Source organism: Daucus carota, chromosome 5, assembly GCF_001625215.2.
Source record: "Daucus carota subsp. sativus chromosome 5, DH1 v3.0, whole genome shotgun sequence".
NCBI lineage: Eukaryota > Viridiplantae > Streptophyta > Magnoliopsida > Apiales > Apiaceae > Daucus > Daucus carota.
The window spans coordinates 33,083,463-33,371,820 of record NC_030385.2 but is presented as its reverse complement, the minus strand read 5'-3'; the positions used below and the strand labels follow the sequence as shown (position 1 = coordinate 33,371,820).

Genomic DNA, 288,358 nt, shown 5'->3' with positions numbered 1-288,358 from the left:
TGGAGACGAGACACTTGAATATTTTCAAAAATTAAATTTATCTAATAAATTTTAATATATTTACTAAATGAATTTGAAATAAATTTATTCTAAACTTATTCAGTTTATTATGAATTTATTTGAATTTATTTTTTAAATATAATTAAATTTACTTTATAGATTTAACTAAGTTTATTTTATACTTTATTTTATTTCATCTTTTAAAACTTATTTTTAAATTTATTTTCTTTATAATTTAAACTTAGTTTAAATAATCAAGTGTCCCGTAACCTTTTTAATTATTCTACTCCAAAACAAATCAAATTGACATTTAGTTGAGACAGATCAGGCTGACAGATTACAAGACAAACATCGGACTTTCAAATACCAGATTCTCAGAACCGGTAATGGAAGTACATTGATGACCCAATCCAATTGATTTCTCAAAGGATTATTAGAAGCAGTTTTCTATGTTCGACAAAGCTGATTGTGATTCGAAGAAGATTCTATTGAAGACTAATTTGGTACTACTAAAAGTGGATTTTGAAGAAGGTACTTCAGGCCTTGATTTGAGTAATTACTCCGACTTGATTATCAGATCACCAGATCAGGATGGGAATTTGCTACATCTACAATGAAGCATCTTTCCAGGGCTCGGAATGTCAACTTTGAATGGCACCACTAGTAGTAGGAAAAGAGAAGTTTTTGCAAAAGAATCTTCAAGGGATTTCAAATCTAACTCAGTGATTCAGGGATATACAATTACACAGTGAATTGTATCAATGCTAAATCCATCCAGAATCAACTGAACCAAAGACAGAGAACTGTGGAGGTTTAAGGATATTTATCGAGTTACTACCGCACCAAATCAGTTTCGTGCATTTATGTCAGAACCTTATGATTGAACAGAAGAGTTTGTAACTGCTGAATTTGAGGAAGCTCAAGTCGACGAAAGTTAACACTTTTGAAGAATGTGAGGACAGAACTTCAGGATTAACATAACACTGTCTAAGAGGTTTAGTCATGTCAGATTCAGATGGAATCCATTGGTTTCAAGTGGAGACTCTTTGGGGTTCAGTTCGACAGGTTGTTTGAAAACTGATTTGGTCAGTACACACAATATTTTTGGTATCTTTAGCAAAAGAAGGTTGCTATACATATTGAAGCCTCGACAAACAAGGATGATAGGGCTTGTATGAAATTCAAGTGGATGTTCTGAAAGAAGCATCACAACAAGTTCTTATGCTATTTTAGGAAAGGTGTGAGATGGATCAATTGCTGATGAGAAGGATGATTATGGTTATCTGGCTATCCTAGCATTCTCTGAAGATGATTCACTTTGCACATCTCAGGTATGAATTCTTTCTAAACTTTGCAATACTTATTTCTTTATATTCAAAGCATGTTATAAATCTTCGAGTAGAACTGTTTAATACACAAGCACAAGCATGATAGCATCACTATAGATAATGTTGAACTAGTATGCTAGATCACTGTTCTGGTAACTAGGATTGATGATAATCTTGTGCATGTGTCTTTAGCAGATTCTTAACATGTGTATGAATATTTAGGATCTGATTATTTGCAATAATGAGATTAGAAGCTTTCCTTTGGAACACGACTCTTAGTTTTAGGGGTTATAATCCTAGCATGTATAACTTTGTTAAAACACTTTGTTTCAGATTCCCTAGTACAATTAGATTTGCTTATCTAATTTGAATTGTTTGTTAAGGATTTTATTTTGTTCTATGATGGAATGTCTACCTTGTGTTAGTAGAACTTTTAGAACTTCATGCTAGATCTAAAACTGACTTAGGTAATAGAGATAGTATAATGCCATATAACAACAGATTGGAATCAGATCCTTATGCTCTTAGAAGATTATTGAATATATGTAATTCTACTTTATACCTGTTGCACTTGTGTTAATTGGTTTAAGTAGAGAGTACTGAATCTTCTGAATTGCATAACTGCATGTCTTGCTCTTGTCTTATCTTTGATTGTTTGCCATGTGTATTCAATGTTGGTTATTTTAGTGTAAATTGAATTAACTAGTTGATCAATGTAATCATAATATTACATCGAACAAGTCAGGAGAGTACGGAGTGTATGCTTAGTTCAAGTTTATTATGATTATTAGTGCTTATGAGGCATGTTCATTGGCATTAGACACATCTATTGGAAGAGAAGTGTCTATTGGCATTAGATTTATCCATTGACATTAGACACATCTATTGGGATAAGATGTGTTTATTGCCATTAGACAAATCTATTTGGTTGAAGGTGTGTCTATTGTCAAAAGACACATCCGTTGACATCTATATATAGATGTTGCATTGATCATTTCAAGGATATGGTTCATTTGAAATACACAACAAAACACATTCTCTCTTCTTGCAGAATTTCTGACTTTATCCGATTGAATTATTTGGTGAACCACAAATAACTTCAATCTGAAAGTGTTCACACGACTTCAGAAAAATCCAAGTTACCACCAAATTTATACAACAAAGATTGAAGTTATTATATTCTGAAGATGACGAACGGAGAATCTGCAAAAGACATGACAAGTAAGTTTGCAAAATTGGACAAGTTTGAGGGTCAAGATTTTCGAAGATGGCAAAAGAAGATGCATTTTTTGTTGACCACGCTAAAGGTTGTGTATGTTCTAAGTACTCCCATGCCCGAAGAGATTGAGAATGAAACTATTGAACAAACAAGGCAACGCTGCAAATGGGAAAACGATGACTACATCTGTCGCGGTCACATCCTAAACGGTATGTCTGATTCCCTTTTCGATGTATATCAAAATGTTGAGTCAGCGAAAGAATTGTGGGATTCTCTTGAATCCAAGTACATGGCAGAAGATGCTTCTAGTAAGAAGTTTCTTGTCAGTAATTTTATGAACTATAAAATGGTCGATTCTAGACCGGTGATGGAACAATACAATGAATTGTTAAGGATTCTGGGACAGTTTGTTCAACACAATTTGAAGATGGATGAATCTATCTCTGTTTATGGTGTTATTGACAAACTGCCACCATCATGGAAGGATTTTAAACACACCTTGAAACATAATAAAGAAGATATGACATTGGTTGAACTTGGAAGTCACTTCCGAATTGAAGAGGCTTTGAGGACTCAAGAAAATGAGAATAATCCTAAGGGCAAGAACCAAGTCGGTAATTCTTCTGTGAATATGGTTGAAGATGGTGGATCTTATAAGAATCCTAAAACCAGCAAGGGTGATAAACGGAAATTCAAAGGAAACAACAACAACTTTTCCAACAAGAGGCCTAAGATTGCATGTTGGAAGTGTGGCAAACCTGGACATTTCAAGAAGGATTGTCGGGTTGGTAAAAGTAAGCAAGAAAGGCTTAATGCTGGTCCAAGTGGATCCAAGGATCCAGAAAAGCAACAAGGTCAGATTTTGATCAAAAATTGTAATTCTGGTCAGAATTATGTATCATTGATATCTGATGCATTTTATGTGCAGGATGATAATGTTGCTTGGTGGATTGATTCTGGAGCAACAAGTCATGTATGTAAAGATCTTCGTTGGTACACGGAATTTCAACCAATTGAAGATGGATCTATCTTAAAGATGGGAAATGTTGCAACTGAACCGATCAAAGGGCTAGGAAATGTTAAGCTAGTGTTTACTTCTGGAAAATGTATATATTTGAATAATGTGTTGTATGTTCCTGGGATTCGAAAGAATCTCTTGTCTGGTGTTGTATTAAATAATTGTGGATATAAGCAAGTTTATGAAAGTGACAAGTATATCTTGTCAAAACATGGCACTTTTGTTGGCTTTGGTTACTTATGTAATGGCATGTTTATGTTGAATGTAAATACTCCATTTAATGATGAATCTTCTTGCATGGCTTCTACTAGTACTAGCCTAAATTTGAATAAATCAGAATTATGGCATGCTAGACTAGGACATGTACATTATAAAAGAATAAAGGATATGTCTAAAATGAGCCTCATACCTGCTATTGATTTAAACAATGAAAAATGTAAAACATGCATGTTAACAAAGATAACTAGAAAGCCCTTTAAAGTTGCTAATAGGGTGTCTGATGTATTAGAATTGGTACACAGTGATTTGTGTGATTTTCATTCTACACCATCATTAGGAAATAAAAAATATGTGGTTACTTTTATTGATGATGCTTCTAGATATTGTTATGTATATTTGTTGCATGCGAAAGATGAAGCTCTTGACTCCTTTAAAATATATAAAGAAGAAGTAGAGCTACATCATCATGGTACCTTGATTAAAAATCTACGTACCGATAGAGGAGGTGAGTATTATGATCCGGTATATTTTCAATCTACTGGTATAATACATCAAACCACGGCTCCTTATACACCACAACAAAATGGTGTGGCAGAAAGAAAAAATAGGACTTTGAAAGAAATGGTTAATTCCTTGTTGTCCTACTCGGGTTTGAGTGAGGGTTTTTGGGGTGAGGCTATGTTGACAGCCTGTTATTTACTGAATCGAATTCCTAGTAAGAGGAATAAAATTACCCCTTATGAACTCTGGTATAAAGAGTCACCAAAATTGAGTTTTCTGAGAGTTTGGGGATGTAGAGCAGTTGTAAGACTCACTGAACCCAAAAGAAGAAACTTGGGTGAACGAGGTATAGATTGTATCTTTGTTGGTTATGCTGAGCATTCCATCGCATATAGATTCTATGTGTTAGAATCTAATGACTATGTGCCTGTGAACTCGATTATCGAGTCAAGAGATGCTATCTTTGATGAAACAAGATTTACATCTATACCTAGACCGAGGGACATGCTTCAATCTTCTTCTAGTAGGAACTCAGTTTCTACTGAAGATGTTCATCAACCGTCTGAACCGAGGAGAAGCACTAGAGCTAGAAAAGCAAAGTCTTTTGGAGATGAATTTCATCTTTATCTAGTTGAGGGTTCTAGAGATGAAATTAAAGATCAATACCAATATTGTTTTATTATTGAGGAGGATCCAAAAACTTTTACCGAAGCTATGACATCGAGAGATGTTGCATTTTGGAAGGAAGCTATCCAGGATGAAATGGATTCTATCATGAATAATAATACATGGGAATTGAGTGATTTGCCCCCTGGCTGTAAAGCATTGGGGAATAGATGGATCTTCAAAAGGAAAATAAAGGTGGACGGTTCGATAGATAAGTTTAAAGCCAGATTGGTAATCCAAGGCTTTAGACAAAAGGAAGGGATTGATTATTTTGATACTTATGCTCCTGTTGCTAGGACTTCAACTATTTGGTTGTTAATAGCACTTGCTGCTATACACAACCTTGTCATTCATCAAATGGATGTAAAAACTGCATTCTTGAATGGTGAATTAGATGAAGAGATTTATATGAAACAACCTGAAGGGTTTGTTGTGCCTGGTTGTGAGAACAAGGTGTGTAAATTGAAGAAATCAATTTATGGTCTAAAGCAAGCACCTAAGGATTGGCACGATAAATTTGATAAAGTGGTCTTGTCTAATGGTTATGTTATTAACCAAGCAGACAAGTGTGTATATAGCAAATTTGATTCTTCTGGTAAAGGAGTTATAATTTGTTTATATGTGGATGACATGTTGATTTTTGGTACAGACCAAAATCAAGTGGATAAAACCAAGAAGTTCTTGTCATCTAATTTTGATATGAAAGACATGGGGGAGGCTGAAGTGATTCTTGGTATAAGGATCAAGCGTGAGAATAATGGTATTTCAATTTCTCAATCTCATTATATTGAGAAGATTTTGAAAAGATTTAATTTTAAGGATTGTTCTCCAGTTAGCACTCCTCTTGATCCTAGTATTAAACTCCTACCAAATAAAGGTGTTTCAGTGTCTCAACTTGAGTACTCAAGGGCTATTGGTAGTCTTATGTATGCCATGATAAGCACTAGGCCAGATATTGCCTATGCTGTTGGAAAGCTTAGTAGGTACACTAGCAAACCAAGTTCACATCATTGGCAAGCCTTAAGCCGAGTATTTAAGTACTTGAAAGGAACCATGGATTATGGTTTGGCGTATACTGGATTTCCTTCGGTTATTGAAGGTCATTCAGATGCAAGTTGGATTTCCAATGAGGAAGATCATTCTTCCACAAGTGGATGGGTATTCCTCCTTGGGGGAGGTGCTATCTCTTGGTCATCAAAGAAACAGAGTTGCATTACAGACTCAACAATGGAATCTGAATTTGTGGCATTATCAGCTGCTGGTAAAGAAGCTGAATGGCTAAGAAATCTGATATATGAAATTCCATTGTGGCCAAAACCTATATCACCCATATCAATAAGGTGTGATAGTCAATCTGCCTTGTCTAATGCTTATAGAGAAGTGTTTAAAGGCACATCTAGACACATAGGTGTTAGACATAGTATGATTCGTGAGCTTATCACTCACGGTGTTATATCAGTGGAGTTTATAAGAACTCAACATAATTTAGCCGATCATCTTACCAAAGGATTGAGTAGAGATCTTGTGCACAAGTCGGCTGTGGGGATGGGATTAAAGTCCGTTTAAAAGTCTCTCATGTTGAGAAACCCAATTCTCACCTAAGATTAAATCAGATGTTGAATTCAATGTGGAAACTTAACATCTAGAGACTGGAACACATTAAAGCAGCATCCCAAGTTATGTGTTCAGACCTGCAAGATAAGGAGGTTGAAGTCTATCTTCTTAATAGTTCTTTTGAAAAATCGCATATGCAGGTGCGAGAATAAAAGAACTACCTATTTGAGCATGAAGTTTAGCCGCTTCAAGAAGCTTGGACTTGGCTTTGATATGCTTAAGAAGGATTGGGACACAAGGCTAGTCAAATATAGTGTCAAGTAAGAAAATTTGAGAATGTAAAGTTATGTGTATATTATCTTCATGTATTCATTGTGAATAGTAGAGGTTCAATCCATCGCGATACCTTGATATTCGAATATTTGAAATGTGTAATATACTAATGTGAAATTCAATCGTCATGATATTTCATTTATGCATAACTTTGTTATTTGTTGTGATTTTGTTTAGTTGATTATGGATTACACTAAAATGGGGGAGGATTGTTGGTTATTTTAGTGTAAATTGAATTAACTAGTTGATCAATGTAATCATAATATTACATCGAACAAGTCAGGAGAGTACGGAGTGTATGCTTAGTTCAAGTTTATTATGATTATTAGTGCTTATGAGGCATGTTCATTGGCATTAGACACATCTATTGGAAGAGAAGTGTCTATTGGCATTAGATTTATCCATTGACATTAGACACATCTATTGGGATAAGATGTGTTTATTGCCATTAGACAAATCTATTTGGTTGAAGGTGTGTCTATTGTCAAAAGACACATCCGTTGACATCTATATATAGATGTTGCATTGATCATTTCAAGGATATGGTTCATTTGAAATACACAACAAAACACATTCTCTCTTCTTGCAGAATTTCTGACTTTATCCGATTGAATTATTTGGTGAACCACAAATAACTTCAATCTGAAAGTGTTCACACGACTTCAGAAAAATCCAAGTTACCACCAAATTTCTACAACATTCAACATCATGTCTGCTTATTTTCATGTCATGAATGCATTTCTTTGTACTTGCATTGAATTTAGAAAAGCATGTTTGAGAATCACATTAGGGCAATGTCTAGATAAGAATTAGCATGTTAAGGTTGCTTCTGTTGTTACCACTGTTAAAGAAAAATCTCTAATCCATCCGGATCCAGTTATGATTGGGGACCATAGAACTCTTTCCATTTGTGATTGCAGGTTACATATGATCCATATGATTTTTGGTGCACTCTGTTTGCTGAGTAGCTGAAATCATATGATTCACAAAAAGTACCCTGTTAGCAAATGTGATTGTGTGAGCAGTTCCGTCAATAATCTTTGAAAGATGACAACAAAGATTCTCTTACGGGACATGCCTGTTTTCCTGGAATGCCATCATGGAAACATATATTTCTTGAAAGAGTCAAAACACACAAATTCCTAGTAACAGACGGTTCTCTGACAAAGGACATTATGTCAGTTCATGGAATAGTGTTTTATCTTAAATCAAGAAGGATGTGAATTTTACTCGTAGCTAATATGGAACTTCAACTGAAGATGGAGTGAGCTGTTTTGATAGTGAAGCTTCATCAGATGAGTATTAGCTATGGCACTTGAAGCTCTCAAACTTGTATGTCAAAACAAGGAGCTCTTTTTATTAGTAAGAAGAGAATTGGTGAGAGGACTACCTCATCTGGAATTCATTATGGATGAAGATTATGAGGTATGTCAATAGGGAAGTCGAAGGAGCATCGCACAGAAGCAAAGATATGATCAACATTACTGAGCCGTTTCAGATGATACGTATGGATTTCGACGGAGCAGCTAATGTCATGTCTGCAAACAAATCCAGATTTCTTTTTGCGATGATCATTGACTACTCTAGATTCTTTCGTGTTGTTCGTATGTGTTCGAAGGACAAGACGTCACAAATGAAGGTTGATCAAGATGAACCCTGATCATTGATAAATCTAGAAAGACACCATTCTTGTTAGTGGCCAATTAGTAGCAAACACTATCTTTTGGTATGTGTTTGGAGGAAAATGCATCTTTGCAAGTCTTGCATCTAAAGCTCAAAGAATATTTTCCTCGGCTACTCAATGGAGTCTACAGTCTACAGGGTGATTATGATTATTCAAAAGAAGGTGATTGTAAGTCTGGACAGGACATTGAACGACACTTTGCTCCAAGCTGTTGAAGGTGATATTATTGGTATAATGATGATTCAGATCCAAGCAGAATCTCTTTGCAAGGATAAGGATTATTAAAGAAATCTCAGCAACAGCTTAGGGGGAGCATTTGGTGGATCCATTAGTCAAACTCAACACCACATTGAAGATGAACAGGACATATCAAGAACGTATCTGCTTAGACAAAGGGTTTGAGTCTATATCATTCCCGGATTCTAGTTCTTAAATGTTCCTAATGGTGAAGTGAAGACTAGGAGAGCTATTGTGAAAGGATGTTATTTCTTTTAGTTTCAATCTGAAGTGAAACTTGAGGAAGATTCAGAAGCTCTTAAAGGGATCTAGATTGGGTGATTGCACAGCAAGATGATCTCAATCAAGTTGGAAAGCAGATTGTGCGGAGTCTGATACCCTGACCTAATGACAATTCATTACTTAATACTTGTCGGGTATTCAGATTCCAACTGGATAATTTTGGCTCTGTTACGAGGGACAAGCCAAATTTGGTTGCTTAGAGTTATTGCAAAGGAGAAGGTTATGAAGATGATGGAAACAGAATCTTTAAGTTCAGGACTCTACATCTTAGGGGACTCAACGACCTTCATGATTGAACTAAAGCACCATTGACGAGACTCGGGTTCAGGATATTACAATGAGCTAGAAGATGAAGATTCATACAATCTCAAGGACTTTGCAAATGCAGGTCCAACGGAATTTGTATTCTCTTTCTTCACCATCTCTCTATGAGTGGGTATCCAACACCTGATGATCGTCACAGACATGGTATGACTTCTGACTAGCATATTATCTTAATATCTGTTTGCTAGAGTCATATTTGGTATCCAAATTATTACCTCTCATGATACAAGGCACACACAATACAACTATCTGTGCTGTAATACCATGATTATATTATATGTGGACTAACGTCACTTGTGCAAGATAATTGCTAAGTGAATGCAGATTAGTGATATGATGAGTTTGTTGGAAAGTTGCAAATCTTTATGGTCTACTAGTTAGCCTAAAGAATGATGGCAATAAAAGGAAGTCAAGGATCTTTTGAATATGCGCATTTTGGAAGATTCTAGACCTGCCAAGACTTATGCCAACAACCACTGGACTTCATCAGTACAAGAAAGGTACATCAACTGAAATGTCAAGTCTCAGAGGTATTCAACTCATCACTTTACTCAACTGCAAGTGGATCACATACTATATTTTCTATAAGGTACTACTTCTTTCATGAGCATGTCTATCGTATTTCTTAAATGAATTCATGAGTATTAAATTGTCTATACATAGGACTTGTGAATTTATTTAAAATCCAGTACCTCGTGCTTTTTGCTATTCTATGTGATTGCCATGTTTATTGCTTTGCATGCTTAGATGGTGATTATATGTTTTAGCATGAGTGTTTGTTATTTCAATTATTTAAATTGTGTTGCATGACAATTAAGTGACTTATTTGTTCATGATTTAAATGATTAGAGATGACATGAAGCATGACTTAATTATGTTAATTTTTTCTTGATCTATACCTCTTCAACAATTGGTATCTAGTAGAGAACTTTGTCATAATCTAGTCGTGATATATCTGTATTTGTGAACATACTTAGGATTTTTTTTCTAGGTTGAATTCATTTTTATAGGTATAAAATTTGAAGCATGACTTATTTGTTTCTAGACTTATGACTTGTATCAGTAATTGGTATGTGGTTAGAATCTAGTTAGAATTTAGTCATGATATACTAGTATTTGTGGAGTTACTTAGATTCTCACTAGGCTGAATCCATTTATATTAGTGTATATACTTGAAGCATAACTATTTGTGTTAGATATTTGATGATTTATTAATTGATATTTTATTTCATGTCTAACTGCATATAGTTGTGATACTTTTAGTGTTAGTGATATTTTTGCATGCTTATATGTAGATCACTAATATTAATTGTCAATATTTTCCGCGAGGAGTTGTGTGAGTTCACTTGTGTTTAATGATTATCTGTATAAGACTCGTGAACTTTTCTTCAACTTTCCCTCGGGCTTGCGAATATCTTTGTATGATTGTCATGATTTTAGTTGTTATATGCTGATCTGATAATTATATGATATTGCGTAGGTAATTATTATTTTTTCTTAGTTAAATTGTGATCCATGACAATTATATGCTTATTTGTTTCATGATTGACTTTGATAGAATAATAGAAGCATGATTGATTCATTTTTGAAATGTTTAATTGGTATCTATTTCTGATGCTTTATTGATGTTTTATTTGTGAATTGATTGTGATGTATTGGCACTGGTGAAATATTGTTGCATATTTCTTAAAACCACTGGTGCTAATATATTTTAGGTGTTTAATATTCTGAGTACAAGGGAGACAACAAAATCTTTATTCTGTCTCGTATTTATGTTCTGGAGTGGTGAGTTTCTGTCAAGAAATTTCCTTATCAATTGATTTCAACAATTGGTATCCACTACTCTATTTCATAAATATTTCTTAGAATATTTTGCATCTATACATGTAGCGTCATAGGACGAGACATTGATTATCTTGTATTTGTGTACTTGGTGATCTTTGTCACCTGCAGCGTCTGTTTTGACGATGTGCTTGTATGAGGCCTTTTCACTAATTATTGTGGTGAATGCTTTATACACTGTAGCGCATAAATTTTCTTGTTTCCTTTTTAAATTGAAGTGAGAAACAGGAGTGTAAGTCTAAATGTAAAGACAACCCTATCTGTTACATAGGGATGATAACTCAACAATAGAACAAGGACAAGTAAATAACACTACGCCTGCACCGGAATCGGAAGATACGAAGACAAAGGTTGAAGAAGCCATCTACAGTCTTGAAGGAATAAGTTCACTGGAAGAAGTTCATTAATATGTTCATGCCTCAGTGAAGAATAAAGATTGAAGTATTCAAGATTGTGGAAGCAATGAAGATGTTGTCCAAGTACTCGAAAGATTTCAGTGCAACCCCTGAAGCAAGATATTTCTATATATCTTGGTTGGTTATTTATAATCAACAAACTGAAGCATAAACTAACCCGGAACCGACTGATCAATGGTTGCTGACAAAGACGGTACAATGTTCAACTTCAGTGTTAGTCGCTTGTGAACCAGACCAGTGCACTAAGCGTTAGCACGTACGGAGCTTTGCAAAGTATTTATCGATCGAAGAATTGATCCAGTCATATCAAGTCATTTGTTCCAAAGCCAAGTCAAGCCAAATTAAATGCCAGCTATGCCAAAGCTTACTGCTCAAATGCCATATGTCAAAGCTTCCACAGAAAGCCATATCAGGAAGTGACATTTTATATATGTGTGCACTTATATATTTGTATATGTACAAATATAATTATATATGTATATATGTATATTTAATTAAATATAATATATATAATATATATATGTATATATGTTTTTAAACATATGTATATGTATATTTATATGTATATATATTTAAATAAATATATATGTATATAGTATATGTATTTATATTTTACATAAACATTTATATATTTAAGTGTATATATATATATTATATTATGTGCATAAATATGTGTATATTTATATCTATAGATAATTATATATATATCCCTATATATATTTATATTTATATTTACATATAATTTTATGTATATTATATATATTTAAATATATGAGAATATATTTAAATATATGTATATATATATATTACTATATGTTTATATAAATATTATTTATATACATTTATATATATATCTTTATTTATACATATATTTATATAATATTATGAATATAATATAAATATATGGATGGAGCAAACTCAAGTCAATCTCAGTCAAAGGAGTGATAACAAGGAAAGCTTTTACAATGGTGGAGCAACTTTTGACTAAGTCAAAAGACACTATGGTGGAAGCTATGTGAGGAGCAACATTTGACCAAAGTCAACAGCTCTTCCTCACTTAGAAAATTCTCTAAGTATCATCACAAGTGAAGACAATGCACTCTTGAGGAGCAAACTTTGACCAAGTCAAAGTTCGTCCCCAAGTGATGAGAGAGAACAAGGAAGCTATGTGAGGAGCAACATTTGACCGAAGTCAACAGCTCTTCCTCACTTAGAAAATTCTCTAAGTATCATCACAAGTGAAGACAATGCACTCTTGAGGAGCAAACTTTGACCAAGTCAAAGTTCGTCCCCAAGTGATGAGAGAGAACAAGGAAGCTATGTGAGGAGCAACATTTGACCAAAAGTCAAAGGCTCTTCCTCACTTAGAAAATTTTCTAAGTACATCACAATGGAGTATCCACACTCTTGAGGAGCAAACTTTGACCAAGTCAAAGTTCGTCCCCAAGAGATGAGAGAGAACAAGGGAGCACATTCACTATGGAGTTTCTTGGAGTTAGATTTATTTTGTTAAATCGAATCCGTCCAGGACGAACTCAAGTCGTCCAGGACGAACTCGTTAACCATGGTTAGTTTATGAAAGCCTATAAATATGTGATTGTGGTTCTCACAATTTACATCATCCTTCGGGATGGATGGCCAAGTGCTATGCACAAACTCTCTCAAATATACACACACCCTAGCCTAGTTTTGTACCATAAATATTTGTAGTGGATAGGGCTTGTAATATTTAGAGGAGTGGTCATTGTAGCCAACCTTCGGGTTTGGATTTGTAGCACCTTCGAGGTATTTATCAATATACAGATATACCTTGGAAAATATTGTGTGTTGGTTTAATATTTTCATATCCTCAGAAATCGACCCAATAAATATCCGGAACACGAAACCCATTACAGGACTGCAATTTATTTATCCGCAAGATTCGAAAGAATTTTAAATTGTAGTGAGTATCGTATTCAACCCCCCCTTCTACGATACTTTGGACCTAACAATTGGTATCAGAGCTTGGCTGATTGATATACAAATCAGGATCCTTATCGTACGGAAAATCAAGAACCTAGCTTTTGATATTTGATTAGGGGAAAGGTTCTTCCGGTTTGTGTTGCTGAATTTGTCCGTAGGCCTAAGCAAGGATTATCCGTCGGATACTGAACTTTGGACCAGGACTTATAAATTTATACTTTAAATTTTAATAAGTTTATTTTATAAATTTGACTTAATTTATTTTAAACTTATTAATTGAGTTTATTATGAATTAATTAAATTTATTTTATAAACCTAATTAAATTTACTTTATAAACTTTACCAAATTCAATTATTAAATTTGTTTAAATTTATTTTAGACTTGTAAAGTTTACTCTTAGACTTTACCAAGCTTATCATAAATTTTTATAAATTTATTATTTAAATTTGTATAGTTTATGATTTAAATTTAAGTTAAAATCTAGAATATAAATTTAAGAGGATTTTAATGATTATGGATATAAGTTCAGTTCAAGGGTTCAATTTAGTTTGTTCTGGAAGCTATGATTTAATTGGAGACGAGACACTTGAATATTTTCAAAAATTAAATTTATCTAATAAATTTTAATATATTTACTAAATGAATTTGAAATAAATTTGTTCTAAACTTATTCAGTTTATTATGAATTTATTTGAATTTATTTTTTAAATATAATTAAATTTACTTTATAGATTTAACTAAGTTTATTTTATACTTTATTTTCTTTCATCTTTTAAAACTTTTTTAAATTTATTTTCTTTATAATTTAAACTTAGTTTAAATAATCAAGTGTCCCGTAACCTATTCAATTATTTCTACTCCAAGACAAATCAGATTGACATTTAGTTGAGACAGATCAGACTGACAGATTACAAGACAAACACCGGGCTTTCAAATACCAGATTCTCAGAACCGGTAATGGAAGTACATTGATGACCCAATCTAATTGATTACTCAAAGGATTATTAGAAGCAGTTTTCTATGTTCGACAAAGATGATTGTGATTCGAAGAAGATTCCATTGAAGACTAATTTGGTACTACTAACTGTGGATTTTGAAGAAGGTACTTCAGGCCTTGATTTGAGTAATTACTCCGACTTGATTATCAGATCACCAGATCAGGATGGGAATTTGCTACATCTGCAATGAAGCATCTTTCCAGGGCTCGGAATGTCAACTTTGAATGGCACCACTAGTAGTAGGAAAAGAGAAGTTTTTGCAGAAGAATCTTCAAGGGATTTCAATCTAACTCAGTGATTCAGGGATATACAATTACTCAGTGAATTGTACCAATGCTAAATCTATCTGGAACCAGCTGAGATCAAAGACAGAGAATTGTGGAGGTTTAAGGATATAATTATCGAGTTACTACCGTACCAAATCAGTTTCGTGCATTTATGTCAGAACCTTAGGATTGAACAGAAGAGTTTGTAACTGCTGAATCTTAGGAAGCTCAAGTCGACGAAAGTTAACACTTTTGAAGAATGTGAGGATATAACTTCAAGGATTAGCATAACAGTGTCTGAGAGGTTTAGTCATGGCAGATTCAGATGGAATCCATTGGTTTCAAGTAGAGACTCTTCGGGGTTCAGTTCGACAGGTTGTTTGAAAACGGAGTTGGTCAGTACACACAATATTGTTTGGTATCTTTAGCAAAGGAGGGTTGCTATATATATTGAAGCCTCGACAAACAAGGATGATAGGGCTTGTCTGAAATTCAAGTGGATGTTTTGAAAGAAACATCACAACAAGTTCTTATGCTATTTTAGGAAAGGTGTGAGCTGGATCAGTTGCTGATGATTATGGTTATCTGGCTATCCTAGCATTCTCTGAAGATGACTCAACTCGCACATCTCAGGTACGAATTCTTTCTAACTATGCAATACTTATTTCTTTATATTCAAAGCATGTTATAAATCTCTGAGTAGAATTGTTTAATACACAAGCACAAGCATGATAGCATCACCATAGATAATGTTGAACTAGTATGCTAGATCACTTTTCTAGTTACTAGGACTGATGATAATCTTATGCATGTGTCTTTAGCAGATTCTTAACATGTGTATGAATATTTAGGATTTGATTATTTGCAATGGTGAGATTAGAAGCTTTCCTTTGGAACACGACTCTTAGTTTTAGGGTTATGATCCTAGCATATATAACTTTGTTAAAACACTTAGTTTCAGATTCCTTAGTACAATTAGATTTGCTTATTTATCTGAATTGTTTGTTAAGGAATTTATTTGTTCTATGATGGAATGTCTACCTTGTGTCAGTAGAACTTTTAGAACTTCATGTTAGATCTAAAACTGACTTAAGTAATAGAGATAATATAATGCCATATAACAATAGAGTGGGATTATTATGAATTGATAATGTGATTATTAATTTGTCTATGATCATTATGCTTTTAGGGGATTATTGAATATCTGTAATTCCGCTTTCTACCTGTTACACTTGTGTTAATTGGTTTAAGTAGAGAGTACTGAATCTTCTGAATTGCATAACTGCCTGTCTTGCTCTTGTCTTATCTTTGATTGTTTGCCATGTGTATTCAACATCATGTCTGCTTATTTTCATGTCATGAATGCATTTCTTTGTACTTGCATTGAATTTAGAAAAGCATGTTTGAGAATCACATTAGGGCAATGTCTAGATAAGAATTAGCATGTTAAGGTTGCTTCTGTTGTTACCACTGTTAAAGAAAAATCTCTAATCCATCCGGACCCAGTTATGATTGGGGACCATAGAACTCTTTCCATTTGTGATTGCAGGTTACATATGATCCATATGATTTTTGGTGCACTCTGTTTGCTGAGTAGCTGAAATCATATGATTCACAAAAAGTACCCTGTTAGCAAATGTGATTGTGTGAGCAGTTCCGTCAATAATCATTGAAAGATGACAACAAAGATTCTCTTACGGGACATGCCTGTTTTCCTGGATGTCATCATGGAAGTATATCTTTCTTGGAAGAGTCAAAGCACACAAATTCTGAGTATCAAACTGTTCTCTGACAAAGGACATTATGTCAGTTCATGGAATAGTGCTTTATCTCAAATCAGGAAAGATGTGAATCTGCTCGTAGCTAATATGGAACTTCAACTGAAGATGGAGTGAGCTATTTCGATAGTAAAGCTTCATCGGATGAGTGTTAGCTATGGAACATGAAGCTCTCACACTTGTATGTCAAAACAAGGAGCTCTTTTTATTCGTAAGAAGAGAATTGGTGAGAGGACTACCTCATCTGGGATTCTATATGGATGAAGCTTATGAGGTATGTCAATAGGGAAGTCGAAGGAGCATCACAAAGAAGCAAAGATATGATCAACATTACTTAGCCGCTTCAGATGATACATATGGATTTCTACGGATCAGTTAATGTCATGTCTACAACAAATCCAGATATCTCTTTGCGGTGATCATTGACTACTCTAGATTCTTTTGTGTTGTTCGTATGTGTTCAAGGACAACACGTCACAAATAAAGGTTGATCAAGATGAACCCTGCTTGTTGATAAATCCAGAAAGGCACCATTCTTGTTAGTGGCCAATCAGAAGCAAACACTAACTCTTGGTATGTGTTTGGAGGAAAATGCCTCTTTGAAAGTCTTGCATTTGAAGATCAAAGAATACTTTCCTCGGCTACTCTATGGAGTCTACAGTCTACAAGGTGATTGTGATTAATCAACAGAAGGTGATTGTAAGTCTGGACAGGACATTGAACGACACTTTGCTCCAAGCTGTTAAAGGTGATATCATTGGTATTATGATGATTCAAATCCAAGCAGAATCTCTTTGCAAGGATAAGGATTGTTAAGAAAATCCCAGCAACAGCTTAGGGGGAGCATTTGGTGGATCCACTAGTCAAAATCAACACCACATTGGAGATGAACAGGACATATGAAGAACGTATCTGCTTAGACAAAAGGTTTGAAGTCAATATCATTCCTGGGTTCTAGTTCTTAAATGTTCCTAATGGTGAAGTGAAGACTGGGAGAGCTATTGTGAAAGGATGTTGTTTCTTTGGGTTTCAATCTGAAGTGAAACTTGAGGAAGATTCAGAAGCTCTTAAAGGGATCCAGATTGAGTGATTGCACAACAAGATGATCTCAATCAGTTTGAAAGCAGATTGTGCGGATTCTGATACCCTGACCTAAAGACAATTCAGTACTTAGTACTTGTCAGGTATTCAGATTCCAACTGGATGTTTTTGGCTCTGTTACGAGGGACAAGCCAATTTGGTTGCTAAGAGTTACTACAAAAGAGAAGGTTATGAAGATGATGGAAATAGAATCTTCAAGTTCAGGACTCTACATCTTAGGGGACTCAACAACCTTTATGATTGAACAAAAGCACCATTGACAAGACTCGGGTTCAGGATATTATAGTGATCTAGAGGATGAAGATTCATACAACATTTCAAGGACTTTGCAGTTGCAGATCCAATAGAATTTGTATTCTCTTTCTTCACCAGCTCTCTATGAGTTGCTATCCAACACCTGATGATCGTCACGGACATGGTATGACTTCTGACTAGCATATTATTTTAAAATATCTGTTTGCTAGAGTCATATTTGGTATTCAAATCATTACCTCTCATGATACAAGGCACACACAATACAACTATCTGTGCTGTGATGCCATGATTATATTATATGTGGACTAATGTCACTTGTGCAAGATAATTGCTAAGTGAATGCAGATTAGTGATATGATGAGTTTGTTGGAAAGTTGCAATTCTTCATGGTCTACTAGTTAGCCTAAAGAATGATGGCAATAAAAGGAAGTCAAGGATCTTTTGAATATGCACATTTTGGAAGATTCTAGACCTGCCAAGACTTATGCCAACAACCACTGGACTTTGTAATGACCCGGATTTTTAAAAATATTTTTATTAATATTATAAATGATTTTCTTAAAAAGAAAGGAATAAGATTTAATATTTTATTCCAGTTTAATGAGTTTTCAAGGTTTTATATTTAAACCCCGGGTTATTGTGTTATTGATAAATAATTGTATTTTCAAAACTGATTTTCATATATTGTTTTGAAAATTCTGTATGAATATTATGTGAATATATGGGTGATGTGAGTAAGTGGTATTGGTGGATTTGTTGGTTAATTAATTATGGTTAATTATGAGTATTATATGATTAAAATATGAATTTTTGTGAATTTTATATTATCTGGTTTATTTAATTGACCGCTCATATGTGCTCGGATTTGAGATATTTCAATTTCTATATGATCAGGATAAAATGTAGTTTATTTGGATATTTTGTATCGATTTATGGAATGTTAGATGATTTTATAATCGATTTACAGATTTAATTGCGTATATTTGTATTTATTTATTAATTATTTGATCTTTTTGGAAACCGTCCACTCGTGACGGAGCAACGATCTTATTCCCGAAAGTTTCGAGAAAACTCACCTTTAGCCTAATTTGAATATTCCGGACATTTTTCGTGTTTTGACTTTTTCGATCCGGAGTACGGTTTTTCCCGGAGTCGGTCCGGCGGAGTTTTGCGGGTATTTGAATTGTTGATAATTATCCAGTTTGTCTCGATAAACGTGAAACTAGATATTTTGATTCATCCTTATCTTGTAATAATTGCAGTGGGACCCGCATACTAATGACTGATTTAAAAAGCCCCGTTTTGATGATTATCTTGAAAACCAGTACCGATTGGACCCCGTTTTATTATATAAAGCTATTAAATACGTATTTTCATGTCATAAACGATCCAAAGGGGTACCAATTATTTGTAAATATAAATAGACCTTTCTAGAGCTGATTTTCACCCGTAAAATCATTCCACCAGTTTCTCTGCACGAATACCGAGAGAAACCGAGCGGTGTTCTTCGTGTTCTTCATAATCAAACGAGGATTTGAAGGTGTTATTGGAGTCAGAATCAAGCGTGCAAATAGTCAAATCGAAGATATCGAAGAGTAGAACTCTAATCAATCATCAAAAACAACCTGAGATTCACAGGTAGGGAGTAATTGAAGTTTTAAAATTCGAATTATTATATTTTTAAAGATGAATTTTTGTAAACGATCTTGTTTGATTGTTTTGATGCTTCTATGTTGTAGAGCGTGTTTTTCTCGTCGTTTTGGTATATTATATGTCAGAAACGGAGTTCAATAACATGTAGAAAAGCCGGTTTAATTCTTAAATACGTGTTCTTGGTGTTCTTAGTGTGTTTTGAATGTTTTGGCCGGAATATTGATGGAATAGACCTGGGTACGTGTAAATCATGTCCACAGATAGATCGTGGAGTAAGGAATTCGTGTATGTGGTCAGATTGGACAACGGAGGCGAGATAAGCTCGCCGGGTTCTGGAAAACAACCGCCGTCGGCGGTTTTTGTTTAAGTTTTTCCGGCCAAACGGCCGATCCTTTGATAAAACCGATTGCACGAGTGGATTCCTGAGAGGGAGTAGAGCGGATCTGCACCTTTTCGTTCAGTTCTGGGCACCGAAACGCCGTCTCCGGCGGCCAGGGGCGGCGCCGGTGGCAAATTGCCGCTTGGCCCCCCAGCTTTCGGAGATGGTGGACTTTAGTCCCTGGACTTTTGGTATTTGCAAATTGGTTCCCCTTGAAGTTTCAAAAACTTATGTTTTAAACCTTGAGGTTTTAAAATGTTTTAAATCGTATATATTTAATTATTTTAAATTCTAAAATTGTTTTTAATTATTTATTTTAATTCCGAAAATTGTTTTTAATTAATTGTTTATTCAAAAATAAATCTAAATTAGTTTATTAATTACTTTTAATTAGTAATTAATTATTTTAATTGGTCAATTAATTCAAATATTAATTGATTAATCAATTTAATTAATTATTAATTGATTTTAATTGATTAATTAATTGGATTTAATTATCCTTTTTGATTTAAAAATTCCGAAAATAGTTTCGAGCTTTAAAATATTTTTCCAAATTATATTCAAGGCTCGATAATTGGTTATGAATGATTTCAAGTCCAATTTCAAGTATTTGGGACTTGATTATTTATTCGAAAAGTGATTCTTTTATCGATTTTAATTCCTAAAAATGTTTAAAAATTCCAGAAAATTCCCGAAAAATCATTTTTAACCCAAGAGTTGATTTGATATCAATTGGGGTGGGAAACCTTATGTGCTATATGAAGATTACTATCTATTTGATGTGTTATGTGCCGATAGAGAGTAAGAAAACAGTTTTGTTCATAACTTTTGACTCGTAATTCAGAATGGAGTGAAACGAAAAAGGGATTAAAGCTTATAAAGTCTATTTTAATGTGACATAATAATATGATGGAGTCGAGAATGTGAATAATTGTTGTTAAATGTGCACAATGTGATTATATGTTATTTGATTGCTATTAATTGATGATTACGTGATATACATGTTTATTCATGATAGTATACACGTGTGATAAAAGATTTGGATGACATAGTGTCGTGAGTTGATTGATATTGGATAAGAATATATGGATTATAGTAATTGGATCTTGTGGGTTGATTATTGATTGAGATAGGATAACAGGTGGATAGTCTAATAAATAGACGAGACGATGTCGGATTTTCGATAGGATTCATATGATAAGTGATTGGTAATATGTTATGTGGAATATGACTTGACTATATGGTAGAGTCAAAGCATGATTACGTGTTAAGCGATATGTGATAAGTTTAAAGGGGTATATAAGTGGGTATCGATATACGTGATATGTATATGCGATATATTGTTTAGTGACTATAGTATTATCTTATTCTCGTAAAGGATTTGGAGGAGACGTGTACGCTCGAAGACGTCAGAAAGTCGGAATGGTATTGCAAAGCGAATAAGGGATGAATCGAGTAAACGAAGCGATGTGGCGAATAGAGTATAGCCAGAGATGGTCTAGAGACTATGATATGCATAGATTGTGAAAGTGGAAAGATGAGATAGAGATGTGAGACTGGAGTCAGATTTAAGGCAAGTATCCTAAACCTTTCTCTTGGATATATTGCAAATATTCTGATCCATTCCTTTGGTATATGTTTCAAGTATTCATACCTTTCTTTCCAATGTTCGAAAGTGCGAGTATTCTGACCCATTCTTTCTAATCTTCAAGTTTCTAAAGAATTTCCGTTTTACAAATTAATTCGAAGTTCAGATTGTCATTGAAGCATGTGTTGCTCAGTGATAGTTAGAGCTTTGAATGAATTGGGATCTTCTTGATTATTCAACCCGCCATTGTCATGCTGGTTTAGCAGGCTAAATTCAGTTGCTTAGCCGATAATGGAGGATACTGAATAGTTGAGGATTTCCTGAACTGTGATTTATGAAATGATGGATCATGATTTATGAATAGATTATTATCAAAGTTTGAATTGGAATTATTCTGTTGTTGATGATATTTATGATGATGTTCTGTTGATTTACATTGGCTTCTTGAATTGAATTAAAGAATTGGATTATTGTTTTTATATAAACCTGTGGACCAGATTCGTGGTCATGTTAGGCCAATGAGTGCCTTGGATCCAGTGATAGAGCATGGCGGGGCCTGCTCGGGGTTAGTGCGGAACTGATCAGCTGCCTAACCTTGGTTTTAATTAAAATGTGATAGTCCAATTCAATAATTCTTTGGAAAGATTGAATTTCTCAGTTTAAATGCTGCAAGGTATTGTAAATCATTCTATACAATACCATGAACTCCTGAACTCAGGTTGAATCCTCTTATATCTTGAACTCGTGAACTTCTATTATATCATTTCAGAACTATCATTGTTTATTATTACTTGCTGAGCATTGTTGCTCACCCTTGCTATTCCTTTCTAACCATTTCAGAAAGGCTTAAAGATGAGATGATTGATTTAGATTGTGAGTAAAGCTAATGCTAGGCGAGGAGACAGAGTTGAGGATCCAGTGGTCGAGGAGTGTTCAGGAAAGTTGATGAGGTTGGTGCAAGCTGGAATAGTTGACAGTGATTCTTCTTATCGAAGATGATCTGATTTGGTAAGAGATGTTGTGTAATAATAGTGGTAGATTCTAATTTCAATACTGTAACCTGGATGCGATCCTGTTGCTTTTAGGGGGGTTAAATGTTCTCTTTCGAATCATTTATTAAAGTTTAAATGTTCTCTTGAAATTCTCTTATTATGGCTTTCAAGTTACAAATTCAGGTTTTGAAATCATTTGATTTATGTTCTTTTTCAAATATCTTTTGGTTTTAAATTCTTTTGATTTTTCATTATATAAAAAAAAAAATATATACAGGTTTCAAAAGTGTTTAAAAATGGGTTTTATGTGGTGACGTCAGAATCCAGGCCCCCGGATTCTCGGACTGTCACAGTTGGTATCAGAGCAACAGGTTACAAGTTATTGGAATTTGAATATAGATTATAGTTTTAAGTTTTATATAGGATAGACGTTGTGTGACCTCATATCGAGGTATTGTGAGACTATTTGGACATAGTCTAGAGAGGTGAGTGAAGCATAGAGTCTAGTTAGATGATCAAGTTAAGTGTGGACATTTAAAGAGATTAGGATTCTTAAGTTTAGACATATGATTTCTAGTATGTTGATTAATTGAGATGGTGAATTGTGGAAAAGGTCAGTATTAGACCTATATAGAAGAGTTTGATAGTGAATGATTGAATTGAGAATGGTGAAAATGCAGAGTTCAGAGTATTCTGACTATACTGCATATTTGAAATTGGATTATTGTATTGATTTAAGGATGATATAAATGCATGGTTCATAGTATGTTGACCATGTCAGATATTTGGAAGATGTATATTGTTTTGAGTGAAGATATGAAGAGTAAGTGTAGAGTATGAGTTGTATTGGATTAGAAGGAGAGATTGGGAGATAGAGGTTGATAGGTGAGAAGTGAATGATAGAGAGTACGTGGAATTGAGTCCAGTTATTAGAGATGATGTCTACGAGTAAGTTAGAACGTTAGTCCTCGACGACAACGCTTCGAGCTAATCGGGATTTCAAATGGCATCAAGGTGGGCCCATAACCCACAGGTTGATGATCCAGACAATCGAAGATACGTTACGTGTTTGTGCTATGGATTTCAAAGGCAACTGGGATAAAGTAGAAGAACGTGAACTACTTGGGCCAGACTTATTACGAACGATAACGTCTACGATGACATCTTACGAGGCTATTACGAGTCAAATCGATTGATTATCAAGAACGTTGAAAAGAAGACATACGACGGACAATGATTTATTGAAGCAGAGCGAAAATCTGAGAAGACCTTGGCAATACCTCTCTTCAACTAAAGATTCTTTTGATTGTTTTCTCATCAGTGAGATATTATCATGATATCTTTTCTACAAAAGTTTTGATAAATGAGATCTTAATTTCTCAAATTCTAAGATGACATTGATATTGACTATTGGTGTGAGTTGGTATTGATTTGATGGGTGATAAAGGTTTGATGTGAAAAGACAGTGATGTTCCTTGATATTGTTTGATACTTCATGACATTCCTTGATATTCTTTTATATTTCTTGATATTCTTGATATTTTTTACATTTCTTCACGATATTTGATATTCCTTGACAATCTCTGATATTCCTTGATATTTCTTCCATCTGATTGGGATGAACAACCCTACGTATAGGGGACACAAGGTATACCTGTCTGTGTGATAGGAGTTGGATGGGACGCCATCACTTGTGTGTGTTGTGATTACAAGAAGGTTAACAACCTTTAGTAGTGTCTAAAATGGACACGCAACATTAAGTTCGTTTGATCGTAATGATCTCCCAGTCACTCTTTTATTCCAATGTGACCTATTCTGAAAACATCTTGTTCTATTATGAAATTCTCAAAGATTGATTCTTGGGAAATGAAGTTTGCAATTGTGAAGGCTTTGATTCTCCTATTTCTTTAACTTTAAAGGTATGCCAAAGTTGATTAAGGGCGGATGAGCATGTGATATTATGAAGCGTGCACAATGATTTTACAAATGATACGTTTTAGTTTTCTTCGCGGATTCCGAGGGCGGAATCCTTATAAGGGGGGTAGAATGTAATATCCCATATTATTAAATTTAGAATTGATTATTATAAATCTATTTGTCTAAATATTATTGTTGGCTTTAGTTGAAAAGTGAATTGATTATGTGAATAGTTTTATGTGATTATACTTGTTTTGTGGATTGATATGGATTTTACAAAATTATGCGTCCTCCTTCTTTCTCTGATTCCGAGGACGGAATCCCTATAAGGAGGGTAGATTGTAATGACCCGGATTTTTAAAAATATTTTTATTAATATTATAAATGATTTTCTTAAAAAGAAAGGAATAAGATTTAATATTTTATTCCAGTTTAATGAGTTTTCAAGGTTTTATATTTAAACCCCGGGTTATTGTGTTATTGATAAATAATTGTATTTTCAAAACTGATTTTCATATATTGTTTTGAAAATTCTGTATGAATATTATGTGAATATATGGGTGATGTGAGTAAGTGGTATTGGTGGATTTGTTGGTTAATTAATTATGGTTAATTATGAGTATTATATGATTAAAATATGAATTTTTGTGAATTTTATATTATCTGGTTTATTTAATTGACCGCTCATATGTGCTCGGATTTGAGATATTTCAATTTCTATATGATCAGGATAAAATGTAGTTTATTTGGATATTTTGTATCGATTTATGGAATGTTAGATGATTTTATAATCGATTTACAGATTTAATTGCGTATATTTGTATTTATTTATTAATTATTTGATCTTTTTGGAAACCGTCCACTCGTGACGGAGCAACGATCTTATTCCCGAAAGTTTCGAGAAAACTCACCTTTAGCCTAATTTGAATATTCCGGACATTTTTCGTGTTTTGACTTTTTCGATCCGGAGTACGGTTTTTCCCGGAGTCGGTCCGGCGGAGTTTTGCGGGTATTTGAATTGTTGATAATTATCCAGTTTGTCTCGATAAACGTGAAACTAGATATTTTGATTCATCCTTATCTTGTAATAATTGCAGTGGGACCCGCATACTAATGACTGATTTAAAAAGCCCCGTTTTGATGATTATCTTGAAAACCAGTACCGATTGGACCCCGTTTTATTATATAAAGCTATTAAATACGTATTTTCATGTCATAAACGATCCAAAGGGGTACCAATTATTTGTAAATATAAATAGACCTTTCTAGAGCTGATTTTCACCCGTAAAATCATTCCACCAGTTTCTCTGCACGAATACCGAGAGAAACCGAGCGGTGTTCTTCGTGTTCTTCATAATCAAACGAGGATTTGAAGGTGTTATTGGAGTCAGAATCAAGCGTGCAAATAGTCAAATCGAAGATATCGAAGAGTAGAACTCTAATCAATCATCAAAAACAACCTGAGATTCACAGGTAGGGAGTAATTGAAGTTTTAAAATTCGAATTATTATATTTTTAAAGATGAATTTTTGTAAACGATCTTGTTTGATTGTTTTGATGCTTCTATGTTGTAGAGCGTGTTTTTCTCGTCGTTTTGGTATATTATATGTCAGAAACGGAGTTCAATAACATGTAGAAAAGCCGGTTTAATTCTTAGATACGTGTTCTTGGTGTTCTTAGTGTGTTTTGAATGTTTTGGCCGGAATATTGATGGAATAGACCTGGGTACGTGTAAATCATGTCCACAGATAGATCGTGGAGTAAGGAATTCGTGTATGTGGTCAGATTGGACAACGGAGGCGAGATAAGCTCGCCGGGTTCTGGAAAACAACCGCCGTCGGCGGTTTTTGTTTAAGTTTTTCCGGCCAAACGGCCGATCCTTTGATAAAACCGATTGCACGAGTGGATTCCTGAGAGGGAGTAGAGCGGATCTGCACCTTTTCGTTCAGTTCTGGGCACCGAAACGCCGTCTCCGGCGGCCAGGGGCGGCGCCGGTGGCAAATTGCCGCTTGGCCCCCCAGCTTTCGGAGATGGTGGACTTTAGTCCCTGGACTTTTGGTATTTGCAAATTGGTTCCCCTTGAAGTTTCAAAAACTTATGTTTTAAACCTTGAGGTTTTAAAATGTTTTAAATCGTATATATTTAATTATTTTAAATTCTAAAATTGTTTTTAATTATTTATTTTAATTCCGAAAATTGTTTTTAATTAATTGTTTATTCAAAAATAAATCTAAATTAGTTTATTAATTACTTTTAATTAGTAATTAATTATTTTAATTGGTCAATTAATTCAAATATTAATTGATTAATCAATTTAATTAATTATTAATTGATTTTAATTGATTAATTAATTGGATTTAATTATCCTTTTTGATTTAAAAATTCCGAAAATAGTTTCGAGCTTTAAAATATTTTTCCAAATTATATTCAAGGCTCGATAATTGGTTATGAATGATTTCAAGTCCAATTTCAAGTATTTGGGACTTGATTATTTATTCGAAAAGTGATTCTTTTATCGATTTTAATTCCTAAAAATGTTTAAAAATTCCAGAAAATTCCCGAAAAATCATTTTTAACCCAAGAGTTGATTTGATATCAATTGGGGTGGGAAACCTTATGTGCTATATGAAGATTACTATCTATTTGATGTGTTATGTGCCGATAGAGAGTAAGAAAACAGTTTTGTTCATAACTTTTGACTCGTAATTCAGAATGGAGTGAAACGAAAAAGGGATTAAAGCTTATAAAGTCTATTTTAATGTGACATAATAATATGATGGAGTCGAGAATGTGAATAATTGTTGTTAAATGTGCACAATGTGATTATATGTTATTTGATTGCTATTAATTGATGATTACGTGATATACATGTTTATTCATGATAGTATACACGTGTGATAAAAGATTTGGATGACATAGTGTCGTGAGTTGATTGATATTGGATAAGAATATATGGATTATAGTAATTGGATCTTGTGGGTTGATTATTGATTGAGATAGGATAACAGGTGGATAGTCTAATAAATAGACGAGACGATGTCGGATTTTCGATAGGATTCATATGATAAGTGATTGGTAATATGTTATGTGGAATATGACTTGACTATATGGTAGAGTCAAAGCATGATTACATGTTAAGCGATATGTGATAAGTTTAAAGGGGTATATAAGTGGGTATCGATATACGTGATATGTATATGCGATATATTGTTTAGTGACTATAGTATTATCTTATTCTCGTAAAGGATTTGGAGGAGACGTGTACGCTCGAAGACGTCAGAAAGTCGGAATGGTATTGCAAAGCGAATAAGGGATGAATCGAGTAAACGAAGCGATGTGGCGAATAGAGTATAGCCAGAGATGGTCTAGAGACTATGATATGCATAGATTGTGAAAGTGGAAAGATGAGATAGAGATGTGAGACTGGAGTCAGATTTAAGGCAAGTATCCTAAACCTTTCTCTTGGATATATTGCAAATATTCTGATCCATTCCTTTGGTATATGTTTCAAGTATTCATACCTTTCTTTCCAATGTTCGAAAGTGCGAGTATTCTGACCCATTCTTTCTAATCTTCAAGTTTCTAAAGAATTTCCGTTTTACAAATTAATTCGAAGTTCAGATTGTCATTGAAGCATGTGTTGCTCAGTGATAGTTAGAGCTTTGAATGAATTGGGATCTTCTTGATTATTCAACCCGCCATTGTCATGCTGGTTTAGCAGGCTAAATTCAGTTGCTTAGCCGATAATGGAGGATACTGAATAGTTGAGGATTTCCTGAACTGTGATTTATGAAATGATGGATCATGATTTATGAATAGATTATTATCAAAGTTTGAATTGGAATTATTCTGTTGTTGATGATATTTATGATGATGTTCTGTTGATTTACATTGGCTTCTTGAATTGAATTAAAGAATTGGATTATTGTTTTTATATAAACCTGTGGACCAGATTCGTGGTCATGTTAGGCCAATGAGTGCCTTGGATCCAGTGATAGAGCATGGCGGGGCCTGCTCGGGGTTAGTGCGGAACTGATCAGCTGCCTAACCTTGGTTTTAATTAAAATGTGATAGTCCAATTCAATAATTCTTTGGAAAGATTGAATTTCTCAGTTTAAATGCTGCAAGGTATTGTAAATCATTCTATACAATACCATGAACTCCTGAACTCAGGTTGAATCCTCTTATATCTTGAACTCGTGAACTTCTATTATATCATTTCAGAACTATCATTGTTTATTATTACTTGCTGAGCATTGTTGCTCACCCTTGCTATTCCTTTCTAACCATTTCAGAAAGGCTTAAAGATGAGATGATTGATTTAGATTGTGAGTAAAGCTAATGCTAGGCGAGGAGACAGAGTTGAGGATCCAGTGGTCGAGGAGTGTTCAGGAAAGTTGATGAGGTTGGTGCAAGCTGGAATAGTTGACAGTGATTCTTCTTATCGAAGATGATCTGATTTGGTAAGAGATGTTGTGTAATAATAGTGGTAGATTCTAATTTCAATACTGTAACCTGGATGCGATCCTGTTGCTTTTAGGGGGGTTAAATGTTCTCTTTCGAATCATTTATTAAAGTTTAAATGTTCTCTTGAAATTCTCTTATTATGGCTTTCAAGTTACAAATTCAGGTTTTGAAATCATTTGATTTATGTTCTTTTTCAAATATCTTTTGGTTTTAAATTCTTTTGATTTTTCATTATATAAAAAAAAAAATATATACAGGTTTCAAAAGTGTTTAAAAATGGGTTTTATGTGGTGACGTCAGAATCCAGGCCCCCGGATTCTCGGACTGTCACAGACTTGATCAGTACAAGAAAGGTACATCACCTGAAATGTCAAGTCTCAGAGGTATTCAACTTATCACTTTACTTCACTGCAGGTAGATCACATACTATATTTTCTATAAGGTATTACTTCTTTCATGAGCATGTCTATCGTATTTTTTGAATGAATTCATGAGTATTAAATTGTCTATACATAGGACTTGTGAATTTATTTAAATATCATGTACCTCGTGCTTTTTGCTATTATATGTGATTGCCATGTTTATTGTTTTGCATGCTTTGATGGTGATCATATGTTTTAGCATGAGTATTTGTTATTTCAAATTATTTAAATTATGGTGCATGACAATCAAGTGACTTATTTGTTCATGATTTAAATGATTAGATATGACATGAAGCATGACTTAATTATGTTATTTTTTCTTGAACTATACTTCTTTAACAATTGGTATCTAGTAGAGAACTTTGTCATAATTTGGTCGTGATATATCTGTATTTGTGAACATACTTAGGATTATTTCCTAGGTTGAATTCATTTTTATAGGTATTAAATCTGAAGCATGACTTATTTGTTTCTAGACTTGTGACTTGTATCAGTAATTGGTATGTGGTTAGAATCTAGTTAGAATTTAGTCATGATATACTAGTATTTATGGAGTTACTTAGATTCTCTCTAGGCTGAATCTATTTATATTAGTTTATATATATGAAGCATAGCTATTTGTGTTAGATATTTGATGATTTATTAATTGATATTTTGTTTCATGTCTAACTGCATTAGTTGTGATACTTTTAGTGTTAGTGATATTTTTGCATGCTTATATGTGGATCACTAATATTAATTGTTAATATTTTTCTGCGAGGAGTTGTGTGAGTTCACTTGTGTTTAATGATTATCTATATAAGACTCGTGAACTTTTCTTCAACTTTCCCTCGGGCTTGCGAATATCTTTGTATGATTGTCATGATTTTAGTTGTTATTTGCTTATCTGATAATTATATAATATTTCGTAAGTAATTTTTATTTCATCTTAGTTAAATTGTGATCCATGACAATTATATGCTTATTTGTTTCATGATTGACTTTGATAGAATAATAGAAGCATGATTAATTCATTTTTGAAATATTTAATTGGTATCTATTTCTGATGCTTTATTGATGTTTTATTTGTGAATTGATTGTGATGTATTGGCACTGGTGAAATATTGTTGCATATTTCTTAAAACCACTAGTGCAAATATATATTAGGTGTTTAATATTCTGAGTACAAGGGAGACAACAAAATCTTTATTTTGTCTCATATTTATGTTCTGGAGTGGTGAGTTTCTTCAAAGAAATTTTCTTATCAATTGATTTCAACAATTGGTATCCACTACTCTATTTCATAAATATTTCTTAGAATATTTTGCATCTATACATGTAGCGTCATAGGACGAGACATTGATTATCTTGTATTTGTGTACTTGGTGATCTTTGTCACTTGCAGCGTCTGTTTTGACGATGTGCTAGTATGAGGCTTTTTCACTAATTAGTGTGGCGAGTGCTTTATACACTGTAGCGCATAAATTTTCTTGTTTTCTTTTTAAATTGTAGTGAGAAACAAGAGTCTGTGTCTTTTTCAAAGACTAGTTCATTTAAACTTTTATGCATAGATTCAGACTCTCGTACTCAAACAAGTTTTTAATGGAAAACTTTGATTCTTTCATCAGTTGTGATTGTCATTCTTTATGCAAATCATTTTTACAATCACAACTGATTCATTTTTTCTCAAAAGATTAAATGCAATTGCTCTCATTCAAAATCATAGATTTTCTAAAATGCATTTATATCTCCTTCTGTTCTTCGAAACTTAATCAGCCTCTTGGCTTTCCTAGATAGTCATAAGGTTGAAAACCAACAATCTTTATCCCAGACTATAAAATCAAATTCAGAACACATCCCAACTTTCCCCCTGGAGTAATAAGGAACTTTTCAAACAAAAAGTCAATGAGGGAGAAACTGTACTCGTTGCAGCAAATAAGGATGTGAGGGATAGTGTACCCACAGCTCTACCTCTCAAGATGAAAAGGTGTTTTCAAAATTGAGGTAACTGTTGCTCATCTGTATTCTCCCAAAAGAATATAGAGCTGAAAAGGCAATTAAACAGTCTCTGGAATCATTCTCTCAACAGGATGAGTCCATTGAAATTCGCTCGTCAGCCAGAGCATCTTGTATTGAGTCAAGCACATCATCAGTAATCACTCTGATGAAGAGCCTAAACAGAAAATATTATGGACACAATACAAGAGAGTGCACAATAAGGTTAAAGGTTTTGTTCCAGAAGCAACTTCTTCATTCACCATTTTACGGTAAATAAGATGGTTGATGCCTTTACAGGTGTAAGGAGGAAACGAGGATCTCAATTGCCAAATCTTCAGGATTCTCGTCTCCCTCCCCAGATAAGAACAGATCTGGATCCAATCGGAATGGATTTCCTATTTATAGGAGATCGGCAACTCTCTGACTATGAGTCAATTTATTGATGAGTCGGTTGAGGATCGGGGATTTGCGAAACCCCATTGCACCGCCAGTGACCTCTCTTGAAGGGACTATGGTGATTTTCTCATGCAGGTACAGAAGACCATACTTTGAGTGCTGAGAGAAACACTGTGAGCCAAACACTGAGAGTTAAACACTTGGTGAGTATCTGAGAAGAACCAGTGAGATATCAGAATGAGAAATATGTGAGCATGAGTGAGTGCAAACACATAGGATTTTGAGAAGAGTGAAACACTTGTGAGGTACATATAATAATAATTGGCATTGAAAGTTCACAAGTTGTTGAAAGAATTGACGGAAGCAACTACGGTTCATTCCATTTCACGGTGTGAACTTGTGGTTGATGATTCTCTTGAATCAAGTGTCTTCACAGACATTGAGGAGGACTTAGGCCTTTGCCATAATTAAGCCTTTGTCTAACCTCCCAGAGCAAACAACTCTGGATCCTTAATTGGATAAGCCACTTAGTGGTTGGCAACTTGTGGACCATGATTCGGATTTATCTGATGAGTCTATAGGGACTGGGAATTACGAACTCCCATTGCACCACCGGTGACCCCCTTTAAGGGTGGCTAAGGTGATTTTCTTGCAGGTACTCAGCATTTTGGAAGCTCAGTATTTGTGTGGAGGGATACACTTACAGAACTCGTGAGTGACACCCTTACCCAAAAACCGAGAGAAAATTGAGTGTTGAGTGATACACCTGCAGAACATTTTAGTGAGACACCCACTAATTACCAAATTTATACCTAAAGACAAAGTGGATGTTGTTACTGGAATGTCAGTTTTTATTCCTTACTTTTCCGTTTGGAACCTATTCTTTCAGCATAGGGACCAACCCAATCAAAGTAAACCCTTCTTCTGAACTCTTTCTTCGACCCCAGCTTTAGCGTTGTTTAGTTCTCTATGGGGAGATTATCTTTTGGTACAGGAAGTATTGTACACGTTCCTTGACCTATTTGATACCACATATCCTTGGAGGATTCCACAACTAAGGGGGAGAATATATTTAGGGGGAGAATATATGAAAGGGGGAAGAAAAAGTAAGTTAGATTTCTTCTATTGTCTACAACTAAGGGGGATTAAACTACTCTTTAGTTGTGTACTACTGAGGGGGAGATTCTTCTTTCAACTAAGGAGGAGGATTGATCTTTCATCTAAGGGGAGACAACTACTTATCACTAAGGGGAACCTGATCAAGGTAACGGGAGGAGAAGTATAAGGTGATACATCTATTCTTCAGTAAGTGGTAGACAGGAACTTATTCATTACCACTGGAGAATTCAATAAAGCTGCTGATTATTCTTTGCATAATGGAATGTTTTGAATTCTCTTCAAGATAGACTATGAGGATTATCTGGCAGGTAAGCAAAAACCAGAGAAATGAAGGTGATATGCACATCTGTTATTTCTATTCATGAAATCTGGAAATGTATTATATGATCCAGAAACTTTGTAGCATTATTTACTAGTCCAGGACTTTACTTTTTCTAGTGTTAGTTGAGTTATCCTCCAGAGGATTTGCTTGTTATGATTAACAAACAAATAGGGGGAGATTGTAAGTCTAAATGTAAAGACAACCCTATCTGTTACATAGGGATGATAACTCAACAATAGAACAAGGACAAGTAAATAACACTACGCCTGCACCGGAATCGGAAGATACGAAGACAAAGGTTGAAGAAGCCATCTACAGTCTTGAAGGAATAAGTTCACTGGAAGAAGTTCATTAATATGTTCATGCCTCAGTGAAGAATAAAGATTGAAGTATTCAAGATTGTGGAAGCAATGAAGATGTTGTCCAAGTACTCGAAAGATTTCAGTGCAACCCCTGAAGCAAGATATTTCTATATATCTTGGTTGGTTATTTATAATCAACAAACTGAAGCATAAACTAACCCGGAACCGACTGATCAATGGTTGCTGACAAAGACGGTACAATGTTCAACTTCAGTGTTAGTCGCTTGTGAACCAGACCAGTGCACTAAGCGTTAGCACGTACGGAGCTTTGCAAAGTATTTATCGATCGAAGAATTGATCCAGTCATATCAAGTCATTTGTTCCAAAGCCAAGTCAAGCCAAATTAAATGCCAGCTATGCCAAAGCTTACTGCTCAAATGCCATATGTCAAAGCTTCCACAGAAAGCCATATCAGGAAGTGACATTTTATATATGTGTGCACTTATATATTTGTATATGTACAAATATAATTATATATGTATATATGTATATTTAATTAAATATAATATATATAATATATATATGTATATATGTTTTTAAACATATGTATATGTATATTTATATGTATATATATTTAAATAAATATATATGTATATAGTATATGTATTTATATTTTACATAAACATTTATATATTTAAGTGTATATATATATATTATATTATGTGCATAAATATGTGTATATTTATATCTATAGATAATTATATATATATCCCTATATATATTTATATTTATATTTACATATAATTTTATGTATATTATATATATTTAAATATATGAGAATATATTTAAATATATGTATATATATATATTACTATATGTTTATATAAATATTATTTATATACATTTATATATATATCTTTATTTATACATATATTTATATAATATTATGAATATAATATAAATATATGGATGGAGCAAACTCAAGTCAATCTCAGTCAAAGGAGTGATAACAAGGAAAGCTTTTACAATGGTGGAGCAACTTTTGACTAAGTCAAAAGACACTATGGTGGAAGCTATGTGAGGAGCAACATTTGACCAAAGTCAACAGCTCTTCCTCACTTAGAAAATTCTCTAAGTATCATCACAAGTGAAGACAATGCACTCTTGAGGAGCAAACTTTGACCAAGTCAAAGTTCGTCCCCAAGTGATGAGAGAGAACAAGGAAGCTATGTGAGGAGCAACATTTGACCGAAGTCAACAGCTCTTCCTCACTTAGAAAATTCTCTAAGTATCATCACAAGTGAAGACAATGCACTCTTGAGGAGCAAACTTTGACCAAGTCAAAGTTCGTCCCCAAGTGATGAGAGAGAACAAGGAAGCTATGTGAGGAGCAACATTTGACCAAAAGTCAAAGGCTCTTCCTCACTTAGAAAATTTTCTAAGTACATCACAATGGAGTATCCACACTCTTGAGGAGCAAACTTTGACCAAGTCAAAGTTCGTCCCCAAGAGATGAGAGAGAACAAGGGAGCACATTCACTATGGAGTTTCTTGGAGTTAGATTTATTTTGTTAAATCGAATCCGTCCAGGACGAACTCAAGTCGTCCAGGACGAACTCGTTAACCATGGTTAGTTTATGAAAGCCTATAAATATGTGATTGTGGTTCTCACAATTTACATCATCCTTCGGGATGGATGGCCAAGTGCTATGCACAAACTCTCTCAAATATACACACACCCTAGCCTAGTTTTGTACCATAAATATTTGTAGTGGATAGGGCTTGTAATATTTAGAGGAGTGGTCATTGTAGCCAACCTTCGGGTTTGGATTTGTAGCACCTTCGAGGTATTTATCAATATACAGATATACCTTGGAAAATATTGTGTGTTGGTTTAATATTTTCATATCCTCAGAAATCGACCCAATAAATATCCGGAACACGAAACCCATTACAGGACTGCAATTTATTTATCCGCAAGATTCGAAAGAATTTTAAATTGTAGTGAGTATCGTATTCAACCCCCCCTTCTACGATACTTTGGACCTAACAAGGAGTCTGTTTTTTTTAAGACAAGTTCATTTAAACCTTTTATGCATAGATTCAGACTCTCGTACTCAAACCAGTTTTTAATGGAAAACTTTGATTCTTTCATCGGTTGTGATTGTCATTCTTTATGCAAATCATTTTTACAGTCACAACTGATTCATTTTTCTCAAAAGATTAAATGCAATTGCTTTCATTCAAAATCATAGATTTTCTAAAGTGCATTTATATCTCATTCTGTTCTTCGGAACTTAATCAGCCTCTTGGCTTTCCTAGATAGTCATAAGGTTGAAAACCAACAATCTTTATCCCAGACTATAAAACCAAATTCAGAACACATCCCAACTTTCCCCCTGGAGTGATAAGGAATAACTTATTAGACTGAAAGTCGATGAGGGAGAAACTGTACTCGTTGCAGCAAATAAGGATGTGAGGGATAGTGTACCCACAGCTCTACCTTTCAAGAAGAAAAGGTGTTTTCAAACTTGAGGTAACTGTTGCTCATCTGTATTCTCTCAAAAGAATATAGAGCTGAAAAGGCAATAAAACAGTCTCTGGAATCATTCTCTCAACAGGATGAGTCCATTGAAATTCGCTCGTCAGCCAGAGCATCTTGTATTGAGTCAAGCACATCATCAGTAATCACTCTGATTAAGAGCCTAAACAAAAATCTTATGGACATAATACAAGAGAGTGCACAGTAAAGTTAAAGGTTTTGTTCCAGAAGCAACTTCTTCATTTACCATTTTACGGTAGATAAGATGGTTGATGCCTTTACAGGTGTAAGGAGGAAACGAGGATCTCAATTGCCAAATCTTCAGGATTCTCGTCTCCCTCCCCAGATAAGAACAGATCTGGATCCAATCGGAATGGATTTCCTATTTATAGGAGATTGGCAACTCTCTGACTATGAGTCAATTTATTGATGAGTCAGTTGAGGATCGGGGATTTACGAAACCCCATTGCACCGCCAGTGACCTCTCTTGAAGGGGCTATGGTGATTTTCTCATGCAGGTACAGAAGACCATACTTTGAGTGCTGAGAGAAACACTATGAGCCAAACACTGAGAGTTAAACACTTGGTGAGATTCTGAGAACATTCAGTGAGATATCAGAATGAGAAATATGTGAGCATGAGTGAGTGCAAACACATAGGAAATTGAGAAGAGTGAAACACTTGTGAGGTACATATAATAATAATTGGTATTGAAAACTCACATGTTGTTGAAAGAATTGACGGAAGCAACTACGGTTCATTCCATTTCATGGTGTGAACTTATGGTTGATGATTCTCTTGAATCAAGTGTCTTCACAGACATTGAGGAGGACTTAGGCCTTTGCCATAATTAAGCCTTTGTCTAACCTCCCAGAGCAAACAACTCTGGATCCTTAATTGGATAAGCCACTTAGTGGTTGGCAACTTGTGGACCATGATTCGGATTTATCTGATGAGTCTACAGGGACTGGGAATTACGAACTCCCATTGCACCACCGATGACCCCCTTTAAGGGTGGCTAAGGTGATTTTCTTGCAGGTACTCAGCATTTTGGAAGCTCAGTATTTGTGTGGAGGGATACACTTACAGAACTCGTGAGTGACACCCTTACCCAAAAACCGAGAGAAAATTGAGTGTTGAGTGATACACCTGCAGAACATTTTAGTGAGACACCTACTAATTACCAAATTTATACCTAAAGACAAAGTGGATGTTGTTACTGGAATGTCAGTTCTTATTCATTACTTTTCCGTTTGGAACCTATTCTTTCAGCATAGGGACCAACCCAATCAAAGTAAACCCTTTCTTCTGAACTCTTTCTTCGACCCCAGCTTTAGCGTTGTTTAGTTCTCTATGGGGAGATTATCTTTTGGTACAGGAAGTATTGTACACGTTCCTTGACCATATTTGATACCACATATCCTCGGAGGATTCCACAACTAAGGGGGAGAATATATTTAAGGGGAGAATATATGAAAGGGGGAAGAAAAAGTAAGTTAGCTTTCTTTAGTTGTCTACAACTAAAGGGGATTAAACTACTCTTTAGCTGTGTACTACTGAGGGGGATATTCTTCTTTCAACTAAGGAGGAGGATTGATCTTTCATCTAGGGAAGATAGCTACTTATAACTAAGGGGAACCTGATCAAGGTAACGGGAGGAGAAGTATAAGGTGATACAATTATTCTTCAGTAAGTGGTAGACAGGAACTTATTCATTACCACTGAAGAATTCAATGAAGCTGCTGATTGTTCTTTGCATAATGGAATGTTTTGAATTCTCTTCAAGACAGACTATGAGGATTATCTGGAAGGTAAGCAAGAACCAAGGAAATACAGGTGATATGCACATCTGTTGTCTCTATTCATGAAATCTGGAAATGTATTATATGATCCAGAAACTTTGTAGCATTATTTACTAGTCCAGGATTTTACTTTTTCTAGTGTTAGTTGAGTTATCCTCCAGAGGATTTGCTTGTTATGATTAACAAACAAATAGGGGGAGATTGTAAGTCTAAATGTAAAGACAACCCTATCTGTTACATAGGGATGATAACTCAACAATAGAACAGGACAAGTAAATAACACTACGCCTGCACCGGAATTGGAAGATACGAAGACAAAGGTTGAAGAAGCCATCTACAGTCTTGAAGGAATAAGTTCACTGGAAGAAGTTCATTAATATGTTCATGCCTCAGTGAAGAATAAAGATTGAAGTATTCAAGATTGTGGAAGCAATGAAGATGTTGTCCAAGTACTCGAAAGATTTCAGTGCAACCCCTGAAGCAAGATATTTCTATATATCTTGGTTGGTTATTTATAATCAACAAACTGAAGCATAAACTAACCCGGAACCGACTGATCAATGTTTGCTGACAAAGACGGTACAATGTTTAACTTCAGTGTTAGTCGCTTGTGAACCAGACCAGTGCACTAAGCGTCAGCACGTACGGAGCTTTGCAAAGTATTTATCGATCGAAGAATTGATCCAGTCATATCAAGTCATTTGTTCCAAAGCCAAGCCAAGCCTAGTCAAATGCCAGCTATGCCAAAGCTTACTGCTCAAATGCCATATGTCAAAGCTTCCACAGAAAGCCATATCAGGAAGTGACACTTTATATATGTGTGCACTTATATATTTGTATATGTACAAATATAATTATATATGTATATATATGTATATTTAATTAAATATAATATATATAATATATATGTATATATGTTTTTAAACATATGTATATGTATATTTATATGTATATATATTTAAATAAATATATATGTATATAGTATATGTATTTATATTTTACATAAACATTTATATATTTAAGTGTATATATATATATATTATATTATGTGCATAAATATGTGTATATTTATATCTATAGATAATTATATATATATCCCTATATATATTTATATTTATATTTACATATAATTTTATGTATATTATATATATTTAAATATATGAGAATATATTTAAATATATGTATATATATATTACTATATGTTTATATAAATATTATTTATATACATTTATATATATATCTTTATTTATACATATATTTATATAATATTATGAATATAATATAAATATATGGATGGAGCAAACTCAAGTCAATCTCAGTCAAAGGAGTGATAACAAGGAAAGCTCTTACTATGTGAGGAACAACATTTGACCGAAGTCAACAGCTCTTCCTCACTTAGAAAATTCTCTAAGTACATCACAGTGAAGACATAGCACTCTTGAGGCGCAACCTTTGACCAAAGTCAAAGTTCGTCCCCAAGAGATGAGAGATAACAAGGGAAGCATTACAATGGTGGAGCAAGTTCATATTTGCCTTAGAATTTCTCTAAGTCACCATATACCTCTTGCACACTCTATGGCGCAACATTTGACCAAGGCGCAAGGTTTGACCCGGGCGCAACATTTGACCCAGGCGCAACATTTGACCCGGGCGCAACATTTGACCGGTCAAATGTTGCTCCTCTACTACCAACTTCCCTTGGCACAACTTTTACAACTTAGAATTCATCTAAGTCATGCACACAAGGGAACACTGTGAAGGCGCAACCTTTGACCAAAGTCAAAGGCGCAACCTTTGACTTGTCAAAGTTGGCGCTAACAATTCTCTTGAATTGTTTTGTTCTAAGTTGAAGAACTCCACAGGGCACAGAAGGAAATCCCCTGGAGCGCAAACTTTGACCAAGTCAAAGTTTGCGCCTCCAATTCATTTGTCCAAGGCGCAACTTTCACTTGGTTGATTCTAAACCAAGTCCCAGCCTAAGGAATGCACTGTGAGGCGCCACTGTTGACTGAGGTGGCGCCAAGTTTGACCTCAAGTGGAGAAAGGACATACTTGAGCGCAACTTTGTGTTATATGTATATATATATATACATGTATATGAAAGTTGCGCCACCCCTGATACACACTGGAGTTAGTTTTATTTTTATAAAACGAATCCGTCCAGGACGAACTCAAGTCGTCCAGGACGAACTCGTTAACCATGGTTAGTTTATGAAAGCCTATAAATATGTGATTGTGGTTCTCACAATTCACATCATCCTTCGGGATGGATGGCCAAGTGCTTTGCACAAACTCTCTCAAATATACACACACCCTAGCCTAGTTTTGTACCATAAATATTTGTAGTGGATAGGGCTTGTAATATTTAGAGGAGTGGTCATTGTAGCCAACCTTCGGGTTTGGATTTGTAGCACCTTCGAGGTATTTATCAATATACAGATATACCTTGGAAAATATTGTGTGTTGGTTTAATATTTTCATATCCTCAGAAACCGACCCAATAAATATCCGGAACACGAAACCCATTACAGAACTGCAATTTGTTTATCCGCAAGATTCGAAAGAATTTTAAATTGTAGTGAGTATCGTATTCAACCCCCCTTCTACGATACTTTGGACCTAACATTAAAATACACTGAAAAATGCCACAAAATCCATCATTTCATAAAATCCAAACAAATCCATCAGCATTTGAATACCATCAGATTTTAATGGATTTTAAACAATCCCAATTGAATACCATCAGATTTTAAAACTTAATTTAAAATCCCAATTGAATACCACCAGATTTTGTAGCATAATTTAAAATCCCAATTGAATACCTCAAGATTTTAATGGATTTCAAACAATCCCAATCGAATACCCTCAGATTTCATGAATATAAAAAAATGCTTTAAAATTCCAATCCAATACACCCTTCTTCATTTTGCCTTTAAATACTGCATTTTCTCTTCTTTACAGTGGTTACATTTGAGTATCCAATTTAGTCGGTTACATATATATTATGTAACTTGGTGTAAATCTCTGTATTATTTGATTTATGGAAAAGCAGATGCTGAACAACAATGCCTCTACGGGTTTACAGATGGACATTGGGAAGTCAAAATTCCTGATGATCGATTCGGACTATGGTTTCCCCACCCGAGACCCGTCACTTATCTTGATAGGCACTTAAAAGACGAAAATTATTGGTTGGCGCATGTTTCAATTGAGAGCGAAAGTTGGCTATCTTCGATAGCTGATTACTACATTTCCGAGTTGGGACTGGATGTAAAAGAAAGGTATGGTATCTGCATTTTTGCATACTTAGTTCTCCCGTTTTTGGTGGTTTTGAGCAATTGAGTGATAGCTATTTATTAATTGTCCAGGGATAAGCTTCATGGTATGTTACTTGTACTTTGTACTTCTTCCCCTAGATGAAGCAACTGGATATGCAATGCCATCAACTGAGGACGATGAAGAATATATTGATTTTGCCTAATCCAAAAGGTAATAATCATTTTTGTTTTGGCTGTTTTTTTCTGTTATGAAATGGTCCAATTATGTGTCCTGTTAGCTGTCCAATGTAATTATTCTTTGATTTTATATTCCTAATAGTTGACTAATGAAACAAACACAATAACATTGACTTGGGTTTAGTGGAATTTGTATTATTTGAAGTAGAACGATATAAATGATTGTCTTTTTTGATGCTCGGTAGAAGAAATGATAAATTTTGATGGTGTCTTAATTTTGACGATTTTTGAGAGATTGTAACTTTATTGCATATAAGTTACTCCCTCCGTCCCCCTGAGTAGTATACATTGGGGGACGGGGACGCGGCACGGACTTTAATGCTCCTCTAAAGTGTAGTTGTATAATTTATTTTTAAAATTTTATTTTTCTGAATTAAAGTTTAGATGTTATATTTTTATTCAAAAAAAGAAAATCTCAAAAATAAGTTACGGAACTATGTTTTACAAGAGCATTGAAATGCGTGTCGAGCAGTTAAAAAGAAACGTATACAATTAAATGGGACAGAGGGAGTAAATGTTTGGGTGATTTTAGGTCGGTGGGTTAGTTTTTTTTTAGGTATAAGTCGGATGTTAAGTTGGGAGGTTTGCTGGTGTAATATTCGTAGTTTTTTTATATTTAATTGTTATATATATATATGTATATATTGTATAAATTTTTGAAAAAGTATTTTATTGTGCAATATTTTATTAGTATTTTATGATGCAAGTATTTTGTTTTGCAAACTTTTACTAAAATTTTAAATTGCAAGATTTTATTTTATTATGAAAGATATTATTACTATTTTATTGTGTAAGATTAAAAGTATGTTGATAATAAGATTTTATTAATGTTTGATTTATAAGGTTTTATTAATATTTATGTGGATCTAGTTTTAAATAGATTAAACATCCGTGTCCTATTTTTAATATATAAGATTTTCTTCAAATTCATATTTTATTATATTTAATTTATTATATTTTTCTATGACTTTACGAATTATATATGTGTGTATTTTATGCATCGGTAATATGTGTGGATGTGTTAAAAATGTGTTATCAGTGATATTTGTATTTGGCAAAGGTTTTTAATATTTATTTACTATGTATTAATTATTATATATTTTGATTTGGAAACAATTAAATTATTTAACTACCTTTATTCAATTAATTGATTGTTTGTGTACATTAAAATATTTTTATATAAAATGTTTTCTGTAAACAAAAGAAAAGAAATTTTGTTTAGTTCTTAATTATTTACTAAGTAATATTTTTACTCATGTTACTTGGATATCAGGTTTGGTCAGTTGGCAATGTGAGATTATAAATATCAGTATCAGTGTTGGCCAGTTGGGCAGAGTTATATTATATTTAATATATGCTAGTCACAAACCTTACTTGCATACTGTTAAAAATCATAGGATTACAAAGATTGTATTTTTATTGTCTAGTAGACTGATAATCTTTTATTTTTAAAATTGTGTAGGGTTACAAAGATTGTATTTTTATTGTCTAGTAGACTGATAATCTTTTATTTTTATGATTAAAATTGTGTGTAGGGTTCAGTGCTGCGAGTTATAAGTGATTGTTTTGTTAAGGTAAGATTACCTTTCGCACTTTCAGAATTGTTTCAAATGCTTTATACTGCTTTGTTATGAAAGTTTGGGATTGAGAAAATATTTTAGATATAAGGAATTCCCAGCTAGCTATGAATTATTTTAGAATTGTGAAAGTTTGGGATTGAGAAAATATTTTAGAATCATCGAATTTTGATAAGAATTGAATTTACTACAAATTTTACAAGACAGCTGATTTACGTGAATAAAACCCTACGAATTTTTGTAATAAAAACGAAGATAAAGGTTGGGCGGCTTGCACAAGATATAAAAGAATGAAGGAACACAATCAATATATAGAGAGTCTCGAAACCCCAATTCTTGACCTTCCCGTTATCCGAATACAAGTCTGGTCCATATTTTAGGCCCACTATCCTAATCATAATCCAATTCTAATCCTTTATTAATATTATTAATCAATTAATATTATTCTAAAAAATACGAGATATTACATTCTACCCTCCTTAAAAAAATTTGGTCCCCAAATTCTCCCAAATCCATTCTCCAAAATCCTATCTTAAAATCATGACACATAACTGAAAACTCATTAATCATAGATAAGTCAAACTTAAACCTCGTTCCACAGATCGCACACTAGTCCCATACCTAACACACCCCAAAGGACAGCCTGCTCTGGATACCAACTATAATAGCCTGATTTTTCGGACTATTATCATTCTATCAAATAATAGAAATCCAAATTTAATTCCATAAATAATATAAAGAAAGTCACATAATATCATAAATCAATCTCTCAAAAATCCCAATTCTGAAATTGAACATAAAACTAATATCCTTCCTTCATGGAGACGCAGCTTCTAAAATGACTGAAAATAAAATATAATCATTATTATTATACTCTAGCCCACTCCAATCAAATCAAACTCCAAAGCCGTGCCAATAACATTAACCTGAAATTTGTAAGTCGTGAGCTACACAGCCCAGTAACAAAACAAATTCGACCAACTGACCAAAAACTTTTAAGGCTTGATAAAGTTCACAATTTCATAACCAAGAATCATAAATCATAATTTCATAATTTCATAAAGTAAATTCCACAGTTCGTTAGGCCACTAATACCCGGTGGTACGGTATCACAGGTTCATAGGTGTCAATAATGCGCCCCTTACTAAGGTATCATAAATTGTGCCAAGCACGCCCTAGTAAGGTATCATAATCTAGTTCCGGAACTATACGCAATTACTAACAGGTTCATAATTCATAGCTAGCTGGGAATTCCTTATATCTAAAATATTTTATCAATCCCAAACTTTCACAACAAAGCAGTATAAAGCATTTGAAACAATTCTGAAAGTGCGAAAAATAATCTTACCTTAACAAAACAATCACTTATAACTCGCAGCACTGAACCCTACACAGATTTTTGATCATAAAAATAAAGGATTATCAGTCTGCTAGACAATAAAAATGCAATTTTTCTAACCCTATGATTTCTAACAGTAGGCAAGTAAGATTTCGGCCTATCATATATTAAATATAATATAATATAACCCTGCCCAACTGACCAACACTGATACTGATATTTATAATATGACACTGCCAAACTGACCAAACCTGATATCCAAGGAACATGAGTAAAATATTACTTAGTAAATAATTAAGAACTAAACAAAATTTCTTTTCTTTTGTTTCCTGAAAACATCACACAAAAATCAATTAAATGAATATTCGTAGTTTTTAGGTTGATTACAATGCCTGTTAGTTGAAATGAATGTAAATTGTGTATAAGTTGATATTTTAGTGGTGATATTAGCTGGGGTGGTTTTATAGACATAGAGCTGTTTTATAGATAATGGCTTTGTAGAGGTCAGAATATATTTATTTTAGCTGCATTAAGTTCTGGTTTTAGAGAATCACGTATGTGATTTGTGTGCCTTAAATCGTCTGTTTCTTGTCTTCTTCTTGTGTTTCGATGTAATATCTGCAATGCTTGCTTGAGTTATTTGTACAAATTCTGAGGTTTTGTTCTTATTTACTGCTTAAAAAGGTACAATGAGTAAGAAAGTAAATAATCAGATATCATAGGTTTCTGGCCTTCCTAAAACTAAAGTTTTTTGACATACTAACTGCATTTGGTTGGAATGAATAAATACATTAGGAAAATGAAAATTGGTAAAGAAAAGTAAAGTTTGCAAGCAGGATATAGATAGAAGAGTGAAAAATAAGAAATTGAAATTTTTTGTAATAAGGAGTGTGAAAGATGTGTAGGTAAAAACGAACATGTGTGCCAAACTTGCTATATTTCAATTACAGTGTGGATATTTTCTAATTGAATGGAAGAAGTTATAGATGATATGAATAAATACCCGTAGAATAATACAATTTGATACCTTTCTCACTCATTTTTATTTCTTTTAATCAAATGGATCATAAGTGATAGCGATACGGAAAGTGGAGATAATTTTGTAATATATGGAGTGGTGATCTTCTTTTTCTTCGATGATGATCATAACTAATCTAGATGGAAAAGTAAAATAAAAATAAAAATTGGGGTATTAGAGTTGGCTGATAAATGGTTATACTTATACAAGATAATTCAAGCCAAAATTGTACATGCAACTGCAAGTATCTAGTTTAGGGTAGCTGATCTAAAGTTGGGAACACGGGTCAGTGTTAAGCACTTGTCCATACAATGCCAGATTACTTCTCTGCAGTCCATATTTAGAAACAATTGGGTGTTATCCTTAATGAATTGACTATGGCTTTACAACTGGAAACAGGATATGTTGGTCCTTTTGAGATTCTCTTATTTTTAATTTTTTTATTTGAAATGTGGAGTATATGAATCTACTTAATGTGTTATATGGTGTTACAGTGTATTATTTTTTGAATTATTTGCTAATTATCTCTCTACTGTGCTCTCTTTATCACATCACCATCCACGTATTTTGCTATTTTTATGGTTTATGATCTATACAAATATGGTTTATGAACAGGTTTCGTGAAGATGACGAAGAGGAGATTCCAGCTGATGAAGAAAGTGATAATGATCCGAATCTTTGTTGAATGAGTTGCCTATGCCGGAAATGAATCCAATGAGTGAATCTTTGTTGGAAATAATTTCTATTTTCGCTACTATCTAGTTTCCAATTGTACTGAGAAACTTTATTTTTTGTTTGCTTTAAACTCTGAACTTGACTACGAATGAAACTGTTATTCTTTTATTTCACTTCCCTACTCATCTTCTTGCACTAGATCGGAAGAACTGTTCTTAAATATCAGAATCTTCTAAAATTGCTATTAAACATCAGAATGTTCTGTAAGAATTGATATAAAATATCACTTATGTAAGAATTGTTAAATATCAGAAACTTTAAAGTAACTATTGCAATCCTATTTTGCTGAGTTTTCAATGAGTTTTGTAAATCCTAGTACGAATAGAAGACATATATATATATATATATATATCTTTGAAACCAAAGGAGTTTTTAAAATCATAAGCAAGTCCAATGGTGATGTTATAATAGATGTAGCTATTTTCATAATTTGAAACCAAAAAGTGATTTTTGATGCTAAAATAGAACTTATGATCCAATGTTAAATGTAAAATAGAAACAAACATATCCAAATAAAGCTATATTCTCATTACATAATCTTAAAGTACATAACTATATTTGTCACTATTACTTTATTAATGTATTTTGTCACTTGCATGCTTATGTGGCAATTATAGCACCATCTATACTTGGTTCTATATTTAGAACCAAGTATAGCATTTTGCTATTTTACATTCAAGTTTAGCATCCCATTGGAGTTGAGTTTTGTGCTTGGGTGCTATATTATAACAATAGCACCTACTTTAACACCTCCATTGGACTTGCTCAAGTCCAATGCTAGATGCTATATATCTATTGCTATTGCTATAATATAGCACCAAAAAGTGTTTTACCTAATTTCTATATAGAACCAACTCCAATGCTAAGTTCTATAACTTGTTTCAAATTTAACCAACTCATTAACTTTTACCTAATTTCTATATAGAACCAACTCTTTAACTTTTACCTAACTCATTAACTCATTAACTAGTTTCCAATTTCTATTTATTGATGATGTGGCAACATGGATGGATCCATCCTTGGTTTCAAATATATAACCAAGGATGCATCTATGCATGGATGCATCTATGCATGGATGCATCCAAATATAGCACCCCTTTAGAGCAAGTCCAATGCTAAATGCTATATATCTATTGCTATTGCTATAATATAGCACCAAAAAGTGTTTTTTGGTGCTAAAATAAAACTTGCACTCCAATGCTAAGTTCTATAACTAGTTTCAAATTTAACCAACTCATTAACTTTTAACTACCTTCTATAAATTTTATTAAATATCTTAACAAATTCTTCCCTTTGGAGTTGATGTGGCAACATGGATGGATCCATCCTTGGTTTCAAATATAAAACCAAGGATGCATCTATGCATGGATGCATCCAAATATAGCACCCCTTTGGAGTTGAGTTTTTTTTACTTTTGATGCTATAATATAGCAATAGAACCAAGTATAGCATTGCATTGAAGTTGCTCTAATACAATTACAAAACCTATACTATCTTTAAAACTCTGAAAAAAGTGTATAAATATTTAAGTATGCTCATTAAACTATCGCACCATCCATCAACTCAACCAAGTCCTCAGCCTCAACTCTCAAGAGTTAAGATACAATAACTCCCTGCCTCTCTAAGTTTAGTAAATCAACTGGGTGTTATATCTATGAGGAAAAAATCGATGATAACTCATCTTGTAGCCGGGATTCTGCCGGAGGAGTTGATGATGGTTATTTTAATGAAAATTCCGGTTAGATTTTTAGTACGCTTAAGGTGCGTTTGCAAGTCATGGAATGCCCTACTTACTGATCCACAATTTGCAACAAAACTCTTGGATCGCCATCAACAAAACCCTTAAGGTGGTTAGTCATGTTTTGTGGTTTTAGTCGGTCCTTTGGTTGCAAGTATGTAGCTCTGTTTTGCCTGAACCAGCAACCCCGTATTCTTTTCGAAATTAATCCAAGAGCAGGTAGGAAACTGGATTTTTATCAAAATTTCAACTTTCCTGACTGTTTCAAAGAATGCATTGTTTCTGGTTCCATCAATGGCATCATCTGTCTATCTTCTTTTTGGAGATCAGATACTCGTTTTGTTGCTTTATGGAACCCCACCATCAATTACTGGAAACCAATTCACCTCCCCCCTCACATGGAGGATGATGATCGCTATGCATCCATTGGCTTGGCTTTTGATTCACTCACTAATGATTACAAAATCATTAGGCTCGCTTCTCTATTCACTCCCATCTGCCCCAAATCTCGTATTGAGGTTTACTCTGCTAAACAGGACTCTTGGTCAGTCGTCAACTCAAATTCTTTACCACCCAACCAAATTGTAGCCTTATTCTCAAGGGTGTCCCCTATTGGTCAAGGAATAACGTTCCCGGTGATCCTTCTTATGATAAATTTCAGAGTAATTTTATAGCTTCCATTGATCCTCATACTGGCTCTTATAAGAAGATTCCGTATCCACAGATGGTCCTCAACAAAAAAACTAGTATCCATCCTTTCAATTTTATGGATTCACTCGCCCTCCTAATTTATTCCCCTGGTGAGAAACCAAACCAAACTTTTCATGTGTATGCACTAGATGATGAGAATACCTGTGCTACCACCTGGATTAATGTATACTCTACAGCCTCCCCAAATATTCTGCAAAATGAAGATATATATACTCCGTTGCTTTGAGGAATCTGGAAAGATTGTAGTTGCGGGGTGGAACCATAATAAGAGTTTTTCTTTCTTATATGACATCAAAACTGATTGTCTCATTGATAGCATTGGACTGGATGCTTTTCGGCCGAGTTGGGATGAATCCTTTCACCATGTCGAGAGCCTAGTTTGTATTCCTGGAATGCAACCCATCCAGAATGAGGTTGATAATCACAACGAATGCACTCAACCAATGTTCTTAGGAAGACGACTTGGATCAATGCTTTAAGCTCAGTTTGCAACTTTGTTGACTGAAAAGGATAATTTCATCTAAACGGAGAGCTGCTGGAGTTTAATAGTGCTGCAACTCTGCACAAAGCAAGAGAGATATTATAGTGTGTGTGATATTAATTCTATTTTTAAGTAAGATATAGTTAGCTAAACTTCATTTCTGTCCTGGCTTCCAGTTTGTCTTAACTTTATACTTCTGATCTAATAAAAGAACAATTTTTTTTATTAAGAAGGTAGTGAGTTTGAAAGTGAGGCCTCCAGTATTGCATGACCTCTGATAGCATGTGGACTCATCATCTCCTAAAATATTAGCATGTTAAAACTATGGCTTTATTGGATCACATCCTTTATGTAACACTATATATTTCGCCTTGAATGTGTTTGAAGGGGTTGAAACTTTTCCAAATCAAAAAACTACAAAACCGTCTGAAATCAATGTCATGGTAACTAAGTGTTAGATACATGTAATTCCATCGAGGTATATTAATATATTTAGTTTGTTTCTATCAATTTTGTTAATGTAGTGCTTTCATTGGGGAAAACTAAATTGCAGGTCCCTGAACTACTGACGTTTTATTGTCTAGGTCGCTGAACTAAAGATTCCGTATTTCAGGTCACTTAACTTTTCTGTTTTCTGATCTAAGTCCCTTCGTCAAAAAGATTCTAACGGTGTTAACTAGGGTTCTTGAGTTTCATACAGATCAAAGCAATTTTGAAGGTGTTACTGATATCCAAATTCAAAGTTCAAAGTAGTCAAATTGAAGCTTGAGTCGCTGGCGACACTCATATGACACCAATTTTCAAAAATTATGTTCAATTTAAAATTTTATAAATTTTAGTCACTAAATTCAATAAAGAACCCTAAATTTATGGTCCAATTTGGGGTTTTTTAAAATTAAATCTAATTTGTGAAAATTGTTGTCATATGAGTGTTGCTAGTGATTCAAGCTTCAATTTGACTACTTGAACTATGAGTTTGGATATCACTAACACCTTCAAAATTGCTTTGATCTGTATGAAACTCAAGAACCCTAGTTAACACCGTTAGAATCTTTTTGACGGAAGGACTTAGATCAAAAAATAGAAAAGTTAAGTCACCTAAAATACGGAATCTTTAGTTCAGGGACCTAGACAATAAAGCGTCAATAGTTCAAGGACCTATAAATTAATTTGCCCCTTTCAATATGCTTAAATTATAATTTAAACTTCTTTCCCTTAATAATGTGAAAAGACTCAGAGGCTTTTGTAAATGGTTTTATATTTTATTTGATATCTTTTTTAGCAATAGTACGGCCACAATGTTTCCATCATGTAGTTTAATTTGATAATTTGATTTCTGATATGATTTTTGTATCACAACTTATCTGATCTATTGACAAACTCCATATCTGAATTAGCCTGAATCTTCATACTAATTGCAAACTATGTCACCAATAGTTTTGCATCAGACTGCATTGCACTTAGCTCAACATATTATGGAGTACACAACAGAGATGCTGAGATGCTTAATATTAGGAATGTTATACTTTTGCAGTTTATATACAATTGTGTGTGCGCGTGTGTGTTGTGGAGAGAGTTTTAATATTCCTTTTATATATGTTGGTATATCGAGTCGAATTTTTTTCAGGTCTGGACATTATTGTTGGGATAATAGGGACATGATTCACCTTATGCACAAAGGGAGTATATGATGGCAGTCAAGAAAATAGAGTACGAGGCTATTAAGTTGCAGTGGCAAGTATCTAGCTAAATATGAGGGTGCTTGGGCATTTACTAATGCTCTGGTTTTTTAACACATGGTACTCATGGTTGTACAATTGCTTTTTGGCTTAAACACACAACAGCCATTCAAATTTACACCAATATACATGTCAACCCTCAAAGTTCAAAAATGAACGGTCCAGCCACTCGAGTTACAGAAATGTAACTGTTAGCCACAATGGGCGGAGAGTGCATGCCACACTCAGTTGCTGAGAGTACTCTCACATATACACTCAGCTACACTGCCACCTGCCACGGTTCGGTTCCTCTGTTGTACATAACATTGGTGGTGCTTTTTAATTTTTTATTCTTTTTATAACAAGGGTACCAAATATTGTTATAAACATCCTTCTTAAATAATATTAGCTCAATATTCTGTGTCATCTGATTTGAATATTTATTATTTTATGAAAATGATTTAATTTAACTTTTTAATGAAAAGGTTGTGCTAGAAGAAAATGTATATTTTAAGACAAAAAGATTTTTATAATTGAAAAATAAACGTGTTTGCTTTAAAATAAAATTATTATATTCAAAATTTATAATTTATTATAAATCATCATAATGATTAATTTTTTAAAAAATAACTTATAAATAGAATGTCAAATGATTCTCGTAAAAACCAAGTTTGATGTTTTTATTTTATTTTATTGTACTGTGAAAATATAATTCTAAATTTTGCAAAACAAAAACAAAAATTCTACACAAAAAGTGTAAACGATATTCAACTTCACTAATAATATTATAATATATTAATTATAAGAAATGACTGAGAAACACAATTTCTTTACACGGACAAAACCCTACAAGTTAGGGTCGAGAAAAAAACCGATTTAAAAACGAAACCGAACCGAAATCGAGAAAAATCGATCTGAATGTAACCGAGCCGAAATAGAAACTGAAAAATTTAAAACCGATCCGATTTAAATTGTTGGGATCTGGTTATACCTCCAAACCGAACCCATAAAAAATGAACCGAAATAATTATTTAAATAATAATTAAATAATAAATATTATATATAATATATAATAAATCCTTGCTATCGTGAATAGTCTGTAATGCCTCAAAGAAGTATCAGCTTGACTCGTGTAATCCTTGGACATGAGCTTAACTCCTGAATGATTCTTAAAACAAGAAACTAAATTATATAAACCAAACTGAAGCCCTTGTAGAAAGCTTGTTTGCAAATCATTAGTAGAGTTTCGGCTCAAAGCTTCAGTCTTCATTCTATTTGGCATTTCAGAAGCCATGGCCGCTCCTTGAATTTTTTATATTTTATTTTACAAAATTAAGAAATATATATTAACAATACAATAAAATAAAAACACATTCAATGATTTTATTTTAAAGTAAGTCACTATTATAACAATAAATTATAAATTTAGAATTTAACACACCCAATGGTTTTATTTTAAAACAAACACGTGTATTTTTGTTTTTAAATTAAAAATCTTTTTAATAGAAAATACATATTAGTTTAGAATAACTTTTTCATTGAAAAAATATTTATTAAAATCATTATAACACAATAATAAATATTATAAATCGCGTGATGTGGATTATGCGTTAACATTATTTAAGAAAAATGTTTTTTTTTGGTAAGTATTTAAGAAAAATGTTTATTGCTATCGGGGTGCACTTGTTTTAATAAAGGATAATGTTGTACTAGACATAAAGGTTAAAGGGTGGAGGACATTGGTTGACTGGTTGTGAACGAGAAAAAGATACATGCATGTGACTCCGACTATACGTCTGTCACTCAAAGGGAAAGAGTGTGCCGTGCACTCTACCTTCAATGTGGCTAATGACGACATTTCTGTAACTTGAATGACTGGACCGGACGTTTTTAAACTTTAAGGGCTAACCTGCATATTGAAGCAAACTTGGATGGCAAATGGAGTAATAAGCCTTGTTTTTTAAACAAGAGAGAGAGCCAAGAAAAGCCAATTATCCTGATCAGACTCTAGGTTTCAGATTAATCCAAATTCAAACAATTTTAGTGTTAAAAGCCATGGAAGATTGTTCAGGTTCATTCATTCTCCATTTGGATGAAGTGATTTGATTTACATGTGCTTCTATGTCACTTGATTATGCACATTATTTAATAGATTTGGCTCAGGGTAATCAAATTTTGCTAAGAAGATAGACCAAGTTTTATTTAATCTCTCAATTGAAAGTTGAAGATCATCAGGTGAATCCTGTCAAGGCTGAAAAAACAGAGCCTGCTAATGTTATTAGCGTCAAGAAAGAGGAGCCTGCGCCTGTTAAGGTGAACTTTGGCTGTGGAGGAGGCGCTTTCTGCCGTTAAATTTGGTCCATGACTTGAAAAATATTTATAATACCTTACCTATAATATTTATAATCCATGTCTTTGAATTTTCATTATGAATGAAATTATAATATTATGGAAATTTAAGTAACAATGAATGTTCTGAATCTTATTTGAGTTTTATGTTTACTGTTTGTGCATAATGAATGATCGAAACGAGCATATGCAAATCTTTCTATATAATCAAGAAAAATAAACTTTACTCCACACTTGTACAATTTTGACAAGACTTATGATCAAAAAATGAAACAATCAACGTTTATAAAACATTTTGAGAATAATCACAATTCACAGATTAGTTCACGACACTGCAAATCCTTCTGATCTCTCCTTGTTTTCCTGTCAGGACGTCGATAGAGCCCATACGAACCATAGCAGCAGCAAACTTAGCGCTCCAGTTTGATCCGTAATTAGCATTGTTCCATGCGTTCTTAGATGTCAGAGGGCTCGTTAATAGCGTCTGATCTGATGTCAATAAGCCTCTGTTATACTTTAGTCCCACGTAATATTGGTTGTCCAAACGTTGAGGTGTCAGGGAATCAAGATTCACTGTACGATCTTGGGCACTTGATTTAGGACATCTTCTCTTCAATGATGCAGCATATTTTGGATCCAGAGATGGATCTTGGGGATGAGTCGCGTTAAATTTATAGAGACGGTCTGTGAATGAGCTGCAATGTGAGACGCCAATTGAATGTGCGCCAGAGAGTGTGACCATTTCGTCTAATGATAATCCTTTCTTTGCAAAGTTGTCTACAAGTTGCTGGGCGTTCAATGAAGGGGGAGGGAGATTTTGTGTAACTTCGTCGAATACTGATTCAGTTCCATCACGACGCCCTGAAGGCACTGCATAGTTTATGCCCCCGGCTCTGAGGGCGCTGTCACGGGCAGCAAAGGCTATTATATCTGAACACGACACCTTGTTGGGACATATAGCTTCAAGCTTCGCTTTGGCCTCGTCGATCACCTCAAAACCTTGTAGACTAGGATTATTCGCGGGATGAGATTTTTCTGCTAGCTTATTTGATGTCGAATCCAACAGTACCGAACCCTCACAACCCTGAAAAATGAAACCATAGCTATCTCATCAAATAGACGTTACATGTGATTTTTGAAAAGAACTTTTTGAAATTATATGATCATGTCAAGCCCTATAGGATTTCTCATGCATGATCATATTTTTCACAATAAAGTAGACAAAAATGAACTGTAACACGTACCCTGACAAAGCAGTCATGGAAATGCATTCTAATGAGGCTAGCAGCAATGCCTGGATCCTTCGACGCCGCTTTGTTCACAGCATGTCTTACAATTGACTCTGCCCTTGGACAGCTTTTCCTGTAGTAACCAACCTTAAGTGGCGACGAGGAAGCTCCTATTGTGGATACGATACAAGACAGGATCAAACAACAACACAGCACCAGTTCCATGCACTTCAAGCTCTTTACCTTCATCATCTTCGATATCTTAAACCACGTCCGGTTACCAGATACAAGACAGAATGTTTGTTTCTTCCAACTCGATATATGGTTAAAATTGTGAATGCAGTATGAGCAATGACTGCTATGTTTTTATAGTAAAAACAACGCGGGGGGAAATGGTTCCGCTGAATTAGCTTAACTCATATTTAATCGATGATTAGGTGGAAACGTGTGAAGTTGTCATAAAATTAAACCATGTCCGGCTTTGTAACTGTCTGCTGAGATTGAGCAATATTCATAAACAATACTGCAACCAAATCCGAGTAGTCCACATTTGCAATGTATTTATGAGGAATGTCTTTCTAAATAGTTCTTTGCTTTACAGTTCTGTGTGAGATGTTTTAGTTTTAAAGACCTTCCAGATGTAAACATCCAAACTCTATGTGCCTGTCTGGGTACAGCCACTTATGGATTTTTATGATAAAAAACCGTCTTCTACTTTTCTTGACACGTTAGTGTAATAAATTAAAAATACTTATAAAAAGCTGAGAATACAGATTTTGTTTCAGGACTTTTGATTCCTTCCTAAACAGTTTAGTCACTTATAAGTCTTAATTTACTTCTCACTTCCAATCAACTTTTTTATTTTAAGCAAGAAGCACTTTTTAAGTTTAGCCAAACGGCCCCATATATATAGAGCCTTGTCTGAGTGCTTGAAACTCGGGACTCAAAGTTTTTTCGACTTTGAATTGAAAAATATTTGTCTATGTAATAAATCAGAAACTAAACGAAAATTAAAAATAAGTCAAAACCATTTATTATGTTAATCATAAAATATTATGATATTTATAATTATAACTCTAGACAGCAGTTTAACAAAAAATTTATCAAACAGTTTGTTTTCAGCTTTTACTCAAACAACATATTTGAAATCAAGTTTACCAAACAGTCTCAGTTTTTACAAACAACACTTTTACTCACAGCAACAACTGTAATTTTCAACAGCAATTCTAAACAGACCCTTAATTGGAGTTTCGTGGACGTGGTTTTTGTACAGCAAGAGAAGCTACACAGCTGCATATATATTTTGTCGAGACATGATCATTTATTTTAGAGCAGTGCTAGGTGCACATAACTGTGTACAGAAAATTTGTACATAATGACTTGCTTGTGATGTGGTGGGTTTTAATTGGAGTGCATGGTTGGTGTAAATGCAGGGGTGCCATCCAATTAAAATCTACCACATATCATTATATACATATTTTTGTACACAATTAGTATTGGTGACATTTCTAATAAAAAATTGTCTGACTAATTGAAGAAATAATAATAATTAAAGAGTGTGGATGCAAACACTTTGGGCTAAAGAGAATGAAGATAGATTTAAGCTTTTATTTGGATTAGTGCATATGTTTTTTCTGAATTTGTATGAGTTGTTAGATTTGACAGTGGTTAAGGTTGGTTCCTTGCAGGTGAGGAGATCTGATTCAACAAGTAAAGAGTAATAGTTGGTAATTTTTATTTATAATTTGACCTGGTGATTAGTGGTAACTAACACCAGATAAAGAATGGAGAACATTCTGTACTTTGAAACAGTCTTTTTCCCCAGCTTGAATGATGTTTAGCAGAAAGTGACTTGCAGTACTGGTTCACATCTCCATTTGGAAGGGCTTGGTTATGTGATTTTTGTGTTCAAATCATCAGACCCAAGCTCACTACAAACTAGCTGCACCATTGATGGTATCCATAATCACGTCCAGTAAACCATCGGTAAATTAAAGACAAAATTTAAATATATGATAATTACATTTTTTTTTATAATAAATTAAGTTATACGCTTTTTCTCTAAAAAAACGTAAACACAACTGCACCGGCATAAAATCACGAAAATCAGACCACAAAAATGCGGCGCGGTTTATACATTTAAGAATGAATCTTTTTATTTGAAATTATGAATAAAATTTAAATATATGATAATTACATTTTTCCATAATGAAGTTATATGATAATTATCATTTCGGAACTATAACTCCTCTTAAAAAGATATATAGAAAAGTGTAAATATAACAATAATAAGTACTATAAGAGACATGTTATAATAGTATAATCGTTTTACAAAAATTTGGTATAATAGTAATACTAGATTTATAAAATAATAATTAACTATATATTATTTGAAGAAGTTTAACGAATATGAACATAACACAATTATAAATAATATATATGTGTATAATATAATTTTATCCAGTTTTTATTAATAAATTTAAATACATTATTATATATATTACGATGCAATTGTTTGAATGGTCACTATTAAGATTAAAAACTGTATTTTGTGGAATGATGTGGACAGTTTATGCGGGACGGTTTAGTGATCACCCGTGTAACACCGCCATCCAAGGCCGCTTGCTGCTCCAATGATGATCATGCTAAAATAGTTTCGTTTTCCAGGCGATGGTTCAAGTACAAGTTAAGTCACTGGGAGGCTTCACCAAGTTAAGATTTATTTAATCAAAATAGGTTGTCTAGTTTATTTTTATGATAAATAGCTAGGAAAAGATTTGATTAGTGGATTTTACTGACAATATAAGTTTTACAAACATGCAATAAACAACTAAATGGATCATCCAAATTCATCCAATGCAATTCTAAACATGTGTTAATGATAATTAATAATATGAATTTCACAGTTATTAGATACATGAACATCGTTTAAACTCAAAGGATTAAGCAATTATTCAAAAATCCAAGTACAGTATTTAGGGATTCCAAAAGCCATGCTGTGCATGTATATATAAATAGCTTATTTCTGCTTCTTTCATTCATCACACAACCTTTTATAAGCATTTTAAGTATATTATTGAGAAAGAAAATGGTACAATGGAAAGGAAGAGCTGCTTGGAATGAGCCACTGTGGATCAACAAGGATGGTCACAACTCCAAAGAAAGAGCCAGTGGTGACCATGAAGACGCCAAAAGTTGAAGTTGTGTAGCCTGAGACAGTCAAGAAAGCTGAAGAGTATCAGGTGAAGCCTATCAAGGTTGAAAAACCAGAGACTGCCAATGCTACTAGCGTCAAGGAGGAATCCGTGCCTGTTAAGGTGAATGCAGGCTGTGGAGGAGGCGCTTCTTGTCGTTAAACCTGCTGCATCATTTAAGCAATATTTACTATACCTTATGCAAAATATATTACATATACAGGTGCAAAGGAATTTTCATTTCACATAATGTACTGCTCCTGGAATAAATTTGTGATCTTAAGTTTCTAAACAAGTTTGTGTATAATCTTCTTCAAGTTTTTTGTTTATTTCGTGTTTCTATATATTTAATTTCCAGTGGATGAAGTTAGGGACAGATACAGTTTCTCTAATACTTGAAGTAAGGGATAACCAAAATACACTTCTCAATATCATGCAAGCAGGTGCAATTGCACTTTCTTCACAAGGAACATTACATTCACCAAAAAAATTTAATTCACAATTGCACAATTTCTATAACCAAAAATGTTGAAGAAAAGAAAAATAATTATGAGGCATAAGAGACTAATCACAAAAAAATTAGTTGACAGCAGAACAGATCTTTCTAATCTCCCCTTGTGTCTCGATTGTGTTGACAAATATACAAGTGGTGTCTGAAATTAATTAAAGCTCTTGCACTGGATTGCTGTTCAGTTGTTCTTGTCACAAAATCGGGTTGGATTCATATGACCCGACCCGGTTATAATGTATTTGCATATATTTTTTGTTGGGTTTGTCTAGTGTGTGCCATGTGCGCATGCTAAGTACCAAATTCTATAAGTTTGGTGGATTTTTATTAGTGTGGTTGGAGAATTTGCAGGGTTCCACCATTATAAAAAAACAGGAGCCAATCAAAATCCACCAAACTTGTAGAATTTGGTGCTTAATGTGTGCTCATGCGCACACACTAGAAAAAATCGTTTTTTATTATCTAAATTATAACTAATATAAATTTCAGTACCTTTGCATAAAAAAATAAAATAAAATTCAGTATCTCTTTATCCTCTTAAAGTCTATTAATTTCTCTACTTTCATAGGAGTATATAATTTTGTAAATTATGTTGTCCATTGAGCACCTCAGTAATTGAATGTCAAACTTGATAATTTAAAAGTTTATTTATTTCAGTTTAAAATTCATAAATATAACATAATTATATTTTTTTTAAACTAGCAGCACCATCGGTAAAAGACACCATTTGCATTATCTATGAGACTAAGAAATAACATTATCTATGAGACTAAGATATAACATTGTTAAATGTTATTTAACAATGTTAAATGATCATAAGTTTCTACTAAGTAGAAACTTAACACACCATTTATATTATCTATGAGACTAAGAAATAACATTGTTAAATGATGTTAATGCAATGTAAAACTTATGGTCATTTGCCATTTGAGTAGAAGCACTAAGGCATGTTCCGACAAAATTATACATAATCATCTTAATACCGACTCCTTTAGAAAAGAATAACCACCTGATCTGCTACAGTTCAAAATATAATAAATTAGGGGACAGATGAAACCAAATGCAAAATTTAAAAAATCATCATGTTTTCATTTACTCTTATTCAAGATGGATGTTAATAGACGGACAATTTTCTCTGCTTGGTGACAATGTTACTGAGCCTTCAATGTGTTGATCTTGCTCCCTGCAATTGTCTCATAGTAGTATATTAAGCAGCACTCTTTCCTTCACAAATAACAATGAGGTGAAAAGTTCATTCTAAACAATATATTAGATATACTAATAGACATATATACAGCTAGTTTACAAGTATACTCTGTTCCTTCACATATATGCACCTCAGTAATTTTTTTTTCTGAATACAGATATAACATAAATATTTTTATTCAGAAAAAAAAAATTTAAAAATAACAATTATAAATATGTGGTCAAAACTTCTAAAAATACTGTGTTAAAAATCAAATGCCCCGTATATATAATGGATCAGAGGAAGTAGTAGTTAATAATTATTCTTTATTATTTAATATTATAAAATATTTATTCTTTATTATTCAATAAACACAACCAGCTTTATTCTTAATTTTAAGAATATTAAGAATAATAAAGAATATTCATTGTTAACTATTTATTTTGTTCACGTACTCTTAAGAGTTTTGAATATTCTTTATTATTCACATTGATTGTTAAGTGGTTAGTTATTAAAAAATATTCATTTATTATAATTTAACATACATTAGATATATTTTTCAAGTTATTAGAAAATATTCATTTATTATAATTTAACATACACTAGATATATTTTTCAATCTGTTTTTAACTTTTCCCTTTTTTTATTATATTTACAAATTTCAATCAAATTATAATAAATATGATTATTCAAAAGTTAAAAAAATATATATATTTAAAGATGGAGGACATAGGAGTACATAATTTCACGTTCAACAAATAATATAACTACATTACAAGGTTGGCTATTAAATAATAAACTTGATGGGCAGATAAAATATTAAAATTTCTCTGTTAGGAAATAATAGTTTCTTGACTCTTTTTTTTCACGTACTTTAAGAGTTTTGACTGTATATTTATAAAAATTATTTTAAACTTTTTTTTGTGAATAAAAATATTGATGTCATATTTTTATTCACAAAAAATATTTTTGAAAAATAATATTTATAAATGTGCAGTCAAAACTGTTAAAAGTACTTGAAAAAAAAGTTAACAGACTATTATTTTCGAATAGAGTGAGTAAATATTTTGTTATACTGATTTGTCAAAACTAAAATGTGTGGAGTAGGATTTTGTTAATCCTATCAGATTCATGTGCTGCTATTTGCTAACCTCAAAACTTTAATACTCAGTCTACCTTCTTTTCTCTGTCTTAGAAATCTTGATTAAAGAGCTTCAAAAACTTTGAATAATTTAACATGCGGGTCTGATATGCGATTCTGAGACATATGCAAGTACACGGGTGGAATTACCCTCCAACCCTCCATTCTAACGCGTTAACTAGCTAGTTTTCAAAAGTGAGGTACACAAAGTGCACAACTGTAAACGTAGGTACATAGTCTGCATTTTACTCTATCCTTTAAGAGCATCTCCAACGGTGTTGACTATATTTGTTGGCTAAATTGGACATGTAAGACATTATGTAAAATTTGCTGAACCTGTAAGACATTTTGCTTCAATGGTATTGGTTATACTGGTTGGCTATAATTTAAAAATAGTATGTTATTAATATTTTAAATTGTTAAAATAGAATATATCAGTTTAATACGGTAATAAATGATGTTTAATCTTTTTACAGATTTCTTACAGACTTGTAGAGGTTTGACAAATATAGTCATCCATAGGAGGTTGACTAAAATTACAGACAACAGATTAGTGTGGTTGGAGTGCTGTTTTTTCAGAACGTTGCCTATATTTTTTTATTTTGGAATGCCAACTCATTTTTTAGCCAAAAGATTTGTATGGTTGGAGATGGTCTAATACATGTGCAAATAGCTTAAATTTATTTTTATGCAGTATCCTTTTAAAATTGGATTAGGATTTACCCATTTAGGGTTTGATACAAACTGAAACGGTGAAACCAGAATCAAACCTCAAACCTTGGTATTGCAGCAATTAACCATGGTGCAGACCCGATCAATGTCGAAAGCTGATACCGAGACTGCTACTGATACCCAGATTGTCGGGAGAGCGAGCAAGCAAACAAGGAAAAAGGCTACAAAGAATGCTGATTGCTATTTGAAGTGCTCAACACTAGACAGCAAAGCTAAGAAAACAGTTAGCTATCTGAAACTCCCAACAAAAGGCAACGAAGCTCTGTTCATTTTCATGGAGGACTATATCATTCGACATCCAATGCAAGACTCCTCACAATTTCACACTGTAGACTTTGCTGGACAGGAAGAATGGAGACAGATGAGTGATCTTCAAAGAGCTCCGTTTGTTAAAGAGGCCATGGTGCGGACCAGATCAATGTTGAAAGCTGATACCGAGACTGCTACTGATACCAAGATTGTCGGGAGAGCGAGCAAGCAAACAAGGAAAAAGGCTACAAAGAATGCTGATTTCTATTTGAAGCGCTCAACACTAGACAGCAAAGCTAAGAAGACAGTTAGCCCAACAATAGACAGCGAAGCTATGTTCATTTTCATGGAGGACTATATGATTCGACATCCAGTGCAGGACTTCTTACAATTTGACCTCATAGACTCTGCTGGACAGAAAGAATGGAGACAAATGAGTGATCTTCAAAAAGCTCCTTTTGTTAAAACGGCCATGGAATGGAGGGAAAAGAGGGCTAAGCCAGCACATTGATTAGGGATGAATTCTAGTCTCTAGATGTTTTCAGCTTGGTTCCTTATTTAATTCTGTTTATGGTAGTTTTATCTTTGCTGCTGTGTTGAACTCGTTTTTTTTTTAATATACTACCCTGTCATTTTTCATGTTTAATGTTAAAAGAACTAGAATCGTGTTTTACCAAAGCTTGACATTAAATTAATAGAAGGTTGGGATTTTATATCTCTGAGGCAGAGGAGTGTTGGGATTACCCTATTTTCTACTGGAAGCATTAGATTCTGGACAATATTCATGTACAAACTCTGATGAAGAGCCCTGCATAGGGCATATGATGTAGGCTAATCTTCCTGTGAATGGGTTTGTCAAGTCTGTTGTCACAACTATATACTTTGACTTGGTCAATGAAAGGCCGACTTCCATAAAAAAAAAGGTTTCAAGATTAATTGTTTTGTCACTGAAATAGTTTGTTTAATTTTTGGTGATGCTAACTTTCGAATTTATAGAATTTATGTTCATGGACAAAGTTAGTCGTAATTGTGCTGTTGTATGCACTCTGCTTGCTATGGGCATTACAAGGGATGGATTGTTTTAGATAGTGTTCAATGGGGCCCAGTGCAGAAATGTTTTCAAGGCCTGTAAGTTTGTTGTTGCATCCAGCATTTTTTGATGAATATGATTTACCTCATCAGCCATCTGTTAGAGCCAACATTCCCAGAAGCTGTTCTGTTCTCTTTCTATGGTTGATGAATGTTTTTTGACTTCATTAGGAAAAATACTAGTATAATGCTCTACAGTGAGATGGAGAATGGGTTGGTATGTGGCGTTTTTTCTTGGTAAAACATTCCCCCTATGATGAACCTGAGAGGAAACTTACTCGTAGGTTCTTTCCTTTAGCTCGGTACAGCATCAGGATTGTACCATTAAGGCATCCCTGAATTTCTTGAATTTAGGTAATGCGATTTCGCTGAAGAAGTTGATCGGGAAGGGAATTCCTCCGGTTTTGTGGCCAAAGGTGTGGTTCTCATTGTCTGGTGCAGCTAAGAAGAAGTCTACTGTGCCTAATAGCAATTATAATGATCTGATTGTTGCGGTGGAGGGGAAAGGTTACACCTGCCACTAAGCAGATTGATCATGTGAGTAGTGTCTTGATTGTTTTTGCTCTTCGATATATGATGATCTGTTGTTTTGTTTTTTTGATGCTCTTGATATTGCATATGAATGATAATTTGAGGTAATGGATATTGCATTTTGAGATCATGTATAAAGTATAGTTTTATAATTTTTTTTAAAAATTTTCTTTTTTTGAATAAAAATTTAAATATCAAACTTTTATTTAGAGAAAAAAAATTTAAAAATATATTACGGAACTATACTATAAATGAGCGTGGAAAAACGTGCTAAAAAGTAACGTAAAGAAATGAGGGGATAGAGGGAGTATAATTTATTCTTTTTATAAAAAATTGATTACATGTTTTTATTTTTAAATTAATAGCATCTTTTAACTAACCAGAGTAAAATATATTGCTGCATTGATTTAATCAGGTGCATGAACCCCTTCCAACCCAAAGGGCAGCCTTTTAACTCACCTAAATCTACATCTGCATAAATTTTTACTCATACAATGTAAGGATTCCAAAAGCCAAACTATGCAACTATTTATAACTCTACTTTCCCAACTTCAATTTCACAAACACTTTCGATTATCATTATATTGTGGAGAAAGACAAGCACTGTTATTTGTGAAATGGAAAGGAAGAGCTGCTGTTCTGCAAGGAGCTGCTGCCCCTCAACTATGGCAACTCCCAAGAAAGAGCCTGCGGTGACCATGAAGACGCCCAAAGTCGAAGCTGTGAAGCCCGAAACAGTCATGAAAGTTGAAGATCATCAGGTGAATCCTGTCAAGGCTGAAAAAACAGAGGCTGCTGATGTTACTGGCGTCAAGAAAGAGGAGTCTGTGCCTGTTAAGGTGAACTTTGGCTGTGGAGGAGGTGCTTTCTGCCGTTAAATTTGCTCCATGACTCGAAAAATAATTATAATATATTTAAAAAAAACATGTCTATGAATTTTCATTATGCATGAATAATAATAGAGTAAATGACAAAGTGGTGGCTGTAGTTTCTCAAATTTTACAAAATGTTGGCTGGAGTTCAAAAACTACATATTGGTGGCTGGACTTTACCTCCGTCTTTTAATATGGTGGCTGCCGTCAAAGTCCGTTAAATCTTGCCGTTAAGTCCAAAAAAAATAATTAAAAAAAAGGATAAAAATGAGTTTTTGCACAAATTTAGGAGCAAACACATGCCCAGACAAGATTACACTGAAATCAATTATCAAATAATCAGCGAGTGAGCTTCCTAATCTAATAAGCCGATCATTAATATATGCAGCAAATAAATCTCGTCTTCAACAGCTCGTTTTGAATCAATCAAAACAGATGGAAGGATTACAAAGGTCTGCAGTATCGTTCAAAAGGCAAGGCTCATCAGCGGAGATTAATCGATTCAATCAACGTAAAGCAAATCAAGACCAAGCAGATGAAGATTGATGAAGAAGGACGATGAAAAGACGCCGTTGCATCTGTTGAGAAAGGTGTATCATACGGGAAAGGTGTCGCAGGCGATTGATCCGCCGTCGCCGAAGGTTGGAGGTGGTCAACGGAGGGGGTGTTATGAATATGGCGGAGTCAATCGGAGATGGGGCAGACAAAAGCTGTCCCTATAGATATCGTTGTAGAAGGCTGTGGATTTCGAAAGCTGGAGTACGAGATGGCGAGAGAAGGGCGGTGGTTGGGTGTGATGAGTTCGTGACTACTGTTGATTAATTTGGGGGTTGGTGAGGTGATTTTCACCGGAGAAATAAGTAGGCGGAGGCGGGGAGGAAGAAAAACAGAGGGATGAGACGGCAGGGAGACAAAAGAGATTGATGGGTAATTAACCCGTTTTTATCTTTTTTTTTAATTATTTTTTTTGGACTTAACGGCAAGATTTAACGGACTTTGACGGCAGCCACCATATTAAAAGACGGAGTTAAAGTCCAGCCACCAATATGTAGTTTTTGAACTCCAGCCAACATTTTGTAAAATTTGAGAAACTACAGCCACCACTTTGTCATTTACTCATAATAATATATGGAAATTTAAGTAACAATGAATGTTCTGATTCTTATTTGAGTTTTATGTTTACTGTTTGTGCAATTTTTCTGTTATATAATCAAGAAACCAACTTTACTCCACACTTGTACAATTTTGACAAGACTTATGATCAAAAAATGAAACAATCAACGTTTATCAAACATTTAGAGAACAATCACAGATCAGTTCACGACACTGCACATCCTTCTTATCTCTCCTTGTTTTCCTGTCAGGACTTCGATAGAGCCCATACGAACCATAGCAGCCGCAAACTTAGCGCTCCAGTTTGATCCATAATTAGCATTGTTCCATGCGTTCTTAGATGTCAGAGGGCTCGTTAATAGCGTCTGATCTGAAGTCAATAAGCCTCTGTTATACTTTAGTCCCACATAATATTGGTTGTCCAAACGTTGAGGTGTCAGAGAATCAAGATTCACTGTACGGTCTTGTGCACTTGATTTAGGACACCTTCTCTTCAATGATGCAGCATATTTTCGATCCAGAGACGGATCTTGGGGATGAGTCGCGTTAAATTTATAGAGACGGTCTGTGAATGAGCTGCAATGTGAAACGCCAATTGAATGAGCGCCAGAGAGTGTGACCATTTCGTCTAATGATAATCCTTTGCGTGCAAAGTTTTGTACAAGTTGCTCGGCGTTAAGGGAAGGGGGAGGGAGATTTTGTGTAACGTCATCAAATACTGATTCAGTCCCGTCACGACGCCCTGAAGGGACTGCATATTTTATGCCTCCGGCTCTGAGAGCGCTGTCACGGGCAGCAAAGGCTAGTATGTCTGAACAGGACACCTTGTTGGGACATATAGCTTCAAGCTTAGCTTTGGCCTCGTCAATCACCTCAAAACCTCGTAGACTTGGATTATTAGCGGGATGAGATTTTTCAGCTAGGTTATTTGATGTGGAATCCAACAGTACCGAACCATCACAACCCTGAAAAATGAAACCAAAGCTATCATCAAATAGACGTTACATGTGATTAAAATTTTTAAAATTTTACAAAAACTCTTTGAAATTAAGTGATCATGTCAAGCCCTAGTAGGATTTCTCATGCAAGATCAAATTTCCCACAAAAATTAAAGTACACAAAAACGAACTGTAACACATACCCTGACAAAGCAGTCATGGAAATGCATTCTAATGAGGCCAGCAGCAATGCCTGGATTCTGCGACACCGCTTTGGTCACAGCATTTCTTACAATTGACTCCGCCCTTGGACAGCTTTTCCTGTAGTAACCAACCTTAAGTGGCGACGAAGCTCCTATTGTGGATACGATACAAGACAGAATCAAACAACAACACAGCACCAGTTCCATGCACTTCAAGCTCTTTACCTTCATCATCTTCGATAAGATTACCGGATCAATATACTTAAAATTATTATGCAGAACGAATAGAAGACAGAAAGTTTGTTTCTTCCAACTCGATATGGATGAAATTGTGAATGCAGTATCAGCAATGACTGCTATGTTTTTATAGTAAAAACAACGCGGGGAAAAATGGTTACGCTGAATTAGCTTAACTCATATTTAATCAGTGATTAGGTGGAGACGTGTGAAGTTGTAATAAAATGAAACCATGTCCGGCTTTGAAAGTGTCTGCTTAGATTGAGCAATATGCATAAACAATACTGCAACCAAATCCCTGTAGTCCATTTGCAATGTATATATATGAGGAATGTCTTTGTAAATTGTTCTTTGACTTTACCAGATCTGTGTGAGATGTTTTAAAGACCTTCCAGCTATCAACATCTCGACTCTATTTAGAGCGTGGTTGTCTGGCTGCTTAAAACCCCGGACTCGAAGTTATTTTCGACTTTAAGTTAAAAAAAATATTTGTAAATATAATAAGTCAAAACTGACTTAAAATTATAAATAAGCCAGAAACTGACTTATTTATAAGAAATTATTTAAAGTTTATCCAAACGAGTTCTTAGTTAGAAAGTTTCGTGGATGTGGCTTTTGTACAGCAAGAGAAGCTACACGGCTGCATGTATATTTTGTTGAGACATGATCATTTATTTTAAAACAAGTTGCTATAGCTAGTAAACGAGTATTGGTGACATTTCTAATAAAAAATTGTCTGACTTATTGAAGAAATAATAATAATTAAAGAGTGTGGATGCAAACACTTTGTCCTAAAGAGAATGAAGATAAATTCAAGCTTTTATTTGGATTAGAAATGTATATGTTTTTTCTTGATTTGCATCAGTTGTTAATTTTGACAGTGGTTAAGGTTGGTTCCTTGCAGGTGAGGAGATCTAATTGAACAAGTAAAGAGTAATAGTTGGTAATTTTATTTATTATTTGACCAGCTGGTGATTAGTGGTAACTAACACCAGATAAAGAATGGAGAACATTTTGTGCTTTGAAACAGTCTTTTTTTTCCCAGCTTGAATGATCGTTTAGCAGAAAGTGACTTGCACCAGTTCACATCTCCATTTGGTTATGTGATTTTTGTGTCCAAATCACCAAACCCAAGCTCACTACAAACTAGCAGCACATTTGATGGTAGCCATATTCACGTCCAGGTAACCATTGCTAAAAGAGATGATTAGTGATCCTGCAATTCCTACAGAACTGTAAACTGTAATTGTATCTGGGCAACACTTCTACGACTGTAACTTTCTTTGTTCTACTAAAATTTCATTACTGATATTATAATTTTTCTTGCTGATTAGTATTCAGAGTATAAACCGAATGAATAACGATATGTCCAACTCATTCTGCAGGTAGCTGTGATGATCGTGGTTGTGGATGGAACGGTTTTTTTCTAAATCATAAATCAAAATCACGGTTTGGTTGAATATTCGAATCGCAACCGCAGCGCGCTAGTGTAAAAATCATGTAAATTACATCATAAAAATGTGATACCCTTTGCACATTCCGTATGTTTAAGAACAGATATTTTTATTTGAAATTTAAAAAATTTAAATATACAATAATTATAATATTTGTTTTATAATGAAGATATATGACATTTATCATTTCAGAGCTACAACTACCGAAAAATATAAACAAAATTGTAAATACAATAATATGTACCGAGAGACATATTATAATTAATAATTATGCATAAAATTTATATATATGATAATTAAAATTTTTTTTTATAATGAGGTTATGTGATATTTATCGTTTCAGAGTTACAACTACTACAAAAGTGTGAATATAATAATAATAAGTAGTAAGAGACATATAATAATAATGTAATTATTTTATTAAAATTTGGTATAATAATAATACTACATTTATAGAATAATAATTAACTATATAAATATGTATATAATAAAAAAAAATTAGCATTACTAATATATTTATATATGTTATATTGTTATTACATGCGATGTGATGCAATTTGAACCGTACCAGAAATATTTCTAATTGCAATTTTAACGGCGCGGTTTGTGAAAAATCCAACCAGCAATCACAACTTCAACAAATTAAAAGAATGGACTAATCAGTGATTGTTTTCGTTTTATGTTTGTTTGACGCGGCTGTTTTTTAGATGCCGTATGACTTTTTATTATTGAATTGATTTTCTACTCAAAAAAGCAATCGCATTGTTAATATTAAAAAAATGTATTTTGTGATGCGGTGGAAACGGTTTATACCATATGGGCGGTTTTGTGATCATGCTGCTATCCAAGGCCGCTTGCTGCTCGAATAGTTTCGTTTTCCAGGCGATGGTTCAAGTACAAGTCAAGACAGTGGGAGTGGGAGCCTTCACCAAGTTAAGATTTATTTAAAACAGATTGTCTAGTTATATGTTTATGATAAATAGCTAGTGTTGGGAAAAAGAGTGTAAAACTGCTATCACACACTAGACTTCAATCAACAAGACTCACTGCAACTACACTCTACTTCCTCTTTGTGTGTAAAAATAGGATAATAGAATGATAAACAATCAAGAAGAAAAACGCAGCAGCTAATATGAAAAATAACAGCAGCAAAGAGACAAAGCAACACCAGATTTTTGACGTGGAAAACCTTCCAAGGTGAAAGGAAAAACCACGAGGTGACAGTAAACCACCCACACTAAAACTCTTCCACTATAAATAATGGGATACACAAGTTTCTCTCTAGATAATACTAGAGGTACATACAAATATCAATCTTCACGGAGATGTGGATTTCACTAGTAATACAGCAAAAACAAGTTCTTGATATTCTCACCAATTTAGAGCAGAGAGAATGCAAGATGAAACTCTGGTATTAGCTTCTTGTTGCTGCAGATACCCCTTTCTTCTTTCCAGAGAATACTAAAGAAACGTTTTGTCTCCCCCTTGTTTTTATTTCCTTTTTGCTCCCTACTTCTGGGACCTTCTGCTATACTAATTATATTATATGTTTTTTTTTTTCATTTTATTTGATAAACCAGTAGCCCACATAAGTGGACCTGGCCCAACAAATCTCCCCCTCCACTTTATGTGGGATATGCCTCGCTCATGCCTGCAATTTTTCTGCACGTAACAAGTTTTTCTCTTGCAAGAGCCTTTGTCATCATGTCTGACCCATTGTCGTCTGTATGAATCTTCTGAATGTGCAACAGCTTCATGTCTAAAACATCTCGAATCCAATGATATCTAACATCAATATGTTTAGTGCGATAGTGAAATGAAGAGTTCTTACTAAGATGTATGGCGCTTTGGCTGTCACAGTAGACAGTGAAATTCTTTTGATTCTGACCAATATCTTTCAAAAATTTCTTCATCCACAAGACCTCCTTGCAAGCTTCTGTAGTAGCAATGAATTCGGCTTCGGTTGTAGATAATGCAACACATCTTTGCAATCTGGACTGCCATGACACTGCTCCCCCTGCATAAGTAATTAGGTAACCTGAAGTAGACTTTCTGGAATCAAAATCACCGGCCATATCCGCATCAGTAAAACCATCTAGCACACATTCACCATTTCCATAGCAGAGGCACAATTTAGAAGTACCTCTGAGATACCTAAATATCCACTTCACTGCAGCCCAATGTTTTCTTCCGGGATTCGAAAGAAATCTACTAACAACTCCGACGGCATGAGCTAAATCAGGTCTGGTACAAACCATGGCATACATGAGGCTGCCTATTGCAGAGGCATAAGGAACTTTCTTCATCTCTTGTTTTTCTTTTTCGCTTGAAGGGCACTGCTCTTTACTCAACTTAAATTGACTTGCAAGCGGAGATACAACTGGTTTTGCATTGATCATGTTAAACCGCTCCAAAACTTTATTGATATACTTCTCTTGAGATAGCCAAAGTTTCTTGTTCTTCCTGTCACGTATGATCTGCATGCCAAGTATTTGTTTTGCAGGCCCTAAATCCTTCATAGCAAAGGTATTACTGAGATCTTTCTTTAATTTCTCAATCTTACTCACATCATGGCCAACTATTAACATATCATCTACGTATAACAGGAGAATAATGAAATCATCTTCTGAAAATCTTTTCACAAACACACAATGATCAGAGCTTGTCTTATAATATCCATGAGTCTTCATAAAAGAATCAAACTTTTTGTACCACTGTCGAGGCGCTTGTTTAAGACCGTACAAGCTTTTTCTTAGCCTGCAAACAAAATCTTCTTTTCCAGGAACTTTAAATCCTTCGGGTTGCTCCATATATATCTCCTCTTCTAAGTTGCCATGTAGAAAGGCGGTCTTCACGTCAAGTTGCTCAACTTCAAGATTTAGTTTTGCCGCTAATCCCAACACTACTCTAATGGACGACATCTTTACAACTGGTGAGAAAATATCTTCGAAGTCAACACCTTTTTTCTGACCAAACCCTTTCACAACAAGTCTCGCTTTGTACCTCATTTGCGCACTATTTTCATCGGTCTTCAACCTGTATACCCATTTATTTTTCAATGCTCTCTTACCCTTAGGTAGCTTGACTAAATCATAAGTGTGATTTTTGGTGCAAGGATCTCATTTCTTCTTCCATGGCTTTTATCCATTCATCTTTTTCCTCATGTGAAATAGCCTCATGGTAAGTTTCTGGTTCTCCCCCGTCCGTTATCATCACATACTCAGTTGGAGTATATCTTGTTGAGGGCTGTCTTGCTCTTGTAGATCTCCTCAATGGAACCTCTGTTTCTGTCCGATGTGTTTCTTGCTCTTCATTTCCAGCATGCTCATCATCCTCATTTGTCTGATCAAATTCAAACCTGCCACCATTATCTTGATGGTCTTCTTGACCATTCTCCATGCGATCATTATCTTCCATTTGATTGTTGTGGACTGTAGGAGGGGGAACTGGTGTCAAATCAATATATGAGCTAATAGAGGGTCTTGGTTTATCAATTTTCTCAACTTCACCAAACTGGTCTTCAAGAAATACCACATCCCTACTTCTAACAATTTTCTTGCCCACCGGATCCCACAATCTATATCCGAACTCTTCATGGCCATATCCCAAGAAAATACACAATTTTGCCTTGTCATCAAGCTTCGATCTTTCATCTTTCGGAATATGAACATATGCCTTGCACCCAAAGACTCTCAATTTATTATATGAAATATCTTTACCTGTCCATATTTTTTCAGGTACATCACCATTAAGTGGAACTGAAGGAGAAAGATTAATTAAATCAACAGCAGTTCTAACAGCCTCCCCCCAAAAAGATTTTGGTAGTTTAGAATGTGAAAGCATACACCGGACTCGTTCTTCAATCGTTCTATTCATTCTCTCCGCTACCCCATTCTGCTGGGGTGTTTTTACCACTGTTTTCTCAAGCCTGATGCCATGCATTTGACAATATTTTTCGAATGGACCCCTGTACTCTCCGCCGTTATCTGATCGGACACACTTCAATTTTCTACCTGTTTCTCGTTCAACATAAGGATGGAATTTTGTAAAGACCTCAAGCACCTGATCCTTAGATTTTAAATTGAACACCCAAACTTTCCGCGAATGATCGTCAATAAATGTTACAAAATAGAGAGAACCACCAAGAGATTTACTTTGCATACTACAAACATCAGTATGTATCAAATCAATCAAACCCGACCTTTTAGATGATGAATGAGTATTAAATGCAACTCTATGTGTTTTCCCAACTATGCAATGATCACAAGTTTTAAGAGAAGACATACTTTGTAATTGAGGCAAATATTTCTTTCTGGCCAGTGTTTGAAGTCCCTTTTCGCTGATATGACCGAGCCTCGCATGCCAAAGTTCAGCACTTACATCCTTCTGAATTGCATTTATATCAGCCTTGCAAAGTGTGGCTTGTGTCAAATAAAGCGTGTTCATTTTCTTTCCCTTGGCAACAACGAGTGAACCTTTAGTAAGCTTCCATGTACCTCCACCATAATAATTATAATATCCCTCATCATCAAGTTTACCAGTGGATATTAAATTAAGACGAATATCTGGAACATGTCTGACATCTTTGAGCACTAGCTTGTTACCAATGTTGGTTTCTAAGTGAATATCACCAATACCAACTACTTTGGACGAACCAGTATTTCCCATTCGCACTATTCCAAAATCACCACCGGTGTAAGTTGTGAAAAACTCAGCATGAGATGTAACATGATATGATGCACCGGAATCGATCACCCAATCTGTATCCTGGAAAGCAAGGTTGACATATGCATTATCAAAAACAATCTCTACATCACCATCGTTGGAAATTGTGTTTGCCTCAGTCTCATTCTTCTTGTTCTTCTGTTCTCTTTTTAAAATTCTGCACTCCTTAATCATGTGTCCTGGCTTGTTGCAGTGGTAGCAAGTCACATTTTTTCTTGATCTAGACTTGGATCTCCCCCTAGAATGATCCTTTTTGTTGTGATTGCGCCAATTTCTCGACTGACTTCTTCCTTGTCTTTCATCTTTCTGCATTAGAAGTGCCCCAGAAGAAGATTCACCTACTTCCTTTCTTCTCGCCTCTTCGTTTAACAAGCTATCTTTAACCAAATCCATGGTTAGTTTTCCATCAGGTGCAGAGTTGCTGATTGTCACCACTAATGTTTCCCAACTATCAGGCAGTGAGCTAAGTAGTAAAGAAGCTTGAACCTCGTCGTCAAGCTTTAATTCCAAGGCGACCAATTTATTGGCAATGCTCTGAAACTGAGTTGTGTGCTCCACCATGCTGTTTCCATCTCTGTACTTCAGATTAACAAGTCTTCTAATTAACGCAGTTTTGTTCCTTGCTGTTTTCTTCTCGAAGATACTCTCCAGCTTTTTCCATAGAATATGAGCTTTAGTTTCATCACAGACATTTTCAAATACACTAGCTTCAACCCATCTTCTAATAAATCCAACAGTTTTTCTATGCATAATTGTCCAATCTTCACTTGAAATATCATCAGGTCTTTGATCACCTAATGTAACCGGCTTATACAAGTCTTTGCAATAAAGCAAGTCTTCCATCATACGCTTCCACATTGAGTAATTTGTTGAATTCAATCTAATCATTCCATCAGACCCATCCATTTTTGACACACAAGAAACTAATTAATCTCTAGCAACCTCGCTCTGATACCACTTTGTTGGGAAAAAGAGTGTAAAACTGCTATCACACACTAGACTTCAATCAACAAGACTCACTGCAACTACACTCTACTTCCTCTTTGTGTGTAAAAATAGGATAATAGAATGATAAACAATCAAGAAGAAAAACGCAGCAGCTAATATGAAAAATAACAGCAGCAAAGAGACAAAGCAACACCAGATTTTTGACGTGGAAAACCTTCCAAGGTGAAAGGAAAAACCACGAGGTGACAGTAAACCACCCACACTAAAACTCTTCCACTATAAATAATGGGATACACAAGTTTCTCTCTAGATAATACTAGAGGTACATACAAATATCAATCTTCACGGAGATGTGGATTTCACTAGTAATACAACAAAAACAAGTTCTTGATATTCTCACCAATTTAGAGCAGAGAGAATGCAAGATGAAACTCTGGTATTAGCTTCTTGTTGCTGCAGATACCCCTTTCTTCTTTCCAGAGAATACTAAAGAAACGTTTTGTCTCCCCCTTGTTTTTATTTCCTTTTTGCTCCCTACTTCTGGGACCTTCTGCTATACTAATTATATTATATGTTTTTTTTTTTTTCATTTTATTTGATAAACCAGTAGCCCACATAAGTGGACCTGGCCCAACAGCTAGGAAAAGATTGATTTGCGGAAGTTGCTAACAATATTTACGAACATGCAATGAACCGAAACTGAATAGATAATCCAATCAAATTCATCCAATGCAATACTAAACATCATAATTAAGAAAATGAATTGCCACAGTTATTAGGTACATGAACATCGTTTAAACTCAAAGGATCAAGTAATGATTCAAACATCCAAGTACAGTAATCAGGGATTCCAAAAGCCATGCTGTGCATGTATAAATACCTTATTTCTGCTTCTTTCATTCATCACACGACCTTTTATAAACATTTTAAGTATATTATTGAGAAAGAAAATCAGTGTACAATGGAAAGGAAGAGCTGCTGTTCTGGAATGAGCCGCTGTGGGTCGACAAGGATGGTCACAACTCCAAAGAAAGAGCCAGTGGTGACCACGAAGACGCCAAAAGTTGAAGTTGTGAAGCCTGAAACACTCAAGAAAGCTGAAGAGTATCAGGTGAAACCTATCAAGGTTGAAAAACCAGAGACTGCTAATGCTACTAGCGTCAAGGAGGAATCTGTGCCTGTTAAGGTGAACGTGGGCTATGGAGGAGGCGCTTATTGCCGTTAAGCTTGCTGCATGATTTAGGCAATATTATTTACTATATCTTATGAAAAATATATTACATATACAGGTGCAGAGGAATTTTCATTTCACATAATGTATTGCTCCTGGAATAAATTTGTGATCTTAAGTTTCTAAACAAGTTTCCGTACAATCTTCTTCAAGCTTTTGTTCATTTCGTGTGTTTTTATATAATTGAATTCCAGTGGATCATGAAGTTAGCAACGGATACAGTTTCTCTAATACTTGAAGCAAGGGATAACCAAAATACACTTCTCAATATCATGCAAGTAGGTGCAATTGCACCGTTTTCACAAGGACCGTTACATTCACCAAAAAAATTTGATTCACAATTGCACAATTTTCGACGGAAATCATTACCAAAAATGTTAAACAAAAGAAAAATAATTATGAGACAGTAGGAGAATAATCACAAAAAAATTAGTTGACAGCAGAACAGATCTTCCTAATCTCCCCTTGTGTCCCTGTAAGGACTTCGATAGAGCCCATGCGCACCATTGCAGCAGCAAATTTAGCGTCCCAATTCGATCCAAACCTAGCATTGTTCCATGCATTCCTAGATGTCAAAGGGCTCGTTAACAATGTCTGATCAGAAGTCAATAAGCCTCTTCTGTTTCTCAGCCCCACATAATACTGATTGTCCAAGCGTCCGGGTGTCAGAGAATCAAGGCTCACAGTAGGATCTTGGGAGCTTGTTTGGGGACACTTGTTCTTCAGCAATGCAGCATATTTCGGGTCCATGGACGGGTCTTGGGGATGTGTCGCGTTAAAATTGTAGAGACGATTTGAAAATGAGCTACAATGTGAGACACCAATAGAGTGAGCGCCAGAGAGCGTGACCATTTCGTCTAATGACAACCCTTTCCGTGCAAAGTTGTCTACAAGTTGCTTGGCGTCAAATGAAGGTGGAGGGAGATTTTGTGTGACTTCGTCGAATAGTGAAACACGTCCATCACGACGGCCTGAAGGAACTGCATAATTGATGCCTCCCGCTTTAAAAACACTGTCGCGGGCAGCAAAAGCTAGTATATCTGAACATGACACTACGTTGGGACACATAGTTTCGAGCTTAGACTTGGCCTCATCAATTACTTCAAAACCTTTTAGACTCGGATTATTAGCTGGATGTGATTTCTCAGATGGTATTCCCGGTGTTGAATTCAATAGAACTGAACCATCACAACCCTGCAACAAAAAATTCAGAACGTCTATCAAATAAACGTAAAATCTAACTAAGAACCAAAAACCTCAGAGATTTTGTAACTTAACATGATCATAACAAGAAAAGCTTGTACAAGCTGGCTTGCCTTTTTTTTGCCAGAAATAAGACACTTCTTTCAGAAAAAAGTACGTAAATTTGTACCTTTTTGAGAATAGGTGACTTATTTCTGACAAAAAAATAAGATAAGTCAAACGGGACCAATTTAGAATGTGGATTTGAATGAGTTGTTACTCGTACCCTGACAAAGCAGTCATGGAAATGCAGCCGAATGAGGCCAGCAGCAATGCCTGGATTCTGCGACGCCGCTTTGTTCACCACATTTCTAACAATGACCTCTGCCGCCGGACAGCTTCCACTATAGTAACCAACCATAAGCTGCGACGAGGAATCTCCCATTGTGGATACAACACAAGAGAGAATCAAACAACAAAACCACACCACTTCCACAGACTCCGAGCTCTTGAAATTCATCATTTTCAATCAAAAAATCGCGCTCTTCTTCACGACTACTCTGTCTAAGTTAATAATATGAATGAAGTATCAGTAATGAGATCCTACGCTTTTATACTAAAAAAAAACGCGGGACAAAGTGGTTGCGGTGAATCAGCTTAATCATTTCAGCTTATTGACTGAAAGACGTGTGAAGTAGTGATAATAAAATTAAAGCAAGTCCGGCTATAATTGAGCAAAAATCATAAACAATACCATCAGAACAAAATCTATATGCTTTATCTGCATAACGTTCTGCGCATAAGTTATGTTTTATTCTATTTTTCATTGATGCTATATTGTTATTTGACTTGATAGCTATAGTGATTAGGTAGATGTTGCTTTTGTTGGTAAGAGAAGCTACATGTATACATCAAACTTCTGCGACTTGATTGATTCGGTTAGCATATAATAATGTTGTGGACATGATTATCTATTTTAATGCAAATTGTTGTCGATAGTAAAACCCAAAGCATAGTAGAACATCTTGTGTTATAAACTTATGCCAAGGTTTTGCACGCGTACAACTGTGTAAATCCAAAATCGGTGGATAATAATCTCTGATTTTCTGGAAAACTAACTGGAGCCCAAATGTCATAATCTGTTTAAGAAAGTTGTAATTTTTTAGCAGGATAACAGACTCCATGCAACTGTCGTTTTAGGAAGGAATTTATACCTAAAAGCTTTCCTGTTGGCTTTGCTGAAATCCTACTGGACACACAACATATAACAAACATGTGCGTTTCATTTGGTTTTATACGTTTCTTCTTCTTCCTCTACTGTCTCCAGTTGTTTCTTTATACAGTTGTCTAAGCAATTTCTTGTAATATTTGATCATCTAACCATATAAGAGTATACAATTATACAAGTAAAGTGCAGTGTCGTTAAATTTTCGATACATTTATTCCGCCTGATTACACTTCCGTGCCGACATTCTTATTCATGTACCTAAGGATTTTGGTTATGAAACCTGTTTATTATAGGTAAATTATCGATACTCTTTCCGTTACAAAATAATAACATTGTATTGTTTTATTTTTGACTTCGTCAAATTGATCAAATTTTTGACTTTTTTTAGAAAAAACTTATATATGATTAGAAAATATATTTGGTTCACTTTAAACTGTTTAATTAAAGGATATGCAATATACAACTTACATATAACAAAGCTTTGATATGTTCTGCAGTTCTACAACAAACAAATTACATTCATGTACAAAGCCTGTATAAAAGCTCCGAAACTTTCAACAACAGAGCATTGCAACTTGCAAGTACATGATCGTAAGTTCGTAACAGCAAAAACAAACTACAACTAACAAAGAGTTGACATTAATTCTTGACTAACTACATGAACACTTGGTCATGCGCAAAACACATGTAATTAGCTTATAAACATCTCCCAGCAACTTTAAGACAAAGGAGCTCTCTTATTCATTACACGTTCACTGCATACTTTTCATATAAGTTTGATCTATCTTTTCTTTTCTTTCTTTTTCTAGAATTATGAAAATTTTGTATTTTTTTAATTATTTGAGGTGGATTTGGGAGATGTCTCCCCTTGTTAGTCGTTTTAGATTTTTTCTTGAAATATCTATGTCTGCTGAATCAGGTCAACACAGTTACGTTAGGATTCAGTTTTTATCCCCATAATTGTTTGAAAATTATGTTTGAAGATGTATTTGTAATTAGTCATTTTTATCTTTTAATGTTAGAATATCTTCCCAATTTGAAGTATTATTTGATTAAAGGTTGAACCTCCTCTAAGAGAGAGGAAATAATTAACCTGAGACTTAAAGTAATTATAAAGAAATTATGATTATAGAAATTGAGCAAATTTGTCAAAAATAAGCAGTAACAAAATATTAAATTTTCCGATCACCAAATACTTACTCTCATGCCAGAGTTATTTACCAATAATCCTGATGATTTTCTCAGACTTGCAAATTATTAAAACCCTGCTAATTGTGTAAAGCCTTACACGATTGATCTCCAAATTATGTAATTTAACATTAGTTCAGGAACTAATGTAATACAACAAATCTAATGAGGTTCCCTAGATTTAAAAGATGCAATATAGACTTATGGTAAAAAGAATTCTACAAAATGGTGTAATTTTTTTTCCGTTCTAATTTACTAGTTGAGAAGCCGCGCGTTGCGGCGGCCTATATAAATTATATTAATAATTTAATATTAATATTTATAGAATAAAATAATTTTGTGGCTGTGTATAAAAAATATATTAATGTTTTAAAATTAATATTTGTAGGATAAAATAAATTTTATATCATAAAAATCTTGATGTAATACCAATAATAATATATAAAACTGCAAAATTAGAGTAAAAGAGAAACGAGGGGCGTGTAGGTGGCGCATCTCACATCGTTTCGTTCTATTTTTCTAATTTTGTGGAATTCTGGATAAAAAAATCAAAAATTAGAACTACCTTTTTTAGTTTCAGATATATTAGAAGCAAGTTTTAGAATCTGATTTTGTTTCAAATTATTTATGTAATATAGTAGCTTGAAACTAAAAAAAAGTAGTTCTAATTTTTGATATTTTTCATCCGGGTATTTATAAGTGCAGAAAGACTTGTGTGCTACTCTTTCTCATAATTAAACGATCTAAAACAAAATCAAAAGATTAAAACTTTCAACCTACTATATTCCATAAATAAGCTGAAACAAAATCAGATTCTGAAACTTGCTTCTAATATACCCGAAACTAAAAAAATTAGTTCTAATTTTTTAAATTTTTCATCCAAAAATTTCAGAAAATTAGAAAAATAGAACGGAGCGATGTGAGAGGCGCCACCTGCGCCCTCGCTTCTCCTTTATACAAGTATATTGAATGAATTGATGATTGATGATTGATTGATAATTGATTTGTTTGTATGAATTACCTTTTAGATTTTTCAATTGGATAATTAAAAATTATTATCTTCAGCTATTTTTAATAAATCAATTTTTGATTATATATCTTTAAAAAAATTAAATATATATATATATTTTTTCAAAATTATTATTATTTATTATTTAAAAAACAGGTGAAGTAAGAAAATATCTCCTCTAATTGATTAAATAAAATTTATTTTTGTCACAATTGATTAAATAAAATTATATATTACTGTTTCAGAAAAAACTAAAAATTAGTTAAAGAAAAACCCTTCTCCGGTCCAAAACCCTGTACATGAATTGAGACCAAAATCGCGACCCCCTTTTGACATCACAGACACAGCAGCGGCGGCGCCGGGGTGGCTATGGAGGATTCAAAGAAGAAAGAATGTCAACTGAAGAGAGGAGAATACCTGGGAGAAATCTCAGCCCTCTGTTTACTTCATCCTCCTTCTCATCTCTCTTCTCTCCCTTACCTTCTCTCAGGTTCCTCATCACTTCACTCCCTCTACATTTGTTTATTGTCGGAGTAATGAAATATTCATTTAGGTTTTAATGTCTTTTTTTCCAATAAGCTAAATTCTACTAATTTTAGTTTATTTTCATGGGATTTCTATTAGTTCATGTCATATTATTGTTCTTGTTAGGACAAGTTGTTTATGTTTGTTGTTCTAGGTAAGTGAAGTAACAATAGTGAAACTGATGTGGGACACGTTCTAGCTAGGTACTTGGAGTAAAACAACGGCGGAGAGCGGATATCAGAGAGATATAGTAGAGAGAATTATATGGGAAAATGTACATATTGTGTTGATTGAACTAACTGCGTAGAAATTATACAGAGAGATTGTTTTTATACAGTTTAAATAAAGCGGGAAAGGCGGTTATTGTAACTAATTATCTACAACTAGTCGCCATCAGGTAGGAAAGTGATGGTGCCAGCTGTCATGTTACTCCAATAACTGAAGTCGAACCATGATATTTGATTTTGAGCTCTTGCAGTACTAATATGAAGTAGCAATAATAGGAAACTGACTATGGATTGTTTTTGGGTAATGAAGAGAATTACTCGTAAAAAAGGAGGTGTCCTGTTTAAACTTAACGAGTTCTATATGACCAGAAACATAAAAAGTACAGACCATGGTGTATTTGCAATGCAGGTTACTGCTTGTAGTTCCTTTTTTGGGGTTCCTTTCTTTGAAATTGCTGACGTTTTGTATAAGCAGGAGTTTGCTACATTACTTTTTTGTCCTCTTTCTTTGCTCTATATAAAAATAAAAATAGCCACTGTCACTCATGTCTCCCCCCTTTCATTTTCAATCTTTTTTGCATCAGGAACTGGTTCACAGATACTTTTTTATGACTTGCATACGGGGAACATGATAAAGTCATTTCAAGTCTTTGAAGGTATACGTGTGCATGGTATTTCTTGCACCGTTATGAGTTGTACAGAAGGAACATGCATCTCCAAGCTTGATTTCAAGATTGCTGTCTTTGGGGAAAGAAGAGTCAAACTATTTAGCTTGCACATAGATATTGCATCTAATATGCAAAATCAGGCACAAGTTTCTGTTGATTTGATCCTTCATCAATCGTTGCCAAAGTTTAATCATTGGGTTTTGGATGTTTGCTTCCTAGAGGTCCATAACAGTCATGCTCACAGCATACCTGTGCTCCTATATGTGTTTATATTTGTTTATTTATTTCATACTTAGAGTCTTTAATGTAACCATTTTCACGTGTATGGTTAGTAGGATGCAACAAGTTCTTCCTCCAAGGGGAAACATTATCTTGCCATTGGATGCAGTGATAACACTGTCTGTATCTGGGATATGACGAGATCGTCTTCAAGCTTTGAAGTCAAGTCTCCTGGTTGGTTCTGTCAGCATCTTGTCTACTAGACTGATAAAGATATTGTTATAGAGTATTGTTTTTGTTGTAAATTTATATGCTTATCGAAGGGGTAATCTCATATATACTGTACATCTGATGAGTATATATGTATAACCAAGTGTCAAATAATGTCATAATATCAGTAAGAAATATGAAAGAGTATTGTGGCTTGTAAATCCTACTGAATGGAACATGAGATGTGGAACTTCCAGGATAGGATTAACTTTTATATTAAATTATGCTTTAGTATTGCACTACTTGCTTATAATTTCTTCTTTGTCAACAGAAAGGTGTCTTCTTTATTCCATGAAAATGTGGGGTGAGCAAATTGAGGCTCTTCATATTGCATCGGGCACAATTTTCAATGAGGTAAATAGTTCATGTATGGCTAACTTTACACTGTGACATTTATGGTCCTTTTGTTCCATGTTTTTTTTTTAAGTGTCCAAACATAATATCTTCAAGTGTCGAAATCAGCTCTCCTCTTCCTTTTTTTATCCGTTCCTGGGGATTATAAGATAGAAAACGCTTTTAGATCTGTATTCTGATTATTGTTTGAAGCGTCGAAGGCTCTCAATGAGTGTTTTGCCACTACTTATGGTCGGTTTCGAGACTGATTTAATGAGTTCCATTTAATGTTTGCAGTATTATATTAGAAAGGTTCTAGTCCTACATTAATAAAATTTTCATCATCACATAAACAAAGACAGACCAAAGATGAACTTGTCTTTTGGAAAAAAAGTTAAGAGTTGACTAAATTTGGTTAGTCTAAAATACACTCCTTGTTCATTCTTTTTGGGCCCACTTGAACCTAGGAACCTGTATTAAATAAGTTTTTACTGAACTGTAGAGGTCTACAGTCTACACCTTTTGATTTAAATTGTAAGTTCCTTGTGTGTAAATTAGGGAATTATTATCCTTATGTTAGAACTTTACTCTATTCTATTTCTATATACTTCTCGATGTATTTCTAATTGAATTTTTGATCACATTTAAGGGGTTAAATATCAATCAGGTGACTCATTACAGTCCGATGATTCAAGTTGGTCACTGATTGAAAAAGTGACTCAAACGAGTTACTCATTTAAAAATTTGTATCAGAAATATCACTCTATCGTTAGTCGAAATTCTGAAAGTATTATACCTTGAGTTTCGCAATTTTTTTATGAATGGTATTGCATCCAAATGAAAGGTTTCGAGTTCTACTATTTTAGCTAAGTTTGTTGGATTTTTAAAATTTTATCAACTATTTATTTTTAATTTTTTGATTGTTTTATTTGATTTAAATAAAAATAATAATTGATAAAATTTTAAAAAGCTAACAATATTAGCTAAAATAGTAGAACTCAGAAACTTTCATTTGAATGTAATATCATTCATAAAAAATGTGCGAAACTCAATATATAAAACTTTCAAAATTTCGAATAACGATAGAGTGATATTTCTGATACAAATTTTTAAATGAGCAACTCATTTGAGTCATTTTTTCAATCAGTGACCAACTTGAGTCATCCGGCTGTAATGAGTAACCTGATTGATATTTGACCCCACATTTAAGATAATCATAACTTTAGTCCCGACTTCTATATAATATACTTATATTGGATTGGAAAAAAAAGGGATAAAAAAAGTAAAAGCTCTGAAGGATTCAAGTCTAGTATTCCAAAATCTAAATGGTGTAGAAGTTAATATCAGATATACTTCTCACAGCGTAGTTTTTTTAAATATATTTTCATAGTAAGATAATAATATATCAACAGATTAATTGCAGTGTTGCAGATTTTCTGTGTATTAAACTTTTTTTTTTTGAAAATTATATGGTTATTCTATGAAGATCGACATTTTCAGCTATCACAATTCACAGCTGAAATAGTGAAATCTGGAACTTGTAATATTTGTTGCTAAATTATTTGATGCTTACAGATTATTGTTTGGAAAGTGGTTTTCCCGAATGTAAGCAATCCAGGCAAGGAACTCGTGAATCTTACTTCTTTAGACCATGCAGCTCCCCAACATCATTTTCATCAATTGGAAGCTATTGCTGTATGTAGACTTGGTGGACATGAAGGCTCAATTTTTAATATAGCATGGTCATCCAATGGATCAAAACTGGTATCCGTCTCTGATGATCGTAGGTGATTTTTTGTTTAAGCATGCTTAATTTCTTGTGATGTGTTGTTATCGATCCTTACAACAGTAAGTCATTCCTTGCTTATTTTCAATTGCAGTGCTCGAATCTGGACAATCCATGTTGAAAAGGAAGGCCTTGATATTTGTCATTCAATTGGCCCAGTGCTATTTGGTCACACTGCCAGAGTCTGGGACTGTTGCATAGTTGATTCCGTGAGTTCTGCAATATTTGCATGTTTAGTCTTTATCATTTACTTTCATTTGTTCACTATTGAAAAACTACTAGTGTACATTTTTGACGGAAAGCAAGTAGACGTGTTTTTCTTCTTCTAGACCTCATTAACCATACATCTGAAAAACATATACCGAGGATCCCTAAAAGCGCTTTTATTTTAATATTCCATTTTTCTGCTTACTTTGTATTTTCTGTCCCCCATCCCGCTTTTATGTTTGGATCCCACTAGTTGCTGAACTATTGTCCGTTTCTGTGATCGGAATCTGCATAGTTTATTATCACTGCTGGCGAGGATTGCACATGCCGTGTTTGGGGAGTGGACGGCATCCAACTGAAGGTGATCAAGGAACACGTGTAAGTTTGTTTCCTCAAATTATATTGCATATGCTGCATAAAGTTATTTTATATTTGAAGTCTTGAATCATTGTTGATGATCATGAGTTCTGAACTGAAAACTATCATCAGCTCTGCAGAATATTTATTGCCATGCGTTTCACACTTCCTGTATTCATTATTTTTAGAGCATTTGTTTTCATCTCACCAGTACTTATGTTGTGACTGACTTCTAGCTTCTTTTTAATTAGCTTTTAGATACATACCTTGTTGCCGTGAGTTGATCACGGGCTGAACATGTGTTCCATCACTAGAAACCTTGACTATTATATAATATGCTATATACCATAAATCTGTATTTCTATGAAACTTTTTGGATTATAGAGGGTGGGTGGTGGTGTGGTGTTGAGGGGGCCTAATGAAGAGTTCTCATGACTTTGAATAATGTAAAAAGTCTATGTGTTTAATTCATGAATCTGTATTAAATATCCAAACAGCTTATCAGTTATCCGAAATTGATATTTTAAGTGATTGTGTAACTTGCTTTGTTGCTCTTTTTAAATCTGTTGCAGTGGTAGGGGAGTATGGCGTTGTTTGTATGACCCTTGTACATCTCTTCTTGTTACTGCTGGCTTTGACTCTGCGGTGAAAGTCCATAATCTGCATACTTTTGAGGCCAGCAATTCTGATAGATCCATTCAGTTGATAGACAATTCCATACACCAAAAAGACCTATTTTCTTTTTGTATCCCAAATTCTTCTGGTCATGCTGGACTTACAGACAGGTATGATATTTAAAAACGATTCTGACGTGTATTTATCTTGGTAGATCACAAAGCTAGCCCATTCTTCATATCTGACAGTACACGAAATATTAAATACAATTGAGGCAATACAATATATTAGTTAAAGTATTGGCTTAAGAGCAAACTAATATATATAGTGTAAGTGGTAATATGACAAATCTGAATGATTACATTTATGATCCAATGAATTAGCAATCCGAATCCTGAATGAATATTTGGTTTTAAATGAGTATCCAAAATGTCTAAATGATACTCCCTCTGTCCCATTTTAACTGCTTTTTTAGAGAGATGCACAAAAACCAATTTTTACATTTATTGAGATGTTTATTTGAATAATTTTACATAGTTACCCCTAATAAAGTCAAACTAAACTATTATTTATATTGCATAGAAAATACAAGTTGCATTAATGAGGGGTAGAATAGAAATTCACCTATCAAATACTGCATGAAAACAAGAGAAAGTCACTTATTTTGGAACAACAATTCATTTCTAAAAAGGCTATTAAAATGGGACGGAGGGAGTATTGTTTTTTCGGCCAATTACATTTACACTCTGTTCTTGTTTTTTTTTAATATATGCATAATCTGATTACTATAAATTTTATTACTGTTTACTTAATAAAGATTTATATAATAATATCTAGACCCTTTTAACGTGTTTTCTGATTCATATACATAATCAGTTTTTTATTTGTTGTTTAATCTGGTGAACTGTTCAAACACATTGGTATATATGTATATACTATATAATCATTATATGGCATAATATTATATCAGAATAAAATAATAATATATCATTTAGTTCAAACTAAAATATTATATGTATAAAATCGAGTCATTGTAATTTTGTTGAAGTAGAGATGAATAATACATAACTATTCATAAAAAGGCTAGATATGAATTTTAGCTATAAAATAAGTAATGGCTATAGTTAGAGGCGGCCATTCGGGCGGGCCGGGGCGGTTCGGGCCGGTTCAGGCGGTTTCCGAACCGTCGCCGGTGAAACCGTAACCGGCACGGCTATACAGGCGGGGCGGGCCGTGCCGTGCTGGGTTGAGAAAGTGTGGAACCGGAACCGTATAATACGGGTTAGGTGGGTTGTACGGGTTTGCACAGGTTGACGGTTTTGGACGGACCGGCGGTTCAACCGCGGTTTGCTTGCTGAAATGAAGTGTGTTTGCTGGAAATTGGAATGAAGTGACCGACTGTGATTGCTTTGTTTTGTTTTATTTTAAGTTTTTTTTTCTTTTCAATAACATGTGTTAGTTTTTGAACCGATTTTAATTTAATGTTAATGTTTATTTTAGTTTAATGTTATTATTTAATTTAATTATTAATAAATTGTAAACAAATAAATAATATTTTGATAAAAAAATAATGTTTTGGTAAAAAGAGAATGGTACCTCTTATAAATTTTATTTATTAAACATAATTTGCAACAAATTTAGTTAGTAAACAAAATCAACCCTAAGCCAAATTAATTTTTAAAACAAAATCAAAACGAAAAAAATTTATTTTTATAAGTTTTATAACAAAATCAAAATTAAACTAAATTAATTTTAAAACAGAATCAAAACAAAGTGAAATTAATTTTTAAAACAAATTGAAAACGGAATGAAATTAATTCTTAAAACAAAATCAAAATGAAATTAATTAAACTAGTCTCAACTTTACAAACTAAAATGAAATCGAATAACTAAACTATAAACAAAAAACTAAAACACAAATAAAATCAAAACAGAGTGCGTAGTTGGTACAGATTCACGGTTTGGCGGGCCGGTCCCGGTTCGGGCCGTGCCGTGCCGAACCTTTATGTTTTGGCGGGCCGTGCCGGTTCGGTTCACGGTCCCCAACCCCCAGACCCGTATTCGGCACGTCGTCTTAAGCGGTCCAGGCGGGTTTTGAACCGGCCCGTGTTTAGACGGTTTCGAGCGGTTAAAAAGACGGTTCGGGGCATGCCGGTTCGGTCGGTTTGGCCCGAATGGCCACCTCTAGCTATAGTTAGAGGAAATAATGCAGTACTAGACATAAGCTTAAAATTTGTTAGAATAATTCTGACAGAATTTTACACCTTAATGATACTGGTAATTTTGATTCGTTTAGATGACGTGTGTTTAAAACAGTCTGGATGTAAGAATCCTCGATTTTATATCCCATTCTGTCACATTTGGGAGTAACTAAATCAATATACTTGTATAAAGGGGTAGCGGGAGGCGGTGAGGTGGCGCCTCTCAAATAGCTTCAATTTATTTTTCTAACAGATTGGCTGCTTTGGTTATTCTAATCAACAGGCTTGTAGCAATACCTATTTCAAATGAAATATGAGTAATTGTAAGCAGGTGGCTGTGTTTTTTCTTTTGCTCAGTTTGAAACTTCGGCAAGCGAATTAAAAATGTTTTTAAGAAGTCACAAACGAAATTTAACTACACAGAGACACACACACAGTACCTCCATTTTGACTTGAAGCCAGTAGCTCTAGTACAGTAGGAGAGAGATAGAGAGGCTAGCTGCAAGCCACCAATAATAAATTGTATGCTTGACAGTTGATTATAAAATCATTTGGAATTATTAGCTAAATCGATTGACCAGTACTTGATTATTTTTCTTTATATATGTAGTTATTAAACTTATTCAGTTTACTTCAATACATTAAGTAAGAATGCAGATCCCCAAATTAGTGTTAAAGTAGCGATATACCCATAGTCAGTGCACACTTATCAAATATCTGGGCTCGATATGAGACTGGCAATGTACTTACCAGCAAGCCAAATTTGTTTAAATATGATACCTAGAATGTACTTGCCCACAAATACATACATATATATAAATGTTTACAATGGTTTAGAAGTTGCTCTGGTAATTGGCGAGGCTAGGGTCTTTTCTTTGATTTCAGGAACCTGGTATGCATTGGATGGAAATACCCATAGGAAACTTATTATCATTCTTATTTCCTGTTTTTCATGCGTGGTTTTGGAGGTTTTTTTTTTTGGGGGGGGGGGGGGGGGGGGTGTTGGATTCATTCCAGACAGTCGATGTTTCTGCTTCAATGAAATTTAGAAGTAATAACTTTTCGAATTGTGCATAAATCTCAACTCTCATTTATTAATTAATAATTTTATTAAATTCCCTTAATCTTGTCACTTCCACTGGTTCGACCCTTTATTTAACTGCCATTCTGGTATCTTATTGCAGCAAAAGTGAATATGTTCGATGTTTGCAATTCACACGGGAAGATACTCTTTATATTGCAACGAACAATGGTTTTCTCTACCATGCAAAACTCTTTGATACAGGAGAGGTTAAATGGACTAAACTTCTTCAGTCCAGTGGAGAAGCTCCTATTGTTTGTATGAACTTGTTGACTAAAGAAAGACTCGATCTTTCTTCTGGTATCGAGGATTGGGTTTCTGTTGGAGATGGTAAAGGATATGTGACGATTGTTAAAGTTTTAGGTGATGTTTCTTCTCCAAAACTGGGTCTAACTTATACTTGGTCTGCTGAGTCGGAGAGACAGCTACTGGGAACATTCTGGTGCAAGTCGCTGGGATATAGGTATAAAATTTACAACATCCCTTAAAGACTACAAAGATTAAACCGTTACTTGGTAATCTGAAGTGTAAAAAGTTATAGTTGTCTGTAATATATTGGCTTGTAGACGAGTCAAGCCTTACTCTTCGAAACACACACATATTTTTTCCCATGCACTCTCTCTTTGGGGCCTGTTTATGGAGTTCTAATACAGGTCATGAAAAAAAAATTGTACTCATGATCCTTATTTCAACAATAAAAAGGTGATATATGCAATTCTAGTTTTATCAAACAGAACTGATGCTAGTCCCCATGGTTTCTTACTTTCAATGGATTGAGTAATATTTAACTTTGTCTTTTTTCATTAGATCTGGCAATTTTGTCGTTTACTTTTGTGTTTTGTGTACTTGACTGTGAAACCCAGACACAGAACGAAATGGAAAAGAATTTGTGTCCTTTCTGCATTGTCTTTTTGTTCTCACTAAATAAATAAATATATAATATAATATAAAAGAATAAAAAATACATTAATATATTATATTTATATGAAATATACATGAAGTATTGATTGACATATATATAGTCATACAATTCTATAAAATTTGATATGTATATTTTATATATAAATGGGCATATTGTGTACTTTCGTGTACTTAAAATCAAACCCATACCTGTAATTTCATGTTGTGCTGATGTTTTCTTGTCATGTGCCATATTGCCGGGTCTACTAATCCTGTCCATAAAAAAAGTTCAGTTCATGACTGTTATCACTATTTTCTTTAGTCTTCATTAATTAAGTTTGTATGGCACTTCAGTTTCCCTTGCACATATTGTGCAGGTTCATTTTTACTGCTGATCCGAGAGGAAAATTGAAGCTTTGGAGGTTTTCAGAGCCTTTTCCTGCCAATTCTCATTGCTCTGTCGGAAGTTCTGATGTGTGTTTGGTAGCTGAGTTTGTTTCAAGCTTTTCTAGAAGGATAATGTGCCTAGATGCCTCACTTGAAGAAGAGGTATATATACATTTTAACTTTTTTGATTTTGCTGAATCCATCTAGGTGTTTATTTTTGATTGTGAGACTATTAAATGAGGATTGTTTCAAAGGTGCACTTCTTAACTACTTGAGCTATTGAGTCGGTGTGTATACTATAAAAAATAGCACTATATGAGAGCATATACAGTTGCTTAAAGATTTATCGAGCTATCAGTGTTTCTCACTTATAATACATGTTCGTGGATTCCTCTAGTTAGTTATGGACCTCATGGTGTGGCGATCACCATAGAGTACCAGCATAATAGACTGGACATGCGAGTAGTTTGGCATGCATTGCTAATATGCTGAAGCTATCCGCCTATCCCTAATATGAACATAAAATGCACTGCTAAGATAAGATTCCAATTGAAGGTGTGATGGTATTGTATGGTATAATAGTTCCCTGTTCGATTCTTTCACAAATCTTTTAGGTGCTAGTGTGTGGGGATCTACATGGTAATCTGGTGTTATTCCCCTTGGGAGAGGAGCTAGTGCTGGGTACATCTACTGGTTCAGAATCCAAAATATCTCCATCTGTTTATTTTAAAGGAGCTCACGGGATATCAGGTGTCTGCAGAGTTATAATAGCACTTTCTGGTTTTGGTGAAGTCAATATATGCTCGGTATGCCCTTGATCTTAATCTTATATTATATTGCTTCTCATCTATGTTTTTGTAAATGTGTATCAATGCATTTGTTGCCTCTCTTTCACTGTTGGTAAGTTATGTCGTAGATGCTCATAACAGTTCATTATGATAAATGCCTCTTGCAAGTAGTAGACTGTATCATTTGCAATTCAGGTGAATGATTTTATTGTACATAGCGATATGCAGATATAAGATGTTTTTAATTTAAGCATCATTATTCAGACTGGAGGAGATGGTTGCATCTGCTATATGGAATATGACAGGGACAAAAAAAAGTTGCAGTTCACAGGGATGAAACAAGTGAAAGAATTAAGCATGGTGCAATCAGTTTCTTACAAATCTATGTTAGACGATGATTCAGGAAGCGGAAACTATGCAGTAGGTTTTGCATCAGCTGATTTCATCATCTGGAATTTAATCACGGAGACGAAGGTATTTACTCACCACTATATCTTGTAATCGAAATTCATACAATTCTCTTCATCTTAAACACATGGTTCCCTTTATAACAGGTTGTCCAGATTCCATGTGGCGGATGGCGACGTCCTAATTCATATTTTCTTGGCGACCTGCCAGAGTTAAGGAACTGTTTTGCTTATGTCAAGGTCTTTCTGCTGTTTCTTTTTTCTTTTTTCCAAAAAGAATTTGCTCCACCTTATATCTCCTACAGTTTTTTTGGTGGAAAGAAATACACCAATCACCTTCTAATTGTATTTAGTTTTCTCAATTATGGTTGTTTGACTATCAGGATGAAATCATCTATGTCCATAGACATTGGGTGCCGGACAGTGAAAGAAAAATATATCCTCAGAACCTACATTTGCAATTCCATGGCAGAGAGATGCATTCTTTATGTTTCATCTCTGGGAATACAATATTTCCCTCAACCAAGCAGCAGGGATTCTGTCCTAATGCATGTTGGCTCGCAACAGGGTGTGAAGATGGAACTGTGAGGTTGACCAGGTATGAAAAGTTATCATTTGGTCACTAAAAGTTGATACTGTAACATCATCTTCGTTTCTAACCACTTTTATTATGGTCTATAAGCTATAGTGTGATGGCATACTTATAACTTCGGCAGATTGCATATATAGATAGGCCCCTCACCTTCCCTTCAAAAGCCTTTTATGTCCTTTACCTTTGGATGAGAGCTATTACACTCTTGCACAAAAATTATAACACCCATGTACTTTACAATTTCATAACATTTGAATCATACTTCAGATGACTACATATACTTGTATAATTCTATATTAATTTATGTGAAATCTAATACTTATTTCATGATTAAAACTTTATAAGACTGATAAGCTAAAGGATAAAAATAGAAATATTATATTATATTCGATTTTACATGAACATATAATTATTTTATATTTTCTAATTAAATGTAATTTATAATTCATTCTATTCTCTCTATATTATAATGTAATACCATATATGGAATTCAAAGTATGTTCTTTTAACGGTGCAATAAAAATAATTATGTGCGAATTTGTGGTTAAAACATTAACTAGAACATCTAATATAAAATAAGTTAAAAAATAATTAAATAATTCTCGAAAGGATTTAAGTACAATGAAATAATGAGTATTGGGGTATGATAGGTTCTTTGCAAAGGCTTGGGGCATAATAGGTTTTTGGGGGCAAAGTTTAGGGGCCTGTATATGCAGTTATCCTATAACTTATGTATACGGTACCTATATTCTTCAGATTGTATCCTCCTTTATCCTGGCACCACAGAATTATTAATACTTTTACTACAGTTTATATATGTTATGATGCTTGAATGGTTGTTAGTAATTTTGTGATTAAATACTCAGATATGATCCGGGTCTTGAGAATTGGACTGCTTCAAAATTGCTTGGTGAACATGTAGGCGGATCAGCTGTCAGATCTATATGCTGCGTATCAAAGATGAATCTATATGTAGCAGATTCAACCACTTTGCCCTCTGGGATGATCTTAGAGGATGTAGATAGCCCTTTATTACTAATTTCAGTTGGTGCAAAGAGGGTTCTAACTGCTTGGAAACAAAATCTTAGAAAAGCTCTTCCATATGGAGAAGATAACAAGACCAAGAGTGACTTTAGTTATAAATCAGAACTGTCTACATCAATGCCATTCAAGTGGCTTTCCACTGATATGCCAATTAGAAGTAGCAATAGTCGCGGAAATAAAAACAACACGGAGTAAGTTGGTGAAACAATTTATATATCTTGACAACATAAGAAACTTCTTTCTTACATAAATACCGTTCTATCTTCAAAACAGGAACATGGATTCAGTAGACCTGCTTGGGGACAAATACGAAAATGACTGGAGATACCTTGCTGTTACTGCTTTTCTTGTTAAATCTCCAGATTCCAGGTAAAACATGAATACAGTACAAACAAGCAAACAAATAATATAATGTACTTTCCATCTTATTGATATGTCCAATTCAATTAAGTTGTTCCATATCTTGTTCACCTCCCAGGATTTCTGTGTGTTTCGTTGTTGTTGCTTGTTCAGATGCTACTGTTGCACTGAGGGCTCTCATACTACCTTATCGACTTTGGTGCGCTTCAGGCTACGTATCACTTACAGTTAATAGTTGATAGACTATATTTAAACCCACCAAATTATTAAATATTCTAAATTCTAAATATCACCTCATTGCAGGTTTGATGTAGCGTTGTTGGTGCCCTTAGCATCGCCAGTTTTGTCATTGCAGCATGTCATTATTCCCAACAGTGTGGCTTTAAATGGTTAGTTTAATATGCACTCAAACCAAAAATGGCCTTCTAAATTTGGAAGTTGCAAGCGTAGTTATTAAAGCATTATGTGGAGTCGCTAGCAGGGGATGACTAGAGGACTAGGTGTTAAGTTAAATACAATAAAATTATACATGTTATATATTGATATACACATGTAATTAATGATACTATAAAAATTGGGGAACTTACCTGGTAAACTTTCCGAGGTAGATAACGCTGTAAATGCATAGTCTATCCCATTAAGTTTCAAAGTAGAGTGATAGATTACGGCCAATATTATAAGTAGTAGTGTAGTACTCCCTCTGTCCCCCTCAATTGTTTACATTGGGGGACGAGACTCGGCACGCATTCTAATGCTCTCATAAAATATAGTTTGATAAAATAATTTGAATTTTTTTCTTCTAAATAAATATTTACTATCTAAATTTTTATTCAAAAATGAAAATTTTCAAAAAAATATTATGAAACTATATTTTATATGCGCCTTAAAATGCGTGTCGAGTAATGGAAAAAAAGTGTAAAGAAATGAGAGGGACGGAGGGAGTAATTGATAAGTTAGGAAGCACGGACACGGCGAAAAGGCTGCCGTATGCGTGTCGGACACGGCTGATACGGGGACACGACACCGACACGGCTGAGTACGTATCCGATACGCCATGTGGCGTGTCGGAACGCAAATGCAGCCGACATGCAACTAAAACCTCTGCCCAACTTTAAAAAAGGCCCAGTAATGTTTATAGCCTAATACCAATCGTCTTTTATATGTATACAGATTCTATATGTATATAAATGTTTAGCTATCTCTCTGTTTTTCATCTTTCAATCTAATATATATACGCAAAAGCCTATATATACATACATTCTATATATTTATTTGCTAAAGATAACTTGATTATATAAATATACGAGTGGGACAATGAGTTCAAGTGTGAAGTTGTTTAATATTCAACATATATAAATTATATATTTTATATTACTATTTATTTTTTGCCGTGTCCCGTATTCAGGATTCTTTGCTAATTGGCGAATCCTCGTATCCCGTGTCCTGTGTCCCGTATCGCCGTACCCGAGTCGGTGCTTCCTAGTTGATAACTATATCTATTTAAATTTTTACTGTAACTTGGTTTTCGTATTATGGTGACTTTCAATTGGTTGGTCCTTTTAAAGCATCTCCAACCATAGAAAGCCCTTCACTAAAAAGTGAGTTAGCATACGAAAAATAAAAAATATAGCAAATCTATTGAAAAAATCACACTCCAACCATACCCATCCCTTGTCTATAATTTTAGCCAACTTCTTATAGATGGCTATATTTGTCCAACCTCTACAGGTCTATAAGAAATCTTTAGAAAGATTACACATCATTTATTAACATATTAAACTGACATATCTATCTATTATATATATAATAGACCAACATGCCACATTTTATTCACCATGTAAATTACTCTTTTAACCCTCTCTTTCATTAATACACTTGCAACTAATATCTCTTCCATTAATACATATAATTAATAACTTGCAATTAATACATGTAATTATATCTAAGACTTTAATAAATTCATTATTAGACATGTAATTGATGTGTTTACCTTCTTTATTAATACATTAAATTAATATTTATAATTAATATGTGTGGTTATATCTAACATATTAATTTATTCATAATTAAATTTGTAGATAATATGTTAATTATTAATGGGTAGGTAATTAATTACATCGTCAAAGCATGTATCACACTAACTAATTTAAAGTCAAAAAATCTAATTTTGCATAATTTTTAACAATAATACGTTAATTAAGTTCTTGGATGAATGCTTATCAAAATTATTTGTGGGCCCTAAATACCTTTAAAATATTTTACCGTAAAAGGATTATTACGAGGATACGTCACAATCAATTGAATATCATGTGATATTTCATTCGGAGTTTTGCAACATATACACGACAGCCAGTTAAATATCAATATGATGATACTCCACTTGAAAAAGAATATGTGATACCTTGCTCGCATTATTATAAGGACAACTATATCTAATTCATATTAGTGGTTAATGCATCACCCTGCAATAACAAGATCCCAAACCCAACACTTGGACAACATCAAGATAACAACATCCACGCGCATGAGAACATTCCCGTGTGACCGTGTCTCAACAATATTTAACCAAATTATGAATAATTAGTAGAGAAGTCCTAAATATTCGCAAAATATTTGACTGCAAGAGTATTATCATGTTGATACGGACAGCCAGCCAAATATCAATATGATATTCCACCTGTAAAAGAATATCAGTGTGATGCCTTACTCGCATTATTATAAGGACGACTATATCTAATTCATAATAATGGTTAATGCATCACCTTGCAATAATAAGAACCCAAACCTAACACTTGGACAACGTCAAAATATCAACATCCATCACGCGTATGAGAACATTCCCGTGTGACCGTGTCTCAATAATATTTAACTAAATTATGAATATTTAGTAAAGAAGTCCTAAATATGCGCAAAATATTTGACTGTAAGAGTATTATCATGGTGATACATCTAATTAATTGAGTATCGGGATGATACTTCGATGGTAGAGGAGTATCAGTGTGATATTCCACTCGGAGTGAAACTTATATATTTATAAAAAAAAACTTAATTGAATTCTTCTGTAAATGCCCAGCCAAACTACCCAATTTTCAACAATATTTGACCAAAATATGAATATTCAGTAAGTTCGGGCCCTAAATACCCAACATGCCCGTGACACAACAATATTTAACCAAAACAAGTATATTCAGTAAAGAATGTTGTAAATATCGACAAAAGCTTTGATTGTAAGAGGATTAACATGATAATATATCGTAACCTGTTAAGTATCAGGTGATACTCCACGGGTAGAGGAGTATCAGTGTATTTCCCACTATGAGTGGAGCAACATATTTATAAACTTGGTTAAATTTTTTGGCAAATCTCCGGTCGAAATAATCAATTTTCAACTATATTTAATCAAAATATAAATATTCAATTAGAAAGGGCCTTAACTACCCACTACATACTCTAATATCAGAATATTATCAGGATGATATGCCACAACCAGTTAAATATCTACAAATTTTTTATTATAAGAGAATTATCATGATGATACGTCACAACCAGTTACCTATCAGGGTGATACTTCATGTGTCGAGGAGTATTAGTGTGATATTCCACTGACAGTGGGACAATATATTATAAGATTAATTAAATTCTTAGGTGAATTATTGGTCGAAATAGTCAAAAAAAATTTTAAAAAAATTATAATATATTGAAGGTGAATGATGAAGATACACTACAACCAGTTGAATATCAACATTATACTTCACTGATGCAGGAATATCATTGTGACACTTTGCTTACATTATTTTAAGGACAACTAACAGTTATTGCACTCTAAAAAGTAATAATAAAAGATATGTTTACACTACACTGCAATAACAAGGATCTAAAATTTAAACTCTTTATTTTTGACACTGTCGAACAATAACAAGAATAACAATATTCATCACGCATATGAGAACATGCCCGTGCCTCGCACGGGCTACAGTGCTAGTTCTATTTTAATAGTCTAAAATGTTATTAACTTACTATTTTTAAATTATAGCCAACCAATATCGCCAATACCATTGAAGCACAATGTCTTACAGGTTGAGCAAATTTTACGTAATGTCTGACAATTCCAATTCAGCAAACGATTATAGCCAACCTTATTGGAGATGCTCTTACAATGCTTGAAAATCTATTGCAGAAAACATACAAATTGGAAGCCAGTATATTGCACTTGGTGGATCTACTGATGGAAGTATCACCTTCTGGGATCTAACTAGAAGTGTTCAGGCCTGTATGCAACGAGTGTCAGCTCTTAAAATGGAAGACTTTAATGACTGTCAGAAAAGGCCACGTACTGGGAGAGGTAGTCAAGGTGGACGGTGGTGGAGATCGTTAGGCAGTATTGAAAAGCCAGGTGATAGCTCGGGTTCACTGGGGTCTTCAGATAGAAGTGAAAATGGTCAAAGTCATTCTCTACATGAGTCTTCATCAGCATGTCCTCAAAGAAGCAAGGAACTATTTTCACAAGTTGTTGATCCTGCTTTCTCTGGATCAGAAACGAGCAACGAGGATTCCTCACTTGAAACTTGTGAAATAAGGCCATTACATACTGTTGAAAATGTTCACCAATCAGGGGTCAACTGTCTACATGTTTCTGGTATAAAAGATAATACAGGTCCTAGCTCTGGTTTTCTATTTTATGTTATAAGTGGGGGTGACGATCAGGCACTTCATTCCCTCAGATTTGATGTATCACTGCTACAGTCTGTTCATTACACAGAGAATGCGAACCCAGATAGACATGGTTGTACCGAGTCGGAAACTTCGGATGGTAGTATTTATCAGTGTCAGAAACAGAACTACTCAATTAAACTATCATGTCACGAAAAAATTCTCTCAGCTCATAGTTCTGCTGTAAAAGGTTTGAATCTTGTCACATTGGTAAAAATTCTGTATTTTTATTTTTTTTTGAACTAACAGTGGCAGTCAATAATTTAAAGCTTACAAACTGCATGTACCGTAGAAATAATTGTGTGATATAGCTTGGTCCATTTCTATCCATATTAGTATCATGAAACTTCTGCTTACTGTACACCATATAAATGTACCTCCTGTGTCGGCGACTTCTCAAAGGAAGCTTGAACATCTCCTGGAACCATTATTACGACAATTTGTGCTGAAGCGTCATTTTTTATGCTGTGCAGGAGTATGGACAGACGGGATTTGGGTTTTCTCTACTGGTCTCGATCAACGTGTCAGGTGTTGGCATCTTGAAGAGGATGCGAAACTAACCGAACATTGTCACTTGGTCATTAGTGTGCCAGAGCCAGAAACATTGGATGCTAGAGCCTGTAGTAGGTAAGAGCTTTTTGGGACTTGGCAGTCCTTTTTCTGAATAGTTTTTAGAATTTAAAAACCTTGATTTTTTAGTGTCTTTCTTTTCGATAAACACCTTTTTTATGATCTGTATTCTTATTTTTGAGATTTTTATGCGTGCAATATGTCTTATTCAGGAACCAGCATTATCAGATAGCAATAGCTGGTAGAGGAATGCAAATGGTTGAATTTTTTGCCCCTGGGGGAATGAGTGCTAAAGTGTTGTGATCGATGCATTGCTATGTCCTACATGCCATGGTAATATTATATGTTGTGATCATGATATTATTTGTTTGCACATAATAGTTCTATGTACTATGGATGATCAGAAATACCTTGAAATCATTCTAAGATGCTCGTATTTAACCATTTAACTTTTATAAATTCATTTCCTTGATAAAAAGCAAAAAAAACTTTCATTTTCTTGATTTCTGTGATCGATAATCACATCTATAGCACAAAGTAAATAGATGCAAATACCTAGCCACCCCACTTGTTATTTTTTAAAGAAAGGGACTGACTTGTTTGTTTGTTGTGGAATTGACAGACAGTTTAATAGGACATGGTTTTCTAACGAACAGGCGTACAGCAGGCTGCATGTATTTCAGTCTTAATGAGGTTAGCGAAATTGCTGCTGCCTCCTTGAGTTGGGTTTTTGCCAAGCGTAAAAGTCGGAGAAGTCTAGAACTAAGGTAGTCTGCATTGCATGATTATCTGTCGACAAATTCTTACTAGACTGCAACTGAGGGCTATTCTCAGCAAGATGCCATCCATCACACAGTGCACCAGCCACCAGCCACCAGCCACCAGCCTTAGGTAAGTGAAGATTTTTTTTTTTTTTTTTTTTTTTTTTTTTTTTTTTTTTTGAGTTCAAATTTGCGAGTACCAAAGATTATGAGTCACATTTTATAAAAAGATTATGGGTCGCTTGACTCACATTTTGTTTATTTGTGAGTTGAAAGACCCAGAATGTCCTCATCGAATCGTATAGACACATCCAATATTTTTGGAGCATATAATTTAAATGTTAATACACAAAAGGACATTTTGGAAACCAATTGTATCATGGATATCAAGATTGCAGCCTTCCCTGGAACAGTTGATTAGTGGCAGAAGTCCAAGCATTGTCCTTTGCAAGGTGAGCGAGATGATCAGCAAGGTTGTGTAGAGGCCACTTTCCTGTTACTATTGCCTTGTAGTATCCGCTTGTCATCTAAGTATTAATGGTCCAGAATAATCGATTATTAGCAGCATACTATGTGCGGAAAGAAATAGCTAGAAAGTAAGAGCATCTCCAACCATCGAAAGCCCTCGGCTATAATGTGAGTTGGCATACTAAAAATAAAAAATTTAGCCAACACCACGAAAAACTCATGCTCCAATCATACTCAGCTGTTGTCTATAATTTTAGCCAACCTCCTGTGGATGGTTAAATTTGTCGAACCTCTACATGTCTGTAAGAAATCTGTAAGAAGATTGCACATCATTTATTATCATATTAAACTGATATATTATATTTTAATAATATAAAATATTAATAACATATTATTTTTCAATTATAGTCAACCAATATAGTCAATGCCATTGAAGCAAAATGTGTTGTCTTACAGGTTTTATTTAGCCAACGAATATAGCCAACATCTCTAAAAATCACAGAATAAATGATGTTCCCGTCGAAATACAGTATAGTCCTCTGTTTTCACATAAAAAATTTGGGAGCTGTACCTTCCAAATTCCAATATCGTATGTCATGGATATCGGAATCTCCAAATTGGATGCGAAACAAATTAGAAATTAGTGGGATGAAGTCATGTCTACTTTGTGGAAGTAGATATAAAATATAATAATACCTATATGCGAGCACAAACATAAAATAATATTAAAATATAGGAGCAACCAGGCTGAAGAAAGTGGGAGAGAGTAATCCAAAGATGACACACACGTACGTGTGAGTGGAGCCAAACTTTTGGGAGGTTTGTCACTTCACTGAGCAGTATTGTTTTTGTGTGAGCTAAGCAAAGGCAACTGGAGTCTAAACAACCTTCAAGTTGGATGCATCTCCTTGTTGGAATTGCACTCATTTACCAAACTCTCACCAACTCTTTCCATTCCCTCCTCAGTCCTCCTCACCTACTTTCTTTCATTCTTCTTATGAGATTCGTCGATTGTAATTATAAAATAGTATGTGTCATATTTTAATTTTAATTGGGTATAACTTTAATTATGGTAGTAGAATTCTCTTGTATTTATGTTAATCATTTTAATCAAATCATTTCAAATTATCGTGTCATCCATGCCGAATCATGTTGTAACAAATTTTGCATTAATATAAGTAATATTACTCTCGTACAAGTTAATTAATATAACTTTACATAAATATAAAAATTGTGAGTTATTTAGCTTGATTTATTAACGAGGAATTTTATTTCATTAATATGAAAATTGCACCAATAATAATGAATAAATAGTTTGATTAAAATTAATCACTCGCCAGCTACATTATTTGAGCAGAAATTGGACACATATATCTGTTTGGCAAACAGAAGCAGAAGCTGCTTCTGGCTTCTGCTTCTCTTGACCCGTTTATGTAAATAAGTAGAAGCATTTTTAAGAAGCTGAGAATGCTAGCTTCTCTCTCACAGCTTCTACTTCTTTTCCAAACACTTTATTAACTTATTTACTTCTCACTTCTACTCCACTTCTTTAATTTAAGTAAGAACTCATTTTTTTTAAACTAACCCAAACGGCCCCATGATTTGAAACACCTAACATTGATCTTACTCCTATATTAGTTGAAGAAGTAGCCACGAACAACTGTACCTACCTGTCCTACCATAATCCAATTGCCCTAGTAAAGCAGTTTTAAATTGCCATTAATTCAAAGATTACAACATTGCTAACTTGCTCTGGTGGGGGTATTCAAAGGACTTTTTTTCTTTTGCAACAATTCAGTCAATTAGTCGCATTTTCTCAAATGCAAGTAGAAAAATTTTGAAGCTCAAATATCCACCGTATCGAAATTTACCAATAATAAAACTCAACTCAAAATTCGAATATATAGGAAAGTGATTAAGGCATGCGTCTCCGATAATTTCGAGCCTCGTTCGTATCGAAAAAATTAAGAAAAAGCAGTGACCAGAAAAAGCGGTAACCGGTCATATCTCACCCGTTACGTACACCAGCAGCCTCTATAAATACAAGACCCTACTCCTCCATTTTATTCGTCGGAGATTTGAATTGGAGAGGACATAGCTTTCATATTCGTCGCTAATTATCTCTCAGGTAGATTTCAATAGCCACCTTCTACATTCACTTATCTATCATTTGAGTTTTAAATTAAATATACATAGATAGATCTGGATTTAATTGAGTTGGATCTGAGTTTTGTATGCTTGATTGTTATTGTGAGTGTAGATCTGTTAGAGTGTGTAGCATTAGTGTGTAAGCATGTAGACTTGATTCTGCTACTTGAATTGCTGGTTGAACTAGCTTGAACACTAGTCCACAGTCCACAAGCTACTCACCTGTGTATTCATTTCTCAATATTCAATTAATATTTAAAAACATACAATTTCATCTATATTTTCAAAATCGGATGTTATGTAGCATCATGTATATATTTTGTCATCATGAGAGCTATCAGACCTCTGGATGCCAGGGGTCTCAAGTTCGAGTTCCTCTTACCCACGATATTCTCATTTATCCAAATATTGATTTAATATTATATCTTAGTAGGCCCAAAAAGGGATGAGATCCCCTCCTAGTCCTAGAGTCGGTTTGTCTGAGTTTAAAATTGTGACTTATGTCTTAAAATGACTTCATATGATAAACTGGTTGGATAATTTTGACTTGTTAATGACTTATGTGTTATATGTGTTATTAAAAATGTAGTAATAAAAATAAAAGTGATTTATGAGTAACTTATGACTTATGGGTAACCTTTATCTAAAAAAATTAAGTCACCGAAAAAAGTACCTCAAACTTACTTTTGACTTTAAGTCATTTTCTGGCTTATTCTGACTTGAAGTCAATTTCGGGTTTATTACACAAACAGATAGTTTTCGGCTTAAAGTCAAAAATAGCTTTAAGCCTATGAGTTAAAGTCCAGACAAACATGCTCCCAGTAATTGAAATTGTCTACTATTGTGGACCCATAATCCCCACAGTAATTAAAAATTGGATCGCACACTAGGGCAAAATATAGAAGGTATGAACCACCTAGTGATCCGCTCTTCGACCCATATAACTTGCTTTTGAGTGAGGGGATGTTAAACTATTATATTATCAGATTAAGCCCAAAAAACTAACATCTTAAGTTTTTAGGAGAATTGGTCACTTAACAAAATGTTATCATGTTATTTTTAATTCAATTTTCTGTTAATTTCATGTTCGATTTTGTTATGCACTAAAAAGTTCTAGTTCTTAAAAAGAGAATCTAAATGCATAGGTGTTCTTTCTGGTTGTTTATATTTGACCCGTATGATGCGGAATGATGTTTGCTTGCAAATTTCAAATATATTTCGAAATGTATAATTAAAATCTTATGGGGGAAGAGTTTTATATTTTTTATATGATTGTTTTTTTTTTTCCGGGGGAATGCTGTATTGAAACGTCCTTTTTTTTATGATTGTTTTTTTTTGGAGAATGTTGTATTGAAACATCCTTTTTTGGTTAAAATTACGTATTGTTTTATTTTCACGTTGGAAAAAAAGGGTTCAGAAAAACAATATAACTTCAAAAAGTTAACAAGGTTAGGGGTAGAAAAAGTGAGGAGGAGAGGTAGTTCTTATGGTAATTACACCTCACTTTTAAACCCTAGCTAGCTACTACTTTAAGCTTCGGAAATGAAAAGTACTTTTGAAGAACAGAAATTTATGTGTCCAGTCTATGCCACTTGTCTTCTTGTTCTTTGTATTTGAGCCTCATTTTGGTCACAAATACCATATAGGTTCTTGAGAAAATAAAGTCACAATATTCAGATTCCCTGTGATTAAAGAAAAGAAATTCTGAAACTGAAGGATAGCATCTTATACTATAATTGGATGTACTTTATTCTATGTTATTTCACGAGGTTGGATCATGATACTATCACACCAAGGAAGCTTCCTTGTGAAGTTTATAACCCTACATAGGTTGATATAGGTGTCTGAATGTGGTTCTTCGTTCTTTAATGTGCAGCTTTGTAGTATGGAGACCTTTCTATTTACCTCCGAGTCTGTTAATGAGGGTCACCCAGACAAGCTCTGTGATCAGATCTCCGACGCGGTGTTGGATGCCTGCTTAGCCCAAGATCCCGACAGCAAGGTCGCATGTGAAACTTGCACCAAGACCAACATGGTCATGGTTTTTGGGGAGATTACTACCAAGGCCGATGTTGATTATGAGAAGATTGTCCGTGAGACATGCCGTAACATTGGTTTTGTTTCTGCTGATGTTGGTCTCGATGCTGACAACTGCAAAGTTCTTGTAAACATTGAGCAGCAAAGCCCTGATATTGCCCAGGGTGTTCATGGTCACCTTACTAAGCGTCCTGAGGAGATTGGTGCAGGTGATCAAGGCCATATGTTTGGTTATGCCACTGATGAGACCCCTGAACTTATGCCCCTGAGCCATGTCCTTGCAACCAAACTTGGTGCCCGTCTAACTGATGTTCGCAAGAATGGTACCTGCGCCTGGTTGAGACCTGATGGCAAGACCCAAGTCACTGTTGAGTACCTTAATGAGAATGGTGCCATGGTTCCAACCCGTGTTCACACAGTTCTAATTTCCACCCAACACGATGAGACAGTTACTAATGATGAGATTGCTGCTGACCTCAAAGAGCATGTCATTAAGCCTGTGATCCCAGAGAAATATCTTGATGAGAAGACCATCTTTCACCTTAACCCTTCAGGTCGTTTTGTTATTGGGGGCCCCCATGGTGATGCTGGTCTCACTGGTCGTAAGATCATTATTGACACTTATGGTGGGTGGGGAGCTCACGGAGGGGGTGCTTTTTCTGGAAAGGACCCAACTAAGGTGGACAGAAGTGGTGCGTATATTGTTAGACAAGCTGCCAAGAGCATTGTAGCCAATGGACTTGCTCGGAGATGCATTGTGCAGGTCTCTTACGCTATAGGTGTTCCTGAGCCTTTGTCCGTCTTTGTTGACACCTATGGAACTGGAAAAATCCCAGACAGGGAAATCCTCAAGATAGTAAAAGAAACCTTTGACTTTAGGCCAGGGATGATCTCCATTAACCTTGATCTGAAGAGAGGTGGCAACGGAAGGTTCTTGAAGACAGCAGCCTATGGACATTTCGGAAGGGATGATCCAGACTTCACTTGGGAGGTGGTGAAGCCCCTCAAGTGGGAAAAGCCCCAAGCTTAATTTTGTTTATGTACTCCATCCTGCTTGCAGTGGTTCTTTATTGTGATGAATGAATAACTTGTATGTCCTCCATTTCCTGTTTGCTGTTCAATTATCTAAAGGTATCCCTTAAGTTTGCAGTGCTTCATTATAAGTACTTTGTACTTGAGATTTACGAAAGTCAGAGTTGCTATCCCTACAGCTACATCTGGTTTTATTCATTAGGCGTTGCCTGTGAAATGTTGAACGATCTGCTCACTGATTTACGCACAATGTTGGTTCCTTGTTAAGCAGTCAAAGCAGTTGAACTCAAAGCATTGCTGTATTCAGATCGGCTTAAATTAATGAGGTTGTTTTTTTTTAAAGTCTTTCAAAAAAAAGAAAAAAAAAGTGGTATTAATTTCAGTTCAATTTAATGGTGCAATATGAAGTAAAAACAAATAACTAGTTGACAATTGACATCCGTGTCATACTCATACACTCAGAAAAACAACTGAGATATTTTGATGCACCTGATCTATATATTTTGATGGACCTGATCTATATTCGAAACCAGATTCCACAAATCGGTGCTTCCCTGTTTTTAAATTATAGTATATGTTTTTGAATTATTATAGACTTCACCACGCTTGCATATTATAGCCTATGATCAGACAGACTTGAAAAGTTAAAGAATGAAAACCTAAGAATCGTATTATTGAGAAAAATAGGATCAGAATCGATCATAAGTTTGAATTAATTATCCCATAATATAACAATATTTTATATATCTATATATCTAAAATATTTTTAAAAATATATTACTGTTTACTTATAAATTTTTTTAATGTTTTATTATTAATAATACACTGTAGATATGGATTTTAGATAGATATCAAGTGGTCGCAACCTCAACTGATTCCGGCTAAGAATAAGAGTCCAATACGTTGTTATTTTAGATGGTCCCTTCATTTTCATTTGTCCACTTTGTTTGCTAAAGCACTATGCAAACTTGTCGATCCATTAAAGTAAAGAAAAAAAGTTAACAGAAAAATAAAAGGTAAATAAAAGATAAGAAAGCAAACAAAGATACAGAACTTTCTCCAAAAATAAAGAAGAGAAAGTGAAGATCAAAAGAGACTCCAATAGCGAGTCACAAGCCACGTTAAGTCATAAGTCATAAACTCCAAACACGTTCCTAGTAAACAAATTCAAGTTCTTTCCATTTCCTAGTATACATTTTTTTAATAAAATTAATTACAGAAAAGCATTTAGGCTTTCAATTGACAGCAGCCAGCTCTGCCTAACTTAAAAATTATTTTATACCCTTTATTTGTTTTAAGTAGTTTGAGCATGTAAATCAATATACTTATATAAAGGAGAAGCGAGGGGCGTATAGATGGCGCTTCTCACATCGCTCCGTTCTATTTTTCTAATTTTCTGGAATTTTTGGATGGAAAATATTAAAAATTAGAATTACCTTTTTTAGTTTCGGTTTCAGAATCTGATTTTATTTCAGATTATTTATGAAATATAGTAGCTTGAAAATTTTAATCTGATTTTGTTTCTATATAAAGGAGAAGCGATATAACTACCTTTTTAAATTTCGGATATATTAGAAGCAAGTTTCGGATATATTGGAAGATTTTCTGGAATTTTTGGATGAAAAATATCAAAAATTAGAATTACCTTCTTTCGTTTCGATTTCAGAATCTGATTTTATTTCAGATTATTTATGAAATATAGTAGCTTGAAAATTTTAATCTGATTTTGTTTCTATATAAAAGGGAAACGATATAACTACCTTTTTTAATTTTGGATATATTAGAAGCAAATTTTGGATATATTGGAAGCAAGTTTCAAAATCTGATTTTGTTTCAAATTATTTATGGAATATAACAGTTTGAAAGTTTTAATCTGATTTTGTTTCTGATTATTTAATTATGGGAAAGAGTAGCACACAAGTCACTCCGCACCTATAAATACCCCTATAGGTTGTAGAGTTTTGGATCATCTAAACACCATCTACTCTCTCTCTCAATACCACAACCCTACATCTCTCTGGTGATAGTTCTCTTGCTCGATTTCTAGCTCGGTGATGTTGTTCTTCTGCAACGATAAGTGAAGGTTGTTTATACGGTATTAAAAAATAAAGGTTGTTGCAAGCAAAGGTATAGACCGCTATGTGAGAGTCGACAAATCTAAACACGGGAGAAGAATATAGCCTTGACTTGATATGGGTGGATGATATCAATAAATTAACTATTAGTAATGTATGTTTGTTGGTTATTCTTTTATAATATTTGTTTTGTTAATCGGACATGTTTGTTGTTAATTTTCATATGATTTACTTTGTATACAAGAAAATATTATTCATGCATTATCTGTTTACTCCGTTCAAACAACTTTTAAGTCAAAGTTGTTTATACAATATTAAAAAATAAAGGTTGTTACACGCAAGAGTAGTTATAGACCGCTATTTCATGGATTTAAGTTAGATGTTTTTGTGCACAATCAATCCAAAAACTTGGAGGAAGGTTACAATGTAAGAACATGATTACTTTTCAAAAAAAAAATAGCACAAATAAAATTAAGATTCGTCGTGTTTTAAATTGTTAATTACGTGTAGAAATTTATTTTCATTTTTTCACCATGAATTATAATCCAATTTCGCAATTTTATATATTAGTATTGGTATTACATCAAGATTTTTATAACATAAAATTTATTTTATTCTACAAATATTAAATCATGAATATACTCTTTATAAATAGCCACAAAATTATTATACTCTACGAATATTAATATTAAATCATTGATATAATTTTAATAGGCCGCCGCAGCGCGCGGTTTATCAACTAGTATAATTAAAACTTACATGCTTACACAACATCAAAATCTATACAGCGTATTCTAGAGGTAGGACTCTCTCCAAAAGTATGACTCTCTCTTTTATTTGTAAATTTCTCCCAAATTATGTATATTTCTTTGTATGTTTAGATAAAAAATTTAGTATAACGTGTTTTGATCTCTTTTACTCTCTTATTCACACTATTTGATCCATCCGATTTGCGTTTTCAACTGAATCAAATATTGGGATCTCGATCTACTCACCGACATCTGCAAGGACATCTTTGAAAACGACTCATTTTGGGTGAATATACTCCACAAAATTAAGGTGTACTTTTTCTAATTCACACTCTTAATTGTTTATGTGGTCCGTTGATAATATAGATATGTTCATCAATTCTTAATGTTATTATTCGTAAAATATATTTTTTGCATTTTGATATTTGCTTGCGTAAAAATAAGCTCTTTGCAATCTTGAGTCTTGACCAAACATAGATTTTTGATTTAGTGTTAATATGTTGTTCTTACGAGATATTAGATTCCGGGGAGATGATATTGGTTTGCGGTGGTGGTTGTATTATCTTTGACTAAATTTTTGGCATAATTTATGATTTCTGTTTTATAAAATTGTTTTAATTTTCGGTTTTAATTGTCTGCATTAAATTTCTAATTTTTTGGTTACAATAGAGACAAATTTTATCATGCAATATTATTTCCTTTTATAGTGATCGACTCATGTGTTTGTATTTTAAATTTTGATATTAACCTTTTTTGTAATTGTTATAGTAAATTTAGTGATTGACGTTTTACTTAGATTCCAAGTATATTGTATAAAAATTTGAATTTTTTTAATTAGAATTTCCTTTATCATGTTAAAGTTGATTTTTTTGTATAAATGAAAATTATTTGAATTTTTTTGTATTAATTTCATTTTCACTACTTGAAATGATATACACATGATTTTAGTAATTATTATTTATTGGATATATTATCCTTTATTTTTTAATAATATGTATATATATATAATCAATCATATATATGGACTTATATTCTTCTTGTTTCATTTGTTTATATTTTCAGGATACTTGCAAGAAGACGAATTTTTCTTTTCGAACATTAAAAAATTATTATCTAAATTTCCCCGGTCATCTTGCATGTCCGATGGTAGATGATAAATTTTCTTGAATGAAAGAATTATGACGGTGAATTAATGAATCATATCGGTTGAGATTCATTCTCATTTAAAAAAAAAAGAGAGAGAGACTCCAATAGCAACCGAAAATGTGGAATAGTGACAGATAATACAACAGTGTTTCGGATAAAAATTTGATTGGCATATTATATAAAACATTAATTATTTGCTTTTACCTTCATTTGAGAATTATTCAAAGAAAAAAAAAAAAAAGAAGTTAGCACCGCATTCTGACGATAAGAGTTAGCCTCAAAAGTCAAACTATACACTTGTTAGTTCGACAAGACAACATTGTACAAATTTGTTGTTTACAGCACGATCTATTACAAATAGGGTCCCGCCGAATGGATATTGACCTCCTAGGTGGCTCAGTTTCTAGGTAATTAAATTTTCGAACGCCCAGAATTAAGTAATTTTTTTAACATGGACAATGCTTTTCAATCACGGGACGGAGATTCGTTCAAAATTTAAAAAACACGAGACAAGAATTTTCTCCCCTCAATGATTAAAGTCGCTACATATTAAAATTTTGTTATAATTATGATCACGAGATATTCATTCCACGACCTACTAATCAAATCATGTAACAGCTGATAGGTACATGACCCGTTGTTAATAAAGTTCTATAATTTGATTCATGAGATGAGGTTTATGCAGTATTGAATGTCAATTTTCATAATTCAATTTTAAAAAGTTTATTTTTTTTTTTAGATTTATAGCAAGCATTTTAAAAATAAATTATATTAATTATGAATCAATACTCACTCCGTCCCCCTCGATAGTATACATTGGGGAACGGGGACGCGGCACGGACTTTAATGCTCCTGTAAAATGTAGTTGTGCAATAAAATTTTCTTTTTCTGAATTAAAATTTAGATGTTAAATTTTTATTCAAAAATAAAATTCTCAAAAATAAATTACGAAACTATATTTTATAACAGTATTAAAATACGTGTCGAGCCGTTGAAAAAAAATCATATAAAATTAAATGGGAGAGGAGATACATTTTTTTTTTTTTTAATATAGACGGGGATACATCTTAAATTATCAACAAGTTTCGTCTCATTTGGGATGAATAAACCGCAAAATGTTGGACCCTTCTTTCTGACTACAATTACTGTACACAATTACCTGGAAGAAGATACTATTATCAGTATGATCCGCTAGACCGCTACTGCTTGTTGGATGATAATCTGAAAATTATTATTGTTTAAAATTGCAATCATTCAAAAAATTGCCTCAACAAATTTCATTTTAAATTGGAGTTAAATAGCTAATACATAACTAAGCTGGTCAAAAACTTGCAGTTTGGTCATGTTGTTGAAAAAACTTTCAAACACATAACTTTACTTCATATAATTTTCAATCGAACGATCTTGCTAACATAAACTGACACGAACGTTAAAATTCATTGACTTTTAACGTTCTCCGTTAAAATACCCGTTTACCCGACCCGACCCAATCTTAATTAAATTTAAATTCAAAATAAAACATAAAATCACGTTTCATTAGCCGTCGTGAATCGAGAGAGTTTTGATTTTGTGTATATATTGTTGTTGCGTGGGGGGGTTGGGTTTGACAACAAAGGTGTGGCTGATGGCGGTGGAGCTCGGATTAATCGAGATGGCGCGGCGGATTCCGCCATTACAAATGATGATGAGATGGGGTTGGAAAGAGATAGAGAGGTGGAGGAGATGAAGGACGGCTGTGTATGCATAATAATGGCGGTGATAGTTGTTGTTTGGGCTGCTCTTAATCGAAGTTGAGGCGGGGTCGACTGTTGGTAGCCGGAGGCTTGCAGTCGACGGCGGGGTAGTCCATGGCCGTAGGAGATGATGGAGGTTGGTGTTTGTATAAAAGAGCTGCTATTAGATGTTGTCACTGGAGAGGGTGATGCTTATTATTTTTGGGTGATGTTTTTGTATTATTGTTCTTGTTATAGTGGTCTTTTTGAAAGATGGCTTATTCCTCTTAATGTTTTTAACGGAGTTAACAGCGATGACTGATATGTAAGTTTTTAAATACTTCATTAGTTGACTGTGAGCTTTTTTAACAACATGATCAAACTGCAAGTTTTTAACTAACTTAGTTATGAATTAGCCATTTAACCCTTTATTGCTGTTTTTGTCAGTTTTATATTTATTACTACACAAGTATAATTTTTTACATTTGAAAATAACAAAATTAATTCTTCAAAAAGTATAACAAAATTAAAAAATCACTATAAAGCCCAACTTAAAACCTTTACCTCCAAATCGCCTTTAATTTTGTCTGAATATTTATTATTCCGTGTGTTTTGTAAGACCATTTGTCTCTGAATCACGGCCACTAATTCTGACATATGAATACCAAAATAGAGTTAAATCCTGTGAATACTGCTGCTTTTTTTCTTTTTTTTTTGGAGGTCATTTATATACCGCAAGTAAAATATTATATAAAAATATCATAAATTATATAATTTTGCAAATCATGTTGTATAAAGATCTATTTCGCGGCGGAGATTGTAACTTTCCATAGATTTCCCATTATTTAATTTCAAATCTTGAATTTCATATATATTTCGCTTGCTAACATTACAAAATGTTATATTTTACGGAATATATTAAGTTTGTAGAACATTTCAACTTGCTAAATATACACATTCTGTTTATTAAACATAGATGATATTCAACAATTTTAATGAATTAGTGATACTTGTAGAACATATTTCACAAAATAATATAATTTATAATATTTTAATTACAAAACATACATAATCTCCGAGGTCTCCAATGATATAACGTCTCCGTAGAACTTTCTTCTATCAAAATATATTTATGCAATTAATTTTGTTAGACAATTTAATTCTTTGATGCATATACAAAAGGAGTTATAGTGTAAATCATCGAAAATGATTCATTTTAAAAAAATAATTATTTATCATTTTTCCCGTTAAATATTTACCACTTAAATATTTACCACTGATATTCGAGCGTTCTATATCAATGCTTTTCTGTTGAAGAGATGGAGCATCACTATTAGTGGAATAGTACTTTAAATTCCAAAGAAAGTTTATCATTCGTTAAATTTATAAAGCAAAAGGGCATTGACTTTGTTTTATGCCCACTTTTTTTTTTTGAACAATTGTTTTATGCCCACTTAGTAATATTCTATTAATTTTGTATTAAAATCTACATAATCATAACTCACTGAAACATAGTATTAGAGAAGACATCCACTTAATTTCCTCAAATCTGCTTTATTTAAAATATTGTTCATTTTAATAGACTCTTTCACCCAATGAGTAGCGAAATATTAGGAAATATCTAAAATCATGAATCCATCACAGCATGCATCAACTTGCAGGCTGCTGCCCCCTTTGGAGACGTAGACTTTGATATGAACTGATGCCACAATATTCAAGTTATCTACGTGATTAATAATGGTAGGCTTTGCATTATTTCTCAGAGTTGAGAGACAACAAAATAGCTCAGCTTGTCTTCTTACACTGATACGAATATTATAATAATTATTGCCATATTTCTGGTCAATTTTTTTTGTCACAATATTTCTGGTCAAACTATTCTACTATCATTTACATTTTATGCTGAAACATAGGTTAAGGTATTTGTCACAAATCCTAGTTTTTAATATTTATCCTGTAATTTTGGATACGGGAGCTTGACCATAATATTTTTGTAACTTATATATTTTAAATGGATTTTATAAATAACATTTTTAATTAGGTGATTAAAGATGTGGCGAAAAATCAAGCGTCAAAAGGAGTATTTTAAGTTTAAAGGCAATAGAATTTTATTTTTTTTTGTAAGGAAAAGGCAATAGAATTTTGAATATGAGAAAATAGGAGTATTTTAAGTTTAAAGGCAATAGAATTTTGAACATGGTGCAGCTGGGACTAAAGAGGCTATTTATATACAGGAGTCACTTGCGATCTTCAAAAAGCATAGGTGGTCATCACAACTCACAAGTTGCTAGCGATGACAGAAGGAACAGAGCTTGATGAGATTACCAGGTTTAAAGAGCGCAGTGAAGATGACGATGTAGATGAGTTGCAATGGGCTGCTGTGGAGAAACTGCAGAAACAAACACATACAACACTGAATTTAATCCATGATCGTACTCAACACTCTGTCGATGGAAGTAAAGAATCAGCACAAGGTAAGAAAGGCGAGATTCATCACCTGGCCATGCTTAAATCTGCTCAAGAAAGGCGTGCATTCATCGACAAACTTCTCAAGAAAATCGAGGAAGATAACTACAAGTTGTTGCTGAAACAGAGGGAAAGAATGGACAGGTATCTGTATATAATAACTTCTAAAAACAAGAGACCACATCATTTATGTTAGAGTTGACATATGAGAAATAATGACTACGCAATACTAACCAATTTCATTATTGTTTTCTCTACAGAGTGGGTGTAGAGATACCTACAGTAGAAATTAGGTATAAGAACTTAAGTGTAGAAGCAGAATATGAGGCTAATCAACAGAATCCTCTGCCTACACTATGGAACACCTTCAAACAGGTTTTCAGCGTAAGTGTTCTCATTTTCACTCAACTAAGGCAGACTTTTTGTTCCTCTAAATTTATGTATTAGGTTCCCACTACAAGAAAACGGTATTCTACAAGTTGAACATGGTTTAAAGGACGAAATGCCAATGTTGAACAGAGGATAAGGAAAAATATAGGCATCAAATCTCATGCAATGAAGATGTATATTCTACAAGATTTGAGTGGAATCATCAGGCCTTCAAAGTTAGTCTTCATGTTCTCTCTTTTACACTAGTGCTAAAATGCAATGCTGTAAAATAAAATGCCAAAATAGCCCAGAAGTTTAAATGGACACAAAAAGCCTGATCTTAAAAAATATGCACATAAATGCTCATAATTAACAAAAGCTTGATGCAGGATGACGCTGTTACTTGGGCCTCCTGGATGTGGAAAAACCACTTTGCTGCTGGCACTTGCTGGAAAACTTGACAAAAGTCTCAAGGTTTTGGGCACTGCTAATATAGCACCCACCTGCAAATGCATGATATCTTACACACACATTATAGACAACACAGAAGTCGAAAAACATAGATTAATTCAATACAACATGATAGTTACACAATAATTATAATGTTAACAGTAAAGCTATAGACATACCTTCTGATTTTTTACAGAAACGTAACCACTGATTACTGTTCTTGCCGCATCTTAATATACATTAGGTCACTGCAGACATATCTTACAACGGGTACAAGTTTAATGAGTTCGACTCTCATAAAACGTCAGCTTATATAAGCCAATATGACCGGCATATTTCTGAATTGACAGTAAGGGAAACCCTTGATTTTGCAGCAAGATGTCAGGGTGTTGGAGATAGAGCAGGTAAATTTTTGAATAGGAAGTTGAAATCCCCAAGCATTTTAGGCACTGTCAATATTGTGGTTGCCTTTGTTTTTTTAGAACGTATGGCGGAGGTCACTAGAAGAGAGAAACAAGCTGGAATTGTCCCAGAGCCTGACATCGACACCTATATGAAGGTAAAAACTTTTGCATGACTACAGCGATCTTCAATCATGTGCCTGAACTACTGCATCATGATTCATTCACTTCTCACAGGCAACTTCCATCAAAGGCTTATCAAGGAACCTTCAGACTGACTACATATTGAAGGTGATTCTTTTAAACAAGTATCTACCAATACTCACTTTCCTATGTTCTTGCTACAAAAATATTCAAAAGATGTATCTTTTTGGCTTAGATACTTGGACTGGACATTTGTGCTGATACAATTGTCGGAGATGCAATGCGAAGAGGAATATCAGGAGGTCAAAAGAAAAGGCTGACAACAGGTGATGTATACAAGGACCAATAATACTTAATATAAACTTGATGTTACTTGATGACAATTAATATATATATTGATTTTTTTAGGGGAGATGATAAGTGGTCCATCTAGAGTTCTGCTCATGGATGAAATATCAAATGGCTTAGATAGTTCAACCACCTTTCAGATTGTTACTTGTCTTCAGCAATTGGCATACTTTGCAGGATACACTATTGTGGTGTCACTACTACAGCCAGCCCCAGAAACATTTTGTCTCTTTGACGACATAGTTTTGATAGCTGAAGGAAAGACAGTATACCATGGGCCTAGAAATAGTGTTTTAGACTTCTTTGAGGAGTGTGGGTTCAGATGCCCTCCAAGGAAAGGCATAGCTGACTTCCTTCAAGAAGTATGATTTTGAATATGTTCAACTACTCTTATCATTTGAAATTACTTTCTGAGACATATTTCGCCTTAAAATATGTCTGTAGGTAGTTTCTGAGAAAGACCAAGCGCAGTACTGGCTCTACGAGGACAAACCTGCGACTTACATTCCTCCAGAAGAGTTTGCTAGACAATTTAAGAGATTCCATATAGGAAAGAAGTTGGATGATGACCTATCCCAGCCTATCCATAAAGCTGCGCCTGGTGATAGTGCTTTGTCATTTACCAAAGTCAGCTCCCCAAGGAATTGGCAGATATTTAAGGCATGCATAGCTAGAGAATGGCTACTTATGAAGCGTAACTCATTTCTTTATGCATTCAAAGCTGCACAGGTTTGTAATACAACTTGTGATGTGTTTTAAATCGGTACTGTGTGGCCATGCCTCTCAACCTAAAGAAACTAAAATAATTTTGTTTGTCCTTATGACTTGTAACTTGATGCAGCTTATGGTTGCAGCATTCATAACAATGACAGTATTTTTGCGCACACAGACAAAGATTGATGATGCCGGTGCAAATTACTTCCTCTCTTCCCTATTTTATTCTCTAATCAGAATGACCACCCAAGCTCTTCCAGAGCTGCCTATGACTGTTTCTAGACTTTCCATCTTCTACAAGCAAAGGGATTCCTACTTTTACCCTGCATGGGCTTATTCCATTCCAGCAGCCATTCTAAAAGTTCCATTTTCACTTCTAGATGCTTTTATTTGGTGTGCACTTACCTACTATGTCATAGGCTACAGTCCTGAACCAGAAAGGTATGGTAAATACCAAATTGTGTGATTTTATAGTCTTTCATATATATATATATATATATATATATATATATATATATAGGGATAGGATCAAATAAAAACTTTTTTAAGTTACAAACTTACAAACTTTTTTTTATTCTCCCATCGTGTTAATCCTTAGTTATATAAAATATCTATGTTGAAAATTCTTCAAAAAAAAATCACAATTTTTAAAAATAACGCATAAATAAATCGCGTTTTCAACACATTTATAACTGGGGTTCAACATCGGGTGTTGAACACTAATTATCATTGTGTTGAATATATCTAAAAAGATGTTTAAACTATACCTCTGGGGTTTGGGTAGGGTCTAAAAACATAAATATTAGTTATATAACATGTTAACCTTAGTTCTTACATTTAAAAATTGGTTTACGTACTTCTCCACCACTATTTTAATCGATGTTCAACAAATTATGTTAAAAAAATGTTGAACTCAAGTTATATATGTGTTGAACAAAAAAAGTTTGTAAGTTTGTACCAGAACCCTCCCCTATATATATATATATATATATATATATATATATATATATATATATATATATATATATATATATATATATATATATATATATATATATATATATATTAACAATGTCTAGGTATATATGAACTCAGATTTTACAGATACTAATGTTACAACACCATGCAGGTTTTTCCGACAGTTATTACTGATGTTTATACTAAATCAAGTATCAGTAGCAGCATTCCGTCTGATAGCTTCCATTTATCCCGATCAATCGCTTGCTACCTTCTTTGGTCTTTTCTACTTAATAGCAAGTTTTTTATTCTGCGGCTTCATAGTGCCACGATGTAAGGCCGTGCTTCATTCCAAAATTAAAATTACATTTCTATAACAGAGCAATAACAGGTAGATCTCCAATGCAGCCTCTTTACCGAAGTGGTTGGAGTGGGGCTTTTGGTTATCTCCATTAACTTATGCAGAGCTTGGTATTTCAGTGAATGAATTCCTAGCCCCAAGGTGGCAAAAGGTAAGACCAGATCAGACACAACATCTGTCATATTTCAGGAATTTTATGACACGTTCAAATATCCTCCTATGTGTTCTACATATATAGGTTTCATATTCAAATGCTACGATAGGGAAGCAACTCCTAAGAAACCATGGACTAAACTACAGTGGAAGCATATATTGGAACTCAGTTATTGCACTCGTAGCATTTGGGATTTTCCTTATATCTGGATTCACCTGTATATTGAGCTTTTCAAAAGGTAAATTAAGTACTTTGACACACATATGACATATGGTGAGAAAACATATACAGAAGTTTGATATTTCCTTAAGTTTGTAGTTTCTAGTTTCTAATGTGTAAACAACATGTTACCTCACATTGAGTACTTGCAGAATCTACTAAATTTCTGGCAAAAATATCAATTTTCTTGCCCCTTCATATACACATACAAATAAAAACTTGCAATTGAACTAATATCTTTTAAAAAAATTCTGATGAATCATATATCATAACCAGCTCCCAGAAGATCGAGGAGTGCTGTTCAACATAAAAATATTTCTGGAATAAGATTGAAAACTAAAGGGGATAAAGTACCTGAAGAAGATAGAGGTTCTGTCACTGATTCTATCAAAGCTCCTGAAGGAGAGAAACAAATGGGTAAGAAGTTACGTTTAGTAATACACGAGGATGACCCACAAGTATCATATAGTTTAAAGTTCTACTTTCTGTGGTTTGATAACAGTGATGGCCTTACCTTTCAAGCCCATGGCAGTGACATTTGAGAACGTGCAATATTATGTTGATACCCCAAAGGTATCCATCTAAAACTACAAATAGGTTGGATATGACTCATACTGATCAAGTTGCATAAATGTCTATTCCAGAAAATGAGAGCGAAAGGTTTCGCAGAAAAAAAGCTGCAGCTCCTTCAAGACATTACAGGATCATTTAGGCCTGGAATTCTTACAGCTTTAATGGGTGTTACTGGAGCTGGAAAAACGACCCTTTTAGATGTTCTTTCTGGACGTAAAAGTAGTGGCATCACTGAAGGAGACATAAGGATTGGAGGGTACCCAAAAATCCAGAGTACTTATGCAAGAATATCTGATTACAGTACAAATATATATATACACATATATGCAACGTATATGACCATCATCTTCACTCAAATCATAATAATGGACCTCTTACCACCATTACCAGACGTTTCCATGACTTGCCACCATTGTCTATCATCATTAATAGTCACATACACTTTCCATCATAACTTACAAAACTAACGACTACTTACCATCATCATACAACTTCTCTTGCGGCTTCCTACCGTCAAGAACCTTCCTAGTTCCTACGGATGAAATTGATCATCTATAATCGATTATCAATAGTGTAGATAAGTAGATTTTCTCAATTTTGATAATAAAAATCGATGTTTACATACTGTATAAAAACAGTGATTAGTGCAGTATAAATTAGTGATACCCGTAGTTATAAATAGTGGTGGGGAAACTGGTTTCTAGTTTTTATTTTAAGAGTGGTTTCCATTTGATCATGAGCCTATACACACACACACGCAGATATATAATTATTATATATATAAAATATATGCTAATTTCCAGTAGAGAAATTATTAACATTAACGAGAGTATGCTCTTTGCACATGCAGAACATGTTTATTGTTTCTGAAGTCTACACAATGCATAATTATCTTGTATATACTATAATGACTACTTTACTTACAGGAGTTTGTCACTGAGGTTCTTCAAATGATTGAACTCGAAGATATTCAAGATTCAATAGTTGGGATTCCTGGTGTAAGTGGGATATCATTTGAACAGAGAAAACGATTGACCATAGCAGTAGAGCTTGTTTCAAATCCATCCATATTATTCATGGATGAGCCAACTTCTGGACTAGATGCAAGAGCAGCAGCAATTGTCATGCGAGTAGTAAAGAACATTGTTAGAACCAAGAGGACGGTCGTGTGTACCATTCATCAACCAAGCATAGACATATTTGAGGCATTTGATGAGGTATTTAGACAAAAATTGAAAATTCCTGTCAAAAACTAATGCCAAAAAATAGCTCAGTATACATTCTGTCTGCACTCTAAGATGCTATACACAGTACATGTTATTGGAACACCATGGTTGTAAAACCTACCGAAAAATAAGAATAGACGTTTAGATTGGTAAAGATTCTGCCTGTAAAAAACTCAGCTTGTTACCATTAAGTCATTAACTCTTTTTCATTGGATATGCTCAACTACAAAAATTTAAAAATTCATACAGACATGCCTCTTGTTACCAAATGATGATTGCTAGACTCTAGCCAAGGGAGACCTAACATTTTATAATACGTGATATAAGAATAGGACTTCAGTTCAGTACACATTCTTCCTATCCTGAGTAAAGAAATGCATGTTTTCAAATTCAGTTTGTTTCTACTAATATTTGCAAGTACAATTCAAGTAGCATAAAGATTGTACAACAATCCAAAGTAACCATATCAGAAACCAAGATTTACCTCAACAATGTAATGCTGCAGACTGCCAGCTAGTGAGCTGTGAGACAATCTTCAGTTTTCTTTTCTGGACCACTTAAAAGTGGAACTGTTTCATGTTTGCTGCAGCTAATTCTAATGAAGAGAGGAGGACAGATAATATATTCTGGAGAACTCGGTCAGCATTCGAGTAAATTAATTGAATATTTTGAGGTAAGAGATGACCATTTAGTTATTTCATCATTAACACCTAGCTTTTCAGATGTAATTTACAAGTATTATGTAGGGTTGCTCCTTAACTACATACTGTTCAAGTTCAATACATATTGGAAGTTGAAATCTGAATATATGACCCTATATCTCATCACTAACTTTCAGAACATGAATTTTACAACATTGTAAAGGACTAATTATATTGAAGTTGACCAGAGAATCTAAAACTTCTTTTAACGTACTTTAGTCATTTGATTCATTCAATTAGTCATTCATAGCCTTAAAATCCTCATGTCATTTTCAGAACATTTTCATCATCACCATAATAAACAGTAGATCTTACTTTTTTAATCATTTGATTCTTCATGGCAAAAATTTACTTGAATCCTGAACCAAACTGTAACATGTAAAGTTTCAAGGAGTTTTGGTAATAAATTCAGCATTAAAAAGAAAACTAAAAGGTAGAATGGTAGATACTAAAATAATAGTACTTATCATAAAGTTACTAATTAGTAGATAGTGCCTCATATATCCCTATCCCCTGCTAAACATCCCTATCCTGCTATACATTAATGGAAGAACTTAAAAACCTCAACATTATAATCTCACAAATTTGGAACTGGTGTATAGGTTCATGTACAAAACTATTCAACTCTCTCTATTACAACTAAGAAAAAAGTAGTTAACAATTACCCCTAAAACCTCTCAAGTCAAGCTCATTTCTGACCCACGTAAATATAGAAAACCATACAGGTCCTAAACTTTTTCAAATGTTCCCTTACTTGTGCAGAACATTCCTGGAGTACCAAAAATTCAGGAGAACTACAACCCTGCTACCTGGATGCTTGAGGTTTCGAGTTTAACTGCAGAAGCACGACATGAAATCGACTTAAGCAAACTCTATAAAGAATCTTCCCTATGTTGGTGAGTATTATTTTTATACTGAAGCTCTTTTCCGATGAATTCTTATGCATTGGTCTGCAGCAGGTTGACAGAGTTATTTCGCTTTCACATCACTAATGAGTAATGAGGTCTATGTACAGAATAACTCCAAATACCATATATTAGATCTTCATATCTAAACTATATACATTCCATCATTATAAGTTGTTGCAAACATGAGATAATATCTATGATTTCTTCGCCATTGATTTAATAACTACGACAACAAGTACTTTCCAATTTATATCTTTCAAAGGATATCCATAGTCATACTTACAGCTATAAGGAGCTTAGTAGATTACTTTACTATGTAGGAAAACCAAGGTACGGGCCAGAGAATTGCACTCTCCAGGACGAGGTTCAGAAGAACTACAATTTCCAACCCGTTTTATGCAAAACGAATGGGAACAGTTTAAAGCATGCTTGTGGAAGCAGAACTTGTCCTATTGGAGGAGTCCTAAATATAATTTGGCACGTCTAACATTCGTCACTGTGGCATCTTTTCTACTAGGAGCTATTCTATGGGGAAAAGGAAAAGAAATGTAAGTGTGATTGCTTTTTAGTTTTTCCCTAGATTAGTCTGCAAATAATTACTGCTCTATTATTTCACCTAGAGTAATACATAAAAAAATAAAGTGTCGACTGTAGACAGAAAAGAACCGTCCTGGTACTCTAGCTCTGAGAGCATATATACTCAATTTTCACTTATTGAATACATCATTCAGCAATAGTTGGCAGATCAGATATAAACCCCATCCGTATATGTGAACTAAAAAAGCTTATTTATCGAACAGTCTTCTGACAAACATGTAATAGGATTAATCTGGTTGAGAAGTCGGGGATAACCTCTTGATAGAACTCTATCTCCTTCCGATTACCCGCGTGACAAAGTTATGGGTTCGAATCTTCCTAAAAAGCCTGAGAACCTGATGCAATAAAAAAATCGGTTTTTTCAAGTGAGTCACAATGTCAATTATAAAACTTGTTATACAGAAGTTCTGATAGACACTTAGAGTTATCTGTTTGGACATCTAGACATCTAACAATAGTTCTGCTTGAATATTTTGGTCTGAAGAAATGACGAACAGGACTTGTACAATATAGTAGGATCATTGTTCATCTTCCAACAGTTTCTGGGGATAGGTAACTGCAATTCTATTCTATCACTTATAGCTACTGAGCGCAGCGTTGTATACAGAGAAAGGTTTGCAGGAATGTACTCTTCATGGACTTATTCATTAGCACAGGTATAAAGATACTGAGAAGCAATGAATTATTATACTTGAAATACAGCTTCCAACATGTCCTAATGAACGTAAAACTGACTTCTCCGTCTTTTCTCTTTGCAGGTCATTGTTGAAATTCCATACATATTTCTTCAATCATGTATCTTCATTATAATCACATATCCAGCAATAGGCTTCTACTGGTCTGTCGCTAAAGGATTTTGGTATCTCTACACCATGTTCTGTACAATGCTCTATTACACTTACATTGGAATGATGTTTGTTTCTATGACCCGATCTTTCCAAGTGGCATCTGTTACCTCAAGCTTCTTTAATACCATGACCGCACTTCTCTCAGGATTTCTAATTCCTGAACCTGTAAGCCCTTTCTGAAATCTCTCAACCCTCTCAAGTATAATGATTCTGATCGAAATATTACATTATACTCTTATAGCTTATTTATTCATCTTTTTTCGTGTTTTTTGTAGCAAATGCCTAAGTGGTGGGTTTGGTGTTACTGGATTTTGCCAACATCCTGGTCCTTGAGAAGCTTTATCACAACACAATACGGAGATGTAGACAAGGAAATAGGAGTACTCGGGGAAAAAAAGGCAACCAATGCCTTTTTAGAAAGTTATTATGGTTATCGTAGCGGTGATACATGTCTTGTGGCGATAGTTCTTGCTGCATTTCCATTTGCATTTGCATCACTGTTCATATACTTCTCTGCAAAACTCAACTTCCAGAGGAGATAAGTAGAAGTGAAAACATAAGACTGGAGTTGTAATACAAATTCAAGATTAGCATTTACGACATCTTTTGATTGGATCAAGGGGAGGGTTTGACCTTAAAAAGTAAATGGGATCCACAGGATAGCCGGTAGAGAGACAGATGTGATGCCACTTACGACTCCATAGTTTAAAGGAGATAACAACATAATCAGAAAAACCATAGAAAGAATGATTTTCTGGATAGGCTGCCCATTTTTGGTGACTGTATTTACGCTGGAAAATGAAAGTAAAATAAGTTGCCAAAAATAAATGTAAGAGTAACCATGATTTATCACGATAATCATGTACTTCACTGCAACTGTATGCCGGGGGAAATCATGCAGTAGATGGAGGTCATACCATCACTTTTTGAAGGGACTATCTATCGTACTCACAATGCACCTTTGCAATAGCAAGAACTAAAATAGAAAACATGCAGCCTCTCATCGAGCTAAAATACTAGAGGCTTGAAATTGCCACATCGCAAGAAAGAAATGTATCAATGAGACAATTTCGAGTAGAAAAATCAATGGTCATGAAGACAATTTTCAATCCGTAAAGACCACAACCCACAGATATCCCTCAAAACCTTTTTCCAACCTAAGATCAGGTCCATCATGTTTAGGTTAGCTGTATAATTAGGTCATTCAGTTTAATGGAGCATATCATGTAGCAATTGTTCCCTATTTTTACCGGTTGCTTCAAAACATATGAAATTTTATCATCTTCCTCAAATATCACTCATCCTAAGTTACCATATCAATAACAATAAGAATATATGAATCTGGAGATGCTTAATAAATTAACAACACAAATAGTCCAACAGAGCATTCACATAAGATTACCACTGAACCTAAGAAACACTAACACAAAATTATTACAAACTGTGATGAAATGAGAGACATACCTTCAAGTTAGAGAGAGAAGATCCATTTATAATTTTTATGTAGCCGATTGCTACTTTGTGCACAGCTAGTTTGCGATATTTGTTCTAATATTATATTTTAGTTTATTTATTCATATTCTACAAAGTTTATGAATTTATTTATATTTTTCTAAAAATTAAATATTCACATTTTCCCTTCTACACTATTCTCAAGTTCAAAAATTAAGAACCTATGTTATAACATACTCCCTCTGTCCCCGGCCTCCCGGGTTTATACGGCTAGTTTAGTGTTTACACGTATTTCAATATGTTTGATAGATGTATTTTTATACAATATTTTTTAATAATTTTTATTTTGTATAAAAGTTTAAAATTTAAATTTTAATAAAAAAAAATTCACGAAAAAATATTATGTGCACAAACCTCTTTTGTCTACCTAAAAAATATACAAAAAGTGATAAGATCATATAAAATGAGACAGAGAGAGAGTATAATTTTATATAATATTTTTCCTATTATAAATTATAATATTTTTATCATATTATGTGTTTTTTTAACAGCACGAGTAAGCCGGTTATTTCATTAAGAGTTTTCTTAATCAGAAAATCAAAATAAATATTTATTTATCAAACAGAAAAATAAAAATAAAAGTTTTAAAATTTTATTATAATTCTAATCGCAAAAAAAAATATGTTATACGGACAGGTCCTGTTTAAAACACAACAGTCTTCCCAGGCGCCCAATGTTAACATCGCGACTCGTGAGAATAAACCGGGCAACAAATACAATCAGACATTTATTACATTCGGTGTTTTTCACACTCACAAGTAGAGCACGAGTGAGCTTCGATGTCAGGCGACGGGAAAACACCGCCGGCGATCGCCGGTGCAGCGAAAATACAGTACAGGATGGCGAAAACTTCGGTGTGGTGGGACATAGAGAACTGCCAGGTCCCAAGGGGATTCGATGTGTACGGAATAGCACAGAATATAAGCTCAGCACTGGCCAAAATGAGCTACTGCGGCCCCATTTCTATCTCTGCTTACGGTGATATTCTTCGCATTCCTAAACCTGTTCAAGAGGCTCTTAATAGTACTGGCATTTCACTTAATCACGTCCCTGCTGGTACTTACTCTCTCTCTCTCTCTCGCTCGCTCTGCAGATAGCTTAGGGTTTAATTTTTGATTGGATGAGTATTTTACTAGTTTTAGTAAATCTTTTAAGTTGTTATTGTCCGAGTTTATACGGCAATAGTCTCTCTATTTAGTTGCATAGGGATAACTTTGCTTATTCTCGACACGATTTTATTTGTATATATTGCTTATGTTTGTTTTGGTTAGTGTTTTTGTAAGTGTGCTTCAGAATGCGACAGTGTTATGTTTTTTTTGGTTAGTGTTTTTGTAAGTTTGCTTCAGAATGCGACAGTGTTATGTTTTTTTTGGTAAGTGTTTTTGTAAGTTTGCTTCAGAATGCAACAGTGTTATGTTTTTTTTTGGTTTGGTTAATATCTTACTATCTTTGCCAGTGCTGTTCTCGCGATTTTTCTGTTTCTTTATAAATCAAAAATTGAGATGCATTTGTAAATCGGGATTGGGTTCAGCATCTGTAGTAATGAGCAGTAGTTTGTTCAGTTAGGTGTGAAGCAATGGTGTCAACATAGCTTAGTGAAGGGTTTGTCAGGTTGAGCATATATTCGTTTTCGTGATTGTGTTAATGTGTATGTTACAAATTTTTCAAACTAGATACGCTAATGGTTTAAGTAATACGTTTTTCTTTGGCCTTCATACAAAGTAGAACAGAATCATATTTTTTGTTATGTTTGTGGAACATAGTCATAGCTTTTCATGTAAGAGAGGTACATGTGTGTGTTTGTATGATTCCAACATTCTTCAGTCGATAAACAATTCCTCCAGTGCCTCTTATATATATATATAATTTGACAAAACATATAGTTTCTTTTGGTGAATAAATTATGTCTATACTTTTATTACGTTGTTGAGACGCCTTTGCTTGTAATGCTGCTAGTATTATTCACACCATCATGATACAAATTATACATATGAAGTCCTCTTGTTGTAACTGAAAAAACAGTTTGTCCAAAGTTGTTAATTGCTTAAGTACTACCAGATGAAATGAATTTGACTCTGTGTAAATATGTTTCTATAGAACCTAATATATTCTAGTAAACTCTTTTTATACCAACAAATTGACTTTTGTCTTATTGTAGACCTCATTGATCTTGGTAGATAAGATCTCATTAGGTTAAGGACAGTGTTTTAAAACTCATGATTATTGTGCACTGCGAGTAGACGAAGGTTCTGCGAGTTGCGTATGAGCGATTCTCAAATTGGCATAAAATCGCGCTTACTCGCAAAAAGCACACAACTCGCTGTAAAAAGTGCCAAAAAAAAAATCATGCTGTTAATAGCAAGACTCAAATGCCCTTAACCTAAAAAAACCCTACTTGTCTTTATAACCGCTAATGTTGAATATCAGCTCTAAATACTACTTTTAATTTGTGTTCGGCTCTGCCCTCTTAGACTTACTAAATATACTGAGTTATGGACCTATAATTTGATACTTTTATGTGATATTTTTACTGTGTTGAAGAATTATTATTATGGCTAAAACTATATTAAAGTACTCTTCTGTTTTGAAATTTTAGAACAAACGTTTAAAAAAGTATATATGTACAAATACAGATAATTGTTTATATAATTTCACTTCTGTCAAAAATCGTGCGAGTAATCGCGCTTCATAATTGGATATTTCGCGTATTGCAACACTGGTTGAGGATATATCATACTCAGTTTCCTGACTTGGAATGTTTTTGTTTTTCTTGATATATTTGTATATGCACAGGTGTTAAGGATGCTAGTGACAAGAAAATCTTGGTTGATATGTTGTTATGGGCAGTCGACAATCCTGCTCCTGCAAATTATTTACTTATTTCTGGGGATAGGGATTTTTCTAATGCACTTCATCAATTGCGAATGCGGAGGTATAATATCCTCTTAGCCCAGCCCCCACGAGCATCTGCTGCACTCGTTGCAGCTGCAGAGAGTGTTTGGCTCTGGGCAACCCTTCTTACCGGAGGATATCCGTTGGCCACTGGTGGATTTTTGCAGCTTGGTAATAATAGCAATATTCTACACTCTGCAGCATCTCAGGGTCTAGGTCGGGATGCATCTCTATCAAACAAAACTGCAGGTTCGTATTCCGAAAATATACCCTCAAGTAATCATAGATTCATTGGTCCTGCAGTAGCTGGTGCAGAGAATCAGCCTCTTATAACAAGAGCCTTGAGTGTTGATACTGCCCAGCCTGAAAATGCCCCGGTGAGACAGATAATGAGCGCTCCTCATGAATTTTTTGGAGTTAATAAGCCTGTAATGCCTGCAAGTATCTCGCAACCAACACAGCAGCTGTCTTTTAACATGATAGATATTAGCAGTTTTCCAACTTCTGAGGTTCCATCTAAAATATCATCAATTTCCAAGAGCAAATTGGACAATAGCATGGGCAAAGCTCCACAGTGCCGAAAGCCTTCTGACTACATAGAAGGCCTTATAGGTGTCGTTTTACTTGCTTTGCACCATCTGAAGCTGGAAAAGCTAATACCCTCGGAAGCAAACATAAAGGACTGTATTCGTTATGGTGAGTTGAAGTTCCGTAATATCGATGTCGAGAAGGCTATAAATTTTGCAGTTGAGCACCAGATGATAGTGAAACAAAGTCAGGGGGCAGTGTCTCTGTATGTAGGTCGGATTGAGAGACTGTGGGAATGTGTGGACACTAGTGGTGGCAACCAGTATCAGTATTCCAAAGCTACGTGGGATGGGATTCAGAAGTTTTTATGTTCCTCAGCTGGTCATTCAGCAATGATGGCTTCTGAGTGCAGGTAACTTCTGTACTCGTCTTTTGTGTGTTTTAAGTTTGAAATTTGTACATTGTGAATAATTGCTTTAATCAATCTGCAAAACAGGTATCAAGCAGGTTTGATTCTGAAAACATTATGTTTGAAAGATCTTTCACTGGGTGAGGTATTACAGATATTAAATATGATAATAACTTTGAAGAGATGGATTACGCATACTGAGCCTGGATGGCAACCCATCACAATTACCATTGCAGAGAGTGAAAGTAATTCAAGTTCTGGTACTGATGCTTGAAGTGGTAAAGTTTTACTGTCTTGGCATCTGCAAGTATGCGTAGATTGTTATACACTAAGCCTAGCCAAAGAAGGAAAACAGAATATTTTGTAATGGAAAACCGTATTTTGGTCGTGAACACTCATGAATGGAGTGGTTGAAGCCAAGTCGATTCCAGCACCAGGGAATAGAGATAAGCATTTACCATTGGGTGTTGTGCCTTTATACTCGGTTACGAGTGAATTTTTTGTTGACTACATGGAATGGGGATGAAATTGAAGCTGAGTATATTTCAGCACAAGGGATAAGCATTACTGCTAGATTGTCTTATTCCTTGATGAACCAAGAAAATTTATGGTTCATACTCATCCTTGTTTGCAAGTAAGCAAAGCATCACTTCAGTTCTTTCTCTTGTGTTGATATTAATGGAACACTTTGGATTAGGGGAGACTGTATACATGGACTGTGACATAAAGTTCAAACTTGAAGGGTCGGTAATATTTCTTTTGATGTTGGTTTGCATCATGCAAATTGTCATAAAATGTTACCCTTTGGAAAAAAACGATTATAGTGGATTCAGAAAAAGTAGAGTAAAGATGATGCAGGCAACTCCAACTATGGGGCAGTTTTGCCCTCGTATTAATCTACCAGCGGTCTAAAATATGATTCAAATTTAAATGGGCAAATTAATTTATAAGTCCTTGAACTATTGACGTTTTATTGTCTAGGTCCCTGAACTAAAGATTCCATATTTTAGGTCACTTAACTTTTCTATTTTCTGATCTAAGTCCTTCCGTCAAAAAGATTCTAACGGTGTTAACTAGGGTTCTTGAGTTTCATACAGATCAAATCAATTTTGAAGGTGTTAGTGATATCCAAACTCAAAGTTCAAATAGTCAAATTGAACCTTGAATCACTAGCGACACTTATATGACAACAATTTTCACAAATTAGATTTAATTTAAAAAAAACCCCAAATTGGACCATAAATTTAGGGTTCTTTATTGAATTTAGTGACCTAAATTTATAAAATTTTAAATTGAACATAATTTTTGAAAATTGCTGTCATATGAGTGTCGCCAGCGACTCAAGCTTCAATTTGACTACTTGAACTTTGAATTTGGATATCACTAACACCTTCAAAATTGCTTTGATCTGTATGAAACTCAAGAACCCTATTTAACACCGTTAGAATCTTTTTGACGGAAGGACTTAGATCAGAAAACAAAAAAGTTGAGTGACCTGAAATACGGAATCTTTAGTTCAGGGACCTAGACAATAAAACGTCAATAGTTCAGGGACCTGCAATTTAATTTTCCCCTAATTTATATATAGCATATCTCGCGGATATAAATATATATATACACATATATGCAACGTATATGACCATCATCTTCACTCAAATCATAATAATGGACCTCTTACCACCATTACCAGACGTTTCCATGACTTGCCACCATTGTCTATCATCATTAATAGTCACATACACTTTCCATCATAACTTACAAAACTAACGACTACTTACCATCATCATACAACTTCTCTTGCGGCTTCCTACCGTCAAGAACCTTCCTAGTTCCTACGGATGAAATTGATCATCTATAATCGATTATCAATAGTGTAGATAAGTAGATTTTCTCAATTTTGATAATAAAAATCGATGTTTACATACTGTATAAAAACAGTGATTAGTGCAGTATAAATTAGTGATACCCGTAGTTATAAATAGTGGTGGGGAAACTGGTTTCTAGTTTTTATTTTAAGAGTGGTTTCCATTTGATCATGAGCCTATACACACACACACGCAGATATATAATTATTATATATATAAAATATATGCTAATTTCCAGTAGAGAAATTATTAACATTAACGAGAGTATGCTCTTTGCACATGCAGAACATGTTTATTGTTTCTGAAGTCTACACAATGCATAATTATCTTGTATATACTATAATGACTACTTTACTTACAGGAGTTTGTCACTGAGGTTCTTCAAATGATTGAACTCGAAGATATTCAAGATTCAATAGTTGGGATTCCTGGTGTAAGTGGGATATCATTTGAACAGAGAAAACGATTGACCATAGCAGTAGAGCTTGTTTCAAATCCATCCATATTATTCATGGATGAGCCAACTTCTGGACTAGATGCAAGAGCAGCAGCAATTGTCATGCGAGTAGTAAAGAACATTGTTAGAACCAAGAGGACGGTCGTGTGTACCATTCATCAACCAAGCATAGACATATTTGAGGCATTTGATGAGGTATTTAGACAAAAATTGAAAATTCCTGTCAAAAACTAATGCCAAAAAATAGCTCAGTATACATTCTGTCTGCACTCTAAGATGCTATACACAGTACATGTTATTGGAACACCATGGTTGTAAAACCTACCGAAAAATAAGAATAGACGTTTAGATTGGTAAAGATTCTGCCTGTAAAAAACTCAGCTTGTTACCATTAAGTCATTAACTCTTTTTCATTGGATATGCTCAACTACAAAAATTTAAAAATTCATACAGACATGCCTCTTGTTACCAAATGATGATTGCTAGACTCTAGCCAAGGGAGACCTAACATTTTATAATACGTGATATAAGAATAGGACTTCAGTTCAGTACACATTCTTCCTATCCTGAGTAAAGAAATGCATGTTTTCAAATTCAGTTTGTTTCTACTAATATTTGCAAGTACAATTCAAGTAGCATAAAGATTGTACAACAATCCAAAGTAACCATATCAGAAACCAAGATTTACCTCAACAATGTAATGCTGCAGACTGCCAGCTAGTGAGCTGTGAGACAATCTTCAGTTTTCTTTTCTGGACCACTTAAAAGTGGAACTGTTTCATGTTTGCTGCAGCTAATTCTAATGAAGAGAGGAGGACAGATAATATATTCTGGAGAACTCGGTCAGCATTCGAGTAAATTAATTGAATATTTTGAGGTAAGAGATGACCATTTAGTTATTTCATCATTAACACCTAGCTTTTCAGATGTAATTTACAAGTATTATGTAGGGTTGCTCCTTAACTACATACTGTTCAAGTTCAATACATATTGGAAGTTGAAATCTGAATATATGACCCTATATCTCATCACTAACTTTCAGAACATGAATTTTACAACATTGTAAAGGACTAATTATATTGAAGTTGACCAGAGAATCTAAAACTTCTTTTAACGTACTTTAGTCATTTGATTCATTCAATTAGTCATTCATAGCCTTAAAATCCTCATGTCATTTTCAGAACATTTTCATCATCACCATAATAAACAGTAGATCTTACTTTTTTAATCATTTGATTCTTCATGGCAAAAATTTACTTGAATCCTGAACCAAACTGTAACATGTAAAGTTTCAAGGAGTTTTGGTAATAAATTCAGCATTAAAAAGAAAACTAAAAGGTAGAATGGTAGATACTAAAATAATAGTACTTATCATAAAGTTACTAATTAGTAGATAGTGCCTCATATATCCCTATCCCCTGCTAAACATCCCTATCCTGCTATACATTAATGGAAGAACTTAAAAACCTCAACATTATAATCTCACAAATTTGGAACTGGTGTATAGGTTCATGTACAAAACTATTCAACTCTCTCTATTACAACTAAGAAAAAAGTAGTTAACAATTACCCCTAAAACCTCTCAAGTCAAGCTCATTTCTGACCCACGTAAATATAGAAAACCATACAGGTGTCCTAAACTTTTTCAAATGTTCCCTTACTTGTGCAGAACATTCCTGGAGTACCAAAAATTCAGGAGAACTACAACCCTGCTACCTGGATGCTTGAGGTTTCGAGTTTAACTGCAGAAGCACGACATGAAATCGACTTAAGCAAACTCTATAAAGAATCTTCCCTATGTTGGTGAGTATTATTTTTATACTGAAGCTCTTTTCCGATGAATTCTTATGCATTGGTCTGCAGCAGGTTGACAGAGTTATTTCGCTTTCACATCACTAATGAGTAATGAGGTCTATGTACAGAATAACTCCAAATACCATATATTAGATCTTCATATCTAAACTATATACATTCCATCATTATAAGTTGTTGCAAACATGAGATAATATCTATGATTTCTTCGCCATTGATTTAATAACTACGACAACAAGTACTTTCCAATTTATATCTTTCAAAGGATATCCATAGTCATACTTACAGCTATAAGGAGCTTAGTAGATTACTTTACTATGTAGGAAAACCAAGGTACGGGCCAGAGAATTGCACTCTCCAGGACGAGGTTCAGAAGAACTACAATTTCCAACCCGTTTTATGCAAAACGAATGGGAACAGTTTAAAGCATGCTTGTGGAAGCAGAACTTGTCCTATTGGAGGAGTCCTAAATATAATTTGGCACGTCTAACATTCGTCACTGTGGCATCTTTTCTACTAGGAGCTATTCTATGGGGAAAAGGAAAAGAAATGTAAGTGTGATTGCTTTTTAGTTTTTCCCTAGATTAGTCTGCAAATAATTACTGCTCTATTATTTCACCTAGAGTAATACATAAAAAAATAAAGTGTCGACTGTAGACAGAAAAGAACCGTCCTGGTACTCTAGCTCTGAGAGCATATATACTCAATTTTCACTTATTGAATACATCATTCAGCAATAGTTGGCAGATCAGATATAAACCCCATCCGTATATGTGAACTAAAAAAGCTTATTTATCGAACAGTCTTCTGACAAACATGTAATAGGATTAATCTGGTTGAGAAGTCGGGGATAACCTCTTGATAGAACTCTATCTCCTTCCGATTACCCGCGTGACAAAGTTATGGGTTCGAATCTTCCTAAAAAGCCTGAGAACCTGATGCAATAAAAAAATCGGTTTTTTCAAGTGAGTCACAATGTCAATTATAAAACTTGTTATACAGAAGTTCTGATAGACACTTAGAGTTATCTGTTTGGACATCTAGACATCTAACAATAGTTCTGCTTGAATATTTTGGTCTGAAGAAATGACGAACAGGACTTGTACAATATAGTAGGATCATTGTTCATCTTCCAACAGTTTCTGGGGATAGGTAACTGCAATTCTATTCTATCACTTATAGCTACTGAGCGCAGCGTTGTATACAGAGAAAGGTTTGCAGGAATGTACTCTTCATGGACTTATTCATTAGCACAGGTATAAAGATACTGAGAAGCAATGAATTATTATACTTGAAATACAGCTTCCAACATGTCCTAATGAACGTAAAACTGACTTCTCCGTCTTTTCTCTTTGCAGGTCATTGTTGAAATTCCATACATATTTCTTCAATCATGTATCTTCATTATAATCACATATCCAGCAATAGGCTTCTACTGGTCTGTCGCTAAAGGATTTTGGTATCTCTACACCATGTTCTGTACAATGCTCTATTACACTTACATTGGAATGATGTTTGTTTCTATGACCCGATCTTTCCAAGTGGCATCTGTTACCTCAAGCTTCTTTAATACCATGACCGCACTTCTCTCAGGATTTCTAATTCCTGAACCTGTAAGCCCTTTCTGAAATCTCTCAACCCTCTCAAGTATAATGATTCTGATCGAAATATTACATTATACTCTTATAGCTTATTTATTCATCTTTTTTCGTGTTTTTTGTAGCAAATGCCTAAGTGGTGGGTTTGGTGTTACTGGATTTTGCCAACATCCTGGTCCTTGAGAAGCTTTATCACAACACAATACGGAGATGTAGACAAGGAAATAGGAGTACTCGGGGAAAAAAAGGCAACCAATGCCTTTTTAGAAAGTTATTATGGTTATCGTAGCGGTGATACATGTCTTGTGGCGATAGTTCTTGCTGCATTTCCATTTGCATTTGCATCACTGTTCATATACTTCTCTGCAAAACTCAACTTCCAGAGGAGATAAGTAGAAGTGAAAACATAAGACTGGAGTTGTAATACAAATTCAAGATTAGCATTTACGACATCTTTTGATTGGATCAAGGGGAGGGTTTGACCTTAAAAAGTAAATGGGATCCACAGGATAGCCGGTAGAGAGACAGATGTGATGCCACTTACGACTCCATAGTTTAAAGGAGATAACAACATAATCAGAAAAACCATAGAAAGAATGATTTTCTGGATAGGCTGCCCATTTTTGGTGACTGTATTTACGCTGGAAAATGAAAGTAAAATAAGTTGCCAAAAATAAATGTAAGAGTAACCATGATTTATCACGATAATCATGTACTTCACTGCAACTGTATGCCGGGGGAAATCATGCAGTAGATGGAGGTCATACCATCACTTTTTGAAGGGACTATCTATCGTACTCACAATGCACCTTTGCAATAGCAAGAACTAAAATAGAAAACATGCAGCCTCTCATCGAGCTAAAATACTAGAGGCTTGAAATTGCCACATCGCAAGAAAGAAATGTATCAATGAGACAATTTCGAGTAGAAAAATCAATGGTCATGAAGACAATTTTCAATCCGTAAAGACCACAACCCACAGATATCCCTCAAAACCTTTTTCCAACCTAAGATCAGGTCCATCATGTTTAGGTTAGCTGTATAATTAGGTCATTCAGTTTAATGGAGCATATCATGTAGCAATTGTTCCCTATTTTTACCGGTTGCTTCAAAACATATGAAATTTTATCATCTTCCTCAAATATCACTCATCCTAAGTTACCATATCAATAACAATAAGAATATATGAATCTGGAGATGCTTAATAAATTAACAACACAAATAGTCCAACAGAGCATTCACATAAGATTACCACTGAACCTAAGAAACACTAACACAAAATTATTACAAACTGTGATGAAATGAGAGACATACCTTCAAGTTAGAGAGAGAAGATCCATTTATAATTTTTATGTAGCCGATTGCTACTTTGTGCACAGCTAGTTTGCGATATTTGTTCTAATATTATATTTTAGTTTATTTATTCATATTCTACAAAGTTTATGAATTTATTTATATTTTTCTAAAAATTAAATATTCACATTTTCCCTTCTACACTATTCTCAAGTTCAAAAATTAAGAACCTATGTTATAACATACTCCCTCTGTCCCCGGCCTCCCGGGTTTATACGGCTAGTTTAGTGTTTACACGTATTTCAATATGTTTGATAGATGTATTTTTATACAATATTTTTTAATAATTTTTATTTTGTATAAAAGTTTAAAATTTAAATTTTAATAAAAAAAAATTCACGAAAAAATATTATGTGCACAAACCTCTTTTGTCTACCTAAAAAATATACAAAAAGTGATAAGATCATATAAAATGAGACAGAGAGAGAGTATAATTTTATATAATATTTTTCCTATTATAAATTATAATATTTTTATCATATTATGTGTTTTTTTAACAGCACGAGTAAGCCGGTTATTTCATTAAGAGTTTTCTTAATCAGAAAATCAAAATAAATATTTATTTATCAAACAGAAAAATAAAAATAAAAGTTTTAAAATTTTATTATAATTCTAATCGCAAAAAAAAATATGTTATACGGACAGGTCCTGTTTAAAACACAACAGTCTTCCCAGGCGCCCAATGTTAACATCGCGACTCGTGAGAATAAACCGGGCAACAAATACAATCAGACATTTATTACATTCGGTGTTTTTCACACTCACAAGTAGAGCACGAGTGAGCTTCGATGTCAGGCGACGGGAAAACACCGCCGGCGATCGCCGGTGCAGCGAAAATACAGTACAGGATGGCGAAAACTTCGGTGTGGTGGGACATAGAGAACTGCCAGGTCCCAAGGGGATTCGATGTGTACGGAATAGCACAGAATATAAGCTCAGCACTGGCCAAAATGAGCTACTGCGGCCCCATTTCTATCTCTGCTTACGGTGATATTCTTCGCATTCCTAAACCTGTTCAAGAGGCTCTTAATAGTACTGGCATTTCACTTAATCACGTCCCTGCTGGTACTTACTCTCTCTCTCTCTCTCTCGCTCGCTCTGCAGATAGCTTAGGGTTTAATTTTTGATTGGATGAGTATTTTACTAGTTTTAGTAAATCTTTTAAGTTGTTATTGTCCGAGTTTATACGGCAATAGTCTCTCTATTTAGTTGCATAGGGATAACTTTGCTTATTCTCGACACGATTTTATTTGTATATATTGCTTATGTTTGTTTTGGTTAGTGTTTTTGTAAGTGTGCTTCAGAATGCGACAGTGTTATGTTTTTTTTGGTTAGTGTTTTTGTAAGTTTGCTTCAGAATGCGACAGTGTTATGTTTTTTTTGGTAAGTGTTTTTGTAAGTTTGCTTCAGAATGCAACAGTGTTATGTTTTTTTTTGGTTTGGTTAATATCTTACTATCTTTGCCAGTGCTGTTCTCGCGATTTTTCTGTTTCTTTATAAATCAAAAATTGAGATGCATTTGTAAATCGGGATTGGGTTCAGCATCTGTAGTAATGAGCAGTAGTTTGTTCAGTTAGGTGTGAAGCAATGGTGTCAACATAGCTTAGTGAAGGGTTTGTCAGGTTGAGCATATATTCGTTTTCGTGATTGTGTTAATGTGTATGTTACAAATTTTTCAAACTAGATACGCTAATGGTTTAAGTAATACGTTTTTCTTTGGCCTTCATACAAAGTAGAACAGAATCATATTTTTTGTTATGTTTGTGGAACATAGTCATAGCTTTTCATGTAAGAGAGGTACATGTGTGTGTTTGTATGATTCCAACATTCTTCAGTCGATAAACAATTCCTCCAGTGCCTCTTATATATATATATAATTTGACAAAACATATAGTTTCTTTTGGTGAATAAATTATGTCTATACTTTTATTACGTTGTTGAGACGCCTTTGCTTGTAATGCTGCTAGTATTATTCACACCATCATGATACAAATTATACATATGAAGTCCTCTTGTTGTAACTGAAAAAACAGTTTGTCCAAAGTTGTTAATTGCTTAAGTACTACCAGATGAAATGAATTTGACTCTGTGTAAATATGTTTCTATAGAACCTAATATATTCTAGTAAACTCTTTTTATACCAACAAATTGACTTTTGTCTTATTGTAGACCTCATTGATCTTGGTAGATAAGATCTCATTAGGTTAAGGACAGTGTTTTAAAACTCATGATTATTGTGCACTGCGAGTAGACGAAGGTTCTGCGAGTTGCGTATGAGCGATTCTCAAATTGGCATAAAATCGCGCTTACTCGCAAAAAGCACACAACTCGCTGTAAAAAGTGCCAAAAAAAAAATCATGCTGTTAATAGCAAGACTCAAATGCCCTTAACCTAAAAAAACCCTACTTGTCTTTATAACCGCTAATGTTGAATATCAGCTCTAAATACTACTTTTAATTTGTGTTCGGCTCTGCCCTCTTAGACTTACTAAATATACTGAGTTATGGACCTATAATTTGATACTTTTATGTGATATTTTTACTGTGTTGAAGAATTATTATTATGGCTAAAACTATATTAAAGTACTCTTCTGTTTTGAAATTTTAGAACAAACGTTTAAAAAAGTATATATGTACAAATACAGATAATTGTTTATATAATTTCACTTCTGTCAAAAATCGTGCGAGTAATCGCGCTTCATAATTGGATATTTCGCGTATTGCAACACTGGTTGAGGATATATCATACTCAGTTTCCTGACTTGGAATGTTTTTGTTTTTCTTGATATATTTGTATATGCACAGGTGTTAAGGATGCTAGTGACAAGAAAATCTTGGTTGATATGTTGTTATGGGCAGTCGACAATCCTGCTCCTGCAAATTATTTACTTATTTCTGGGGATAGGGATTTTTCTAATGCACTTCATCAATTGCGAATGCGGAGGTATAATATCCTCTTAGCCCAGCCCCCACGAGCATCTGCTGCACTCGTTGCAGCTGCAGAGAGTGTTTGGCTCTGGGCAACCCTTCTTACCGGAGGATATCCGTTGGCCACTGGTGGATTTTTGCAGCTTGGTAATAATAGCAATATTCTACACTCTGCAGCATCTCAGGGTCTAGGTCGGGATGCATCTCTATCAAACAAAACTGCAGGTTCGTATTCCGAAAATATACCCTCAAGTAATCATAGATTCATTGGTCCTGCAGTAGCTGGTGCAGAGAATCAGCCTCTTATAACAAGAGCCTTGAGTGTTGATACTGCCCAGCCTGAAAATGCCCCGGTGAGACAGATAATGAGCGCTCCTCATGAATTTTTTGGAGTTAATAAGCCTGTAATGCCTGCAAGTATCTCGCAACCAACACAGCAGCTGTCTTTTAACATGATAGATATTAGCAGTTTTCCAACTTCTGAGGTTCCATCTAAAATATCATCAATTTCCAAGAGCAAATTGGACAATAGCATGGGCAAAGCTCCACAGTGCCGAAAGCCTTCTGACTACATAGAAGGCCTTATAGGTGTCGTTTTACTTGCTTTGCACCATCTGAAGCTGGAAAAGCTAATACCCTCGGAAGCAAACATAAAGGACTGTATTCGTTATGGTGAGTTGAAGTTCCGTAATATCGATGTCGAGAAGGCTATAAATTTTGCAGTTGAGCACCAGATGATAGTGAAACAAAGTCAGGGGGCAGTGTCTCTGTATGTAGGTCGGATTGAGAGACTGTGGGAATGTGTGGACACTAGTGGTGGCAACCAGTATCAGTATTCCAAAGCTACGTGGGATGGGATTCAGAAGTTTTTATGTTCCTCAGCTGGTCATTCAGCAATGATGGCTTCTGAGTGCAGGTAACTTCTGTACTCGTCTTTTGTGTGTTTTAAGTTTGAAATTTGTACATTGTGAATAATTGCTTTAATCAATCTGCAAAACAGGTATCAAGCAGGTTTGATTCTGAAAACATTATGTTTGAAAGATCTTTCACTGGGTGAGGTATTACAGATATTAAATATGATAATAACTTTGAAGAGATGGATTACGCATACTGAGCCTGGATGGCAACCCATCACAATTACCATTGCAGAGAGTGAAAGTAATTCAAGTTCTGGTACTGATGCTTGAAGTGGTAAAGTTTTACTGTCTTGGCATCTGCAAGTATGCGTAGATTGTTATACACTAAGCCTAGCCAAAGAAGGAAAACAGAATATTTTGTAATGGAAAACCGTATTTTGGTCGTGAACACTCATGAATGGAGTGGTTGAAGCCAAGTCGATTCCAGCACCAGGGAATAGAGATAAGCATTTACCATTGGGTGTTGTGCCTTTATACTCGGTTACGAGTGAATTTTTTGTTGACTACATGGAATGGGGATGAAATTGAAGCTGAGTATATTTCAGCACAAGGGATAAGCATTACTGCTAGATTGTCTTATTCCTTGATGAACCAAGAAAATTTATGGTTCATACTCATCCTTGTTTGCAAGTAAGCAAAGCATCACTTCAGTTCTTTCTCTTGTGTTGATATTAATGGAACACTTTGGATTAGGGGAGACTGTATACATGGACTGTGACATAAAGTTCAAACTTGAAGGGTCGGTAATATTTCTTTTGATGTTGGTTTGCATCATGCAAATTGTCATAAAATGTTACCCTTTGGAAAAAAACGATTATAGTGGATTCAGAAAAAGTAGAGTAAAGATGATGCAGGCAACTCCAACTATGGGGCAGTTTTGCCCTCGTATTAATCTACCAGCGGTCTAAAATATGATTCAAATTTAAATTAATGAATAGTTTTAAATCAAATTATCACTCATAATCTGAATCACAGGGTCATACTTAATCATGAAAAGATGAAATATTAATCATGTAGGTTTATGTTTTGGAAAGATAACACCTGTTTTTTCGATTTTTTATAATGTATTTTCATAATCTAAGACATGACGATCTTGAACACTTTGACTCTGCAAAAATTAGTACGTTGTAGGGATATTGCATTGCATCATCAGATGGACCCATATGAATGATCACCTCGCATCTCCGATTTGCTTGATGTAAGGTCAAATAATTGAGACCTAACTTGTTTTTAAATAACCAGATCGTTGAAATGTTAGATGATAAATAAACACAAAAAGAAAATATTTCAAGAAAAAAGTTTGTTTTCTACATAGTAGAGATTTCAAATTGAGTTTAATATTAGCTCATCTGAATTTTTTAATTGAATGAAAAGTGATGTTCAAAATCAATTTACTCACGAAAAATTCGATTCGAACTAAACCTAAGCCTGAGTTGTTCACAAATAATTTATATATATAACTTTTAGGTTTTCAAGTTTGGTTGGCAAAATTTAGTTTATAAACTTACCATATACATCTGTATGAATATCGAATTATCATAATAATAATATACACTCATTCTTACGGACAAATTCATATTTATTTTCCAAATCAACCATTCCCGGTTCATAAAATATAATTTACGATTTTATAAATTACATTCAAAATTGGAAACAATCATAATAAGCATATATTGATACTCGATTCTTGCTTAAAATATATAATTATCATAGTATATTTTATTCTCTTTTTAGTGTCTAAATTTTTGTAATTATGATTTGTATTTTTATCATAGTACTTCAAATTATCCATAATATTTTGAATATTAAATCATAGCAGACCGCTGTTTCATCGGAGACCACGCATGTTCTGCAATTAAAACACTATAAAATACATTATGTTGTAGAATATATTCTACAAATATCATGCACTCATTAAAATTATTGAAGATCATCTATGTTTAATAGGCAGATAAAGTATGTTCTGCAAGTTGAACAAATATTCTGCAAACTAAACATATTTCATAAAATAAAACATTTTGTAATGTTATAGATGTAAAACTTATATGATATTCAAGATCTTAGATGAAATAATGATTTTGTAGAATATGATTTGCAAAACTATACGATTTGCAATGTTTTAATGAAATATTTTACTTGCAGAACATTGGTGGTTTTCAGGTCTCCAAAAAAATGAGAAAAGGCCCTGAGAGGCACAATTTGAGTATATAATGCCCCAAATGTCACTGTTTAGAAAAAAGGCCCTCACAGTCACTTCAAAACTCCACTTAAAGTGGCGTTTACTGTAACACATCAAACGGAGCACGCATTGACGTTTACCGGATTTACTTTTGTGCACATGCAAAATGTAACAAGAAGTTACGTTAGCAACTTAGTTTATAAACAAAAAAGACTTGGACATTAATAATTGTTATCATTTTACGGTTCACATTTTGGGTTTTTTAAATGATTTATTTATACTTGAAATTAAATCGACTGACGGTTAGGGTTTGAGAGGTTTGGGTTTTAGAATAATTAATTCGTACTGTATATTAAATTGGCCGACGGTTAGGGTTTAGGATTGAGGGTGTAGGGCCGTTAGGCCCTACTCCCTCAAGCCTAAACCCTAATTAAGCGAGGTTGAAGGACCGAAGGCCCTGAAGCCGAGACGTCGGCGGAATAAATAAATTTACAACCGTTAACATTTAGGGTTTAGGTTTGGGTTGCAGAATAATTAATTCGTACTGTATATTAAATTGACCGACGGTTAGGGTTTAGGATTGAGGGTGTAGGGCAGCCTTAACCCTAATTAATGCGAGACTTTAGGACCGATGACCCTAAAGCCGAGGAACCAAATTAAAAATTTAATCTTAAAAATATTGATTAATAATTTTTAATATTTTAGGATTCATATTTGGGTTTTAGAATATTTTATTTATCTTGAAATAAAATTAATTTTAAAAAAATAATATTCAAAACTCAAGTTTAAGTTGCGTTTTAGAAGTAAAACGTGGGTTAAAGCTGTGTTTTTAAGAAAAAACGTCACTTAAATTTACGTTGAGAGATTTTTGAGATTTTAAAAAAAAAATAAAAAAAGACATAAACGTGAGATTAAGTCACGTTTAGAAGTTGAACGTGACTTTAATTGACGTTTGTAATTCGAAAAAAGCCCAGCCCACTAGATTGAATGTCAACTTGTTCAAAAAAAAATTGAAGACGTTTACCGAAGTGACGTTTTGTATAAACGGGATATTAAGTAGCGTTTTGGTGTGACATTGAGGGTCATCTTAACCCAACGTGACTATTAAGGCCATATTATTAATTAATGTGACTGTCAGGGCCTACACCCCAAAAAAATGTGGTCTCCGTTGAATCTAACTCATTAATTTTATTCTAACTTGTTTTTATTACAATCATTAAGATTATTTAAAAATTTATAATATATTAAATATAAAATTATATATAAATTTTATCCGAATCCGTAGAGTTGGTCAGAATTCAAAGAATCCGATTGGAATCGAGTCGGAACCCTACCGATTAATAAATACAGTGCAGTATATTGATTCGAAACCGGAAGAAACACAAAAGAGGGTTCTGTATCAATTGCTGTGTTGCATCCTCTACCAAGAATGGGGATTCGAGATATGCTTCTTCGTTCTCGCAACATCATCAAATCAATACGGCACCACCAATCTACACACAAGTTTTGTTTATCTTCTTCATACTCCACTGGTAATTCTCTCTTCTCTCGCTCCAATTCATTCCTTCTCTTTTAACCCTAAAACCCTAGCTCTATACCTTAATATCTCATATGTAACTATTCCATTTTGTTATGATGATGACTTTGAAAAGAACCTTGAAATGAAACAGAATTGCATCCTCAATTTTCTAGCGATCTGGTGAACATAATGGAGCATAAGCTTTCCGCTATTCAACACCGAAGTGATTATCTCCAGGGCCTCATTAGTCAGGTAACAAACACCTTATTGTTCCGTTTAGTATTAGCTGTAATTGTTGCTGATTTGTATTTATATCGTGATAAGTAATATTTATCTTAATTACCAGTTTTCCCTATAAATCGCCAGTTATCGTTTTGTGTGGCTCTCATTTTCGCACAGTCCTGTGTTGTATGTGTTAACAGTCTTTTATGTCATTAGATGAGGTTTGATGTTTACTTAACTTGGTTTTAATTAAAGACAGCCAGAAGCCTTACCGCACGAGTGTATAAAGGCTAACAAGGAACTTCGTAAGCTTAGCGCCTCAATGGATCTCATTAACGAGTTGAGGGCTAAACAGAAGGTATTCTACTGCTTACACCACTTTCAACTCAAATGTTGTTGAATTCTATTTGTATCTGAATTAGTAGATTATTACTTTACTTGCCATAAAACTGTTTCTCTCTCACTCGCATGTGTTTGTTTATTGTATATCTTATTTTGGTTCACGATCATTGTAGTCATATTATCTTCTTTGGTGTTTGAAGACAAGCGCGTGGTTACTAAATCTATAATTATGTAAAAAGATTGTATGTTAAATAAGCGTATAGTGTATATAAAATTATAAGATACATAAGTGTATAATGTATGCATATAGAAGCTGTTATAATTTTATTAAAAAGAATAGTAATTAATGTTACAATAATGCTAAAAACTAAAGTACTATTTCAGTTGGCCCGACAACTTGACATCACGATCGCCAATTCGACCGGCTTTCCTTCAAGTTTAGAGTTGATTGAACCAGTCGGTTCCAAAAATACGACTGGTCTGTGACTAGTGGAGCACTTGACAACAATGATTATACTTGTTAATTATAGTATAATGGCGCCAATACCTGTATTCGAGTAATAACTCCATGACTAGTCGAGCACCTTACAACAATGATTATACTTAAATAATCATGAATGACCAGTACCTGTATTCTTGTAATGTCTCGCATCCCTTCAGTAAAGATTTTTTTTTTTTTTAGGTTTCATCATCTCATCAGTTTCTTCTGTTACATTCATTTCATCACTGTAGTTTTATCAGGATCTTCATAATATATGTAAGTTAGCCACCTGATGATTCTGTTTTCTATTTTACAGGAGATTGAATATTTGTAATCTCACCTTTTTTTGTTGAAGTGGTTGTCATTATTTTATAACACTACTTACATACTCATGTAACATCTTTTGCTTTTGGCAGTTCTTGTCCTTAGTTTAAAACTTTTCTTGCTTGTATATTGCTTTGCAGGAAATCGAGGATTTGAAGATGCTCAAAAGTGAATGTCAAGAAGATAAGTCTATGCAGGACATGGTTATGGAAGAACTTGGTCAGTCGATGGAAGAAGAGAAAAGACTGCAGAATGTTCTCTTAAAGTCATTATTGCCGAAGGATGATGCTGATGAACGTGATTGTATTTTGGAAGTGAGGGCAGGTGAGAAATATAACTGGCACTATGTCCTAGTCTGTTCAATACCCTTGCTCTTGGGCTGTAAGCTGTAGTTGGTAAAGTTGTAATTATTTATTATTTGCCCCAGGAACGGGAGGGGAAGAGGCTTCTCTGTTTGCAATGGACATATTTAAAATGTGAGAGTTGATACTATTGGGAATTTTCAGAAATATTATCATTCCCTCATTTAAGCTACTTCCATGAATGTCTAAATAATTCAGGTATGAAAGATACTCGCAAAAGAGTGGTTGGAAGTTTGAAGTTGTAGATATTACTGACTCTGATCTTAAGGGTTTCAAGGTACATTCTGCATTTTAATACAATTACCCTTGACACCTTAGTGTAAGTTCAGGTTTTTGTGTACATCATAGATATTGCCTTCACCTTTATTTGCATTATGACTCATGAGGTTCTCTAACATACTAACCTTAACCAGGAAGCTAGTGCAGCAATTTCTGGTGCTGATGTATATGGAAAACTTAAATTTGAAAGTGGAATACACAGAGTGCAGGTTTGTTGCCCCTCAAAATTGAGCGTCTTTGCTGTTTCGTCCCCCTCTACCCCCAACTTATCTTCATCTCTGAATGCAGATTATATGTGTGTGTGTGTGTGTGTGTGTGTTTAGATTAAAACTTGACAGATGCTCTCTTGCAGCGAGTTCCAGCAACAGAGAAATCTGGGCGTGTACACACTAGCGCAGTTTCAGTTGCCATCCTCCCTCAGGCAGACGAGGTTTCTATATATATTTCTATATATATATATATATATATATACACACATCTTCAACAATTTTGTCTTGGCCACTCTTTGTTCTTACGAATTTTGTACGGGGCATCAGTGTTAGTTCAAGAAGACTATTTGACCCGATCTAACTCCTTGCAGGTAGATGTACATTTAAAGACCGAAGACCTAAGAATTGATACATATAGATCTGGTGGTTCAGGTGGTCAGCATGCAAATACTACAAACAGTGCTGTTAGGATAACCCACCTTCCATCAGGGATGACGGTTGCAATTCAAGATGAACGGTCCCAACATATGGTAATTTATTAAATTTTGCAACTTGCAAGAACTTCTACTCCTTAAAAGCCTTAACCCTTCTGTCCTCCTACACAACTGATGTCTCTAACTATATATTTCACAATGATAATTTATACCGTATGTGGTTCAATGTCTTCTGTCATTCCAACTTTAAGGTGATACTGATTATTACATAAGATTCGGTCTATTGGTCAAATTTATAAAAAAACAATTTGCATAAAGCATCATGATATATATGAGGTTTTGTTTATATTTTATGATCTGAAACTAGATTCTGCGGATATGAACCATTGACCAAGTAAAGCACCAACAGAGATATAACTATACTCTGCTTATTTCATCTGATTTGCTCTGACCATCGATAATAGTAGTGTCAACAGTGGCTGGTATAGTGCTGTACTCTAAGGACTAAGGGTGATTAATGATATTGTATTTGCATGGATCTTTCAATATTAGTGATTTTACTTTTTAAAAAACTTGGCTACTGAGTTATATACTTTGTAATAATATTGGTGCCTTCTCCCTGCATACGTCCACCTTGTAACCTCACATGTTTGCTGCCTATTCCACAATCTGGTACCTTATCTGAAATCTTATTCATTTAGACCACTATATAGTCATGCAGAACAGCAGAAGTGATTGGTGTTCGACTTGAATGACGTGTGTTAATAATTGACATGCTGTTATGTACATGGCCAATGTATTGTTACGTCTTAAAAATATCACAATATTTCGCTTTATATTAGACTTTGCATAGTGCACATGGAGTGCGTTGATGGTTTTGTTGCTCTACTCTTTCCCATCTAATGTATATACATATACATTTTCCCTAGAATAAAGCCAAAGCACTCAAGGTACTGTGTGCAAAGCTATATGAGTTGGAGAGATCAAGAGCTTCCCTTAATCGGTCCAAACTTCGTATGGCGCAGGTATACCAGACTTTCTATGTAGATATTAATGCAACTTAGATTCATATTTTTCACAATTGCCACATAATACCAAAGCAGTTTACAGTCTTTTCATTTGTTTGTTTGAATAGATTGGCAGTGGAGATAGATCTGAACGTATCCGTACATATAACTTCCCACAAGGACGTGTCACAGATCACCGTGTTGGTATCACACACCATTCCATCCAAGATGTAATGGAGGGAGAGAATCTGGATTTCTTTATTGACGCTCTTCTTTTACAACAAGAAATGAATGCTCTGGCATCTTTTGGCTGTAAACAGTGATGTGAACAATTTTTTTTTTCTAATGACATTTTGATTATTTATGTATAATCAGTTGGATGTGTTTAGAATGTAGTAGTTTTTCTTTTACATAAGAAATGATTTATATAAGCCTAACTTTGTGTTCTGTTTAGGCCACCACATGTTGTAAGTTGTAAAACATGAGCACAATGCTTGCTGTTGAGCAAGTTCATGCTGGATTTTGCTTATATCATCGATAAGAATTAAATTTTGCATATTCTTGATTTTTTTTGTCACCCCAGTAAATTTATTTTTCCTTTTAACTTTTTTAATACGGAGTTCCTAAATAGATATCTTATTTACACTTGTGAGAGCCCATGGGTTTCAATTAGCTTGATAAGCCCGTTGAGTTTCTTTTTTTAAAACCCTTTGAGTTCTTGAACAGAATCGAAGTGATTGATTTGTTGTTTATGGAAATTCAAGATTTAGGAGGATGAATGCCCAATCTTTACCACCATTCCCCCAGTCATACCCAAAAAAAAATAAAAAAAGCACAATACACCTATAAGAAGATTTGCAGAGGGCATGTGGTAAACTGGTAATAATATGTTGTATCCCATACGTTTTCTCTCTGCCAAATATCCAACCAAGAATCCCCGAATATGAGTAGTGCTTGGTTGGAAGGATGGACTTGGGAGGAGAACGAGAAGTTTGAGAGTGCATTAGTTACAGTTGAGGAAGTGACGATGGATCATTGGAAGGTGATAGCAAGCATGTTTGGCGGCAATAAGACTGCTGATGATCTTCACAAGCATTACCTCCTACTTGCCGAGGAGGACCGGCTGAAGAAATTTAGGCGAATCTCGGAATGAGGCTTAATGAAAAAAAATAATAAAATAGTATATTAATAATATATATTATCTTTCTATAATATTTGAACATTAGAGCAAGTCCAACAGTGTCCTAACAAGTGCCCTATAAATATAATAAAAAATAATGTCCTAGCAATTTAGGACATCTTTTTGATAGGGTTAAATATCAAACAACTCATCAAACTGAACTTTAGGTATCAAATAACTCATTCATCTCAAAGTGGACTCATTTAACTCATTAAACACATGTAAAATCTCATTCCGTTAACATAAGTTAACAACGTTAGCCCAGTCAACTTAGTAATCGCCAGATGGGCTATTTACCACTCTGCAAAATTACTTGTACTCACTCCTTCACCATCCTTTGCTCCTGTAAACAAGAGTCCGCCAGATTTAATAAGATCTCGTAACTTGGTTTCATGACAATTATGGACGTCCCAAGCTTGTCAGAGTAATAAGCTCTGTAAATTTTTTCCGTCTCCGCTTCGTGAGTAATATCTTCCCTACATAATGGTAAAACATATTTTAAGAAATCATTCAAGATATCTACCAAACATTCAACCAGGGTACAAAAATTCCAGTTTGATCTTAATTTCACAAGAATCTATGCCCGTACAGTAGAAATATCAGGCTGATATAAAAAATCGTTTCTCTAAACCACAAAATCAAGAATTCACTACTCGAAGAGTAAAAATACAAATAGTTGCTTGAAAACTCTCAAAGTAATCAGGAGTCTAAATTTTTTAATGTAAAATTTCAATTCACAGAATTGATTATTATACTCTCATGACATGAATACAATGGTTTACTGCCACTAATAGATCAGTATCTTGCTTTAGCTTCAATAGTCAGCTGGCTTACTTTGGAAAGGGGTACCACCATGAGGGGATCAGTAGATAGGAAAATCAAATAAACAGAAACAACAGAACGGGTAAAATATCAACCATATAAACTGAATACATTGTATCAGTGTCAGGGGAACATGATATGTTAAGCACTTAATTAAGCATGTTGCCCACAAGATGTTCAACTTCTACATCATGTATTGAACACAATGTTTAACTATGACCACCCTAAACTTGAAAACAATCATACATATCAGATTTTAATACGCTTGCATAAAAAGTGAAAAAACTAAGATAACCAAAATACAACAATAAAATCCTTACTAGTTAAAAAGTTCATTAAAATCTTTACAATCCTTGCTAGTAATAATAAGAAGTTTCAAGTTACATAACTCAGTCGATCATATCTAAATCCTCTCTCACAGTGTCGATCATATCTTTACAATTCTAGGCACCTCTATTTCTAAATCCTCTCTCACAGTGTCGATCATATCTTTAATCTTCCATTGTGGGTTTTTTCTTAACCTTTCGCCATAAATATCAGTCAAGTACTTGACACTTGCAAGTCTATTTTTGTAAGGTTTTGTGCATAAATGATCGTCGCGTAATGCCCTTATTTCCACTGCACCAGAATCTTGTAATTTGGTAACCCATACATGGAATGGACACCCATTTTCACACTTAACTTGACACCTTACAGGATCATTAGTTACAAATATTATAGCTCTTCTCTCTTTAAGTGCATAATCTCTCATTACCATCCTAAATTCTTCCATTGTAACAAACTGCATTCCAATACTTAATTTGATCCTTTCAGTATTGTTAGGTTTATAAATTTTTGATTTTATTCTCTTCTTTTTTTTTTACAGGAGGCCCCACATAACCTGTCTTCATATTCTCATCTTCGCTTGAATCACATTCTGACCAAATATCCTCGCTATCAAAATCAGATTCCCTAAACTCTGAATTTTGGTAAGATTCATGATCATGGTCATTTTTCTCATCATCTCCCTCACTATATGAATCTCCCTCGTCAAAATTCTCTTCTTCTCTGGCATTAGTGCTTTGGGTTTTAGAAAATTTTGCGTTAATTAAGGGATCTAGTCCTGAATGATCCACAAACAAGTGTATCTCACCATAAGCTTCACATTTAGTGACCATACATCTAACAGAGTCATCATCGTACAAAAGCATAACACCCTCTGCAAAACTATGACCATCATACTGATAATAGACTAAACTATTAAGATCATATTTGTAATCTCTGGCGAATTCTAACAAGTCCCGAAAACTTAGCAAATCAGTATCAAATTTTGGAATAACGTCAACAATACCTCCATTATAGCAGTTGATACCATCATAATTAAGCTCTCCGTGATGATGCACATATATATTCATTTTGCTTTGCATCCTGTTAAACAAGAACATAAATCAGTGATATATATATCAATATGAAAAAAAAAAGAAATAAAATTTCTACATGCCATATATATTTACACCTGATCAAAGAATAAGGCAACTCTCCTTTCTTGATTTCAAGTGTTGATTCCAAGCTAAAATAGTATGGCCATGATTTGGGTATAAGAATGATTTGGGTACAAGAAGGAACAATTGTTTAGGTTTAGAGTTTCAGCACTACTCAAGAAAATACTATTTCTGTCTCTTCGTTTTCTTAGCCACGTTAAGAGTCTAGTCATATACAAGGCAAAGTTTTTTGGTATGGAGACTTGACGTCAGTTAACCTATTTAACGGATTGAGACTTAATCTCTAATTAATGAGTTAAATGAGTCCATTTTGAGATAGGTGAGTCATTTGATACATAAAGGCCAGTTTAGTGAGTTGTTTGATATTTAACCCCTTTTTGATACATGAACTCCAACAATATGCCTTATATGTGTGCCCTTATTATTAAACTAATAATTTATTTGAATTAGAATTGGAGGGAAGTGAAAAAGTAAGAGGAGAGAGATGCATTGAAATGGTGGAAAGTTAATATTTTAATGAGAAAATTAGTTTAGGACATGCTTAGAAGTGCCCAAAAATGAGGCACTTGTTGGATGTCCTAGTGGTTTAAGGCACCACTGGGACATTGTTGGAGTACATATTTCATCCATTTGCCCTATATTTTAACTTAGGAAATCCATTTAAGACATCGTTGGACTTGCTCTTACAAGATCAAACTCAGGAAAAATGGACGGAAAATATAGAATAGATATGATGTTTAAATAATTATTAAAGTTTCTATTAGATAATTGGGAGATTGAATGTTCCGTTAACCTTATAAATTAATATTCACCAGCGTAATGTGATGTGTACATAACACAAATAAGTTACATACATCGATAGTTGTATATTATTTAATATCATAGTGAAAACAAATGTGTTATTAAATTCAAAGTTTAACAGAAAAAATATACTAGAGACTAGAGAGAACTGAAAAGTTATAATAAAAGGTATTAGCAGAGCTGAGCAAACGGTCGGTTCGGTCAAAAACCGAACCGAAATAACCGAAAACCGAACTTTCATATTTTTTGAAACCGAACCGTAGTTATTATTCAAACCGAACCGAACCGAAATTACTTCGGTTTTTTCGGTTCGGTTCGGTTAAAACCGAACTTTATATATAAAAAAAAACTTCAAAAACAAATTAAAAAAATGCATAAAATCTGGTCCCTCAAGGCTCAATGTAAATTCTGGCAGTTGCAAATAGCATAACAGTAGGCTTCAAGCATTAAGCATACAGATACAGTAGCCATACACAATTAGACTCAAGTCTTTTACACTTAAATGTTAAATACTTAATGAAAGAAACTGAAAGCATCAATACTACTGGCCAAAACAACTCCTCTGATCCTCTTCAGTCTTCACCAATCCATGACATTTCAGAAACTCATCTGCATTTAAAAAACAAAAAAAAGATGTGTTAATCCATGACACCAGATTCAGAGCACAGACCATTCTATAATGAAACTGAAAACATCAATACTACTGGCCAAAACAACTCCTCTGGTCCCTTCACCAATCCATGACATTTCAGAAACTCATCTGCATTTAAAAAACAAAAAAAAGGATGTGTTAATCCATGACACCAGATTTAGAGCACAGACCATTCTATAATGAAATTGATTTGTAAAGCTTGCTTTACAATTATACTGCTAAATCAAGATTTAGCAAATCCAATTATACTGATATATAAATGAACCTAGCTATGCAAGAACTTCTGGCAATCAGCAATCCAAATATCACACGACCTGGCAACATTTCCATAGTCACTCATTTCAGGGTTCAGTGGATTCGTCAAGATTATATGGCCTATATACAAAGCATCAGAGCATATATACAAAGCAGAGCAACATATACATTCTTGCAGCAACAACTAGAGAGCAACATATACATTAAACCACCTTGCAGCAATTATGAAATAGAATTACACAGTTAACTTAATATGAATAATACCATATCTAGATGGCAGAACAGACCCCAAAACAGATTTAACATAACTAAATCCAATAAACTAAACAAAGGCAGTGAATAAGCAAAGCAAAGGCAGTGAATCCAAGAACAGTAAATAAGCATAGGCAGTACAGAATATGTTACCATTTCATGTCCAGGTCTATAGTATTAGCTTGAGCAAACTCCTTTGGTGAAAGATATATCAAAACCACACATTAATTCAATTGCACATGAAGGTTAAACTATCAATTTCAGGCCAATGAAATGCAAAATTAAATTTACATATATAATATACCTTCTTCAAATTTCTCAAAATCGTTTATGTCTCCCTCAATAGCAAGTCCACCTATCTCATTACCTATTAATAATATAAAACAATGAGCCCTAGTGAGTCCTCGTGATTTCTATTTTAGAAATTTAGTTTTAGTGTTAACTCCAATGATAATCTATATTTCTGTTCCCTATTATTATTTTACTAATAATAGATTTAAATCTAACTACCTGTTTGAAGGAGGAAAAAGATAAAAAAGAGAGGAGGAAAATGAATTTTCCATTCATTAATATAAAATAAATGACTAATGTTATGTAAAAATAGGTAGTGGCTAGAAAATTTCAGTATTGGTTGCTGGCCGTCTTTTGCTTTTTCCACTTGTAAGCAGCATCTAAAAACTTCATATTTGGGGCTTGTGCTTCTTCAGGGAAGATGTAGTCGATGTACTCCTCGTGACCAGCAGGACCATCCTCGGTGTCGATAAGCCTCCGCTTCTTGAATTTTTTCGGCATCTTTGCACGCACCAAACTTACATCCCCAAGCTCGCCAATACTGCTCTCCAGGTTTAACCATTCTTCTAGCAACATGGCTCTTTCCTCTTTCAGGTCAGGAGCAGATGTCCTGAAGTAGTTGATAGCACTCTCAAAAACCTTTCTGGCATTCTCGAGGCACTGAAGCTGCTGTGACTGCTTGGTTTCATCTTCAGGCAATTCAGGATCCTGATTCTCTATCATAGCAGATGCCTCAAATTTTGCAAAGCTGATCCACACCTTCAAGTGCTTTGTACGCTCAAGAAGTCTCTCATACAGTCGTCTCGTTTTTTCAAATTCGCCCTCAGATATCTCAAAGTCAATGTATGCCTTCCATAACAACTCTGGCATATCCAGTGCAGGTTGAGCAATTGCCAGCTCCAAAATGGCTCTAGCTCTGTCTGTTTCACTTAAAGATCTTTCCAACTCCGCATACTTGCTCCAAGCATAGCAATTTTCTGGTGACCACACCAAGTACTTTTCATACAGCTTTCTGCATCGGTCTATGTTGCCGAGTTGAAGCTCAATTTCAATGTACTTTTTAAATATCTTGTCTTTAGGGGCCCTCCCAATAGCTTGTCCAAGTATCAACCGAGCACCTTCAAGATTTAATTGCCTTATCTCAAACTGGGCAGCCAGCAACCAGACTTTTGCAAAGGAAAACTGATTATGAGGAATCAACTTGATACACTCCCTATAAACATCTTTGCTTCGCTCCACGTCCTGTGCATCAAGTTCCTCATACAAGGCATAATTAATCCAAAGGTATATATAACGCTGCCAATAACGCTTCTCTTCAGCCGGAGGAATATTAGCAGTGGCACGTTCATAGACCTCCCTAATCCTGTCCTTGTTCCCAACACTCTCCTCCAACCTGATATAATCAAACCAAGAATCATAATTCAACGGATTCTTCCTCACTTCATCCTCATACTGAAACCTCCTCTTCCCAACAATCGCATCCTCAATCCCTTCCCTATCACCATACCGCTTCTCAAACGCCACAAACTTCCTATACAAATCCTCCCCCCTTCCTGGCATATGATCAAGCGCATACTTATATATAACCCTCGCCCTCTCCGTCTCATTACACTTCTCCTCAAACTCTGCAAACGCAACAAACAAACTCTCTGCCTCCTCATCATCCCCCAACTTATCAACCGCCCGCTCATAAACACTCCTCGCCCTCCCAATATCCCCATTCTTCATCTCAAACCTGGCAAATCTAATCCACGCATTCACCTCCGGTCTACACTCAACGAACCTCTCAAAAACCCCTCTGGCTCTCCCTATCTCATTATACCTCAATTCAAACTTAATATACATCAACCAAGCCTGCGAATCCGGCTCCCAACTCATCCACCTCTCGAAAATCTGCCTCGCGACCGCCACATTCCCCAACATCTCCTCCATATGAATATACTTATACCACAACTGATCAACTCTCGGTAACACCGTAACCGCCCTATCCCAAACATTCCTAGCATGCTTAATAAACTTATTCTTCATCTCCATATCAGCATACTTAAGCCACATTGTGTGATCTCGATAATCGAGATCCAACGCGCGCTCACACACCGACCGCGCCCGATTAAAATCCTTGGACTCCTCGGAGAATTCTTTTCGCTTACGGAGACGATAATCGGAGAGCTCGGTTGAGTCTGTGATCTTCTGTTTGGGCGGTCGGATCTCCGGTTCTTGCAGCTCGCGAGCGTCTCGGAGGATTTGCTCGGCGGTGATTTGGATCGGCGCGGGAGTCTTGTTTTTGACTCTCGTTGGGCGCGGGAGCGCGGACGCCATGTTGGTGATGATAATGCAGATTGTGTGAAGATCGGAATCGAAGATACAGAGAACAAGGGAGTATTAGGGTTTGTATGTATCATTCTCTTTTCCTCCTTTTATAGTATCTTTTCCTTTTCCTTTTTTTCGTAATTTATTTTAAATATATTAAAATTAAAAGCGATATATAGAATATTTTTTAAAATCAAAATGAATTTAATTTGACTTTTGTATGAAAAATAATATGATATGTTTTATAAGTCATAATATTTATAATATTAATGATATTTCTAAAAAATAAAATGTATTAAATAATAAAAATAAATAAATTATATTATTATAAATATATTTGACTCTTTGAGTTGGGTTTGTTTCGAGACTTCTACGTGTTTCTTAACCAGTTTAATGGCTTGTGAGTCCTGATATACTTGTCAATTTGCGTAAATGTGCGATGCAATGTAATGGAAGTATGGAACCGCCTCACGTCCGCAATAACTTTGACTATCTTCTCCGCTGACGAACATCCATGTTTTTCAGGATAATCTTTCATTCTACTCTCTCTTATCGTGCTGACTAGGATGCTGCCTTTTATCTTCACACTACAGGTGCTATGAATTTTGATAACGATTTTAATTTTTGTTACTAAAAACTAATGAATTTTATAAATTTTGATGAATTTTTTAGGTTGTGCGTGCTGGGGAGCTCAAGGACAGTGGAACAAATTCCTTACTGAATCAGTTCATCTTGGGCAAGGTTTCATTTGTGTCCCGCGTAGTAAAGCATTTTAATTTTCTGCATTTTTATGATCCTCGTAATAGTAATGTTCTTTTAATATTTATCCTTGGACACCCAATTTTTTAGTAGAATGTAAAAGAGAGAAGCTACAGGAGAAAGTCAATATTTTGAACTCAACACTGTGATGAACAGAAGTGCTCTCTCTCCTGTTTGTTCGACACGGAGATTGAAAAAAATGTATAAAACATTAGGAAAACGATAGAAAAATGGTTGAAATGATGAGACTTATCAATATCTAATCGACATGTGTTGAAGTGTGGGTGAATGTAGATGGCGATATTGATTTTTATATAAAAAATAGTTACATTTTATTTTTGTAAGGTCTACATATTCGTAGATGAATTGTATCGAAATACAATAAATCGCATCCGGGATTTCTTTATTTCAAGAAAGTTTATTACCTAACCGAAAGTCATACAGGCATAACTCCGGATTTTTAGACAATGAATCTTAAATGAATGAAAAAAGAATACCCATAAATGATACTCTTAAATTAACTTGTTTTTGAAAGTTTTGAAATGTCAAATAATGAATCGGAGATTCAGAGAAGGAAAGTATGAATAATTGGTTGGGAGAGCAGTACTCTAATCTGTCTGCATGTATTAATTTGTTTAGAAGTGATGGGTATTAGTTGAAAGATGGTAACCATAAATGTGAATTTTGGATGTTTTCTTACTTGTTTCTTTGGCTAATTCCTAATTCTTTACTTTGAATTTTTTTTTCTAACATTTGTTTCACCTTCTTTTCTGTTAGACCATTATTACTTACTCATATAGTCTATTCACCTTCTGGTTTTGCAAATTCTTGTACTGTATTCCCTTCAACTTTTGATAAGATAAGTTCCTGAATTTTTCGGGTTCAATATCGGAAATTTTAAGATGAATACAGCAACTGCATCAAGAAGCCAAGAAGCTGACAGGAACTCTGAGAATCATGAGAATTCTAGTATAGGAAAGGAAAAAAAGAGTGGGGGTGCAGTCCCTTTTTACAAGCTTTTCTCTTTTGCAGATTCCACAGATGTGATATTGATGATTCTTGGTACAATTGGTGCTGTTGCTCATGGCTTATGTAATCCTCTCATGACTATTCTCGTAGGAGAAATGACTGATGCTTTTGGTAAAAACCAATATACCAGCAACGTGGTCCATGAAGTTTCCAAGGTATTTAGGATCTACTTGTATCGGTTACATGTGCAGTATATTTAGCTTAGTACAAATTTTTGGTTGAATCTTAATGTTTAAGTTGGTTGCGCGTTTAGGTATCGCTGAAATATGTGTATCTGGGAATAGGGGCAGGTGTGGGAGTATTCTTCCGTAAGTTTTCTCAACTTCATATATTTAGAAGCGGATGTGTAGTTGGATTGCCCTTTAATAAGTTTGATAATCGAATGTTCCTTTTTATGTGTTTGTCAGAGATGTCTTGCTGGATTGTCACAGGAGAGAGACAGGCTGCACGGATAAGAAGCCTCTATCTCAAAAATATTCTGAGACAAGATGTCACTTTCTTTGATGTTGAAACGAATACAGGAGAAGTCATTGCTAGAATGTCTGGTGATACCATTCTCATACAAGATGCTATGGGCGAGAAGGTACCACAACTAAAACTATGATAGTTTCATGATCGAGTCTTTTTTCCTTTTTCTTATGTCTTGTTTTTGCTAGGTTGGTAGATGTGCACAACTGTTCACGACATTCATCGCAGGCTTTTCCATAGCTTTCACTAAAGGATGGCTTCTCACACTTGTCATGCTGTCTGCCATTCCTCTCCTTGTATTAGGTGCTGGAATTATGTCACTTTTCATCTCTAAGATAGCTGTACGGGAACAAACTGCTTATGCAAAAGCTGCGACAATAGTTGAACAGACAATTGGTTCAATTCGAACAGTATGTCATTTCTGCTCTGCGGGTCTTGACTGGGACTAAACATGTTTAGACTGAACTGCACAACTTTATTTATATGCAGTGCTAAGAGTAGTTTTGGTTAATTGTTGAGAGAGCTTTACTTATTGTTACTACAATTCTGATACCTGTCTAGGTTGCATCATTCACTGGGGAAAGACAAGCACTGGTCAATTTCAGCAACTCTCTTGCAAGTGTATATAAGTTACGTGTAAAAGAAGGCTTGATTACTGGAATTGGTTTTGGTGTAGTTATCTCTATTTTATTCTACAATTATGCTTTAGCTGTATGGTTTGGTGCAAAGATGATACTGGAAAAAGGTTATACTGGTGGCGACGTATTCAATGTTATTCTTGGCGTGCTGTTTGGCTCCACGTGAGTTGCACCACTGATACTTTCATATGATTCCTAAAGCTTGTATACTACTTGCTTCTTAGAAAGATTATCTTTTTAAATGTTGTTAAACAAGTGAAATGTTATACTTTATACTCCTAGAAGTGCGCTAAAACTACATTAAGTTCCATAGATTATTTTTATAATATTTGCTGAACTCTTGTTTGCAATAAACATTGTCAGGTCCCTAGGACAGGCTTCGCCCTGTGTGAGTGCATTTGCAGCAGGCAAAGCTGCAGCATTCAAAATGTTTGAAACTATAAATAGAAAGCCAGAAATAGATGCATATGATACTAGGGGAAAGAAGTTTGATGATATATGTGGAGATGTGGAGTTGAGAGATGTCTTCTTTACATATCCAGCTAGAAGAGATGAGCAGATCTTTAGTGGATTCTCTCTTTTCATTCCTAATGGCACTACGACGGCTTTGGTTGGACAGAGTGGAAGTGGGAAGTCTACAGTTATCAGTCTGATAGAGAGATTCTATGATCCACAAGCTGGTGAAGTTCTTATAGATGGAACTAATCTCAAGGAGTTCCAGCTGAAGTGGATCAGAGGTAAAATAAGTCTTGTCAGTCAAGAACCTGTACTGTTTGCAGCCACCATTAGAGAAAACATAGCATACGGTAAAGATGGTGCAACTACTGAAGAAATAAAAGCAGCAGCTGAGATAGCAAACGCTAGCAAATTTATTAATAATCTTCCTCAGGTTTTCATCCACTGAAATCATTGTCTGATTTATTTATATTGTTTGCCATTTGATATTTTCCCCATCTTTATGAACAAAAGCCATAGTTAATATTTTGGCTTCTCTTTTATTGTTTCCCTCTTTCCTCATATTGCAAATATAGTGCTGCATATTGTTGCTTGACTTTAAGAAATATTCAGGGACTAGACACCATGGTTGGTGAACATGGAACTCAGCTTTCAGGTGGGCAAAAGCAAAGAGTTGCTATCGCCAGAGCAATATTAAAGGACCCACGGATTTTACTTCTAGATGAAGCAACAAGTGCACTTGATGCAGAATCAGAGAGAATTGTGCAAGAGGCATTAGACAGGATAATGGCTAACAGAACGACTGTCATAGTGGCGCATCGCTTAAGCACAGTAAGGAATGCCGATATGATTGCAGTGATTCACAACGGAAAGGTGATTGAAAAAGGTAGTGTATCTTGCAGATATAATATGTAATTGGAGTGATCACACTAGTGCATTTTATTTGATGTGCAAAATTGCCTGATGAAAATAATATTTATTATTGTAATAAAGTTTGTTGATAAATTGAACTGTTATTCATCAGGATCACATTCTAATTTACTAAAGAACCCTGAAGGAGCGTACTCTCAGCTTCTACTTGTTCAAGATGTGAACAATGAAAGCATAGATACAGAAGACACATCAGACATTACTCTTTCCGGTAGACAACTGAGTCAACGAATGTCATACCAGCGTTCTTTAAGTCAAGGATCATCTACTGTAGGGAATAGCAGCCGGCGATCACTATCTGTCTCATTCCGTCTACCAACGGGACTTACTGCTCCTGAGATCACAATTGGAGAGCCTCAAGCTCCTATCCAGCAAAAATCTGATAAATCCAAGAAAGTACCACTTCGTAGGCTTGCTCATCTCAATAAGCCTGAGGTACCAGTTTTGATGCTAGGATCCGTATTTGCTATCATTGGTGGTACCATATTGCCGATCTTTGGCATTTTGATATCTGGCATGATAAAAACATTCTATGAGCCACCGCATGAGCTGAGGAAGGATTCAAAGTTTTGGTCACTAGTGTTTGTAGGCCTTGGAGTGGCAACAGTCTTAGTGTTTCCAGCAAGGTCATACTTTTTTGCGGTGGCTGGGAGTAAGTTAGTAAGAAGGATCAGATCTATGTGCTTTGATAAAGTGGTTAGGATGGAGGTAGGCTGGTTTGATGAACATGAGAATTCTAGTGGAGCTATCAGTGCTAGGCTTTATGCAGATGCCGCCACAGTGAGTGCTTTAGTTGGAGACACACTTGCACAGATCGTTCAAGATGCAGCAACAGCGGTTGCTGGTCTGGTTATCGCTTTTACAGCATGTTGGCAGTTGGCACTTGTTTTCTTTGCTTTGCTACCTTTTGTAGGAGTTAATGAATATATTCAAGTCAAATTTAGGAAAGGTTTTGGGGCAGATTCAAAGGTTTGTACTTCAACTCATAATCATATATACTGCAACTGGTGTGTCACTGTTTTAACTATAAACCACATCTTACAATTAGATAATTGTTTAAATATAAACCATACCTAAATAGATGTAGAGAAAAATGTTGTTAATAGATACCAATTTATTAAGAACTGTTTTAGCAAGTTGCGAGATCTATATTGTATCTATTTACTTATATCATTAAGATCTCAAATGTCTGCAGCTGATGTACGAGGAAGCAAGTCAAGTTGCCAATGATGCAGTTGGGAGTATCAGAACTGTTGCTTCTTTCGGTGCTGAAGAGAAAGTTATGGACCTCTACAGAAGGAAATGTCAAGCTCCTCTTGGAGCAGGGATAAAGCAAGGATTAATTACTGGGTGTGGAGTGGGGATATCCTTTACCTTTCTATTTTGTGTCCATGCAACTACTTTTTATGCTGGAGCCCGGCTTGTTCAGGATGGAAAAACAACATTTACGAATGTTTTTCGTGTTAAGTACACAATTCCACATGTTGTTATTGTTTTTTATGTAGGATTCAATTATTCTGAGAATTTTTTTATCTTTCAGGTTTTCTTTGCACTGACCATGGCAGCTACTGGAATTTCTCAGTCGGGTTCTTTTGCAGCAGATAAAAGCAAAGCCAGTAATGCCACTACTTCTATCTTCTCAATTTTAGACCGAAAATCAAAGATAGATCCATGTGACGAGTCAGGGATGACGCTCGACAATGTTAAGGGAAACATTGAGCTACGAAATATTAATTTTACTTATCCAACGAGACCAGACGTTCAAATTTTCCGAGACCTCTGCTTAAAAATTCATAGTGGCAAGGTAGGCCTATCATTTCTCATCTCTAAATGTTTATACATATCTAGAAGGTAGTGGCTGAGTGTTACTATATTTACTGGAGTACACAACTCTAAATTTTTTATGTCTTGTGGTTATTGTTGTAGACTGTTGCCCTGGTTGGAGAAAGTGGAAGCGGCAAATCAACTGTGATCTCGTTGCTGCAGAGATTTTATGAGCCGAATTCAGGTCATATTTTGCTTGATGGGATTGAGATACAAAAATTCCAATTGAAGTGGCTAAGGCAACAAATGGGACTTGTGAGTCAAGAGCCAGCATTGTTTAATGAGACAATTCGAGCTAACATTGCTTATGGAAAGGAAGGAGGTGCAACTGAAGCAGAGATAATAAATGCGTCGAGGTTGGCTAATGCCCACGATTTCATTTGTGGGTTACAACAGGTTAGAGAAGCTATATGAGTATAAGTTACTATTTTTTAACTAATTGATTTGTAATATCATGCGCTACTTATATCCTCGAGTACTCTTCTAGCATAAAGTACCCTTTGCATAAATTTTAACAACAGAGTAAAGTACCCTTTGCATCCTGAAATATCTCATATTCCTTAGTGATGAGCACATCTGAAGGTGTTATAACTGAAGGTTAAATAATGAAATTAAATAAAGCGGTTCCTAATGTTAAATTCTTTACCTAGAATATTACAGTTATTAAAATACCAGGCATTAATGCATATCTCTGTAATATAATCTCTAGTATTCCATATCAACCAGTCAAACTAGACCTGTTTTAAGACAAAATACCTCATTAATCAACCTTCATATGATGCAATTACAGGGTTATGATACTGTAGTAGGGGAGAGAGGGATACAGCTATCTGGTGGACAAAAGCAGCGTGTGGCCATTGCACGTGCTATAGTAAAAAATCCCAAGATACTGCTTCTAGACGAGGCCACTAGTGCTCTAGATGCTGAATCCGAGAGAGTGGTTCAGAATGCATTAGATGGTGTGATGGTGCATCGGACCACAGTAGTGGTGGCACATAGGTTATCTACTATCCGAGGTGCGGATGTGATCGCTGTGGTGAAGAATGGAGTCATTGTAGAGAAAGGAAAGCATGAGAGCTTGATGAACATCAAAGATGGTGTCTATGCATCCTTAGTTGCACTTCAAACCAACAGTTAATCTTAAGAATCTGATAAGAGTCCAAGGCAGGGACTTGATCAATGTCATTACAATTCTATTCTGCAAATGAACAGAATGTGCAATAGGAACTGCAACTTAACTAGCTATGAATTCTTGTCAAAATCGGATGAGTTATACATCCTTTGTTTTATCATATCAATTGGTGGTTTGAGACCGTGGTGACAAAAAATGTACATATATTTGAAAATCTCTCTATCGTTTGTTAGAACTCTCATCGCACTTCTTTATTGCCGTTCATCTGTTTTTTAATTTTAACATTATGCAATGTGCATCTTGAAGCACCATCTTAAGCCTCTTATTTTATTTTATTTTATTTTATTTTTTTTTTTGAAAATGAGAATAAATCTCAACGAGAATCGGCAATTCACCGTAATAATTCTTTCATTCAAGAAAACTTATTATCTAACCGTTGGACATGCAAGATGACCGGGGAAATTTAGACAATAAAACTTTAATGTCCGAAAAGAAAACCGGCCTTCTTCCAAGAATCCTGAAAATAAAACAACATAAACAAAAAGAATATAAGTCGATATATTTAATAGATTACATCAAAATATTCGCACAATCATGATAACTCATGATTGAGACAATTAAGCTCTTAATTAAGGCATCATAATAAAATATTAATATCCTTAATTAAGACACAATTAACGCCCTCAAATAAGGCCCAATTAACGCCCTCAATAAATAGGCACAAATTACGCCCTCAATAATTGAGGCACAATTTACGCCCTCAATAAAGAGGCATAATTAACGAGGCACAATTACCGCCCTCAATTAAGGCACAATCAACGCGCTTTCCTTTCTGAAACCGGATTCGTTGCATTATCTTCGTGATTTAGTGATTTAAAGAGCATGTCCGATAGAAGAGTTCCCAGGGGGATAGATTAGAAAGAGTGGGTATAACAAACCCTTTTCTCTGTTATGTACCCGCTGAATCACCCTTCAATCTCTTGGAGTTATAACAGGTGATCTTCTCTTTTCTCTGTCAATTAATTTTTGTTCAGACCCGATTAAACAGGTATTACAGGGGTTGATGGAAATCTCAATTTCGTTTCATTGTTCAGACTTCTTTTGGCTCTCCCGTCCTTAAACAAGTATTATAGTTATATGCAATTTGTTATGTTAGTTTCTTGATCAATTTCAATGTTATGTACCTGAATTATATTCATGGGGCCCTTGATATGATTTGATGTACCCTTTGTGGTTTTGTACCTCTATGGCTATTGGTGAATACCAAATTATATGTTGGTGAATACCAAATTATATTTTTCTTCTCCAAAACCTAGTCCATGATGGTTCACGGCGGTCATCGGTGGTGGTAACTCGATGGTGGTAACTCATGATATCTTTGTATAATATTTAGGCTGGATTTACGTTTTAGCTTTATTAATTTTAATTATTCTTCAATGCATGTTGTTTTCAAGATTGACCGAAAAATATTTTTGACTTATATTGTGCATGATTTATGCTTCAGTTTTATAAAAATTGATTGTTATTTGATGAATTGGGTAACAAATCGTGGTTTTAATGCTGATTTATCTCAATTTATTCCTCCTTTCTTTTTTGTTATCCATTTTTAGTTAGTATTTTATATGATTTATCAGGATACATTTGTTTGCCAAAATTTTGTCTTATATCCAAATAGATATGGTTTGATATGTTTTCAGTTTTCAATTATACTTTCTTATTAAAATTTTAATATTTTTTGATTTTATCCGTTGAGATTTAAATTCTATTATGTATTATTTTATTAGGTATCTAACCAAAGAGATCTCACTATCTCTTTGGTGTAGATTTTTAAAGATTTATTTTAAATTAGTTTTATTTTACTTTCCTTATTCTTTAATATTTATATTATATTTTAATTATGAGTTTGTTGACTCTTTTTCTCATTTGCTTTAGATAGTTTTATTTTCTGTATGAACTTATTATTTTCTTTTTTGTATTGTATTTTTTCAGGGTACGCAAGTGGAAAAATATTGATAGCGGGACCTCTTATGGGTGTTTTATTAAAGAAGACATCTATTTTTAGTCTGTTTTATAATCGATGTAATTTTTGTAGGGCACTCTTTTTCCCCCTTGAGTTTTTTCCCACAGGGTTTTACTCTTGAGGGGTTTTAACGAGGCCCTTTTTTTGTGAGTTATCTCTTCTGACTTGAAAGGCTATGTTATCTAAACGTCCGGAGTATTTACATACTTTCGGTTAGATGATATATTTTCTTGAACGAAGGAAACTCTGTCCATCCGGATTTGTAACTTTCGATTTGGTTTTATACAACCGTTTTTATGACAAAAAAAAAAAAGCATGTCCGATGGTTGTGATACGATAATTGTGTTAAAATAAATGAAGTTATAGTTATAATTTAGCATAAATAACAAATTTTTTTTGACAAACAAAGGATTTTATTAATACGAATCGCAAACCCAGCCGGGACAAACCCCCGAATTGTCAACTACAATCTGATTGTGAAACAAAAAACGAACTAAACAAATAGTCGTTTTGTTTTCAGATCACAAATAGAATATTCATATTCTTTAATCTAAAAAGTATTACAATGATATCTCGAGCAATCCAACCTGCATTGCATCAGTTATGAAACTAGTAGTCTCGCAATTGACCTTCACGTAAGCATCATCTATAGCCCAATGTTCAGAACTATCAGTCAAATCAACTGATCCTGGAGCACCAAACGTCCCCAAAACATGAACAATTATTTGTTGTGAAAGGTGAGCTTTTGCGGTATCCACCATCGTTCCGAAATCGATGCGAGTCTTATCGATTTCCCAAAATATCTTATAAATCCTTTTCAGATTGATAATCGAACGACACATCAAGACACATAAAAATACGAAAACATAAGTTACATAACACACTAACATCCCAAAAAGATAGGCACACATTGACATCCCAAAATGATGGGCAAACAATCTTGATAACAAGGTACTCAAACAAGATTAGATCTTGGTTTTATTGAAAAACTAGTAAAATAATAGAGAGGATGAGAGAGCGAAGGGGTTAATTGATGAAAAGATGAAGATCTGGGAGGCGGAAAAATGACGGCTGAAACCCTAATACGGGAGTCTAACTCTGAAAACGAGATAGAAAAGAAAACCTTAATCCTAACAATTTTTAATAATAAATCAACGATATGTCCTCAAACCCGGTCATCCATTCCCGAGGGAATGATAAATCAATAATATGTACTTAAAATTGAAAATAATTTAAAACTCGGGATTTAAGTCCGACAATAACCTTAGAAAGAAGAGGTGGAATAAGATTGCCAACAAGACCAAGAAAAAGGAAAAAAGAAAGTTGTTGTAAAAATGGTCAAGAGAGAATGAGGACTTGCACATGACTGCAGTGACCAGTCTCGTCTCATCTCATTCATCTTTAAACTGAAAAGAGTTTGTTATTAAATCAAACTTGTCTCTTACTGAAACAGCCAAAGTACACTGACCCAACCTCCTCACTCTTACGCTTACACACACACACACACAAATTACATACACACATACATTAATACCGAAGGTCTTTTTCCTGCAACCCCAGCTCTCATTTTCTCAGAAATCACACAAACAAGAATGTGGTGAAGGGCTAGCTAATGTAGACAACAGGGTCCTACTCTCCTATTTCTTTCTTCTTGGGTCCTCATTTTCCCCTATTCTTTCTGTTTGTTTTTCGTTAAATTTTGATTCCTCCTCTCTCTCTTAAAAACCCCAGATATAATCACCCTTTATGATCTTTAAAACAACCCCTTTGGTTGCCCTTTTTGTTCTTATCTTTTCTTGCAGTTTGATTGGATTTCACTCTTTTTTGGTGTTCTGGGCTTTGAAAGTGAACAAGAAGATTCAAGATGAAGAGATCTTTTGTTGTAGGTTCTAATTGCATTGCTTGTTACTTGTTGTAAATGTTTTTTGATTCTGCATTGTGCACAAAGGGTCTTGATTTTGTATCTTTGTCAGAAGCTGCTACTATAATTTATATTTAGTTGCAGTAACCAAGTTGCAATTTTTATTTTTGGGATCTGATGTGAATTTCCACACGTGCTTTTTTCGGAACTGAGAACTGGATTTTTGATTTTTTTACTGAAATGTTAATTATAATTCTTTTAGCTTTTTAACTGCCATCTACTGGCAGTACAGCTTTGCTTTGTAGAAGAATTGCTGGAAATTAATTCTTGCTAGCTAGAACTTTGGGGTATGAAGTTAGCACTGGAATGCAGTTGAATACTTGTGTGTATATATACTTGTTTGGTTACAAAGGAAATTTACGTAGTTAAGTTGACTATGAACTAATGTCAGTTATTCTCATTGGCACTAAAATTGAATTGAATTGCACCTAAATAGCACTTATGTATGTTGTCACTAACATACCTAACGAATGTTTATGTTCCTGAATTGCCAGCAGTTGGTGGCCTTAATTCTGGAACTATTGCTGTTTGGTAAACCTCTGTGGGTTGTTAGTAGCAGCTCACTTTGTAAAGAGACTAGTTCAGGAATCGATCGGCCCCACAGTGTCTCAATTACTGAGTTTGGTGCAGTTGGTGATGGATTGACAATGAATACTAAAGCATTTGAGAATGCCATATTCTATCTCAATTCATTTGCTGACAAGGGTGGAGCCCAGCTTTTTATCCCGAAAGGGCAATGGTTGACAGGAAGCTTCATGCTCATTAGTCATTTAACTTTGCACATAGATAAGGATGCGCAGATTCTGGGATCAACTGTAAGCTTTAACCTGATTATCAGATTCTATTTTATGTTAACTTTACTATCAGCATAGTTGTGTATCTGTGTTTAATTGAGTAAAGTGCACTTTGTGTACTCCTACTTTACTCAAGACACCATTTGTAATACTGTTGTTCAAAATCGAGCAATTGCAATATCAATTTGTATTTCATTATACTTTGTTGTATTCCGTTAATTTGGATTAACTCGGTTAGTAATTAAAGGAGTAAAGTGCACTTTGTGTAGTTGCACTTTGCTCAAAACATCACTTGCAATACTCTAATTAAATATTTACAGTAAAATGTGAATACACAAAATGCACTTTAAGTAAAGTACGAGTACACAAAGTGCGCTTTACTCTCTAAATTATTAACGGAGTTAACTCAAATTAACGGAATGCAACAAAATGTAATGAAATACAAAATTGATATTGCAAGTGCTCGATTTTGAATTGCAGTATTGCAAGTGGTATCCTGAGTAAAGTGCAAGTACTAAAAGTGCACTTTACTCTGTTTAATTTATTTAATTGGTGTGATGGAAGATCAATTAGTATTGTTTGTTTTTAATTGGTGTATCAGATTCTATTTTATGTCATGATCGCTACATTGTGTTACTTGGCGTGTTGATGTGTTCCAGTTTAAGCTAGTGTCTTATAATACGCTACACCATTTTGAAATTTTTAGTATATGAGCATGGTCACACATTAGCAGAGATAGGTAGGTTCATGTGTATCCCTTAACATTCTGCTTGTACTAAATCTTTCAGAACTCTGACTATTTATCAACTGAAAACATATGCAAATTTAATAACTAGAATATATTGCATTGTTTCAGAACTCTAATGATTGGCCAGTAATTGATCCTTTACCATCTTATGGCCGTGGTAGGGAATTGCCTGGTGGAAGGCATAGAAGCCTCATTTATGGGTGCAATCTGACAGACGTTATCATAACAGGTTAATTGATTTGTTGTTTACATCACAAGGTTTTCTTGCGAGTTCTACAATTAAACAGGTTTTCCCATGCAGGTGATAATGGAACAATTGATGGTCAAGGTAGTGTCTGGTGGAATTGGTTCCGAAGTGAAACATTAAATTATACCAGGCCTCATATGGTTGAGTTGATAGACTCAAAAGATGTTATCATTTCAAATCTGACCTTCCGAAATTCACCTTTCTGGAACATCCACCCCGTGTACTGCAGGTAATATACATTTGTATCTGGTATTTGGCATCTGTTTCCAAATATATAAAACTGTGCCTGTGAACTGGTGAGACTTGAGACTCCTTTTACTCTGGATGAACAGCCAAGTTATTGTCCAGAATGTCACAATAATTGCTCCTCTTGATTCTCCAAACACAGATGGGATTGATCCAGGTTAGTTTCGTTGATTACAACAAGCGTCATTCTTATCATATCAAGTGCCTTTGTAATGTACACAAATCTATTGCATAGTTTTTAGGCTGCATCAATAATTTCAAGCTGCAATTAGTACACATTCAGTGATTTCAATCGGGGACTTTCTTAAGGATAAGAAAGAGGAACATCAATACTTTATTGATTGACCTTAGTTTAAACCAAAGCTGAATACTTCCTCCTTGATCTAAGCTGAACTGTTAGAATCGACGTGAATAGTAGACTATAGAGGATTTGCTACCAGAAAGATCTGCTGATCAAAACTGCATGCATGCTATACTTTTACAGTTTTACTTTTCAGTCTAACCTAGAAGTTTGTGTAATTGTTCCAGATATGTCTTAACAATAAATGTTTATATGGTAAAAGCAATGCCATGAAATCACTAATCTACTTAAATTTGCATGGCACTTAAAAGTGATGCCATGAAAATCATTAATCTGCTTAAAATGCATTCCTTAATTTAGGAAGTAGCAGATAGGAGACTGTTTATCTTCTTGTAGATAGAGATACATCTGTGAACCAAAACTACATTTATTTTGTGATTCACAACCATATATAGGAAATCTAACTGTCATGTTACATGTATTCAGACTCTTCAGATGATGTTTGCATTGAAGATTGCTACATAAGCACAGGGGACGATCTTATTGCCATTAAAAGTGGATGGGATGAGTATGGCATATCTTATGCTCATCCTAGTACAAATATCATCATCCATAGACTAGTTGGACAGACTACATCTAGTTCAGGCATTGCTATTGGAAGTGAGATGTCTGGAGGTGTATCACAGATCCATGTGGAAGATGTCCATTTTTTCAACTCGAACAGAGGTTTTTCAATAAAGACGTCACGTGGACGGGGAGGTTACGTAAGAAATGTTTTTATAACCGGGGTAATCTTGTCAAATCTGAAGGTTGCTCTAAAGTTTAATGGTAATTATGGCGAGCACCCGGATGAGTCTTATGATCCAGATGCTCTTCCTTCAATAGAAAAGATTAGCATTCAAAATGTTACTGGAAAGAACATTAAAGTTGCAGGTCATTTAGAGGGAATTGAAGGAGATACCTTCAAACACATTTGTCTATCTGATATTACTCTTGATGTACGATCAAAATCTCCATGGATTTGCTCTAATGTTGAAGGATTCTCAGAAATGGTTTCTCCAGATATTTGTAAACCGCTCGAGCCCAAAATAAATCCGGACTCCAAGTGTTACCAAATGTCAAATCACCTGCGGAGTATTCGTCCTCGGAACAAAGGTACTTCTCTGCAATGACTGTATATATGATTTACAAAGGCCACCCTTTACATCAGAAATGGTTTGTGCAATTGCTTTCTTTCTGGATTTGCAGTCAGTGTTTTTTATGTAAGTTTTTTGTGCAGTTTACAATAAACGGGCGATTTATAGGGAACATGTTACAGTGTCGTATAATATAAATATAATGGCATCTTTTTTCAGTGTTTCAAACACTCTATCTTTTCTTTTCTTTTAGCTCGACAGAATCATGTGTTGTTTTTTGCCAGAGGGATAACTGCACATTGAATCCCTTAGAAACGTATGTGAAAATACGAGAAATTGAACTGTCCCGTATTGTACCAACATGTCAATTGTCAGGTATCGGTTTCTTCAAGATGAACTAGCAAAAATTGTAAAATTTCTCAGTTGAACTAAACTTTAAGATATCTTCTACATATAGTCTACATAATGATATACACAGACAAGATTTGGACAAAATCTTTGGTTTCTCCATCCTCCTGATACACAAATCAGCCACTGGGACTGGGTGTGCGCGTAATCTTCAGCCTCTTCACTGTGGTCAAGAACATCCTGCATAACACAATTGCAGATTAATCATAAAACCCGGAGGAACATACTGTTTAGCTCGACAAATAAAGTCTAGAGTTATTTGCAAATTGCACCCCTACATTTGAGGCCAAAATAACTTTAGTATACTTATTTTCAAAAACTGCAATATGCATCCCTTGCAAAAATTACGTGCTGCAAATTTGCAGTTTTCGAAAGTTTAAAGAATACGGAAGCTTACTCCCAAGGAACATCCCCGACCATCATCCAGTCTCCATCTTGATCTTCATATGTTAACACATTATAATATTTCTTATGATGACAATATTGTTCCCCTTCAGCCCCTGCCATGATCATTAGTCCTTGCTAATTATAATCCCTCATGAAGTATCAAAATATTTATACAGACACAATATGAACTTACAGAGAATATTGGGAGTGGAGAACATATTCTCCAGAGTGGTGATCAAGTGTGGATATCCATGAAGAGCTAACACATCGATTTTTCGACCAATTTTGATGCCTTCCATTTTAACCTTCACAAACAAACTATTGTCACCACTCGTGTTATCCACAGTTTGCCTCAGTTGCCTACACGATGATGAAGACGACGACGATGATGGCGAGCCTGGACTGTTATTTGCCAGTGCTCTGCGAAGAAGTGTCTTGATCGGTGGCCAATCAGCCGAACCTTGTTGCCTAAACAACAAGCAAAGTATAATTCACTAGCCAAATTTTTTTTTAAGTGCATTTTATTATTAGGAGAAAATAAAATAGAGTTGAGATTTTGGAGAATACCTCTGAGAGAAGTTGGGCCCTGAAACGCTGAGGCCAAGGGTGAGATGAGTGGGGAGGAGTGATGAGGTTTCCATGGATGAGTTAGTTTGGTAATGGCTGCTGCTGTCAATTGATGAAGTAATTGATAATGGTGGTGATGATGGAGATGAATCTGTTGTGGTCATTGATCTCCTCATTTCTCATCACTCTAATGTTGTTTCCTGTCACTTTGACTAGGTGCAAGCCAAACAGAGAATATGTAGAATACGCACGTCTAACTACATATATAAGGTAAGGGTGACATGGTAGGCTGCTTTGTTTTACATTCCAAACATAGGACAAAATACACTGTGGTTGAAGAGGAACAATCAAGATTTCTTCTTCCTAATTATTAAATGAAAAATAAAAGACGTCATCTTCGCCTTTCAAAGTGCACAAATCTTTTGTTCCGGTCCCAAAAAAAATAGTATCTCCGACTATTAGGTTCTTTACGTTGAGTTTCTCAACGACTCGATGCGTATTCTAAAACTCCTATAAAATATGTTTCCTCCGTCCCTCTCATTTGTTTATAGTTTTTCTTTACTGCTCGACGTGTATTTTAAGATTCTTATAAAATATATTTCACAAAAATGAAATATCATGTCGAGATCTCCTAAAAATCTATGATCGAAGATGTCGAACTTTAAAATGAGTCCAAACATTACACAAGTCTCCCGTTTTTACGAGAAATTGACAACAAATATATGTTACAACTCAAAAATAAATACAAAAGGAAAATCGAAAAAGGGGGGTGTTTGTTAGGTGAGACAGGAGAACGAAGAGAAGTAAAGAATTTGGTGGGGAGGCATGACTTTGAACAAACTCCCTTTGGCCTGATGAGTGTAGCCTATCCACCCGACAATCCCATTTCTCATCAACACTTTGTACTAGAATACTCAACACTAATTCATCAACTCCAGTCCAGGTTCTTCCATACACTGCATGTATTTGCAACAAATATGCTAGTAGTCGTAGTAGTACTCTCTACGACCATACAAGCTGATAGGGACTTGGCAATTTCATAAAATATACGTGCATCATGCGTTGGACAACTCTCCAACAGGCATTCACCCGAGCTAAATTTAATTTAATATTCTTGAGTCTTGCATGTTTAATTCTTTTCTTTCCGATTACTCCATGAGATGCAAATCTATTAATCAAAGGTCAAAGTTGTACAGGGGTTCATTTTTGTAAATCGTAAAATTGCACCATCATTTACGAATTCTTTAGGAATTAACAATGATTATGAGAGCGGAATTTATATTTGGTTAAATATATAAGAAAAAATGGTCCCAAATCTCACATATTCTTCAAGTAATAACCAAAATAACATAGTTGAAATATTAGGGTTGCGCTCAAGAGAGAATCGGTTCTTAAAATAGAACCATATAACCACTAAGGTTCAGCTGCAGAAACCTAAATTTTAAATAGATTTTTATCATCTAAAACTAAATACATGGTTTTTCATGTTTTTTTATCGTTGTGTGTGTTCAAAAATAATTTTAAAATATAATACATAGATATTGACATTTTTTTGCATGTGAGGTTCTGCCGCAGAACCCTAACTATTCTGCCGCAGAATCCAACCTAATCCTAGAAATAAGGTAAGGGTTTTATGTTTCTTTCTCTAATGGTTCTCTCTTGAACATGACCCTGATAATCTAATCTAGCATTTTCAAAACTGAAAATGCTAGATCGTGTAGCGTTTTGTTGTTTTAATCCCAGCAAAACGCTACATCGTGTAGAACCTAATTAGACCTAATTAAACGTTATACCATGTAGCATTCTAATTAGGGTTAATCTAATTAGACATTCTCTTAGGATAACTTAACACTAGACGATGTAGCGTTTCTGATAAATAACCAAAACGCTATATAATGTAATGTTGTTAAATGGTATTTGGAAGCTATTTTTCTAGATACTGATATTTAGGACATTAACGAGCCGACACCCATATATAAGTGGGTCTATGCGTTTCTTTTGTGGTAATATTTGAAGTTTCTTAAAAAGAATGAGAGATAAAGTTGCCGGTTAAAGACGTTTCAACATGTGGTTATGAAGAAACCAGGGATCATCATCATAATTTGAATCCCCTCAAAATAATAGAAAAAGCTAGCATGCATACCCAATTATTCAAACAAGGGGCTGGAGAACGAAAAGCTAAGCAGTGTGAATTTTAGTAAGTTACATTTACACGCCTCGTGAAATCTACAATCTACCATACAACGCACTTTACCGTAAAAAGTAAAACCACAACTCCCGCACTATATTTGCATTCTCATTTTTAACTAGAACCTGAATAAAAAATCAGCGCCTCGAATTACGATCATATGTTCACATTCAGAAAATTACTAGTAATTGTAACTAGATGAGCTGATCAAATGTTATGATGAGCGAACAAGAATCGGAAATCGAAATTGAAGTCATAAAAAATCATAAAAAAGTTGCAGTAATTAGAAACTGCACCAGTAATTTGTAGCAGTATATTCGTGACGTGTCTGGTTATAATCCTTGATTTGGAATTAATTTTCTAAAATTTGCAAGTTAAAGTGACTAAAACTTGGTTGAAAATTAGTACTACATTTTTACGTAAAGCTTGTAGTTAAGAAAATTACAGCTTCTACTTCAAGCAGTGGGAGGATCTTAAATGTAGTATTAGACGGTCGCTGTTTTTTTGAATATCTTGAGCACTCAACAAACAACAATCTAGATCTGGTGGCCGGTGCTGAATATAAAAATCATTTATCGAAAGTGTAGTTTGTAATTCCACGTGCTAAAAACAATGGTAAAATCAATGGCATCATCTACGCAGTTGTTAAGAATCCCGACCCGTTCTTATATACTCGGAGTCCTGTAAGATTATATAAAGCTTGTATACACGAAGCGCTTATAGACAAATGGACAGGGTAGGTAGTAGGGGGACACAGAATCAGGGATTGGGCAGAAGTTTTCGTATAAATATGAAAGTCATTATCCGTTCCATTCGATATATCAAATTAATTCCTCATTTAATTAGACTGTGTTCATTTGGATAGATTGAAGTGAAGGGAAAGCTGAAGGAAAAATTATACAAAAACTTTTTATGGAGAAAAAAAAGTATGAAATGATATTGATTAAATATGAATGAGTTTAAGGGGCCGTTTAGATGAGTTTGAAACTAGTGCTTATTGCTTAAAATAAAAAAAAAGTGAAGAAAAAATTAATAACAAGTTAAAACTTATAAATATTTAAAGTGTTTGGGTAAATAAGTAGAAGTCATGAAACAAAACTAATATTCTTAACTTTTTTATAGGTAGTCTTGACTTTTTATACAAACGGTACGAATAAATATTTTAACTTATAAACCTAGGAGTCGGTATTAAAAATCCGGACCAAACACCCTCTAAATTTCTTGCGATAAAAAACGAAAATAAAAATAATGTAAATGTAGAATCAGCATTCCTTCTAAAACAGCCGCGGGCCCCGGGGCCAGGACTGAGAAGATTCACACATGGAATGGTAGCAAGTGGAGTCCTGTTTATTGTTTGATCCGTTAGTAATGAGTAAATGGACAAGTTCACGAGGGATTCTGCTATAAGGTCCGAAACAGACATCAAACTGTAAAACTGCACGTGTAGTCCCCTCTAATAATAATCGCAATCGGCATATCTCATCTAAAATATTATAAAAGACGCTAAATGTTCTCAAACGACATAGTATGAGGAAACACAAAAGGCAAGCAAAACCCACGTCCCCCTTCCCTCTCTTTCATCATTAACATGTACCTTTGCTTGGATTTGAAGCAAACAAGAATATAGCTAGCTTCTTCCTTTTTCTATTTCATTTTTAATGTCTACGAAAAGGATTTGTTTGTCTGTCTACTTTATATTATCAAATTAATGTACGTATTTGAATTGATCTCGTTGAGCGCTTGTTTTTGAGGAAGGACATAAAAACACTACATGTGAAAATTATGAATTCCTATTGCATTCCCTGATCAGATCGTTGATGCTTGAGTAATTACAGAAGTGCAGCAGCATAAGCTGTTTGGGCATTCAGAACAGTATGCTACCGAAAACAGAACTCGAAAGAGAAGGTTTTGGGAACAGTGGATACGGAAGACTGGGCTCGAAGGAGAATATTTGCTTAAAAATATTTTCCGGCGTAATAAAAAGAATACTACTGTAGATAATAGGATTAAATCTCAAAGAATGTGAAAGTTGATATCAAGTTAGTCATGAATTTTGGCGGGCTATCGCTTGAATTTGAATCAGTGAATATGTGCTTGAAAACTGAAAACAGATATTATGAACTTCGATGCATATTTCTTTAATGCTGCTTCAAGTGATGAAATATTTTCTTTAATGCTGCTACAAGTGATGAAATATTCTACACTGATAGTTTAGACAATTAATATAGCAAGATTTTTAAAAATTTATCGACTATTTTATTTTAACTTTGTATTTATTTTTCTTATTAAAATACACTAATTAGTAGATAATATTTTAAAAATCTCATTATGTTATCTAAAATACTAGAATTTATAACTTTTCATTATGATTGTAGTATCATTCAAGAAAATTGTATTGAATCTCATAAAAATTATTTTTTATTCTCGAGCACATATTTTAAGGTAATTGTCTGATATTTATTTTAATTTTAATGATTGAAGCGATATCCCGTTAAATTTGATGATTAATTTGATACTAACCCTTCACTTTGATGAGGACTTTGAGATTTAACTTGTGAAGAATGTAAGTGATAAAGCTACTTCTCAAAATGATTTTAAATAATAATAATTGAATATTATGAGATTTGAGATATAATTTGAAAAAAATTCCTTCATATTCTATATATAATTTAAGAGTTAAATTCTATGAAGTACATACAAACATTGGAGTATTGGAGTACAAATCATAATTTTTTAGTTTGATCATATATAATATCTTTGATTATCCAAATTTTGATATAATCTATCATTTATAAGTTGTCTTGCGCATAATTGTCAATTAATCATTAATATCTTTCAACTTTAACAAGTATTAAGATTATTGTTCTGCTTATTAGTTATATTGCAGAACATAGAGTCCTATGATTTATAAAAGTAATTATTCTACCATTTGATCACGATGTTTATGTTGCAGAATGTGCAGGTTGTCAAATATTTACAAATATTATTGGACAAAAAAAATTGAAATTTTAGATGACTAGATTACATTTTATCAAACTTTGTACTCCAATACTCCAATTTTTTTTGTACTCCATAAAACTTAACTCTATAATTTAATATTATAATTAGATAATCCAAAATTTTACCATTTTTTATCCAAATTTAATAAACCTGAATTTATTGAGCGAAAAAAAAATTTAAGGATAAGAGATTACATACACCCTTTAGTTTTTAGCCACGAAATTTTGAATATATGTCAAATAAGTTCAATATTTCTAAGGGCCTTAAATTTCATCTTTTCGACGGGCCTCTTCAAATCCTTGCAGAATGATAAGGACTTTTTAATTTTTTTTAGACCGAATTTAATATATCTAATTTCATTGAGCAAAAGTTAATTTTAAAAGATCAGAATCGAATATACCCTCTAATTTTAACCTACAAGTCCTCAATTTTGGAAAGAATCGGAACAATATATAGGAAAATAAGGTCTCGTGCCCAACGGCGGATCCAGGGTCCGAGCCAAGTGGGGTCCAATTTTTTTTAAACATGATAGGTAGCAAAATTAATATCATAGAATAAGTCTGATGTTATAATATTTACATATGTGAGCTGCATATTACGTTTACCTATCACAGCAGCATTCTTCGTTTCTTCATTTTCTGAAATCTCTCCATAATATCTTTATTACTTATTGTTTCGAATACGTCTCTTTCAATATAGGTCACCATACAATCATTCAACCATGTGTCTCCCATTGCATTCCGGAGTACATTTTTTATCAGATTCATCGCTGAAAATGCCCTTTCTACGGTAGCCGTTGCCACAGGCAAGATAAGTGCTAGTTTTACCAACATATACACCAAGGGAAAAGTCAGGTCTTTTTGTTTCTGAACCATGGTGTGAGCTAGTTCTGAATTTTTTGGCCCCATATCATCTTTATTGACCCCATTTTATATTACAGTTCTGATTTTTTATACATAAAAAAGTAGGGTTTTTTTTTATAAAAATTCAAGTGGGGTCAGGGGCCCCCACCTGACCCCTGTGTATCCGCCACTGCTCGTGCCTCTAGGCTCTAGTATCATGAGATTATATATACAGAGAAATATGTTACAGTTAAAAGATATTAGTACAAAAAACTGTACACTCAACACAATATTACACGACAAAATTTAAGTGGCCGCTTGCAATCTCGAAATGTGAAACAGGTTGGCATGCAAAATGTGCGGCATTTCCGGCTCAATTAAACCGTTTACATAATTAACAAACCGGGGAAAGCGATATGCTGGAGGATCGGCGTGACCAGAAAGCCTGGAGTTGGACACTACAGGGGAAGTGTTCAATCGCTTGCCAATACCAGCGGAGCAGTCTGGTATAGAAAGCACCCGTAACAAATCCACAGGACTCAAATTACTTCTGCTCGCATTTCTTCTCCAACATACTCGATATATTAGTGAAGCATTTTCTTCATTGTTTACGTGAACCTCTTTGGGTATTATCGAAATCTACAAACGTACGCATTTTTGCAAGAGACTGGAATTTGAGTCTAGACGAAGACATGGGTGTGCATTGAGACTTGACTCTTGAGATGGTTCTGAGGTGATTAAGATACCAAAGACATCTTTTTATATAGGAGTATATGTAATATGTAGTCGATATTGGTATTTGGACATGTAATTATTGTCTAAGATTTTCCCAATTAATCATTATCTATTTTCATAAATAAGAGAATCAATAGTATTAATGTTTAAAAGGGGTGTCATAAAGAAAATATCTTTACATGACAATATATAGCTTGTTTTCATATCTTAACAAGAATTTAATAGATTGTGTGGTTGATTCTAGTTCAGAGAGTTAATGGAAGAATCTCGTGGATTTTAACGTATATCTGGTAAGATCTCGTGGAGTTGGAAAGAAAATAAATGCATAGAAATACTAAGGAATTCACCATTAATTAAACAGTTTTTCTAGTGCGGGTCATGAGCACATGTTAAGCATTAAGAGACAAGAGCATCTTCAACGGTGTTGGCTATAATCGTTGTCTAAATTGGACCTGTAAGACATTATGTAAAATTTGGTGAACCTGTAAGACATTTTGTTTCAATGGTACTGGCTATATTGGTTGGCTATAATTTAAAAATAGTATGTTATTAATATTTTAAATTGTTAATATAGAATATATCAGTTCACTATAGTAATAAATGATGTACAATCTTCTTACAGACCTGTAGAGGTTCGACAAATTTAGCCATCCATAGGAGATTGGCTAAATTTATAGACAACAGGTGAGCATGGCTGGAGTTGAGTTTTTGGAGCTGTTGGCTAAATTTTTTTATTTTAAGTTGCCAACTCACCTTTTAGCCAAGGGTTTTAGATGGTTGGAGATGCTCCGAGAATCATAAGTTTAACTCATTTTTTATTTCTGAAAAAAAAAATATACTCATTTTGATTGGCTCTCGTTTCTTTAAAATGGTGGACCCCTGCATATACAACAACCACACCAATCAAAACGCTCCAAACATACACAATTTAATGCTTAGCACATGGACACACACTAGATAAATCCTTTATTAAACACTATAAAAAGAAGACTTAATTACCAAAAAAATATTAAACTTATGTGATTTTTTCATTTTAACCATAAAACTGTTTTTGTTGCAGAATAATGCAATTAAGTATACAAAATCAATTTGACATAACCCAATTTTAATGAATCTCTAACCATGGTTATTTCATAGCTGACATGAATGCCGCATACAGCACAACACATCAATTTTTTTAATTTAATTTTAAAATTTTACATAATTTATTATACATACATAAAAAGTCAGCTATATTTACATTTTCTTTTTGTGCATAAAAATTCAAGTGATAAATTTTTATTTAGGAAAAATAATAAAATAATTTATGAAACTAATTTTTTTAGAAGTATTATAATGCATGTCAAACTCTCGTTATCAGATCATCAAAAAATTGCAAATTACCACAATATTTTAATAATGCTAAAAATTATAATATAGTGTTAATAATCAAATCCGAATTTAACATCAGTGACAAAAAAAATCCGAACCTAACATCAGTGACAAAAAAATCATAGTTTGGTGCTAAGTTTCTAAATACACAATAAGTTTGGTGGCGAAAAAATCTATTTTTTCTTAAATAAAATTATCAATTCGATATAAATTAATATAAATCACATGATAAATAATCGATATACAGTACATGATAGACGGTGGTTTCAAAAAATCACACTAACATCGTCGCATTCGAACATAAATTTTAGTACGCTCTGTGTTTGTGTAGATTGTGAATTAAGATTTTGACCCTTAATGAGATAGTAAAAGTATTAATAAAACCCATGTACTAAATAATTTCATTAGTAAACTTGATAATATATGTGGCACCCATCTTAATTTTAACTTAACCATGGTTATAAACTAGTGAGATTGGGTTTTTAAAATAAAGTTTTTAAAGTTACTTGCATTATTCTGCAACAAATATATAATTGTGGTTAAATTGAAAAAAACATGATAGTTATATAGTTTTTTTGGTAATTAAGTCTAAAAAGAACTATCAATACTCCCTCCGTCCTTTTTTTAGTTGTCACATTTCTATTTTTGTTCGCCAAATTGACCAATTTTTGACCAAAGATTATAAGTCACTCTTTCATTATTTAAAAAAAAACTGAAAATTACATCTTAAAGTAGATTAAAAATTCTTTCCGGTGACATATTTTTTATATTTTTTCAATTGATAAAACATTAATAAATTTCGGTCAAACTTTGCTTAATTTGACCGGCACAAAACCAAATGTGACAACTAAAAAGGGACGAAGTGAGTATTATTTTGGCGTTAGAATTTTAAGAGTATCTCCAATAGTCTCTTAACTCAATCTTGAATATAATATATACTCTCGATTTTAAATTACATGTCCACTTTCTATCACATAATTTAAGAAAAGTAGATTTTGAGGGAAAAAAGTTGTATTAAGTTATTAATTGAACATAATATGTGGTATATGGTTGATCTCGAAAATATAAATTTGAAATACGTGAAGGAGAGTTGATTTCGGAAACATAAATATACATTGAAGGTTGAAGTAGACAAGTATTTTGAATTTTGAAACAGATTTTTTTTTCTAAAGTGGACATGTTTTTTGAAACGGAGGGAGTAAAATATTGGTTCTTCGTGATTTAACGTGGGTTCAACTCCCACGATACTTCTTATATTCACTTCTTATATTTTTTTATACTATTAAAAGTGAGTTTTTTTTTTGAAAATGAGAATAAATCTCACAAATATGAATCGGCAATTCACCGTGATAATTCTTTCATTCAAGAAAGTTTATTATCTAACCGTCGGACATGCAAGATGACCGGGGAAATTTAGACAATATAATTTTAATGTCCGAAAAGAAAAACCGGTCTTCTTCCAAGAATCCTGAAAATAAAACAAATGAAACAAGAAAAATATAAGACGATATATATTAGATTACATAAATTATAAAATAAAAAATATATTCAATAATTAATTATTAATAAAATCATGTGTATATGTATGTGCTGATCAAAATATTTACACAATTATGAGTCAATTGAACTCTTAATTAAGGCGCAATTAATAAAATATAACGCCCTTAATTAAGACACATTAAAGTCCTTTAAATAAGGTACAATTAACATCCTCAATTATGAGGCACGGTTTACGCCCTCAATTATGAGGCCCAAATAACGCACTCAATTATGAGGCACAAATAACGTCTTCAATTAAGGCACAATTAACGCTTTTCTTTCTGAAGGCGGATCCTTAGAATTCAGCCACCGCCACCACTGCTACGCTATCTCTCTTGCACACGACCGCAAATCATAACCTCAAATTATCAACCGATTACTCAGCAAAGCACAGATCAAACAAAAAATTTAATTAAAATCAAACAAATCACTATAATCAACAGCAATTAATCATAATTTAATCGAACAAAAGAAAATCATTCAACTGGAAAAAAACGAAAGACGCATACGTTTCATCTTTGACGGCGAGATTGAGGAGCGCGAGAAGTGCGGACTGAGCGGACTCAACTGAGTCAGAACAGAACATATCGACGAGCATTATCATATGAAAAGAAGAAAGAAGATAAATATATGTGGACCGAGTCCAAAGATCTTTAGAGAAGAAGGATTTGATAGTGCTCTGGTTGAATAACACAACGTAGAGTAAACCACAAAGAACAAATATGTAAACGCCATTTTCGATGATTTGAAATTGAACTTGAATTGTTGATGATCCATCATCAAATGGTACGAACCCTTTGAATGCCCCTATGATTGATTATTCGTCCGCCCTCTCTCGATTGAACAAATGGGTTATCAAATCAAAAACAGATTTTTTTGCTCTAAAATTGAGAAAATAGTTGGACAGTCAGTAGCTCTAAAATTGACGAGAAAAAAAAAATAGTAAATTTAAGAGTGATTAGAGTCTAGTGTTTATTGAAGCAAACAAAATTATCATCCTTTTCAAATTTTAGTTTAAGAGCCATTATAAAAAAGCTACTGGACCAGGCTATTCAATCTCTTTTGTTAAAAGGCAAGCGAATAGGGTTGCTCATTTAGTAGCCAAATTACCCTGTTCTCTGAATTGCCAAAACTTTCTTACGTCTCCTTCAGGTCTGTTGTTGGACTGCTTTTATTCAAAAAAAAAAAAAAAAAGCTACTGGAGATACTTTAAGAATTTATAATTTCATATGAATACTCCAAATTTCTAAAACTTTTAGAAAGAATCAACAAAACCATGATATTTTTATAATAATTATAAATCTTAATTAGTTACACTAAGATTTTCATAATAAAAAAAATCTTTTGCAGAATACACCCTTTTGTGTTATATATACCACTACAAAAAGAAAACTAAAGTATGCAGTCTGTTCTTTTTGTTATATTTTCAAATTTCAATCAGTTTTGTTACATAATTTATTTGTTTTTAACGTGTTTATTATCCTCCTCCCCATTAATTAATTTCGTTGGGATTAGTTTTCACTCTTTATTCAACTAAATAAAATATAAGATATCGATGACCCTTGACGAATCATGTGCTAATATATAAACTAATATAAAACTGAGAATTTACCAAAAGTACCATTTTTATAAAAACAATTATAATTTTACTATCTTTTTAAAATATTCATAAAATATTAACTTTTTTAAAAATATTTACAAAAATACGATCTGCAACCGATACATTTAATTGACCCGCACGCTTTCAAAGTATGTTGCATTTGTATAGTTATATACTTCTACTCACGAGCTCGTCTAATTCTCAGGCACACCATACACTTCTACTTGTAATATACGGTCGACATTAAAAACAAGGGATTTTTTATGATGTGCCCATGTGCACACAGTAGTCACTAACTTTCATGAGAATAGTAAGTTTTGATTGGTGGATGAATAATAAATGTTGATGGCTAACTCTCATGAGAATAGTAAGTTTTGATTGGTGGATGAATAATAAATGTTGATGGCCCCCTGCATATACACCAATTCCACCAATAAAAAAAGCCATTTTCATGAGAGTTGGTGTTTATTGTGTGCCCTTGGGCACACATTAGAAAGACCGCAAAAACAATGCGAACTTGTATATCCATTTCATTTTGGTATACCTGCCTTTTCTCTGTACCATCTTCATCAAAAAAGCATCAAGGGAAAATAAGTTCCGAGTACAGGTTCAAGACTGCAAGCAAAAAAAATGTTACATTTAGAAAGAAAACACAAGTTTTATCCAGATGATCTCCATATCCTCCCCTCAAGTGATATCACCATAACAGACACATCGTCATGGTACTTGCGGCGATCTCCATTTGGAATATCAAGCAACTCATGAAAGTCCATTCCTGCAACAAATGTAGTATTTATACTATGAGTTTAAGAATTTAGGCTAGAGATGTGAAACTATGTTGTATCTGTATTTAAGATGAATATAGCTGTTCAGCCATTTATCATTGCCCCAGAGATAAGAGAGAAAAACTAGTAGGACTTTTACTGCCAATAGATTTTTTTTTTCAGGTGGTGGGGTGGGGGGCGTGGTTTACATAACTCTAACTGGTAGGGGCGTAGTAAACCTTGCATGGATGGGCCTCGATATATAACTGAAATATCCGGTACCAACATAATAGAGCTAGTTGTCCATTTAGATTGGCTAATGTCAATGTACCATTATTAGAGCAATATAATAATTTAATTGAATACCACCAATAATTTCTGTAAATTGATAGGACAATGTACTTCAAACAAATTAAGAACTGTTGAGGGTTTTGTTAAATAAGATTGTCTTTATTTGTAGGTTGAGTCACGTAGAAACAATAGCATGTATTAGTTATTCTCATTTGTGAATAAATTTTATTTACAGATTCTGACTAGTACAAGTCACATTCTATGTATTACTGAACACTACAAGTAGCCCATGATTCGCGTAGCTAACAGATTATTTGCTAAATAGTGGTATGAACATAGAATTTTCCATCAAACAAGGATAATACATGCTGTATTATTTTAGTAGCAACTCAAGTTAATTACCTAACTTCATCACTAGAGGTAGAGTGGAAAAGAAAATGAAGTAACCGGCTCACAACAACTTATTTTTGACAGAGATCAGAGAGGTTACTCACCATTCTTCTTGGCAGCACGAAAGAGAAGCTCTGCAATGAGATATTGTGCAGGATCACCTTCAGGGACTTTTTCCATGAACCACGTGATATGGGCTACAACCTCTTCATTGCTGAAGTACTGATAAAGCCCATCAGATGAGAGCACAAGAAAACGATCATTTGATGAAAGTTGGAGATGCAATACAGAAGGAATGCAGCTTATATAAGGCGCCGTTCCCAGGTAATCAATCTGGAACATCTCCAGAAGAGCCTTATTGCATCCTGGCTGGAACCAGATTCAAGCAAATGTTATTATTACTGATGTCAACAACTACTATTGTGTAACAAACCATATAAATTCAGATTTGCCAAGATGCAATTCTTCAGAAATTATAATTTTGGATAATACAAATACATTTATACTTGCACAATGAAAACCTGACACCATGTCAGGTGACCCTAAAACAACAAACAAATTCCATACTTGTGTATAGTGTATACTATATGATTTAGTTGTAAAATCATTATACATTATAAGCTATTAAAGAGCAAATTGCATCCCATAACTTATCGCCTTTTTGATATTGATGCTCTTTTGGAAAAATTATTTTGCATCCCATAACTTCCAAAGGCGTGCTAAACTGCTAATATGCATCTCCTGGAAACATTTCCATCCGTTTGTCAGTAATGTAGTTGAAAATAGGTGTATTTTATTCTCTGAACACCTTTCCATGGGGACAACGATTTGAGTACACAGAAGAACATGAGAAGATTCAGGAACATAACCCCCCCCCCCCCCCCCCCCCGAAAAATCAACAAAAACAAAGGAACTACGAAAGTTATAGATCTGAAAGCAGCGTATACTTGAGAAATTAAATGTTGACATACAAGAATAACTGAATTTAGGGAGACATTCTTGGAAAAAAAATAAGGAACATTTCCGTTTCAACTGCGATACTATCAAATTAGGTGTTATATGTGTTCTAAAGTATTAGGTCATATCTCCATCTTGAAGAAAACCAGGTTAATTTTATTTATCAAGACAATTGCACGAAGAAAGTATATTGAAGGTAATTCTAGCAATGTTTTGAGAACCTACACATTCAAAGAAAACAGTTTTGTTTGTTTAGCATGCAGGTTTGATGTTTCAGTATCCACTCGATTAGAGCTATGTAAAACAAATTGCAACTCGAAGTACACTTCTTTCTAATATGTCTTCTTTCAACCAAAACCCTAAGTTCAAATTTTACAAGGAACTTTATTTTCAAACTATATAGAAATCAGTAATCTTGTATAAGTTGCAAGTGCACCACAATTTATGCAATAACTTTTTTAACATGCAGGACGTGAAGGTGTATCCCCTAAATCGGTATAAAAGGAACCAAAAACATTTATATTGAATAACATGCACTAAATGCAGAAACACGGAGGCACTGAGTGGCAACTATATTACAAGACGCATAATTAGGATATGAGCCATCATCATGATCACACAGACACCAGCCCAGCTACACACACGCAGACATCCTTTATAACTGAGGAAAATGGGTGCAAAGTGATAATGTGGTTATATTATCTTATGGTGCAGATCTACATGCCCACACAAGCATATATATACAGCGAAGTGGTTTGTTGATGGCATGTAACCCCGGCCCGATACTTATACACATTTTCATCCAGTGAACCTTGTATGAATGACAAGTATTCATCTTTGGATTCAACCAGAGCAAGTGACATGAAGTTAGTCATGTATCATTCATCCAATTATAATGTCTGCAAAATGTAATTAAGTGAAAAGTGTGCCAGAGGGAATTCCAGTTGGCCGTTGATAGCCCCACTCTCCGTACTCTTACTAATTGTTTTACAAAAATATATGTCAATTTATAATAATACTAACAGATTGTAGGCACCATCACTGGAAACAAAAATCGAAAAACAATGACAACTGAACTCTTTTTGCATTAAATTTATGTTGCTTCATGTCCTTTACAAATGTGTGTGTCATAAAAAACAAAAGTATTGTGCCCTGAAGCTTGATCCATGGGGAAAATATAATTTATAATATATATACATGAAAAAAATGAGAATCTCAAAACTAAAACAGACGGTAAACTAACCTAACCCAAATTCCACACCTCGGTAGAGATGGTATATCTGATCTTGCATGACAATTAGATGTGCAAGTTAAAAGATTAACTAACCTTTTTAAGAAACCCAGCTCCGAAGGCTCTCGTTACTTTTAATTGTCCTTTCACTCGACCATTTATAACAGCTTGGTTGTCATCAACATGCTCCGATTTTATCCTTAATATTTCCTGCAGCAGTCAAGCAATACAGGGGTTTAAAAGGTTGTGCACTCAATGAGTCCAACAATTTGAGTAATTATTAGAGAAATATTTTGCATTCACATATAAATTATTCAGAAAAGATTTAGAGAAGAAAAGTGTATCATCTTATTTTATCCTTACTGGAACTTGGCGGCATTCCTGGTCGGTTATTAGTCTACCTTATTTTAACTAAGGTCGAATAACCGGCTGAGCATAATGAAAAAATTCACATAAAACTATAACAAGTAAACTGGTCAACAAGACCCGGATCATAGCTAGTATTTTAGCATATGAAAACCTACTGGTTTGATTATTATTTCAGTCATCATACTAAATTTCATTTAAGTCAGACCAAACGATATAAAACTGGATCAATATCCAACAATATAAAAGTATACATGATTACATATTCAAAGATCAAAGCAAAGGAAAAACTCCAGAGAGCATCCTAAAGAATGGACTTGATCACATTTTCTATGTAATATGTTTGAAATATTGATTCTATTAAGATAAACTGAATGTTGACATTCTTGGTGCTATTAACATCTTCGCTAATAACTAACTTAAAAAAGTAAAGTTGTGACATATGTTGACAGTTGTCGCATATTTTGACCAACTACAGTCCAATTGCCTGGCAATTAATCAAAAGTAAATTTTACTAGCTTATAAATGGAAGTCGACGAATTCAGAGGGAGAGACTTATTTCATCTCAAAAGTAAATAATGTTATTCAAGAACACATTTTCTGTAATATTTCAACTTCCTGATTACTACCATAGGACGGATACTTGTTTATGAAGTCACCCAAACCAAATAAGACCTACTTGTCTGTAGGGTTTGGGACACGTACCTTATTTAATTGCTCAGAAAAATGTTGGAAATAAATAGCAAAAAAAAAAACATTTTATTTTTTATTTTGTAAATTTTTTAGAAGCCTGACGTGCTTTATACTATTTGTATACAGTAATAGACCTTTAAATAACCCATAAAACAGTTTCATTCTGATAAGTATCAAGATTCATAAAATAAAAAGCAAAGATATTTGAGAAATCATTATGTTCAGAACTACTAAGAATGGAGCAGCACACCTCTTCTACACTTGTGCTGTGATCCGAAGAAAGTTGTACCGCTCTCATCTTTAATCTGCAAATAGATATTTCCCTGTTTTTGTTCAAATCGCTGGCCTGGCTGTTCTGATTATGTATTGGAGATTCCTCTGATATTCTGTCAAGCTCCATCCTTACAAGGGACTCTCTTGACTTATTCTGGTTCCTGGCATCATCTCTTAAAAATGTTGAACTTTGGTGGCGATCATGAGGTTTTTCTTGAGCCAAAATTGCACGGCTATCGCCTAGGTTCATGACATATACATCTTGATCCTTCATTAACATAACCAGGACACATGATCCCATCAAAGCTAGCTCTGGGGTTCTGTCAAGATCTTTTTCCACCATTTTCATGTAAGCCTCCTCAGTTGTTTCGAGTGCCCGAGCCATTGCTCTTAAAACATTGTCGTGATCAACAATACCAGTTTTGCATCTCCTGATAGGCCTAAAAGTTTCCGGTTCTGGTATTCTTTCCTCAGCACTACTCTCTTCTCTATGCCAATCATAATTCCAACGTAACAGTTTTTTTCGCAATGATTTTCGATTTTGGTAGAGTTGTCTAATTTTGGAGCTGATAATTGACTTTCTAGTTCGTCCCTGTCTAGTAACAGAAGAAGAATCTAAGAAAATCTTGGTGTTCGCTGTCACACTATTGCCAACATACACTTCTGAAGTTGAAGGCTCTTCAACAAGGTTGTTACAACTACCTCGTTTTAAGTTTAACTGTTCCTCCCGAAAAAAACCCTCTGGACATATATTTGTAACATTTTGCACTGAATTGGAATTTGAACGAGTTTTCTGCTCAGTACTGGACTGAGACAACTGAACTTCATTGTCTTTTGCTTCTATCTGAAGTAGTTCATATAGTCGTTTGCTTTTCCTTGCCGGACCAGCAATCTTTTCAGTTGACAGAGGACAAATTTTAGTGCCCAAGAGACTGGGCTCCTCAGACCTAATCAAATGCTGGTCAACACCTATTTCCTCAATTTTATCACCATTAGACTGGTTTAAGGCAATACCTATAGTACTTAAATTTTCTGAATTACCATAATGTACATCCCCGATGTGCGATTGAGTATCGACCATCTGTTGGCATTGTGAGTCGGTCAAGGTGTTTCTCGTTTGGGTTAAATCCAGTTGCACATCCCTGTGTACAGATTTCTCTTCATAATCCCAAAGCAATCCTTCTAATTCCTTGTCTATCGATTTGTAAAGATGGCTCATAAGAAATTCCGGTGCATCTGGACCACTAAAACCATCATAAATACCAATAAACAACCATCCTTGCTCCTCTGAAAGCACCACGTGAACCCTATCTTCACCAGCTTTTCCGTGAGCCCACTGCAGGTTACGGGTCTCCCTGCACTCTCCTTCTAGTGGTCCATCTTCCGAAAAGTTGTGGGACACTTCTGTTTGAAATCTTGGCTCTTTAGGATGCCAAATAAATTGGTTAACTGGCTGAGGAAACAAGCGTTGCATCCAACCAACCCCTGCAGAATGTCTTGAGAAGGTTCGCAAAAGGGTGCTTCTCATAGGACCACTCACACTCCTCACTAGATGGCGGAAGCCAGGCCTTTTACGGACATGTGTAAGTGGTGCAGAAAAGTTTGATTTATCTGTTACCTCCAGTGGACCAGATATTGCCCCTTTTTCAATAGGTCCAGACATAAACCCCCCTCCCCGATCTAGTGGACCTGAGGCAAAACCTCTTTCCAAGGGTCCAGACATAAACCCGCTCAAGGGTCCAGAACAACGTGGCACAGGTTGCAAGGGAATTGCAGCAAATGAAGAGGTGCTTTCAAATGAAGCAGCAGGCTCTAGGGCATCGGTAGCGAACAATGCACACTGGTTTCCAGTTCGAGCTGTAGAAACATTAGCACTAACAGAAGCCCCAGATATAGCTTTAAATGTGGTTTCTGAAAAACTCTTATTGAGCTTATGCAAACCTGATATATCTTCAATTGTATCATGACGGAATGACCCACTCATTGTTTCAGAATCAATAGTACTTGAATCAATAGTAAACCTCTCAGAATTAGACGGCGTAATAGCAGGAGAATCAAAGATCATGGGTCTAACATAACAAAAGGAGTGACCTAACCCTTCATCTAGGGGCTCCAAGAAATCCATCTCAGCAGCACCTTTCCCATAGGATGGCACGAAGCATCCCACGACACGCGAAGTCCCATTCCCCATTCTAAATTATTCTTACAGTCTCTTAAATATCTAAAAACCTTGGCAATGAAGATTTTCTATAGCTAAGAATCATAAGCATCCACAAATAACTAGACATGGTGGCATTCTCTTATAACAGTACAACAAAACATGCCATAACCCCACTAATTTAGCACCAATTAAGATTAATACTATATCATGAAACACCATCAATCAAAATGAGAAGCCAAAAATTTAATGATCTGACCTGATGAAAGATGTGTCCAAGCTTGAAGATCAAATAACAGATCTACTAAGCATCAAGACTGCAATACATAACAAATCAAGAAACCCCAGTAACTCAATTTCTTTAGATCAAACAAAAAAAGATAGGATTTTTACAAAACCCCAAATCACCACAGTATCAAATTCAGCTAAAATCATCAAAAACCCAGATCAAGAAATGACCTAAGGAGTGGTGAAACACAACAACATTGAATGAATAGCAAATAAACAAGATACAAGTTGGAGTGTATAAAAAAATGAAAGAAGCCCAGATGAGAATCTAAGTAAAGAATATGAATGGAGAAGTGAGTGGACAGCTATGGTGGGAGAAATAGTAGAGAGAGATGAATATGTGGGGGACTGTGCCTTAGTTTAATGTAAGCAAGAAGGAAAAAAGAGAAAAGAGAAATGAAGAATGGATTTGGTAGGCTAGTGATGAAGCTAGATTGATGAGTTCATCAAATAAAGAAACTCTCTTTCTTGGGGTTTTCAAATGGTTTGGGAGGGTAAAAACAGAAGAAAAAAAAACACATTACCAACAAAAATGATTCATTGTTTTTAGTTGAAAGTCTTACTAGTACATAATAAAAGTAGAAAATGAGGTGTGTAATAGAGAAATGGGGTTGGTTGATTGGGTTTGGTACTTTGAATCAGCTGTTTGTGTATAAATTAATGTTGGGTATGTATATTATTGTTATTATTTGCAGAGAATATTAGTGAGAGGGGGGAGTAAAATAGAAATGATTGGTGGGGTGGATTGGTTAATGGCGGTGCTGTTAGAGTCAACACCACCACGAGCAGTACGACTAGTATACCTCTCTCTCTCCCTCTCCCTCTCTCTCTAGTCTCTCGTGTAAATTGTAATCATTGTCAATTTGTCATAATTGTAAGACCGACGTGTTCACTCCATGCTAAACCCACCTTCATTCCTTGTGTTTTCTTTTCTCACTTTATTTTATTCATTTTTTTAAGATAATAATAATAAAGAGTAAGATTTTGGGAAAATATAATTGATTTGTTCAATGGTATATTAGTAGACAGTGTTGTCAAAAAAAAGGAACCGGATTATTCAATAAAGATATCTAAATTAATTAGATTAGTTAGAAATTAATTGGATAATCTAAAAATAAATATGTTTTATCAGATATTAATCACCAACTTTTAAAAGATTAAAGTTACATCTTTTACCAAATTTGATTAAATATGTTTTTATATTTTATTAAATTAGTTAATGAATTGGGGTCCCGACTTGCACATAAAACAAGTGCTTTGCAGATCTATTGTTGGTCAAAAATTGACGGAAACTTATATAGTTATATGATTAAAATAATAATTTAAAAACAAATATCTTCATTAAATTTTTCTAAAATTTAGTTTTTTAGTTTTAAAAATAATAAAAATACAGCTTAGATCTTCGAACAAATTGATCCACTCAAAACGGGACAACCAAAGTACCGAATCAAGCACGATGAAGAATTAATCTGTTGCTCCTCATCAATTTGTTGCTTTACCGGTCTTTTGAACACCTTGTAATTAATTTACAAGGAGAAAGAATATATGAATTTAATAATCACTTGTGATGCTTGTATTTTACTTGCTCTAAACAAATTCTTGAGAATAGTAAGCATCCCACTTCTTCACTTCTCTTTGTTGATTGGATACAATATTATAACACAAAACCACTGAGAGAGGGAGGGAAGGGAGAGACTTGTTATAATAATATTATAGTAATAATGTATGATTTCATTTTATGTTTTTTTGATGCGTATTCTCTATGTGCAATACACATAGTTCAACGACATAACTTCAAAGGCCATGTTGCAATGTAAAATGAATGTTGACTATCTTCAAACTTTCCAACTTGTGATTGATACTGATTTGGACTACCTGGGTAGATCTGTTTTTTGTTTGCAAACTACACATAATAAAAAATTCACATGGCTGTTTACGTGCTTTACTTCAATTAAATAAATGAAAAGCTACACTCCTGAGTCTGATAAAATAAAAGACCCCAAACGCCGGGTCACAAAACCAACAGGTAATGTTTAACAGAGTTGAGGGAAATCGTCCGATCATTTATTAACGCCGGATAATCCAGCGTTTTGATATTTAGACAAAAGTGTTAGAACGTGTCACGTTTTAGTCAAAAAAACCCTACAAAACGTAAGATGATCTTGCGTTTTAGAAGTAAAACACTACATGAAGTATCGTTTAGGATTTCAAAACACTCGATCGTGTAGCGTTAAGGAAAAGTGGGATCAACGCTAAACAATTTAGCATTTGGATTGCAAAGTGATAGCTAACAGCCATTTTCTCCAACACTCAGTATATAAGGCCATTTTCTCCATATATGTGACAAGCAGGCCAACACCCTCGTTGTGTTTCAAAAACTCTCTAACAAACTCCTGTCCCCATTGCATTTCAGCTAAAAACACCATCACCATAGAACTCCTCTGCATTTCATCAGGCAGAAACAGCCTGAAAACTTGAAAAGCTACAAACTCACATAAAGACACCAAAATTCTCGACCAACGTTTTTTTTTGTCACAGTCAAGTAAAATAAATCCCATTATTTTTCCAAATAAACAGTTCAGGAGAAAAGCCATTGTTTCTTGAACAATGTTAATGTAGCTTTCATTATTATTTTATTACTGTCTCTCTATCTTATCATTCGATATAATGGTTTAATAATGGAGTTCTGTGAAAGAAATTAATTTCAGAAGTTTAACCCGGCAACAACTTACCCAGATGATCCCTAGCAGTCTGAGAAATATACAAGAAAATAATGTTGTGTTTGGTTGGAGACAATGGAATGGAATGGAATGGAATGAGTAAAATTACTTGGAACTAATAGATATAGGAGGGAAGTTTTGGAATAAATGTAAGTGAGGGTAAAATTGCTATAATGGGATTTGAGAAGAAATTGGGGGTGGAAGAGAATGAAGCATTCCATCTTAAATTGAAGGTATGATCTCTAGCACATAATGTAAGGAATGGAATGGAGGAAGGAATGAAATTTGTTAACAATTGCCCATAATATAGTTCATTTTAATTCCATTCCTTCCGGAATCATTCACCCCAACCAAACACAACATAAGAATGTTACTTAAAGAAGTCCAGCTGACCCAGTCCGTATATAGGGCAAACAATCTGGATCAAGTGCACCTATATGTCATACTCCTATGAATTTTTGAACAACTCACCTTAAGTGATTTGTTCAAGTTAAGAATGAATGTTGTAATTTTAAGCTAACTTATAAGTTGAATTTTAAAAAAATTAGGAGGCCCTTGAATTATATTTTGGCAGTTTATTTTACTCCATCTCCACATGTAGCCTAGTGTATATATAATTCTTGAATCATTCTTCCATAACTTATTAAAACTGATAATTTATAACTATATGTTACTTCTCTTTACCAGTCATAAGATGACCGCTAATTAAAAAATAAAAATTATCTATGATAAAGCAAAACAACAAATCAAAGTATGCAGTAATAAATATGCAAATTATATAGAAAAAGCAAACTGAATTTTCAACTACTATTAAAAAGACTATGTTAATTTTACTATATATACCCATATCTGCACCACATGAGAGAGATGGTTTTCTTGTGTTCAACTTTTCTGTATATGTATAAAAGATATCTTGCTGTTTCTGTCAGCTCAGATTTTAGATATACTGTATAGTGGCATTTCGTTAACTTCAATATAAATTCAAGCTAGCTATCCCAAGGTATACCTACACCTGCCTATATACAGAAAAGGTAACAGATTTAGCCGCAATCATCAGTGTATCACTGATTCACTGAGTATATCCACAATAATCAAGTCTGCGGCTGTCCTTTAGAAAGGTGATGAGGTATTGCTCAGATCACACTTATGCTCTAGGTTACCAGTTAGAGGTAAACATCACAAGCTTACAAAACTTCCACCATGATTCAAAAACTCACAAGTGAACTATTATTCCTGATACCTATAGTTTCTGAAAGACAAATATAACCAATTATGGAACAAATAAATAATATATATATATAATTGAAATACCATATCAGGATAGTTATACTTACAAGTATTAGAGGGGGGGAAAGGACACCAATTACAGCATGGAAAGAGTGTTGGCATATGCTCTTTGTGCTTCTTTACCAATGGATGAAAGGTTGATACTAATCTCTCTGCAGAGTCTGCCTTCCACAAGTCGAACAGGTAACCACATTTTTGGCTCCACATCAACAACATAGGAAAGTGTTGTTTGAAATTCTTGGTTGGGCAACGAATTAAATTGGTCACGTTTTATGGTATTCTACGCCATCAAATATTTTTTTAACATATCAGCTCTTGTTAATGGATCAAAAAAACATATTACAAATAGTAGGCATGCTGAGATTATTTTACAAGTTGTAGCGAAAATTAATTAAATTTTAGACATACTGATATTTATTTTATGATTTGTGGCTATACTCAGTTATATTACTTCATTTGTTCAAGCTCAAACATATATATATATATATATATATATATATATATATATATATATATATATATATATATGGATTTGATTAGTTATAACATCTGTAGATTTATTTTGTCATGATGAAGCCACAAAAACTAACATGCAGATATGACAGCAATGTGTTCAGATTTAAGTATGAACGCAAACAGGACATCTTGCTTAGTTAACAATGGAGGTGATGGAACTCATTTCGTACTTTCAAATCCATAATGATAATTTTTATGGCTTATATCCACTAAATGGGCTCTGACTGTGACTAGCATGGTCTTGGTTGCCAACTCTCTAAACATAGACATCCAGCTAAGGTAGCACAAGTGTGAAGGAGGGTATATTTGACTTGCAGAACATTAAAGTGTGCTAAAACTGCAGAAATATAGCATCTAACCTGTTCTATAGACCATTTTCCTTGAAAGAGTTTAAAGTCACCTTCGATCATATTAAATTCAATATCCCGTCTTTGTCCAGATGGCAAGCTCTCTAAATCATTCTCAAAGCAGTCGACAATTCCTTTGGCATTAAATTTTATTCCAAAGGCAAGATTCTGCTCTCCTATCTGTTAAAAGGGAATAAGAAACCAGGTTACTGTGACATCTCATCTCTTGACAGTTCAAATTTAATCATTTACACAATACAAAAGATAACAAAGTCAAAATTCAGTAACCTGTGCTAATGTTTAAGGGAAAACGCCTTATGAAAGCACTTCATTGCAAATAATATTTACTACCTTTTCTAAACTCACCACCTCTGTACTATTATTATATTCCAGATTTCATCCATGCAAGTTGTTGCCAAAATTACAATGACACGGATAGATAGGGCTTCTTTCGGAGTACTAACTTTCCAAGAATTATTTCCAAAAATAATTTTTAAGCAACATTTTATATAAAAAGGCTCTCTTTTTTTCTTTCTTTCAGAATACATTTAACTGCAACTAGTGGAACAACCTGCAACCACTATATTCAAAATAAATAGATTAGGGGGAGTAAAAACTTGAAGGGAAAAAAAAGAAGGAACGATGAAGGGAAAATAATATAGAAAAGAATAACCTACAAAACATTTAATCAAAGAACTCTCACTTTACCAAGATGTCAACGGTTCAAGATTAGTCGAAGACAAAATGGGAGCATGAGCGTGCTCAAGTAGCAAAAAACCACTGTGCTAATAAATCATAGAAATTTTAAAGAACACGAAACTTAGGAACCAAACTTCCACGAAAAGAATGAGTGCGCAGTCAAAGCTACAACGCACGACAAAACATTAAAATGACTGAATCAACTCACTTTCAAGAAAGCCTTCTAAGAATTCTACTCTACTTATAATTAATACTCATTTTAACCACAAACCCGAAAGTAAGAACCTATGCTAAACAAAGAATTCAGCTTCTCCAGGATCAATCACACAAAAAATTAACATATACACACAGTACATAAAATGGACCTGAAAAAGGCGGGCAAATTTATCACGTTTTTCGAGAAGCTGATTAACAGCAAGACCAGGTACAATATCAGAGAGTTTCTCATAATCAGTCAACACATCCCAAACATGTTGTAGACTAGCCTCCACTTGAATCTTAGCTCGAATCCTCCTTTTGTTCTTCCCAATCTTCTCTATCTCTATTTCCACCCCTTCATCCGACCCGACCCATTCCTCCTCATCCGGGTCGGGTTGCATCCCCGGCTCATCTTCATCATTTTCTTGAATAGAAGTGACAGAATCATCTGTAGTTGAAGAATTTGAGATGAATTTGGGAGATTTGAAATGGGGTTTTCGAGAGAACGATGAAAATTGGTGTAATTTGGTTGAATTTGTGGGCTTTGATGTGGGAAATTGGGAGGGAGAAGATGAGAAGAAGGAGGGTTTTGATGTGTAGAGTAACATGGAGGAGAGCAGGCGACAATTTTACGATGAATCTGATGATGATGAGATTCGATATGTTCCCTTTATATACTCCACAAGTACGCCAAAAATACCTTGAAACCAAAATTTTCATGTCCAAAAATATTGTGATAAGAATAAATAATCTAAAATATCATTTCATTAATATTAAATAATTTAATATATTATATTTACAATAAAAATTATATTGTATAATAATTCTAAAAAAAATACCGTATCATATTGCATCCCACAAAAAATACGATATAATATTTTAATACAAAGCACTCTGATATTTAAGCGGTATTTGGATGGTTGGCGGAAATGAAAATCAGAAATGGGAATGAGGAGTAGGGTAACTCAAGGAGTGCGGAAAGAATGATTTACATTCCAAAATAGAATGAGGTTCCCATTCCATACAAAAACTTGCTAACCAGAACATATATAAAATTTCGACTCCCGCTGAGATCATTAACTATAAACTAAACGCCCCTTTAGAATTACGCTATACTATTTGTATTATTATATAAAATAAATTTAATTAATCAATTAATTTACATCATAATTTAAAGGACGGGAAAATAGTGTTAGTAACATTCTGACATTTTCCTTATTATAAAAATCTCAAAATTGTTAAAGGATTTCAAATAATTTAGAAGTGTCTTCTGGAAAATTTTCGGGTGCTTTGAAAATGAATAATTCTAGATTTGTCCTGAAAATATAGATTTTATAGGATTTTGCGCGGACAACACAGATGATATAGATTCAATAGGATTTAAACACAATATTTCGAAATCAAAATTAAAATTTAAAATATATCGAGAAATCTCACAAAATCCATCATTTTATAAAAATCTACAAAAATTAAAAATACACAGACAAATCTTACAAAATCCATCATTTTATACAAATTCAAAAGAAATCATCAGAATTTAATAAATTTTGAACAATATCATTTAAATATCATCAGATTTTTTAAGTTTAATTTAATATTCTGATTGAATATTTCATAATATAATTTAAAATGTCGACAAAATATCTAATATTTTAACAAATTTTAAATAATATCAATTACATATAAAAATCATTTAAAATTCAATCAGAATTTCATGAATGATAAAAATCATTTAAAATTCCAATCGGATGCGGTCCTATAAATTTACGGGGGTGTATTCGATTGGGATTTTAATGGATTGTTTTTAGTTTATGGATTTTAATGAATTGTATGGGATTTTGATTTTGTACGGATTCTTGATAAAATGTCGCAGAGTTGATAGGATTTAGGTACAATACTTCAAAATCCCATTGATTTTGGTGGGATTTCAAAAGACTTAAAATACACCGAAGAATGCCGCAAAATCCATCATTTTATGAAATGAAAAAAAATCTATCAGCATTTGAATACCATCAGATTTTAATGGATTTTAAACAATCCCAATTGAATACCATCGGATTTCAAAGCATAATTTAAAATCCCAATTGAATACCACCAGATTTTGTAGCATAATTTAAAATCCCAATTGAATACCCTCAAGATTTTAATGGATTTCAAACAATCCCAATCGAATACCTTCGGATTTATAAAAAAATGCTTTAAAATCTCAATCCAATACAGCCCTCGTTGTGTTCTTCCCAGCAAATTAAACGAGTTTGATAATAAATTAGGGTTTTGAGAGTCGACTCCCAAAATTAGCCGTCACTTCTCCATTCTTCACCTTCATCCTCTACATCCACCAAATCATTTTCGCTCTCCCATCTTCTCCACTATTTACCTATTTTTTGTTTTTCAATAAAATCGAGTGTTGCTTAAACCTCGAAGATTCCAATCAAGTTTTATTTTCAGATCTGTTTCGGATTTGAGCTTGGACTTGATTGTTTTCTGAATAAATCAGATCTTTTGAAATCAAAGGTCCGATTGTGTTTTTCCGTCTCGCCTTTTGGCGTGTGTTGATTTAGTACCCAAATTCTGGGTGTTATATTTGTGGTTGTTATGTCTTCCTGCATTATCAATGAGAATGATTTGGATGGAGTTTTGGGAGATCTGGTTTATCGCATCATTAATACTTTCGGCATGTCTATAGCTGGCTCCCGGCATGTAGATAGCTGGGGTATGCTTGGAACGGTGGTGATCGCATGTGCTCCCTTTCACAAATTATAGTTGTTCATTATTCGAGGATTCTTGTTTCTCATTGCTTAGTTTTTACAACTGAGTCGTCTGAACACCGCAACAGCTATGGAGCTATTGTGAAGGTCAATTGTGAAGCTACCATTTTCGGGATTGATGTAGGCTGGATTACTCGAGAAGCCTTTGTATTCATTTTCAATTTCAAGAATCATTGGATTCATTGTGTTAAGCAGTCTGGAAACAATGCGGCTATTTGTTTAGCTCGTTTTATTGTTTATTAACCTGATTGCATTGTCAGTTGGGGATCTGTCCCGACTAGACTTGTTTTAATTTAATGGAGTGAATTTGCATTTTGTCAAGAAAAAAAAAAAAAACGAGTTTGATAATACTTCAGAGCCGAGGGCCCGAGGCACAAGCAAACATACATAAAATTACATACTCCACAGCAGTAGAAAAACTAGGTCAGAAAATCAACTAGTAATGAAAGGGACGAAGCAGAAGAATTTTCGAAAACGAAATTTGGACGATTTGCAAGATGATAATACAACCAACACTAATCTCGATGACGCCGAAGATGAACACCAAAGAAGGTTTGCTCTCTTCTTCTCTGTCTTTATCTGTATCTATATGTCTGTGTTTGTGTCTATATATTGCTGATTCTGTGGATTTATTGCTAAAGTTGGATGCTTTAATGTGAAATATAGAGATGCTAGTTGATAATATATGGTATATGTGACTAATTGAGATGATATTGAGAGCAGATTGGCGTTGGAAGAGATCAAGTTCCTTCAGAAACAGAGGGAGAAGAAGTCCGGGATCCCGGCTTTGCTTTCGGGGAATCAAGGGGCGGGGGCTGTTGGCCCTGTGATTGCCAAAGGGAGTGATAATAAGAATGAAGTGGATGGAGAGAATGATGAGTTGGTTTTGCAGGATACTTTTGCTCAAGAAACTGCGGTTATGGTTGAAGACCCTAATATGTATGTCCTATCTACGAGTAATGATTATTTTATTTGTTTCGTGTAATTGTCGTGTCAAAATTTTGATTTTATGATTTATAGTAGCTTTGAAGCCTTATATGAGAATTGCCTATATGGGTTGGGATTATTTGTTCTATTTTGGGTGTTTGGTTATTTGTCTCTGTTTGTTCGGAATAATGTAATTATATGGACGGTGTGATAGGATAATTGGATATTTTATCGTATGCATAGTTAAATCAGCATTATATATGTGCGCTAGATAGCAATTGAATATATAAAGCACTTTATGTACAAGTCACAATATACAATTGAGATAGGAATATGTGACCTCACCCTTGTAACATACGCTCTTTCTTTAGTTTTTGCATATTATAAACTGATAAGATGAATTTATCTAAAAAACACTAGTAAATTAAATAGGAGCGTGGTTAATTTTTTCGACCAAGGACACCTGCAACAATAGGTTTTCTGCTTCTGGCAGCAAGAGGGTTATCCTTTTATCTCCTGCTTCATGCAACCACCATTGGAAAAAGCCATTAACAAAGTTAGCTTATTCTTCTAGGGATTCAGTTTCAGCTTAATTTTTGTATCTTAGGATGTTAAACAGGCTAGATGGGCATTATATTTTTTTTGTAAATGAGGTCAATTAATTTTATTATTTTTTCTCTAAATGTGTAGTAACTATTGTTCGATGTGTGATAATATTAAAGCCACACCACACTATTTGCTTGTGTTTTTTTGTGTTGCATAGTCATGCTATATAGTTGGAAATATTAGTTGATAGCAAAGTGGAGGCAGACTGACAGTTCCATAGGAATCTAGTCAAAATTAATTTCAAATTATTTTGTCACATTTCTACATAGAAAATCGGATTACTGATACTGTGTATTTGCTGTTCGTATCTATTATTTCTGCAACTATCCCTCATATTCTTTAAGAAAAGTTCTGTCCAGGAGTTAGCATTGTCTGTTCGAATCCCTGTAATAAGTCATATATCAAACCAAGTATTAACTACAGGTGTTTTAGGGTTCTAGAATTCTTTTAACAGTTATATTTACTAAATTATTAGTCCTGTTTGATCTTTTAATTGTCCATAATGAGCAGGTTGAGATATGTTGAACAAGAACTGGCCAAGAAAAGGGGGAAAGTTATTGATGATGCGAATCAAGTTGAAAATGAGATCAAACATGCGGAGGATGAATTATACAAAATTCCAGAGCATCTTAAAGTGAGAAGACCGCCTTTTCCTGTACTCATTTTAAAAAATAATAAATATCTGACTTTACATATCTTATGGCATTAAGTGAAGGTCTAACAACTTAAACCTGATAAAAAAAATATTTTCATGATGGTCCTGTACATGTGCTGCAGGCACCAACCCGTCCCCCTTTCCGTAGTAATCACCTAATAGGTATAACAGAATAACAGATAAAGTTGTCATCTTTTTTGATCAGTTAAAGATCCTATTGGTAAATTACCTTTATTGTCTGTATGCATAAATGATGGTAAATATTATAACATTTCAGTATTAATGCACTCCCTATTTAGAGCTTGGAATAAGGATTTTAGTAGCTATTATGCTCAATTACACAAATATTTCTATAGACTCATTCATAAATAACTTTGTGGTGAACTGGATAAACTTTTACTGTCTTGGTCCTGTCTGACAGTCAACATTTGTGATGTAGGACAAGTGATGAAATTGAATTAATTAGACAAAATGTGATTCAGCAAACAAAATAACGAACAAAGAACGACTTCGGGGGTTAAATCACAACTTTAAGACTACCACAAGATATGAGCTCAGTATGCGTACATAATATCATGTGTCTAATAATATCAAATATCAAGCTAAATTTGATGATATCCCAACATGTTGTATATAGAGGAATAGTAATCTGAATTAAGTAGGGCCCTTAATAAGTGGGCGAAAAGATAAAATAAGACAAGGCCCAATATATTGATGAGTCCAATAAAAGAGCTAATACAAGTAAATAGAAGGCCTAATCCCTATCATTATGTTAACTTATAGTTGAACTGCCGTTTCATCATTGTGCTTCTGCATGTGACATCTGACAAGAATTTACAAAATTTACTGTATCTCTAGTACAACTGTGGCCCACATAGCTAGCTGTTCACATATCTTTTATACAGCATCTGTTTGTTATGAAGCCTCATGGCAGAAACCTGATCTGTAAACTTCAAATTCTTCCCCATCACACAATAATCTCATTGAAAGTCTCATGTCAAAGCCTCTGTTCTTTAATATTGGGAGGTCTCACAACTTTTTTCACATGTATTTCTTTTGTGTACCCAGGTAAAGAGACGAAACTCAGAAGAAAGCTCTACTCAATGGACCACTGGGATTGCAGAGATTCAGCTTCCCATCGAGTATGGCTTATTCATGCTCAAAATGCCTTATACTAAATGCCTTGTAGCTCAGTAACTGCATTTAGTAAAATTCAAGTTTATAGCACACATGATCCTTGTTCTAGTTCACTTTACATCACATGAACTGAAAAAAAGCAATATCCTTCTTAATACGTAATTTAGTTTTCCTGGTAAATGGGCTCATGTGATCTTGAGAAAGAAATGGTAGCTGGTTAAATATGGACTTACGGTAGTATTAGTTTACTAGGCGATCTTATTGTTTTATGGTTGTGGAGGCTGTTTTAAAGAAAGACATGGGAAGAATAGAAAGTTGAGACAGGATATTAGGCTCCTTCTAGAAAATCTACTTTTCTAAGCTGCCAAAATAAATCTAGGCACTGTCAATATTTAAGGACATGACTTCACTTATTGGTTTTACTCCATATTAAGAATAATTTTATTTATTGCTTATAAACCAGTTGAAGTAATTTGGTGCTTTCTATTGTTTCAGATACAAGCTGCGTAATATTGAGGAGACAGAGGCAGCCAAAAAGCTCTTACAGGAGAAGAGGCTTATGGGTCGAACTAAAACCGACTCTGGCATTCCTTCAAGTTACAGTGCAGATTACTTTCAGCGGGGCAAAGACTATGCTGAAAAACTTAGGAGAGGTCTGCTGCTACCCCTTTATCCTCCCTCAACCTCAGTTATTACTAAAATATGTACATAGCTTCTACTTTCTAACTAAGAAACTGAGCATAGCAAGTTATTGACTTGTAGAATATTGGTTTTTATGAAGTGATGAACCTGGATGTCGAAGTCTCAGGTCCTTACCTGCTTCGTTTCTGACAGTAATTTTTCTTATCCTTGAGGAGTAACTAAACAATTATGCCCAAAACAGATAGGTGATGTAGAAATTTTAACGTGATTCCAGAATCATTAATACCTATTACTTGTCTATTATCACTGTATAAACATCTAATTGAGGCCTTAAATTAACACTATAGCAGGGCAGGTCTGAATGTTCGACGTATTTATAGTAGAATACTAGAATCGTAAACCAGGTTGTGGATTGTTTTAGGTTCTTAAAATTCTGAGTTTAGTTAAAAATTTAATATACTTGAATATGGTCAGCGCCCCCCCCCCCCCCCCCCCCCCCCCCCCCCCCTCCTCCTTTTGCTGTCTATTTTATCTCTGGAAAATACTAGTTAATGCAAAGTTTCTGTACGTATGTTTTTGCTTGTATGGTATAATTGATCGACCGTTGACAGAAATATTTTTATATAATAATAGTAATATCATCCTTGCAGAACATCCACAGCTTTACAAAGAAAAAGATCCCCAGAAAGATGGTCTAGAAGCTAGGCCTAATGATTCTAATCCAGATGCAGCTGTCCGAAGGCAAGCTGCCACTGATGAAATCATGCTTGAACGCTTTCGGAAAAGGGAACGATTTCGTGTTCGAAGATAATTTGCCCTTGTGAGCTTGGTGCAGACCCAATGAAAGGCCTCTACTACTCTTAATTGGAGATTAAGCCTCTTCTGTACTTGATATATCTGAATCGAGCCTCTCTGTTATACAATTTGCCAGGCTATATGCTGTGTACTTTACAATACAAAGCTATGATACAAAACTGGCCATATCAGAACTCTGCTTTATGTGAAGGTGTGTCCAATTATATCAGAGGAAGGCATGCTGCAGTATTAGTTCCATCTCTTTTCTGGTTTAGTGTATGTACAATTTTTTAGGAAGCCCGCCAAAATTTATTACTTGTAATAAGATTCTGAGCAATATGTATTCTAGATTCCTGATTTATTTATTTTTTTCGTTTGTTCTGTTTGCCCAAGGAATGCAGTCTGACGGTTATTTTTCTTATTCGGGCATTACTCCTCTGGCTAGAGGATTAAATCATGCTAAAGGCTTTCGAAAAATTTAACGTGCTCATCCGCAAATATGATATGAACTCTGGAGCTTGACACAAGCCTAATGAATGCCTCTACTACTCAATATCGAAGATTCTATCTTAGCCTCTTCACTAAATGATACATCTACAATTGCCTTTTCGGTTTTACAATCCATATGGCTGATAAGTAATAACTCTATTTTAAGCACTGTCCATTTGATGCTATGCCAAAATAGTCTTGCTAGTTTATCTTACTAGTTTCAACTTTCAAGTATGTATAACTTTTTAAGAAGATTGCTAAAATTCTTTAAGTATCTGAATACCACAAGCTACATGCGTCCTGTTCTTTTCCCATTTGCACACAGAATCAAGTTGACAAGTCTTTTCATTCCTACTCTGGTCGAAGAATCAAGTGCTGCACATTTGAATGCGTAGTTCATCAGTATTTGTTTTCAATTTCTTGTTTGATGTTCAATGCTTTACATTCAACATCTGAGTCTAATCCAGATCACCTAATGTTACTTTCGTGACATGTCACATTTAAATCTAAACTATTGACGAGGAACCGTTGAGTATGGAGCAGCCCTGTATGTCATTTCTACTGAGGAACCGTTGATTGCAGAGCTCAAGCTAAAACAGCACAAATGCCGATTCTCATGGGTCATCTTATCATTAGTGTTCTTTTATTTAGTTCTTTTCTACAACATTATATTATATCTAACCGACAGAATGTTACCCTTTTTACACTTCACTATAATGTTTGTTATAACAAAATCCAGTTCAGTATGATTCATATTATATAGAAAAGACATTAGTTCGGCTTATCATTGAAATTTTGGTATAGTTGAAGCTGGTTGGCCAAGTCGAATATGAATTCTTCTGTCATGGACAAGAAACTCTCAAGCACCTTCTCCACTTGACAGGACTTCAAAATTTGAAAAGAGGACCAATCTCCCATCAGAAAAAAATATTTGTCAGACTCAAGTTCCATTAACAGATGTTATGTCAGGATGGTATCATATTATTCACGATCTAAAGTCTAAACCCCAAGAGAGGAGAATTCACTGTAATATACTTTCCACATCACTAATTATCCACTACGCACTTTTCATCATTCATTCATCAGCATGTCATCTGCTATATGCATATATGTGTATAGTTACAACTTACAACAATAGAATTGTGGTTTCTATGAGAAAGGGAGCAAACTTCGCCAGCTGTACATCGGACTACGTATATGATATACCTGAGAAGAGGTAAGCTTTGCTCATGCTAGAACCTATGAAGCTGTACATGTCATTTTTACAGCATCTACACAATTTTGAGGTTACTACAAAGATGTCCGAGTTCTGGCCTTGCATTCATCCAGGTGGTGAACCTCATCCCAGCTGCTGAATTGCAGTAAAGGTAGGATCTGAATGTAATAAGGAAAAAATAGCGTCTGCAGAAACAAGATTGTAAGAAAATTGTTATAAATTGATTTGAATCTTGCCCCGGCTTACACTAAAACAGCAAGGAAGATGATCATTTTTTTCCTTGATGCACTAGTCAAAAAAGTCAATTTAGGATAAAGGCATGCATATAAATATATAATTTACATGGAAACTTTTTGAACAAATGAGAAATTACAAGGACTATGATGTCATGCTAATAAGCTGGCAAGAACTCTAGTAATTTCACAACTATAGAGAGAGCCAAGTCAAAAGAATGCATGCATGACATTTCCATATTTAACATACAATATTATAAGAATCAAGAGAAGATGAAAATAGATGTAAATATTATAATTTACCCAGGAACCTAGGTTATATAGCTTAAGCAGATCACAAAAACCAAAAATTAATCTAACCTTAATGCTTTAAGACCAACATCCATTAGGTAAGCTCGATGTTCATCATCCCCCACTGGTAACTTTTCAAGTTCTTTAATAGAATAGAGGATGTCATCGCGCAAATTCCCAGCACCTGCACACCTATAGAGACAGACTGATTCAGAGAACCCCGCCTAAACAATAACACAAACATACAACTAATGGAAGATCCATTCTTGTACAGAAGTTCAGCCTTTAGATTGTTAGTAAGCTTAAATTATCATAATTTGATCTGCATCAAGATAATATAAACATAGCACCTCTGGAAGCATTTAACTCTTATACAAAAGGAGATACTTAAACAGACAACACAAAAAGTCATTGCTAAATCTCTGTGCTTTTGATCACATCATTCCCTTCTTTGTAATCATGCATTTAAGCAGGCTTAGATTTATCTTCTTGTGAGACTTGCAAGGCACCAATGAGACAGATTTTATACTTATCCAGATAAGGTTATATACCTGTCTATAACAGCATCAACATCTGCTTTGCTCTCTGGACCATGTATCAGAACTCTTGTCAAGCTTAAGATATCACGATAATCACCCATCCTGTGTGCTTCCTCTGCAGAAAGATGTGAAGATCCAACAAGTGGTCTGGGAATATTAGATGCCAACTTGCCTTCGGCTTCAAGTCTTATACAGATAATGGCCATTGCATATGCAACCCCCCCAAAACCTGTGTGTGATACAAAAAGATAGGACTCTGCAGAGCTGCAGAAAAGGGCAGTTTCAGTACTGAGATTTAAAATAATTCTCTGTTTAAGACACAACAAGAAAAGGGAAAAAATACTTTAATATACACTTCTTTAGACCATCAAACTATATGGTCAGTTTGTTAGGAATAATATGCGAGATTCAACTTCTAATGCAAAGCACACACACAAAAATATATGACGCGGAAAACCCACGTCCCAACTATTATTATACATATATGTTTTGGATCACCCAAGCACGTGCTACCATTGTAATAGGCTGATACCTAACACAGATCTATGCCAGAAAAGGGCACAATGAAGCCAAATCACTTCTTCAATAAGTAGCTTACAGAGCAAATCAACCTTACTTTCAGATTTCAACTTTCTAAAGCGAAAGAACGTTATAAGGTTTTGCTGCGACAATTGTTTTTGTCTCAGCTTGTAAGCCTTGAAATTTTACAATCATCCTAAACTCGTCATGAAGAAAATTGTCAAATGCTTCCAAAATTAAGACAGAAAAACCAACCATTAATGTTGCTATTTTATGTGCTTTAAAGACTGATGATATACTTACTCATCCATACACTCCTGCACTGCATCAATATCAGACGCTAAGGCTTCTCTCTCTCTAGTTAACGGTATTCTTCTATATGCTATGTTAAACCTATCATCTTTCAGAGAAGCATACACCTCACTAGGTGTCTTTACGTCATCTAGAAAGATATTCTCCCAATATCCTATGACACTGGCTTGATTTAATGTGGGATTATATTCTTCACGGTGTAAAAGCATACGACCACCAGACTGTCTGATCTCAGATATTATATCTTCTTTTAGCCTGGCCTCCATATGTTCCACCTGCATTTAAATAGAAGCGATGTTGAGACTATTGGTCCACCTTAATGATTAGTTTTAACATGAATGCTATAATAAAATTGTGACAGACCACTGGACCAGTTATTCCCACATGCTTCAGAGTATCAACAGGCTTATTTAGTTCTCTAAGGACAAAAGGTGTGCCATTAATGTAAACAACAGCTTCTTCTCTCAGGTCGGTCAGAATCACTCTTTCCGCATTACTCCCATTAACAGAGGGTTTGGCACTTAAGTAAGCTAACATCTCCTTTGCGCCAGCAATTGTGGGAGTTGCCATGCTATACACAGGATGCCCATCCACCTGAAAGAAATGGAGAGATATTACACATACATGTATAGCATAGCGTATCTAACATCAAACACATAAATGCATCTAACCATTGAGAACTCATTTTACATAAATAAAATAGCTCAGTAATAATTTATCCTGTGAAATGTGCCAAATTAGCCAATGAGTAATTATACAGAATTCGACCTATATAACAAAAACAAAAATCTCCGACTAATGCATCTATTAGCAAGTTTATGAAGTCCACTCCTAAACTGGCCAAAGAATATGATACTAAAGTTAACTGTGTCATCTTTCTTTTGACTGAGTCACGACCAATTTCTAAGAGTCGTAAAGAAAATCAAATTTACCTCTCCAACTAGGTAATAAACAAGAAAGATATTTACTTTCTAGAATGTGCATACATTAAATTACTACAAATATCATATAATATTTCCTTTAAAAAAATGACAAAAATACCATGATTTTTACATATTTGTACAAGAATAACACTTTTCAAATTAATGGCCAAAAATACCATCCTATTACCCCTTCTCAGAATGGGTAGCCCTGATTTATCCATATTTGATGCTTATAATACCTTGACGGGGATAATTGATAATGAGGTGGTGGCGTTGATGATCGGTGGTATATGTGTAGATAAAGGTGTGGTGTTGTATATAATAATAATTTTAGAATAACAAAATGAGTTTATAACAAAGTTACCCACACTGAGAATGCGTATCACGGTTAGACATCCTAAAAATGCGTATCAGCCTTTAAATAAAAATTACATGCGATACCCATTTCAAGAATGTGTATCATGGGATAAACCCATTTTAAGAATGTGTGTTAGAATGGTATTTTTGGCCAACTACATGGAAAAATGGTCTTGTAAAGAAAAAGTTAAAAAATGGTACTTTTGTCTTTCACCCTATTTCTTTACATATCCCTTGTTTCTTTGACATTCATATCTAGCACAACACAAACATAACCAGCACAAATAAATAAATAAATTTATTTATTTATTTATTTATGAAGTAAGAGAAAACCATATCTATTACATATAACATATAATTCTTAGTTGTAAGAACACAAGTTATAATATGTGTGTGTGTGTGTGTGTGTGTGTAAAGGCTAAGGCTCAAATGAGGACTAGTTACTGGGAGAACTAGTATGTTCTTCTATACATTATATTTACGTGTTCTGTCAACAATTTTCACTTTTTTCCTTCAATTACATAAAACATTCCCACAATAACCTTTTTATTCACGTAACACATCAAATTTTAATAAATAATGTCGTGACTTTTATAGAACACAAATAGTAGAACTAATAAGATTCGTACATAACATTCACATATTCTGTAAATAGTATTTCATTATTTTTTTTTTCTAAATGCATGATTTTTCACGTGATTTTGTTTTAATTTATAGAACGTATATATTTTGAATAAAAAATACGGTAAATTTTGGATATATGTGTGTGTGTGTGCGCGCGCGCAAATGCTCAAATTGAAACCAAGATTAGTCTAGAAACTAGAAACCACAAAGCCCCCTATTATATTGGAGTAAGAACAAATATAAAGATATTTTCAGGATATATGTCACTGAAGACTTTGTTCATAATATTCTGCAATGAATTGGATTCCAACGTTTTAGATTCTTACAAACTAGCCAGCACATCACTCATCTTCTAACTTCTCAGCTAGCAAGTATAAAAGGACAAGTAATATCAAAGCCAGAATGAAGATTGCAAGTCAAATCTTTAGTTATGTAAGTATGTAACTACGTGTACGAAGAGGCACTAAAAGAAAATATGATAGAACTCTTATATATAAGATAGCAAAACCTAATTAAATAGTACGAGTGAAGAACTTTTCTATCTGAGAAAGCTTAAATGTGTTGCTTAAGCACTTTAAAAAGATCTGAAGACTAGTTAAAAATTATATTGTCATTGAACCATCATACCGTAAACGTTTACTGGCACAGAAAACCATCAAATTAGAATAGGACAGAAGGTCACTGGAAGAGAGTGGTGCACACTCACATTATAGTACCAACTACCAAATGCCTTTTCTGAGTTTTCGTGAGAAGGGTGCATAATTCAAGATGTTAATATAAATTTATAATTATTTTTATATGTTGTGATTGGAGCCAGAACCAAAGTTTTACATTACTCAGATAGTTCTGTTGGTTGCTAAATAATTTTATTAATATGTATGGTCATTTGCACGACTTCTAATACTTAGCCACACAATGCCTCTCTTGAGGCAAGAACTGTCAATGTTGTAGTGAACTAGTACTTCAGGAGTACCGATGGAATATAAACCACAGGTATAGTTGCCACATGTATAGAAATGACCCTTGTATAATGTATACTAATATACAAAATAGTATGATACGGTATTGAGGCATCACTGTAGCTTGAAAAATACTTTAGACTAAGGTAATAACAAGCAGAAGCTTTTGTTGCTTCAGTTTTATTTATATATTGTATAATGATCCAGTATTTGTATTATAAAAAATATGCATGGCTGCTTGCTTCTCGCTGTATGATGAGTAACCGAAAAGAAGTCATCACACAAAGGCCTTCCAAAGATTGCAAAAGCATATTAACTGCAGTGAATAGTTGGAATAGGCTAATAAAGAGTAAAAGTCTAAAACATCAGATTCCCCCTTTTTTGCAGCACATAACATTTATGCTTACCTTGAAGACATGAGGCGCACCGTGGATTTGTATTGAGCTGGAAGTTCTTTGACCAGGAAAGAAGTACATCTTAAGTATAGAACCTTTGCCCAGAACAGAACCATTACGATCTTTGACAATTGCTTCCATAACTGCATCACCATGCTGAAATTCGTGAGGTGTTCTCAACTTTTCCTGACACCAAAACAAAGCCCACGTCCAGTTTAGTTTCATAGAAATACTCTTTTCCTGAACTACGTAACTGCACAAAAAGAAAAAAAATGACATACAGGGACAGTAAAGAATCGTCCTGGCCGCAATCTGATTGACCATTTCATTGCTTGAACTTCCGGTTTTTGATGAAGCCAATTCTTAAATGTCATTTTCGCTTTCCCTTCTTCATAATATCCGTCAAATGCTTCACTTCCAAGATATGCTGCAAATGCAATAAGGCGAAAATAACGCTCAAGGTACTCAGCACCACGACTCAGTGCCACTCTCCTTTCCCTTGGCTCATCCTGTTGTTTATTGAATACCTTATTGTACTGCAGGACTGCTTGACGGATGTTCTGCAGAGCAGAACATCTATTAATGATAGCATCTAAGGCCTCCCGACATTTCACACCATTATCAAACAATGTTGTTATCTTCCACAATAGGAGGATATCATTTATCCCAAAAGTATGACTTGCTTCTCCACGAGGCGTGCCTCCAGTTTCTTCACCACTTGATACATTATCATCTGCCTCTTCACTTGATAAATCCTCGAGCAATACTCTAACTGGTCTCCCGTAGTCAATACGAAGCTTTAGAAGGCAAGCAATGACGGTACCGGTGGTTGTCCTTCCGCGACCCATCTGTAGATATTTAAGTAGCATTCATCACATTGACTCGATATATTCTCAAATGATATTTAAGTCTACTAAGAAGGTATGGATGTACTGCAAGTTTGTAACCAAGAAGAAGTTTAACCTGACAATTAAAGACCAAAGCTGCGTCTCTGGGAGCAGATACTATATTCATGGCCAATGTGTCAAAATCAGAACTCTTTGGAGCTTTACCATCAGTGATAGGCACCCTAGCATATTTGATTGGAAAACCATCAGCCTCCAACCCTTTGAAGACTTCAAGTGGGGTCTTAACTACTTCAGAGCTTATATGCTCCCATTCATCATATATTTTCCCATCATCACTTTCATGAATGACCATTATAGCTCCATGGTAGCGTTCAGCTTCTCGCAAAATATCATCCTTTAATCGAGCTTCCATTCCTTCCACTCTATCACGATCAATGCCCTAAAGTAGATATGCTATTATAGCCTCATGAAATATGAACAAGTAAAAGAAACCCAAACTTTACTGAACAAAGCTGCTAATATGACATATGAGCAATTAAAGAAGCTGGCCTATGCAAGATGTGCAAGACTTGTTAAAATCATGTCATCTGGTTATGTTAAAAACATGTGGAATAATTGTTCAGAAACCAAAGATGTATTTCTTTTGATTTTAGTTTGTAGTTCGAGATGAATAATTGACATGATCCTTTTCCATCTTAATGCTTTTTATCAAAGGAAAGAAAGATTAAAATCCAGAAACTGTTATTAAGAAGCTAGTTAGTACACACACAATGAAAATATAAAGGCACATATACATGTCATACTATGACTTACAAAAATGCTTTAGGCTTTGTAAGATGCAAAATGCATACCCGGTACTCAAGCATGTTTTTGTATGGTCTTTCAATCTCACGGAGAACAAATGGTCTCCCATTAATGTAGATTACTGGTTCTTCCCTCATATTATGCCAGAAAATCGGGCGGCCACCTTTAGAGCTACCTATCCTATGGATAACAGATAATATTCCATCAACGGTTGGATTTGCAACACCATAAACTGGAAAACCAGGAATTTCTCGAAAGTTAGGGGCACCCTCTACTCTTTCTGGTAAACGAGGATGTTGACAACCAGGACAGTGATCACTTTTAAGAACAGTTTGACTTCCTAGAACCTCTCCATGCCTTGAGCCTGCAATAGTTTCCATATCAGAAGGACGACCTTCAACAGACTCCGCATGTTTCATAGTAGATGTTTTCGTTTTTGCATAACCAAGCGCACCCATTGGGTCTCTTCTTAGCAACCTGCAAATGAGGCAAGGATAAGTTGCAAGATGTTAAAATGACGTTTTTATCAAGTAAATGTATCATTACAAACTGCAGGTGCTTTAAATCAGATAGAGGACAATGAAGCTTAATAGCATTTTTGGTTGAGTGGATAGATCCTAATAATATCAAATTAGTCAAGTCTTAGATATTACAAATTATTTATAATGTAAAGGGATCCTGATGCATATACATCACTATTTATATGCCAATCCTGAGTACATACCATAGGGAAAGTGTTAAATGGTTTGCAGGTCGGACTAGGGAACCCCAAACCAAACCCTTTGTTCTGGATAACGGGTCAATCTATAGCTGGATCATTGTGGGTCACGCTTCTCAGAATTCTGCCCACCCCCGTATATAATTCAAGACGATTGTGCAAAGAAGTGAAGGATAAAGTGAAAAAACAATAATAGGCTTATTACTTCATATAAAATAGAACGGGAGGAAGGAGAAAATGAATTAGATTCAATATGTATAATTGCCAGTTGTGGTATGAATATATTTACGTATGTGCAGTGTCTGGATTTCACTCTTGATCCTTAATCTTTTGTTGCGGGTCACTCATGAATGGAAACTCCAAGTGGTGTTCCTGGGCGTACTGCTAATCATGATTTAGTGATTGTTAAAAAAGTTGTGATGGAAATGAAAAATTATTGAAGATAACAAAAGAAACTTTTTGTGTGGACCTTTTAAATATCAAGCAAGGAAGGATTTTTTTGTTAGAATGATGCTGTGTCAATGAATCTAATTTTATGGTGGTCCCACGTGGTTAATCTATTCCAGAATTAGTTAAAATTAATTGCTCCTAAACTTTTCCATCCAATTAATAGCTCATCTGCTGAGAAAGCTTGGAGCACACACTCATACATTCACAGCGCAAGACAAACTCGCAGAAATTTACAGGGGCAGCATCCTTCTTTTATCTTATTGCATTGAAAACTATAAAAATGCTCATCAAGAGTGGGATATTAATCGGAAGAATACCTGTTTAAAAAATTCTGATGCAAGACTTGAAAATTTAGATTGAAAGAGAAGCACTACAATGGCTGTCTACTTTGACTTTCAATCATGTTTTAATATCTTAGGCTTATTTTATTGAAAAATGTATTTAACAAGATGTTAAATTCCATTAATTTTAACATCTTATTCAAAATGAGGCCAAATCAATAGCACATATGAGATGCCTATTATAAAATCAAAAACAAAAATAAAAAATATCTAGGGACTCCTCACATGATTTATAAATTTAACCATTAGCAGAACAGAAATATCTTGACGGAAATCAATGCTGTTTTTGATGGCCTGGCAAGACAGAAAGTACACACGCAGAAGGGTGACTGCTCCTAGGTTGTAACAAGTACTAATGTCATCAAAGTTTTGGATTCCAATAAAATTATGCACGATTAGTTATTCTAAATTACTCTCTGAAACAATAATGTATTGACACTAGAATGTGTATATGAAGTGTTACATTTGTCAAGTTACCTCTATTTCAGAATAGGGAATCAGAAGTACTCTAAACAAACAGACAACATTAATTACCTTTGAATAATGGTATATAGTTCTGGCCTTGATTTCATCCATTCATAAAAGCTGCAGTGACTGGAGGATCCTGGTTCAAGCGCTGCCCTCTCTGTATGAAGATATACAGAAAAGCATATAAGGTAATAATATCTTTCCAAGTACTCCACGAAAAAGGACAGCAGGGCCGCTCTCTTCATCTCATCAGACTGACGCAAAATGCTGTTGCGATAAGTTGTAATAGCTTCACGCAAGTTCTGCAGGGAAATCCCAAACAAAAACTCATTAACACCTACGAAAGAAATTATGTTTTTTACGGATAGAGTAAACCAGAATAAATAATATCAAAGAGAAGCTGCAGAACTCAAGAAGCAACAGAATATCTCTCTTCTGGAACAACTAAACCCTCAAAGTGAGATCTGGAAAGAAGAATTTAGGCATAAACACAGTTCTAAAAAAGTTGTGCTTAAACAGAATATAAACTGAAACTTGAATGAGAAGAACTATACAAAAACTTGATTGACACCTAAGTAGATCAATACATACAAAAATGAATTACCTGCATAGAGGAGCATTGGTCAATGACTTTGTCTACTTGCCTTTTTCCTTCAACACCACCCTGAACACATATCAGAGCAATACAGATATCAGAATTGTATTCTAATTCAAGACTGGGAAAAGTAAGGGAAACTCCTTCGAACCTCCAAAACCCGTATTAAACTTCTGATTACAGTATACTCTCCTCTAGATACTGCTTCCTCTGAATTCGGCATTTTGTCAGCAACATTAGAACAATAGTCAGAAATCTTTCCAAGTGAACTTGTCCTCGTGATACCTTAGAAACATTCAAACAAATGTATCAGAGATTTGAATTGCCGGCCTAAATATTGGCGAAGGGATCAAAATCTCAGAATAATAGAAGGCAGGAAACAGCATTTAACAGCAAGCTTCATCATTTCCAATGTTCAGGCTATTTGACAAATTATTTTCGTGCGTTGAATCATTAATATATGGCTGAATGGTACAGGATAAAATTTCTAAATGAATCACTCAGCTGAGTAAATGCTGAGTAAATGCTATTGTTCAACTACGTTAGTCTATACAAGAGGAAATGCTGGTTTTAATATAAATTTAAAAGGAAAATTATATTTATTAGTTTGATGAATATTAAGAATTTCTCTTATTTATTAATATTTAAATTATTTAAGAATAATATAATTAATGATTTTTTATTTTAAATTAATATTAATTAACAGATCCTATTAAATAAGATGTTTTGAAATTTTAATGTAATTAATTATCGTGAACTGTAATTATATAAAAGTTTAGCAAAAATTTTAAAAATAATAACGATTATGAGTATATTACATTTTTATATGTCAAACAATATTATTTATTCAGAATTCAGCTGTCTCATTCATTCAGATTATTCATATATATTATTCATTCAGTTCAGATTTGTTCAAATTTGTCAAATGACCCCTTAGCTATTTTGTTAAATCAAATATTTTGTCAGGACCAGGGTCTGTATAAGTAGATCCACCAAGTCCCGTGTATTCATATTGTTTTAAATGTTTATGTAATACTAGGGATAGAAATGAATAACACTTGACTGGACTTCACAAGGATAAATGGATCAATTCAATTTTTGTAGTGGCTTTACCTCTCTATGAGTGGGTTTAGTGGTTTGTCTAATAGCTCATATACTGTTACAGTGTTACTAGTTCAAAATTACTGTTCCTCTGTTATAGAGGTAAAAGCAAAATATTTGCGACTCGGGTCTATTTTTAATGACTTCACCAAAAGCCTACTATCACAATGCTATAGAATTTTATTACCGTTCTCATTTTCCTTTCTTAAATCTATGTATAAACAAAAGAAATATGTGTTCAACTCGCATCCGCGAGTTGGATACGTACTCAGCTATGTAGGTGCCCAACCGCCGAGTCTGACTCACATACGGAAGATTCCTCGCCATGTTTGTGCTTTAGATTGTTGAAACTAGATCTTAATTCTCTTTTGATACAGCAATAATGACACAAATGACATTCAGTTTTCAAAAAAACTTTTCCTACCAAGGTGAGAAGTCACTTGCCTAACAGAGTAAGTATTACAAATCTCTAACTAGCTGCTAACCTATGAAGATTTTTATTTTAGAACTGCCCTAGAACCAAGTTTTCTAAAAGAGCTAACTGACCACTTAAAATATATTCCTACTTGTAACTAAACTGTCTGTTAAGAGATAAATTTTGGACTTCTGGAACAATTCGGCTATCTCTGGTTCTTGTAATAGAATCACTACAGAAATTACTGTCTTATTAGGAAATGATAATAACTGTTGAAAAGCCTAACCCTTGGAGTGCCTTGTCATTCCATAATATCTCACTCTTTCATAAGGAAAAAAAATCATGTGCTTGTCTAAATTTATGATATAGGTAACAGAAATCAATTTGTTTTTTCTGTGCAGAGACAATACTCTTCTTGCTATGCTAAACAATATGCTCGGCCTGACATACTCTAGTTTGTAACAGAAACCAAGTTTGAATGATTGCATAATTTGGATTCTAAATACTACAACAATTCATCAAAGAGCCTAGGACTATTACATACTCCCTCCATTTCAAATTACATGTCCACTTTAAAAAACTCACATAGTTTAAGAAAAGTGGATTTTGAGAAAAAAGAGGTGTATTAAGTCATTAATTGAACCTAATATGTGGTGTATAGTTGATCTTGGAAATATAAATTTGAAATATGTGAAGGAGAGTTGATTTTGGAAATATAAATTTACATTGAAAGTTGAAGTGGACAAGTATTTTGAAACAAATTTTTCTTTTCTAAAGTGGACATGTATTTTGAAACGGATGGAGTAACATGTATGTGCTCTACAAAGTGCATGAACTGACATCATATTAAAAGCATGTATACAGATAGCATAAGCAAGTAGATGACTACCTGAAGATCCTATCCGATGTAGATATATTAATGTAGCAATCACCATCCCAGTTGTCGTTCTTCCACGTCCCATTTGACAATTAAAAATTATCTGCGTCTCTGTATCAGCTTGCGAGATTCTATGAACCTAAAGTTACAAAGAGAAACAAAACAACAGTTGCATAGGTGAATACCTGAGATGTGCTGCTGAAAAATTTGGGATGCTAAATATGTGCGTGTGTGTGTGTGTGCACAGGCAAATAACCAAATATAAACTAGCTTTAACCTAAAAACCATTTTTAAAAATTTACTCTATGTTCCTTCAATTTTTAAAAACTTACATTATGCCCCCTTAGTATGCACAATTACTTCCCGTATTTTACACTTTAGCCCCCAGTAACGCCACTGCCATGTCAGCAGGGCCCTATATACATCGCATAATTGAATCGGGGGAGTAATTGAAATTTTAAGAAGCAATACACATGCACATGTATGAACATATTATGAGAACACTAGTTACTACAAATTATTGTAGCTATTGACCTATAATGGACAAGATCCCTGCTAAAGGAATTTTAGCCAAAGCATGTGGTTTTCACAATGAAAGCTCACAGTAATACTAAAAAATAGGTCAACATCTCATAACAGGACCAACGTATATATAAATTACCAGGAAATTATAATTTTATAAATGATTTGTACTAAACATGTGAAAGAAGGGAAAGATTAGCAGGTAAGCTTAGTATAGCAGCTTGCGAGTTAATAAAATGAAAAGTAAAATGACAGTGCATTAACCTGAGTGTAGGCGAAAATTAAACTTGGAAGGACGGTACAAATGTTGCAGTACTTATTAATTATTTGTACTAGAAGAGGTTCGATGAGATCTTCTGTCCTGTGATTTTCCTCACATCTATTCCAGCTCTTGGTCTTTTATTTATTAACAGAGTATTAATAATACAAATTCTACAACCATTACGCATAATTTTAGTCATTTGTGCTTGGTTTGCCACCATCAGCGATTTTGAACATTACAGATGAAGGATTTTGATACAGTTTCCAAGGAGATGGTAGATGTCCTACCCCCTGCCTGCAATTCTAGAGGTCAACAGATGTAGCAGGTTGTTAATACCTTTAGTTAAACTTCCAAGAATTCTGATTCACAACTTTTAAAAAGTGTAACGCTTACAGCCACCAGGTACCTACTACTTGTTCAACACTAAACACCTGATTAAATTAACTTCTGGCCCTATACCCAATAGTGCTTAACTTAATTCAAGAACAGTATCATACATGTTCTGTACCGGGGTCATATTACCATCCCATGTTCATGAAAAAGATTGTAAGTTTCTAGACTAGTAATAACCATAAAACAGTTTTACCCTGACTTACCATGAATAGCATCAGCAATAAATTACAGAGACTTGCCATAGTGATCAAAACCACATATAAATCCTGTTTTGCTAATAAGTAATTACTGAAAGTACATGACTGTAAGAACTGAATAAATGACGACTGAGTTGATAATGCATTTTTACATTAGTTTCAATGCCATCAATCAACAAGTCAATATCCCAATTCCCAAATTGTCCTTGTAGACTTGCAATATCTCTTATATAAATTAGAACTTAATTCAATAACAAATTATCTCGAGATTCAACAAGGAACTAACCAGAGTATCAAAATCCTGCTCCTTTGGTGATTTTTCATCTGTTATAGGAACACGCTCATAATCAACCATATAACTTCTGTTCTGGAGTTCCAAATAGACCTACATCATATATCAGTAATATGTGTCATTAAGAAGGGTGAAAATAATACTTCTTATTCGAACATAAATGTTGAACAAATTTATATCATCAATCAATAGAAGATTAAATAAGAAGTCATTTTATACCTCCAACGGTGTTTTCACAGATTCTTGTGTCACAGGCTCCCACTGATCTACCATTTGACCATCTGGTAGCTCATCAGTTACGAGGATCATATTCCCATATCTGTTCCGTTAAATATAGAAACAAGTGCAGAAATAAAGCATATATAATTAATGTGCCAAAGTAACAAAAGAAATTGGAAAGCTCAGTGATACCACAGAAACAAGAAAAATCACATGTAAAAACCTTGATGCTTCTTGCAGGATATCTTCCCTTAGCCGATCCTCCATCTGTTCAAGCCTAAACCTGTTGATACCCTATCCATACGAAATTTAAAATCAATTTAAAAGGTCACATGTAGAATATTCAAAATGTTCAAATGGCATCCTCAATATTAAGACAAGGTCCACATAAAGCACCATTAAATAGTAATATATTTTACGATATTCGTTTGTGACAATTAACACACTCAAGCACACATATTGACTTTGGCAAGATTCCAACCCTCGACATCCTGTAAGAGGAGCGAGGGAGATGCCATCAAACCAAGAGGTCGTCATTGATTATAGCTTACAAAATTGCCTATAAGTTCAGTACCATGTAACTGCTTTTGAGCAATATTTATATCTCGCTAACAGGCCATGTTGTATGCCATGTTATGGTTACCAGCTATGTTATGGTGCACCATAAGCATCTGGATTATAGGTTTAATATATGGTCTTTTTACCAAATAGCCTAATGATATATGGGTACATCATATCGATAATTAAGTTGAAAACCGTGTATTGCAAATGAACCTGGTTGACGTATCTAATTAAAATTGTAACTGATTCTCTTGTCCATATGCATCAATAATAAGCGAGAGATAACATACGTGAAAAGTTTGGATGCCATATTAATTCCAAGAAGGACCTATGATTTTAAACACTTGCATACTTGGGGAAAAAAATCTAGGAAACTTGCCTCAGTGCTTCAAAATATACTGAACAGAAAGACCAATCAAATGATTGGCACTGATAACAATAGACAACTCAAATAATATCCAAGTAACAAAAACGCATATAACATGTTTGATGAATAATTCATGAAATAATAATGTGCATCCCATAATATCTGTCAACAAACACAACTCAAGAGTTTAAAATTTGTAGTAGCACACCGTGTGTTCCAGATTGGAGAAGGGTCTTTCCACATCACGCAATACAAACGGGCGTCCATTGATATACACCACCTGTAATGTGTATAAACATATTTATCAAGTGAACTAAAAGTTTGGATGAGAGTCTTCTCAAAAAAGAAACTAATATAGAAAGATAATTGTAGCCTGCAAAATTTGAGGCTGTCAAAGAAATTAATCACTCCATTTTCAATTCTGGGCAGTAAGGGTAGTAACCGGTCAGCCTATATGTAACATTTGTCTCTTTTCAAAAAAAAACAAGAAAGATAGCCCTTGACTCCCAGGTTTCATTCATTGGATCAGGAAATGGTAAAATCAAATACAAAAAGAAGAAAGAAGATATGAATATACGTAATCAGATAGTTCATAGTTTATTAATAATACTTCAGTTCTAATCCAAACAAGTTTATGAACATTTCTGATTTATAAAAATTTGACATGTACTATAATTGACTTAGTATATAACCCTTCATATGGAGGTGTAATCCAATATAAATAATTTATAAGCCTTATTATTAATATTTATTAATATTTATAAGCTTTATTATTAATATTATTATTACCCTAACTTTTAGTTACTGCCTGGTATTCTAGACTAATAACAGATTTCTATTAACTGTCTCTAGGAATGATTATTCAAGCCTGCTTTCTACCAGTTTCTCTATTTGATGATGTAATTCAATATTTTCTTGGGTGAAAATGTGGAAATGTTATATGAAATGCATATGTTTCACATGTGTCACATTGAAACTATATTGGAGAGTACGATGGTCACAAAAAATTTTAGACATTGCATAGAAGTTATGTGAAAGACAGGATATCAATCACGTAATCATAATATATCTCATACATGTCATTTAAAATATAATAATTATTGATCTAAGATAATTGGAATAAGTCTTTTAGTCAACAGCATTTACGTCACAAGGGGCACTGATAGAGCAGGGCTTTGCTGTGTCATGTAGTTAGTAGATGATACAAATGGAGACGTGCATAGCAAAAAGGCAATTTTGTAATCAAGTTTGTAAATCTTAATATCTTATAATTACGTCTAAATTAGACAGATGTTCCTGTGTTTTATGACAGTTGCCTTAGCATCACCAGGAATTATTAGCATAGACAAATTTCCTGTTATCACCAGTAGTATTGTAATACTCAGACACAGATGGGTAATTGCTTCAACTTCTGCAGCAGGACACATCAGCATATAGGTTCAACTTTAGCAATAGTAGCAGTGAAGTTCTGATTTTGATTCCGAATTCAAATAAAGGAGATGCTGTTTACAGCAATTTCCTATGTGTGTGCCTTGCCTATATATACGCCTAGATCTACATTCTTAATAGCTTCTTTATAAAAAGTAGTAGGATATACCGGTTCCTCACGAAGATTAATCCAGAGAACTTGTGTTTGCTTCCCAATTCTTTGAGCCCCGATATGGTCAAGAAGGTTTCGGATTCCATCAGTTGTTGGAATTGCAACACCATAAACATGAAATGATTCAGCCTAATAATAAGAAGACAAAGCAGAGTGAATTAGATAGAGGAATGTAATATGGGTAGTTCAAAAAGAGCAAACCCCTTGCAACTGAAAAATTCATTACAAAGCTATCACTTCAGTAAACAGGACAACTGTTACAAACTACAAAACCATCTATCGCTCTCTGGGAGTCAACTGGCAGTTCAATAAATATCTTAATCGACAGTATGACTTATTACTAGGTTTGTACTTAGTTGTTAAGATTTAAGGTTCTACTCATGTATAATGTATCATTATTAGAAGACTTTGATACTTTATTGAATTTGAGATGTTCTCTTTTATGAGTTGCACTTCTGTCAAATTTCTCTCTTCGACAGTAAGGAAAAGCAAAATTATAGGAGAAATGGTTTTTAAGTTGTTAATCCACCAAAACCTGTGCTTCTATAATTTTCAATTATCCTCTTATATCACCATCAATAACCTTTTATTTCCAAATAACGGCAAAACCTTTTTTGCCAACTATGGACAATACTTTGTTGTTCTTTATGTGCTAACAAAACCACAATTTCTAGTAAATTTCATATAAAGAAAAACCAAAGTGCAAGTCATTGCCGAGAGAGTGTCTTAGGTAATGCAAGAAACAATCCTTCCTAGCTTCTAATGCATGAGCCTGGACTACATGACCACAAAAATGTAAAGCGCGAGATAATTGCATTGGCTATAACTTTGGAGATTATCAACAACAATATGAACAGAGTTTCTATATACACTACACAAATGGGTGACTGGGTGAGCAAGCGCCCATTCCGCAAACAATATAATCAAGTTGATAATCTTGTAGCAAAAACAAGAAGAGACAAATTTACAAACCCAAAATAATAATCATTGCCGAGACTGCAAGTCATTGCTGAGAGAGTGTCTTAGGTAATGCAAGAAACACTCCTTAGCTTCTAATGCGTGAGCCTGGACTACATGACCACAAAAATGTAAAGTGCAAGATAACTGCATTGGCTATAACTTCGTAGATTACCAACAACAACAAGAAACAGAGTTTCTATATAGACTGCACAAATGGGAGACTGGATGAGCAAGCGCCCATTCTCAAACAATGTGATCAAGTTGATAATCTTGTAGCAACAACAAGAAGAGACAAATTAACAAACCTAGACTAATAATCAAGTAAAAATTAAGAACAAGAAGTGAAATGGTTGTGAATTGTGATAGTGGAAAGAAAAAAGTACCTGACGAAAATTGGGGGCGCCTTCAATTTGAGGGGATAAATGTTTCTTGTGACAGCCAGGGAAATGGTCACTTTTCAGAATAGTTTTCTTCCCCAGTACCGATCCATCTCTTTGCTTGATTACTTGATCTGGCTCCTCCGGTATCACCATCTCTCTCTCCTTCAATATCAAGAACTCTCTCTCTCTCCTGCAATATCAAGAACTCTCTCTCTCGCAATATCAAGAACTCTCTCTCTCTCTCTCTCTCTTGAATGAAATTGTAGCAAGGGGATGCGAAGGGAGTGAAGATAAGAAAAGTGAAAGGCAATGCCCGTCCAGATAAAGACAGACAGGCACCACCGCCCAAGATGATGATGATGATGATGATGATGAATGGGAGACGACACAAAACAAGCGTGTTTTTATGTGTGCAAGAAGGTGTTATCTAACAGATAAAGGAATATTCTCTTGTATCAGCTGCTCGATTGATTCTAATATGCTACTCTCCTCTCTCTCTATCTCTATCTCTCTCTCCGTCTCTCTTTCTGTGAATTGCAACTGCTTTTTACAGGTACAGTTGTTGTGTGTATATATAATGACTGCTTGCAGTGCAGCAAGAAACACGCGGAAGAAAGGGATTGGATTGGTGTCGATGCAGCCAAAGAAAGGGCCGTATTAATGGGCTGTGATGTTAATTGTTAAGGGCTGCTAGGTCCTGATTTGTGATTTTTACACCTTTACTCTAATTAAACTAGGATATCAATTTTAGTAAATCAATTTTTTTTTAATAAAAACAACTCCAACCTGCAAAACCATAGCTAAAAAACAAGTTTGAATATTAATAATAAATAATACTAACTTATAACCCGTGCAATTCACGGGCGGTTGATATACTTGTTATTTTATCGTATATATTTTAAATTTATATCATTGTATTGTAAAAACAAAATTATGATAGAATAATATGGTTAAATAAATGTTTTATTTAATAGTTGGATAAATTCTTCATAATTAGTCCGTCAAATGGCTAATTAAAAATTAGGTCGAACATATATATTTTAATGAGAAAGTTAATATTTTTTTAATATGTTATAATTTAAGGAGGCCTATAAACTCATATATAAACTAACCAATCAACCTATTAATATTTCGTTATTAATAATTAATAATATGATATAAAACATATTATAATTTAAAGGGACCCATGAAACCAAATATCGACCCATCATACTAACCTAAATTTAATATTTTGGTTTAATTGATAATAAAAAATATACTATAAGATGTTATAAATTCAAGAGCTCGGTGGGTCGAATACCAACCGATTCACCAAACTCAACTAACTGACCAACCAATTGAACTTTTTATTTTCGGCTTTAGTAATGTAATAATATATAGTATATGATATATTTGTAAAAGATTGATTTTTTAGTTAGAAAATTTATAAAAAGATAATATATTTTAGTTAAAAAGGTAATTACTATGTTTCTCATGTTATTTTAGAAAATGAGTTTTTTTGTTAGAAATATAAAAAAGATAATATATTTCAATTAATAAAAATAATTGATTATATAGATAAACCCGTACTTTGGCCCAAATTAAAAAGAATAATTGGTTATATAGATAGGCAAGAATAATTGGTTATATAGATAGGTCCAGAATAATTGGTTATATAGATAGGCCCGTATGTTGGCCCAAGTACCGACCGACTAAATTTTTAATATTTCGGCTTTAATAGTATAGTATAGATGTATAATTATCTCAAAATCTCACACTCTAAGGCTACACTTTCCTTAATAATAATATTATTCTAGTCTTTGTGGATAATTATATTTGTTGATGGCCACATCTCTATCCTATTAAAATAATATTCTCTTCTTTTGTTATTATTTGATGTTTTGGAGTTTAAATACTATCACTCCCTCCATCCAAATTTAGATGAACCTTTTGCTCATTTCACACATATTAAGGAGTATTAATTGATTGTTATTTTTTCTATCTCTACCCATATTTATTGTGTTGACTTTATATAGTATAACCTTTTTTTTTCCAGAAGATACTTTCTCGTATAATGAATTGTATCTGAATACAATAGCAGCTGTAATGAGTTCCTTTCGTTCAAGAAAGTCTACCATTTAACCCTCGGACATGCAGAGATGACTGGGGACACTTAGACAATAAAACTTTAATATTCGATAAGAAAACACCCATAAGAGGTCCTGCTATCAATATTTTTCCACTCGCGTATCCTGAAAAAATACAATGCAAAAAAAAAGAAAACAATAAGTTCATACAAAAAATAAAAGTATCTAAAAGGAAAGAGGAAAAGAGTCAACAAACTCCTAATTAAACTATAGTATAAATATTAAAGAATAAGGAAAGTAAAATAAAACTAATTTAAAATACATTGGATTGGGATTTTAAAGCATTTTTTTGCATTCATGAAATCCGAGGGTATTCGATTGGGATTGTTTGAAATCCATTGAAATCTTGAGGTATTCAATTGGGATTTTAAACTATGCTACAAAATCTAGTGGTATTCAATTAGGATTTTAAATTATGCTTTAAAATCCGACGGTATTCAATTGGGATTGTTTAAAATCCATTAAAATCTGATGGTATTCAAATGATGATGATTTTTTTTCATTTCATATAATGATGGATTTTGTGGCATTCTTCAGTGTATTTTAAGTTTTTTGAAATCCCACCAAATTCAATGGGATTTTGAAGCATTGTACCTAAATCCTATCAACTCTGCGACATTTCATCAAGAATCCGCAAAAAATCAAAATCCAATACAATCCATTAAAATCCATAGACTAAAAACAATGCATTAAAATCCCAATCGAATACACCCTCGTAAATCTTTAAAAATCTACACCAGAGAGATTGTACATTGAGAATGATAAATAAGAAAGGGCAAGAGTGAAAAATTGTTGATAGATGTCATTACCATTAGATGTAAATATGATGCGTGGTTAAGATTATCACTAGTATTAATCACACGTCATTTATTTATGTGACATTTATGTGTGTGCATATTTAAAACAATAATAAATGAGAGTTAATGATCAGATTTATTATTTTCCTTGATTAATACAATTCCCAATTAAATTTCAAGTATATAAATCAGTATAATAAAATCAAAAATATCAAATATTTTGTTTTCATACATGAAAATACATAACAAATTTGCGTGATTTAATTCTATAAATGTAAATGTATAACAAATTTACGTGATACTGCTGCAGCACTTGTATCAATATAAAAGATGGTATTACAATACAATATTTTTTTAAAAAAAATAAAAATACTGCCATAGTACATCAAATATTATACTTATATTATTTAATAATTATATCGATACTATTGCAGTACATATATTTTTTTTTGAAAAAAAATAAAAATACTACTATAGTACGTCAAATATTACACTTATATTATTTAATAATTATACAGATACTACTGCAGTACACTGAAAATATAATATCAATCAATATACCAGCCATTTAATTATAGAAGGTAATTTAAAATTTTTCTACATATAATTGTTGAAGTTAATGCATGCATTAATTACCTACAATCGTGTATAAAGACAATAGTAAATAGCCAATTTTAAATGTAATATTTGATCTTGACCATTAGTTTAATCAGAATCTAATGACATTATATGAGTTTTAAGTTCTAACTTTAAATCTGGTTCTAATTTGAACCTCACCCAGATTATATATTTGACATATTATATCCCGCTTGTCAGTATAAACTATCCAGGGTAAAAGCGTCGAATCATTTATTTCATCAGAAGTATAATTAACACTTCACTAATAATAACTGTGCATGACTCTTAGAACAACAGAATGAGGGGATATATTCTATTTATAATAATTTTAAATAATAAAAACATATTAATTCTAAGATGTAACCAATTAATATTATCATCAAAACAAATTATCCTGCATGTCCAACAAATTTTACATATTCATAATGTCATAGAGCAACTTCAAACATGAAAAATCCTTAACTAAAATATGAGTTGCATATTAAAAATAAAAAATTATAGATGATTGAATGAAAATACAACACTCTAACCGAATTATCCCCTTTCTATTATAGTCGAGATTTTATGATTGATTATATTTGTCGAACCATCACATATTGAAATCGTATATTCTATTTATAATAATTAATAATAATAATGATGATAATACATTATATTTAAAGCATAGTCAAGCAATATAATTATTATAGTCGGAACTCGGAACAAAATTATTAAAGGTACATCAAATTTAATATAATCTCTCGAAGGGAGGGGGTCGCTGCATTTTGGTTGTTAATTTGGGCTTGTCTTGTGACCAGAGGCCAGAGCCCACTCTAATTACAAGTAGTAATTTTGTAGGCGGTAATCAACTACAATCATGTATCCTTGCGGGGAACTTCATTCATCCTTTCTTTCTTTCTTCCTCCACGGGGCCAGAATCTCCTCTGCCTCTCGGAGAGAATATAAATAAAAGGTAAATTACCGCCGTTTAACGTTAATATAATAATTTCAGAAAATCAATATACTTATATAAATGAGAAAATCAATATCAATATACTTATATAAAGGAGAAGCGAGGGGCGTGTAGGTGGCGCATCTGACATCGCTCCGTTCTATTTTTCTAATTTTCTGGAATTTTTGGATTAAAAATATCAAAAATTAGAACTGCTTTTTTAGTTACGGGTATATTAGAAGCAAGTTTCAGTAATCTGATTTTGTTTCAAATTATTTATGAAATATGGTAGCTTGAAAGTTTTAATCTGATTTTGTTTCAGATTATTTAATTATGAAAAAGAGTAGCACACAAGTCTCTCTGCACTTATAAATACCCCTATAGATTGTAGGGTTTTGAATCATCTAAACACAACCTCCTCTCTCTCTCAATACTACAACCGTACCTCTCTCTGGTGACCCCCTCTCTGGTGATAGTTCTCTTGCTCGAATTCTAACTCGGTGGTGCTGTTCTTCTGCAACGATAAGTAAAGGCTATTTATACAGTTAAAAAAATAAAGGTTGTTGCAAGTAAATGTAGTTATAGACCGTTATGTTGGAGTCGACGAATCCAAACACGACAAAAGAATATAGTCTTGATATTATATTGATAGATGATATCAATAAATTAAATGTTAGTGATGTATGTTTATTGGTTATTATTTTATAATATTTGTTTTGTTTTTCGCGACATGTTTGTTATTGTTAATTTTTATATGATTTACTTTGTATGCAGGGAAAAAATTATTCATGCGTTATCTGTTTGCTCCGTTCAAGCAACTTTTAAGTGAAGGCTGTTTATACAGTATTAAAATATAAAGGTTGTTACAAGCAAGGGATGTTTTTGTGCACAATCAATTCAAAAAAAATTTGGAGTAAGGTGACAATGCAAAAACATGATTACTTTTAAAAAAAAACACAAATAAAATTAAGATTCGTCGTGCTTTAAATTGTTAATTACATGTATAAATTTATTTTCATTTTTTCACCATGAATTATAGTCCCTTGAAAGAGGAACTCCAAACTTTAAATCCACATATATACCTATTCTACTTTCCTGCAATAATCTGATAGCATATGGGGCTTTTACCATAGTAGCTACTCACTCATAACTCCCTCTAACGCAGGGAAGTAATCCAATCCCGAAAACGAAACTCTAGTCGCTAACTTCACAAGACACTTGTTAGACGGTTCATTTTCCGCTGATGCAGGCCGATTGGGATCCCAGCAGTCAAACCACTGTGTTCGTTCCTCACCCTCCTTCCAATCCAAAATCGATTAGAAGGTGGGTGATAAGCAGCTGTATCCGTATCAAGCCTACCATCTCTTCTCACCATTGTTTCTGGTACAGAAGTTCCTATAAAAATGGGAAATGCAATTTTATATATTAGTATTGGTATTACATCAAGATTTTTATAATATAAAATTTATTTTATCCTACAAATATTAATTTTAAAATATTAATATACTTTTTATAGACAATCACAAAATTATTTTATTCTACAAATATTAATATTGAATCATTAATATAATTTTTATAGACCGCCGCAACGCGCAGATTCTCAACTAGTAAACAAATAAAGTAAAAAAACTTCTCCGCCTATCGGAGAGAATATATATATAAGATAAATTACCACCGTTTAAGGTTAATATAATAATAACAGAAAATAAAAAAGTAAAAAATATAATGTATTTAACATGTTTTAAGACTTTAAGTAACTTGTTGACAAGTGAATAAAGTCAAAAACCGCAATAGAAAAAATCTTATATATTTGTTTTATGTCCTTATTTGAGGGAAAAGATCAGAAAAAAGAGTTTTTTTTTTTTGTTATCTTTTTAGTTCTTGCATTTTGGATATATAGATAGAGCATCTTCAACATATTACAATATGATGTATTAAATTATAATATGAGAAATATGTTATAAAATATATTCTAATACGTTCAGAGTCAGTTCCTAAGTTTTAAGGAGACACTTTTCATTCATCATCCATACATAATGATTAATCCATTCCTGATGTGATTTTTATTGACTGAATATTCACTTCTCATTTTTATACATTCCTTCCCACATTGCTTTACGTTATCGTTCTAAAAAGATTTCGGATTTAATATAATAATAATTATAAGAAACATAAATATAAATTATTGTTACAATTGTCATTCAATACAGAGTCCTCATTTTTCATTGAATAATTTTATATAATTTTATCTTGCATTTGAGAAATGCGAATAAACGTCCCACTAATATTCACGTCCAGGGATGATAATTTCTAGCCGTTTTGTGGATACTGAATCGTCTCTTCTTGAATAATTTTATATAATTTTATCTTGTATTGAGAAATGCGAATATACATCCCACTAATATTCACATCCAAGGATGATAATTTCTAACCGTTCTGTGGATATCGAATCGTATCTGTACTCCACAACACATGTAATTAACTGAGTTAACCGATAGCGGTATGGAATGAAAAATACCTGATATAAAAAATAAAGCAGAGATAAATATTATGTAACTCGCCCGCTCCGGATTGCACTTTATTCATAGATCTTATATATATACGTGTGTACTTACTAAATTTATCACAAAAATATAAAGTGGGTGTTTGGCAAAAGGGCTTGTGGGCTTTTTTGACATAGAAGTCGAATTCTATTTAAATCGAGATGTTTGGCTGATTATCAAAAGCACTTATATTAACCAACTTTTCATTTATAATCTAATTTTTTATTTTAAACAATAAGTTACTTATTTTAAACCCAGCCAAACGGTCCCAAAATATAATTATATAATTATGTAAACTATTTGTAAAATTTTACAAATATAAAAATTGTAAGGATTTAATACATGTGATAAGAATTATATATTTTGTATCCAAAATATTATAATTTTTATATACATGAAATAATTAATAAATAATTTAAGACTCAAAATTTGTGGATAATAGATAATCAATGCAAATGATGGATCATGAAACCGGTTCCAAACAAGATCCATGTCCATTCAAGTTACTAGTACTTCATCCGTCAAAAAAAAAAAAAAGTTACTAGTACTTCAGATTGTTCTTGATGCAGTGTATATACAAGACAGCTGAACCACAGCTCTGGATATTGAACTCTCTGAATTGAACAGGAATAGTAACTAAACAATTCATAAATTGTTTTAGCTGTACTGTCATGGTTTTACACAAGTACCAGTACACTAGTAGCATAAAATAATGCTACTCCCTCCGTCCCAATGAATTATATACATTGGGATCGGACACGAAGACCAAGAAAAAGTGTAATAAATGAGTAAAGTTAGATGGAAAGTGGGTAAAGTGGTGACACCCACATATTTTTTAATAATATATTTGAGATAGTAGAGTAAAGTAGTGGGTGTAATAGTGTTTTTATTATTATATAATGGAGATAGTGGGAGATTGTAGTGGGTGTAGTAGTGTTTTATATTATAAAAAGTTGCTATTTTGGGAATGTACATAAATGATGGGACATCCCAAAAAGGAAACCGTATAGAATTGATTGGTACGGAGGGAGTAGCACTGAGAACTGATTAGTCATCAAAAGTGAGTAGAGCAGATGGAGACCGCAAGCCTAATTAATGACATGAAATCTTCACTCACAAGTCACAAGTCTCACCAATATATTGTCACTAATCACGGTGTAATATGTTAATCTGGCTAACGAGTATTATCACCATCAACATAATGACGTGCCCTGTGAATAATATCTGCGTCCGTATGAAGTTTAATTTGTTTAAGCTCCGATTGGTGGTGAAATCTGAACATTGGTAAGCAAACTCATCGTACTATTTATATTAGTACTATTTCACCAGAATTTTGCTGCACAAAGAAGTCAAGAAGTGTCAGTCCTAACATGCAACCACCATGCATATTTAGCCAGCCAAACGTTGTCGAAGAAGTGTTACAGTCAATTTTTTAAGAAATGATATAGGTGTGTCAGTTAGATTGTGGTCCCATAGCCCCATATGGTAAGTACTCCTTCCGTCTCTAAATACTTTTCCTGTTTGTACTTTTCACGTTTGCCAACACGCACTTTTGATCGTTAATATCTTTCATTTCGTAGTAGTATTAAATATAAAAACTTCATCGTATTAAAGTACTTGTGAATACGAATCTAACAAGATCACTCATGACTATATTTAGTTTTATAGATTAGATATAAATTAGTAATTTGTCGCATGTTATGAACAGTACCGACATCACAAACAAGAAAAGAAAAAAGAAACGGAGGGAGTACTTATTTTCGAAGGATTTTTCCGAGGGAGATAAAAGAACGGGAGATATTCGGGCCGTTTGAGTTAGTTTAAAAGAAATGACTTCTTAATTAAATTAAATAATTAAGTAAAAATGAGAAATAATAAATTAATAAAGTGTTTGAAAAAAAAGCAGAAGCTGTGAGACGGAAGCTAGTATTTTCAGCTTTTTAAAAATACTTCTAATTTTTTACACAAACGGATCAAAAGAGCATAAACCAGAAGAAACTTCCGCTTCTTCATCCCAAACACGCCCATCATTCTTGAAATTAAGGGCAGTTTCACACTTTCTTTTAAGAGTGCGCGCTTCTTACTTCTTTTAACATATTGAGTTGTTTTTAATATTTTAATAAATAACTCAAACACTACACGATTTAATAAATAATATTTGAGATATTTTTCCAAAAAATCCTGATATACACATTAACAATGACGGTCAATACCACAGTTTCTAACATGACATAAAGGCCGTTTGGATTAGTTTAAAAGAAGTTATTTCTTAATTAAATTAAAGAAGCATAGTAGAGAAGTGAGAAGTAAATAAGCTAATAATTAAGTGTTTGCAATAGTTCCAGAGAGAAAAGCAACATTCTCAACTTCTTAAAAAAACTTCTACTTGAGCACGATTGGATAGCCCAGTGGTGGGTTTATCCTCGGTTGTCCCGAGATATCCGGGTTCGACTCTGGCTCACCCCGAGAATTATTAGAACAGATCTTAATATGTAAAGTATCACCAAAAAAAACAAGATGTGTTAACCCCGGAAATTCATTTTAGGGTTTGTTGGTTGGGCGTATTTTTTTAGCCGGAGGTTTTGTTGTGACGAATGCCCTTAACAATATATATTGTATGGATATGTGTATATGTACTTTATAAAAATGATTTTACACTCATGCTGTCAGTGTCAATGTGTTATGCATATGATCATCGATTAATTCCCCCTCGGAGGCTCCGACTCGCAATACCAGTAGAAAAATGTGTGCCAGTGCATCATACTCACATTATACATGCATGAAATGGAGACATTTTGCCGAACACAGAAATTACCAGAGATGTCACGATGAGTTCAGGTAAAGAGTGTTCACGTACTGGAGTCTTCGCTGATGTTATTTTATGTTCACACTGGAGTCGCTCATATCATTTCTGACGAATATAAGAATCATTCGACTATTTTTATTTTGTATTTGAGTGGTTCAACTACTAACAAGTTAATTTTCCAGTGACCAATGAATTTGGATGAAAACTTATGGTTGATTGAAAAGAGTTGGTTTATAATTAATGACAACTGCGTCTTGTGATAATATTTGGAAATAACAAAAGGGAAAATTAATTCTAAAATCCCTCAACTATAGGCATTTTTTTTTTCTAGGTTCCTGAACTATAAATGTCAATTCATATGTAATTCAACTCTTATTTTTTCCTACCTGGGTCTTTCCGTTAGATCTGGTTTGACGTCGTTAGTTTTTCCAGCGAACTTGGTCGGAAAACCTTAAATCCGATGAGCTCAAATTTTCCGACGAGGCTAATTTGAACATTAAAAATCACGAAAATTATATGGACATGCTCATAATCACACGATCTATCAATCTACATCATTATAATTCGAATAAAAGCTATTAAAATGAAAACTAATATTCAACTCAAAATTCGGAAATTACCAAATTAAATTTTGATGGTATAGATGGATAGGGGATTGAAAAACGAGCAATTTGATTACTCAAGCTTCAAATTTGGACCAGAATCACCTTCAAAGTTATCTTTGATTCCCATGAACTTAAGAAGAACTAACGGCGTCAAACCATATCTAACCGAAGGACCCAGATATGATAAAATCAAGAGTTGAATTACTTATGAATTGATATTTATGATTCGGGAACTTAGAAAAAAAAGTGTCTGTAATTCAGGGACTTAAGAATTAATTTTCTCATAATAAAATTGAAAGTTAAATATGTTGCTGAATTTAATTATTGTAAAAATTAAAAAATTGAAATTAATCAGTTAATATATTAATAGGATGATTAGGATTTTATTATAATTAGATTAAAAATTAGATATTTTGTAATATTATAATATTTAATATATTAATTTAATTTAGAATTAGCCAAATTATAAAAACCGAATTGGAAGACGATCGATCTTATCAGCAGAATGGAGAATTTTTTAAACCATCTTCGAAAGAAACAAATTTAGTTGAAGGAATCCTTTTGAAAACACTAACTACAATTTTAGCAAGTCATATAGATTCACTTCTTTTAGTACTAGCAACATAGAAAATTTATGTTTTACGAGGTTTAGTTGTTACTGAAACCAACAACTCTATTCTCTACTACATATGCCAAAACTAAAGAATAAATGTTTGCTCTTCCACCAAGTAGTTTTATGATGTAAATACATGCCATGTCGATTTTGCTGATCAAAATTAATTTCTGGCACAAATTTAACAACTTCACTCCTCATATTTAACAGTACTATAAATATGTTTCCAGTTCACTTGATAAAATTTGGAAACTAACTCCACCTTTGAATTCACGTCATGTCTGTACGTACTAGTCTTAATTTAAAAAAAGTTAGAAATTTTTATTGAATTTGTTTATATTATAGTAAGTGTTAGAAAAATTGGGATTTTAAGGATATAATTTATTATATTCTTGATGTTAATTGCAAAATCTAATGATTGTAATTTGTTCCTTGATATGAGAACTTAAACTTTCATATATGGAGTTAAGAATTTTTCTTAATGAAATTTCAGAGAAATAGAATTGAAGTTAGTAGCTTGAAAGAGTTTGAAACGAGAGTAGGTATTTGTACCATATAGAAGCGAATAAAGTGGGTTGGTGGCTTTATATAAAACATTACACATAAGGGTAGTGTATAACTCCTGATGAGTATAATGGTTTATGGTGTTGCTATGTACTTTACGCGTGCACATACGCGCCACCTCGCCACACACCGGATCGGACCATGTTCGGGAACTGATCGAGTCGAAAGGCGATTCGGGCGAATGTCAAGGCGTCTCGCGTACGAGAGGTGAGACAGTAGCTATGGAGTCCAAGTTGCTGTCAGTTGAGAGCATGTTCATTGGACGGTATGTATTGTCTAACAAAGATTCGTTTACGAGAGGTGAGACAGTAGCTATGGAGTCCAAGTTGCTGTCAGTTGAGAGCATGTTCATTGGACGGTATGTATTGTCTAACAAAGATTCGTTTGTTTTTTGGACAGTATGTACTGTCTGACAAAGATTCGTTGAATCTGGACAATAACTCTGATAATTATATGCAAATTAAACACAGTACATTCGTGGAATAAATATGGGATAACTGTTACGATTTTATATTTATGATAAATTAGACGTTATGTGACTGACTTGATTTAAATATTTTATATAACTGCCTTCATTTTGCTGCAATAGTGATTACCTCAAACAATAAGGCCATTTTGATGTAAATTATATTTTACTATTTATTTTAACAAATCAAATAACTAAAAAAAAATTATGTAGATGATCTACAAAACTTTTATCCCGTTTATATTCAAACAAATTTGTATGCGTACTAGTTCATTTCAAAACTTATCTACAATTTTCTTAATGTTTATTCTAATAAATTTTATAAAACAATGTAAATAGCAATAAAATATAAAATATCAACATAAAATTAATAAGAGGGAGAACTGGAGGCTTTTAAGATCAACATACAAAAATTTTCTGTTAATGCGTATACGATTATGTAACTTGCAGTAATCGTTTTTGACAAAAAAAGATGACACACATCACACTACTAGAAAAAGTAGAATAGACATCAGGGTATAGACATCGGTCGACTTTGGCCACGATGTAAAAGAGTGTATTAACATCGGTTGATAATTAATCGATGTCTATGATATTTTTGACATTAGTTAATATAAGAACCGATGTCTATCTTCTTTTAATTGAAAACAAAAAGCGCGCGGCAACCCCAGTTTTATCCCCTCCCCAAATATTTCACGTATATTTCCCCCTTAGTCAAATTTTCATTCCCCCCAATTCTTTTAACCCCAAAATCAAACAAAATAAACACACTCTCACTCAATATTCAAACAAATATTACTTCAAATTAAAAGTCTCCCTCATTTCTCTCTCCCCGTTTTTCTCTCGTTTCTCAGAATCGAAAGTCTTCCGACCCTAATTGAAACTGGTGAAACCCTAATCGAAGCTATTGAAACCTTAATCAAAGCTGATAAAGCTCTGAAAGCCTAATCTCTAACTCGAAGCCCTATGCTGCTCTCTTCAGTTCTCAAAGTCCAAGCCCTAATTAGTATTTTTCTTGCAGTTGCCATTCTTGCTCTTCAGGTAATTAATTAGCTCTCTTCTTCTTTTGTTCTTGTTCTTGCTATTCAGTTTTGTTGCTCTCTAGCTCTTGCTCTATCGTGATTCTGTTGATTTTTGTTTTGTGTTTTTGTTAATTAGTTTCTTGTTTTGGTTTGATTTGTTTATATATATACCTGGTTTGTCTAGGTTCGAACATGATTTTGTTTATATGTATGTCGATTTTGGTTTGATTACTTGTTTTGTTTGATGTAGAAACTGCGCAGTTATGAAGTTCTACTACATCGATATATAGCTATGATGGAACTACAGGTACCCTTTCGACTATTTTTGTTCTAAAAATGGATTGAATGTACATACTGTATTTTTTATTATTTTTGTTTTATGTTTGTGTTCCAGGAGAGGAACGAGAGGCTATTTTACAAGATTTTTATTGATAATATGGAGGAACTTCTCCCTGTTGTCTACACTCCAACTGTTGGCGATGCTTGCCAAAAATAAGGTTGAAGGTCGATGAAAAAGAATCTCTTGTTGTTGCTAGTCCAAGGTTTGTTGTGCCTGATTGTATATTAACTAGTTTGCTTTGTATATTTATATGTCCTTGTCTCATTGTGGTAGTTACTGATGTTGTGCTCGATGTCCATATATCTTGTTTTTATGTGTAATACGCCTGGATTGTGATTGTCTTCATGTTTTTGGTGATAGTATGTAAGAGAAAATTAAGCGGAAACTGGGTAGTATGATTGGATTTTGTCTAGTTATGCGGAATTAGTTCTTGCTGTTAGAAGAATTGCTATAAGTGCCTCTCAATTCAAGGTCTGACATCATCTGGCGGTAGTAGTAATTCAGTAAGCCTAGATGGGAAACAGGAGTGGTGTTTCAAGAGCACTCGTAAAAGATATAAAGAAGCTGAAAGTTAGTTGCTGACTTTCTCCCGTGAATGCTAATTTTAGTTGCGTACTTAATCTAGATTATTTAATTAAGGTTAATGCCATTTATGAACAGATTTATGGATACCTGGTATCATCAGAATCGAATTCTATTCATTCCGGAATAGAAAGGAATGAGATAAGCACTAATATTCAGGTACTTCTATTATATAAATCTCCGGATATAAACAAAATTAATAATCTGTTGTATATGGAAACCTAAACCGTAATTGTATAATTTGACTTGTGACTAGTTGGTGATGTTTCTAATAATTTTTTTTAATGCAGGGTGTGCTGCTTGGGCTGCTCCTCTTTTCATGTTTCTTCAAGTATGTATCCTAATTGGGCAACAGATTACAAATTCAGCATACATTGAAGCCAGAGAAGATCATCAGAGGAGAAAAGTTGCTCTGTTCTATGCCTCTTTAGCATGTATCTTGATTTTGATAGTTTCTCATGGATGCCGTTAGTTCATGATTTTCCTGCACATCCATTATTTTGGTATGCTTTCTTGTCGTGACTTGACTGTTGGATTGTTCGTATTGCTTAATTAATATTAATAGCAGTACTTCAGCAACTAATATTAGTACTTTCTCTTCTTGCGCTTTTGTTTTCTTAAAAAAAAGTATTTGGTTGATAAGTTCTTACTTCTAAATGTGTCTGAACTCAATTCTTTCATCTCCTTGTACTCACCAGTGAACTCAATTCTTTCATCTCCCTGTACTCACCAGTGCAAAGAGGGAAATTAGGTTCTCTTCATAGTGAATAATGAATATTGCAAGTTATGCGGTGTTCTCTACCCTTACTAAACAAATAATTTAAATGAATTATACAATTATAATCACTTTCCCAATGAGGCCACGAGAAAGAGGCACTAATTGCTATCTCGCCTGATTAGTTGCTAAAGACATTGATATTTTCTTTTTCCACTAGCTGTTGGTAGAAGCTCAGAAAGTAGTACTCTTGTAAGCTTCCTGAGGAGTGAGGATGTGCTATGATTTTTTTCTTTTTCTTTATATTCAACTCTCTCTGGTGTATTCCTCTGAACAGTGTGTGTTTGTTTTTCACAAATTTTTCCATTTGAATGTTTCTGGCTAATTTCTCCCATATAGTGTGTGTGTGTGTGTGTGTGTTTGTGTGTGTGTGTGTTTGTTGGTTTTACATACTCGGTGAATCAAAAATAAGAACTTGTGCTTATTCAGTTTCTGACCAGAGAGTTAAAAAAAGGTGATGTATATCTGACTGCTGAATTAGCTGGAACAGATATGACCTCAGACCTAGTTGGTGTAGTAGTGTGCACAGGTTACAGGGTTGTAGAGGAGACCATACTGAATGTCCAGGCAATAAAAGCAGAGAAGCCACCTCTGGACAATGTTATAGTAAGCCTGGAAATGATTTATAAATCGTTTCTCAGTCTAATAATACTGGTAAAAGATAACCCAATTCTGTTTGTGTTATTGCAGCATTTGAAGCCTCGTTTTAATTTCAAATTTAATAGGAGCACAATTAAAGTCGAAACATCTCATTAATTTAAGAAAACATCTCACTATTTTAGTCTTCTGCAAATATAAATGTGTAACGGTTTCTTTTTCAATGTGGTGTAGTGCACACTAGAAAGGGGGGCTGTCCATGCTTGCCACGCCGGAGGAGGAGTTCATTTTCTAGAAGGTTGGAAGCACCATGAAGTTGGCGCTATTGATGTTGATCAGATTAATGTTGTGTGGCATGGCATGAACTGGTTGCCGCTTGCGCAGGAAATATATTATGGGCTGCTATGCACAAACAGAACTTGGTCATAGATCCAACATACAAGGTCTTGAAACCACAGCAACCTTTGATTCCAATATCGGTGCGTTTGTAAATCACAGTCCCACTCTTACATGGAGCAAAGTGAGTTATATGATCTATGTTATAGTATTTTCTTAATTGAGCACGGATTTGATAGCAAATTTAGTTAACAACTGGTTGCAATATTGTTTGGTTGTGATTTTGCTGATGGAATTATTTTAGTTGGGAGCTTTTCGATGACTTTAGATTTTGGTAGTTTGGCCTTTGGTATATTGGTTGTATATGGTTGAATGTTGGATATTGATTTTGCGATTTCTATGAATGAATGTGGATAGTATTTTGGGTTCTTTAATTTCCTTTCATTTTTTTTAATTAGGACTTTCAAAAAATTGATTCATATGAATGAAAAATAATGTTTAAAATCAAAATATACATCATATTTTATTTCAAAAACGATGTCAAAAACACCTTAGACAATATTTATTAAAATAAAAACTGTTGTAAAAGTCAACTTTAACATTACTTCTTATGTAAGAACTGATGTTATTTATAACATATACATTGGTTTTTACAAAAAAATTGATGTATAAAACGTACAAAGACAACATAAATTTTAAGAAATCGATGTTATTATCATCATATACATCGTTCATTACAAATAACCGATGTATAAAAGAGCCTACGACAACGGAACCTGTAAGGAAACGATGTCTATGTCATCTAATCCCTTACGAGTCGCATGTTTAAATTAGTGTTATAGAGATAATATTACATTATGCACAGTTAAATCATGTAGTTTAACCATAAAAATGGCTGATAGACATCAGTGTTTAAGCTAAAAAACGATGATAAAAGTCACAGAGACATTAGTTTTTGGCCGATGTCTTTGTATAGGACCTTTAACATCGCCGACCTAGACATCGGAGGCTGATGCACAAAGACATCGGCCAAAAACCGATGTCTATTAACTAAATTCTAGTAGTGTCACTGCAGTCTATATAAGAAGCTACTCTATTTTATCTATAACAATATAACATCAATCTACATTCAGAACTTCACAAGAAACAAAAATCATTTTATCATAATTTTAAAAATGATTGGAAGGATAAAAATAGTCATTCTATACTGTTATTATTATTATATCCGATTTTCTAAAAATTTCCTATTTATTAAGAAAATTAGATTAATTCTTACAACATATATACTATCCATTATATTTGATTCAAAATCTTTAATTTATGGAAAAAAAAATCTCTTACGATTTGAGATGAATCGTATGGAGCCGTTTGGGTAAGATTAAAACAAAGTGCTCTTATTGTTTAAGTAAATAAGTGGATTATAAGTGAGAAGTAAATTATTTGACATAGAAGTAGAAGTTCTCAAACAAAAACTAGCATTCCGGGTACTTACAAGTTAAAAAAAGTAGAAACCGACTTAAAAAGAAGCTAATGTTCTCACTTTAAACTACTGTTGATATTATATGACTTGTTTGTGACTTGTGCAAACTTTTCCACATAGGTGGACTATAAAAGACTGTCTTTAGCCTTCATGCATAGATGCGCTAGCTATCATCAAACAAGTTAGAAGTGTTTGGGAAGCTATGGGTTCTTGTGAAGGAGGAGTTGCGGTGGTAGTGAAGAGGACAGAAGTTGTGGTGGCCGTGTTGCCGGTGGCCGAGAGTCGCCTGGCAATGTCGAATCTTGATTTGCTGCTGCCACCATTGGACGTCGGAATCTTCCTCTGCTATGACAAGGGCAGCGAAAATATTAACAACGAGACGAAGATTAGCATGCTAAAGAGAGGCCTGGGTCAAGCATTGGTTCCCTTCTATCCACTTGCGGGAGAAGTGGTTATGAATAGTCAAGGTGAACCTGCCTTGTTTTGCAACAACCGTGGTGTGGATTTTGTCCATGCTTTTGCGGATATCGATCTACAGCACCTTGATCTCTACACTCCAGACGCCTCTATTCACGGCAATTTCGTTCCCATCAAGAAACATGGCGTTCTTTCCGTACAGGTATGATCTCCGTATATCTTACTCTTTTAAAACAGATGCATAAAATATTTTTTATTCAGGGGCGGAACTAGCTGATAAGACTTAAAAGTGATTTTGTATTACAATTGACAAGTCATATTTTTCCCACAAAAATCACTACGTTCTCGATGAATTTTGTGAGATTGTTCAGGTGACGGAGACTAAGTGTGGTGGATTGGTGATAGGGTGCACCTTTGATCATAGAGCAGCCGACGCACACTCAATCAACAAGTTTTTAGTTGCATGGGCAGATATAACCAGATCCATCTGCCCCCTAAACATCTCAGACAAAGCCATGGTAAACAAATACACCCCATGCTTCCGGCGCTCATTACTAACTCCCCGAAAGCCCAGCCACCATGACCCCGCCATCGACGACATGTACATCCTCATCAAAAACGCCGCACCCCCATCTAATTCCCCGCCACTGTTCCATCTCCAGAGCCGCATATATCAGATCAGCGCCTACCACATCCAGCGTCTCCAGTCCCTAGCCGGACCCAAACGCACCAAACTCGAGTCCTTCACTGCCTTGCTCTGGAAGTTACTCGCCAAATCCGCCAAACACAACAAAAAGAAATGCAAACTCGGAATCGTGGTAAACGGACGAAACTGCTTAACCGATTCTTCCACAACCGACACGAAGATCTCCTTCGATGAGTATTTCGGGAACGTGCTCTCAGTCCCCTATAGTGAATCCACCGTGGGTGAGCTCAAGTCCCTGCCACTCTCCGCGATCGCCAACAAGGTGCATGCATGCGTGGAGAGCGCCGCAAATGAGGAGCACTTCAGGGGCCTGGTGGATTGGGTGGAGAAGCAGCGTCCCCAGCAAGCGATGTGCAAGGTTTACTCGTGCATCCCCAATGAGGCCGAGGAGGCGGCGGTTGTGGTCTCGTCTGGCCAGCGGTTTCCGGTGAGCCAGATGGAGTTTGGATGGGGGCGGCCTTGTTTCGGGTCGTATTATTTTCCTTGGGGAGGATATACCGGATATGTTATGCCGATGCCGAGTGCTGCGAATGATGGGGATTGGATTGTGTTCATGCATCTCTCGCCGAGTCACCTTGATTTCATCGAGAGAGATGCACCTAACATCTTCAAACCATTTGTTAAATAATTCAACCACTATTCCTGATTTCGTATGTTATGTGTAATTTACATTTCGGTTCTGGTATGTAAAATATAATCAAATATGTTTAATGTATGCTGTGTACAATATTAAGCCAAGGTCTCAGACTCTCACGTAATCAGATATAAATATCAAATTGATGTTCAGATGTAGATTTTCTCCGCTTTGTTATTGCAAAACGAGCTGAGGAATGCTTGTTGAAGATAATCGATGCATCAAATACTTTTTTCTTGTGATCACTGTATTAGACTTTTTGGTGTAACTAAAAGATGGTGTGATGTAGAAACATGTATTAGGCTTTTGTAATTGGCGAGGACTAATTTACAAGTTACTACAGAACACGAAAACAAACTGGCACCAAAAAGATTGTCAATCATAAGTCTCTCTACTGGGAGCATGGTTCCATGACAACATGTAATGCCATTATTCAATCATAGACTCGTCAACAGTGACACTACAGTTCATTGAGATTCATAAAAAAAACAGCCTTTATAGCTATGGTCCTAGCAAAATAAAAACTTGATTCATTTAGAAAATGTGTTCAAGGCGGAATTTCTAAAGAAGTTTACTTTATAACAATTTTAAAATGAGTGATTGACACTTTGCACCCCTTATGTTTAGGCGTTTTTTCGATTTGGTCTCAAACAATTTTTTTTGGCAGTACGCACCCTAAAGTTTGAAAAGCGCTTCGCTTTGCACCCCTTTGACCACTTTCTGTTTAATTGACCGTTAAAGTTAACAGATGTGGGGTTTTCACTTTGCACCCCATAGTTTTAATTTTTTTTTCATGAGTATTTTGAAATAATAGTAATAATAAATTAATAATATGAAATATTAGTATTTTGAATATTAGTAATAATAACCTTACTAATATTTCTTTTCATGAGTATTTTGAAATATTTTAAAGATCATGAAATTGAGAATGCCAATGATTGTTATACTTAATGCCTATGCTTCCCCTCACATGATCTCCAAACTTTAGCCAACATCTGTGAGGTTTTCCTACCTCCTCTGCCCAAACACTCTGTACACTTCTCGTCCAAAAAAGACTTAACTGATCAACACATTCAGTCCTTCCTCGAGTCCACTGGCTCAGACAATTTTGTCCCTGCAGAAGAGGTCACATAGCTCAGATAAACCATCTCCTTCTCATGCTCTGATTGTGTGTGCATTTCAGGCTCTTACCTCGCTCTCATTTCTAGTTAACAATTATCATGTACCCGTACAATTGAGTGTTACATTGCTTAATTAGGCGTATAACTTTGACATACCAATTAATATTCAGTATAATCAGTTATGATTAATAATTAAGTTACGGAACTATGCTTTCTTGGAGCATTAGAATAATAATCAGTTATAGTACAATGTTTTAGGTCGTAGTGCGCATGCGGTGTTTAGTAGGAGCCATTGGTGCATGCATATCTAAGTAACCAGGGTGTTGTAGTATTCCAATAGGGTTTATGTCTCAGGTTTTCTTTGTTTTTGCTCTGCAAGTCTAGTAAGTATGCCTTAGCGATGCTATCCTGTCAAGTTGTAAGAAATTTTGAGACATAATATATATAATATCTATTCTGCTTTAAAAAAAAAAGGTTTTCAATTACAACTTTTCCTTTGTTTAATATATTTCAAAAGATCTAGTTTCTGTCTATGCAGGGCCATCTAGCCATTTTTGTTCAACTTTCATAACATCAAGATTATTATTAATAATACTCGCTAAAATATTTTGAAAAAAAATATTTCAAAATACTCATGAAAAAAAATTAAAATTGTGGGGTGCAAAGTGAAAACCCCACATCTGTTAACTTTAACGGTCAATTAAACGGAGAGTGGTCAAAGGGGTGCAAAGCGAAGCGCTTTTCAAACTTTAGGGTACATACTGCCAAAAAAAATTGTTTGAGACCAAATCGAAAAAGCGCCTAAACATAAGGGGTGCAAAGTGTCAATCACTCTTTTAAAATATATGACGTACCGCAACTCAAGTTTACGTCACAGTGTGATAATAGAAAATCGAAACCGTGTGGCAGTCTTGGGTTGGATTGGATGGGCTAACTTGATATCTGCCGTTTTGATGTACAGCAGGCTAATAGGTTCATGTTTGGGCTGGAATAGGGAGGCCCAAACTAAATATACGAGAATAAACACAATCTATGCAGCTTTTAGAATGGGGTTCTCAGCAATTTGATACGGAGTTAAGAGTATAAATTCTAAAAATACATTCTATATCTTTTCTCTATTTCATATTTATTTATAGTGAGCTCCATTATAATAAAGTTAAGTGGAGGTGAATTGGAGGGAAGAAATTTTTTAAAGTGAAAAAATAAGTTAAGGGGTGGCTCTTAACTTTGAGGAGAGAGGAGGGAGAAGAGAGAAATAAGAGGCTCTTAAATCCTCCTTTAAATTAGAGCATCTCCAATGGTGCTCCAAAATCCTCTTTTAAAAAATAATATAATATGTGACTCCTAGTAAGTTAATACATTGAATATCGTGACAACTCCAACCACACTTTTTATACTTGCTCTCAACTCATATTTTATTATTATTTGAGATAAAAGTGGGAGAGAGAATTAGACAGAACTGAATAGAAATAGAAGGAAATAATTATTTTATTCAATGTAAATATGTTAGGAGCACCTAGATGCTCTTTAAAAAAAGGAGAGAGAGGAAGCTCTTTAATTTTTAAAGAGTTGCTAGGAGCCCATTGGAGCTCTAATTTTCCATATCCTTCTAAAATTTAGAGTTAAGAGCTTGTTTGAAAAGCCCATTGGATATGCTCTTAGAGCATCTCCAATGGGCTCCTCAAACAAGCTCCTAACTCCAAAATTTAAGAGGATATGAGAAATTAGAGCTCCAATGGGCTCCTAGTAGCTCTTTAAAAATTTAAGAGCTTGCTCTCTCTCCTTTCTTTTAAAAAGCATCTAGGTGCTCCTAACTAATTTTTATTGAATAAAATAATCACATACTTTTCTTTTTATCCACTTTTCTCTTATTCTCTCTCCAACTTTTCTCTCAAATAATAATAAAATATGAGTTAAGAGCAAGTATAAAGAGCATGGTTGGAGTCGTCACGATATTCAATGTATTAACTTACTAGGAGCCATATATTATATTATTTTTTAGAGAAGAAGTTAAGAGCACCATTGGAGATGCTCTTAGTCAATTAAAGAGGCAATTTTTTCCCTTATTCTCCTCAAATTTCAAGTTAAGAGTATGAATGAATAGTGTTTGGAAAGTCCATATAAATGATATCATAACTTTGCAGGAGTATTAAAGCTACAATGTTGTCTTTGTATATGGTTAGTGTCAACCTTTTGTCTTTTTCTAATAAAATACTGCTTTTAAGAGATTTTGTTTAATTAATGTAGAAATCCAAGTAATGATGAGGTAACAATGCGCAAATCCATCGATACAGATATATTATCAACCGAATTTATTAAAACGTTTCATTCTGTATCGGTCAATAGAAATCTCCTCGATACAAAGGGATTCATCATTCATATATGAGCTCTGAAGACAACAAGTATTCACAAATTAATCACAAAAACAAACGCCTGTAGCTCGCATGGCTCCTTCAATTCTCTTGTTTCTTTTCTCTTTAGTGCACCTTTCCAACGTTTTCTTGACATGCAATGCTTCGAATTTCTCCTCGATTCTCATCTTCGGTGATTCTTTACTAGACACAGGAAATAACAACTACATTCCTTCTTTCTTCAGAGCAAATCATAAACCATACGGTGTATCATTTCCTGGTGGCACTCCCACAGGGAGATTCTCTGATGGCAAACTCATGTCGGATTTTCTGGCTGAAGCATTAGGCCTAAAAGAGACCGTTCCTCCTTTCCTGGCCCCGGACTTGCCCGAGTCTCAGCTCCTTACAGGTGTTTGTTTCGCGTCTGCTGGGGCAGGGTACGATGATACCACCAGTTTGACACAGGTTATTCCAGTGACACAACAGTACCAACATTATTTCAAGGCGTACAAGGAGAGGCTTATTAGACTCGTGGGAAAACCTCGGGCTGCAGAGATTCTTGCCAAGTCTCTGGTGTTTTCGACTTCAGGAAGTAATGACATGGTCCTTAATTATTACGCGAATCCATTGACAATTCACGGATCCACGGACCAATACCAGGACTTCCTGATAGGTAACATCGAAAAATTTATCAAGGTCAGTTTCTTTTAGTTTCGTCTATCGGTTACACATTTTTAACGAGTACTTTTTTTCCAAACAAAAATCGTGATTTATTTATCCAATAATTTGCAGGCATTATATGCAGAAGGATGCCGGAAGATGGCTATAGCGGGACTTCCTCCCGTCTGTAATCCCCTGCAGATTGCAGGGCTGCTCGGATGCTTGAGTCTCGAAAATTCAGACCCCAATGTGTATAACAGAAAGCTCCAGGCAATGTTAAAGCAATTACAATCCTCTCTGCCTGGAAGCAGACTTGTTTATGCTGATATTTTCACCCCCATGAAGGAATTAGCCCTCAATCCATTCTTCCATGGTACATTCTTCGTGCCATTATACATTTTACTGCAAATTTATTTGTCGTAATTAAACATGAATGTTGCAGGTATTTTGTTACCATTTGGAACTTGCTGCGGAGATGGGATTCTAGCAATGGGGCCAGCCTGCAATTCCTTAGTGCCAAGGTGTTCGAATCCATCGAATCATTTTTTCTGGGATGCAGTTCATCCTACTGAGACCGTGTATCGCTACATGTCTGATTATCTTATCCGCAATGTTCTTCCGCAATTTCATTAATCTCCCTGCACCATGATTCATCTATTAATATGTTGTTCAATAGTTCAATGTATTTGATTAGGCGTAAGCTTGGAATATTTTTCTTTTAGTATATGTACTGCAGATCCATTGATCACTAATTCACAAAGTGCTGAATGTCATTGTGGCGATTCTTGTTTTAATGGCTACAACTTGGGTTTTGTTTTTGTGAAAATAATTACAGGACATTCACAGACAAGAAGCACATATGCAGAGAACTAATCTGCCATTCATAAACACTAAACAGTGTTTCAACTTATAAGTTGCTTGGTCCAGAACACTTTTATGGTCTTACTAAGAGCCTCTTTGGCCACATAAATTTAGCCCTCTGTTTATTTTTTAAAAAATACATATTTTATAATTTTATTGGATATAAATATTAAATAGGTGTCTAATATTAATTGTGGAGGAAAAAAATAAAGATTTATTTCGGGAAAAAATAGAACTTTATATAATTTTTTTTTAATAAAGATAAGCCTTTATTTCTAAAGAATAAGTTAAGAGCAACTTAATGTAACAAATTATATTATAAAAATTGTTTCTGCAAAAAAAATAAAAATATGCATTTTAAAAAAATTGATAAAATTCAACTTGAAAGTTTGTACCAACTTAATCTGATAGATATAATATCCAAGCTCTAGTTATATTAAATAATATAAGATATCTATATATATTTATGTAATATCCAAGCTCATGCTGATATTATATAAAGAAGAGATATATATTGAATAAGAAATCCAATCATAAATACTCTCACTAATATCCATATTAATTATGATTATCAAAGTTATTAAATTTATATTTTAGTCATTATTGTTGATAAAATACAATATCTCTTTTGAGTTAGTTTGGTTGGGTTTAAGATTGTGATCTATGATTAGTTGAGAATTTAAAATATTTATTTTTTTAAAATTTTTAGTTCTAATTGACCGCTGTATATAAGGGGTTGGCCAAGTACAAACTACAAATAGGGTTATGAATGGGGCGGGGACTTCATTTTCCAGCCCCGCCCCGCCCCATATATATTTTTCATTTTTTCCTGCCTCGTCCCCGCCCCATTCGCCGCGGGGATTTATTTTTAATCCCCATCTCCGCCCCATCGGGGATTTAATATAATTTCGCCCCGGCCCGCCCCGCTGCTATAATATTACACTTTAAATAATTACTTTAAAATTTAGTAATTTTTTCTTCAGAATTCAATAAAAATATACGAGACATGTATATTAAAAGCAAAAAACTAAATATAATAGAAATCAAAGGGACATGTTATACACCGTAAAATTATAGTTTTGTGTATTATAAAATAATAATATTAAATATATTAAATATATGCGGGGCGGGGAATCCCGGCGGGGATTCAACAAATACCATACTTGCCTCATATTTTGGCGGGACAGAAAATCATTCCCCGTCACTACCTCATCCCCATAGTAGCGGGGCGGATCTGCCCCATTCGGGGCGGGTTGGTGCGGGTTCCCCGTTTTCCCCACCTCATTTTTAACCCTAACTGCAAACCGTGAGTAAGATAGTAACTTTAATTAGAGCCAGTCGATTTTCTGTGAACACTTGCTGGTTTACTGTATGTTCACGCATATTACAACTCAAAATGAACTTCCCTGTGCTCACGCTGTCAAATGTTCATCACATCGAATTTTTTTTATTGAAGTTATAAATACAGTATTTGTTAACGATTTTTCTAGTGTGTGCGCATGGGCACATGTTAAGCATCAACTCTCGTAAAAATGACTTAATATGATTGATGGAATAAGTGTGAATGCAGAGGGATCATCAACATTTAATATTCATCCACCAATGAAAAGTTAGTATCATTATGAGAGTTAGCAAGTATTGTGTGCCGGGGGCACGCCATAGAAAATTCAATTGCTAATTTTGTTTATATTCTGTCACTTGAAATCGAAACTGGGAATTATGCGTATTTATTTTTATTTTCTGTTGATCTTTACTGAAATCGAAACCAAAACATTTCAGTTACAGGTGCGGTTATTCATTTCTAATGATTTCGGTTCTGATTTCACCAAAACTGAACCATCCTCCGCCCAAAATCACAGATTCACAGTCACAGTACCAGTTGTAACTAAAACGTAAGAAAAACTAGCAACAAGCACAACACCACAAATATGAGCGAATATCACATTAACATACAACAAAATTTTACATAATACTGCTACACTAACAACAAATGTTACAGCAATACAATATCATAATATAACAACAGATAATTCACCAACAGGCTGTTTACTTGATTCTTCCCGTCTTCTATATTTCACTTCCTTCTACCATTCCCTCTAAACAACTCATTGATCTTAGACTCGAGATCCTCCACAGTGTACTTGATATGTCTCTCCATTTGCCTCCCAGTGTCCGGAACACTCTGTACTCTCCCTAGGAAGCTGCGGTATGCCATTGACAAGTTACTGAATACTGAAATCCTCAATTCCTGCTTCAGCTGCTCGTCGAATATCACCCAATTGGATTGAATTTTGCATATCTCATCAAACTGGTTATTGAATAGCTTAATCTTCTCTTTCATTGCCCTCAACTCAACTGTAGGAGACGACGAATTATTATCCAATTTCAACACTTGCAGAACCTTACTCCACGAACTTCTCTGGTAATTCACATGATACTGCTTCACTTTAGCAGTATGTTTCCTAGTCCAGTCGTCCCCTAGAAGGGATCCCAGCTCGCTATCTTTCACTTTCTGAACAATGTACCTTCCGTTATTCATCATAAACACAGAAGCCAACGCAGTATCCCTGTAAATTTTCGACTTAGCCTCCAAATTACTCTCCAACAACTCCATCATCCAAGACATTTGTACTGACAATGATGAAGACGAAGAAGGCCTGTCCACAGGTGAACTAACACCATCCTCAAACACCTGTTCAAGCGTTTGTCGAGATTGGCAAGCAACTCTTATATAATTCATCACATATCGCGTAATCGGATGAAGTCCACCACCAGGAACCGCAGCTTTAGCCGGATCACGCCTAATCAAGTTCTCCAACTCCATAAAAATCCCTCTTATCGCTTCCCCCAATTTCTTCCAAATACTAATTGCTTCGTTACACATAAACAAACAATATTGATCCGCAAACACCATCTGAATATGCGGAATCAAGTCCCTAAGCGCCTCAAAAACATCCAACACCTTATACAACCTCTCCGGTGCACGACTCCCAATCGCAACTGCATCCGCAAACTGCAGAAGCTGAGTCATTCCACCTCTACAAACCTCCATATAGGACAAATCAGACGCATTCGAGAATCCATAAAACACTCGATCACACAACCTCCGCTCACTCGGAAACAGTATCCTCACCGCCACATTCGCAGCCTTAATCCACCTCTCAATCTCCTCCTCGAGATCTGCCCACTGCATCTTCTGAACCTCATCAGTACTCAACTTCTGTAACCCTAACCTGCTCACACTCTCATCCAAAAACTCTCTCCGATAACTACTGTACGCATACGAACACTCCTTTCCGTATCCAGCAATCACCATCCGCTTTGCAATCTCGTGCAAATCATTAATCGTCCCCGACGGCAACGCATCAATCACGATATTAAAATCCGATATCCGATGCGCAACCGGAATCTCCTCGTCGTCGTCGTTCTCATCATCGTCAATCTCCTCATCCGAGTCAAAGCCAGTCGACTCACCGTTCGAGTACCGAGTCACATCGAACGACTCACCGCCTCGTTCCATCAACGATTTAAACTCATCTTCCAGCCTAAACATACTCTGCTGCAACAAATCTTCCGCTCGGTCTAAACTACTCGCCACCGACTTCTCCGCCGCCATCGGCGTCCAATCGCGAATCACGGCGATCAAATCGTCAACGGCGTCCAAAAACGCGGCGGAGTCAGCCGAATCCGACCAAATCAACCGGTCCGCAGACAAGTACCTCGAGATCCGCCGGTCCAGAGACTTCAAATTCTGATCGAGAGATGACAAAGACGAGTTCTTCAAAACGTCGTCGTCGTCGATCAACTTCTCCGACAGTTTCTCGCGCAACCTGCCATCAAAGTTGGAGAAGATCTGGAGAATATCGTCGGCGGTGTTGTCCGTGTGGCCGAGCGTCTTCGCTATGTGACGCGCTACTGCTATGAGCTTTTCTTCACCGTTTTCCGCCATCTTCGAGAGAAATGTATAGATACAGATAAGTGTATGTAGAGGTGTGTGTACCTAGATTATATATATGTGTGAACCACAGGAGATGAGAGGGACCCACAAACGCGGTTTGAGTGATAAAAGGGTAATAAAGAAATAAAGAAAAAGTAAAAGCGGAGGTGATGAACAAAGTAGAAGCAGAGAGGAACCATCTGAATCAACAATAGTGACGGATGCGAACTAAAAATAAAGTAGTTTTTGGCTTTTCTTAGCTAAATTATCGGCACTCTATTTTTGAGTTCTAGATTTTTCTTGCCTTATTTTCACTAATTTAAACAAGTTCCAAAAAAAGGATTTTAAGGTTTCCAAACCAACCTACAGTGTAAATCTCATTCGATCTTTTTAACATATACTTACTTTATATATTTTTTCCTTATTTTTTGATTTTTGACACATATTTTTAAGTGTTTTGATCGAATAATCAAAAATATTTTTTTGAAATTTTTTTAAATAACATATATAATCAAAATTTTAATTAATAAAACACTCAACCAAACATGATAATATTTGCTTACAAAAATAATTATTATTCTGGTCAATCCATCTAAATACAACAGCAGAGAGAGTGTACAGTTACTGTTTCTATTTCAAATAATTGCTAAAATCGAAACCATTTAGCTATTAAATATTTTACAACAACTAATTGAAAGATTAATTAATTAAATCCGTATTAAAATTTGGAAGGTGGGTGGGGAGTGGAGTGTATTAAAATATAGCCACTCCCTTTGAATTTGAAACTTAGCTGTAAATCTGACCAAGTCTTTTCACTTGAATGCAAACCTCAAGTGGCTTGTTTTGTCGAGGTAAAGGAATACCGTAGGATATGACAAAATAAAGATTGCTCAAGGTTAATGTTCTCATCTTTTGCTCGAGAGATACGAATGCTACTCGACTAGTAGTTCGCCAGGCTTGGGCTAGGATTAAAGAGAATATATGTTGCGTTTGGTTAGGGGAAGTCAAATGATATTTTAACTATAATTTAGTTGAATATATAATAATTTCATTCTTTCCATCATTCTATTTCTATCACCATTATGTTGTGTTTGGTTGGGGAGAAGGTAATGAAATGAGTAAAAATACTTGAAACTAATAGCGATAGGAAGAAAGTTTTGGAAAAAATTTGAGGGAGTGTCAAAATTGCTATGATAAGATTTGTGAAGAAATTGAGAATAGGAGAGAATAGAGCATTCCATCTCAAATTGAAGGTGTGATATCTAGCACATGAGATAAGGAATTGTTGATAGAGGAATTTGGTAATCAACAAAGATGAGGTTCATGGCCGGAATCAAGATCTATGACGGTGGTTTTGGTCGCCGGAGTGCGGTGGTTGTGTGTTTTAGGGGGTGGCTGAGATTAGGGTTTTGAGTTGGTCTCACGTGCTCTCAACTCATGATCCCCCAATGTGCCTACGTACCCCTATATTTATAGGGGATCAAGCCATACGTAGTTCTATTAAACCAAGACTCCTAGTTTGATCAGGACTAGGCTTCTCGGGGATAAGACCAACACTGGGGTGGTGACTTATCTCTTAGACGTCCAACGCCTTCAGAGTCCTACTCCAGTTAGAATTAGTCTTGAGGCTGACAACCTCAGACTCCTGATCCAAATAGATCACGGATTCGACAATATCTCCACTACGAGAGATAGCATCTACCACGACTCTTATGGAGAAGTCATCTGGGAGAGCCATGACCAACCCCTTGAGGTGTAGGGACGCGTCCTCACCTCCCGGTGAGGTCTTCGTCTTCAAGCAAGGTAAATAAGGAGCCAAATTACACGATCGTCTCAATCCCCCGATGAGGGCTAACTCACCAGAATACATGATCCAGACATATGATCGGCCTTCATATTACCCCGGAGGGCCTTCAAGAGTCATGATCACCTCAAGCCCCCACACGAGGGTTAACTCGGCAGATAGCAGGATTGAGGATTGTAGATCATGCCCGGATGAGCCCGGGAACTATCAGATGGGCCTGATAACTACCAAATGAGCTTGGTAACTAGTCTTCATATCCCTCGGAAGGGTCGTCGTATCCCCCGGAGGGGTCGTCATATCCCCCGGAGGGGTAGGTCTTCCTATCCCCGGAGGGGCGGTCTTCATCTCCCTCGGAAGGGTTGTCTCAGCGAATGTACACTCTCCCATAGGAAGAGCCTTCTTACAATATGTGTTTACATGTGGGAGCGACCCCTGAGGGCGCGCCCTTGCCTTCGCCGTCTTGTCCCATCGACCACTCCAACAACACATCAGACATGTCCTTCTTTAACATGAGGCCGCGCCCCTCAGTCACCTCCGAAGAGGGCGCGCCCTCCTCCAACACCATGACCAATTTTGGTCATAACAGGGTGGACGGAGGGTCGGTCGCGTCCTTCCATCAACGTCATCAAGAGTCGCGTCTCTCCTTCCATCAACATCCTCAAGAGTCGCGTCTCTCCTTGTGACTCGGAGGACGCGTCCTCTTTACGCAACATCGGCGGATTAGTCACGCCACGGAGGGCTGCGCCCTTCCGTTCAGACTAGTCTCTTCAAGGGTCGGTTGCGTCCTCACTTTATAAGCAGGAGGACGCGTCCTGATACCTCATATAGGACTCTTAGCCCAATTCATGTCTTACTTAGTTAAACTAAGTACATACCCGACCCAACAAATTTGGCTATAACAGGAATAGAATGGAAGAATAAATGAAATTTTTAAACAATTGTCCATAATATAATTCATTTTTCATTTCATTCCTTCCAAAGTCATTCACTCCAACCAAACACAACATTAGAGTTCAAACCATCCATTTTATGAAGAAATGATCCATTCCTTGTGATACCTATCTACCCAATTTTATCATACAAAATTAGCTCTCATTCATTTTTTAAAAATTCTCCCTCGTACATTCTATTATTTTCTTTCTTTTTACTCATTTCATTCTATTCCATCTCGTTCATCTCAACCAAACACAACATTACTGTGAATCTCTTCTGTCCCAGATGACCCAAACAATTAACTCCCGTCCACCGCAGGGACATCTCCGCGAGTGGTGTTTCAATCCAAATTTTTGACCACTTCAAAGGTTTGATTCGAATTTTTGATTCAAATTATATTACATAAATTTATGTTGAATTATATAATCTTAAAATTATTATGAACTACTTATATTATATTTAATAAATTAATTAAATTAAAAATGTAATTCTAATATTTGTAAAAATATTTAAATTATATACTTAATTGCTAATATTATTAAACAAAATAATCTTGTTGATTTGATAAAAAAAGAGAAGCAACTAATTTTTTAAATTAATAAATAAATAAAATGCCATACTAATTTTTCAAATTAATGCTCAATTAAGCATTTTTAAGTATAATACAAGCCTCTTTATTTTTTAGGGTATTTATGAATATACCTCTTTTTAACATATTAATTGCAATAATACTACTTACCTCAAAAACTTGCACATTTACGTTCATTTCTCTAAATTTACCTATAATTTGCAAATATACGGTACTTCTCTCTCCCCACTTTTCACTCTTCACACCTCTTTCCTCTCTCTCATCATTTCCTCTCTTCACTCTCTCCCTCTCCCCGTTCCCTCTCTTCACTCTCTCCCCGCTCCCTCTCTTCACTCTTTTTCTTTGCCTCTCTCTCCTCGCTCTCTCTCAGTCCGTAAAATGAATCGGGTTTCAGATTTTCGAGAAATCGATTCAAACTCGATTAAATATATGTACCGTGTGTATGATTGTATTGTTGGTGTTTGATGATTGTATGTATTTGTGGGGTTGATCGTTGATGGCGGTTTCGTTGTTTGACGGCGGTGCGCCGGTGTTGATGGTCGCTGGATTTAAGTAAAGCAGCAAGGGTCAAGATGAAGAACGCGAAAAGGGAGATCAAGAAAAAGTGAGAAGTGTGGAGATATAAACAGGGTGTAAGTATTGGTTGTTGATGCTTACTTTGAGTTGATTATTGAGTTGTTTTAGTTGATTTCCCGTCTTTGAATTGTGATATTATTATTGGGCTCGCAGGGGTGCTCATCTGATTATTGCAACTTATTATGCAACTATTTGTAATTTAAATAGTTTTTGCTAAAAGTTGCATACATATGGTTACATGTGCAACCACCGTATTTTTGCAAATATATTTTGAAGTATAATATTTTTGCAATTTGTTTTAAAAAATGACAGTAATTTCGCAAAAAAATCATTTAGACTTGGGTAATTATGAAAAAAGCCCTTTTTTGAACTCTATATTCGGTCCAAACTTGCGTGATTTTGTTCGGACGGGCCTCGGGTCACTTCGGGATTAGGAAGTGCTATACTCGCTGTCGATCTCCGAATCCAAATCCAATCCCCTGCCCGATCCCCATTATATCGGGGACTGTCTGTTTCTCATCTCGACCCAAATGGTATTTGGGGATATATACCCATAATGATTTGTTGATTTTTAATTTAAATCAAAATCTATATTTAAATACTTCATAGCTACTTAATTTTTTATCTTGCAAAATAGTAAGTACAGTTAATGAAATAGTATAAAAGTCTATCAATTTCAGTAGTTGCAAACATGCTGCTGGAGAACCCGTGACTGAAGTTGTCTGCATCAATAAAAGGTGATAAACATATAAATACATAATTATAATATCCGTACTCATAAAAAAGTCTCGATTAGGATTGGGCAGGTCAGAGTCAATGTCCATCCCCAATGGTGAACATATTATAATTATGGGGAAGAAAAGTCTTAAAAAGCAAAGATTAAGAACCTAAAATTAAGAAAAAAAAAATGAAGATCAAGGATATCAAAATAATATTAATAGTTACGGACATTATTTGAATTATCTTGGAGGAAACAAAAATAATTTATCAGATCAAACCAAAATTTATATTTGTATTGTTTTCTGGTCATTTTTTATATTGTAAATTTTATTTTATCATGTTATTTTTTAATTTCATGCATGTAATGTGCTCTTATTTAAATTTTAATGAAATTTATTTTTCTATTATTGTGAGTTTATCCTTAAAAAATTATTAATTATTAATTACAAATAATTATTAGTTGAATATAATAATCGCAAATTCTTTAAGCCCGATAAATGAAATATATATATATATATATAACAAAATGATTATTTTTTAATAAAGCAAGTGATCCAAATCTGGATCCGTGAATAATGCTTATCAAAATTGCTAGACGAGACTTTGGAGTAACCCGCACTAAATTTAGATCACCGAATCACTGTTGGATTTGCCCTTATCGCCAAAAATGATTAACTAATGTTATGCTCCTGCAAAAACAATCGAGTCAAAAAAATATAAAACTGATTAGATCGTTGATTAATCTAGTTTTTATGAACACACAATCAAGTGATTTGTTGAAGTTGATATATATACGTGTTTCAGTTTAATTATAATTAGTTTAAATTATCAATCCTAATCGCAATCTCATACAAATCTTTATCACTAAATCAATCCCTTCAAAATCCAGATATAGTGTCATCAATATTGAATCATAGTAAAAAAAAATAAAAATATACTCCCTCCGTTCCATTTTAGTTGTCACCTTTGGTATTGTGCCGGTTAAATTGACCAAAATTTGACTGAAATTTATTAATATTTTATCAATTGAAAAAATAAAAAAAATATGTCATCGGAAGCAACTTTTAATCTACTTTAAGATGTGATTTTTAGTTTTTTAAAATAATGAAAGAATGATCTATAATTTTTGGTCAAAAGTTAGTCTATTTGACCAACAAAAATAGAAATGTGACAACTAAAATGGGACGGAGGAAGTACCAAACTATCACAAGGGAAAAATAAACAAGACTCACGTAAATTGGAAATAAAACACACCAAGAAAAGGTTGTATCTAACAAACTATACAATCTAAAAATATAGAAATCCTTACCTAAAGAGAGCGTTATGATAATACAACTATACAATCTAAAAAGATAGAAATCCTTATCTGAAGAAAGCGTTATTTGTTTAAAAAAAACAAAGTAAAAAATAATGAATTCGATATTTTCTATCAGTGAAAAGCGATGAAAATCTCAACAGCATCTAAGAAAAAAAAAAAAAGCTGGTGTTTTTAGGATTTGAGGGGAGAGGCAATCTTTCTACGAAATGTTAGTTTCAGATTAATGCTTACATGTTCAAAGATCTATAAAATTATATATACATTTTTAAACAATACTTAAAAACTTATAATCCTTTTAGATATTGAAGTTTATATGGTTATGTTGTAATAAAATATGAATATCAAAATTACTCATAACTGAACCGATAAATATATCTTTTTCTGGTAATTAACTTGTTATGAGATTTTGAACCATTATTTAACAATACTATGTTGTTGCAAGAATTACGGTTCCTCTGTGATCTTAAACGTCATATTATATCTCTAAATTAAAATTTGATCTACAGACGAATGTTTTCCTCGGGTCGAACTCCTATATTTTCTGAGATGTATAATGTTTATTTTATAATTTTGTAAGTCATATTACATCTTCAAAATAAAGTCCGTCTCTATTCATGGACAAGCGTTCTTCTTTTCATGATACTCTCGATACTAAAGAATACAGATTGCTTGTTGGCCATGATAAATTTTAGTTTCCCTAGAATCTTGCAAATTTTATACGTGAGGGACACGCTCTTGATAAATTTTATTTGATTCGCGAGATACTAAAGAATACACATTGCTTGTTGGATAAATTTTAGTTTCCCTAAAATCTTGCAAATTTTATATGTGAGGGACACCTTCTTGATAAATTTCATTTGATTCGCGAAATGGTGTGGGGTTAAAATAAAAAACAGGATAATCTAAAAAAAAAAAAGAAGAGATTACGGGGATATGAATTTAGGATGTTATACATGTTTGATTCAATACTGAAATAAATATGTCTTTAAAAATTATAAATTAAACAAATTGAAAATATTAACGAAATTATTAATGTTCGTATTTTAGCACTGATGCAATTTTATACTTAATATTTTATGTATATCAAACTATCTAATTAAAGTTTGAAAATATAAAAAATAAAATTAGATATCCGTAGTCCACCCCTCGTGCCCACTGCCCAAATATCAAAAACTTGAGATGTTAATTGGGAAATATATCAAAAGTATCATTCACTCGTTTGAAATGTATCAAAATCATCATTAAACAAAAACCAGACTCAAATGGATCACTCATTACAAAAATTTATATCAAAAATATCATTGTATCATTAGTTGAAATTCTAAAAATATTATATATTGAGTTTTGCACATTGTTTACGAATGGTATTACATTCAAATGAAAGATTCAGAATTCTAGTATTTTAGACAATATTTTTAGATTTTTAAAATTTATGTACTATTTATTTTTAATTTTTTGATTGTTTTATTTGATTTAAATAAAAATAAATAGTATAAAATTTTTTAAAAATCTAAAAATATTTTCTAAAATACTAGAACTCAAAATCTTTCATTTGGATGTAATACCATTCATAAAAAATGTGTGGAACTCAATATATAATATTTTTAGAATTTCAACTAACGACGCAATGATATTTTTGATACAAATCTTTGTAATGAGTGACCCATTTGAATCAGATTTTTGTTTAATGATGATTTTGATACATTTTAAACAAGTGAATGATGCTTTTGATATTTTTCCCGATGTTAATTTTCATTTTTTTCCCAAAAAATAAAAAAAAATAAATAGCGGCACTGGTTTGGAATAGACACCTTAACCAAAAAGCCTTGCTTGGGAATGGGACTTGGAATAACAGAGGGGCGAGAATAAGCGATGTTATGCATCTACCCAAACACGACCTAGGTTTATATCAGGAAGAGTCTTAAATCTCAGAGTAGACCTCCGTAGTACCCATCCACCTATATGCAGTAAAGTCTTGGAAACGCACACACTCACCCGCTCTTCTCAATCCCTCTTTTACTCACTCACGCACACAGACACACACATATAAATTCAATTCATTTCCGTTCAATTCAATTCTATTCCGAATCTAAAATGGCATCGAAGTTCGGAATGGCGAGTGGAATTCCAGAGCGTCGCGTTCGACCTATATGGGACGCCATCGATTCTCGTCAATTCAAGAACGCTCTCAAACTCTCCGCTACTCTGCTTTCCAAGCATCCTAAATCTCCTTACGCTCTCGTAAGTCTCTCCTTCAATGTTTACACACTTACTGTAATTTATCATGTTCGTGGTGATTATATCTGAATTCAATCTACTACAATTAATAACAATGTACATGTCGGAGTTATATATCTTATGGTTAAGAGAGAATTGACTTTAATTCGACGATAAAGGTTACCTGGAAAGGAAAGCAATACGAAAATTTGGCGTATTTGTATTGCCGATAGTATTCAAATAAGCTGATACTACTTGCTACTGATATGATCCAAAAGATTTAACGGCGTATGACACGTGTAGGTTACTTTGCTTAGCTCAGTTCGGTGTATATTACTGGATTTGGATTGGCGTTCTATTACCACATGAGGAGGAATAACAGCTAGCCGACACTAAACTTTTTCATTGCCTGAACATCTAGGGATTCGTAATAGAGTTCTGATGGATTAATCAGGTTTATTATAATTGACTACAAATTATTCTAAATTAAACAATTCTGGTTTATAGCAGTTGACTCGATTATAACAATTCTTTTGTTTAGTTTAATATAATAGCTCCATATGGTGACAAGCAGATAAAAATTATTTTACGATCACCTGCATCTAATAAAATCTGAGTTTACCCTGATAGTTATAATTAAGCTACACAATGCTCTTTGGTTATGCAAATTCATATATGTTAATATTACAAATTAAATCTTAATATTCAGGACTATCCACTATAAAAATGGATGAAAGACGACATTTACAAATTTTATAGAAGTGGTTGAATTGGAAGCCGGAAAGAGTATCCTATATCTGCAGCTGATCTATAGAGACTACTGATGTGCTGTAATTAACCTTATCAACACTGCAGAGGGGTAGAGGCATGATTTTAGATGTTTATAAGCCAGGTCTGGGTTGGTGATTGTTCATTCATTTTTAAGGTTCATAGTAGTGGTTTGCAATTGTTTGCAAACACTCTGTGGGGCTTTTTGATGTGATAAAGACTTTTTGCTTCAATGTGGGTATTCAACTGGTTGGGAGATCTCCAAATTTACTGGAACAAATTTTTGATAGTAATTTTACATGTCTATTGGGTGATTTGCACCCCTAGGGCTGTAATGAAAGAATTTTATCCCTGACTCAGACACTGGGAAAAATGCTTAAAAAGATATTGGTGTTTGATTGTGTTTTGCATGAAGAATATGACATGGTTTGTATGCTTTTCAAGTAATTGATGTTTTAAAAATATTTATAGTGAAGATACGCGTTTAATCCATGCCAGATGAATTATGTCCTCGGGCATTAGTAATTAGACTGTGTTAATTAGCTCATTCGTAGACTTTTGCTAATATATACACTATTCTGTAGGCACTGAAGGGTCTTATTTTGGAAAGGATGGGAAAATTTGATGAGGCACTTTCTGTGTGCCTTACTGCTAAAGATATGTTGTTTAGCAGTGCTTCCATATTAATTGATGATCTCACTTTAAGCACATTGCAAATTGTTTTCCAGAGACTTGATCACCGTTAGTCTTTGCTTCACTACTCGATGTATATTTACAGTTCATTAAAAAAATTGATCTAGCTCATATTCATTTATCTCATCAGTGGATGTGGCTACAAGTTGTTATGAGTATGCTTGCGGGAAATTTCCAAATAACGTGGAGCTGATGATGGGACTTTTTAACTGTTATGTCAGAGAGTATTCATTTGTGAAGCAACAGCAGGTTGATGTTTCTGTCAATCCTCTATTTCTTAGGTTCTTGAACTTCCGTAGCATTATTCTTTAAGAGGTGATTTCGTAAGAGGGGTAATCGGATCTGGCCTTAACATTATCGTGCAGATAGCTATGAAAATGTACAAGATTGTTGGCGAAGAAAGGTTCTTGCTGTGGGCAGTTTGTAGCTTTCAGCTGCAGGTTCTGCCTTCTCTACTTGCTTGTCTTGTTATTTTCATTTACAGTTTTTCAGTTAAATGCTACCTTATATTCTTTAATTGAAGTTCTAAAGTGAAATGAACTGGCGTTATAAAACAGACGGAACTAGAAGTGGGCTAATTTTCTAATATGTGATTCTTCAAATTTTTCTTACAGAGGAACAAGTGTATTGTTCATATATTTTAAGTCTACTTTTTAGTTGACCAAGTCGATTCCAGAAAGGAATAGAAAATCAGAGCATCTAACATGTAGACATATATTTCATCATTCCCCTTCATGTCGTTGGATGCATTATTGTTAATATGTATGTGAAACATCTTATCTTCATCTATAGTGGTCGGAAAAATTTCTGAACTTGAAATATTGAAACCTAACAAGGGCTAGGGTGACCACTGGCTGAAGTCATAACCATTTTAGCTTATTATTGGGGTATGAATTGATAGAAAACCATAAATAGTAAAAAAATCAATTTTTATCTTTACCTGTTGATTTTTTAATTAAAATCTGTAAAAGCCTTTGAAATAAAACGGAGGAATAACCTTTATTAGGTCATTTAATTTCCATGGAATAATAAGCATGAAACCTCCATTCTAACTTCTGATCACATAATCTTATCTATTGTTTTGCTTATCCAATTGTTTTAATTTCAATAGGTTTTTTGTGGTTCGGGGGAAGACAAGCTTTTGCTTTTAGCCGAGGGTTTGCTTAAGAAGCACATTGCTACACATAACTTGCATGAGCCAGAAGGTGCATATTTCTTTTTCTCCTCTCTGTTAACGTGGGATTCCCTTTTGTAAATCATTTGTAACTTTTCAGCTCTTAGTGTCTACATCTCGTTACTGGAATATCAATCCAAATTTGGGGATGCTCTTGAAATTCTATCCGGTAAATTGGGTTCGCTTATAGTGATTGAAGTTGATAAACTTCGAATACAGGTAATTTTTGCAGTCCTTTTTTACTACTTCTGTACTTGATGTTTGCTAGTTTCATATTGATGACTTGTCGGATTATATGATTTTAACAAGTTTTACTTAATTGAGGTCCACTATATAGAGGATGTATATGTGCGTATGTAGCGTGACCTCTGTACAAGAATGAGAATGTGAGTGGGATGGAGCTTATAGAAGTAAAACAAGAGAAGAGAAGTGGAGCTTAGTCAATTAACTTGCATCGCTTGCCAGATAACTGTTACATCTCGGCATCATTAAGACAATTTGTCCAATCACAGACAAGCGAATTTTGCAACTGGGAGACATTTGTAAATGTAGTATAATGTATTTCATACTTGTTGAATTAAGCAGTTTATAGGCGTATTAACTCATTATGATAGTACTTTTGCAATTATGTCTCTCAATAAACAACCGAAATTTTGTTTTTCTGAATTTACTGCTGTTGGAAGTTTGGTGATGGGCACCCAACGGAGGGGAAAATGATTTGTAGGAGCAGAGAACAAAAGATATTTAAGATGTTTTTTCATCGGGTATATGGTTGATGAAGTAAATTATTAACTGTATGTGATTTATTCTAAATGTATATATGGTTTAGTATCATTAGTTATTTTCATCCTTGTCAGCTTAGACTAATTAAACCTTTATGCATCAAGTTGGTTGGCACCTCGGTGTTAAGGAATCAGTATAGGAGTAGGGTTCAAGTCTCTATCATAGCCAGTTCTTTCTTAAGAGTCAGTATAGATGTTGTTAGGAATTCCTAAATAGGGTCATGTACTTGCCTCTCTTTCCATCTCTATCTCTCTGTGCATATGTGTGTGCACTCACACCCGAGTCTGTGCAAGGTTTATATTTCATCTATTTCTTACGACATGGTATTGTTTAACTTTAAGTTGACAGGGGAGGCTTCTTGCCCGGGCAGGTGATTATATTCTAGCTGCTGATATATTTGAGAGAGTTCTAGAATTATGGTACGTTTTTCCGCACGGTTCTTCCAAGCCAATACATTCTTTTACTGTTAATATTTTAGCTTAATTTATGATGTCTTTGAAAAATTAATAGTTTATATTATAACAAAAATTGTCTATATTTGGGGATCTTGATCGATGTTCGAGTAGGTTATTAATTTGTGTTGTCTTCTTTATCTTTAGTGGAAATTGGTTATTGGTTATTGGTTCAGAGTTTATTTGACTGGTTTCACTTTTGGTTGCAGAGTTTTTGATCTGATATGATAATATGACTATTTTAGTAATTTTCAGGCTTGATTTTGTTGTGTTTATATCTTCGACTTGTCCTACTACTATGAATGAGCAGTAATTACTAAAGTTTATGTAATAGTCTAATAGATATACACTTGGCTAGGCTAATTGATTGAAGTTTAGAAGTTTTGTAGACGCAATATTGACGTGTCCTAGGTCCCCTCATATTTATCTATGCTATATTATTAAAGCTAAACATACCAATGTTTGGTTGTTAGTTCGTAGTCTGGTGCAGTGCATTATAACTGTAGATCACTTAAATTAAATTGATGCGAAGTGTTAGATTGAAATTTCTATATGTCATTATCCAAGATATTGCTAAAGGTCTGAGGTTCGAATCCCGTCAACAACATATTAAAATAAATTATTAATTTAAACACATATAAGAAATTTATTAACTACTCCCTCCGTTCCCCTCAATTGTTTACATTGGGGGACAAGGGCTTGGCACACATTTTAATGCTCTCACAAAGTATAGTTTGATAAATTATTTTGTACATTTTTTCTTCTGAATAAAAGTTTAATGTTTAAATTTGTATACAAAAAATGAATTTTTTTAAAAATAAGTTATCAAAATATGTTTTACGTGCACCTTAAAATACGTGTCAAGCAATGCAAAAAAAAAAAACTGTAAACAAATGAGGACAGAGGGAGTATTTAAATACACACGTGTATCACACGGGTTATAGGCTAGTCAGTCTTTAAGGCCTGTAACTTGTAAGCATTAAAATTTGCAATATACATTTACATTCCGAGCATTTGGTTTTTTAGTTAAACAAGCTATCTGCTTGCATATGCCTCTTTTTTTTCATAATAAAGAGATAGTATATATGCTATAAGTTTATATTATTACTTTGAAGTATAAATGGTCCATGGAAAATTCATAAACAACTTAAAACTGACTAATAAGTTGATACCTGAGAAGTAAAATAGAGACTTAATTCAGTAAACTTATGTGATTTGCGATTTGGTAGCAAATATGAATATTACCTTGTATATTTTTGTTGCTTCTTTTTCTGTTACAACTCTCTTACTTTTACATCTTCTAATTGACGTATTGTCTCTAAAGATTTCCAATATGGGGGCCGTTTGGGTAAGCTTAAAAAAAGTGATTCCTTACTTCAAGTAAAGAAGTGGATGAGAAGTGAGAAGTAAATAAGTTAATAAAGTGTTTGGAAAAGAAGTAGAAGCTCTGAGAGAGAAGCTAGCATTTTCAGCATCTTAAAACTGCTTTTACTTATTTACACAAACGGGTCAAAAGAAGCAGAAGCCAGATGTAGCTTCTGCTTTTTGGAAACAAACAGGCCCATGAACTTAACTCATATGTAGGAAAATTGTTCAATAACTTTTACTTAATGTTCTGAATGTGACTCGAAGTAGCAATTGACTTCTTTTCAGTTAAGCGAACAGTTAAATTTGGCAACTATTTGTTTCTGAAGTCTGCCTTAGTCTACCTGATGTAGGCTTTGCTTGATAGTTGGAACCATGACTTTTTGTTTTCCACTATTTGCAGTCCTGATGACTGGGAGTGTTTTCAAAACTACTTGAGTTGTTTAATCGGAGACAACAGTTACTGGAGCAAGGGAGCTCAGAATAATTCGATTCATCTTCCGAATTCTGGTGATTGCAAGAATTTGCATTTAACAGAAGAAATGGTGCATTCTTTGCTTCGTAGATATTTTATTTTTCAACTAGTATGCGAAATTTTGTCCGTAAATATGACATTGTCAACTGTATGTGCAGTTTGACTCCCGTATTTCCAGGGCATCTGATTTTGCATTGAAGTTAGCTGAAAAAGCGAGTAGTGATTCAATAAGATGCCCATACTTGGCAAGTATAGAAATTGAAAAAATGAAGCTTATATATGGCAGGGGAGATATGGACAAGCTAATTGAGGTTATGATCCAATACTTCTGCAGGTTAGGCTCGAGATCTTTGATTGTTTCTTTTTAAAGAAATTTGACATAGTTATAGGATATTCTAATTAATATTATTAATGCATGATTGTAAAACAGCTACATGAAACCAACATATAGTTCTTGTAACTTCTTAATTGATACATTGACAAAGACAAACTCGAGGACTACCCTACATTCATATTAGGTAGTTACTCCCTCTTTTTTTTTTGTGTGTATCACGCTTTGATTTTGGCACTTTTTTAGGTGGGTTGATCGGATAGTAGAAATTATTATTTTTAGTTGATTTTTTTTCATGAATTAAAATTTTGATTACATATTTTAGTTCAGAAAAAGAAAATTTTAAAAATAATATTTTCAACTACCCGGTCAAAGCACTTAAAAGTGTGTTCCAAAAGTCAAAGTGTTATATAAAAAACAGAGGGAATAGTAAATGACACAATTGCTGACAAAACAAGTGAGGCTCATTTATTTTGTCGTGTGCAAACTCATATATACATCTCACGTCTACATGAGAGTTAATGGCTAGCCGTTAATCTTTTGAATAGAGACGTGCTTTGATATTTTTCCAAATGATGCGACTTCTTGTTCGTAAATGTTTAAAATTTTGTGGCCAAAAAATAACTAGAGGCATGGAGCTGATAGAGTTTTATTTATTGAAAACTGTACTCCACCTTAGTGTCATATATTGTATCTTTTATCTTGCAAGTGACAATTATATAATGACACATCACTTGAACTTGTGAGAAATCTAGAAACGGCAAGACTATTAGGCATGGCAGTAATATATGCATTTAATTAATATTTATTCAACATAGCCAAGTTTCAGGAGAATTAAGGTAGCAGGCGGCTCATTATAAAGCCTGTAATTTCTTGTTCAATCCTACCTTTCAGCAACTGTAGATTGTGATAAGCCACTATCAGTCATGCATGGAATTAGGGTGGCCAGCAGCTTTCAATGACACCTTCTGCCCGATAGATTAATTTTATTGTAAATTGAGAGTAATATATCCAGTATGGCAGAAGAAGTTGTATATCATGGCCTTTGGTTAATATCAATGCTCATCTACTATTAAATTTCTTATCTGGAAAAACTCTCTAACAATTTAGTCATCTGATACTTTCATTGGATAAACAGGTTTGGTCACTTACCTTGCTTCGCTTCCGATGTTAAGATGTTTCTTGAAGTTTTAACTCGTGATAAGAAGAACGAGCTTTTGGAGAAGTTAGTTGAAAGCTGTGGAGCTCTTGTCACAGAGCCAAAAAAACTTCTTGGGCAATCGATAACAGTTTTTAAAGTTCGAGAGTTAATTGGGGACATGTGCACTCTTCCTGCTACTGGTATGTCCGCCATTTTGTTGATGTTGTTCTAGCATATCTTTAGCGAACTATTCTAAGAAAGTAAGAATACCTTATTGCTGGTGGAAGAATGTCTTTATGGGCAGCGCAAGTCTATTGTCCTTTTTTCTGAATAAAATTACTCAACAGTCAACAAGACTTAGAATTATCTGCATATAGCATTTTGCATCTGAAACCTTGTACAAGTGACCTGAAGGGTATACATCATTTACTAAGGTCGCGCTCAAGAGAGAACCAATCCTTAAAATAGAACCTTAGAACCTCTAAGGTTCTGCTGCAAAACCCTAAATTTCACATAGATTTTTAGGATCTAAATCTAAATACATGTTTTTTGCATCGTTGTCTGTGTTCAAAAATAATTTCAACATATAATACATAAACACGACATTTTTTTCCTGTACAGTTCTGCTGCAGAACCCTAATGAATACTAGAAATAAGGCTAAAGGTTCTAAGGGTTCTTAGGCTAAGGGTCCTAAGTGGAACATAACCCTCATTTACTAATAAGCACTAAAACAATTTTCTCAAATCATCAATTGATCCTATCTCCCTTTCCTTCGTAACCTGATTTACTGTTATAATACGCTTGGCTTTTTTCCTCTATACAACCTTGTTAGTTTGGAGGTTGCATATAAGCATTGTGACTGTTGCTCCAGAGTTTTCAGAAGAGGAATATAAATGCTTTAAGGCTGACTTCTGGTGTCCACTTTTAACAATGCCCTTTCTTAACTGTTCTCTGATATACATTTTGTACATGCATTTCTCACTATTGTCTGTTAATCTTTCTTTTTCCTTCTCTATTTCCTTCTGGAAAAACGGACATTTTGTTTTGTAACAGCTTGATTATCATTTTGGATTACTGGCATGTCAAATTGATGCAACTGTGAATTTTTTATCCCCTATATGTTAATGATTAGTATTTCTGGGTTTCATGTGGTTGATTAATTTTATTTTGGTCAAGTGTCTGGTTTTTTTAAAGGGATGTTTTTTAAGATTTTAAGTGTGTAGGTTAATATTCCCTTTCTCTCCAATGGAGCCCTGCCTTACAATTTTAAGGTGTACAAGGCTGTGTTATTTTATGTATACATATTGATATATGTACCACCATTTCTGTTTGCTTTAATAACTGTATTGTTTGAATTTCTTTATCTAATATTCATAACCTTTACTGTATTCTTTACTTGGCAACTGAACTATGACCTTCTGCCCTTGTTAGATATAGAGGGCTTTGCAGTTGAAATGGTGGATATTTATTGCAAGAATCTTCCACTTTCAAAGGACTTAGACATTCAAGAGAGTGTGCATGGGGAAGATCTATTGTCCATGGCTTGTAATATATTGGTTCAGGTAATGCTATGTCTTTGAGGCTTGTGTTGCTAGTTCTATACCTTTCTAAGCATTTCCTGGTTATAGCTCTAAATAATTGGTAGCATGTCTAAGTTTATTTGCATTAAGTGGTTGCAACATGCATATATCAATAAACTGAACAAGAATGGCTCCTGAGCATGCTTGTTATAGTGATGAGGTTTGATGTTTGTAGGCCTTCACAATAATATAGTGACCTGTCATATGTTGTGGGCACTGGCATTCGTATGGCACCCATGACGTTTATATGTAAGATATGAGGTATCAGTTACAATTTTATAAATTACATTATAAGTCTTAGTGAATACCTAAATATCAGCAGTACTACAACATGTAATTTAAAACGAAAACACCAATACACATTAACTTTGGAACTAATAAGAAAACCAAGTAATACGTTGTTACATTATGGGCAGAATGTATTAAAACATTGTAGGTTGGGAAGGTTCACAAACTAAAGTAAGAATCAGCAAATTATGAAGTTGCACATACAAATGGAATCATTAGGCACCATATATTTTACACTTAACTTCAGTTAAATGACAAACTAGGGCTTCATCTATGTGACTACTTTATCTATGTAGGATTGAGACCTGGATCTGACCGAACTTATCTAACATTAGGCATTTTGCATCAACTATGTGGTGGTTTGGGGCGTACTGTAGCATAGTGGTGAGTGCCATAAGTACCTAGGATGCAACATTGCCATATGGTGTTTTGGGTGTCTAGTAGCGCCCGCCATGAAAACCATGTCAAGGAGATTGAATCTCCTAATATTCTTGTTAAAGATTTAAAGATTTATGCACTTGTTGGTTTCTCATGGTTATATTGAATTCCTGGTTATAGCTATTGTGTTTACTTGGTTTGTTCAGTTGTCTATATCTTTGTACAGGCTAATTGTTATCCTTAATTATATTGTTCAAAGCTAATGTACGAAGTGTATTATGTGTTATATCGTTCAAAACTAGAGATTAAGTTGTGCGATTACACCTTATGAGCATGATTTTAACTGATTTCTATCGTCAGTGATGATGTATTATGTGGTGTAAGGTATCACTCAAGCTTTAAGAGGGCCTAGTAATAACTTACCTGCTGAACGTTGTATTATTTTCATGGACTATGAAGTTACCTACTACCTATATGTTCTTTCTGCCTACAGTTGTTCTGGCGTACAAACCATATAGGATATATGCTGGAAGCAATTATGATTTTGGAGTTCGGTTTGACAATTCGGAGGTTTGATATTTTTTTGCTTCATATTATCCTTTCTATTTTTATTTATACTAGACTGTATCTAAACTTGAATTCAGCACTTGTGAACAAAGTTTGTTGATGTAAAATCATTGGCAAGTAGTCAAATAAATTCTAACTTTTGCATCTCATTAAATTGTCTATAACTTATTCTTTCAGATCTGTGCTGACTGCTGACTATTATGTAACCCTAAGATTGTTAACTGAACCTAGATTTGTTGACATTTATTAATCAACATGTCCTAATATCTCTGTAGACATTAGTAGGTATGGTTTTGCACCTACTTGTATTCATGTAACTGAAAGCGTCTTTGTAGTTCTCTGTTTCAACCTTCACCACTAACTTATTTATCAAGCTAACTCATATGTCCTCTCATATCCTCTCTAAAGATTCTTTTTTTAATGGAGGACTTTTACTCGTAATATACCATGATTAATCCTTAATGAATCCCATGAACTTGGGACCACTTGCATGCTGCTAGTTATCTGTCTCATCTCATTCTACACTCTATTCATATCAGTTCGTTATCTGCCATTGTAAGTCTTTCTGCATTTATGTCTCTGGTTACATTCTTTTTCTTGTTTTTTGCAGACATGTATCACAATATAAGATTTTATTGTTACATTTGTATTCTCATTGGTGCGCTCTTCCTTTAGCATATGACTGGTAAGTTATTTCACTTTCTTGCAACTGTAGTCCTGTTTCTGGGAAGCCATTCCCTTTATTTAATTATAATAGTTTTGCTGCATAGAAATGAAGTTTATGTATCAGAGTGGGCATTCGTAGAATATTTGTTATCTCTCAGTTGCTTTACCTATGGTTTCGTTATGTGTAGGTACAAGTCTTTGGATGTGAAAAATATCTTGCTGGAAACTGTATCGCACCACATTTTACCCCAGATGTTAATGTATCCTCTTTGGAATGATTTGGGTGATCTCTTGAAAGATTATCTAAAGTTCATGGATGACCATTTTCGAGAATCGGCTGACCTTACATTTCTGGCATATCGTCATCGAAACTATTCAAAAGTATATATATTATTTTCTGTTCTTGTTCATTCACTTGTTATCTCTTTTTGCATGAGCTTTGGATTTGTATTTGTATATTATTAATGGCATAGTAGTGAAATGATCCCATTTTTATTTAATTTGATGTTTTATCTTATTATTTATGTACTATTGCCAAACAATGCATTAACCTTACGTTGAACAGATATATAATTCTTACTGTTTATTTCTGCACTCAATATGTTTGATTGCAATCCTGTACTTGATAATATTTAATGTGAGCAAGAGAGACAAGCCTCCAATATATGGTAAGAGTAAAGGGGCACTCAGAATTAGAACTTCAAAATGTTGTCATAAACACCATAGGAGGAAGTGAAGAACTGCTTTGCCAATTCCAATTTATCTTTATCAATCAGTAGTGGTAGTATGCTGATGGAAGTATTAAACCATCACATTTGTCATTGTGTTTTCAGGTAATTGAATTTGTGCAGTTTAAAGAACGACTGCAGCGTTCAAGTCAGTACTTATTGGCTAAGATTGAGGAACCAATTTTACATCTGAAGCAGAATGCAGATAGCATCGAGAAAGAAGAGGTACCTCCCTCATCTTTGCTTGTTTAGAATTAAATTATTTTGATGTTCCGAGTTATATTTGACAGTTGTCTTTATGTCTCTTCTACTTTTCCAGACTGTTCTTGAAAATCTCAAATGTGGAACTCACTTTCTTGAGCTCTCAAGTGAGATTGGATCCAAATCTTTGACCTTCAATGAAGATATGCAGCTGAGGCCTTGGTGGACACCTACTTATGATAAGAATTATCTTTTAGGTCAGTAAAACGTCTATTTGTTTTGAAGTTTTTCTTTTATAGTATCAGATTCTCATAGAATGGAAATTTTCTTAATATGTAAAGGATGCTATTTTTTCTCATGGCATATGTTATCTATTGTTCTTCTAGGAATACGAAGGATTACTATGTGTTATATAATTTGAAGAACAAGTTACTGTGTTTTTTTCCTTAAATTGAATATCTCTATCTATACATGTTATAGTATATTTTCTTATTCGAACTACTTGCCACCTTTTTTTCCTGTGTTTTTGTTTTAGCTCATGTGAACTTGATTTCTGTGCAGGACCATTTAAAGGGGTATCCTATTGTCCTAGAGAAAGTACGGTGAGTTACTGGGGAGGGCATATAAGCCTTTCCCATGTCATCTGGATATTGTATATAGGTCATTTAATGTTACATTTCAGTTTATGATTCGAATGATAGAAAATGGAATACATATCCACCACTCTTTACCTTCTAACTAAATATCTCTCTCTGTATTCTACCTTATTTGCAAGTTTCTCAATCCCCGTCTTCAGTTCTGATCTGTTCTCTCTCAATTTTGTCTTCATTACTCTGTCATCTATCTTCATCTACTTATATCTCTGTTAATTCTCTGCTTCCATTGCATGTTCACTGTTATATCTTATATAAACTAGATATATACCTGGAGATCCTGCCGTATGCCTTGATGCATTATATCTTCTGTTGCAGCAAACTCAGATCAAACAAATGGAAGCAAACGCTTTGAAAACAATTGAGAGGAGGTCCCTTGTTCCTAGGATGATCTATTTATCTATACAGAGTGCTGCTTTATCAATCAAGGATAATATTGAAGCCAATGGTTCATTACCTGAACATCAGGTCCCCTCTGAGCTAAGGATATTGCTTGAGCGCTATGCAAATATATTGGGCTTTTCTTTCCATGATGCGATCAATATGGTTTCCAATGTTCAAAGTGGTCACAATTCTTCAGAGGTATTAATCTATATCCAGCTTGAGTGATTATGTTATCTTATCCAATTATTTTGTTACTTTATTTATATTCTGATCTACCGTACTGATGTTTAAAATAATACTGACACATATAATTTATGCTTTATAATTATTCTAGAAGGGGAAATTATTCAACTAAGATTTCAATGTGTAACGATAATAAAATCCACCTGACAGACAAAAACTGAATATTCAATTCATATGTAATTAGAAGATAATACAATCATATATAAACAATATATGTGTGGAAAGTACGAATAGATATGAACAAAATATTCAAATTATATTTAACTAGAAGACAATTAAATATTAACAATATATGTACGAAAAGTATGAACAGATATTAAGTGAATTTATATGCAAGTATAGGAAAGGACTGACATGTATATTGACACATTTTTTTTATAACATTTGAAATGTTGTCAAAATAATTAATTTACCACTAACATTATATCAAAAAGTTATTGGTAAGCGGGACATTGTAAATATTAGAACAATAAATCAGGATACTTTTAAATATTTAATTCTTAAATCCTACCTGAAAGACTTGTCCATTTATATAGTATAATATTCAAGATGATCATTTTTAGGTATATGCATATATCTAGTTTAACCTTTAACCTGATACAATGACTTTATGAGCCGCCGATATACAATATAAGATAATTTTTGTAATGCAGCCCAGTTGATTGAGTCACACTTGACACTTGAGCGATAAATATGACGTTGATGTGAAAATAAAAATCCATATTTTTTAGTATTATAGTGGTTCCAGCTGATGCTGATCAGGGTGTTGACTGCTAAGTAGGCCCCTTTTTCATGTGGAAACAGTTTTTATAACTGTGCAAAACTTCAAATCTTTGCAATGAATTCCTTTTTGCTTCATGAAGTGTGCGGAGAGTATAGTCACACTGTTGAAATGGCATATCCTGAAGATGCATACCGAAAAGTTCCGTATCATGAATTGTCTTCTAAAATTCTTTATAGTTTAATAGGGTTTAAGTGAGTCCTTAGTGTTTGAGGGGTTTTATATTAAGGCCACTTTGGAAACTTGAGCCTCTTTTTATTCACCCTGAGCACTTATTATAACATTTTGTTTATCTAAATTTTGTGCCAATATGCATGTCTTCTATTAATTATTTGAAGTATCACTTATAAGTTAACATCTTATATTAAGTTTCTTTAGTCTTATTCCAAATATAGATGCATAGTTGCTACTAATCAATAATTATTATGTTATTGTTTAAGAACTCGATAAAATTGTAGCATCATTTAAAATTATGATTGTTGTGTTCCTTGAATAATTTTTACACTGTATATAATGAATATGATAAACAGCACTGAAAATTTTGAATTTTAAGAGAGAGATAGTGGTGAATACTTGCAACTTCCCAATAAATGACAGAAGTTGGCTCTTAAAATTTTGGAGCTTTTGTAGAGGCAAATGTTGTTATACTCATCTGAAGCAGAGTATCATACTTGCCGCACAATTGGCCCAAGCATCGCCTACTATCTACCTCCTTTAATATTTTATCTTGTTTGTGTTTTGTGGAGTACTCCCTCCGTCCCTAATTAGTTGTTATGTTTTGACTTTTAATGATCAAATTGATCAATTTTTGGCCGAAGATTTAGAACTATTCTTTTATGATTTTTAAAAACTGAAAATTATGTTTTAAAGTAAAATAGGTGCTTGTTTGGGAAAGTAGAAGTCGGTCTTCTTCTAATAAAAAGTAGGCTTCCGCTTTTCCTGAGCTATTTTTGTAAAGAAGCAGAAACACTTTTAAGAAGTTCTAGAAAGAGAAGTAGGAAATTGAGAAAGCTAGCTTTTTTTTGGTGCTATTTCTACTTCTTTTCAATATTCTTTTCCAGTAACACTCTACGTCTTTAATTTATCAAACATTCCAAGTTTAATTGTCGAAACACTTGAAAACTTACAAGTCACATCATCCAAACATTTTAATGACTTATAAACCATAAGTTACTTATCACTTATAAACTGCTTCTTTACTTTTAGCAATAAGTAACTTCTTTTAAGCTTAGCCAAACGGCCCCTATACTTTACGATGATATAATTCTTTTATACTTCATTAATTATTGAGTTAATTGCATTTTGTAACTCTTAACTTTGGCTCAATCGCAGAAGAGTTACCATATTTTGAAACGTGGCAGTTCGCCTTCAAAACTTCGAAGTGCCAACTGCCTCTTTCTTAACGGAATGGGGGTCGGGGGATACAAACTGCAATACATTATGAACTTTGGAGTGCCAACTGCCACGTTTCAAAGTATGGGTACTTTTCTGTGAATGAGCCAAAGTTAAGGGTTACAAACTGCAATTAACTCTTAATTGTATAAAATATGTGAAATTTAGTCAATTTAACCGTTTAAAGCTCAAACAGGACAACTAATTAGGGAGTAATAACCAAGGAACTACTATATAGGCTTTAAATGATACCAAAACTTCACGGAGATCCTAAACAATGCTGAAGTGATCGACTAGAAGCAATTGTGCATCTATTGATATGTTTGGGGTTAAGATTAGCAAATCTTAACATAAGAGTTAAGCCATTAACATAGAAGTGAAAATATTAGTACTTCAAATTATTCACTATACATATAGGTGAGGTAACTTGAGAAACAGAATAGAAAAGTAAATAGTTTATGTTGAATGAAAGGGTTTCAAGTTTTAGCGGTAACCAACTAGAAAAAACCCTCAACTACTATTATTCTCTATAAAGTTTACTGCATATATGACAATTGACATATGTGCTCCAACACATTGTAGAAGTTTGCCTTGCCCTGTTTTGCTCCACACAGAGAATAGATGTTTTTAGTTAGGGGACACATATAGGCTGATGCAACCTTTCTGATCAGCATTTAGTCTGTTATGTAAGTTACCATATGTGATATGGTATGAGAAGTTACGAGAAAGACTATATCACAGCATCGCTTATTCGTGAATTTCTTTCCGTGTTATTTATTGGTAAATGTATACATAGAAGGTCAGGAGTATGCTTCAATATCTGTTAGAAGCCTACTTTCATGTTAGTGACATCTATTTAATTATGCAGGCCGTAAGTCCAAACCTCATTGAATTGATGAATTTCTCTGTGTTCTACAACGCATGGATTTTAAGTTCTCATGAAAAAGGTGCATCCCTTGGAGAGAAAAACAAGTCTAGTTCCTGGCAGCTTGTAAATTCATTTTTAGAGAGACAAATCGTTGAGAAAGTCAGATCCATGAGATCTCTGCTGTCAACTCCCTGCAGCGATCTTCCTGTTGTCATCCAAATGGTTACAGAACCGTTGGCTTGGCATATTTTGGTAATCCAGTCTTTTGTCCGATCATCTCTTCCAACTGGAAAGAAGAAGAAGAAGGGTGGAGCTACAGAACATTCGAACTCTCAACTATCTCATGAGATCAGGGATTCTATACTTCTTGTCTATAGTGTTATAGAGCAAGTAATAACGTGGTTAAAAGAACAGCTACAGAAATCAGTGGATGAAGGTTTGGATATGATACTTTCCTCTCTTACTACGAAAGAAACAAATGAAGGTCCTGGTAGAGTTTTCCATGTAATAGAAACTTGTGTTGCATCAGCAAGTCACACAGAGCTTGGTGACCGTATTTCTGGAGCCCTGAGGTGTTGGGATCCTGCTGGTGTTGGCAGGAAATTAATATCTGGACAGAGTACAGTACTTTCGGAATTTTTAATAATCTGCGAAAGTAAGATTAAATCGTTGCAGACATTGAAACTGCAAGTGTGAAGCAGAAGCTGCTTATGATGTTATGCTGGTGGCTTTGGGTCATGCTGCAAGAGGACAATCAGGTTCTGAACTCCATCAATGGAGTCATTTGGGTTGTGTAATTTTGCAATTTTGTCATATTCTTTGTAGAGTGTTTGAGATAGTTAGTTACCATTTCCAGGAATGATCAGTTTTTCCCCTCATTTTGAAGAAGAAACAGTTGCTCTACCGATCATTGCATGTTTGAAATTGTTAAGGCATGATTTTTTTTTGTCAGTTCAATTGATGTAACTTTAGTTATTTTTTTTCCTTTTCTCAAATGTTGGACAAGAACTCAAATACCGATATTTTTTCGCAGTCCCTTCATACCAAATTTCGTCTTGTTCTAGTTCTGCTCATATTATAAAAACTTAAATTTTATAGTTTTAGATATGTTTGAATATATTTTGTAGTGTTGTAAAATTTGGGAGTCAGATTTATATATCTGTAGTATGGTGTGTTGGCGTTTTTAGTTAAAACAGTGCAAAGGTTGTGCAAAACCAGGAATATTATTGATGGACAATTACCAGGGCTGGACGTCAGAAACGGAGAAGCTCTTGATATCAAAGTCCTTGACAATGCTTGCTACAATATCATCGGAAAAAATCTCAAATTGGTCACTGAAGTGAGCCTGTAATATCAAAACTTATATCAAATTTAACGGGGTCTCATTTGTACCACTTTAGTAACGGATAATGACATGTCCGTTAGTTTGACCAGTTGACCGACGGAAAAATGATGTGGCGAACAGAGTGACCAGTAGAGTAGCCTGTGACTCAGATTGTAACGGTCACAGAAGGAGAAAGAGGATAAAAATAAAATAAACAATAAAAACAAAACATAAATGAATTGAGGGTGAGATGGATTCTCCATTATTATCTGCTGCAACGATCTAACAGTTGCCGAAGAGTAGTGTACCCCCGGCTGGCTACTAGTTAATTAGGAAACTTAAAAATATCACAAACTTCATATTTTTATTTTATAATATTTATATTTCATTAGTAATTATAATATATTCTGATTATATATGTAAAACAAAGTTTTAATTTTATTTATCCACTTTTCAAATTTATTAAGTAACTATTTTTTTCTATTTGACGTTTTGATTTTCGACGCACAATTTTAAATATTTTGTCAATATAATAAAATTAATTATCTGTGACCCTTTTTTTGCGAATTGAGATTTTTGTTACATATTTTTTTAGAGAAATAAAATTTTAAAATTAATAATTTTTCATTAAATTAAAAATGTAAAATAGAAAAATAAAAATTATTAGATCCTATCATGTTACACATTTTTTTTATCTTTCTCATTATTTTATATAATTTTTTGAAATGTCGTGCACTATCCAATTATTAGAAATTTGAAAATTGGACATGACCGAGCGTAAAATGATATAATTTATAATTAAATTTAAATATTTTAAATACTTTTATAAATCAATTAGTTAATCTTATAAAATCCGTCCTAAGAAGGAACAGTAGAGAGATTGTGCGGTACCTGGTTTTATTATTTTAATAATTTATTTTATTTGTTTTTTGTTATCTTTTTTATCTCCTCGGACCATTGCAATCTGACGCGCATGCCACGTAAGGCCACTCAGCCATCCTGTTAACTACTCTGTTTGCCACGTCAGCTTTCTGTCAGGTCAACTAGTCAAACTAACGTTCTTGTCATTATTCATTACTAGAGTGGTACGGGTGAGACCCCGTTAAGTTTGATAAAACTTTTGATACTACACGCTTACTTCAGTGACCAATTTGAGATTTTTCCCCAATATCATCATCCATTACTACTTATAAGTTACAATTTCGTCTTTTATCTTGGAACACGATTAAGATAATAGACTTAGCTCATTATAGCAATCATTTACCACAAAATATGACTGGTTATTAAATGATTGGACAAGAAATAACTAAAGTCATTTGAATCAAGTCGCACCATATCTATATATATGATAAGTAAATTTCTCTTCTTTCATGGAATTGTCAAAATTATGCGTAAAAAATATTGACCATAAACTTATTAGTAGGGCGCCAGGAGATAGCAGCATGGGCAAATCACTCTGGCGAGCAACCAAACTTTCAACTACCAAAGAACTCTCATATTTAGTTGATTTAAATTAAGGATGAACTCATAATCGCTAAGCACGCATATGGTTTATTTACATGAAGCTGACAAAGATGGGCAGGGTTTGCCTCCTCTTGGCCTCAGGACGATCGATTGTGAATCATAATGCTATAAGCCTACAACTGGTGCTTCATATATTATAAGTCGTTGAAATAAGAGTTTATCTGGGAGGCTACCCATGGAGATGCTCCCTGACAATTGCTTGTTGGCAACAAACTATCCGCTACTTTTTATCGGGAAAAGAAAACCTTATGGTGGGGTGTCTAAGACTCTAAAATGCGGATAAGCTCATGGACCCATTACATATACACAAAAAATCTAGGGTTAATGTCTTTCCTCAATAAAAAAAACCGCGGATAGTTTGCTGCAACAATCAATTGACAGAGATTATAACCCGGCTGATATTTGCCGTTATAAACAAGATACTGGAAGCTAAACCAATCAATTTTATGTCATAAATTGGTAAATAATTAGAACCTAATACTCTAATACTCTTCACAGAGGTCAGTGATTGCTATTGATAAATATATAAGATGATATCAGACTGTGTACAACGGTGATTGCACCTTAAAAACCACCTATCCCAGTTTCTTAATTCAAGAAGCAGTATATGAGATAAACCCTGCAATCCTTGGTTCAAATAACTCTGCGATAGATGGACAAATTCAAAATTTGAAGTTTGATATATTAGAGATAAGTGATGGTGTTTCATTAAAGGATTAATTAAGAGATAGAGGGAGGCGGGTCAACTAGAGCAAATAATGCAGACCTTTCCACCAAATATTTAACCTTAAACATCATATTCTTTAACTCTAACTTCCACTAGTTTCTCCAACTAATCACAAATTCAGTTGCCAAGTTCACAGCTTATACACAAATGACGATTGTATTTACGTTAAATTTATAAGATTAGTACTGACAACTGTATAATAATATGAAAATATATAGAAGTTGTAACTGTAAAGTGACCAGTTCTCCTAAAACGTGAGGGTGTTAGGAGGGCTTACCAGAATCGTATTATATTCTAGCAGTAACGATTATGCTCAATGCACAAAGCTCAGACCATGGTATATTGGTATGCGAGGGTTAACTGTGCACAAGCTTACCTTAATTTTCATTAATAAAGATATTTAAGTAATAATATGTATCTGTCATATTGTTTTTCTATTTGAAATATGTATTTTAAGAAGGAGGTTGCTAGTAGGTAAACCAAATGCTATGTATTGTTGGACTAAGTGGCCTAATAATTTCAATTACTTGTTGAGTCAGGACCTAATGGTTCTAATCAGGTAAATACATCAACTTCACAAAATACATGCTTAATATACTATGGTTTACGTTTATAACAAACGCATAAACTAATCGATTCATTCCCTCCAAAATGCAGTATAAATAACTACCATAATGAGAACTCTAAATCCACAAAATACAACTTTAAACTTTGTTTCATTTCCTCAGTCAGCAGAAGCTGAAAACCACAGAATGGAGACTCTGAGAAATCACATTCTACCTGGCCTTGTTGTGACACTCATATTGTTAACCTCTTATGTTACTGCTGAAACACACTACCATCAATTTGTGGTATGACTTTTAACGATTTGCTGGCTTCCTTTTATTCTTTATATATCTGTGGTATGATGTATTAGCTTTGTTTGATTAATCTCTTCTGTGACAGGTTCAAGCTAAAACAGTGCAGAGGTTGTGCAAAACCAGGAATATTATAACAGTTAATGGACAATTTCCAGGGCCAACTCTGGATGTCAGAAACGGAGATACTCTTGTTATCAAAGTCTTAAACAATGCTCGTTACAATATCACCATCCATTGGTACTAATAAGTTATAAGATCATCTTTTATCTTGGGGCACTATTTGATTCAAGGTTTTGGTTTTACTTATCACCAATTGTTGTTTCTTTGTTTATCAGGCATGGAATTCGTCAGATGAGAACGCCATGGGCTGATGGACCTGAGTTTGTGACACAATGCCCGATTCAACCAGGAGCAACTTACACATATAGGTACACAATTGAAGATCAAGAAGGTACATTGTGGTGGCATGCTCATAGCAGATGGCTAAGAGCTACTGTTTATGGTGCGCTAATCATCCGCCCAAAGTTAGGCTCCCCATATCCTTTCCCACAGCCCAAGATAGAATTTCCTGTTGTTCTTGGTAATCTTCATCAGCCATTTCTTCGATTTCAATATTATAGGCTTTATATACGTTAGATAACGCAATGTGTAATTGATTAAATAGGGGAATGGTGGAACAGCAATATTCTTGATACGATGAGACAAGCCGTTTTTACTGGTGCAGCCCCAAATGTGTCAAATGCATACACTATTAACGGTCAACCTGGTGATCTATATGGATGCTCACGTCAAGGTTTTCCAGAACAAATACTTATCTTCGTAAAAGCTACCAAACAGAACTGAGAATTTTATTTTTATTAAGCTGTGGAACTGTGTTGCAATGCAGATACTACAAGACTTTCAGTCAGCCCCGGGGATACAATTCTGCTCAGAGTCATCAATGCTGCACTCAATCAGCAACTGTTTTTCACCGTGGCAAACCATAGACTAACTGTGGTTGCAGCTGATGCCGTCTACAGCAAGGCTTTTGCAACCAATGTTATCATGGTTGGACCTGGACAGACTACTGATGTTCTCCTCACTGCTGATCAGAATCCTGGGCGCTACTATATGGCTGCACGTGCTTATGCATCTCCGAAAAATGCCCCATTTGACAATACAACCACAACTGCTATCCTTGAGTACAAGTCTGCATCTTGCACTGGTAGAAATGGAGCTTGCTCAAGACCAATTTTGCCACGATTGCCCGCCTACAATGACACCAATACTGTAACTGCATTCTCAACTCAACTGAAAAGCCCTTCAAAAGCTGAAGTCCCCTTAAAAATAGATGAAAATTCATTCTTCACAGTGGGATTAGGATTTGTCTTCTGCAACCCAGGGCCCAGATGCCAAGGGCCTAACAATACTCGATTTGCTGCAAGTATGAACAACGTGTCCTTCGTGCTTCCAAGAAGGACATCCCTACTGCAAGCCTACTTCCAAAAAATTCCAGGAATTTACACCACTGACTTCCCCCCAATTCCCCCAGTGAAATTCGACTACACAGGCAATGTGAGCCGTGCTCTGTGGCAGCCTTCTTTCGGAACAAAGCTTTACAAGCTCAAATTTGGTTCCTCAGTGCAAATAGTGTTGCAAGACACATCAATATTTTCAACTGAGGACCACCCAATCCATCTACACGGCTATCATTTCTACGTCGTTGGACAAGGTTTTGGTAACTTCAATCCAGGCACAGATACCGCCAATTTCAACCTCAATGATCCCCCACAGAGAAATACTATAGATGTGCCTGTTGGTGGATGGGCTGTTATTCGGTTTGTGGCAGATAATCCTGGTAAATTTTAAACATAAATCGCATAATAATTCCAGATCACATTCAATCTAACTATTTTTCTACATCACTTAACTATATTATCCGACTTCTCTGTTATTCACAGGAGTGTGGCTGTTCCACTGTCACATTGATACACATCTTACATGGGGTTTAGGTATGGCTTTCGAGGTTGAAAATGGTGTCGGAGAGTTACAGACCATGGAGCCACCTCCAGCAGATCTTCCCCGTTGCTAAGACTTGAGATTATCCGAAAGCACATTGGTGTTCAAATACTATCTGGATTACAGAATAATATTCGAGACATCTGGGGTTTATCTTTTGTTTCATCATTTGGCTTCATATCAGCTTCCATAGTATAAGGGATCTGAGATTCTTAAGTTAAATATCTGATTTACATTTTTTCTCACCTTTCAATTTCATGTAATTCTTACCAAGAGTGTAATGAATACTAGTCATATATACGAAGAGCTATCACAGTGTTGCATTCAGAATAACTCTCCTAAAAAATATACATGATGAAAAAGCTCTGCCTCGACCTAAGCTGAATCACTAGTATAAACATAAAATCATAACACCTGGAATGAAATCCAGGTCGGGTACTATCAATGTTCTAAAAACTGCAGACCGGTTCTAAGCAACGGAAGCACCTTCCACGTTTAGTGGTTAAACCAACACTTAATCACAATTTTATAATCTCGTGGATTAATTAAATATATTTCAATATTTATATATATTATTAATATTTCTAAATTTAATAATAATAATCTCAATTTATGATATTCTTAATAAAATATTTTTTCTTAATTTTTTCCATAACTATATTCATATTATTAAAAATAATATTCCAAAATTAAAATATTAGCAAGTGAACATCTTTTTTTGACTGCTTAATCCGCTTACTTTCCAAACACGCTTAATCAATTAATCATGCTCTTAACACAAAATCGAAACGCTTTCGACACCGATTTTGCTTGGTTTAAGCGGCTCTTTAGAACGTCCGGCACTATACATGAGCGTCGCGAATTACTATTTACAGAATCATAGGATAATAATAACCCGTTATATATTGCATTGGGCCAACTGGTGCAGGAGCAGGACCAGGGTGCTGAGTGAATATATGACATAATAAATATAGTGATTCAGAGGGAGTTATAACGTTAGTTAAGAGTGAGATTCTGAAATTATTTGGTCCCAGAAGACTCCAGAAATGAAATCCTGGTTTTTTTTTTTATCGTTTTCTTTGATGATTTTGAATTGCATGAAATAATTGAATATGATGATGCTTGTGAAGTACAGCTGGGATTATGATTAAACATAAATATAAGTTATGAGTTGATGATCAAGTTGCAGGCTTGCAGCATACTCCCCGGCCAGGCCACCAGAGAATTTAAGAGCTTCCTAGATTTATTCCGCCCGTTGCATGTCAGTATATAACTTGATTCAGATTTATTGTGCATGCGGACCACTTTTATTTCCCACACATTTTTATCAAATGTACAAAAACCCGTAAGTTGTTGGGGGAGGGCTCATCTATTATGATCCTAACCATACATATTGTGAACTTAAATGTTTTTGTCTGATATGTAAAAGACATTGTCCGGGATCTGGGAATTAGCGGTTAGCTGCTAGCTGATTGAAGTAGATGTTTTAACTAGCTTATTGAAGTAGATGTTTTGACTAGCGGATTGAATTAGCGGTTTCTCGTAAAACTGTTTGGTAAATAGCTGATTGATTAGTTGTTTTTGACACAAACCAAAACCACCATCGATCCCAAAAGGCTCCTCGAAATAGTTTTTTTTATCTAAACCTCTATTTTAATCCGCTAACTACGAAACACTAATATTAACGGATTCTACTGGTCAAACCTCTAAAAACCCTCAAATCTCTAATTTTGTCCAAAACCTCTGACTTTCGGGTCCAGGTTATGGTAAAGTCGAGAGGGCGGACGAATAATCAATCACAGGGGCATTCAAAGGGTTTGTACCATGCATCCGCAACACTGGAAATCCACGTTGGACCACAAATAAATGTAAAATAATTGTTGCAGCCAGCATGTGTGCTGGGGCCTTTAAATTCACATATGGTGGTCAGAAGTGAGCTAAACAGAAGGAGAATTTGAGTGAGCTTAGTTATAATCCGAGGCAATGGATTTGTCAAGTGAGGAAGCTGATATATCAGAGGTGGATGGTTCTGTTGAAGCACATTAGGAGCACAGTAGTATTCCAGAGAATCATGTGGGATATAATGATGATGATCAAAATAAGGAAGCAAGACGAGGTTGGGCTTGTCTTGTAATTGTGCCCTAAAGCGAGATCAAAAGATGCAGTGATTTTAATATCACTCAGATCTTCCGCATCTCTCCCGTACGCTGGTCGACTCAACGTGGACTCATTATGCATTTCTCCTCGTTATCCTAGACCGCGTATGGATCAACATTGGACATGCACTCTTTTTAAGATTATTGTTGTATTCCTCGGGTATGAGACGAGAGTGAGGAAATGGGCGCTCATTTTTTAAGATTGAGCTTTGAGCTCTGATATCATGTCAAATTGCTAATTTTCTCAGAATCTCAAGTTGTTGGGCTGAAGATTTATCAAAATTATGTTATAACTTAAGAAAGTATAGTGTAAACTTCAAAGATGTGGCCAAATTTTACACCGATTTTCAAAAAGTTGGTCAGAGTTCCAAATTCTCTGAAATGTAACCAAATTTTGACTGCACTTTTTAAAAATGTGGCTCCCGTTAAATGTTACTAACGGAGTTACAGAGAAAAGGGTAAAAATAAGTTCCGAATTCTCAGAAAAGTGGCCAAACTTTGGCTCCTTTTCAAAAATGTGGCTCCTGTTAGGCTTCTGTTAGTAACATTTAACAGTAGCCACACTTTTAAAAAATAAAGTCAAAGTTCGTCTATCTTTTTGAGAATTTGGAACTCTGACCAATTTTTTGATGATCAATGCAAACTTTGAACACAACTCTGAAATTTACTCGAAAGTATATATGAATCGACACACATAAAAAAATTCAAAAAGAAAAAGATTTATTATGTTTGATTAGGATGAATGAATTTGAAAAAAATAAAATGGAATTTGAAATAGTTTATGAATTTCATTTCCTCAATTACATTCATAATACGATTACATTCATAATATCCTATGCTTGATATCACACTTCAAATTTAATTTAATTTAATTTCTTCTTACATTTTATCATAACAACTTTGTATTCACTCCATTATTTAAAAATATATGACCTTCGTCTATTATACTCATTTAATTATGATTATATCATTCAATTATATTTTCCCGATCAAATAAACATAATGTTTTGTTTGATTGAGGTGACCGTTTTCAAAAAGAATGAAATTGAAAATAAAGTATTTTATGAAAGATTGTCAAGAAATTTCATTCATTCCACTTCTTAAATCATGTGCTAGATATCATAATTTCATATTCTATTTTCTATCATCTTCAATTTCTTTTTGAAAGTCATTATGACAATTTTTTACTCAATTTTCGTTTCAAAACCTTCATCTTATTTTAATTCGTTTCAAATAATTTTTATTTATTTCATTCCATTCTTCGTGTCAAACACAAGATAAGTAAAACCGTTTTTCAAACTTCAAAGATAACTTTCATCCGGAGTCCGGACTGGCAAGTCAGAACGTTGCTGCATATTTAAGGCTTGCGTGCTGCTGTCTTTGTGTGAGTTTTTTTTTTCTTTTTTTCTTTCTGTCAGGGTCTTTGTGAATTGTGAGGCTTGTTAAAGAACAATCTGGTGGGCGTAGCATCTTTTGCAAGTATCCAGAAAATCTCTGATGGTTTTTGCAATGATAATATAGCTATCAACGTATATCGCTGAATTTAAAATAAAAGCCGTAGTATCCAGGATAAAATATCTAAGTTACGTAAACTAAAATCGAACTTAATAAAAATCGGTCGGTAGGGAACAAATTGACACACGTTTTATTATAAATAAAAGGTAAGTTTTAAAAATCAATTATGTGAATCAGTCATATATGACTTGATATGAACAAACACCAGCTGAGAGCGAATATAAATAAAATCCAAGTGCTGAAAAGGACAACACAATCCTTCACCATATTTTATTATGCACACAAAAAATAACACTACGCCAAATTGAATATATTTGGAAGAAATTATCAAATGTATAGACTCTAAAATAGATGATATCCAAAAAATACTTCCTCTGTTCGAGGAGGTAAAACATGTTCTTAATGTTATTTTTTGACATGCTTTTTTTTTCTTTTCAAAATAGAGTTTTATAATAATTTTTTTAAAAAAAATTAATTCATGAATAAAAATTTGACATCAAACTCGTATTAAAAAATACAATTATAATTCACAAGAAACTCAAAATACATCTAAATATTAAGGGGCTGTTTGGGTGAGCTTAAAATAAGTGCTTCTTGCTTAAAATAAAAAAGTGGAGTAGAAATTAGAAGCAAGTTAAGACTTATAAGTGATTAAAGTGTTTGGGAAATAAGTAGAAGTCCTGAAACAAAAGCTAGCATTCCTAGCTTTTTATAAGTGCTTCATGACTTTTACACAAACGGTACGAAGTACTTCTAACTTATAAATCAGAAGCTGGGCTTTTAAGCCATACCCAAACACCCATTAAATCTAAACAACATGCTTGATGGAGGGAGTAATACTAATACACCTAACGATATGCAATATAAGAAACAAAGACGTGATGAAGACGCAGTTGAAGCGGTCAACATCGGGTGTCTCTTTCTCCACCGTTACTGTTAATAAATTACCACATCCCTCAGTCACCCTCAAATCCTGAAACATAGTTTTTTTTTTTAAAGATAGTGGTCATGCGAGCGCGATTGGATAGCCCAGTGCCGGAGACACTCGGGTTCGACTTTGGCTCAACTCGAAAATTATTACAACAGATACTAATTTGTAAGGCATATAAGTCTGCATTGTAAAAAAAAAAGATAATGATCATATTTATCTGAAATAATCTAGACAAATCAAAACGAATTTGCATTTTCTGAGATCTTTCATTTAAGTTATAATTACCATTTTACCCCAACCATCTAATTTCTGTGTGGAGTTAACATTATTTTGTCTGTGGAGTTTACACTCAAAGCAGCCTGTGAAATTTAATGCATTTTATCAGACCTTCTTACGTTTCCTCGGTGATAAATCAACTACAGTCTAATGCGAAGTATAGCTAGCCAGCAATATGCAATATAGAAACCAATTTTCTGAATAAGCTTAACCATACCAGACTGCATTTAATCGCCATTAACTAGTTCGCCTTCCTGTACAAACTTAAATTACTTACACATAAATGTATACTCACGCAGTTACATACAAATATTTAGAAATAAAAAACCTTAAAAATATGTGGAAAAAGTCAAACGATCTATATTTAAACGACCTGTATTTAAACCACGACGGTCCGATGGAGTAGTTTCGAAACATACTCACCTCCGACAATTAGCGTAGAAAATGTATCTAAACCGATGATCTTGAGAAAGTAGTGATACATAAAAACTTTGAGCCCCTGCCAATACGCACATTACAAAAAGTTAGTCCCGATGTCTTTAAGATCCTCCGCCATACATACAAATATGATATGAAAAAGAAGCAAAATCTTTTAGGAAGTTAAGAAATCAACTACCTGTGCCTGTCACAAAAATCATAAATCGAGCTAAAATAAAAAGTTCCGACAAACATAAATATCTTAACGTGCAATATAAATTAACCATGGATCGTAAAGACCGTAACCCATGTTTCTGGAGCTATGGATGGAGTATGAAGGAGCCGTGAAACTCAGAATAGATAGCGCCAATGTTGTTGATAGGTAGAAGATGATGTTTGGAATGATTCATCCAAACAAAGTCTTATTACACACATGATGCTTTATCATATCATCCTCTACGGCGCTATCCCTCCTGAGCTTTACAGATCCTGCTATACTATACTATCAATGCACTATATTTGGTGTCTATATTTTATATAGAGGGAGAGAGAGAATGAGAGAGTGGCTAATGGGTTCATCACATGGTGGGGGGAAGAAGGGAAGTGTGTAGGTATATATTTATAGGAAAAATCAAACACTTGCACTTAGTTAAAATTGGAGAGCTGGATTTTATTTATTTTGTTTGTTCAATTATATACTCCTCCGTACCAGTATAAGTTCACTATTAGTATACATTTCGAAACTCTTGAAATACTTATAAAGTATAACTTTATAATGCTTTATAATGCTGTTTTAAAAATTTTTTCTCTGGATAAAAGTTTGAACATCAAACTTCTGTTCAGAAAATAATTAAATTAATACTATGTAACTATATTAGAAAGTCTTAAAAACATGATAAAAAGTAACATATACAATTAAATGTGACGGTGAGAAGATATATTGATATACCGGGAAGGATGTTGTATACGTTCAGTTTCGGGTGCTGTTCGTTCGATAAGTTTAATGAGTTAATAATCAATCGACATACTTACATTCAGGCATGTAAATAGATCGGATATTTGATCCGGCCCGATCCGTAGTTAAATAAATGGATATGGACCCTTACTAAAAAAAATCTGATCCGCTAATAATCTGATCCGATAAAGAATGAATATGAATATGGTCAAATCAAATCTGTTAATGATCCGATCTGATCCACGCTTAGCTATATTATATCTTCCATATTATATTGTATTATAATATATTATATCGTATTATAATATATTATATTATATTATTACATGTATAATAAAAAAAATTATAAATGCAAGACAAAATCGTAAATCATATTTTCTTATAATCATGCAGATCATAATTTGTTTCCTTGAGAAGTATCAAGCAACTTTAAATTTTAACATCATTTTATTAGTATATTAATATTAATGAATTGAATTTTAATTGAGTTATATTAACCAACTAATTACATTTTCTTATGAAAATTTGAATTTTACAATTTATTATCTATTTATAAAAAAATTCTAATATTAATATGTGATAATTTATTATTCAATTAGTTTTAAATCAAACTTTTCATATTTCGTATATCTTCATATGTATAGAAAAAAGATATTTGTAATGCAACACATTAGAGTTAAAATGGGTTACGTAATGACTTGTATTTGTATTAAAATATAACATGTTAGAGTTAAAAACAATTATACGAAGGTTCGTGTTTGTTTTCGAGTTGAACACATTGATGAGTTTGTTTATATGATATTGTATTGAAATTTGATAAAATATTGTTGACAAATTGGTTATGTTATCTTTTATGGATATAGCTTTTAAAATATTATTTATCTTATATCAGTTAAGAAGATATTTAAAATTGCATATATATAGTTTTATTTTTAACATCATTATAATTTTTTATATGAAATATTATATGATAATATACTGTAATTAGTGTTTTTAGTATTTGAAACTGCTTAACAATGTAAGAGTAATAGAGCTCCACGTAATGTAGACTTGTAGTTGTAGAGGGAGATTACCAAACCAAAAAATATAATCAAAATTTTGGATTACAAATTATATCCATGTTGGTTTATTATAGTACAGTATAGATTCCATTCACTTACGCATCCTGTGTTGAAGGTTTTATAGGAACAATCAATAAAGTTTTCCAGTTGCATTTTTGTCAATAACACGAGGTTGCCGACTTTATTTTACCGCTTTATTAGTTCCTTTTTGTGCTTGTTAAGTTAAATTTCATGAATTAATATAATTAGAAAAAAATCACTTTTTTCTTTATGGAAGGGTAATACATAGTGCAAAAATATTTATTTCATAATTTTTAGTGGATCTGATCTCCGATCCGAATGGACCAAATATGAATTGAATCGTAAAATATCTGATTCATGATCCGATCCAATTCGAATCCAATAAAATTAAAAAATTAGGATCTAAATTTAGTTAGATACGATTCAAATCTGAACTGTTTACGGAATACACAAACTATCCTAGATTTTCTATGACATATTTCTGAATATAAATGTACACATGTATATTATCAAAAGAATACAGGAAGACTAGAAAGGATGTGTAGCATTGCTCCAACACTCTTCTGAAAAGGCTTTTAACTTTTAAAAGACCTGGCGGGTTTTTTCCCCTTGGAAATTGTACGTCTGTTTTCGTAAAAGCAAACTCCCACATTTTGACAGCTTCTTTAATCCCTCTTTAGCATTTTCCCCTGCTCGGCTGCTCCCCCACCGTCAAGTCAAATCTGCAGCAAACTTATAATCCGTTTAACAAGGAAAACCAGCACGGGATGAAATCCAAAACAAAACCAATGACCAGCTACTTTGCTCCGTTCGGATTTTTGACGAAGGATCATCTTATTCAATGGAACATAACGGCATGTGACTTGAATGAAAATTTTCAAGAATAAAATAATGTGGTTGAAATTTTTTTGAGTTTGATAACTTAATTACAAGTTTTTTGTTAGTTGAAGGACCAAAATATCATTTAACCCATTATTTAGTATTGAATATCAAAATGGTCACCAATAGAGGTCATATGACTTGTATGTTATTTTGCTCATTAATCATAAGAGGTTATCACTTGTATCATCTATAGTTTTTAATTCGTAATTATTGTTAAACATGTTAAATATTATTGTTATTTATAGTAAAAGGCTAATTAGCTTAAATTTAAAACGTAAATTCAAGTTTCAAATGAGACTCCATATTCGATTTTAAATTTTTCTTCTTTATTGATGTTTTAAGAGTGTTATTTTCTTGAGGAATGTCACTCTAACAGATGTGTGTATGTAACATGTATATATTGTTTTAAATAAATATAATAAAAATCAAGAAATATTCAAAAATATGAATAAGATAAATTAATTTCGATGTACATCACTGGTCTCACAGCCAGCCAGGCTTAAACCGATTAAGTATATAGAAACAAAAGAATTATCACCTTTTATAATACGAGTAATTATTTAAAGGGGAGGAGTGATGAATATTGTTTATATTAAGAGACAAGTTCCAAGCTTACATTTATGTAAGCCTTGTGCCACTATCATTTGTGCTGTCGATGTTTATTGAAAAAGTAATTATAATTATGTTTCGGCTTCATTATTCCATTGTCCTCCCGCTTGCCGGCCAAACCTAAATTTCTATCTCAAGCTTCGCTCCAGCTGCAAACCAGGGTCTCCCATACAAGACGAACAAATTCATCTTAACAAGAACTATATATATCACACCATGTGATAAACGAGTAGAGGCTACTATCAATTTAGATTTTAGGGCAATCTTTCACTTGACTACATTTTGGGGTTTCATATCAAAGTTGTCACTCGTCCTGTCTAAATATATCACCTACGCCATCATTTAACCATTATATATAAATCGAGTGGTTTAAATGATATGATTTTTTAATGTACGGTCTAGATGAGATTTTTGAACAAAATAAGTGGCCTCTTTGATATAAAACTCAAAAAAATTATAGTTGAATGGTTAATTTCTAAAGACGCTATTAGTTTAGTGACAAATAAAATTATCATAATACTAGTAATCAAATCTGAAACTAAGTTGGTGGCTTAAAAAAAAAATCTAAACCTAACATTAGTGAGTAAAAGAAAAAAAAAAATTAGTTGGGTGGCAAGTTTCTAAAACACACAATAAGTTGAGTAACAAAAAAATCTATTTTTCCTTATATAAAACTCTTAAATTTAATTAATAACATACACTCCCTCTGTCTCAATTAGTTATATACGTTTCTTTTTAACTGTCCGATACGCATTTCAGTACTCTTATTAAATACACTTCTTTAACTTATTTTTGAGATTTTTTTTAATATAAAAAATATAACATCCAAACTTTAATTTAAGCGAAGAAAATTTTAAAAATAAATTGCACACATATTAAAATCCGTGCCGTCCACCAATATATATTATTCCGGGTAGGGAGGGATTATCGTCTATTTCTAATTATTCCAGATTTATTATGCCAAATATATTTATATTTTTATGTACAATAAACTATTGTGTACTTACAATACAGTATAAATATTCTCCGAAAGTCGGAGTGCCTCGGCACTTGAACCAGTACAACCCTAGTCCACTCTGCTCTACTTAAAAGTGTCAGATATAACTTTTCAGAGTCTTCCTTTTTCACTTGAGCGTTTCTATTCTTTTGACTTTTTCGCCAGTTATGCCTGTGCTCCTCTGCCACACTGTCACACTGCTACTACTCTTTCC

At 34.1% G+C, this 288,358-nt stretch overlaps 24 protein-coding genes and 2 long non-coding RNA genes across 37 annotated transcripts; 15 read left to right on the top strand and 11 right to left on the bottom strand.

The window, feature by feature from the left end:
* Positions 1-53,225: 53,225 nt before the first annotated feature.
* On the bottom strand, positions 53,226-54,600 carry LOC108222261 (peroxidase 5). Its single transcript, XM_017396187.2, has 2 exons — positions 54,288-54,600; positions 53,226-54,127 (listed from the first exon to the last, which is right to left on the bottom strand). Exons 1-2 carry the CDS (start codon positions 54,522-54,524, stop codon positions 53,363-53,365), a joined length of 1,002 nt encoding a protein of 333 aa, XP_017251676.1. The 5' UTR covers positions 54,525-54,600; the 3' UTR covers positions 53,226-53,362.
* A 10,325-nt stretch (positions 54,601-64,925) lies between these two features.
* Positions 64,926-66,371, bottom strand: LOC108220972 (peroxidase 5-like). The gene is made up of 2 exons (XM_017394875.2): positions 66,029-66,371; positions 64,926-65,852 (listed from the first exon to the last, which is right to left on the bottom strand). The coding sequence occupies exons 1-2, from the start codon at positions 66,260-66,262 to the stop codon at positions 65,088-65,090; spliced, it is 999 nt and encodes a 332-aa protein (XP_017250364.1). The 5' UTR covers positions 66,263-66,371; the 3' UTR covers positions 64,926-65,087.
* Positions 66,372-74,870: 8,499 nt separating this feature from the next.
* Positions 74,871-76,394, bottom strand: LOC108222339 (peroxidase 5). Its single transcript, XM_017396257.2, has 2 exons — positions 76,092-76,394; positions 74,871-75,817 (listed from the first exon to the last, which is right to left on the bottom strand). The coding sequence occupies exons 1-2, from the start codon at positions 76,326-76,328 to the stop codon at positions 75,053-75,055; spliced, it is 1,002 nt and encodes a 333-aa protein (XP_017251746.1). The 5' UTR covers positions 76,329-76,394; the 3' UTR covers positions 74,871-75,052.
* Positions 76,395-79,512: 3,118 nt separating this feature from the next.
* Positions 79,513-98,606, top strand: LOC108223445 (uncharacterized). Of its 2 annotated transcripts, XM_017397719.2 has the most exons (22): positions 79,513-79,720; positions 80,567-80,871; positions 80,986-81,103; positions 81,411-81,493; positions 83,048-83,259; positions 83,353-83,467; positions 83,761-83,843; positions 84,395-84,607; positions 87,823-88,182; positions 88,997-89,168; positions 89,621-89,812; positions 90,059-90,268; positions 90,349-90,441; positions 90,585-90,799; positions 91,660-92,028; positions 92,111-92,206; positions 92,316-92,396; positions 92,501-92,586; positions 96,375-97,097; positions 97,381-97,534; positions 97,690-97,810; positions 98,100-98,606. In XM_017397719.2, the coding sequence occupies exons 1-21, from the start codon at positions 79,600-79,602 to the stop codon at positions 97,778-97,780; spliced, it is 4,092 nt and encodes a 1,363-aa protein (XP_017253208.1). In that variant the 5' UTR covers positions 79,513-79,599; the 3' UTR covers positions 97,781-97,810; positions 98,100-98,606. The 2 variants fall into 2 exon arrangements, with proteins under 2 accessions (XP_017253208.1, XP_017253209.1); XM_017397720.2 differs by lacking the exon at positions 79,513-79,720 and having other exon boundaries at positions 80,731-80,871; positions 80,983-81,103.
* A 2,084-nt stretch (positions 98,607-100,690) lies between these two features.
* Positions 100,691-103,993, top strand: LOC108223671 (S-adenosylmethionine synthase 5). The gene is made up of 2 exons (XM_017398042.2): positions 100,691-100,834; positions 102,731-103,993. Exon 2 carries the CDS (start codon positions 102,740-102,742, stop codon positions 103,919-103,921), a length of 1,182 nt encoding a protein of 393 aa, XP_017253531.1. The 5' UTR covers positions 100,691-100,834; positions 102,731-102,739; the 3' UTR covers positions 103,922-103,993.
* A 7,862-nt stretch (positions 103,994-111,855) lies between these two features.
* On the bottom strand, positions 111,856-122,606 carry LOC135152912 (uncharacterized). The gene is made up of 6 exons (XR_010292195.1): positions 122,506-122,606; positions 118,472-120,528; positions 116,703-117,853; positions 116,543-116,584; positions 112,103-112,943; positions 111,856-111,994 (listed from the first exon to the last, which is right to left on the bottom strand). It is a non-coding gene; the product is annotated as an uncharacterized LOC135152912 (long non-coding RNA).
* Positions 111,899-121,638, top strand: LOC108221615 (pleiotropic drug resistance protein 3). The gene is made up of 24 exons (XM_064094118.1): positions 111,899-112,215; positions 112,332-112,455; positions 112,591-112,676; positions 112,830-112,914; positions 113,135-113,294; positions 113,373-113,449; positions 113,529-113,582; positions 113,671-113,761; positions 113,844-114,145; positions 114,228-114,512; positions 114,625-114,938; positions 115,627-115,787; positions 115,863-115,966; positions 116,054-116,207; positions 116,465-116,605; positions 116,691-116,761; positions 116,833-117,192; positions 117,688-117,978; positions 118,577-118,660; positions 119,451-119,584; positions 119,917-120,144; positions 120,678-120,849; positions 120,952-121,206; positions 121,317-121,638. Exons 1-24 carry the CDS (start codon positions 111,899-111,901, stop codon positions 121,581-121,583), a joined length of 4,317 nt encoding a protein of 1,438 aa, XP_063950188.1. The 3' UTR covers positions 121,584-121,638.
* Positions 122,607-123,230: 624 nt separating the features above from the next.
* Positions 123,231-127,231, top strand: LOC108221614 (uncharacterized). Its single transcript, XM_017395481.2, has 3 exons — positions 123,231-123,609; positions 125,347-126,385; positions 126,470-127,231. The coding sequence occupies exons 1-3, from the start codon at positions 123,333-123,335 to the stop codon at positions 126,654-126,656; spliced, it is 1,503 nt and encodes a 500-aa protein (XP_017250970.1). The 5' UTR covers positions 123,231-123,332; the 3' UTR covers positions 126,657-127,231.
* Positions 127,232-128,632: 1,401 nt separating this feature from the next.
* LOC108220938 (ABC transporter G family member 42-like) lies at positions 128,633-132,561 on the top strand. The gene is made up of 7 exons (XM_017394837.2): positions 128,633-128,899; positions 129,498-129,581; positions 130,374-130,507; positions 130,840-131,067; positions 131,601-131,772; positions 131,875-132,129; positions 132,240-132,561. Exons 1-7 carry the CDS (start codon positions 128,633-128,635, stop codon positions 132,504-132,506), a joined length of 1,407 nt encoding a protein of 468 aa, XP_017250326.1. The 3' UTR covers positions 132,507-132,561.
* Positions 132,562-134,153: 1,592 nt separating this feature from the next.
* Positions 134,154-138,182, top strand: LOC108221613 (uncharacterized). Its single transcript, XM_017395479.2, has 3 exons — positions 134,154-134,532; positions 136,272-137,310; positions 137,395-138,182. The coding sequence occupies exons 1-3, from the start codon at positions 134,256-134,258 to the stop codon at positions 137,579-137,581; spliced, it is 1,503 nt and encodes a 500-aa protein (XP_017250968.1). The 5' UTR covers positions 134,154-134,255; the 3' UTR covers positions 137,582-138,182.
* Positions 138,183-140,726: 2,544 nt separating this feature from the next.
* On the top strand, positions 140,727-145,225 carry LOC108220268 (peptide chain release factor 1, mitochondrial). Of its 2 annotated transcripts, none has more exons than XM_017393990.2 (11): positions 140,727-141,022; positions 141,161-141,261; positions 141,491-141,589; positions 142,519-142,702; positions 142,806-142,854; positions 142,939-143,017; positions 143,154-143,228; positions 143,372-143,449; positions 143,600-143,758; positions 144,592-144,687; positions 144,798-145,225. In XM_017393990.2, the coding sequence occupies exons 1-11, from the start codon at positions 140,920-140,922 to the stop codon at positions 144,990-144,992; spliced, it is 1,218 nt and encodes a 405-aa protein (XP_017249479.1). In that variant the 5' UTR covers positions 140,727-140,919; the 3' UTR covers positions 144,993-145,225. The 2 variants fall into 2 exon arrangements, with proteins under 2 accessions (XP_017249479.1, XP_063950677.1); XM_064094607.1 differs by having other exon boundaries at positions 140,882-141,022; positions 141,143-141,261.
* Positions 145,226-146,186: 961 nt separating this feature from the next.
* LOC108222489 (uncharacterized) lies at positions 146,187-148,306 on the bottom strand. Its single transcript, XR_001806978.2, has 3 exons — positions 148,167-148,306; positions 148,002-148,078; positions 146,187-146,325 (listed from the first exon to the last, which is right to left on the bottom strand). It is a non-coding gene; the product is annotated as an uncharacterized LOC108222489 (long non-coding RNA).
* A 2,346-nt stretch (positions 148,307-150,652) lies between these two features.
* Positions 150,653-152,801, bottom strand: LOC108220755 (uncharacterized). Its single transcript, XM_017394606.2, has one exon. The coding sequence runs from the start codon at positions 152,720-152,722 to the stop codon at positions 150,734-150,736; it is 1,989 nt and encodes a 662-aa protein (XP_017250095.1). The 5' UTR covers positions 152,723-152,801; the 3' UTR covers positions 150,653-150,733.
* A 367-nt stretch (positions 152,802-153,168) lies between these two features.
* Positions 153,169-160,134, top strand: LOC108220950 (ABC transporter B family member 4). 3 transcript variants are annotated; one of them, XM_017394847.2, is made up of 14 exons: positions 153,170-153,306; positions 153,386-153,454; positions 154,505-154,656; positions 154,755-154,809; positions 154,909-155,084; positions 155,158-155,379; positions 155,531-155,769; positions 155,971-156,496; positions 156,676-156,949; positions 157,088-157,962; positions 158,189-158,455; positions 158,534-158,797; positions 158,920-159,213; positions 159,608-160,134. In XM_017394847.2, exons 3-14 carry the CDS (start codon positions 154,525-154,527, stop codon positions 159,953-159,955), a joined length of 3,672 nt encoding a protein of 1,223 aa, XP_017250336.1. In that variant the 5' UTR covers positions 153,170-153,306; positions 153,386-153,454; positions 154,505-154,524; the 3' UTR covers positions 159,956-160,134. The 3 variants fall into 3 exon arrangements, with proteins under 3 accessions (XP_063949518.1, XP_017250336.1, XP_063949519.1); XM_064093449.1 differs by having other exon boundaries at positions 153,386-154,656; XM_064093448.1 differs by having other exon boundaries at positions 153,169-153,306; positions 153,386-154,656; positions 154,755-155,084.
* A 3,204-nt stretch (positions 160,135-163,338) lies between these two features.
* On the top strand, positions 163,339-167,592 carry LOC108220515 (probable polygalacturonase). 2 transcript variants are annotated; one of them, XM_017394308.2, is made up of 6 exons: positions 163,339-163,851; positions 164,388-164,705; positions 165,541-165,661; positions 165,734-165,908; positions 166,012-166,082; positions 166,713-167,592. In XM_017394308.2, the coding sequence occupies exons 1-6, from the start codon at positions 163,834-163,836 to the stop codon at positions 167,396-167,398; spliced, it is 1,389 nt and encodes a 462-aa protein (XP_017249797.1). In that variant the 5' UTR covers positions 163,339-163,833; the 3' UTR covers positions 167,399-167,592. The 2 variants fall into 2 exon arrangements, with proteins under 2 accessions (XP_017249797.1, XP_017249796.1); XM_017394307.2 differs by having other exon boundaries at positions 163,340-163,851; positions 164,385-164,705.
* A 163-nt stretch (positions 167,593-167,755) lies between these two features.
* Positions 167,756-169,090, bottom strand: LOC108220516 (auxin-responsive protein IAA31). The gene is made up of 4 exons (XM_017394309.2): positions 168,725-169,090; positions 168,351-168,625; positions 168,168-168,270; positions 167,756-167,950 (listed from the first exon to the last, which is right to left on the bottom strand). The coding sequence occupies exons 1-4, from the start codon at positions 168,898-168,900 to the stop codon at positions 167,890-167,892; spliced, it is 615 nt and encodes a 204-aa protein (XP_017249798.1). The 5' UTR covers positions 168,901-169,090; the 3' UTR covers positions 167,756-167,889.
* Positions 169,091-180,501: 11,411 nt separating this feature from the next.
* LOC108223377 (protein phosphatase 2C 32) lies at positions 180,502-188,145 on the bottom strand. Its single transcript, XM_017397606.2, has 4 exons — positions 184,942-188,145; positions 183,729-183,842; positions 181,549-181,813; positions 180,502-180,774 (listed from the first exon to the last, which is right to left on the bottom strand). Exons 1-4 carry the CDS (start codon positions 187,153-187,155, stop codon positions 180,659-180,661), a joined length of 2,709 nt encoding a protein of 902 aa, XP_017253095.1. The 5' UTR covers positions 187,156-188,145; the 3' UTR covers positions 180,502-180,658.
* Positions 188,146-189,338: 1,193 nt separating this feature from the next.
* LOC108220133 (uncharacterized) lies at positions 189,339-193,861 on the bottom strand. Of its 6 annotated transcripts, none has more exons than XM_064094428.1 (4): positions 193,345-193,845; positions 192,293-192,460; positions 191,465-191,697; positions 189,339-189,892 (listed from the first exon to the last, which is right to left on the bottom strand). In XM_064094428.1, the coding sequence occupies exons 1-3, from the start codon at positions 193,783-193,785 to the stop codon at positions 191,494-191,496; spliced, it is 813 nt and encodes a 270-aa protein (XP_063950498.1). In that variant the 5' UTR covers positions 193,786-193,845; the 3' UTR covers positions 189,339-189,892; positions 191,465-191,493. The 6 variants fall into 6 exon arrangements, with proteins under 6 accessions (XP_063950498.1, XP_063950497.1, XP_017249300.1 ...); XM_064094427.1 differs by having other exon boundaries at positions 189,339-189,883; XM_017393811.2 differs by having other exon boundaries at positions 189,339-189,876.
* Positions 193,862-196,297: 2,436 nt separating this feature from the next.
* LOC108219933 (protein COP1 SUPPRESSOR 2) lies at positions 196,298-201,128 on the top strand. Its single transcript, XM_017393531.2, has 6 exons — positions 196,298-196,497; positions 196,669-196,884; positions 197,989-198,112; positions 199,202-199,275; positions 199,766-199,923; positions 200,563-201,128. Exons 1-6 carry the CDS (start codon positions 196,388-196,390, stop codon positions 200,721-200,723), a joined length of 843 nt encoding a protein of 280 aa, XP_017249020.1. The 5' UTR covers positions 196,298-196,387; the 3' UTR covers positions 200,724-201,128.
* A 1,061-nt stretch (positions 201,129-202,189) lies between these two features.
* On the bottom strand, positions 202,190-220,530 carry LOC108223306 (uncharacterized). The gene is made up of 19 exons (XM_017397485.2): positions 219,938-220,530; positions 218,592-218,723; positions 217,203-217,274; positions 216,290-216,360; positions 216,067-216,166; positions 215,842-215,940; positions 214,194-214,320; positions 211,940-212,073; positions 211,798-211,857; positions 211,260-211,495; positions 209,264-209,693; positions 208,528-208,851; positions 207,846-208,412; positions 207,577-207,750; positions 204,670-204,900; positions 204,298-204,581; positions 203,488-203,739; positions 203,006-203,128; positions 202,190-202,597 (listed from the first exon to the last, which is right to left on the bottom strand). The coding sequence occupies exons 1-19, from the start codon at positions 220,085-220,087 to the stop codon at positions 202,468-202,470; spliced, it is 3,696 nt and encodes a 1,231-aa protein (XP_017252974.1). The 5' UTR covers positions 220,088-220,530; the 3' UTR covers positions 202,190-202,467.
* Positions 220,531-232,703: 12,173 nt separating this feature from the next.
* Positions 232,704-234,087, top strand: LOC108221917 (NADP-dependent malic enzyme). Its single transcript, XM_064094586.1, has 4 exons — positions 232,704-233,044; positions 233,276-233,332; positions 233,420-233,567; positions 233,726-234,087. The coding sequence occupies exons 1-3, from the start codon at positions 232,970-232,972 to the stop codon at positions 233,519-233,521; spliced, it is 234 nt and encodes a 77-aa protein (XP_063950656.1). The 5' UTR covers positions 232,704-232,969; the 3' UTR covers positions 233,522-233,567; positions 233,726-234,087.
* A 3,192-nt stretch (positions 234,088-237,279) lies between these two features.
* On the top strand, positions 237,280-239,137 carry LOC108220718 (coniferyl alcohol acyltransferase). Its single transcript, XM_017394568.2, has 2 exons — positions 237,280-237,754; positions 237,924-239,137. Exons 1-2 carry the CDS (start codon positions 237,338-237,340, stop codon positions 238,884-238,886), a joined length of 1,380 nt encoding a protein of 459 aa, XP_017250057.1. The 5' UTR covers positions 237,280-237,337; the 3' UTR covers positions 238,887-239,137.
* A 3,320-nt stretch (positions 239,138-242,457) lies between these two features.
* LOC108221612 (GDSL esterase/lipase At1g58430) lies at positions 242,458-243,657 on the top strand. The gene is made up of 3 exons (XM_017395478.1): positions 242,458-243,060; positions 243,157-243,397; positions 243,467-243,657. Exons 1-3 carry the CDS (start codon positions 242,458-242,460, stop codon positions 243,655-243,657), a joined length of 1,035 nt encoding a protein of 344 aa, XP_017250967.1.
* A 2,155-nt stretch (positions 243,658-245,812) lies between these two features.
* On the bottom strand, positions 245,813-247,941 carry LOC108223631 (exocyst complex component EXO70B1). Its single transcript, XM_017397974.2, has one exon. The coding sequence runs from the start codon at positions 247,832-247,834 to the stop codon at positions 245,960-245,962; it is 1,875 nt and encodes a 624-aa protein (XP_017253463.1). The 5' UTR covers positions 247,835-247,941; the 3' UTR covers positions 245,813-245,959.
* A 7,655-nt stretch (positions 247,942-255,596) lies between these two features.
* LOC108223147 (N-terminal acetyltransferase B complex auxiliary subunit NAA25) lies at positions 255,597-272,954 on the top strand. Of its 2 annotated transcripts, XM_064093073.1 has the most exons (20): positions 255,597-256,003; positions 257,332-257,488; positions 257,571-257,689; positions 257,806-257,880; positions 258,552-258,645; positions 258,715-258,833; positions 259,746-259,816; positions 261,618-261,759; positions 261,848-262,023; positions 263,159-263,361; positions 264,594-264,724; positions 265,902-265,978; positions 266,586-266,660; positions 266,830-267,022; positions 267,475-267,594; positions 267,689-267,827; positions 268,132-268,172; positions 268,542-268,805; positions 270,964-271,105; positions 271,892-272,065. In XM_064093073.1, exons 1-20 carry the CDS (start codon positions 255,857-255,859, stop codon positions 271,912-271,914), a joined length of 2,508 nt encoding a protein of 835 aa, XP_063949143.1. In that variant the 5' UTR covers positions 255,597-255,856; the 3' UTR covers positions 271,915-272,065. The 2 variants fall into 2 exon arrangements, with proteins under 2 accessions (XP_063949143.1, XP_017252747.1); XM_017397258.2 differs by lacking the exon at positions 270,964-271,105 and having other exon boundaries at positions 255,599-256,003; positions 271,892-272,954.
* Positions 272,955-276,141: 3,187 nt separating this feature from the next.
* LOC108223149 (laccase-3) lies at positions 276,142-278,634 on the top strand. The gene is made up of 6 exons (XM_017397260.2): positions 276,142-276,317; positions 276,412-276,563; positions 276,662-276,906; positions 276,991-277,119; positions 277,213-278,163; positions 278,267-278,634. Exons 1-6 carry the CDS (start codon positions 276,219-276,221, stop codon positions 278,395-278,397), a joined length of 1,707 nt encoding a protein of 568 aa, XP_017252749.2. The 5' UTR covers positions 276,142-276,218; the 3' UTR covers positions 278,398-278,634.
* The last annotated feature ends 9,724 nt before the right edge of the window (positions 278,635-288,358 follow it).

Coding starts and splice junctions, on each gene's coding strand:
- LOC108223445 (XM_017397719.2), top strand. CDS start 79,600: ATGGAGGATTCAAAGAAGAAAGAATGTCAACTGAAGAGAGGAGAATAC. Junction 79,721..80,566: donor TCTCCCTTACCTTCTCTCAG/GTTCCTCATCAC, acceptor TTTTTGCATCAG/GAACTGGTTCACAGATACTT. Junction 88,183..88,996: donor TGCAAGTCGCTGGGATATAG/GTATAAAATTTA, acceptor CATATTGTGCAG/GTTCATTTTTACTGCTGATC.
- LOC108219933 (XM_017393531.2), top strand. CDS start 196,388: ATGAAAGGGACGAAGCAGAAGAATTTTCGAAAACGAAATTTGGACGAT. Junction 196,498..196,668: donor GAAGATGAACACCAAAGAAG/GTTTGCTCTCTT, acceptor TATTGAGAGCAG/ATTGGCGTTGGAAGAGATCA. Junction 199,276..199,765: donor GAGATTCAGCTTCCCATCGA/GTATGGCTTATT, acceptor CTATTGTTTCAG/ATACAAGCTGCGTAATATTG.
- LOC108220515 (XM_017394307.2), top strand. Junction 164,706..165,540: donor CGCAGATTCTGGGATCAACT/GTAAGCTTTAAC, acceptor GCATTGTTTCAG/AACTCTAATGATTGGCCAGT. Junction 166,083..166,712: donor CACAGATGGGATTGATCCAG/GTTAGTTTCGTT, acceptor ACATGTATTCAG/ACTCTTCAGATGATGTTTGC.
- LOC108221614 (XM_017395481.2), top strand. CDS start 123,333: ATGTCAGGCGACGGGAAAACACCGCCGGCGATCGCCGGTGCAGCGAAA. Junction 123,610..125,346: donor ACTTAATCACGTCCCTGCTG/GTACTTACTCTC, acceptor GTATATGCACAG/GTGTTAAGGATGCTAGTGAC. Junction 126,386..126,469: donor ATGATGGCTTCTGAGTGCAG/GTAACTTCTGTA, acceptor TCTGCAAAACAG/GTATCAAGCAGGTTTGATTC.
- LOC108220516 (XM_017394309.2), bottom strand. CDS start 168,900: ATGAGGAGATCAATGACCACAACAGATTCATCTCCATCATCACCACCA. Junction 168,271..168,350: donor CTCCACTCCCAATATTCTCT/GTAAGTTCATAT, acceptor TGATCATGGCAG/GGGCTGAAGGGGAACAATAT. Junction 167,951..168,167: donor GTCGGGGATGTTCCTTGGGA/GTAAGCTTCCGT, acceptor TGTGTTATGCAG/GATGTTCTTGACCACAGTGA.
- LOC108223377 (XM_017397606.2), bottom strand. CDS start 187,155: ATGGGGAATGGGACTTCGCGTGTCGTGGGATGCTTCGTGCCATCCTAT. Junction 181,814..183,728: donor GAGCTGGGTTTCTTAAAAAG/GTTAGTTAATCT, acceptor ATCTGGTTCCAG/CCAGGATGCAATAAGGCTCT. Junction 180,775..181,548: donor TCGTGCTGCCAAGAAGAATG/GTGAGTAACCTC, acceptor CATTTGTTGCAG/GAATGGACTTTCATGAGTTG.
- LOC108220938 (XM_017394837.2), top strand. CDS start 128,633: ATGATTGAACTCGAAGATATTCAAGATTCAATAGTTGGGATTCCTGGT. Junction 131,773..131,874: donor GGACTTATTCATTAGCACAG/GTATAAAGATAC, acceptor TTCTCTTTGCAG/GTCATTGTTGAAATTCCATA. Junction 132,130..132,239: donor GATTTCTAATTCCTGAACCT/GTAAGCCCTTTC, acceptor TGTTTTTTGTAG/CAAATGCCTAAGTGGTGGGT.
- LOC108222261 (XM_017396187.2), bottom strand. CDS start 54,524: ATGATGAAGGTAAAGAGCTTGAAGTGCATGGAACTGGTGCTGTGTTGT. Junction 54,128..54,287: donor TCCATGACTGCTTTGTCAGG/GTACGTGTTACA, acceptor TTCATTTTTCAG/GGTTGTGAGGGTTCGGTACT.
- LOC108223631 (XM_017397974.2), bottom strand. CDS start 247,834: ATGGCGGAAAACGGTGAAGAAAAGCTCATAGCAGTAGCGCGTCACATA.
- LOC108220718 (XM_017394568.2), top strand. CDS start 237,338: ATGGGTTCTTGTGAAGGAGGAGTTGCGGTGGTAGTGAAGAGGACAGAA. Junction 237,755..237,923: donor ATGGCGTTCTTTCCGTACAG/GTATGATCTCCG, acceptor GAGATTGTTCAG/GTGACGGAGACTAAGTGTGG.
- LOC108221917 (XM_064094586.1), top strand. CDS start 232,970: ATGCTGCTCTCTTCAGTTCTCAAAGTCCAAGCCCTAATTAGTATTTTT. Junction 233,045..233,275: donor TTGCCATTCTTGCTCTTCAG/GTAATTAATTAG, acceptor TGTTTGATGTAG/AAACTGCGCAGTTATGAAGT. Junction 233,333..233,419: donor TAGCTATGATGGAACTACAG/GTACCCTTTCGA, acceptor TTTGTGTTCCAG/GAGAGGAACGAGAGGCTATT.
- LOC108220268 (XM_017393990.2), top strand. CDS start 140,920: ATGGGGATTCGAGATATGCTTCTTCGTTCTCGCAACATCATCAAATCA. Junction 141,023..141,160: donor ATCTTCTTCATACTCCACTG/GTAATTCTCTCT, acceptor GAAATGAAACAG/AATTGCATCCTCAATTTTCT. Junction 142,855..142,938: donor GCAATGGACATATTTAAAAT/GTGAGAGTTGAT, acceptor TAAATAATTCAG/GTATGAAAGATACTCGCAAA.
- LOC108220950 (XM_064093448.1), top strand. CDS start 154,375: ATGAATACAGCAACTGCATCAAGAAGCCAAGAAGCTGACAGGAACTCT. Junction 156,497..156,675: donor TTATTAATAATCTTCCTCAG/GTTTTCATCCAC, acceptor AGAAATATTCAG/GGACTAGACACCATGGTTGG. Junction 156,950..157,087: donor CGGAAAGGTGATTGAAAAAG/GTAGTGTATCTT, acceptor GTTATTCATCAG/GATCACATTCTAATTTACTA.
- LOC108220755 (XM_017394606.2), bottom strand. CDS start 152,722: ATGGCGTCCGCGCTCCCGCGCCCAACGAGAGTCAAAAACAAGACTCCC.
- LOC108223306 (XM_017397485.2), bottom strand. CDS start 220,087: ATGGTGATACCGGAGGAGCCAGATCAAGTAATCAAGCAAAGAGATGGA. Junction 209,694..211,259: donor CTATATACCATTATTCAAAG/GTAATTAATGTT, acceptor CCTCATTTGCAG/GTTGCTAAGAAGAGACCCAA. Junction 202,598..203,005: donor GTTGGTCTTAAAGCATTAAG/GTTAGATTAATT, acceptor TTGTTTCTGCAG/ACGCTATTTTTTCCTTATTA.
- LOC108223147 (XM_017397258.2), top strand. CDS start 255,857: ATGGCATCGAAGTTCGGAATGGCGAGTGGAATTCCAGAGCGTCGCGTT. Junction 257,881..258,551: donor TTTGTAGCTTTCAGCTGCAG/GTTCTGCCTTCT, acceptor TAATTTCAATAG/GTTTTTTGTGGTTCGGGGGA. Junction 262,024..263,158: donor ATGATCCAATACTTCTGCAG/GTTAGGCTCGAG, acceptor TTGGATAAACAG/GTTTGGTCACTTACCTTGCT.
- LOC108220133 (XM_017393810.2), bottom strand. CDS start 193,785: ATGTTACTCTACACATCAAAACCCTCCTTCTTCTCATCTTCTCCCTCC. Junction 192,461..193,344: donor AATTTGCCCGCCTTTTTCAG/GTCCATTTTATG, acceptor CCCTTTTAACAG/ATAGGAGAGCAGAATCTTGC. Junction 191,698..192,292: donor GAAAATGGTCTATAGAACAG/GTTAGATGCTAT, acceptor TTGATGGCGTAG/AATACCATAAAACGTGACCA.
- LOC108220972 (XM_017394875.2), bottom strand. CDS start 66,262: ATGATGAAGGTAAAGAGCTTGAAGTGCATGGAACTGGTGCTGTGTTGT. Junction 65,853..66,028: donor TCCATGACTGCTTTGTCAGG/GTATGTGTTACA, acceptor TTCATTTTTCAG/GGTTGTGATGGTTCGGTACT.
- LOC108223149 (XM_017397260.2), top strand. CDS start 276,219: ATGGAGACTCTGAGAAATCACATTCTACCTGGCCTTGTTGTGACACTC. Junction 276,318..276,411: donor CACACTACCATCAATTTGTG/GTATGACTTTTA, acceptor CTTCTGTGACAG/GTTCAAGCTAAAACAGTGCA. Junction 276,564..276,661: donor TACAATATCACCATCCATTG/GTACTAATAAGT, acceptor TTTGTTTATCAG/GCATGGAATTCGTCAGATGA.
- LOC108222339 (XM_017396257.2), bottom strand. CDS start 76,328: ATGATGAATTTCAAGAGCTCGGAGTCTGTGGAAGTGGTGTGGTTTTGT. Junction 75,818..76,091: donor TCCATGACTGCTTTGTCAGG/GTACGAGTAACA, acceptor TTTTTGTTGCAG/GGTTGTGATGGTTCAGTTCT.
- LOC108221612 (XM_017395478.1), top strand. CDS start 242,458: ATGGCTCCTTCAATTCTCTTGTTTCTTTTCTCTTTAGTGCACCTTTCC. Junction 243,061..243,156: donor ACATCGAAAAATTTATCAAG/GTCAGTTTCTTT, acceptor AATAATTTGCAG/GCATTATATGCAGAAGGATG. Junction 243,398..243,466: donor CCTCAATCCATTCTTCCATG/GTACATTCTTCG, acceptor TGAATGTTGCAG/GTATTTTGTTACCATTTGGA.
- LOC108223671 (XM_017398042.2), top strand. CDS start 102,740: ATGGAGACCTTTCTATTTACCTCCGAGTCTGTTAATGAGGGTCACCCA.
- LOC108221613 (XM_017395479.2), top strand. CDS start 134,256: ATGTCAGGCGACGGGAAAACACCGCCGGCGATCGCCGGTGCAGCGAAA. Junction 134,533..136,271: donor ACTTAATCACGTCCCTGCTG/GTACTTACTCTC, acceptor GTATATGCACAG/GTGTTAAGGATGCTAGTGAC. Junction 137,311..137,394: donor ATGATGGCTTCTGAGTGCAG/GTAACTTCTGTA, acceptor TCTGCAAAACAG/GTATCAAGCAGGTTTGATTC.
- LOC108221615 (XM_064094118.1), top strand. CDS start 111,899: ATGACAGAAGGAACAGAGCTTGATGAGATTACCAGGTTTAAAGAGCGC. Junction 112,456..112,590: donor CCTTCAAACAGGTTTTCAGC/GTAAGTGTTCTC, acceptor AATGTTGAACAG/AGGATAAGGAAAAATATAGG. Junction 113,295..113,372: donor GGGTGTTGGAGATAGAGCAG/GTAAATTTTTGA, acceptor TTGTTTTTTTAG/AACGTATGGCGGAGGTCACT.